General features: G+C 48.9%; 4 protein-coding genes and 1 long non-coding RNA gene across 7 annotated transcripts; all 5 read left to right on the plus strand.

Moving 5' to 3' along the window:
- Positions 1 to 19,685: 19,685 nt before the first annotated feature.
- SELE (selectin E) lies at positions 19,686 to 32,252 on the plus strand. Of its 2 annotated transcripts, none has more exons than XM_028127845.2 (14): positions 19,686 to 19,778; positions 20,088 to 20,170; positions 21,007 to 21,393; positions 23,103 to 23,210; positions 23,574 to 23,759; positions 24,466 to 24,651; positions 24,757 to 24,945; positions 25,725 to 25,913; positions 26,316 to 26,504; positions 27,258 to 27,434; positions 27,938 to 28,048; positions 28,700 to 28,721; positions 28,827 to 28,891; positions 29,813 to 32,252. In XM_028127845.2, exons 2-14 carry the CDS (start codon positions 20,113 to 20,115, stop codon positions 29,848 to 29,850), a joined length of 1,905 nt encoding a protein of 634 aa, XP_027983646.2. In that variant the 5' UTR covers positions 19,686 to 19,778; positions 20,088 to 20,112; the 3' UTR covers positions 29,851 to 32,252. The 2 variants fall into 2 exon arrangements, with proteins under 2 accessions (XP_027983646.2, XP_054567970.1); XM_054711995.1 differs by having other exon boundaries at positions 28,830 to 28,891.
- Positions 32,253 to 36,235: 3,983 nt separating this feature from the next.
- On the plus strand, positions 36,236 to 55,695 carry SELL (selectin L). The gene is made up of 9 exons (XM_028127849.2): positions 36,236 to 36,399; positions 37,168 to 37,246; positions 38,996 to 39,382; positions 40,584 to 40,691; positions 44,118 to 44,303; positions 45,695 to 45,880; positions 47,323 to 47,451; positions 51,938 to 51,956; positions 55,406 to 55,695. The coding sequence occupies exons 1-9, from the start codon at positions 36,268 to 36,270 to the stop codon at positions 55,422 to 55,424; spliced, it is 1,245 nt and encodes a 414-aa protein (XP_027983650.2). The 5' UTR covers positions 36,236 to 36,267; the 3' UTR covers positions 55,425 to 55,695.
- A 9,086-nt stretch (positions 55,696 to 64,781) lies between these two features.
- LOC114226918 (uncharacterized) lies at positions 64,782 to 84,461 on the plus strand. 2 transcript variants are annotated; one of them, XR_003613029.2, is made up of 3 exons: positions 64,782 to 65,289; positions 74,676 to 74,783; positions 84,222 to 84,461. It is a non-coding gene; the product is annotated as an uncharacterized LOC114226918 (long non-coding RNA). The 2 variants fall into 2 exon arrangements; XR_008555091.1 differs by lacking the exon at positions 84,222 to 84,461 and adding an exon at positions 74,915 to 75,096.
- Positions 84,462 to 92,022: 7,561 nt separating this feature from the next.
- Positions 92,023 to 124,388, plus strand: SELP (selectin P). The gene is made up of 16 exons (XM_054711518.1): positions 92,023 to 92,041; positions 98,247 to 98,337; positions 100,171 to 100,557; positions 103,600 to 103,707; positions 104,462 to 104,647; positions 105,796 to 105,981; positions 108,380 to 108,565; positions 112,018 to 112,203; positions 113,964 to 114,149; positions 115,907 to 116,092; positions 116,937 to 117,146; positions 118,421 to 118,606; positions 119,376 to 119,495; positions 121,895 to 121,925; positions 122,940 to 122,995; positions 123,817 to 124,388. The coding sequence occupies exons 1-15, from the start codon at positions 92,039 to 92,041 to the stop codon at positions 122,992 to 122,994; spliced, it is 2,307 nt and encodes a 768-aa protein (XP_054567493.1). The 5' UTR covers positions 92,023 to 92,038; the 3' UTR covers position 122,995; positions 123,817 to 124,388.
- Positions 124,389 to 126,689: 2,301 nt separating this feature from the next.
- Positions 126,690 to 188,922, plus strand: F5 (coagulation factor V). Its single transcript, XM_054712162.1, has 25 exons — positions 126,690 to 126,847; positions 130,417 to 130,508; positions 135,640 to 135,762; positions 146,917 to 147,129; positions 148,572 to 148,715; positions 151,276 to 151,497; positions 152,896 to 153,061; positions 157,512 to 157,689; positions 159,856 to 159,955; positions 160,968 to 161,179; positions 162,259 to 162,409; positions 163,168 to 163,380; positions 166,679 to 168,950; positions 169,541 to 169,715; positions 171,434 to 171,670; positions 172,773 to 172,983; positions 174,714 to 174,893; positions 177,540 to 177,656; positions 178,497 to 178,568; positions 179,515 to 179,615; positions 180,272 to 180,427; positions 182,321 to 182,465; positions 183,746 to 183,897; positions 186,478 to 186,660; positions 188,425 to 188,922. Exons 1-25 carry the CDS (start codon positions 126,690 to 126,692, stop codon positions 188,569 to 188,571), a joined length of 6,120 nt encoding a protein of 2,039 aa, XP_054568137.1. The 3' UTR covers positions 188,572 to 188,922.
- The last annotated feature ends 19,839 nt before the right edge of the window (positions 188,923 to 208,761 follow it).

Genomic DNA, 208,761 nt, shown 5'->3' on the forward strand with positions numbered 1-208,761 from the left:
TGATATTACAATGGTGGATCATGTCATTATACATTTGAGCAAACTGACAGAATGTACAACACCGAGAGTGAACCTTCATGTAAATTATGGATTTGGGTGATAATATGTGTCAGTGTAGGTTCATGGCTTGTCAGAAATGTTTCACCCTGAATGTGAATAATGGAGGAGGCTGTGCAGGCAGCTGGGGGAGGAGCTATATGGGAACTCTCTGTAAGTTTTGCTTAAATTTTCTACGAACCTCAAACTGCTCTAAACATAAAGTCTATTTTTAAAAATGTTACTGCTACCATTTGAGCACCTGCTTTATGCCAGATATTCAGGCCTGGCAGGCGAGGTTAGCTATCTCTCGTGCTCACAGCAATGCAATAAAATAGGTGTTACTTTGTTGTTGTTCTACCATTGAAAAAACTGTTATTTATGCAGTCAATGAGTTTCTCAAGGCCATTCAGCTAATCAGTGAGAATATGAACTTCTAGCCTTAATTATCTGGCTGCAAAGACCAGCATTTAAAAAATTACACTATACAAAATATACATATTTTTATAAATACAGTAGAGAATATTGTATTTAACAATATGGGAGACACTATAACAGTCACCGAATCTTCAAGTAGAGAAAATATCTGAGCTAGGAAATGAAGAGAACATGGCTGAGAAAAACAGGAAATAAGGAAATACACAGGAAGTAGCCAAAGTTCTTCCCGAAGAAGAATGCTGTTCAAAAGCCAGTTCTATTTAGAGGCTCCGGCTTCCAGTTAGACCCTGAGCTGCACGTGTGCGTGGCAGAGGTCAAGCATATGGCTAGGGCTCAAAGAATTGAACAAAGATTTCTGTTGCTGCCCATTACGGAGGAGCTAGAATTTGAAGTTCAAGTTCAATCAAGTTACCTGCCAGGTTGGGGGAAAAATGCCATACTCTCTAGAGCAGTGGTTCTCAACCTTTCTAACGCCGCGACCCTTTAATACAGTTCCTCATGTTGTGGTGACCCCCAACCATAAAATTATTTTCGTTGCTACTTCATAACTGTAATTTTGCTACTGTTATGAATCGTAATGTAAATATTTGTGTTTTCCGATGGTCTTAGGCTCTGCAGCAGCGGTTGTCAACCTGTGGGACCATCAGAAAACACAGATATTGACATTATGATTCATAACAGTAGCAAAATTACAGTTATGAAGTAGCAACAAAAATAATTTTATGGTTGGGAGTCACCACAACATGAGGAACCGTATTAAAGGGTCGAGGCATTAGAAAGGTTGAGAACCACTGCCCTAGAGAATCCAGTCTCCACAATGAATAGTTCAAAATGTCCATGTGGTTGCCCTAGCTGGTTTGTTCAGTGGTTAGAGCATCATCCCTCGGACTGAAGGGTCCTGGGTTTGATTCTGGTCAAGGGTATGTACCTCAGTTGCAGGCTCGATCCTGCCTGCGGGAGGCAACCAGCAGATGTGTCTCTCTCACCTCGACATTTCTCTCTCTCTGTCTCTCCCCCTCCTTTCCACTCTCTCTAAAATTAATGGAAAAAATATCCTTGGGTGAGGATTAACAACAAAAAAAGTCCAGATGGCAACCCAAAATTATTATATATATGAATGCACAAGAGAATGTGAGCCAATTTTTAAATTTATTTTTTTATTGATCTTAGAGAAAGGGAGGGAGAGAGAGAGAGAGAGAGAGAGAGAGAGAGAGAGAGAGAGAGAGAGAAACATTGATCAATTGCCTCCCACATGTGTCCTGAATGGGGATTAACTTGCAACCTGGGTATGTATCCTGACCAGGAATTGAACCGCAACCTTTTGGTATAAAGAACGATGCTGCAACCAGCTGGGCCACACCATCCAGAGGGACCCATACTTTTAAAAATGGCCCTTGCCTATGCTTAGGGTGCAGACCTTCCAGAACACTCGAGAGGCACAGATTCACATTCCGTTTACAAATGAAGAAACTGAGGTTCGGCAGACACGAGTACACCGGTGTCTTGACTGAGGTCACACTGCACATGGCAGACGGGGACTTGAACTCAGACCTGCATTCCAGCTGGAACGATGAGGAAGACGGGAGGCAGATTAAGTAAACACCGGGGTGAACCCCTGAGCACACACCTGGCTCCCTGCCTTCTGCCTCCAGCCAGGAAAGGCCAGCAAAGTGTGTGGAAGGGAAACCTGGCTGGGAAGGAGTCAGCGAACAGCTTTCCCACGCAGGTACCTGCTCCCGAATTCTCACCTCTGTCTGCTCCGGAGCCGCTGTCCTTCCCAGATCTTCTCCCCCCGGGGCTGGTGCTGCCACTGCCACATGGGACCTCCAGGGTGACAGGGATCCCTCCCCAGCCCTTACTCCACGTGTGAGGAAAAAAAGTCGACAACCACGGATTAACCATCTATCTTCCATGTGCCAGTTACAAGTGACAAATCCCCACTCTCAAGTTCAAGGATATGTCCATTTTAAATTAACCAGATGCCTGACTTTGACTTAGAAACAGGCTCATGAGATGTGGTGATTAGAGACCCACCCTGAACACTGTTCCTCCCTGGAAACCATGCGGTGGAGAGCTGAGGGGCCCACGGACAGAGGGGTGAGGAACCAAAGCCATCAGCCTGCATAGGAAACACCTTGCTTAACCTACCCTTAACATTTTTATGACTCTATTAGTCACTACAACTATTTTCTGATTGCTATGGTAGTAGACTACTTAACACAAGCCTCATTAAGACTTGTCCTGCCATTGTCTCAGTCCAACCCACCAGGACTTTTCTTGTTATGGACTTTTATGGAAACACCCAATTCCAAGAAGACAAGGAGACCTCTGAACTTTCTAAATGGGGACTCCAAGCGTGCTGGCCTGAACAGGAAGCAGTTTGGAAAGATGATCAACTAGCACCACAGAGAAAATGGAGTCCAAGCTCAGACTTAAGAGTAGAAATAGCCAGGCAATGAGGGATACAGAGGAGGAAGAGCATCCAGGGAAAGAACATCATATGCGAAAGTCCTGACGTGGTAAAAGTGACAGTCCAAGGTCAAAGCCAAGAAGGGCCCAGCGGGGATCTGGGGAGTGAAAGATAAGGCTCTGTAAGGGAGCAGGGACCAGCTTGTAAGCCCGTGGAGTGCCCTGGGCCTTATCCTGACCAGGACAGGGGCAGCTGAAGGGGCTTTCACACATTCACTCAACACATACTGATGGAGGCTTTTGTGAGCAGGGCCTCGTGCTGAGCACCGAGGAGGCAGCCCTGAACTGGACAGATGAAGTCCGGATCTCCGGGACTGACATTCCATGGGGGGGGAGGGGTGGTCAAATGAGTAAACATATAATTGGACAAGGTGATTTCAGATAACGATGCCACTGTGAGGAAAATGAAACTAAGCGATGGTCCGTGACAAGGCGAGGGGAGGAAGGCTGCTTCACTCTGCATGGTGAGAAAGGGTCTCTCTGAGAAAGTGACTGGTGGCATGTTCTTTTGAGCTGAGACCTGAAGGATCCCAAGAAGGTGGGTGTGCAGAGATGGGGGGCAGAAGTGCAGAGTGAATAGCACGTGCCAGTGCCCTTGGTGGGAGCCAGCCTGGCCTCTTTACAGCATGAAAAGAAGCTGGAGTTAGTATCCCCCTTTTACACAGGAGGAACCTGCCAAGACCCGGGAAGAATGGAATAATCACTTTTCCCCTTACCATGGCAAACACAGGTGGCAAATTCTTTTGCATTTTAAAATTAAAATGATGCATCAAAATGCCCATGAGAAAATAAAATAGCAAAATCAACCATAATTCCTCAATCTAACACAACCATCGTTACTGTGTCTTCTTATTCTTATGTGCACATACTTTTCTAGATGTTGCAATTGGCGTGTACACACATTTTATGTTCAGCTTTTAAAGTTGAGCCTCGGAGCCATGTTGCCACAGTCTTCTTAATGAGCATTTTAGTGGTTGCATAGTAAATGTTTCCCTAATGGACAATTAGCTTGTTTCCAGTATTTGGTTGCACAAATCAAATTATGTTTTGTGCTAATAGTGTTTTGTTACTATTAAATTATTTCCTTAGAATAAATTCTCAAGTGTGATATTATTGAATAAGAGGGGATAAACATTTTTATAGCCCATGCCGCATGATACCACATTAGCAGACAAAGAGCTATATGAGTCTAATGTCCCACAAGTACATGTGGAGTTAGACATTTTCAAAAGCAATCATGCTGTTTTCCGGTTTTGGCAATGGCAGTAAGTTAGAAATCTGGAAAGACCCTCCAAGTTAAAAACAACCAAGACAATGATTCTATAATAATAAAAGGATAATATGCTAATTAGACCGGACGTCATTCCAGACATCCTTCTGGACGGAGCCCGGGCCTGAGTGAAGCCCAGGTCCAGGGTGCCTGCCAGTAGCCAGAGGGAAGCCCAGGTCCCGGGTGCCAGAGAAGAGCTGGTGCCGACAGCCGGGGGAAGGAAGGCCTATTCCTGCATGAATTTCGTGCATCGGGCCTCTAGTAAAATATAAAAGCCATCTTCTTAAATGAATGACGGAGCTGACAATCAAATAAAAATCTAAGATCCTCAAAACAGATGAAAACCAACAACCCTGGGAAGCAAGGAAAAAGCTGGCCTTACCTTGGGTGGTTTACACAACACAAGAGAATATTACATTGATGATGGCGTATCCTTCCGGGTGCATCCTATTAGGGGACAGGTGATTCCATTTGATCCGTTGCTGGTCACGTTAAGTCTGATGCTAGATGGAGGTGGCATGTGTGAGATTCCCCCATGGTAAAGTCACCTTCCCATTTGTAATTCATAGGTTATCTGCTGGTGGTACCTTGAGATTGCATGAATGTCCTGTTCCCACCCACATTTACCCACCGGCAGTACATCCACCAATAATGCTTGCCTGGAATGATCATTACAATCGTTGTTTACAAAACAAATGTTCTCCAGTTCTGTCATTTCTTACTTGTTATTTGATATTCTTCGGTGACGAAGAGCTCCCCCCTTCTCCTCCATGGGCTCATGGATTCCTTTTTACTCAAAGGGTTATAACCCATTATTCTTGATGTTCTTTCTGATGCTCAAATGGTCCCAACTTGGGCCAGTGAGGCCTACTCCCAGCATCCCATGTGCCCTTTGATGGGTTCCCATATGTTTCTGAGCCGTTTGCCAATGTCTGAGACGGCAAGAAATTTCGGGTTCACCTTGTGCTTCACCTGCCCCAGAGCTGGAGGTCACTTCCTCCAGGAGACCTGTTTCTTCAGTGAAGAATGATAGTGAGAAATCAGGCCCTGGGCAGTAGGCATGCCCATCCCCACTCGGACACCACTGAATCGGACACCACGACTGAGGCCCAGTCGGTGGATGGAGGCAGAGGATATATTTTTAAAATAATAAGTTTATATGAACAGCCTCACTACAGGGTCCTTCTTTTGTTTGTCAAATCCTACTCATAGTTCTCTTCTCCCACAGTGATATCTTAGTTCCCAACTGCACCATTTACTCAATCCTGTGATATACAAAAAAAATAGCTTCAGGATTAGTACATCAAGGCGAGTGCCAATAAAACCCCACAAGCTAAAATTCAGGATATGTTTGCAGTTCCTTTTGTCTGTAGAACATCCCCCTGAGCATGTACAGCTAGAGTATTATGTTCCACTGGTATTTGAATTGGGTCTTTCATTTCGTCTCTGAGTTTATGTTACCAATATTGTTAGGTTCAATTGTTTTCTGTTTGTAGTTAATTTTAGGTGTTTGTTTGTTTGTTTTGCTACTCATATTAGCTTATTTTTACTTTATTTTTTAAAATATATTTTTATTGCTTTCAGGGAGGAAAGAAGAGGGAGACAGAGATAGAAAATCAATGATGAGAGAAATCATTGATTGGCTGCCTCCTGCATGCCCCCTACCAGGGATTGAACCCACAACCCGGGCACATGCCCTTGACCGGAATCAAACCTAGGACCCTTCATTCTACAGGCCAATGCTCTATCCACTGAGCCAAACTGGCTAAGGCAATTTTTACTTTTGAATATATAAACACTAGAGGCCTGGTGTGTGAAATTTGTGCATGGCGGGTTCCCTCAGCCTGGCCTGCACCCTCTCGCAATCCGTGACTGCTGGCTCCTTAACCACTTGCCTGTCTGCCTGATCACCCCTAACTGCTCGCCTGCCTGCCTGATCACTCCTAACCACTCACCTGCCTGTCTGATTACCCCTAACCACATCTGCCTCGGCCCCACTGTCACGGCTTCATCAGGAAGGACGTCTGGAAAGACATCTGGAAGGTCATTCAGCTGTCTGGTCTAATTAGCATATTATGCTTTTATTATTGTAGATGAATATGGCTCAAAAGTCAAAACCATATATAGATACATACCGAAAGAAGCGTCCTTCTTTTCCACCCTATTCCCACTAACACCAGGAGATAATCAATTTCATTAGTTTCTGACTTATAGTTCTTGTGTTTATTACTTCAATATTAGCAGCAGATGCATACTTATTTATCTTATTTCTCTCTTCTTACATGAAAAGTAACATTATATTCCTTGGCACCTCGGTTGACAACATAATTGAACAGGACTTCATTGTACGGATGTGCCCCAGTTTATTCAATAAGCCCCCTATTTTGTGCATTTAGGTCCTTCAGAATATTTTGCTATTAAAATCACACTATAATGAGTAACCTCGTGCATATATATTTTAATATTGTTGAAGTTTATCTTCACCCCAAATTCCTAGAAGTGGAATTGCTTGGTCAAAGAATAAGGGCCCGTGTCACTTTGCTGGATGTGGCCGAATCCCTCTCTGTAAGGATGGGGCCGTTTTCCCTCCCAGCAATGTATGGAACTGAAAGTTCCCCCTCAGCCGCTCCAAAACAGTGTGCTGTCAAGCTTCTGAGACAGCCCCCTACTTCTAAATAGTTTGTCCTCATAGGGTCTCTATTCTCGTTCGTCCTCCCACCTCCCACCATTTTTTGGTTTAGTTTAGTTTTGTTTTGTTAATCCTCACCTGAGGATATTTTCCCATTGGTTGTTAGGGAGAGTGGAAGACAGAGGGAAAGACAGAGAGAAACATTGATGTGCAAGGAACACATCGATTGGTTGCCTCCAGCACAAGCCCTGACCAGGGCCCGGGCCGGGGAAGAGCCTGTAACCAAGGTATGTGCCCTTGACCGGAATTGAACCCGGGACCCTTTGGTCTGCAGGCTGACGCTCTATTCATTGAGCCAAACTGGCTAGGGTCCATCAGTTTTATAAAATTTTTTTTGCCTTGGACCTTTTTTGTTAAGTCTCCAAAAATATCGTGTTTGCCTTGGGGTTTTCACACGCACACCATTGCGAGAGGAGCCGCTCATTTGTAAGCAGCTGTTCTAAGACAAGAGGTTGTGCTTCATGTTCCTAGAACACCTAAACAAACAAAAACAGCTCTGAAAAATGATGAGCTCTGAAAACCCCCCACGGCCATGCTGAACTCTGCAAAAGCAAAGCCAAATTTCTCTTGGGACCAATCACACAGCAGAACAAATCTCAAAATATATCTTTCCGCCCTTGAACTTTTACATGACCATGTGCAAAAGGGAAAATGAGTGTCCACGCCAGCACCCAAGGTTGCAGAATAAATGGGGAAAAAAAATGATAGAAAACAGCTTACATTTCTGCTTATGTAGGTGGGAAGCTAAGACAATCTTATTCTTGAACAAAATGTTTTCCTTGTTTTTATCAACAAGACTGCTTTTGTTAGAGGAGGACCAGTGTTTCTAGAAACTTGCCTAGAGAGTGGGCCGTGGGCTTACAGAGACCGTATTTGCAGCTTTGAATATTGAATGGACATGGCATTTGGTAACCTGTAGTTTTTCCGAGACTGGAATTTGAATCGTATGCTCGACCCACAGAAAGGCAAGTATATATTGGTTAGAATGCCCCCTAGCTAGTGAGTGAGTCATTTCCTCTAGGGCTCAGTAAGTCGTAATGATATACACAGTTTTTGAAGAAAAGGTAAATGCTGTGTGTTTAAATTTAGATAGTTTCCAACGTTTTGCTATTAAAAATGATGCCACACTGAATAATCTTGTGCATATATGTTTGTATATGTTAGAGGCATGTCAGAGAATGGTGCAGTAGGGAGAAGTATCCATGAGAAAGTAGAATGGGGAAATACGGAGGTAGGCAGCCATGGAGCCCATTTCTACTCTGAGGGACCTCGGCCTCTCCATGCTAACGAGTATGAAGACTCTCAGGGAGAGTCTTAGGCAATTTTCCGAAGTGATTTGGCTGATATTCTTTACGCTCCTCAGGAAAATGGCGTTCCATGGAGCGTCTTCTGTAAGCCACTGAGGTGCTGGCACTGAACTCACAACGGGGGACCCTGGAGGAGCTGGGTGCCCATTGCACAGGAAGGCACATGTTCGCTCCGACCCCTTCCAGAATCCAGCCCGCCCTCTCCAGGGCCTCCCGAGGCCCTTCCTGCCTTTCCCCCTTCTTTCCCTTCACTCCTTCCAGATGTTTCTCAAGCCACGGGCTTCACACAGGCCTGGACGTTCCCACCTGGCCAGGTTGGCCAAGGCAAGAGGCACTGCCGGCAATCATTCATGGCTGCTCTGAAGGCCGGGCGAATTCTCAGGCACCATCTGGCATGGCCAGCTTTGGGGGATCATCTCGGAAGAGTTACATCTAAAATCACACTTCAAACAGTATCTGATGTGGTACTGCTTCCCCAGTGCCTACCTACGGCAAGTGCTTTATTCATATTATCTCATCTATTTTTACTTTTTTTTACCCCCCCCCCAACTATGATATAGAAAGAATTCCCATTTTACAGACACATACTGTGTCATAGATGCCGAAGCTTAAGCTCACAGCGAGGCAATGCCTTGCTCAGGTGACTGCCACACCCAGAAGTTTTTCCCTTGCTCATTTGCATGACGACAATGACCAGGGTTTTCTTCTATTCCATGCTGCTTCCCAGTAATTTAGCAACGCCAAGGCCTTATCAGTTATCTATTAGACAAAGAAAACCCAAAAGATGTACGTTGGCTTCAGTTTTCTGAGTATTTCAAGGGGGAAAGTGACTCATTTCTGACCACTCAGAGAGCGGCCTTACTTTCCCCGAGGGTTTTATTAGTGAGGCTTCTGGCCCGCTCAGGGCGGGGAAAGTGTTTCATTTTCCTGAGTCAGACAGGCCGCTCTTAATGAAGGGAAACACTCCACTTGTTAGAATCACAGATAAAGACACTCCCTTGCCCACTGCCTCCAGCCAGACTGACTGGAGGCGTCTTTTTAGGAGACAAAGCGATAAGGCTGAGCTTCTTCAAAAGCTATTGTTCATCTCTTCCTCTCTGTATCTCCTAGGAGCAGAGGCCCGGCCTGCTGCATTCCTGTAACTCTCCCCAGAGGATCTGAACTCTGTTTTCTCTCCAAAGTCAACATTGTTCAACAACGAAAGGAACCTCTCACAACCAAAGGCCAAGGAAGCCACCATCCAGAGAGCGAGGAGCTTCCGTTCTGAAAGCCACCCCAGGCTTCTTCCCCAGGCTTCTTCCTCAGGCCCCTTCCCGACAACGAGGGTGGTTCCCCCCCCCCCCTGGATTTTTGGTTTCATCATCTGGGGGCTCTGTCCCACAGGACTCTGGCTAGCAGGGCGAAGGGGAGGCGGCCGCCCACTCGATGTCACAGACACATGGTCATGTCCGTGAGCAGACACAGGGACACACACAGGCAGCGCCAGGGTGGCCGGCGCAGGTCTGGGCTCTGCAGGACTCTCTTCTCTAGATTTCTCATCAGAAGCGAGAGTGCTGCCCTCACCGGTTTGGCTCAGTGGGTAGAACGTTGGCCTGTGTGCTCAAGAGTCAAGGCACATTCCCAGGTTGTGGGCTCGATCCCCAGTAGGGGTGTGCGGGAGGCAGCAGCACCGGATCAGTGGTTTTTCTCTCATCATTGATGTTTCTCTCTCTCTCCCTCTCCCTTCCTCTCTGAAATATAAAAGAAAGGAGAGTGCTTTCCTACGTTTGTGCCAACGTTGTCCAGTTTTGATATGAAGGTTACAACTTCCCAGAATTAGCGGGGGAGGTTCCGTATATTCTAATAGAACGTTAGGATTATTTTAAGGAGGGTTTGCAAACGCTGTAAGTTGGAGTGATTCCTTATTGAGAAAAATCTTCCACTGCCTTTCAACATAAACACATCCTAGCTACATCTATAATGGGGAACCTCATTGTTTGCCTTGTGGAAATGTGACCCTGAGGGCTGCTCCCTGCTCTCTGGGGACTGACTGCCCACGGCCCTGGGCTCGGCTGGAGCTGCCGGCCAGGCTCGCCCCCCTCCTCGAAGCCGGCGTTGGGTTTGGCATTAGAGACACTGAGGTTGGCAGCCTGCCCCACAGGCTGTCCTGTCTTCATGTTGTGAAACATTAAAGTAGAGAGAGGACGCACACTTTCTCTCCAGGATGCCAGGCCCTGTCATCCATGACCAGGACACATGAACACACGTTTACATACTTCAAGTGACTTTGTCCCTCTAACTAACCTTCAACAAATATCGGTGGTCATTTACTGAAAGCCAGGCTGAGTCGGGGGCAGGGTGTAACCACAAGTAATATCCTCGATGACAAGCCTCATAGTAAACCCTAAATTGCCCCCATTTTTCAGCAAAAATTTGGACACCAGCAACTAACAGACAGGAAGTAAAATTGGATCATAGCAAGTACCACGGATTAGAAAAAGGCTCCGTATAGTGGAATTGGCCCTTCCCTATGTCATGTTAGAACAACCCAGCAAAATAAAATTTCAATTTATTGTTGGACAACATTGTTTCACACATATATCACATGGACCAAAAAATAGATAGCATTTTACTAGATCACACATAAGTAAAATAATAAATAAAATAAAGGCTGCAATGACCTGTCCCGGAATGTGAACGTGGCCGCCTTTGAGTAGAGGCCAGACCAGCTGGCCAGCCCCCCTGGGCGGCACCCCCTGCAGGTGACCTGTGTTCTTTGCCGCCCAACCAAAACCACAAGGAGAATTTGAAGCAGGGGAGGAAAAAAAGAACCGACATTTTCAAGGCCCTGATGTTTTTTCTTAAAAGTACTTTAAAAGGGAAAATTTGTTTGTAATTTTTATATATATATTTTTTTTTTTTTTTTTGGTACATATTGTTAGGGGTCAGCCATTTTTAAGGACCTCAGATGACCAACTAGGCTTCAGACTGTTTTATGTTCTACTCTGACCTTACTGATGGTTATGACCAAGCAAGTTATTTACACTCTTTAAGCCTCAGCGTCCCCACCTGTACAATGGGGACAGTAGTAGCTCATGCCTGTTACGGTGATCAAATGACTTGGTAAAGTTCTTAATTTTGCCTCCAGTGTGGAGTGACCCATTAATGGTAGCTGCCAGGTTAGTAATCGTAATTAGTACTCAAGCATTAGGACTGACAAAATGAAGCGTCCATGTAGGTGACCTCAGCTCACAGCGTGAATGAATAAATGTGACATAAAAACTAACGGAGTTGGGTTATTCAGGAACAAGGAGTGCCAAGGGGATGTGGGTGGGTCCTATGCTTTGTACATTTAACCCCCTCTTAAAGGTCTGGACCACCCTCGTTCAGGGAGTCAGTCCCCCTTCCAAGCAGAGGTGACATAATAAGCACCAGGTCAGGAGACCCATCTCCTCTGAATTGGCCTTGGCACACCGGTGCTGGCTGTTCGCCTGGCCCCTGGAGGCATAGCTGTGCCTACGTCCCTACCATGGAGGCAGAATGCTGACGACTTCTTCCCCCACAACCACCCCCGAGATTCCTGTGTGTTGGTTATCCCATCAAACACCAATCTAGGCACTGTGAGAAGGGATTCTGCAGATGGGATTAAGGTCCCTAACAAACTGATCCTAAAAGAGGGGACTTATCCTGGGTTATCTGGGTGAGCAATGCAATCCCATGAGCCCTTAATCGAGGAAGTGGAGGCAGCGGAGTGGGGCAGAGATGCAGGGGAGTGTTAGGCAGGAAACTGAGGAGGCAGAGGAGAGTCTGGAGAGATCCAGAGAGGGTGACTCCACCTGCCATTGCTGGCTTGGAAGGTGAAAGGGATAATGAGCCGAGACATACAGGTGGATAGCAGCCAGCAGGGAAACAGACCTCAGGCCTACAGCCAGGAGGCAGTGGATTCTGCCAACAACGGGGATGGCCTCGGGAGTGGAATGGTCCTGGCAGCTCCAAGAAGAGCCCACAGGCCAACACCTGGAATTTGGCAACACAAAACCCAGGGCAGAGAAACAGCCGAGCCCCCTGTACTTCTGACCCACAGAAACTGTGACATCACCTTGGCTTGCGTTCAGCCATTGCATTTGTAGTAACTTGTTAAGGAAGCAATAGGACACTAACACTTAGCTTGTCCCAACAGAGCATACAGGTCATCCTTTTAAAACCTAAGTCAGATTATGCCATTTCCAACTGCAGACACCTGCAACTCCATGCAGGAGGCCTGCTCTGTCCCAGGAACCCACAGGAATTAACCACACCCTCGGCTGATGGCCAGCAGTGGTGGATACATATACCCCCTCCCCCCCAGTTCCTTTGCACCTCCTTGGGGACACTCTGCAGTGTCTCCCAGAGTTCTCTAGGGGGTGGTGGGAATGGTACCAGGTGTCTGACCGCTGGGGTGAGACCGGACCTGGGTTCAGCAATCTCGGCACTTGAGTTCTGGCTGGGAAAGAATCCAGAGCCAGGACTCAGACGCGCTGGAGAAGATTTATTGGGCAAGCAAAGAGAGAGTAACTGGAAGAGGGGTTTCCAGGGGCGGCTCAGAGAGCGGGCTAGGGCTCCTTTAGCCCCTCAGAGGGGGTAACAGCATTCTCCTTCCAGCTGACCTATCAGGGTCTGTCCAGTCGCCTCCGGTCCTTGTATGGAAGTTCGATGGGGCTCCCCTCCATCCCTCTGGTTCTTCTCTAAGGGTGGGGCGTCCCGCATGGCTTCACCAGGTGCCAGGGGAGGAAAGGTCAGGAGAATCCCACTGCATGGGCGCAGCGTTCTAGGTGGACTGGGGGCCTTAGGGGTGAGGACTTGGTTAACGATACTTCCCTCCAGCACTTGCTCCACCAGCTTTGCCATTGCCAGGTGTCCCGGACCTTCTACCCGGATGCCCTGTACCTGGTCCATCGCCCTTGCTCTGCGCATGCCTGTCTAACTGCCCACCTCAGTCACCTGCTCATTAGCACACCTTCCTTCCTCCTTCCCTCCCTTTCCCTCTCGCCTCCTCACTGCCCCAGAGTGGCTCCTGGGGTCACGCCCCAAATGAAAGACTGCACCGCACGCTGCCTCGGGCTCTGCTTCGGAAGGGTGCTGACCTATGACCTATGACCTATGACAGGGCTATAACTAGAACTTTTTTCCTTTTTATGCAAAAGCTCAGGTATACTTTCCTGTGAGGTTTCTAACTGGACAGGCATGGAGTCAACCCGAAGGGCATGCGCTTTAGAATAACACAGACACGGACTCGAATCCCTGCTCGGCCGTTCATCAGCGGAAAGAAACACTGGCAAGTCACGTAACCTCTCCAGGTCTGCGCACCATCTTCTGTAAAACCGAGTGAGTACTGTCCACCCCACTGGGTGAGACTTCATGCAGTCCTGCCCCTCAGGCGCGCGGCGCACAGTGGGCACTCTGTGGGTGGTATCATCGTGAAGGATTAGCTAGAAACGTCACAGCAAGGAAAAAGAGTGGACACTTGGACTTAAATTCGTGTCTTTTCTGGTGTGTATACATTGCAGCCGGCGGGGACTGGGGTCAAGGGCCTTTGGTTTCCGGATGGGAAATCTGACACTGAAAGAGACAAAGACGCGCCCTGACCTGTATGCTCAGTGGTTAGGGCGTCAGCCCGTGGACAGAAGGGCTGTGGGTTTGATTCCTGGTGAAGGGCATGTGCCTGGGTTGCTGTGTTGTGGGTTTGCTCCCGCCCCAAGGATAAGGTGACCAGACATCCCGCTTTTGGCCGGACAGTCCCGATTTTTAACAATCTGTCCCGCGTCCCAAGGCGTTTTAAAAAAGTCCTGATTTTTGGAAAGAATGCACGACAAGCGAGGGAACGGCGGGAGAACGGGAAGGGAATATACGGTTTTCGACGGCCATGTGGCTATTTAGCCAGGATATGAGTTTTATATTATTTTTGTTAATTTTATCATGTTAAACTTCAATAATAACAAATAATTGTTGAGAACTGACTATTGAGAACTGCTTATCAAAGTTCGCATTGTTGATCAGTTGTTAGAATTCGACTACCATTGTTTGGACTTAATGAACAATGGCATTTTTTGGGATTGGAAACGAGGAAAACATTTTGTAACTGTCTCTCAACGATACACATCGTACTGTGTGCTAGTAAGCTAGTTCAACAAGTGATGTCATTACAAATCAGCTATTCAGATCATTTAGGTAAGTAATTTATTTATTTCATAAATACATAAATTTTCTTGAATTTAGCAGACAGTACTCGTATTATTTATATTTTACAGTGGTGGCAAAAAGTCTAGCACCGGCCTTGAAAGTGACACTTACGACTTATGTTACGGCAAATTCATGACCTTTTAAACAACGACAGCAATCTACTAAAAAAAATTCACTCAAATGAGAAATATGCCAAAGAATAAAATAATACTATACATAATTTTTTATTTATTATATTTGTAAATTGTACTTATGTTGAAATTTAAAAAAATATATTACAATACTATTTTTGCGTTCTATGAAAATTTTTGTTGCTCCATATAGACCAAATTTTTAATCAAGAACACCCCCCCCCACCCCACCCCCTGTCAGTGGTGCCCCGCTTTACCAATGTTAAAATCTGGTCACCTTACCCAAGGAGCAAGTGCAGGAGGCAACCAGTTCATGTGTTTCTCTCACATTGATGTTTCTCTCTCCCTGCCTCCCTCCCTTTCTGAAAAGCAATGAGAAAAACATCCTCAGGTGAGGATTAACAACAACAACAAAATAAAGAGAAAAGAAGCTTTGCTCCGGCCGCAGAGCTAAGTAGTATAAAACAGCAATCTCTTGCTATTTGAAAAGTGACCAGGCCGGGATTTTTCTGTTGTGAGGCGCCATGAGCAGAGCTAAGAATAACCCTGAGGAAACTTCGACTTACAAAACAAGGGGGGCAGCGGCCAAGGAAAACAAGCCGGGGGGCTTTCTCAAACCGGCATTTCCCCTGCTGCCGCTGTCAGCAGACGGGGCTGGACCAGGAAGAGCTGTCAGTTCCGCAGCCCGAGCCGTTTCTGCCGCCTTGGGAATTCACCGGACCGGCTCATTTTGAAGATATTCCCATTAGTTACTTCTCAGATCTCCACACAGAAGAAGGAAGCCTCGAGATAAGGCTCGGCCACGCAGGAAGCAAGGAAACATTAAAACTGTCTCAGCGTTATCTATCTAGAAAGCCTAGAAAGGGGAGTGGAATTCCCTTTCTCCTCCCAGTCAAGCGAACAGAGAATAAGCTCACATGTGCATACATATGTCCCCACGAGCCGCAATTCCCTGTCCTTGGCTACAAACCACGTACCTCCCATGTCCAGGAGTTTGAAACCCCCACTCACCCTGCGTAGTCCCTGTGTCTGCCCAGCGCTTCTACCGACGGGCGTCCGGCCGTCCAGGAGAGAGGGTGTCAGGATTGACAGCAGCTAATCGGTGCCTGTAACTGAGCCCCTGCCACAGGCCTTCTCGATGGTCCCTCCCACATTGGGTGGCCCTGGGCCAGTGCATCGCAGTGGTAGGACCTGGCCATCGTGTCAGAATCACCTGAGATATTCGCTTGAAGAGCAGATTCCTGGGCCCCACCCAGGCCTTCTGAGTCAGCCGCTCTGGGTGTTGGGCCTGAAGATGTGCATTTTGAAGGAGCTGCCCATGGCGCTGGCCAGGTAGCTCAGTTGTTTGGAGTGTCATTCTGGTACCCAAGGCTCTGGGCTCCATCCCCGGTCAGGGCACGTACAAGAATTAATCAATGAATGCATGAACAAGTGGAACAACCAATCGATGTTTCTCCCTCTCTCCCTCTCTGTAAAATCAATAAGTAAAACATTTTATAAACAAACAAACAAACAAATAAATATGTAAATAACTGAGCTGCCCATTAGTCTTCTTCAAGAGGAAAATCTGAGGACCCTTCCCCTCCCACCCCTGCCGGGTGTGGGAGTGCAGATCAAGAGAGCCCAGGGCTCCTACCTGACTCCGATGACCGAAGGTATCTCCAGATCCCAAATGAGTGACCAAGGCTTCCTGGGGAATGAACATAGAAGGAGCCGGATCAATTTCCCATCAAATATGCCCGTGGGTTGATCAAACAAGGCACGCATTGGACACAGCGATGGTACACTGACATGAAGCGTATTTCAGGATTTGGGGTGTGCAAGAAATGCATCTGTGTCCTGCACATAGGATTGAACCTTGATTGGGATTTCCTCCCCTACCTTAGACTCTGCAGAAGTGCTTTAGATGTCAGCAGAGGAGAATTTGGGGGGAAGGTGCCAAGTTTTTAAAAAATGAGCGCCTAGCAACCCTGCCCAGAGGTGAGGGGACTGGGAGTCTCGGGAAGGCGAGAGACGGCCCCTGCCAGCTTTGCCGTTCCCGCCAGCAGCGAGGAGCCAGCGCTAAATCCTCACCTTTTACAGGCTGGCTTTCGGCCTGTGCCATGGCCAGTGCTGCCTTTTCTTTGTCCCCATCCGGTGCACAGGATGCCTTGGATAAAACGGCAACATTCGTCTTGGAAACCCCGACATCCTTGCTCTGGCTCTCGCTCCCTCAGGGATGTCCCTTCATCATAAAGGTGAGCATGAATTGACCTGGGCACAGGAGCGAAAACGGTTCGAGTCCTTGGGGCCCCATTAAAGGGGGAGCGGCAGGAGCTTCCAGGAAAGGGATGCTCAGCCGGGAAGTGTGGCGCCTCCGAGACCAAGCAGCCCTGGTGGAGGGGCTGGGCTGTGCCCACGTGTGCTCCACCTCCTGCTTCTTCTCTCGTCTCCCCCACGATGGAGATTGTAAAGGGGCCCACGTGAAGCCAGAGGGGCAGCCCAGCAGGGACACCTCTAACCAGCTTGTTACTTGGGGGAAATAAGGTTTATTGGGGAGTGAGAGGTAAGATTCAACATCACCAACTATTCAACTCTCACCCAGTTTCCTCTGCAATTCATTGCTGATCTCCAACAGGGGGGTGCCCCCAAGGGGGTGCCCTTCACCTGATAGGAAAGTGCAGGTAAAGAGGCTGCAGTCCATCTGTCACCAGCTCCTGCCCCTCCCTGTGCTGGGGTCTCTCTATGACAGGCCTCCAGGTCTGTCTAGGACCCTTCAGCAGCCCTGGAGCCTGAAGAGAGACCCCCTACACCCCGGGCACCTATTCTCAGACCCCCCTCAGGGGCTCCCTCTGGGAGAATGCAGGATGACTGTGGTAGGTTTGGAATTTCATACCTCTGGTGACAATAATAATGTAACCAGAACCCAAGTCCAATTGCCTGCTGCCGCAAAAAAAACGAACTCATGAGACAGGTGCTGGTGGAAAAGGAAAGAGGTTTATTCAAGTGCTGGCATCTCCAGGAGATGGGGGACTCTTGTCCAAGCCCATCTCCCCACCTCAGTGGTTTTCATAAGGAGGGAGAGGCAAAGCTGAACAAGGAAATCAAGGAGAGGGGGTTGAAAAGTTCTCTACATTCACTCCAGCACCGTCCATTCCGATAAGGATCTCAAAACTGGTCAAGTGATGGTCTGATGTGCATCATTCTGGTCTTCGTCATCCTGATTCTACATTTGAAGGTCAGCAAATCTCCCGGATCTGGGATGACTGAAGTTCAGGGTCAGTATCTTCTGAAGTTAATTCCTAGGATTCTTAGACAAGCATGCTGTTTATCTACAAGCTGCATACTAATCTGAGTCAGTATTTAAAGAAACAATGTCAAGAGAATGGTGGGGTGGGTTGCAATTCCCACTGTTACAATCCTATATAATAAAAGGCCAGAGGCCATAAGCGTCACAACCAGAAGGACCGCTTGACCAGTCGCCATGAGGTGCATTGACCACCTCTTGGTCCTTCTCCCTCGGCCCACAGGATCCAATTGCAGCAAGGCGGGCGGCAGGCAGGAGTGGCAAGCAGCGGCGGGTGGGCGAGTGTGGTGAGCAGTGGTGGGCTACTGCACGTGATTTTGTGCACTGGGCCTCTGGTAATAATAATAATAATAGGTTACCTTTACTCACAAGTCTCATTCACTCATTTCTTTTATCTCTCCTTGTGTATTGGGTTCCCTCTCTCTCTCTCTCTCTCTCTCTCTCTCTCTCTCTCTCTCTCTCTCTCTCTCGTTATCTCAATTTACATTTAAACAATGATTTTGTCCTTTAGCTACAGAGAGAATTTGCTCTTGAATCAGGACCTCCTAGAAAGTGTGGCAAAGGGGTCCACAGTGGTTCCTGGGGATGCTCAGCCTGCATGCTCACTTCTCTGTCCTCTTTCTCCCCGTGTGTTGGGGGCTGGGATCCATTCTCACTGCAGCCTCTGTCCTCTGTTCTGGGTTTTCTTCCTGCCTCCATGTCTCAGAATCCAAGAATATCAGCTCTCCCAGCTGGAAGTTGGGGTGATCCTGTTACTCTGGGAAGAAGAAGGAAGACTGGAGACTTGGGCAGGACAAGGAGACCCATCGAGGGCCTGACAATGAGAGGGACCAGGACGTGAGGTCGCAGTTAAGGGATCGGGTCCTGAGAGTGGCTGTCTGGGTCTCCCCCATAGCTCTGTGCTGTTGGCTGAGAAGGGTAAAATCTGTGATGTCTCAATGTCCTCATCTTTAAAATGGGGATAATAAGAGTACCTATTTCATAGACTGTCGTGAAGATTAAATAGTCAGAAGGATGAATGTGCAAAATGCTCAGAACGGGGCCTGGCACATAGTAAGTACTCAATAAATTTTGGAAATATTATTTCTAGTAGTTTGGCTGTAACAGTGCAGCGTCTGAGGATTATTGTACAGCTTGTGACTCATTCCTCTGTGAGACAGTGTGCCTTAAAATGGGTTGACTTGATAGGTGAGAAAGAGGAAAAATGTGGTGGGTGACCCATCATTGGCATTACTACCACAATTACCAAGGAGATGCTGCTAATCATCAAAGCTTTTTTTTTTTTTTTTAATCCTCACCTGAGAATATTTTTTCCACTGCCTTTTAGACAGAGGGGGAGGGAGGGAGGGAGGGAGGAAGAAGAGTGAAAGAGAGAGAGAGAGACATTGATATGAGACACATCAATTGGTTGTCTCTCCCGTGAGCCCCGACTGGGACGGGTGATCAAACCTGCAACCCAGGTGCATGCCCTTGACTGGGAATCAAACCCCCAACCCTTCAATGCATGGGCCGGCGTTCTAACCACTGAGCACACCGGTCAGGGCTAACTGGCAAAGTTTTAAAACCTTTTAAAGACGGAGGTTTTACATGATTAAAATTAAAGACCATGCATTTGTGTCATATTAATAGAATTCATGTAAAATGGAAAGGTGTGTAACAAAGGAGACTTCGCTGTGAGGGGCAGGGTTCCTGATATCATTATAATCTTTAGCATCGTGGATATTCCCGGGAAACTTCTTGGATGCTGCCGGGAATTCCTGCCCGCGGGTTTGGAGTGTTCTGCTGTGACTCACAGGAAGCCAGCCGCCCTATAAAGGCTCCGGCAGAGCGGGCTCTGCTGTTGTCGGCTGACTTGGCACCTGCACTGGAGGAGCAGCGGACGCAGAGGGGACGGGACTCAGAGGGGACGCGCGGGAACCAGAATCAAACAGGGAAACAGCCTCTCCACAAACCCGTGAGTCTCTAAAGCGCAGCCCGGGCCATGCACCTGAGCCGATCGCTATGAACGCATATGCCACGGTCTCTGGGCGGGATCTGTCCACATCCAGGCCGTCAAAGGCTGGCTTCTCCCTTTGACCTCAAGGATGCAAATTTAAGATTCTCATTTATTCATAAAGGCAAAGCTCTCTTTCATAGAGACTGTGGCCCTGGAACCCTTTACCTAAGGTCTTGGGAGGCTGCTGCAAACATCCCTGGAGAATGAGCCGAGGAACTGGCCGCCTGGGTTTCATTCTGTAGTTCATTTTGTGCCTTCTCTCCCCAGAAAAGCACCTCAAGTCTGACCTTTGATGGGAAGAACTCTTGAAGCCATGACTGCCTCGTGGCTGCTCTCTGCTCTCGCCTTTGGTAAGCCAATGTCATCGGAGCGGCTCTCCCATCCTCCATCCGGGCACCAGGGCCCTTTCGAACCGATGATGCTTCATGGTGGGTGGGCACCCTGTGCATCGCAGGGCGAGCAGCGCCCCTGGAGTCCCACACGGTGCGGCTTGCCCTGGACCAGGGCAGTTTACCTCTTTGTGCCTCAGTTTCCGTAAGTGCAAGGTGCTGACCACGCACAGCTAAGTCCCAGAGGCACCGTGAGGGTCAGGGTCAGGGTCATGGGCAGGCACAGCTCCCCAGCTGGCTGGTGGTGCCCAGCAGGGCTTGCTCACTCGGACTACTGTCCCACTGCAGAGGGGTGCTACGGGCTATGGTGGGAGCAGGCTAAGCAAGTGCAGTCAGTCACAGAAGAAAAGCGCAGGAAACCGAGGTTCCTCTGTCCAAACCCCTTCTTACTTTGGGAAAGGAGAACAAGGTTCGAGTCGTCCTGAAGCCCACTGTCGGCCTCCCTAGAAGGGTAAAAGGCCCGGTAACAGCCGTAGAGCTCCACGGACATGAGACAGGGCAGTGCGAGCCATAGGGACGGAAAGTAGAATGCTGGTCGCCAGGGCTGGGGCAGGGGAGGGGTCATAGTTCAATAGATTTAAGGTTTCAGTGTTCAGATGGAAGAGATAGAGATGAGTGGTGGTGAGGCCTGCCCATATGAAACTATTTATACCCCCTCACGTAGCATGTGAGGGTGGCAAACTGCACTTTCCCTCAGTGAAAGGAGGAGGAAGAACAGTGGGGAGGGGAGGAAGGCCAGCTCAGAGCCAGACCACGGCAGGACTGACCGCTCTCCTTCCTCTCACCTTTCCCCTCAGCCCTCCTCCTGGTCAGACAGGGCAGAGCCTGGTCCTACCATGCCTCCTCGGAGCTCTTGACCTTTGACGAGGCCAGCGCCTACTGCCAGAAGCATTACACCCACCTGGTGGCGATTCAGAACCAGGAGGAGATCCAGTACCTGAACTCCATACTCAGCCACTCACGCAATTACTACTGGATCGGGATCCGCAAGGTCGAAGGCCAGTGGGTCTGGATAGGCACCGGGAAGCCTCTGACGGAGGAGGCCGCGAACTGGGCTCCCGGGGAGCCCAACAACAAGCAGGCCAACGAGGACTGCGTGGAGATCTACATCAAGCGGCCACAGGGCCCGGGCCAGTGGAATGACGAGCGGTGCAGCAAGGCCAAGCGCGCCCTGTGCTACACAGGTGGGCACGGCGGGCGGGAGGGAGGGAGGGGGCCTGTGCTACACAGGTGGGCACGGCGGGGGGGAGGGAGGGAGGGGGCCTGTGCTACACGGGTGGGCACGGTGCGGGGGAGGGAGGGAGGGGGCCTGTGCTACACGGGTGGGCACGGCGGGGGGTGGTGGCCTGTGCTACACGGGTGGGCACGGCGGGGGGTGGTGGCCTGTGCTACACAGGTGGGCACGGCGGGCGGGAGGGAGGGAGGGGGCCTGTGCTACACAGGTGGGCACGGCGGGGGGGAGGGAGGGAGGGGGCCTGTGCTACACAGGTGGGCACGGCGGGAGGGAGGGAGGGAGGGGGCCCTGTGCTACACAGGTGGGCACGGCGGGGGGGGGGGGCCTGTGCTACACAGGTGGGCACGGCGGGGGGGAGGGAGGGAGGGGGCCCTGTGCTACACAGGTGGGCACGGCGGGAGGGAGGGAGGGAGGGGGCCCTGTGCTACACAGGTGGGCACGGTGCGGGAGGGAGGGAGGGAGGGGGCCTGTGCTACACAGGTGGGCACAGTGCGGGAGGGAGGGAGGGAGGGGGCCCTGTGCTACACAGGTGGGCACGGCGGGGGGGAGGGAGGGAGGGGGGCCCTGTGCTACACAGGTGGGCACGGCGGGGGGGAGGGAGGGAGGGGGCCTGTGCTACACAGGTGGGCACGGCGGGGGGGAGGGAGGGAGGGGGCCTGTGCTTCACAGGTGGGCACGGCGGGAGGGAGGGAGGGAGGGAGGGGGCCCTGTGTTACACAGGTGGGCACGTTGCGGGGGAGGGAGGGAGGGGGCCTGTGCTACACAGGTGGGCACGGCGGGAGGGAGGGAGGGAGGGAGGGGGCCCTGTGTTACACAGGTGGGCACGGCGGGGGGGAGGGAGGGAGGGGGCCCTGTGTTACACAGGTGGGCACGGCGGGGGGGAGGGAGGGAGGGGGCCCTGTGTTACACAGGTGGGCACGGCGGGGGGGAGGGAGGGAGGGGGCCCTGTGCTACACAGGTGGGCACGGCGGGGGGGAGGGAGGGAGGGGGCCCTGTGTTACACAGGTGGGCACGGCGGGAGGGAGGGAGGCTTCACCACAAACTGCTGGCACTAGGCAAACACTGATCTCTATGTGATATTAAAAAATTATATTTTTTTATTGATTTCAGAGAGGAAGGTGAGAGGGAGAGAGAGAGAGAGAAACATCAATGGTGAGAGAGAATCATTGATCGGCTGCCTCCTGCACACCCCCTCCTGCGGATTGAGCCCACTCTATCCACTGAGCCCAACCTTCCAGGCCGATGATTTTATGTTCTAAAAATCTGGTGTTAGCGTGTGCTGCTTGAGGAAGTATCTCTTTGCTTCTTTGTGAGAATGTAGGCCAGAGCCCATGTGTGCATGTGCCCACAGCTGCACGTACAGGTCTGTACATATGTAGGGTGTGTATGCACACGTACAGGGCGTGTTTTGGCTCCTTGCTTACCGGTGGCCGGGGAGCCATCTTTAGAGTTTGGGATTCAGTGAGTTTCCTAGTCTTGGTGCCTCCCGTGTGCTGGCATCAAGGTTTCAGCCGCCGAGCCTGAAGCTCCGCTCTGGTGCTCTGTGAAGGCACCTCAGTTAGAAGGTCAGGCACCCGTGCCATTGGTGACGTTTCGGTGCTCACTGTTGACCCTCAAGTCCAAGGGCTCACGCTCATTGCCATGCCTGTGTGCCCGCAGCTGCCTGCACCCCGTCGTCCTGCAGCGGCCATGGGGACTGCGTGGAGACCATCAACAACTACACCTGCCAGTGCCACCCCGGCTTCCGTGGCTCCCAGTGCGAGCAGGGTGAGTCAGATGCCACCTGTCCCTCCCTGGGATGGCAGTGCCAGCCGAGCTCGCTGGCTTGGAGCCGGGTCTGCAGGCCTCTGCTTCCCGGGGGCATGTGGTGCCCGGGGTCGGTGGGCAAGGGCTGAGCCTGTGAAGCCGGACCCTCCAGGTTCAAACCCCAGATTCCCCACGTACATGGCACCGTGACCGGCGCTGCACGCTGAGTCCCAGCTTTCTCGCTGCGAGATGAGCATGCGGACAGACGGTCTCGAGGCAGACAGGCCGTTTTCAGCAGACGTGTAACCCACAGTAGCTGCAGTTCCCGGGGTCCCTCCTACAGGAGCGGAGGGAGGACAGAACTGACCCGGTTTCCCTTTCCAGCGGTGACCTGCCCGGCCCAGGACGCCCCTGAGCACGGACGCCTGGAGTGCACCGAGCCCTGGGGGAGCTTCAGCTACAACGCCTCCTGCGCCGTGAGCTGCGAGGAGGGCTACCGGCCCAGCGGCCCCCGGGCCGCCCGCTGCACCGCCTCCGGGGTGTGGAGCGCGCCCCTGCCGGGCTGCGAGGGTGAGTCTCCGAAGCACCCGCCCTGCCTCAGCTTTTACCCAACTTGGAACGTTTCCAGACTCTCGGGAAAGTTCTTTCCGTCGCCGTCTTTTAAGAAAGCTTGTTCTCTCAGCCAGTGCCTATGGGGGGTGGTCCCGCTTGGGGTGAGAGGCCTTTTCTACGTGTGCTGGGGGGAGGGGGGGGGGTCTCTGCGGCCCTGGTAACTTGCAAACCCACGCACACGCTCTAGACCACAGGGGCTCTCGCCTCCTCTCCCTGCTTGACGTCGACACCAGACCCGGCTTGGGCTGCGTAGCCAGCCCGCCTCAGCGTCTCCTTCTCGCTCTGTCTTATCTTCTCGGCCCGAGACAAAGACCCCTTCGTGGGGACCACGGGGTTCAAGGGAACGCGTGGCTAGTCTGTCACTGCTGTTTCCGCCACCACAGCCAGCTCCCCGCTGAGGGTCTGCCTCCCTGCACTGTGGCCCGACAACCGCTCAGGGCCCGGGGAGGGGTTGGCTCCAGATCAGACACTGAGCCCAGAGCGACACCCAGAAAAGAGGGAAATGGCCACCAGAGAGCGAGAGCCTCCCGTGGGTGTGCCGTCGGGGAGTTACCGGGCTGTTGGGCCCCCTGGGAGGCAGCTCCTCGCTCCGTCCTAGACTCACGCTCAGCAGGACGCGCGGCTCCTTCTCTAACCTTCGTGTCCCCGTGCCTTCCACCCGCAGTGGCCCAGTGCCCCGAGGTGACGCGTCCCGCCCACGGCTCCGTGGACTGCTCCCGGGGCCCCGCGGCCTTCCCGTGGAACACGACCTGCGCTTTCCGCTGCGAGGACGGCTTCGCGCTCGTGGGGGCCCCGCGCCTCCGGTGCACCGCGGCGGGGCACTGGGACCACGAGGAGCCCACGTGCTCAGGTAGCGCAGCCCCTCCCGTCGGGATTCACTGCGCAGAGCTTCCCCCCTCCCCTCCCGCGCTGGTGCGGCCTCCCACCCTGCTCACTGCCGGTCCCTGTGTTACAGCCGTGACCTGCGGTGCCCTGGACCCCCCTCCGCACGGCTCCGTGAGCTGCAGCCTCTCCCCCGCCGGGGAGCTCTCCTTCGGGTCCTCCTGCAGCTTCGCCTGTGAGGAGGGCTTCCTGCTGCGGGGGGCCGCCCGCGTGGAGTGCACGGCGCAGGGGCAGTGGGCGCAGCCGGCCCCGCTCTGTGAAGGTGAGCCTGGCCCTCCTCAGCCTGTGGGGGGTAGGGGGGGTGGGGATGGGAGTGGGGGGCTCAGAATGAGACAGGACGTCAGACTCAGGGGCAGCTGGCTCTCAGCTCCCGGAGACACGCGTGGCAGAGCCAGGCGCAGCCGGGAAAGCGCTGGACAGTGAGAGCGGCCGGCTCCCTGCTGTGCCGCCCACAGAGCCTTGGCCGTGGGTGTGGGAGAGGCAGAGTCTCCCTCTAAGACTTACCATTTAACAAGCAGGGCCACGAGAGCTCCCCCTGACGTTAGAACCCCGTCTTCCTGCCTTCTGGAAGTGTCACCGCCGAGGCGGGAGGGGCGTCCGCTGTCACAGAGCTCAGCAGCAGCCTTTAACCCGCCTCAAGGCAAGAGGGCACCTTGACAACAAGCAGGTTCCACTCGCGGGTGCTGCTGTCCTCGCAGCCACACGCGGCAAACGCCACGAGCCACACCCCGCCGCACAGCAGGCCCGCCGCGTGGCTGCGCTGACCTCCCTTCGCCGGCGCCATCTATTCTAGAGGCATCCCGACCCCAGCTGCGCTCTGAGGACCAAACCTCTCCTGGCCCTGCCCTCCTCTTTCCCATGTCAGAGGAGCCTGTCCTGTTGGGGCCGCCCGCCCTTTGGTTAGCGCCACGGCCGGCTGTCCCGGGGTGACCAAGAGTCTGAGCCCCCGAGCGTGTCCTTGTCCGATGCACTGGGTCCACTCGGCCCATGCGGGTCCCTCCGGTCCCGCCAGCATGTCCTGACCCCGCTTTGGTGTTTCAGCTTCCCGGTGCAAAGCCCCATCCAGGCCCGAGAGGGGCCACGTGAGCTGTGCCCCCAGCGCTTCCGGAAGCTTCCAGCCCGGGGCCAGCTGTGCGTTCTCCTGCGAGCAGGGCTTTGTGCTGACGGGACCCGCGAGGCTCCAGTGCGGCCCCACGGGGCAGTGGGACAGTGCGGAGCCCACTTGTGAAGGTACAGCTTTTCTTTTTGTTTTCTTTTAAGATTGAAAAAAATATTGACACCCTAATCAGTTTGGCTCAGTGGATAGAGCATTGGCCCGCAGACCAAAGGGTCCCGGGTTCGATTCCAGTCAAGGACATGGACCTCGGTTGCAGGCTCTTCCCCGACCCGGGCCCTGGTCGGGGCTGGTGCAGGAGGCAACCAAGCGATGTGTTTCTCTCCCATCGATGTTTCTCTCTGTCTTTCCCTCTCTCTTCCACTCTCCCTAAAAGTCAATGGGAAAATATCCTCAGGTGAGGATTAACAAAAAGGAACATTTTAAAAATGTATTTATATAGAGAAGAGCTAGGGACTTGGCGAAACCCGTGGCTGCCGGAGACAAGCGAACTTCTCATGTGCTTGCTCCCCTTCCAGCCGTGAGATGTGACCCTGTGCCCCGGCCCCGGAGCGGCTGGGTGCGGTGTCGCCACGCCCCTGCCGGGGAGCTCACCCCCAGCTCCTCCTGCGCCTTCGGCTGCGAGGATGGCTTCCAACTGCACGGGGCAGCTCGCCTGGAGTGCACGGCTCGGGGACAGTGGACACAGGAGGCCCCCTCCTGCCAAGGTCAGACTGAAGTCGGACTCAAAGGAGTAGATGTGGGTCGTCGAGTCCTCACACTTTGCCCCCAGGGGTTTGAGCCTCATTGAAAGTAGTGCCTTGCTCTAGCCAGTTTAGCTCAGTGGATAGAGCATCGGGTTGTGAGCTTGATCCCCAGTAGGTGTTTCTATCTCTCTTTCCCTCTCCCTCCCTCTCCAAAATCAATCCTATCTAATAAAGAGGGAATATGCTAATTAACCATCATGTCCTCACAAGATGGTGGCACTCACAGCTACAAGATGGTGGTGCCCAGTCCCCTCAGCCCTGCCTCATCCAGCTGGAGTCCCCCAGTCCCCTCAGCCCCACCTCATCCAGCCTCAGCCCCGCCCCAGTCTCCTCAGCTCCACAGAGGAAGGCATTTGGGGATGATCATGCCAGCAAGGGAGCAGTTAGGCATCAATCAGGCTGGCAGGGGAGTGGTTAGGGGGCTGTCAGGCAGGCAGGCAGGCTAGTGGTTAGGAGCCAGCAGTCCCAGATTGTGAGAGGGATGTCCAACTGCCAGTTTAGGACATCCCCCAAGGTGTCCCAGATTGGAGAGGGTGCAGGCTGGGCTGAGGGACACCCCCCCTGCACAAATTTTGTGCACCGGCCTCTAGTAAAATATAAATTTAAAAAAAATGACACAGTGTCCATAAGTCATGCTTGTGTGCTGCCTGTCCAGCCGGGGTTAGGAGCTTCCAGGGGATTTTCCTTAACCTCTGCCCGGTCTTTCGCCTGCAGTGGTGCGGTGCTCACACCCGGCAGTGCCCGGCAAGGTGGCCGTGAGCTGCGATGGGGAGCTCGTGTTCGGCGCTGAGTGCACCTTCGCGTGCCCCGAGGGATGGACGCTCAATGGCTCGGCGGCGCTGACGTGCGGTGCCGCAGGACACTGGTCCGGGATGCTGCCCACCTGCGAAGGTGAGGCACTTGTTGATGGAGGTCGTCAGGGGGCAGGGGAGGAGAGTGAAGAAGGGGGTTATCTGGCTAAAATAATGAAGATCCATTACGTCCAAACCGGAAAGGCTGAAGCGTTGGCCAGGTTACTAAGCTGCGAAAATGCAACTTAATGGGAATATAGAGAAAACAGAAGAGGTGACACGTTGATAGAATGGGTGGAGTATTGACCATCATAAAGGGAGAGCTGGGGGTGGGGGAGGGAAATGAGAGAGAGAGAGAGAGAGAGAGAGAGAGAGAGAGAGAGAGTCTGGGGTGCAGCGTGTGCCGGGAAAGAGCGGGGCAATGAGTTGTGCTGGGCTGGGCAGATCTCCCAGGTCTTGAATGCAACGCCTCCTCCCACATGTGCACCGCACGGCTCTCCGCTCTGTGCCTGGAGATGTGTGGACAGAGCAAAGGGCAGAGCCACAGAGCAGCAGGACTTCCAAGCCAGTTCCTCTCGTGATGGCTCTTCCCTGTCTCCGCAGCCCCCGCCCCGTCCAGCCTGCCCCTGGCCATCGGGCTCTCCGCTGCGGGGACCTCCCTCCTGACGTCGGGGTCGTTCCTCCTCTGGCTCCTGAAGCGCCTTCGGAAGAAAGGTGAGGGCCTGTGCATGACCCCAACACCGCGCCACGCTCTCCAGGCAGGAGATCAGTGGTCAGCGGCGGTCACAGGGGAGGAGTTCACAGCACACCGGGTGGGAAGTTTTAGGAAATGTGTCTCATTGCACGACTGCGGGCAGCGCCACGCGCACTGGGTTCTGTGGCCTCTGAGGCCGTGCAGAGGCCGTGAGGGCCCGTGCTCCCAGGAAAAAGGGGCAGAATGTCTCTGAAAATGTGTTTGGGGAACAGGCTTCCGTGGGGGAATAAATCGGAGGGGATGCGCGAAGCATCCGGCCACGCTTGTGGTTGGTTTGGCCTACGGAGCATTGAACACTTCTTTGAATTAAGTTCTGATTACAAAATAGGAAATTTCACATAAGACCCGGATTCGGGACTTGTCACGAAAAAGTGGACCCTACCTCTGGCAAGCCGAGCCTGTGGCTGCGGCTTGTGTTGGAATCCGGGCCCCTCCATGAGGTCCGCTTGCACGCCGCCCTACCTGCTGCCACGCTGTGTTGGCGCTCTGATTACATGGGGCCCCCCAAAGGCGTTGAATGTGTAACCCCTGAGGGCGAATCAGACTGTTTCTGGACTCAATGTGTCCTTCGAAGTCACTGAGTCCAAATTACGGTTGTCTTTTTCTTGCAGCAAAGAAGTTTGTTCCCGCCAGGTAAGTTGCACTCTGCTCCCCGCGTGCCGCTGAGCACCGACACGTCTGTCTTTCCCTCTTCCGGTCGAGAGCGGTGCCTCACCCGCTGTTCTTGTGATTCCGCAGCAGCTGCCAAAGCCCTGCCTCAGACGGATCCTACCAGACGTTAATCTCAGTCCAAAAGGAATCAGGTAGGCATTGCAATCACGTGCGGTTTTGAGAGGAGACACCCTCCTTACATGTTCTGTTGTTCCTTGAGGTCCCCCAAACCGGACAGTTTCTAGAGTGGGGGTGAGGGGTCACCCCTTCATGGGATTTTATGGACTGTGGTTTCATGTGTTTGCAGGAGGAGAGGAAAGGAACCAGGCTCTGGCCACACTGAGTCAGTTCACTATGGAAGTTAATAACAACGATGATAATAGCTACCCTTTATATGGCGCTTCCTATATCCTAGGAATGGTTCTGAGCTAGGAATTCTATGCGATGGGGCTATTACTATATTCATTATTATATAGATGGAGAAAATGAGGCACAGAGAAGTTAAGTAACTTGCTTAAAATCTCAAAGCTAGTAAGTGGGGTGGCCAGGATTCATACTTGGGCAGTTTGGTTCTAGAATCTGTGGCCTTAAACTCTCTGCTCTGTTTTCTGAGAATTTGAAAGGGTCAAGTCTCCTCCAAATGCTTTTTAAAAAAATTAGTACCTTTTGTGTGCAGTTTTAGGTTCATAGGAAAAGTGAGCAGAAAGCACATACTTCCAACATACCCTGACTCCCACCCCCCCATTTCCTCTATCATTAATATCTTGCATTAGTATGGTATTTTGTTCCAACTTGTGGGCCAACATTGTTACATTATTATCTGAAGTCCACAGTCTTCATTAGGGTTCAGTCTTGGTGTTGTATATTCTAGGGGTTTTGACAAATATATGACACAAATCCACCCTTATAGTCTCATACAGAATGGTTGCACTGAGCTAACGGAGTAGGATTTGCTGTTCATGTTTGCACTACCCCAGTGAGAGTGCATACAGTGAACAGAAGATGAATTCTGTTGTCGCTCTTCTTATGCAGAGTATTAAGTGTCCTGATGATCTGCACTCTTGTCCCTGCAGGAACACAGGTAAAGGAGGGAATGAGAGCGATGCCCTGAGGACGGCAGAGGCAGAGAGCTCTCCTTGGATCTCAGACCTTTGTCACTTACTGCAGCTGGACTGCAGTGCCCCCGAGAACTTCAAAGGACCAAAGTCCCGTGGGCAAGGCCAGCCTGCCAGCAAAATGACTCAGTTTTCTTTGTCCTGTTTTAAGGATGTGCAAAGTGCTGGATACCAGGGGGAAGGACATTCTCTTCCAGACAAAAGCAAAGAGCCCAAGGCTCTGGAGTCTCAGAACTCCATTTCTAACTCTCCCTCACTCCTGATGAAATCTTGGTGGAGAAACCCAGTATTTTGTGACATTGTTTCTTTCTTTTGTCCTTCATCTGTATATATAAAAGCCTAAGTTACTGAACGACCGGTTGACCAGTTGCTATGACACACAGTGACCACCATGGGGAAGACACTCAACACAGGAGCTGCCCCTTGGTGGTCAGTGCGCTCCAACAGTGGGAGCGCCACTCAGCTGACTGACCCATCCCAGTGGCCCACCATCCCAGCGGCCCACCATCCTTGTGGCAGCCACTCCCTCCCTCAGTAGTCCTGCAGGTCCAGTTTCCAGAGAATGGACCAGGCACTGATTGACTGGTGCCGCCAGCACGATCCCGACAGCACCCCAGGCCTCCTGGAAGTCGGCCTCGGGCACCACGGCTGCTTCCCCTCCCTAGATGCTTCGCAAGGAAGACATTATATAAAAGCGGTCTCCAGGTGGCTCCCGACAACCGGTGTGAACATCAGCAGAATGGATCCAGATCCTGGGCTAGCAAGAGCGTCCCATCGCCTGCCTGGAGGGCTGATCGCATCCCGGCCACCCCTCTCACCCGCCTTGGGATGGGTGCATGATCAGGACTGTCTTGGCGTGAGCCCGCGGCAGGTGCAGCAGCGTCGGGATGAGCGGGAGCAGCAGGCGTCGTTGGCTGCCGGTTTCAGCCCTGAGGGACCCCAGCTGTGCACGAATTGGTGCACCAGGACTCTAGTAGTGTTATAACTACTGGTTATAAAGTTGCTGTCATGGGCTGAATGATAATTGTCAAAAGTTTAGAGGAAGCAAATTGTACAAAAATAGTCTGTTACTGACTTGAAAAAAACAAAAACAAAAAACCAACACCTGCGTGGAGATTATCCAACAAAGCCTGAGCCACTTTGTTCCCTGTGGGACTCAGTGCTCTTTAAAGTGTTCTTAGAGATAGCATTCTTCTGACTTGCATGGAGATGTATTCCATGATTCTTAATTCAGTACTACACGTGTTACAGGGACTTTAGCATATGTAAGTGTTAGGACTATGACCGGGCAACAATCACTCTCCTAGATCACCACCTCTTTATTTATTAACAGATTCTAATGTCGCATCCGCAGTGACTTTATTTCGAAAAAGGGCAAATCCTATCCCCTGACAATGTACAGTGGTAATTAGTGAACATTGTTAATTTTTTCCTACAGTTGCTTTTAAAAAACGGAGTAGTACCAGGGGAGTAAAAGCTAAGTGGCAGATACTGTGCACTGTCAGTTAATTTTTCAGATATTTGTGGTTTCCATGATGAAAAACTTCCAGGAGACCAAATGTGCTGATTTGGTAAAAGCATACGTGCAAAGGAATGAAGGTACCCTTTTGTGAATGTCTTATTCACCCGCCTGTAGGAATAAGGATGTGCCTTGCATCCCCAAAAAGATGTGTATCGGATGTGATGTGTCAGCATACAGTCTTGACTAGTGCAAGGCCCTGAGTCCACGATAGGACCTGCCCGGTCCTGGGTTCACCCAGCGGGTTTTCACAAAGTGAAGATGTCGAACGATTATTTCCCAGTTGTTTTCTTGTGTGCGAGGCTGTTCTTAAAGGGAGGGAAGCCTGGATGAGCAAGTATTTATGTTTGTGTAGAAAGGAGCTTAAAACTCCTAAGGAATCCAGCTATTGATCGCTGGCACTGAGAAGTGCTGTGAGTGACTGCAGGGCTGCTTCAACCTTGCAGGTGTGAGGGTCAAAGCTCCCTCACACCCCCGACGCCTCTGCATGTGCCGAGGAAGCCACGCTCAGGGGGGCTGGGGCGCTTTGGCCCAGGCAAAGCCCGAAGTAAGAGGAGAGGCGATAGGAATCAGGACGGCAGGGGTTTTGAAGGGCAAAGGACCCTGGGAAATAAGAGAAAGAGGATGCATGTGAAATGTGTGATCAGGAAATGAATGGCCATTTTATCTGAAACTGTCCAAATGTAAATGTTTATGTTATTGGGTTGGGAGTAGCTGTGTGAGATATAAGTGTGTCTGTGTTTGGGTTTTATAAAGTATTTTAAATTATGATTTAAAATATTTTACAATGTTTAAAATATGTATTTATTTAAACGTATGTCGTACTTATTGTATTTGACTTGGCACTATGAAGTTTGATAATAAACATGTTTATATGTATCTCTGTGTATGGCCTCTTTCTTAAAAATTCCATGCTATGTAGGTAAAACTCACACACCATAAAATGCGCCCTTTTAAGTGTACAATCCAGTAGTTTTTGTATATTCACAAGATCCTGCAGTCATCACCACCACGTGTAACTCCAGAGCACATCTCTCACCCCCAAAAGAAACCCAGTACCCACCAGTAGTCACTCTCCCTCTGCCCTCCCCCAGGCCCTGTGAACAGGAACCTCCCTTTGCCTCCACGGACTTGCCTGTTCTGGGCATTTCACATACGTGGCATCATGTGGCCTTGTGTCTGGCGTCTTTCACTCAGGATGATGTATTCAAGGCTAATCCACTCCATAGCAAGTGCCCTACTTCATTCCTTTCTATGGCTGAGTAATCCCGTATCGTATGGCCATGCCTCCCTTTCTGTCCCCACCCGCCAGCTGGTGAACATCTGGCTTCCTGCTGCACGTTGGCTGTTGTGAACGATGCTATGAACTTCTTGTACACCTTTTGGAGTAGACTTATGGTTTCAATTCTCTCGGGCGTGCAATTGCCGGGCCCTCTGGTAACTCTATGTTTCATTTTCTGAGGAGCAGCCCAACTGTTCTGTAAGAGGGCCGCACCCTTCTACCCCCTCCCGCAGTGCACGAGGGCTCCAGTTTCTCCACATCCGTCCAACACTGGTTCTGTCTGTCTGTTGGGCGATCACCGCACTCATGGGCCCCTGCACCAATAGCGCACAGTTGTCTGAAAAATGTGAACTCTCTAGAAAAGATAAGGAAGGTCAGTGAAACAAAGTCCTTATCCTGGAGGCTTTGCCTCATGCCAGTCTCAGATCTCAAGCTGCTCAAGTTAAACCATCACCTTCATTTGCTCTGCAGACTTGTTTTCCTCCAGGCCCAGGGCCAGACTAGCTTTTCTGCTCCCTCCTCTCCCCCCCAAAAAGGTGTCTCCTCTCTTCTGAAAGCTAAACACCTCCTTGTTATCAAAGACTCAAAACATCTGAAATTTCTAAGAAAACCTGGTTTGATTGTTGACCCGGTTGTCCAGGCGGAAAACAATTGTGGTTATGGCACTGTCATCGGCCACAGTTGGTTTCACTTTGATTTTATACTTCATCTTAGCTCAAAAGTTCTACTCAAGAGGAAAAGTAAAAAAAAAGGAAAAACCAGGCTAGATCCTGCTGGTTAGGCTGTTTCCCTGGAGGACCGAGACAGCAGCCCAAAAGGCAGGTGTGACTGTCGGCTTTCCCGGCACAGAGTGCTGCAGCAAACTGTACAAATGCAATGTGTGCAGCCCGGCCGGCGCGGCTCAGTGGTTAAACCTCAACCAATGAACCAGGAGGTCACAGTTCAATTCCCGGTCGGGGCACATGCCCAGGTTGCGGGATCCATCCCCAGTGTGGGGCATGTAAGAGGCAGCTGATCAATGGTTCTCTCTCATCCTTGTTGTTTCTATCTCTCTCTCCTTCCTTCCTCTCTGAAATCAATAAACATATATTAGAAAAGGCAAAACAAAGAAACAACAACGAATTGAATGTGTGCAGAGGAACGCAGGGGCCCGAGGCACATGGACAGGGGCCAGTGAGAGCGCAGACGTGAGGAGTGGAGCGGCTCGGGTTAGCAGGTTAGCTTCCATGGAAGATGACACAAACCCACGCTCCAGAGTTAGACTAAGTGTCCACCTGCCCCCGGACCCAGCAGGACCACCCCTCCACGGCCACCTCCTTCCTTACAGCCGGAGTGGAAGCCCCTCTGCTGGCCGGTCATCTTCTAGCCAGCTCACCAGGCCACGCCTCCTGACCCACCTGCTCTCCTTCCCAATCACCGCCTTCACCCTCTGGACTGCTCTCCCCAGTCAGCCAGCCCCCACCCTCCAGTTCCTCTCAAACCCCGTCCCACTCTGCTGTCCCCACAGCTGGGCCTGCGACAGGCCCCGCAGGTCTCTCCACGGGACGTCTGTTCTCTCACGCCCACACCTCAGCGGTGGGAGGCAGGGGTGGCCTCCTATAGGACGAGGTTCTCTTACTGATCTTTGTTCTTCTAACCCCTTTTTAAAAATATATGTTTATTGATTTCAGAGAGGAAGGGAGAGGGAGAGAGAGAGACAAACATCAACGATGAGAGAGAATTATTGATCGGCTGCCTCCTGCACGCCCCCTACTGGGTGCGGGTCAAGGCCGCAACCCGGACATGTGCCCAGACCAGGAATCAAACTGTGACCTCCTGGTTCATAGGTTGATGCTCAACCACTGTGCCACGGCCGGGCGGGCTTCTAGAGATGAAAAGAAGAAATAAGATAACCCTGTTTCCATGGAGCACATAACACCGAGTTCACCGCCTCATGGCAAGGACTCCCAGCCCCTGCACAGAGGCTGGGCCCCAGCTCCTGGTCCTCCTCAGCCTCAAGCACTCCTGCATCCCGTGGGACCTCACGCAGGTGCACTGCAGTCCACTGTCCGAGTTCTCCGTTCTCCATCATTCTTCTCCCTCTGCTCCACTGCCTCTGCCGGACATGGCCTCAACCATGACCTCACCGAGCTGCATCCACTCCAGAATCACATGCTCTCCGGGTTCGAGGGGAAATCTGAAGGTCAGTGTGATGCATGTAAGATGTGGGAGGCAGAGTAAACCACTGATGGAGATACTGGGAAGGTGTTTGATGGGCACGGGGGTTGTTCCGGGGGCAGAGGAGTGTCCTGGGTGGAAAAAGAAATCGGAAGAGAGTGGCATGTAGATGGCATTCAGGTTCAGAGACCGGGTCGGGCCATCAAGTGCACGGGGTAAACGAGAGAAGAGCAGCGAGCGCTGGGGCCACAGGCGTGGAGGTCGGGGAGATGAGGGAGCATTGACCAATGAAACAGAAGGACAGTGGGTGAGGTGGGGAGCCAGGGCCGACTGGCCGAGGAAGGTGAGGACGGAGACCTGGCTGTGGGCTTAGGGAAGGGAGGACCCAGGGCCCTGGCGTGGCTGAAAGCCTGGCTGACAAGGTCAGGAGAGAACGGGAGGAGGGACTTGGAAACGCAGTCTAGACACTGCTTTGGGCTGTAGGTGGAGATGGGCACTTCGTGGGTCCCCTCGGCCCCAGGCGTGTCCCCATGTCAACACGCCTTCCGAGCTCCCGCCAGGAGGAGGGCAGCGCACTAACCACGTGCACAGGCTGGAGCGGGCTGGCCCCCCACCCCCGGTCTCTTCCTTTCTTACCTTCCTGGGCCTTGGAAAACCGGGGCAGCAACAGTACCTACTGCGGGGTGTTGTGTTTAATCTCTATAAAGATTAATAAGGTAACAGACATAGAATATTGAGATCTATAGCTATTGTTGTTGTTATTGTCTTTTCAAAAATGCAAATCTGATTGCCGGTGACTCCCCCTTCCACTGCCCCCCATCATTCGGGTCCTGATTTCATATGCAGTCTATCTCCTTCACATGCTACACTCGGGGTACAGATAAGGGTGTTTAGGCCCCCAAACCTCTATGGCAGAAAGCCAGAGCGGCTCCGCAGGTCGGGGCTTAACTTTAGGGGTGCCATTGACAAGGACGTCCACTAGGCGGTGAGCAAGGGGCAGGAAGGCACCCTCAAGTTGTTAAGGTGAGCTCTCTGAAGTCTAAGGGACATGTGTCTGAAGTACTTTTTGATTGTGTGGTGTTTGCGGTTATCAGGCGCCCTCTACCACAGATAGCGATGAGTTAGGCCCGTGTTGATAGAGAAAGAAAGAGGAGAGACAGAGAGAGAGAGAGGGAGACTGGGACAGAGGGGAAGAGGGAGGGAGGGAGGGAGGTGGAGGGGCGGGAGAGAGGAAGGAAAGGAGGAAAGGAGAGAAGGGAGGAAGGGAGGAAGGGAGAGAGAGAAGGAGGCTGGAGGGAGAGAGAAAGGAGGAGAGGGAGATCTAACAGCAGCACCTTGGTCAGAGCTCTGTTTTTCTCAGGGGAGGTGACAGGTCAGGAAAGAGGTGGGGAAAGAGGAGCCAGAAAGGGGGGCGGGGAAGTGGGGAGGAGGAGGATGTGAGACTGCGTTCGAGAAATGAGAGAAAGCAGCCCTTCTGGGCCACTCGCTCAGTGCACAGTGCAGCCTCGCCTGGGCCCGGTCAGGAGCCCCCGGAGCAGAGCGGGACGTGGGGCCGCAGAGGGGCCGGACCAGGACCGCGCAGACATGGTGAGCTCTCAGCCTGGAGGGCCTCAGCTGCTCGCAGAGCCTCTTCTCGGGGTTGCAGAGGCGGGTGGCAAAGGACAGGAGGCAACGCATTTCATTTTTGCTTTAAAAAAGCCAGGAGCTAGACCTGCCGGAGCCCCCAGAGCCCTCCTCTCACGACCCTGACTTCTCGGCTGTCTCGGCTGAGACTCAGGGCTCCCCTGTTGCAATGAGCAGCTTTGCGAGCTAACCTGCGGCTCGCTGAGAAGGGACACCACAGACCACCTGGTTTTAGGGGTGCAGACAATGTGTGGTCTTGCCATCTGAGTTGCTCAAAAGGCATCTCTTTTTACTTGAAAGAAACGGAACTGCTTTCCTTCTAGTCTAATTCTTTTAGGAATTGGAATCAGCATAATCAAGTGGGAGATTTTAACATTCAACCTAAATGTCAACAGCCCATTAAACACCAAGGGACACTTTAAAACAATCCATACTAAGTATCAAGTGGTTCCATCTAACAGCTCAGCAGAGAAGCAGGTAGAAAACATTCCTGAAATACAGAAAAAGTCGGAGTAGTAACAATCAGCACCTTGAGGCTAAGGCATGAAATTAAAGGATCCTTTTTGAGGCAAAGTTGATGCTTCTCTTTCCTCCGTGTCTGAGGACTCAATGCCTTTGACCAGGTTTCTCAGCCCATGTGTTTCGATGTGAACTCTAGGAAAGTGGTAGGAGCCTCCCCAGGGGGCTGTGCACGTGGGACTTCAGAGTGTACATCTCGTGTTTTATCTGCAGCTCTCTCCTCGGACACATCGGACACATCGGAGTGCTCCGTGGGTCTTGGAGCTGTGGGTGTGGACAGCGCTCTGCTGGGGTAGGTGCTGCGGTTTGTGTATTGCCGAGCCTTTGTCCACTTGTTTGTTTTTCGTAAGTGTCCACTGGGTGTGCAGAGCCACAGGGAAATTATTCGGCAGACACTGTTAATTCCACCCCTCCGGGGAAGATCTTTCTTCCTCTCCTCTTCCGTCCTTTCCCAGAAATCCCTGGCACCTGCCACACCCTTTGCTGCAGGCGCAAAGCCTGACGAACCCACCAAGATCTGAGTTGTGGAGGAAGAAGGTCAGTTAAGAAATATCTAAAAGGGAACTTACAGTCTTTACCAGATGTTTAGCACTGCGCTTTCTATGATTCATCGACAGTTCAGTGGACATCAATTCTACAGTGTGAGCTTTTAAAGGGCCAGCCCTTTACATATTTTTTGATCCTTCTCCCATTGATGTGACAAATGCTACGTCTGGTTCTTGAGGAGTGTTGGCAATTGTTCGAAACATTCCCATTGCCGCAGTGAGCTAATGTCTTCTTACTCCCCGGCTTGAAATTCCCGCTCTGGCCAAACAAACGTGCGTCCCTCGGCCCCTCACACATTCCTTGTGCCGTGTCTGCCCATGCCCCCTGGCACCCTGGGGAGTCCCTGCTGCGTGCCAGGCACTGTTCTTGGCACTGCAGGTCCAGAGAGCAGTGAGCCGAGCGGTTTCCTCCCTCCAGCACTGACCTTCTGGTGGGATGCCCCTTCACAGCTCGGTCCACATGTCCATTCTAGGACATTCTTTACTCATGAATCGTATGTTTCATTTCCGATATGTTTGACTTGCTCCAGATGAATTATGTTTTCTTTGCATCTGTTATGCCTTGCTTAGAATCCTTAGGAGACTGTAAAGTTGGACCTGTTTTCTGTCATATTTCTCCATGGGATTTGCCCTACCCTGTGAAAACTCAATCAACGTTGATGGCTGTGAAAACAGTTACTTCACAGGAGAGCAGTGTTTCACAGATCATACATGCTTGGAACGGCCCATGTTATCACGAGGTCATTGTGTGACTATGTGTTTGTCTTGGTTTCTTCAAGGTGCTCATAGCTGAACACCCATGATGATCACACACCATCAGTTGAGATCTCTGTGTACGGGACACCATCTAAATACATTTCACAGTCCCACACCATTCGGCTTTGTGCACTTTGGGTGTTGTTACGTAGTTAGATGTCTAAGGCTTGGGCTGTGGATGGGCGTTTTCCCAGAAACAATTCTTCCTGTGCTAAATATTATCTTTCTGAAACAAAAGAGATCGCTTAGCAATGTATCATTATTCCTGTCCTCATCTGACTTCTCTCCTAGACGCAGCCGTGCAGGCCTTTAGGAAAATATCCCGGGATTAAAAAAAAAAAAAAAAAAAAAAAGACAGTACATCTCAGAGAGATAGTTTATACTTAAATTACTTTTAAACGATGGACAGCTACTAAGGCAAACATGAATGTCTGAATTATGTTGGTTACGTTTCACTTGAAAGAATTTGGAGAAAAAAATTATTTCACGAAAATAAGTCTAGAAAGCCACCAAGCTTGTCTAAAATAGAGCTATGTGCAAAAGTACTCTGTACTGTGGTGAAACGTGATTGGGACTAACTGGTTATTTCTGCTTCAAACCTGCGAATGACTCATTCTGCACCGAGGCGGCACCTTACACCTTAGCTGTGTCGGTTTCCTCCCGTCCCAGGGGGCTCAGCCGGGGTCGGTCCCGCGGTGTCAGCTGTGACTGAGGGGTACGCTCTCGCTGATGTCTTTCAGATTTCTCTGCCTACCATGGGACCGACGGCTGGACTTACCATTATTCCGAAAAACCCATGAACTGGGCGAGCGCTCGGAGGTTCTGCCAACAAAACTACACCGATCTGGTTGCCATACAGAACAAGGGGGAGATTGAGTACCTGAACAGGACGCTGCCCTTCAGCCGCACCTACTACTGGATCGGGATCCGGAAGGTGGCAGGCGTGTGGACCTGGGTGGGGACCAACAAGTCCCTCACGGCCGAAGCCGAGAACTGGGGCGTCGGGGAGCCCAACAACAAGAAGTCGAAAGAGGACTGCGTGGAGATGTACATCAAGAGGAGCAAGGACGCGGGCAAGTGGAACGACGACGCCTGCCACAAGCCCAAGGCCGCCCTGTGCTACACAGGTAGGGAGCCCCGTGCAGAGAGCCGGCCCCCCAGCCCCGCCCTGTGCTACACAGGTAGGGAGCCCCGTGCAGAGAGCCGGCCCCACCGGGGATGCTGGGCAGAGCCTGGTGCTTTCTGAGGTCAGCCCAGGCCTCCAGGCAGCGCGACCCACGTCACTGCGGAGCCTTCCTGGAGTGAGAGGCTGGTCCCAACACCCCAAAGCTGTGCCCCTAAATCCGTTTACAGCCAGATGAGATGTATATAGCCCCAGCTGGTTTGGCTCAATGGCTAGAGCATCAGTCTATGGACTGAAAGGTCCCTCCCAGGTTCGATTCCAGGTCAGCGCACATGCCTGGGTTGCAGGCTCCATCCCTAGTAGAGGGCGTGCAGGAGGCAGCCAATCAATGATTCTCTCTCATCATTGATGTTCCTATCTCCCTCTCCCTCTCCCTCTCCCTTCCTCTCTGAAATCAATACAAATATATTTAAAAAGAAAAGAAAAAAAAGACGAGCTGTGTGTAAGGAGGAAGGACTAGACCATCAGGGTCCCTGAGAAGAAGGTGGGGAATTGCGAGGAGCTGAGCCTCACACCACCTCAGTGTCCTCACCGCAAAGCAGGGCCTGGCGTGGCGCTGCCTGCCGCGGAGCCTGCAGTTCTGTGCAATGAAGCGCGTGCTTCATTGTCATTGGTTATAAAAGCTCCGCAAGGGCCATGGCAACAGCCCAAACAGCCTGGGTTCTTTTCCGAGTAGTATTTGAACAGGGAAACACCGTTCACTGCGTCCCTGGCAAATGGGACTCGAAGATAATTGAGCAGATTTGGACTTTTTCATCTTTCTATAGTTCCTTCTGTGAAGAAAGGGATTGACAAGCAGTCTGACTGCAGAAACGGTTGGGCATCATTGAATCTGCTCATTACCTTAAAAACAAAGTAATTTCAAGGGTTTCAACGTATATCCCTAAGATTTCCCAAAATGCTACTGAGTGTCGGCATTGGCGAATTCATTCGCAAAATAAACGTGTATGGCTACGGGCCAGTATATGACGTAAATAAAAATGTTAGCATATGGTTTTTATGCAAAGGCCCTATGAATATACAGATGAAGGTTTCCTGTGTGGTAAATTGGTCTCAGGCAGAAAGTTATCTAAACGTCTGAAAACATGACTATGCGTACTACAAAGTAATCACATTAAAATAATTTCTTCCTGATCCCCTTAAAGCTTCGTGCCAGCCCTGGTCATGCAGCGGCCACGGCGAATGCGTGGAAACCATCAACAACCACACCTGCAGCTGTGACCCGGGCCATTATGGGCCCCAGTGCCAGTTCGGTAAGCCCTTTCCCCTCGTGGCTTCTTCCTGTGTGAGCCGCCGGGGTTCCTGCCGCTGTGGAAGTGGGCTGGGACAGCAAGGTACCAGCCATTCTGAGAAATGAGAAGTTCTGATCAGAAGGCTGGGCTTGCGAAACGTGGGCACCTTTCCGTGAAGATTTCATAAGTCAGGATGAAGTTTCAATTCTCTTCTCAACTAGTCCTTCCCAGAGCCACCGAGAACACGGGGTCAGGAGGACAGTGACAAATCAGGTGTGGCAGATTCCTGCTTTTAGAAACGCGTATCTCCTGAGCTTGTTGGGCTCATTGGAACTCTCAAGTCTGAAAGACACGAAAACATTTATTGTTAGGAGGGTGAGTTACCCGGAGGGTAATCTCGCTTGTTTATGTTAATCCTCAAAGTCATAACAGGGCAAAGCCAAAAAGAAGAGTTCATGCACATAATGATATACAGTACATAGAGGTTGAAGATATGTAATAATACATTCAACACATTCATTTGGGCTGGGTATTTCAGAAGATAGAAAGGCAAATCTATTATAGATTCTGCCCTTAAAGGATTTACAGTTAACTGGTGGAAATTATATATGCTCATAATTTGGTTTGCTTGAAAGCAAGGTAAGCCGTGGTAAGTTTGCAGGGACTGGAAACTGCCTAATGAAGCAATCTGGCCTCTGTTTAACAACTAGAGGCCCGATGCATGAAATTCGTGCAAGGGGCTCAGCCCTGGCAGCCCCGGCTTCGTCCTGAAGGTCGTTGGGCTATCTGGTCTAATTAGCATATTTCACTTTTATTATTATAAATGGGAGGCTACTGGTATCTTTTTTATTGACTTTATTGGGGTGACATTGGTTAACACATGTTATAGGTTTCAGGTGTACAATTCTATAATACATCATCTGAGTATTGTTTTGTGTGTTCACCACCCCAAGTTTAGTCTCCTTCCGTCACCATTTATCCCCCCTTTTGCCCTGTTCAGCCTTCCCCACCCCCCTTTTCCTCTGGTAATCACCGCACTGTTGTTTGTGTCTGGAGGGGTTTTTCTTCGGCCACTTCGTATCTTAACACCTGCATGTGGGGCAGGAATCCTAGAAGCAGTGCGGGCGATGGAGTGGAGAGCAGAAAGGGAGAAGATGGAGGGGATCGTTAGGATGCTCTTGAAATCACTCAGAGTCGTGGTGGTAGAAACAGAAAGGGAAGAATATACAGATTCAAAGCAAGGAGCCTTTGACCCAGTCAACTCACTACCGAGAGACACATCAAATCCTTTGACCGAATTGGCTGAGTTTCAAAACTATGTTTGAAGTATCTGGTGCATAAAATATAAGATTATAAGGAGGGGGAAAGAGCAATGTTTGTAAAGAATAAAGAATTGAGGCTGAAGCAAATTTAAATGTCAACCAACTGGAGCGGATCTACCTCATTTCACTCGATTGCAGAGCCGTGACTCCTACCCAACCCTACATCCTGAAGTTTTGTTTTCTGATTCTTACATCGTTGCCATGTCCATTCCCTTGTTGAACATTTCAATCTTTTTGGTCTTGGCTTCCATCGTATCACTTTTTCCTGGTTTTCTTTCTACCTGTGATCATTTCTTTTCCGTTTTCTTCACGGGCACGAACCCAAGCCCACACACTATTGTTATTTCTCATCTTCTATCTCTTGTCCATTTCTCTTTTGACTCTCTATGCACCCTTTGGTCAAACGTGCCAACTTTTGTGAATTCACGAGTCTGTGTGAGCTTTAGACTGACAACCTGTTTCCAGCCCTGAACTCCAAATATACAGGCATATCCTGATGCCCACAGACCGCAAAGCCACTGTCCCAGCAGCTTTCCATTGTATTCCTCATCTTCGTGTGTGGTACCACCATTTATACGAGTGCTCTGGTATGAAGCCCTCTCACCAGCCCTACATGTACACACTACTCATTTCTATACAGTTTTATTGTTTCTCCAATTTGTCTTCTGTTCGTCAGTTCTACTGCCACTGCCCTCATCAACCTCTTCCTAGAGGATTGCCTAGTTTCTTAGCTGTGATCCATGACTTTCAATGAGTGCCCTTGAAATATGCACACTACGGGAGGCTGATCAATTGGAAACAATCAAACATCACATATCTGTGGCCACCCACCCTTTCATGTCCACCTGTCATTTGTCCTACGGGATAAAATTCTAAACTCCTTGAGGCCTAGAGTGATGCTGCTGTACCGTGGGTGCTCATGAAATCAATGAAAAAGGACAATGGCATTTTGTCTTATCGCCTATCTTCTCCCTAATCTCATTTCACTCCCCCCGCCCCCTGTCCCTCCATCTCCTCTTTCCTTCTAGTGACATCAGAATGGTCACAGCTCTCCACATTGACCTTGTGAGCTTTGTATCTCGTCGATTGCTCATGGATTTCTCTCTCATTTTGCACATGGTTAATCCACCTGTTTATCTTGAAGACATAGTTCAGGGACCATTTCTTTCAGGAAGCTTTCTGAGTACCCCCAAAGAGGCTAAGTGTCTTTATTTTTGTTCTAATACCTCCACGTATATCTTCCTTACATACCCGCATTGATGAGGCCATCTATGCACGTGTCTGTATCCCTTGGCAGACTGATAGCACAGGAAGTTGGTGCACATCTTACCTGTCATTGCATCTGCAGGATGGAGACTGTGCCTGGAGTGTATCGGGCACTTGCTTGTGGGCATGGATTGAACTGGACAATGTAATTCACTTTCATTTGGACTTGGACTGGATATGAAAAAATATAAAATGTCTCCCAATTCCTTGGATCCATTCTTTATTGAAATATCAAGAGCAGGATCACACAATGGCTCAAACTTAATAAGACATAAGGCATGAGAGTTGCAATATTGGCCCAAATAACATGGCAGAGCCTAAAATTGGAGACTGACTTTCAGCCTTAATTTGATCCATTGCACCACTGACCAGAGCAGGGAAACGGATGCAGCTTCTGCAGAGGGCTGTCCAAGCAGAGGAGCTAAGGCCTGGCACCGGCCAGGGAGGGTGAGGCAGAGTCCAGGCGGAGACGCTGCCTAAAGACCAATTACAGACACCCCCCCCCCCCCTTCCTCCAAACCTCCTATCCCAACACCTTAAAATTCTCAGTCATCTCCAGACTGAGCCGGTCATTCCCACTTAAACCCGTGTAGGTGTAAAAATTCTCTCCCCAGATAATGCCACAGATAACCAGATTAGTTCACGTTTAATTAAACGTCCCGTGAGCCGGGCTCTATCCTAAGTCCTTGCCCTGCAATCAATCATCTAATTCCCACACCAACTCCAGGAAGTGAGGACAGTCAGCAGAGCTGACAGGGTTCGTGGTCCTGTCACCGCCCTGGTCCTCAGGTGGCCGCGCCTGGACTCACAAGCCACCAGGCCCTCTCGCCTCCCAATGCTGTCTCTCTTCTTATTCAAGTGATGCAGTGTGCGCCTCTGGAGGGCCCCGAGCTGGGCGCCATGGCCTGCAGCCACCCGCTGGGAGACTTCAGCTACAGCTCTCGGTGTGCCTTCAACTGCTCCGAGGGAACAGAGCTCACCGGGACGGAGGAAACCACCTGCGGGCCCTTTGGGAACTGGTCATCTCCGGTGCCCACCTGCCGAGGTGAGCAGCTGTCCCCTGCAGTTTTGTCACGCAGCCCTGGGTTCCCATAGCGAGGGCATGCAGTCGGGTCTTGCTAAGAGGCCTGGACCCTCTGCTGGAGCATGACTTAACCGTAGACTATGCTGTGATGCTGCTCAGAGGAGCCCTCTCACAGCCCGTGAGTGATTTTCAGCAGTCACCATGGTTACGCTGTATCTTTTCCTCCTCATTGTCAGGGCATAAACCATCCACCTTGCTGAGCCTCAGTGAAATTTGGGTTGTTCTCTCCTCTCAAAAACACCTGTTTTATGTGGTGTCCTTCTTAACACCAACCGATTTCCTTCTCCGAGGTAGAGGTCTTCTTTTTTATTATTATTGTTTTATTTGTTTATTCTCAAAATCATTTTTCAGCTTTTCTCCTCCATGAACTCTCAGGAGAGTAACAACTGCTGTGAAAAACACAGTGTCTTGGTCCTTTTCCATCTGAAATATGGTGGGTGTTTTCGTTTTAGCTGGCGAGACGATCCCCTTGCAGGAGGAGACTGGGGGTGCCAGTTTTGGTTACATTTTCTACGTCGTCGATGCTTCTGATTCACCAGTTTAAATGGTTTAGTTCTCAAAAGAACTGTCAGAATCATTTATTGAAATCATAGCACTTGGTGAAGGCCTAGGGTGAGGGGGGTGGCAAGAAGGGTTCAATGGAGGAAAAAAGGGGACACGTGTAATACTTTGAACAATAAAGATTTAAAAGAAAGAAAGAAAGAAAGAAAGAAAGAAAGAAGGAAGGAAGGAAGAAAGAAGAAAGAAAGAAAGAAAGAAAGAAAGAAAGAAAGAAAGAAAGAAAAGAAAGAGAAGGAAGAAAGGAAGGAAGGAAGGAAGGAAGGAAGGAAGGAAGGAAGGAAGGAAGGAAGGACTGAAAGAAAGAAAGAAAAGTAAATTGACCAACCTGCTGGATTTTACAGAAGTTGAGGGACTTGCTTCAGAGAATTGGGATGTTTCTCAAAATTGCTTGGACAGACTTTGGGACGGGGGAGGGGTGGGCATTCTCTACACTCAGTGAGAAGATTCCTCAAGGGCCAAGGCCAGGTCCAGGCACTTCCAGCGGAGTTGGAGTGACTCCCAGAGGAGCCCATCCTCCCTACTCTCTCCACCTTTCACCCCAAATGCTTCTGGTGCTCTCCTGGCTTCACCTCTGCCTCTCCACTCTCCATCGTTCTCAAGAAAGTAAATTCTGGAAGCATAATCAGGAGCAATTTCTAGATTAGGAAAGGCTGGGATCCTGTGGTGGTTCCACAGCTGAGTCAGGTAGCTTTGGCACTCCCTCTTCCTCCAAACCTCCTATCCCAACACCTTAAAATCCTTTGATCAAGAGAAGGTCTCTACTCAGAACGTTTTTTTCTTTTTCTTTGAAGTGATTCAGTGTGATGCTCTAACAGCACCTGATTTGGGGACCATGGACTGCCATCACCCCCTGGGCAACTTCAGCTTTAACTCCATGTGCACCTTCAACTGCTCAGAAGGAACTGAGCTCATCGGGAAGACGAGAACTGTCTGTGAATCATCTGGAATGTGGTCCAGCCCTCCTGTAGTATGCCAGAGTGAGTCCATGTCCCAATCTCCCGAATGCCTTAAAGAAGGAGATGTGGGAAAGATACAGTACATTTTTATATTTCATTTTGCTTAACGGATGTGCTTTAAAAATAAATTCGTACATATTAATTTACTACATAACCCTTGACTATTCTTGCCTCTTCCTTCAATAATAGCTATTTCTTTTTTTCTAGACAGTTCTCAACCCCTCCTATCTCAGACCTTAACATCTAAACTCACTGTCTCTACTGAATTATTTCCTATCCATTCTTCTATTCCAGTGCAAGCTCACTTCTCTGTTAGTCCATTAAAGTGCTGCTGCCAAGAACACCAATAACTACATAATTCCAAAAGCAGGGGACACATTTCTATTATCATTAAACTGCAGCATCCAAATCTGTCTGTGTATAAGGGCTATGTCTCCCTCATCTCTCAATACCCTCCACCTGACCGTCGGTGCTAAATAAATGCACATTAAATTGGCATGTGAAAGACTAGCTACCCGTGTCTGCCCCTAGGGCCATTCGCACCAATGACGAAAGTCTTTAAATGGTGTGACCCGTGGAAGCTGTCCGAGAAGCTGATCTCTGTGGGCCAGGGAGTGGGTGGGGAATCAGGGTCTTCAGGGGAGGACTGTGTATCAGGCTAGGGGTCCTTTCCTTTCAAGGCAGCCAACAGGTGCCTTCTGTTTGGATCCTCTGGGACCTTGAGCCCCTTTCCACTATAAAGTTGGTGTGGGGATGGAAGCCCCGTGAAAGGGTTCCTCCAGGTCATGTGGAGAATAGGGATGCCGTCAGACCCTGTGCCAACATAGGGGTGCCACCAATTACAGATGTTCCCACGTGGCATGTTTTCAATAAAGGTTCCCCAGTGAACTTGGTTCACACTTACAAAAGGACATGGAAGTGTATCCCTTTGTGTATTTGTGATGGAAGTGGGGGGAGTGAATCATTCACAGGTCCGTGCAGGTCCCCGGTAGGTAAACCCCAAGTGCAGACGATTGCACAGCTGCTTCAAAGTAAAAGCACTAATGGTCTCCTGCAACTGACAAGTTACTGGTTCCGATCACTGGCTTTTATTTTTCCTACAATCAAGTTGGGCCTTTCAGCTCCTCTCTGATTTAGAGTCCCAACCATTCAACAAGGCCACGGAGCTAAACACAATGATGACCACTTCTTGACAAGATTTTTAGGTGCATCTCCCAGAAATTCCACTAATGACCAGTCTGGGAATTGAGACTGCACAGGTGTGGGGCTAGGAAAGCCAGCCCAGTCTTTGTCTCTGCCATGGAGTCATCACGGGCCTTCCCACGCCAATTTCCTCATGCCAGATGGCACCAAATGGGCAATTGTTGGGAGCTGGAAGGAGGGGGAAAGTCTAACCTCATGAAATGGCACTAGAGAGATCATGCTGTGGCCTCATGCGACGTGCCTCCCCGATTCTCTTTCAGAATTGGACAGGAGCTTCTCCATGATCAAGGAAGGCAACTACAACCCCCTCTTCATCCCACTGGCAGTCATGGTTACGGCATTCCTGGGGTTGGCCTTTATCATCTGGCTGGCGAGGCGATTAAAAAAAGGTACGTGCGTTTACCTTCCTATGAAAATAATGGAACTGCAAAGAGAAGAAAATAGAAACCCACAGGAAATTAAGTACGACAGCTTCTGAGGCTGGATAGGGGGCGAGGCCGCACACCTTAGCCCTGGACGCGTGGGAGGCAGCCTCGCACACACCTGCATTAAGACACGTGGGCTGGTTTTTGTTTTGTTTTGTTTTTCACCCAACAAACTTTAAAACAAACAAACAAAAGTCCTGCGATCTTCAAGGCACCTCGCTTGGGTGATAACGGGCAAATGGGCCTTGGCTCTGACTTAATTCTGAAAAACGGACGCATGCACCTGACCTCTAAGAGCCACGCGCCTTTGACTCCGTGCTGCGGTGCCTCTGGGAAGTGGATCTAGTGCCCAGGAATGTTTCCACGGCACTGCCCCCGAATCCCTGACCTCACGAGAGCCACACACCTACCTGCCTGGCCTCTGACCCGTGGAGTCACACGTCCACGCTCCTCCCCAGGGGCTGTTCACTAGCAACTCAGCCCAGCAAGGCACCGCGCTCTGCTGCTTCCCCTCCACTCTGGACTGGAGGAGAAGAGGGAGCAAGGAGGGCTGCCCTGAGAAGCCAGTGTCTGCCCACCAGGGAGGAAGAGCATCACTCACCCGCCTGCCCCTGTTTATCTGAACCCTAACGTGGCCAGCCTGACGGTTACAGACCCACAGCCGGAGGCAGACCCTGGTGTGGGCTGCCCCATTTGGCCGGACTCAGCCAGCAATGTCCAAGACTCTGAAACTCACACACAGTAGGCAGCTTTTAATACATCCCTGCTTCAAGGTCAGGGGTCATCGGTGACCTCAAAACAACTGCTAAGCAGCTGTGCGGTGTTTTAATCCCACTTCCACCATATTAATTAGCATGTATTCTGTTCGGTGAATGTGGTACGTAAGGGCTGCACCCCTCACCCACCCATCCTCACTGGCAACTGCAGGAATAGTAGCTACCATTTCTCAATAGTCTTCACTGTGATCGGCCCTTTCATCCTAAATTTAAGAACAAGGGAACCTGATTTGTGTTCTAACCAACTGGCAAGACGGGGTGGGGTGGGGGAGGGCGAGGATGTGCGAGGACCTCAGTAGCTGTAACCTGAGAGCATGAGGAGTTAGTGCCTCTGCTCCCGCTCTTAGACATTTGCTAACGTCGGGTCCCATCAGCTTACAGGACAGTGCTAAGTATGTAAGTAAAAGGCAGAACGGGAATGAGATTTCCCTCCCCCTGCCGATGGTCGTTTCCATGGAGACTTCAAAGCCTGGCCCAGCGTCCTCTCTTTCCTCCTACGTTGGGTGGCGGTGGCCGGACAGAGAGGGTAGAGCATCATGGGTAAGGGATAGCTGAGTAACTGTGGAAGGCTCTGGGGCTGCGAGTCACCAGCATAAGGAGGATATTTATTCCCAAATTCTAAAACCTTTTCATAAAGGCTAGCAGAATCACAAGAACAGAATTGAAGTCACAGTGGTTCAGTGAGGGGGAGGGGCTGGCTGAGGCTGATTCGTAAGCAGGGGTAAGAAAAGGCATTGGGGCTGTTTTCACATTCTTTACCTTGGAGTCATTTCTGTACAAGATCTCAAACTGATAACCTAACAACTGCCTGCCCCGCTGTGGGAATGAGTGTGGGGCAAACAGGAAGCAGATAACGGGCAGTTCGCCTGTTACAGTTATGCCAGCAGAGAGCAGAGCCCGGAGATCACTGGCTGTATGAAGGTCATGCTTCTCTAACAAAACATCCAAATGGTCTTCATTTCTGAAACCTCTTCTGGCAGCCCCAACTTCAAGTCAGTTTTGCTTCCAAAAATTTTAGTTGTAGGTTCATTGAAACATGAAGAATATTTTTCTTTTCCTGCAGAGACAAAGTTAGAAATGATGGGCTAAACTCCTAGAGATTTCTAACACAAGGTAGCTGAGGCATTTACAAGAATAAAAGTGAAAAGCAACACATCTGGATATATGCAGTGCTCATCACCACCGAGAACTTTATATGCTTTGGGGTTGAGAAAGCTGGAAAGGAGGCAGGTGAATCTTCACAGAATAGTAGTCAATGAAACGGCCAGAATCCGGGGATCTGAGGAACCCGCACTTTGACCCTTGCCCTGGTTGTGTTGACCTCTAGACCTCAGCCCCTTTCTCCTGAGCGAGGAATCGGGGGCTCCAGAAACAGGCCCCTGTGCATGGGTTTGTCTAGAAACTTTTCCCTCAGCTGACTAGCCATTATCTTTGGCCCTTCTTGGGAAATGGGGAAGTGAGGCAATAATGTTGTGGTTTTTTAAAATTTGAAACGTATTTATATTGATTTCAGAGAGGAAGAGAGAGGGGGAGAAAGAGAGAGAGAGTGAAACATCAATGATGAGAGAGAATCATTGATCAGTTGCCTCCTGCACGCAATCCCACTGGGGATCGAGCCTGAAACCTGGGCATGTGCCCTGAACAGGAATCGAACTGTGACCTCCTGGTTCATGGGTCAAAGCTCAACCACTGAGCCACACCGTCCGGGCAGAGGCCATCATGTTTTAGGCCAAATCTCTAAAGTCCCTGAATGTCAGCAGGGCCGGAGCCGGACTCCCATCTGGACGTGCCCCTGAGACCGCTGGTCTCTGGGGTAAGGAGGCTCTGTTTTCCCCGGGGATGGAAGACCCTTCCACCGGGACCACAGGACTGGAACAGGGCACAGGGCACCAGGGCACAGGGCACAGGGCACCAGGGCACAGGGCACAGGGCACGGGGCTGAGCACAGGCCCTAGTTCCCTTTTCTTCAGAAAAGAAACTCTCAGTAGGAACCGATTCTTGCTCGTGTATTGCTATATGTCTCATTGCTCCTAAAAGAAAAATATATGGAGATGAACAAACAGAAACCTGAAATGAGTTCAGATTTAATTCCCTCCGTGCAGGTGTATTTGGCCCATGTCATCAGTGGCTGAATTTTGGGAGAAATGTTAAAATATTATTTTCTGATATTTTAAAGGTGTAAAATAGTAAATGAATACTATCTAAGCTTGAGTCTCTGCACTAAGTACTTTGAGTACATTTTTAAAATCAACTCCATGAGGATGATATAATTTCAGGCCCCGTTCACTGGAGAAGTGGAGTCTTAGAGAGGATAAGTGGCTGTTCAGGGACACGCTGCTGGTGGCAACCAGGGCTTGCTCGGCGACTGAATGACTCACTGCTTTCCAGAGAGGCTTTTCTACTCGGAAAGTATTTTTCTGTTTTTTTTTTTTTAAAGAGATATTTTTATTGATTCCAGAGAGGAAGGGAGAGGGAGAAAGAGATAAAACATCAATGATGAGAGAGATTCAGTGATTGCCTATCTCCTGCACGCCCCCTACTGGGGGTCGAGCCTGCAACCGGGTATGTGCCCTTGACTGGAATCGAACCTGGGACCCTTCAGTCCTCAGGCTGATGCTCTATCCACCGAGCCAAACCAGCTGGGGCTACTCAGAAAGCTTTTACTTGCTTTTATTTCCTCTGCAGCTCAACTCTACAGTTCGTGCATTTATCTACTTATTTATTCTCTGCTTTTTAAATTGAATGTCAGATCACTTACAAAACGCGTTCAACAGAGCAAGTTAAAATTAGTTAAAAAGTAAGAAAAAGAAGGCCAAAATGTACTGTACAAAAATAGGTTGGAGCCCTAACCGGTTTGGCTCAGTGGATAGAGCGTCGGCCTGCAGACTGAAGGGTCCCAGGTTCGATTCCGGTCAAGGGCATGTACCTTGGTTGCGGGCGCATCCCCAGTAGGGGTGTGCAGGAGGCAGCTGATCGATGTTTCTCTCTCATCGATATTTCTAACTCTCTATCCCTCTCCCTTCCTCTCTGTAAAAAATCAATAAAATATATTTAAAAAAAAAAAAAAATAGGTTGGAGCTACAGGTGAAGTTAGAACACATAAATGGTGTGTCACCAAGTCCTATACACTTGCTCAGCGAGGGTCTTGGGTCGGGCTCTGAGTTTCCTCGCAGCCCATCAGAGAAGGAAACCGGACCCCTGAGCGTCACTGTGTAAGATGACAACACGCCGGTTCCTCAGAGCGGGGGTGTCACTCCTACCGCCGGGCCTGAGTGCCCCTCGTGTGGGTCCTCCTAGAGAAGATGGTGTGAGACATGCATTCTTCCAGTATCAGGAGTCAGGTCTCCTAGGGAAGGACCCGAGGGGGTGGAGGGCAGGTGAGGAAGGGAAGCCTGTGGAGGGGTGTGCTGGGCCTGGTTACCAGGCAGGTCAGGCTGGACTTGTCTTTATGAGCTGTGCAGACCGCGGGGTGGAACCTGGTCCGACCAAGCACTGACCGCTGTTTGAATGAGAGCATTAGCCCAGGACCTCCGACCTCAGACGCTCTACTCAGCAAACGCATAATATGCTTCAAAAGATCGTTCTGAGGGTGGGAATTTCTGTTTACTCTTATCTTAAGAAGTTGAAATTGTCTACTTTTGCTGATGCCATTTTTCTATTTCTTCTATTTTTAGGCAAAAAGTCTGAGAGAAGGTAAGTTTTATCAGCGAGCAGTTTCTACATCTGTTGATCTATTCTCTACCTTCCTAAGATCCCTCCTGTTATAGTTAAACACACTGACTCCAGTAGCTATTTACACGGGGCCTCATTCAAATGATCTTTCCAGATAAATCGATCCATCTATCAGCTTCCCTGAAAAGTAGTGGCCTTTTTAGTGTGAGTGGAGCGGAATGAATGAATGGACAAGTAATGCCCTATTAGGAAAAGGCAGTTATGTAAAGGGAGCACTTTCCAATTGTTCTGAATATTTTGTGAGGATTGGAAGCACTGTGACATATTTTGTCTTGTCCTGGCTGAACATGAGGGCAGTAATAAATACGGTATTCAGGAAGCATCTAATTCAACAAATATTTATTGAGAAACTGTTGAATCCCAGGCTTTAAGAAGCAGGAATAACCCCAGACCCCAGGTCCTCAGGGGGTCGGTGACTACCGCTCTATTAAGCACTGCCTTCAGAAATGTGGAAAAAGTTGGGAGCAGATTCTATCTGCAGCTCCTTAAAAAGGTAATTTTTTAGTCTGGTCCTGAACCTCAGATTTCTTTAATTGGAGAAACACATACTTAGGAGAGATGCAAGCATGTGGCAATGCATGGCCCGTCTGGCAGAAATGAAGGTGGCAAAACATTTATCAGTTCGAGAGCCTTAGTGACTTGCTCTGAAATGTTAGGAAGGAGAGTGTCAGTGAACAGAACTGTGAAGACGAGATTTTGGTGCCATTCGAAGTACCCAGCTAGACGCTGGAAATGAAACAAGATGGTCCCCAAGGAGGGTGCTTGTTCAGACAGCCATCCTGCAAACCACAAATTGTCACTGAGAAGTTCCGCGGGCTGTGCGCAGGGTGCGAAAGAGAAAGTGGGGAGCCACGAGGTGACAGAGGCCCGATCACAGAGGGATCCACGCGCCACATTAAGAGTGGACTCTATCCTGAGGCCTTTGGGGCATCACCACGGGGCTGAGCAGGTGGATGTCCCTCCCACCCAGCACCCTCCCCCGTGCTGAGATGTGTATCTCGGGGATCTCTGCACCTGATCTGTGAGGGTCACCCTACACAAAAGTAAGCAAACGTGGGAATCGGTGAGCTTGGAGGCAAAGAACTGTTTGGGAGGAATTTGAAATGATGAGGTTAAAACTGTCTAGAACCATAGCAGGGAGGGTGCGCTCATGAGGTAAGTGGAGGTAGAATCAGTTGAGGGTGGTCCTTCGTTGGCTAATAACAGAGAAGAATCAGAGAAGTTGCCGTGGTTCTGATTGGGGAACTGATAGGTGGTTGCTATCTACACTCCACAGTGCTAGTCACTGGGAAGGGAAAGCAACAACAACAAATAAAACTAAAAGAGAGAGACGTTTTGGAGTGGGAAGAGGTTGCCAGGGAGTGAGAAGGAAATGGGGAGCGGGGACAGGAGTACAGGGTTGGGAATGCTTAGGAAACGAAGAAATGAAACTGTTTCACGTGCTGCCAAGAGAACCAGTACATTTCCCCTGGATGTGGCCAGGGTCCTGGTGGGAACTATTTTCAGTGTGGAGGTCGGGACAGAAGTCCGGTGGCCAGGGCTCGAGGACTCAGTGGGGATGAGAAAACAGGCAGAACATGTCAGCCATCTCTCTTGAAAAGCTTGGCTAGAAGGAGATGAGAGCGTTGGGGGTAACTGGGTGGGGACAGAGGGTCGGTGGAGGTCCTTTTATTCTATTTTATTGCCTTACCTCCCATTGGACAGTGGGGATGGGTCCTAGGCCCTTCCCAGAGCGCGCCTCCCCGGCTCTGTGGGCAGGAAACCCACAAGGTGCTCACACCCACCGAGTAAAAGTCTTTCTGGCACAATCCACCCAGAGCCGGTTTCTGGCCGCAGGAACCACCTGTGTTTTCGTCACCACTTGATGGATCGATTCAACGTTTTAGATGTCCTAGGGCAGGAGGAATGTCAGCCTTAAGTTCATTACCCTTCTACGCTAACTGCCACATTAAGTTGAATGGTTTGCTAATTTTCACATGAATCAATCCACAGTTGTCTTACTGAACAACCTTTGTGCAGGAACAATGCTAAGCTGGATGGGAAAAGAGGAGTCAATCCTTACCCGTGACCTCAGGGAGCTTGCCTGGTTGGTGAGCTAAGACAGAAAAGTGTTTTAAAGAAAAAGAAAAATACAAGACAGACGTGGCAGTGGTCAGGGAATTCTGCATTCGTCAAAAGCCTCCTTCGCTGCAGGAGTTTGGTGATCACAGAAAGTCCCATGAGATCTGTGCCCCGCGCTAGGTCCAAAGATCATGCTCTTAATGTTCACGCCTTTAGAACTCAGGACTCTTGGCCCCAGGTTAGAGTGGTAAGTCCCGGCAGTGTGATTCCCCCCCACACGGAGCCCTGGGTGTGCTGGCACTGAGGAAGGGTGGGGTGGGAGGAGCAGGGCGTGTTCCTAAAACAAGCCGAAGGTGACCCGAACACAATCACAGCAAACACCTGTCTCAGTTTTTTAAACGCTCTCGAGTCCTTGGTGCTCAGTCCTACTCGCCGTTGGTTGGTGAATGGCGGGCTCCTCGGGCATCTGCGGTTTCGATTCTTGCCGGGTTATTTTGATTCTTCTGCAAACCGGTTCTGTTTATCACCTCATTTGGTTTCTAGTGTCTAAATTCTGCCCGGGTAAGAGCTACGCCCGAGATGCACAGGAAGATACGATGCCAACCTCAGAGGAGGGCCGGCGTGAGATTCTGTTTTCAGAAACGTTTCTGTCTGTGTTGGCGGCACGTTTGCAGCTGCTGAATTGTGGTTTCCCCGGGCAGCTCGCCGTGAGAACAGCTCAGGCTGGTCCTCCCTGGGAGGAGCTGGGAAGGCAGACTGCGTTGGGTTGTCCCCGTCCTTTCCAAGAAGGAGACCCTGTTTCACACGCACGAGGTGTCATTTAGCTCACACAGCTGGACTTGTCACCACCTCCTTCCATCATCGCCCACCAGAGTCAGGCCTGGGAGACCCACCACCATAGCCTTCATGAGCTTTGATGTTCTCTGATTTCTCTTTCCTTTTGAGCATGTCTGCTTCTACTTTCCTGACTCCCCACTGCTCAGGGCCTGTCTCCAGCGCCCCGCATGCTCACTGGGTCTGAAGACAAAGCCTGGGCCCGGACACGCCTCTCAGTGAGGGCTGGGGCCAGCGGCATCCCCTGGGAGCTGGTTAGAGATGCAGAATCTCTGGCCCCACGCACACCCGGCGGCTCTGGGTGGGAAGCAGCGGAAGGTGTGAGAAGCGCTGCTTTAGGCTTTTCTGGCCTCCTTTCTCTGCCTCGGGGCCTGTCTGGCATTTTGTCCGACTCACTGACCATATTTTCTTTACTCTTCTCACCCCTAGGGAAAATTTACCTTTCCTAATAACACTTTAGTTTTTGCAAGTTTAAGCCCCTTCCTTTAACTTACGTCCTCTTGTTTTCCATTCAGCATGGACGATCCGTACTAAATCACGCCCCGGGACAGAAAGCTCTCTCGAGATCCTAGCCCATCCCTGGATCCTTCCAGCCCTCCGTCGTTGAGAGGACATGTGTCTCGCTCAGTACATCTGGAAAGATGCTCCAGGGCCAGCAGCTTCTTCTGCCCCCGTCCCCTCCCCCCCCCCCACCCGCGCTGTGGTCTGTGTAGCTCAGTGTGTACCTCTTCCCCGTGGAGGAACGAGACCCCAGGGAAAGGACTGCTGTGGAACATAAAGACTCTGGTGTCGCGCTCTTTCTTGACTCTTGTTTCCAGTTTCTACTCAGAGCTGCACCCGATGACACCCACCTCTAGCACCGTGGGACGTGGGTACACGTCAGCCACGGGCTCGAGGTGCTGCAAGCCACACTTTACACGCGGGGGTGGGGGTGCGTACATTCTCACTGAGAGGCCATTCAGCTGATGTCATCCTTGCTTCCAACTCCCGCGAAACCATGGGGTTCTGCTCTGAACAGGACCGGTCCTGTCTGCACTGGATCCCACCTTCTACACCCGCAGGCCGCGCTGTCTGCCTCCCCCTGCTCCCTCCCTGGCTGACTCCACACACAGCACCTCATGAGCACCAAACCCCGGAGAGGAGAAAGGCGCCGGACCCACGCTTTCCTCGGATTCGGTTTTCGCTGTCTCTTTTTGTTATGCCCACCCAGATGTCTTGAATTCCGTGTTTTTTGTAACCGCTGCATAGCTGATAAAGAAACACCATTACCAGGACAGGCAGCCTCTATCCCTGTGGTTCTGCAGAAAAGTTGAAACTGGGAGAAAGAGGTTCCAGGCCTCCTGCCGAAAGGCTCCCCCTTCGCTGCCCCCAATTCTCTTATCCATCTCCCTAGATTCCACCCATTCCTCACGGTTCACCTCGGGCCCCGCCTCCCCCACCACCTCACCACTTTCATAGCTGGTCCTTACCAGCCCTGCCCATGGCAACCTCCCCTTGGCCTCCTACCGCAAGGTTAGTCTGTCACATGCAGTTTTGTACTTAAACACAGCTCTTCCCGCCGCCCCAGTGTTACCTAGTTTGTTATTTTAAGAATTGTCATGCATGTGTTTTCTCCCCAACAAGATCCTCCCTCCCCCTTGAAGGCAGAGACTGTGCCACATCCCCGGAGGGTCCGCTTCCTTCCTTGACACTCAGTAAATGTTCCAATAGGCCAGGGGAGCGCCCAGTGCTGCTGGCTCGGCAGCAAACCCTCTCTCTGCGGCGTGTGATGGCCTGAGCAGGCCCCACCCCTGTCCAGGGCGGAGCTCTTAGAAGGAACAGGGCCCTGGCGAAGACCAGCTGCAAACAGGCCCTGCCCGCGGCTGGCACAGCTCTCACACGGCTGCAGGGCCAGGAGGATGGTTTCTGGTGGTGGTTACAGCTTCCTTTCTCCCGCCGCCTCAGACTCTGCCTTACAACGGGCCGCTGTCAGGAGCCTGGGTTGTGCACTGTAAACCCAGGGTGTGCCACTCACGTTCCTGCGGCTTGGGACACGCCCCTCGGAGCCAGGCGGTGCGCCCCCTGCTCAGCCTCCCGGCACCCCTGCCGACGAGGCCTCGTGCACCTGACACAGCAGGACCGGGGAGCCCAGCGGAGGCTGCTTCCTGGGAGTCAGAGGTGGGCAGACCGACAGACACAGCCTTGCGTCCAAGGCCCAAGGGATTGTGGTCTTAGGACTTATGTTCTTTTACATAAAGATTCATAAGATTCACAGAGAAATGAAGGTTCAAAGGATAAATTTCTCCAAAGGCCTTGGGGTTAGCCTCCCCGACGCTGTTTCCCTGCCTGTAACGTAGAGTGAAACACACCTTGTTTGTGTATCTCACAGGGTGACTGCGACCATTGAGTCCGGGATGAAACTGCTTTATGAACTGACCTTGACTGTAGATCCCTCCCCTTCCCCACCCTGCCTGGCCCTTCCTGCTTTCCGTAGGACCTGGATCTCAGCGAGGGCTCAAGCAGACAAAGATCTGGGGCCTTCTCTGAGGTCTGAGGCCAGAGGGTCCTTCACCAGAGGCAGCCCTGCTCCCGCACACCAGCTGGGGGAGGTAGAAAGGCATGAGTTGCGGAGTCCCCCACCCCGCTGGGACCCTGCCTTGGCCTCTGTAGGGTGACCCTGGCAGTCATCAGCCTCTGAGTCTCAGGTTTATTTAGGAAATGGGAATGCCAGTGTCTCCTCACACGGGTGTGCTCCAGATTACACAGAATAAGCCGGAACGCCGGCCTCGGTGAAATGGAAGGTGAAGTATGGTAGCAACCATACTTAGGTAAAAACTGCTGTTTGAATTTTAACCCTGCTATTCTGCCTTCTGCCCTCACTTACTTGCTTGAACAATGGGGTAGTTACCTCAGCTTCCAGATTGAGACCTGGAAACTCACATAAATCTATCCCACGTCACAAAGGCAATTTCCCTGTGCCTGTGGACCAGAACCACAGGAGATGGATTCCCACTGACTCAGTAGCTCCAGGAGTGGAAACTGTAGATAACCTTTAGAGATTACTAACTGCTTGATTCTGCTTCTGTAAAAAAATTGCTTTCGCAAGATAGGGTCACATTCCAATGTCCAGCAGGATGTGGCTGGGAATGGCCCTGCAGGCTGTTCCTAGCATTTAGAATTTAGAATTTAGAACAAAGGAACATTTTTGTGGTTTAGACCTTTAAAAGGAGTGCCTACACCTGAAACAGCGCGGTCGTGAGTGTGGACTCCACCTGCGTGTGGTGCTCTCTCGGCCGTCCTGGCCAGCTCAATAAATCCTTGCCTGCTTTTCTTAATCGATCAGCAGCCTCCGGTGGTCTTATTTTTGACTCCAGGGTTCGACCCCACAACATTTGGAGGCCCCAGCGACATACCCGAGAGAGAGGAGAGAGGGACCCCCCAGAAAGGGCTGCAGGCTCTCCCTCCTGCGAGAGGAGAGAGGGACCCTCAGAAGGGGCTGGAAGCTCTCCCTCCTTTTGGGGACCTTAGCCAGAGACAGGAGCCACAAGGATTTATTGAAAATGGGGAGACCGGTTTCACAGGAAGTAAGGCGCCTAGGTTGAGATCTCAAGGGTAGGAGTCTGTTGGAGGGCTGGACGCAGCATAAGACATGACGGTGTCCTCAGCCCGGTACAGGTGTCCGGACTGGTTGTCTTGTGTTTTGACATGTTGGTGTCAGGACTATTTGTTTTGTGTTTTGGTCTCCATCAAAATGGGTCAAGGTTTGTCTGTGTCTTCGTGTTCCCCTCTACAATGTTTTTTGAAAAATTTCCAGGACTTCAGAAAGTGGATGGACGACTATGGCTCTGATGCTAATGCTTTTGATTTACAGAAATTTTGTGAACAGGAATGGCCTACCTTCATGTGACTGGATTACTGAGCTTTTTATCAAGGTTCCTTGCGAGGTTTTGCCTCTCCTGGAATAACGCTCTATGTGTAACCTGTCCCTCCCCAACTAAGCACTCTTTTTCCCAGGTCAACGCCGGACTATAGGATAACTTTCCCCTCACAGTCCCTGGAGTATTAGTCTTGTTTCTTTTGTCCAACATGAGTGCCATTTCTGTTTTGCTGAAACGTGGGTCGAGAATCCTGTCCTGGGATGTGGGAAAGGGAGGCCCCCACATCTGTTCCTGTTATACCCCCATCAGGTGACTTGGGCAGTGTTCCTGTTATCTGCTCAGATCCCAAGACTGTAAGAATACTTGTTTACTGAAAGGGTATAAGTACAGATGTTTGTTTGATATTTTGTTTGTCTGCCTGGGTATAATTATTTGTTCATGTCAGTGTGGAAGTCTGTGAGAAGAAAAAAGAAACATTTAATTTATTTAAGGCTGAGTGTTCTGACAGATAGCAAACCCCCAGTGGCCACTGGGATTTCTTTTTCCCAGGGGTGCTTGCTCTCTGTCAGATGGGGAATCAGCCCGCCTAACAACATTTCTGTCTATGTTTATTAATTTGAAGGTATAAAGTTGTAACAATTGTGGTCCAAAGAGGTTTAAAGCAGGGACCAAATTCTAAAGTTAACTATTTACAAGAAGGAAGCCAGAGCTGGCAAAGTCACCAAGTCTGCCCAGCAAGCTCAAAAACTAAATGAATCTTATTTCTGACACCTGCCGCCACCCAGTCTTAATCATTGGTGGAGAAACGGTCTCAGTAGTGTTTGTCTCAATTGGCCGTTTGAGTTTATATGGTTAATGATTACAATTCATTGTAAAACCTTTAGAAGAAAAGGAAAATATTTTGTGGGCCACTTGGTCCTTTTTTTTATGTGTGGCAACTCTTAAGTTATAGTTTTAAAATCAGTAATTTTAATGGAAACACACTGAAGCAGAGGGTTTTTCAGAATGGTCAGGGAGTCTGATTGCAGTGTAAGGGTCACTGGTTCCCCCCACGCCACCTTCGCTGGCAGGAGGCAAGCGCTTTTCCCAGTGGGAACAGAGATCGGACTGCCAGATGAAAACGCCTCGGTGGGAACACCTCCTTCTCCACCTGGGACCCGAGCTGTGCTCCCTGCCTCTGCCCACCTGGTGTCCATCCCCTCCAGGGGTTGTTTTGAGTAGCTGGCAGCGGCAACGAGGAGGGAAATTCCCTTGTGACCCCCTGTGCCCCGATGAGACCCAAGAATGCCAGGCGACTCCTTGGACACTTTTCACCATGTTCTGTTAGGGGGTTTAAAGGTGCAGCTAGAAATTCCCCATTCCCCTTTTCAGGCTTATAAAAATCTGAGATCCTTATCTGTAGGAAGAATGTGGCAGTTTGAATTTCAAGTGGCTGGAGGCCTGGGAACAGGGTGCTGGGCCTGCTCCCTCCTCCCTCTGCCTTTTCTAAGGAAAGAAAAGGCCAGCAGCAAATAGGAAGAAATTAGTATGCCTATTGTAGGAAGCAGGGGCACTGGAGGAGAGAATGTCCTGGCAGGTTAGCTAGAGAAGCAAAAGGGGGCACTCAGACTCCAAGGATCTTTAACTTAGAGGAAGAGGACTAACAGGGCTGAGGCTCCTTTCCATTAAGTCCCCAGGAACCCAGGATACCTTACAAGTGGGGGGAGGGGGGGGTAAAACTGTTAGTTTCCTGGTGGACACTGGGGCAGCCTATTCAGTTTTGACAGAGCCGATGGGACCCATTACCTCTAAGAAGACACCAGTTCAGGGAGCCATCAGACAAACTGCCAGTTTTCCTTGGACATCAAAAAGGACTGTAGACCTCGGAAGGAACATGGTAACGCATTCATTTCTGGTCATGCCAGAATGCCCGTACCCCCTGCATAGACATGACCTCCTACAGAAACAAGCCACCATATCCTTGGAGGGGGACGGAGCACACCTCACTGTGGATCCAAGGAACCCAGGTCCAGTTACATCCTCCCCTGCCTGTATTCTTTTAACCTGTCCTCTCTTAGAGGAATATATCTTGCAGGAAATGGAAAAAGCGGTGCCAGGGGAAGAGCATAAAGCCTCCACCTACTTGGAGGAATTACAGCGTCTCTATCCCATGGTCTGGGCAGAAAACAACCCCCCGGGGTTGGCAAGTCATCAAGATTCTATAGTCAATTGCAAGCCACCACCACTCCAGCTCGGCTGCTGAACTGGACCTAAGTGGAACAATGGGCCTTTGAGGAGCTAAAGAAGGCTCTCGTCTCAGCACCTGCCCTAGCCTTGCCAGATGTCATGAACTCCTTCCACCTCTATGTGAGTGAGGTAAGGGGCATTGCCAAAGGGGTTCTCACTCAGACTCTAGGTTCCTGGAAGAGACCTGTTGCCTATCTGTCTAAGAGACTAGACCCTGTGGCAGCAGGGTGGCCAGCGTGCCTTCGGGCAGTGGCTGCCACAACATTGCTAGAAAAGGAGGCAGATAAGCTGACTCTGGGCCAGGAACTAGCCCTGACAACACCCCATGCTGTGGAGGCCCTCCTTCGAGGTGCTCCAGAGAGATGGATGTCAAACACCAGGATCACCCAGTGCCAAGCTCTTCTCCTGGACCATCCCCGCATCTGGTTCCATAAGACACTGGCCATCAACCCTGCCAGCCTGCTCCCAGATGATGATCCAGAGGAACCCATTCATGACTGCACAGAGGTAACAGACGCAGTACAAACAGCTTGCCCAGACCTGACAGATGTCCCGCTATCATCACCAGATGAGGTACTGTTCACGGATGGGAGCAGTTATGTTCAGGATGGCATCCGATATGCAGGGGCAGCGGTAGTCACCCTGGACCGCACCATTTGGGCGCAGTCCCTGAATAGGGGAACCAAGGCACAAAAAGCTGAACTTTTGGCCTTAATCCAGGCCCTTCAATGGGGACACAGTGCCATCCACTGGGAAAGAGGGTTACCAACTTCAGCCGGAAAGGACATTAAAAATAAGGAAGAGATTTTAGCCTTATTAGAAGTCATCTGGCTCCCAAGGGCAGTTGCAATAGTGCACTGCAGAGGACATCAGAAAGGGGAGACAACTGAAGCCAGAGGAAATAGAGCCGCAGACCAAACTGCCAAGGAAGCCACCCAAAAACCAGTGGGGCCTTTACAAGTCTTAGTAACCCTACCAGACCCGGACCTACCACAGACCCCCTCCTACACCAAACAAGAGGAGGAATTGGCAGAACAGAAGCAAGCCATCAAAGGACCAGATGGTTGGTGGACCCTACCAGATGACAGACTGTTGGTCCCAGAGGCTCTAGGTCGGACGTTAGTTGCCCAGTTACACCAGGCTACTCACCTAGCGTCACCAAGACTTCTGAACATCTGCGAGGCAGGTACTACCAAGCTTAGATAAGGTAATTAAAGGCATAGTCACTAGAAGTACTGTCTGTGCACAGGTAAATGCTAAGCAAGGTAAGAGGGTCCCCCTGGGAATTTGGGCCTCAGGGGAATTCCCCAGGAGAGCACTGGGAGGTGGATTTCACAGAGTTTAAGCCACCAGCGTCAGGGTACAAATACCTGCTAGTTCTCATAGACACCTTCTCAGGTTGGGTTGAAGCATACCCCACTAGGACAGAAACTGCCTCTATAGTTGTCAAGGGATTACTCCAGGAGATTATACCTAGATTCGGGCTGCCAGTAGTCATAGGATCAGATAACAGCCCTGCCTTTGTAGTCAAGGTATCTCAAAGTATAGCTCAAGCCTTAGGACAGGCATGAGCAGGACTCTAAAAAGGAGTTTAACTAAATTTGCCCTAGAAACCAGTGAAAACTGGACCAACCTCCTGCCCTTCGCCCTCTTATGGGCCAGGTATACCCCCTACCGGGAGGGGTTCCCCCCTTTTTTGAGATCATGTATAGTAGACCTCCCCCCATCCTTCCCAGGGTCAGGGAGAAACTGAAAGCTGGAATTCATAACCATTCCCTTACTCAAGTCCTTACAGGCTCTGCAGTATACCCAGAGAGCCACCCATAAGCTTGTTCGAGATGCACTGCCAGTGCCCACCGCGGACCCTGTACATCCCTTCCAGCCCGGGGACTCGGTGTGGGTAAAGAAATTCACTGCCCAAGGACTCGCCCCAACCTGAAAGGGACGCTACACTGTTATCCTGAGCATGCCCACGGCTATTAAAGTAGATGGCGTCCAGACCTGGCTACACCACTCCCAGCTCCTGCACCTGGAAACGGCCTGGATCCTGGCAACCAGCGGCCTCACCCGTGAGATCCCTAGCCTGGGCTCCACGCAGGCCAGGAGGAGACTCGACGCCTGCCGGAGGGGAACTGGACTTCAGTGAGGACAGTACTGATGGGGACTGTGGTACTAGGGGCCTTGGTAACTGTAAGAACATTTTTGCTAGTCAGTGAGAAAGTCCAGGGCTAAGTAAGGCTAGATGTGCTAGGGGACGGGAGAGCAGGAACAGAACAGAGAATGCCCTTAAAGGAAGTGGGGTGAGTAAATAGAAAACTAATTGTGCCAAGCAGGCAGTTCAGAAAAATGAATGCAGTCAAACTACTTGAAGTTAGGGGGCAGTACAATCCCCTAACTAATAAGGATGAGTCCATGATTTGACTCATGCACATAAAACCAGTGGGGAATGAAGTATGGTAGTAACCATACTTAGGTAAAAACTGCTGTTTGAATTTTAACCCTGCTATTCTGCCTTCTGCACTCACGTACTTGCTTAAACAATGGGGTAGTTACCTCAGCTTCCAGATTGAGACCTGGAAACTCATAAATCTATCCCACATCACAAAGGCAATTTTCCTGTGCCTGTGGACCAGAACCACAGGAGATGGATTCCCACTGACTCAGTAGCTCCAGGAGTAGAAACTGTAGATAACCTTTAGAGACTACTAACTGCTTGATTCTGCTTCTGTAAAAAATTGCTTTCGCAAGATAGGGCCACATTCCAATGTCCAGCAGGATGTGGCTGGGAATGGCCCTGCGGGCTGTTCCTAGCATTTAGAATTTAGAATTTAGAACAAAGGAAAATGTTTGTGGTTTGGACCTTTAAAAAGACTGCTTACACCTGAAACGGCGCGGTCGTGAGTGTGGACTCCACCTGCGTGTGGTGCTCTCGTGGGCGTCCTGGCCAGCTCAATAAATCCTTGCCTGCTTTTTAAATCAATCAGCAGCCTCCGGTGGTCTTATTTTTGACTCCAGGGTTCAATCCCACAACAAAGGTCTAAGGGACACAGAAGTGTCGATTTCTCTGGATTTGTTCACCGAACTTGTTTGCTGGTGTGGCTACATTATTTTCGTTTTCTGAATACGATCTTATTAAATTAAGATTTGATTTTATGACCTTGGCTCTGATAAGGGAAATCTGTCACGTGAGTGCCACACTTCCCACGAGTGACCCAGCGTTCACCCCTCGGCCTCCTGGGACTGTGCTGTTTTTTGACACGTGCCTGAGACAGGCCCAGCTCCATAATGACTTAACGAGAAACAGATGAGGCAGGAAAGTGACTTCCTGTCCAAATCCTACTGTGGGCAATGAATACACTTACCCTTTAGACAGCGATGTCCCCCCATCACAGTCCCCATTCTCTGCCCACCGAGCCGTCTCTTTATTTTCCCTAAAATGTCCCTCTCTCGACTGCCACGATTTGGTTCTTCCATGTGTCCCGCTCAGAAAAGAAAAGCTGCCACCACCCAAACAGCACACAACCGTGACAAAGGACGAGGAAATCATCAGGAGAAATAATGAGAGCTCGCTTCCCGTCGGCCTTGGCAGTCCTGTCGCATTAGGTGGCTACAGCCTTCCTCCCCTGCGTCGCTGGACGGCCCCATTGGAACCAGGCTTTTCCCCGGCACCTTGGCAGGAGGCTCGGTCCAGGGAACAGATCTAGTGTCAGTGTTTCCGACTCTCCAAGTTCTAATCGCCATAGCAGCCATCATGACCACAGTACAGGGGTGACAGTTTTATTTTTAAGTTTATTATCTTACACTGATCTTTTGTTGACATCCAATGGTCTTACTGGACATCCAAATCCAAATCGGACACTGGGAGGACACTGTCTTTTCTTGACCAGCCTCTAAGGCAGAAGGTGAGACCCTACGGACCAGGGTCGCCGAAACGTAAGCTGCAGTAGCATGTCAGCAGGGTGCTCTGTGGAGGAACATGCAGCAGACTTAGTTTTCTTTGCTCCCGCGAGGACATGAGAAAAAAAATGAGGGACGGAAATAGAGAGAGAGAGGAGCTGGAAACACGTGGGAGCAAGAACTCCGTGGGCAGCTGGCCCCTGAGGACAAACAGGAACATTAAGTGCTGTGAGCACCTCGGTACCTTCTGGAAAGATCTGCCACAGACACTGTTCTGTGTCCAGGTGGCTTTGAACTTTGAAGGAGGAGTTGAGAGTGGAAAGGGCTGCTTTCTTAGTTTGGGAAAAACAGCAGATATGAAGGGATAGCCACAAGAAGCAAAGTTAGAACAAAAGGTTTGGAAAGAAATCAATACCAAGGTAAGCATGAACATCAAGCTCTCGGGGAATTTTGCGAACAATTAGAGAGGGGTTTGGGCCTCCACTATTATCAGCATTTCTAATCCACTGTATCTGATTTTAAGGGGCAGAGACCCCAGCTGAATCTGGCTCACATTCCTTATAGCATTTAATTCTTGGCCACAGGTCTTATTATCCCCATGTCAAATTTTGGGAAACTGAGGCTCAGAGATATTAAATGCCTTGTTTAAATCCACCTGGCCAGCAAGTGTCTGTTTCATAGGTAAGGAAAGTGATATTTAAAAAGAGCTCTGTGGCCCTAGCAGGTTTGGCTCGGTGGATAGAGCATCGGCCTGCAGACCAAAGGATCCCGGGTTCGATTCTGGTCAAGGGCACGTACCTTGGTTACAGGCTCCTCCCAGCCCAAGCCCTGGCCAGGGCTCGTGCAGGAGGCAACCAATGGATGTGTTTCTTTCACATTGATATTTCTCTCTGTCTTTCCCTCTCTCTTCCACTCTCTAAAAATCAATGGAAAAATATTCTTCAGTGAAGATTAAAAAATAATCTTATATAATAAAAAGGCTACTATGCAAATTGTCCCCTTGACTGGGAGTTACACAGGGAGTTTGATCAGGGGGTGGGGCTGGCCAGCCAACCTCCTGCGTTCCCTCCCTCTCCAGCCAATCAGGCCCAATCAGCCTCAATCAGGGCGGGCTGGCCAGACCCTACCCCTGCATGAATTTGTGCACTGGGCCTCTAGTAAGTAAATAAAATGAGCTATGTGTTTTATGCTGAAGAGAACAGGGAATACAATTTGTTTTAATTTAAATTCTTTATTGCTTAAAGTATTACATATGTCTCCTTTTCCCCCATTGACCTCTCCCTGGCTGCCCTCACCTCCTGGCACATGCCCTTGTGTCCCCCCCATCTGTGTCCATTGGTTATGCTCATATGCATGCATACAAGTCCTGTGGTTGATTTTTTACTCCCTCACTCCCCACCTTCCCTCATAGGTTGGACAGTCTGTTTGATGCTTCTATGACTCTGGTTCTATTTTTGTTCATCAGTTTATGTTGTTCATTATATTCCACAAATGAGTGAGATCATGTGATACTTATCTTTCTCTGACTGGCCTATTTCGCTTAGCATAATGCTCTCCAGTTCTACCCATGCTGTTGCAAATGGTAAGAATTCCTTCCTTTTTACAGCAGCGTAGTATTCCATTGTGTAGATGTACCACAGTTTTCTAATCCACTCATTTGCTGGTGGGCACTTAGGCTGTTTCCAAATCTTAGCTATTGTAAATTGTGCTGCTATGAACATAGGGGTGCATATGTCCTTTCTGATTGGTGTTTCTGGTTTCTTGGGATATAGTCCTAGAAGTGGGATCACTGGGTCAAATGGAAGTTCCATTTTTAATTTTTTGAGGAAACACCATACTGTTCTCCACAGTGGCTGCACCCGTGCATTCAGGGAATACAAATTTATTAAAATAGATTTGATTTCTGAAACTACTGTTGGCCTGCTTGGGCAGGCCAAAGGTATGTGGCCATTTCCCAAGTCACCCGAAAACCGCCCTTGGAAGGGGCCCTGAGAGAACAGATTGTCTCTCGCTCTCAGCGTCCTTAGAACTCACCCTGTATCTGGGGATAATAGATGCTCGTGGGGGTTATCGCCTGGTAAAGTGTTTAATGTGAAGAGAGGCACAAGGTGTGAGATGGTAGTTTTCAATGAACCAATTAAATGTCTAGAAAAATCTGCTATTGCAAGAAATGTGAGCAGAGGGTTAGGGTTAGGGTGAGGGTTAGGGTGAGGGTGAGGGTTAGGGTTAGGGTTAGGGTTAGGGTTAGGGTGAGGGTTAGGGTGAGCAGAGGCTGCGGACACATAGGGGCAGAGGCCTGCCCTGAAGGAGCCAGCGATGCAGGGAAGAAGGGAACAGTGCACAGGATGGCCTGCTGGGTGTGTGAGCCCAGAGAGCCGGGCTCGGAGGAGGGAGGGCCCCTTGGCGAAGGGCAGCGGGATTTAGAGATAAAATAGAGTGAGGTCCAATTAGCAACCAGAAGGTGAATTGAGTGTCTGAGACAAAGGTATTGAAATCAGAGATGGCAGACAGATTGGCCTGGCAGAGCACCAGCAGCAAAAAAGGCATACAATCGCTTCACACCCCAGACCCAGCTTGCGAAGTTTGTTCTGTAGTTTCTGGGAAGACCTGAGCAAGAGGGGCAAGGTGACAGTGATATTCTGGGAAGGTTAACTGGTCTGAGGGGTCAGGAGCTGAGGGAACCGGAAGTGGGACTAGTCAGCAAATGTAATTAGTCAGGCCTGATGATGAGGGTGGGGCCGGGAAGATTCCACTGGGAAACACTGTTCACGCTTTGGTCTGGACTAGCTGGGGTCAGGGGTCAGGGAGGGGACTGCAAGGGAGTGTAACAAAGCACTCAGAAAGGAAAAACAAAACAAAGACTCTGGTTAAATATGGTTTATGCAAATGCTCTTTTTAAAAAAGACCTTGTAGGAAAGTCCCTCCTTTGTTACATTTCCTCTGCATGAACCTATCCTTTGATTCTCAATATAGGATTGAGTTAAGGATATGGTCAAAATGGCTTTGGATTCTCCCAGGCAAGTGGCGGAGACGGTGATGGAAAAGTCCCCAAGCTAAGGGCTCCTAGAGATACGGGTTAAATCAGCTCGGACCCTGCACTGAAGCAATCTGAGTTCAGTTTTAGAAATGCAGCTCTGACAGGGACCCACTGCAGACTGGCGACCCGTCTCCATGTGCTGGGGGCCTCTGAGAATGCCTGTCCAGTGGGCACCACTGACAGTGTCACGTGGATTTAGAATTAACATGCAGATGGCGTGTCTGATGTTGCGCGTGACTTGCACAATTGTGCTAGTAACTTCTTGAGCATCGTATGAATGTGCTGGGGAAATCTGTGTCTCTTTAGAAAGCATATACCCACAGGAGTCTTTCCCAAACTTTTCTATAATGAGGAACACACATTAAAGTTAAAAAATTGTAGGATAGTAGTTACTTTTGCTACCCACTGATTGAGAAAACACAGATGTATGTATGTGGTTAATTAAGGAAAAAGTACTCCTTGCCTGGATGGAAGTTAAGACTCAGAGGTTGGAAATCACTGCTTTTCTAACACTGCAATATCTTTAAAGAGCCCAGCTTTACAGATGACTTTCATCTTAATCAGATTGTATATTCACCACTAATTCCAGGAAAAAACACCTGTGCCTGATGTCATGGACGTACGTACATATAACACTTCACTTAACAACGAACAATTCTACTACATGTGGGACATGTACAAAAAAGATCATAGAATAGGCTATAAAGCAAATTGATAAATTTCAAAGAACTAGAAGGACACAGATCAAATTCTCTCCTATATAAGTTAATGATAAAAAATTAACTTTAAAACTCCCTGTATGCTTAATATTTTTTAAACATTTAAATAATTTATAATTCAAATAAACACAAAATTTGAATTATTGTAATTAAATGATATTTAAAATACTATGTATCAGCAATTGAAGCACAGAAAAAGGAAATGTCTAGGGAGACATCATTTTAATGCTCATATTAGGAAAGCAAAGAAGGCTAAAAATTAAACACTCAACTTCAGAAGTTAGAGAAAGAAATGATAAAATAAATCACAATAGAAAAAAAAGAGGAAAATAATAAATTTAAGAGCAGAAATTAATATATATAAACATAGAATAATAAAGGATTGAGAATAGACAAACTGATTAAGGAAAAAGAAACATGGTTAAAAATATAAAATTAGGAGCAGAAAAAGCTATATCTAAAAATATCACAGATGATTTTTAAAAATTAAAATCATATTAAGAACAATTTAATAAAAATATATTTGGTAATAATAAAAATAAACAAATTTGCTGAAAAAAATTTACTTGCCCAATTTACCCTTGAAGAAAGAGAAAGTCTGAATGGTCTCCTAGAGTCATTAAAGAATTTGAATCTGGAGTTAAATTCTACCAATTAAAAAAAGTAAGCTCAGATTTTTCTGAATATATTCAACAGTTTATAGAGCTATAAAATGAATCCTGATTCCCCAATTATACTCCAAGGCCAAAATATCCTTGATCCAAAACCAGAGACTTTGCACAAAAGAAAAATTATACTGCAATCTCACTTATCCTATGTAATAAAAGTAATATGCAATTGACCATCACTTCAACACATAAGATGGCTGCCCCTATGTGGTCAAAGATCCTGCCCCCATGTGGACACAAGATGGCCAGCAGGGGATGACAGTTGGGAGGGACCAGGCCTGCAGGGGAGCGCAGTTGGTGATGACCAAGCCAGCAGGGGATGGCAGTTAGGGGCAACCAGGCTGGCAAGGGAAGGCAGTAAGAGGTGACCAGGCCAGCAGGTGAGGGCAGTTGGGGGTGACCAGGTCTTCAGGGGAGGACAGTTAGAAGCAACCAAGCCAGTAGGGGAGGGCAGTTAGGGGCAACCAGGCTGGTGGTGGTGGTGGGGGAGTTAGGGCCAATTAGGCCAGCAGGGAAGGGCAGTTAGTGTGACCAGGCTGGCACGAGAGGGAAGTTAGGGGTGACCGGGCCAGCAGGGGAGGGCAGTTGGGGGCAACCAGGCCTGCAGGGGAGGACAGTTAGAGGTGACCACTTCATCAGGGGAGGGCAGTTAAGGGTGACCAGGCCAGCAGGGGAGAGCAGTTAGGGGCAATCGGGACAGCAGGTGAGCAGTTAGGCATTGATCAGGCTGGCAGGGGAGTGGTTAGGGGGTGATCAGGCTGGCAGGCAGAAGCAGTTAGGGGACAATCAGGCAGGCAGGCAGGCGAGCAGTTGGGAGCCAGCAGTCCTGGACTGTGAGAGGCATGTACAACATGCCTTGAAACAGTGGCCTTGGCCAGTTTAGGCCCGATCCCACCAGGATCGAGGGGTCCCAGATTGGAGAGGGTCCAGGCTGTGCTGAGGGACGCCCCCTCTACACCCCGTGCATGAATTTTGTGCACCGGGCCTCTAGTGAATATATATGAAAAGAATCTTAAACATAGCAAGCCAAATGTTTAAGAAAGAAAAAATATAAACTCCTGCTCAGTTTAGGTTTATTTCTGGAATATAAGGGTAGAATTTACATTAGAAGATCTCTAACTATAAATCACCATACTAATAGGTTAGAGGAGAACACCATCTAACCATCTCAATATTGCAAAAAAAGAGGCGACATGAGTTTTAAAAAGAAGAGAAAGTATTTAGCAGCCAGCAGGGGACTTTCCTTGGCTGCAGGAAGCCTGTGAGCATGGCAAAGGAGCTCCTTGCTGTGGACTGTCCGCAGCAGGGCCTCTTCCATCAGAGGTCACTGTGACCCGGGCGCCTGGTCACCATGAACCACTACTCCCTTCTCCTGTCCGGGGAGCGGCACCGACCGACAACCCCACCTGCCACCTCCGGACCCACCACCACGTCCGAGGCTGCACATCCCTCAGGCTGCTGCCAGCCAATGCTGACAGCGTTGGTGACAGTGTGAGCCCATCTTGCCGGTGGGATTAGTCTAATGGACGGCTTGGCCTCAAGGATTCCCCACTGACCTAATTAAAACTCCCCTGGCTGCACTCAGTCTGAAATCCTCCTCCCTCCCTCCCTCCCTCCCTCCCTCCCTCCCTCCCTCCCTCCCTCCCTCCCTCCCTCCCTCCCTCACTCCTTCCCTCTCTTCCTTTCTTCTTTTCATCCTTCCTTCCCCCTTTTCTTTTAATAGGGTCATGCTTACACCCTATTCGGAAGGCTCTCCTTAACTATCTCCGTTTTGTTTCCTTTATCCTTCACAGTGTGTCTCCCCACACAGCTCTTGAATGTCTCCCCATCTAAGCACCTGTTTCTTGGAGACACTCAGCTGATACCAGCACTGCTCCCGCACACGCCGCGCTGTGTCTGGGGCCTGGCCCGTGCAGCCTGCAAGGCCTGACGAGGGTTTTAGGTACACGAGGGTAACTGACTTTCCTTGGCTCACTCTGTGCCTTTCTGCTCCCACGTCTCTACTTGAGCTGCTGCCTCCACTTTCCCCAGCCTCCATTTATGTAAGTCTAGTCCATCCTAGGAGAGCCAGCTCATACAAGGGGACGCCTCCTAAATCTTCCAAAAGGAATAATCTCTCCCTCTACTAAGGTCAGCGGCACTCCGTGGGGCTAAGGCACTGGTCATAATGGATCACTCATAGCTTATTCATGTGCATGATTTTCTACCAGATGATTCATTCTTGAAACAGTGGCCTTGGCCAGGTAACTCCTGAAAACTGCTTGTGGCAGTAAATCTTAGAATGGAAGCAAGATTGAAACCTGGCCCGCTGGCACAGCTCAGTGGTTGAGCACTGACTTATGAACCGGGAGGTTCGATTCCTGGTCAGGGCACTTGCTTGGGTTGCGGGCTTGATCCCCATTGTGGGGCGTGCAGGAGGCAGCCAATCCATGATTCTCTCTCATCACTAATGTTTCTCTCTCTCCCTCTCCCTTCCTCTCTGAAATCAATAAAAAAACATTTGAAAAAAGATGGTTCCCCATGGACTAGGCCGGCATGCAGGACTCTTCTTCACATCTGTCTGACTCCCTCTTGCTGCAACGTCAGTGTAGTGTCTCTTTTTGGGGGAACTGGGGCAGACAGATGTGCCTGGCAGACCCTCTCACAGAGGGAAAGCCAACGTTCCTATTATGCTTAATCCGAGATCCTCGAGGTTGGCCAACACTTGAGCGCTTTTAAACCTGCAACAGTGTCTGGTGGTTGTCCTGAACTGTCCCCTGGGGAGGCCTGTGGCTCCTGGTGGGTTTGCGCTTCTCCCGTGTGTCATACTCCTCTAGGCTGAGCCACTTCCTCGGAGCAGGAGAGGGATCGGGGGTGGGCATCTGGAAAAATCCCCGAGGTTAGAGGTCAGCACTTCCCCTTCCTGCTATTGAAGTGCAGGCCCAGGCTTTGCCGATCCCCCTTGGCCACGACCTCTCCAGCCCGTAGGTCGGCCCTTTGGTGTGCCAGCCTGGGAATACCTACAAGCCCTTTCTGAGGTCGCCTCCTGAGAAAATTCTGGGGAAACCTGTGGGCCGGGGCCCTGATGTGTGCACCACCAGTAGCCACAGCAAATGCAAACAAACAAGACGCAGGCACCAGGGCGTGCTGGCATAAGAGGTGATAAATTTAGCTTTCAGCTTTGTAATGCTGACGAGGAGCATGCCAAAAAACTTAATTTTCCCCAGAAGTGGCTTGTTATTGCCAAGCATCCTGTTCATCTGATAAGAGAGGAGACCCGGTTTGTGTTCTGCCACACATTGGGTTACTGTGGATACTGGCTGAACAGCCATCCTGGGACGCGGGGGAGCGATGGGGGCAGGATGGACTTGATAGTCCTTAGCTCCAAGTCTCTGACGCTGAATGAATGAAAAATATGCACACAGCATACACACTCACATGCCTTGTTTATTCAGGGAGCTAGCCCTCCCCTTATCACTTGGTCCCTGTATTTACTGGGTTTTAAAGAATAATGAACTTGGAATTTTAAAGGCTTGAGCTTAAATCCAGGTCCTGAGTTTGTAGCTCTGTCTCATTTTCCATGGTTTTGAAATGAGAATACCACCAGCAGAAGGTCTCTCAGCTAATAGTGACCTTAAATTGCTCTTAAGGACCCCAAATAGTCCAATCCTGAGAGGCTCTGATAAAGGGTTCCTTTGTAATTTTTATGAACTTTGAAGGATACTGTGGGAACTACAGGGCTCCCACGCTGCACTGTTTCAAGGACACCACTTATGTTATAGTCCACATGAATGGGGCTCCTTGGATTCTGCAGAGCAGTGACTATGGATGCTATCCTATCTAATAAAAAAGTAATATGCAAATTGACCATACCTCCACACACCCACAAGCCACGCCTACCAGCCAATCAGGAACAAGTATGTAAATTAACCCAACCAAGATGGCTGCGGCCACGGAACAAACAGGAGGCTTGGGTTTCCCCAGCAATGGAGGAAGCCAAGCTTTCTGCGCACCCTGGCCGGCCCAAGCCTCCGCTCAAGGCTACAAAATTTCAATTATAGAAGATAAATAAATCCCAAATACCAGGACCTCTGCTTGGGTCACTGGGGGCATGGCCGGCCTGCAAACCACCACAGACCCCTCGCCCAGGCCACCTCATGCCCTAAGGGAACCCCCACCCTTATCCAGGACACCCTTCAGGGCAAACCAGCTGGCCCCCACCTGTGCAGCAGGCCTCTATCCTATCTAATAAAAGAGTAATATGCAAATTGACCATCACTCCCAACACACAAGATGGCTGCCCCCATATGGTCAAAGATGGCTGCCCCCATGTAGACACAAGATGGCCACCACAAGATGGCTAGCAGGGGAGGGCAGTTGGGAGGGACCAGACCTGCAAGGGAGGGCAGTTGGGGATGATAAAGTCTGCAGGGGAGGACAGTTAGGGGTGACCAGGCTGGTAGAGGAGAGAAGTTGGGGACAACCGGGCCTGCAGGGAAGGGCAGTTGGGGGGACCCAGGACTGCAGGGGAGAGCAGCTGGGGGGGACCAGGCCTGCAGGGGAGGGCAGTTAGGAGTGACCAGGCCTGCAGGGGAGGGCAGTTAGGGGCAATCAGGCTGGCAGGGGAGCAGTTAGGTATCAATCAGGCTGTCAGGGGAGTGTTTAGGGGGTGATCAGGCTGGTAGGCAGAAGCAGTTAGGGGCAATCAGGAAGGCAGGCAGGTGAGCAGTTGGAAGCCAGCAGTCCTGGATTGTGAGAGGGATGTCCGACTGCCCGTTTAGGCCCAATCCTGCTTCGTTGGACATCCCTCGAGGGGTGCCAGATTGGAGAGGGTGCAGGCTGGGCTGAGGGACACTCCCCTTGTGCACGAATTTTGTGCACTGGGCCTCTAGTTAAATGATATTTGTACAAAAATACCTCCTATTTATTTTTAAAATATATTTTTATTGATTTAGAGGGCAAGGGAGAGGGAGAGAGAAACATCAATGATGAGAGATAATCATTAATTGGCTGCCTCCTGCAAGTCCCACACTGGGGGTCAAACCCACAACCCAGGCATATGCCCTGACCTGGAATCGAACCGTGACCTCCTGGTTCATAGATCGACACTCAACACCGAGTCATGCCAGCTAGGCATACATACTATTTATTGATAAACTAACACAATTGTCTCAAATCCATATAACAATATTGCAAGAAGGAATTATGTCCATTTTATAAATGAAAAATCAGAGGCTCATAAAAATTCAATACCCCCACTCCACTCCAAATAACAGTCAATAACTGAGGATAAGGAAAGAAGGTTTGAAATCTGCCTAATTCTAAAACTCGGGGTTTCCCCACCATTTTGTCAGTATCCAATGCCTTTGTAGTAAATGGGTATTTTTTCACCCATTCAACAGATACTTTTTAAATGCCAGTGATAATAACGGTCAACAATCATCGAACACACTCTGAACCAGGCTGAGGATACAATGGAGAAGATCAGCATTGTCCCTGAACAGATGAAGGTTAGTGGCAAATAAGGCAACAGCGAATCCATTTGGGCTTAATATGTGACAGACACTGTTCTGTGTGTTTTATGTAATTTAATCCTCCCACCGAGCTGCTGGGGCAGGTGCTACCTGTGTCTATTCTCCAGAAGCTGAGGAGCAAGAGTAACTGGCTCAGGACTGCACGGCTGGTCCGTGACGGAGCCGGAGGACAGCCCAGGGAGTCTAGCTCCAGAGGTCAAGCACTTACCCGCTAGCAAAGCCAACACTGATCACGCCAACCATTATTTCGCGACTGCTGTGACCAACGCCACAAAGTAAAGGCATCATGTTAAAGCATATAATATTGCACTTACTTATTTATACTCAAAGGGCATTAGTATCTCAGTTTTTATTCAGATCTACGTATGCCCTTATACAGAGAAAGAAGTCTAGGCATAGTATGTATGTGTGTTTGTATGTATGTACTTTTAAAAAAAATCAAATTCTTAACCACTATCACCTCTGAGTAGTAAGGTTTCAAGTGATTTTTAAAAGTGCATTCTTATTAAGGTGATTTGCATTTGCACTTGACTTGTAAGTATTAAGATGACCTTCATGTGTGCTCTTTTGGGGAGCCCTCCTGGCCCTCGTCTGCTCTTCTCAGGGCTGGCTCTGGGGATGGGGGTGAGGAAGCAGTGGCAGATGGGACAGCCCAGGGACTGAGGGAACAAGTCTTGAGAACAAAAAAAGAGAAATCGGGAACTTCCATCCTAGAGCACATATATATTTATTTTCAGACTATTTTCCCCTGGCGAGTGTTAAGCACTTTCCACTGTGTCTGATAGGAAATAGAGGTGCATTTCCCCGGCCGAACCCCTTTCCCCATTTACCAGGGGCAGCTACATGTGTGTATCAGGTGCTGGAGGCAGAGGTTGTCTTCTTAGAAGAAAAATACGGAATGCTCTGGTTCCCTGGGCTGGACTCAAGGAATCAGCCCATGTTGCTGTCATACACCGATTACGTTAATAAACCTAGTGACCCAGCAAACCTCAATTCTGAACCTTCTACTCCAATTCTGCCCCCCCTCCCCCCGCCTCCCGCCCCAATTTGCCCATTCTTAAAAACGACTGATCACTTCTTTTCTGGAAAGGCAAAACCATGATCCAGCCAGAAGGCTACTCACTGTCCGAGCTTTTCTGAAGCCTGAAACACACACAAAAAAGGGCCCATGTCCAGAATGTAGAGCTTGGTGCGTTTTCACCAACTAGACACATCCATGTAGCCAGCAGCCAGAGGAGTACCCGCCAGTGCCGCCCCAGACGCTTCCCTCAGCCCCTCTCCGGCCAAGGCCCGACCCTCCGCTCAGGGGCGGCCCCTCCTGATCTCTGACAGCACAGGCTGATGCCACTGGTTGTGAACTCTCTCTATAGAAACTTTCCGTGTGCCCTCCTTCAGGACTGGTTGCTTCCAGCATGGTGTCTCTGAGACTCGCCCATGTGGTGGTACAGAGGGTGGTCTCCATCCCTGCTCCACAGCAACCTACTGTGAGTGTACACGTGTTTATCAGGCATTCATTTCGACACGGGAAGCTAAAAATACTCAGGGACTGATGTCAAGGCTTTCTTTTTCCAATTTCCTAACTCCCTCGAGTGGATTTTCCCAAGGGTTCTGCAGGGAAACTTTTACTCTCGGAAGATAGATGTTGGATTCCCGTTAAGTCTGGTTTGTTTAGATTTTTCCACAATGGGAGGAGGAATGCTGCCCGGGAAAGGCATCCACTGCTTATCTCCCACATTTGCCAGTTGGTGTGACCGACTTCCTGTCCGATCCCCTTGGTGCTTGAAGACAGGAAGAGACAAGAGACGCTGCTGTCTCGCCGCTCCTGTCCTGGTGCCCGAACCAAAGCTGGGGCCAGCCCCCATTGTGACCTCGTTGACCCTGGCCTCCGGGGTTGCCCCATCCTCCCGACCACCGTCTGCCTCTCCCATGGCTCACGAAGGAGCGTGTGGTTGTGGCCCTCTTTTCCATCAGCAGGTCCACGCCACCGAGCAGTGATTTCACTCCGTGGGTTGCAGTGGTTTCTCCATCGCTTATCCACACAGCTGGGATCTTAGAGAGAGCATGAGTAAGGCCATTTGCCTAGACTCTGACGTGACCCCTTGTGTGTGCTTCTGCCTTCATGTCAGAGATGCTTGGAGATGAAGTATCTCCTAAGGAGAGGAACGTAAGTTGACTGACCTAGGAAGACCCCGGGACCCGTGAGATATGAATTTCCTGCAGGCAGTGGGAGGCAAGGTGCAGTTCCATACGCGCGTAGAGCTGCTGGCACCATCAGCGTTCTTGGGCGGGATCATGTGGCTGCAACGGTGAGGTTGGCCCTGTGCCTGGGATGGAAGGAGCCCAAACTCTGTGGCTTCCCTCTGTCTCTCCCTTGACAGGTGTTTCATGGTCACATTGGGAAACTCAGCTTTTCTCATTCTTCAAAATACCGGTCCGATCCCATTTCTGAAGAATGGCTGTGGCTCTGGGTTCCGAAGTGAGGCAACTTAGAGGAGACAGCCAGACTGTGGCCAAGTCCTACTCAGTCGTAGGGCAGGGGAGAGCTCTGTGTCACTGATACTGTGGTTACTGAAGAGAAAATGAACTACGTGATGGCACTGGAGGTGAGATAGTTGCTGACCTTTTCACTCACCCGACAGTCTTTCTAGAAATCCCGCAGCCTGACTCTCCAACTCTGGGATTTTTTGGAAACTGAGCCAGCCCAGGGAGGAGAGCTTTAGAGGAGAAGCTCGTCACACTGCTGCCGACTGTGCCCAACACAGAGCCCAGCGGGGCCGGCACCAAGAACACTGCTTCACGCAGCCTGGTGCCCAGATCACATGTTCTCTGTGCGTGTTTCAGAAACATCCGTGGCTCCCCAGAGGCCCACAGAGGAACATACAGTGGCTGAGCTTTTGTTTTCGGCCAAATGGGGTCATGGTGACATGGAAAGCAGGGGGGCTTTGAAGTCAGACTCTGTGGCCTTGGATTTCAGAAGTGGCTCTAGCATGCCCTGGCTCTGCAGTCCTGCACAGGACAGCTCACCTTGTTTAAGCGTTAATTTGTCAAATGTCACTCACACAGCCTGAAATCACTGTGTCATACTGGTAATGACCCATCTGAAGGGAGCTTCTCCCCCACATCAGGACCGGAAGGGTCGGGACCTTGTGTCTGGCTCGTTGCTACATCCCGCCGTGATTGGCAGTGTCTGACACGAGCTCAGTAAACATTTACCAAGTTGATAAGAAGCGCTTTAATTGAAAAAAGAACCTACTGAGGTTTTTTATTAAAATTGCATTAAATCTATCCACCAATTCTAGGAGTATTTGTATTTTCAATGACTCACAAACATAATATATCTTTATATTTATGTTTCCTGTAATGTTTTCAATAAAATTTTATACTTTTTTTGCTATAAAGGCATTGCACATTTTTTGTTAGATTTATCCCTAGGTATCTGAGTTGTTGTTGTTTTTTAAATAAAAACATCACATTTTCTAATTCTTTGTGTTGACACTTAGAATTGCAACTTAATTTTGTATATTATTTATTGAGTCATATTTAAAATTTTTTTATTAGTTCTATTTAATTTATCTGTAGATTGAGGTTTCTACTCAATCATATCATTTGCAAATTAAAACTATTGTATTTTTTACTCTCCAATTCTTATGTCTTATTTTTCTCTTTTATCCCTTACCACATTGTCTAGGACAACTAGTACACAAGAAGTAGAAATAGTGGGATTCCGTTTTGTTCCTGATCTTAAAGGGATGTTTCTGGTTTTTTGCCATGAAGTTTATTATATAAACATATAGGTTTTCTTTATAGATACCATCCTTCACATTATGGAAGCTCCCTATCCTCCTAGTCTTTTTTTAATGGGGGTTGAATTTCATTGAACATACTTTGTGTGTTGAGAAGATTACATGTTTCCCTTCTTTAATCTGTCAATAGGAACAATTTATGTAACCAATTTTCTGATGTTAACTGTATTTTGTATTCTGGGACAGGTGGGTCACAGTGCACTATGCAACCTCTTCATTGTTTACATAGGTCACAGAGGGAAAAGTAAGCTCAGGGAGGTTGAGTCACTTGCCCAAGGCCACACAGCCTGAGCATTCGTAAAAAGCGTGTTATTGAAACCTTGTAGTTCTGAGAGATGTAGACTAGAAGTGGACTCGGCTGAGAAGGTGCTTAGATATTACCAGCGACCCCTGCATTCAGAGAGAAGCACTCTGCTCCCTGGGTAATGGCAGCTGGAATGCACCTTGCCTGGCAGCCCTGCTGTCTGGGACCCAAGGCTCCGTTCAGGGTCATGCAGGTCCCCATCGCCTCTTCAGTAAATCCGCAGGGAGGACACTCCGAAGGAGAGCACTCTCTTCTCAGGAGCCAGGACCACAGAATTGTCTGAGGATTAAAAAATGAGACTTGATTTCATTTCTTACAGCTAAGTGACTTTGTGCAGTGCTGTTTTCCATGCTTTGCTGTCATACTCTGTGGTTTGATATCACAGTGGGAGTATAAATGTATTTTAGTTAATGACCCATTTTGATAACCAAAATATTTGGATGTCAAATGTTGTTCCAAAGTACGCACGGAATTTCTATTATTCCAGCTTCTATGTTCCACTTGCATTCCCCTCTTCGCATGTAACAGCTTCCTGGCAATGTGGCCTCCAGCACAGAGAGTGACGAAACAAGCAAAGCACGTTTCTAACAACGAGCCGACTGACTGACCGTGCAGGGCAGGCAGCTAGACAGCCCAAGGGCAGCCCTGCGGGTGCCCTGAGCCTCTGCCTTCTCATGGACTTCCCACCCCGTGGAGCTGCCGCCTCCTGTGCCTCCCTGCTAGCGACCACACCAGAGTCCCCCAGCCTGCGGTGTGGCAGGAGGCGACACCGAGGCACCTTCGGGCCAAGTGCTCATTTTCTGTGTCACTTCTCAGGACATAGCTCCACAGCAACCTAAGCCATAAGATTAGAGAAGTGAGATTGTTGTTGTTGCTGTCTACCAGCGTGGCCAAGTTTCTTAAAACTGGCAAAGCTCGGTGTTGGAGTAGGAGAGGGGGAATGGGCACTCTCGTCACTGTTGGCGGGAGTTCACAATCATCGTTTTAGTTGGAGGATAATGAAATAGCATCTGTCAACATTGTAAGTGCACACACACACACACTTTGAACTAGTAAACCCACTTCTGGTCATTTTACTTGAGAAACTATAGGACAAATACAGGCAAAGTTAAATGTCCAAGGATGCTTTGCAGTGTTGTTTACGATAATGAGAAATTGTGAATAGCAAGATTTTCATCAATATGGGGTATTTTAAATAATCTATGGTGCATTATGCAATGGAATAATTATGCAGGCGTTGTAAAGGTTGACATAGACCTATATTTATTAACATAAAAAGATATCCTTAATATATGCTATATACACTAAAATAAAAAAATAAAACGAATCTATTTTGTTGAAAATTTGGTCATAAATATGTGAATAAAAATTCTGAAAACAAACCTGACCAGGTGGCTCAGTTGTTTGGAGCATTGTCCCGACACTGGAGGTTGTAGGTTCGATTCCAGGTCAGGACACATATCAAGGTTGTGGGTTCAATCCCTGGTCGGGTGCATATGGGAGGCAACCAATCAATGTTTCTTTCTCACATCGATGTTTCTCTCTCTCTCTTTTCCCTTCCTCTCTCTAAAATCAATAAACATGTATATATATTTTTTAAATTCTGAAAGCCTACCAAGTTAGCAGTGGGTGAGGTGATATAATGGACTAGAGGCCTGGTGCACAACACTTGTGCACTGTGGGGAGAGGCGGTCCCTCAGCCTGGCCTGTACCTTCTCGCAGTCCGGGACCCCTCGGGGGATGTCTGCCTGCCAGCAGTCAGACATCCCTCTCATAGTCTGGGGCTCTCGCAGTCCAGAACCCCTCACTCCTTACCGCCTGGCTTCTGGCTGAGTGGCGCTCCCCCTGTGGGAGCGCACTGACCACCTGGGACAGCTCCTGCATTGAGCATCTGCCCCCTGGTGGTCAGTGTGCATCATAGCAACCGGTCCTTCTGCTGTTCGGTCGATTTGCATATTAGGGTTTTATTATATAGGATAGCCAAGACATAGAAACAACCTAAGTGTCCATTGATGGATGAATGGATAACAAAAATGTGTGCGCACACACACACACACACACACACACACACAATGGAATACCATTCAGCCATCATAAAGAATAAAATCTTGCCATTGTGACAGCATGGATGGAGCTTGAAGGCATTATGCTTAATGAAAAAAAGTCAGAGGAAGACAAATACCATATGATCTCACTGTATAAGGAGTTAGATTTTATAGGACCAGAAAATGAATTTAGGAACCTAGACTTTTTAGTGTTCATTACTTTTGTGTTATTGAAAACTGTAAAGGAGATTAGAGATGCATGCTGAGGTGGCAGCCCTCAAACATTCTCTACAGAAGGCGAGACCACAGTGTGACAGAACGGCCCGTACTTTTCGGGGAGGTTCAGCACTAAGCCCCCCACCCCCACCCCCAGGGAGTTCACTGCTGAGGCCAGATGAGAAGTAGGCTGGCCCACACACAAGGACTTTCTCCTCATCCCCCTGGAGGCCACATTCAGGGTGGGCTAGTCTCTTCCAGGAACTGAAGAGGATGTGCCAGCTCTCCCTCCCCCATGCCACTTGACATCAGTGGTCAGCGAGGCCGGGGGTCCTGTGGGCAGGGGACATGTCCCCCCCCGCCCCTCCCCCCCCCCCCCCATCAGCCTGGCCTGGCTCAGGAGACTCACTCTGCATCACTACCAGGCACTATTTCTCACCAGGGTTTCTCCTAGGCAATGCCTTGTGGGGTATTTTCCTAAGCACACAGAGACATGGCTGTGTATGACCTCTTTCTGGCCAGAGGTCATGGCGATCCTCCACCAAGAAGAAGCTGAAGTTTCTTCCTGATTCTCAGCTGAAAAACCCCAATCTTGGCTCTTAGAGCCTCTCGTGCGTCTTCCCCTACTCCCTCTAAAACCTGACTGTTGCTGACTCTGCTATTCCATGGCTCATCATCTGCCCCATACCCGTGACTCTAATACCTGAGCAATTGAAGGGTGTGGCTGAATCAGATAGGGGTGGTGCAGGGTGTGGGGGCTAGTTCTGAAACTACTCTCCCATGGGGGAGACTTGGGCTCAGGAGAGAAAATGAGTCCTGCTCAAGTGGCTGAGCAGTAGCCCAGGATCCACGAGGTCACTGGTTTGATTCCCGGTCCTGAAACTGTTGTAATTTCCTAGGGACAGAAGGGTCTTTGTTCTAATGAGGCGACTCTGGTGGCTCCTGGAAGGGGCTGGTCACCTGAGAGGCCATGATGAGAAGCTTGGAATTTTCAGTCCCACCACAATCCTCCAGAGAGGAGGGAAGCTGGAAATGGAGTTAATAATCCATTAGGCCTGTGTGATGAAGGCTCCATAAAAGTCCGAGACCTTCCAGGTGGGTGAGCACATGGAGGTGTGGGGAGAGTGAAGCCCAAGCCCTTCCCACAGTCCCCTTCTGCCTGGATACTCACCTGTACCCTCTATCACATTGTTTTTTAAAAATACAGATTTCAGAGAGGAAGGGAGAGGGAGAAACATCAATGATGAGAGAGAATCATTGATTCACTGCCTCCTGCATGCTCCACACTAGGGATCGAGCCCACAATCCGGGCATGTGCCCTGACCAGAATGAAACCCAGGACCTGTGAGTCCACAGGCCAACGCTCTATCCACTGAGCCAAACCGGGTAGGGCTATCATACCCTTTTACAATGAGCTGGTAAACAGTAAGTAGGGTTTGTCTAAACCTTGTGAGCTGCCCTAGCAAATGAGCTGGACCTGAGGAGGGTCATGGGAACCTCTGACGTACAGCGGATGGGTCAGAATCACAGGTGACAACCTGGACTTGAATGACCTCTGAAGTGGGGGTGGACTTATTGGCTGAGCCCTTACCCTGTGGGCCTGAGTTCTCTCCAGGTGAATGGTGTCAGAACTGAGTTAAATGGTGGAACACCAGCTGGTGCCATGGGATGGTCTGGTGTCAGGAGCGCTGTGTGTCAGTGTGACAGGAGAAACCCAGGAGAACTGGGTTCCCCACACAGAACAACACTGAAACTCTCGGGTACTCTTAACCCCTTCCTGTTGCTCTGCCCTCACCCCTAAGTTTTATTCCTAGTTAATACCTGTGGGTGACAATCAGGGCCTGTTCTACTTCTCACAAACTCTCCCTAACCTCTCCTCATTGATAGCTGTACTATGTGTTCAAGGTTGTCAAGAAATCTGCAAATATAAATGAATACATATGAATGTTTTGTTGATATTCTATTTCAGTACATTATAAATAACTAGAGGCCTGGTGCACAAAATTCGTGTACTCAGGGGGGTCCCTCAGCCCGGACTGCACCCTCTCACAATCCGGGAGCCCTCGGGGGATGTCCAACTGATGGCTTAGACCCCCTCTCTGCAGGGAGCGGGCCTAAGGTGGCAGTCAGACACATTAGTGCTGCTGTGGAGGCGGGAGAGGCTCCCGCCACTGCCGCTGCACTCACCAGCGGTAAGTCTGGCTCAGGGCTTCCTATGTTGAGTGTCTGCCCCTTGGTGGTCAGTGCATGTAATAGCAACTGAAAGGTGGTCGTTCCACCTTTCAGTCAATTTATATTTTAGCCTTTTATTATATAGGATAATTTTTACTTCCATTTGCCTTTCAGTATGGCATAAATCTTTTATAAGGAAACACATTACTTTCATATTTTCTTTTTAGCAAAAAGCTTTCTTTTTTTAAAAAAAAATATATATTTTGCCCTAGCTGGTTTGGCTAAGTGGATAGAGCGCCGGCCTGCGGACTGAAGGGTCCCAGGTTTGATTCTGGCCAAGGGCACATGCCTGGGTTGTGGGCTTGATCCCCAGTGGGGGTGGGCTGGAGGCAGCCGATCAATGATTCTCTCTCATCATTAATGTATCGATCTCTCTATCCCTCTCCCTTCCTCTCTAAAATCAATAAAAATATATTTAAATAAAAAATATATTAAATAAAAAATATATTTTTATTGATTTTAGAGAAGAAGGGAGAGGGAGAGAGAGAAACATCAATGATGAGAGACTCATTGATCAACTGCCTCCAGCATGACCCACACTGGGGATTGAATCTGCAACCCAGGTCTGTGGCCTGACTGGGGATCGAACCACAACCTTCTGGTTCATAGGTTGACAATTAACCACTGAGCCACGCCAGCCTATGGAAATTTATTTTTATTAATTAAATTGACAGATGAGCTATAAAATTTACATTTTATTGCAATAACTCCAGCTATAGAAAGAGAAGCTTACTTATTAAGCACAGTTTTTAAGTACAAACAAGTCACCCAGATTAAAATCTCAAATAATGCTTTTTCCTGTCTCTTCTTGCAGGAAGGAAAGTAGTTCCCATGTGGCGAATGCGCCTCTTGGTCAGAAACTTCACTTTCATCCAGAGCCAGGAGCACAGGGCTATTCAAGGTTTAAAAATGGGACTCGACTTGATTACTTCCAGCCTAGTGATTTTATACGCTGCTGTTTTTCCGATTATTTATTTTATTACAATCTATTGTTTCATGTCACAGCTGGAGTTCATATGTATTTCAATAAATTACGCATTTTGCTAACCAAAATAGTTACAAGAAAAGGAAGCAATTTTTAAGCATATGTGTCCATTATTAAACTTAGTTTAAAATGACCTATCTGCTTACAGGACTCGCTCGGGGGGGCCCCCAGGCCAGGGGAAGGGCCCCCTCAAGCGCAAAGCCCTTCCTCCGATTCCTTTTGGCTCTGATACTATCTGTGGCCTCAAGGTGTTGACTCTCAGACCTTCCCCTCGGACTCTCCCCTCTGAGGCCTCCCTCATTCAGTTCCCAGGGACACAACCCTCAACCTCACCTGGCCCGACCGGCCCTGGTTCAGACCTCTCCTGCCAATACAAGGAGGTCAGACATTTCTGAGTCTGAATTTAGGAACCCATCATAGGGGCAAGATTTTTTTTTTTTTAAAAAAAGGGAAACATTTTATATTCTCCTGATCCAAAAGAAATTCACTGTAATTAAAAATATTACTCTCTTAAAAAAATAGTGTATGTGCAGTGTGTGTGTGAGTATATGTGCAGTGTGTGTATGTGTGCAGTGTGTGAGTGTATGTGTGTAGTGTGTGTGAGTGTGAGTGTGTGTGCAGTGTGTTTGTGTGAGTGTATGTGCAGCATGTGTGTGCGTGCAGTGTGTGTGTGTGTGAGTGTATGTGCAGCATGTGTGTGTGTGTGTGAGTGTGTGTCTATGTTGGGAGGCAGTATAGAATGCTTTAACCCCTGCAATTCCTCTGCTTAATCTGCTCAGTAACAGAATAGATGAGACGTCCCATCTGAGCCCTGACATCGATGTGAGATGTAGCTTGATTTTGTTTAACTCTTGATTCATCTTTAATGAGCAGAGAGAAGGGTGTCAGGAGCACTTTTCAGTAAGCACTTTCTAATGAGTAACGATAAAGTCCAGATTTTAGTGTAGTGTTGTTTCCACTGAACTTGAATCCTATCTTTTCCATTTATCAGCTGTCATCTCGAGCAAGGCATTCAACCCTCCAAACCTCAATTTCCCTTTTTAAAAAAGGCGAGTGCTACTACTCTCCATAGACGGATCGGCTGTGCCAACGGGATCCGCCTCTTCAAGGTTCGGGAGGACTAACTGAGATGGAGCTTCTGAGATGCTTGGCACAGGGCCTGGCCCGAGAACAAGGGCTCAGTATAGAATGCGAGGGCTCAGTGCCGCAGCTCAGACAGTTCACACCCCCGCCTCGCTTCCTCTGAGGCTTGTCAACCGTCTGCTTGTGGCGCTCCTGTGTGAGCAGGCCACCGCTGAGCTGTATTTCTAGGGTTCTGGGGTAGGTGATAACCCTCCTGTGGTTGTGGCAGCCTCTGCTAATCAAAGGGCCCCACACAATATGCTTTGAAATAGCAAAAATACTTTTAATGAGAAAAACCACTTCCTAATTCCTCTGCCGAGCGTAGAGTATTTGCTGTGTGTTCTGTCCAACCACTGAGCTTGTAGAGAACCCGGCTTTTCCACTCAGCTGAAGGGTCGTGTCCTCTACGCACCCTTTCCAGCCGCCTCTCCACCATCGGCCTGTTAGCTGGCCTCTCTCGGGCTCCCAAAGGAACACGTGTAAATGCTGCCTCCTCCATGTCATTCTGCCTTTCCATGCCCGTCTGCCCACTGGTCTCTGAGCTCCCTCAGGCCAGGGGCGGGGTCTCCCTCATCTTTGCGTCTCCAGGTGATGGTACCAAGCAGGTCCCACAAACACACGTAGGATGAGTAGGGGGATGCTTGGGTGGGGCTAAGTGGGCATAAACATGGCAATTCGGAGTGTGTCCTGAGAATCCGACTCCTATGTGGGTGGGCAGTAGTGAAAGTTCATACTTACTGTCTGAGACCTTTGCCAAAATGACGAATTCCCTGGCCTTTCCTTCCCTTTCAAAAACTGGAGAGCAAAGATAGAGGCAAGGAAGGCCTGATCGGAACACCACAGCCCCACATAAATAGAATTTCAGCAGGAAGAGCTAGCACTTCCCCCAGCTTGTCTAAGGTTCCCTCAAAGCCCTGTGGGAGAGCTGGCAGCGTGGGCCACGTGGGCTCAGCCGCCTGCGGAGGGACAGACACTTCAGGCCACGCGGCCCAAAGGGCTCCTTTGCTCGGGAAGTTTTGATAAGGCCACTTACGCTGTGGGGAGGTGGATTTATCACTCATGCCTCATCTCCATCTTGTGTCTATAGGTAAACATCTTCTATATTGGGCTTTATTTTCAGTTGTAACTTGAGCATAAACATAATTTAAAACATCAGAAAGTTTGTGATACGTTATTATTTTTTTTCATTTGAATTCTTTATTGTTGAAAGCATTACATATGTCTCCCTTTCCCCCCATTGACCTCTCCCCGGCCGCTCCCATCCCCATGATATGGTATTGAATGAAAAAAGCATTGTACTGAATATACAATTTTATCCCAATTTCACTGATGACAGTATTATGGGTGATTTTTTTCCCTTTTCGGTGTTTTTCTGAAAAAGTTTAAAAACAAGCATGTATTATATTAACAATAAGCAAATATTATATTAACAATAATATATATATTAAGCTCTAATGGGTCATCCTACAGCTTATGAAGTAGAAAGTTCTGTCGTCTTCTCTGAGTAGAGGGACCAGCTGTGCAGGCGAGCCTCCCTGAGGACCTAGCTGCCGTCTATTTGACCGGATGACAGATGGTGCCCGAAAGACACCTGGTGTGGTCTGGGTGCCCATCTCTCCAGCCTCCTGGATGCCCTCCAGCCAACGAGGCTGTCGGGAGGCTCCAGGCTGCTCCCCTTACTGGCCTAGAAAGTTCTCCCGCCAGTGAAGTGATGCTGATGCTAACTAAGACTTCAGCTCTGAGGGCACTGTCAGGTCCTTCCTCAGGGCAAGTTCCCATCATGCCCTTTCCTTGAGCACACCTTTTGCTTCCTGCGTTTATTGGTAAGATTTTTCTTTAATATCTTAATGCTCCCCCTCCCCCCAAATAAAGCAGTCGTGAGCCCCATGATGGTTTTGCTCATTCCTGAATCCTTGGTGCTAGCATCTGTCTGGAGCCTTGAGGGACATCAAGTATTTCCTGTGTCTAGACCGCACCACTAGGATAAGATAAACAGAGGCCAGAGGGAGGCGGGGGGAGACTTACGGTGCCCCCCAGAGCCATCAGGCCCATCAAGGAATCCTCAGTGTTCGTGTCTGTTCTCTGCGAGATGCTGCCAGGGACTCGCATGGGCAGTTGCCCCTGCTCAAGGGATCTGCACTCTACTATGAAGACAGGAGAAAACATACGTGAACCAGATGACACTTCTGATTAAATTTTGTTGGAATTGTAGGTTTCATGGCCACATAACTGGAAACCACCTACATGCTCTATGGAGATGTTGTAGTAAAATATAGAAAATTTTTTAAAAGTTTAAAAATGTCTAAAAAATGTTAAAAAGGTTTTAAAAGGTTTGAGTTAATTTTCCTGAAACTTAAAGTGTGATAGTAAGGACACATTCCCCACTGCCCTGAAGCGTGTGTACCCCACAGATAAGGATTTGAACTTTGATTACTGACTCAGAGTAAGATAACCATTTGTGTGGGTGATGTACTCTCCCTAGAGAACCACATGTAGCCCTTGCCTTGTTTGAGATTAACATGTGTGCATTGATGTAATTCATTGATAGCCACCTGAACTGCTGTGACTATGAAACAGGCTTTAAAAATGGGTCCTGACCAGCCAACAGTGCTTGCCTGTTGAGACCGCGACAAAGGCACGCCCTTCTGTGAGTCCGGCAAGCGACACCGCTCCACGCTCCTCTCCCTGCCAGACCACAGAAGAACGGCTAGTACCTCCCGATGACTGAGCTCTCCGGTGAGGAATGCCGGCCCCCTGCATCGGGACCAGACCAGCCCAGCTGCCGGACCCCAGAGGACAGCACCACTGGGACCCCATTAAGCCTGTACCCGCAGCATTAGGAACTTGTGTGAGTAATAAAGTGCTGTGTGATTTGCAATTGCATATGTTTCATGTGGTGTAATTCCTCCGGCAGTTAATTGAATTGAATTATTTTGCGTACGCTTAAAACTGAAATTAAAGCTTCTGGTCTTTTCGGTCCTAGGCCTACCCTTGGTCCTGCTTGCGTAGAGCAGCCTCTTCGCTAGCAACTACTTGAATGTTCCAACACCTGCATGGTTGAAGTTCATCTCAAGGGATGCCTTGGATAACACCCCAGATCCTTTCCCGGGATCTACTTGGGACAGGAGACGATAGCCAGATGAGCAAATGGTGTTCAGCCTGAACAGCTTTGAAACAAAGTCCAACGGTATTTTCCTCCCCCTCCTATTCCTGGGATCCTTTCCTGCTTCCCTGAAAACCCTTAACGTTTAATATCCAACTTAAAACACATTGAGTCCAGTTTTAGAACCTATAGCCTGCCTCGCACCTTCCCTCACATGCAGCTGAGAAACTAGGAGAGGGAAAAAGAGGCCATGGAAAAGGGCTGGAGTTGAGAATGAGAGCAGAGGAAGTGGAGGCGAGTGGAGCAAAAGCACAGGGAAACTGGACCTCGCCCTCGGCGCCCTCCACGAGCCAGGGATTGTTCTGAGCACTTGATGTCCAAGCCCAGCTAGTTGTCCCAACACTTCTGTTTGGTGACTGGTTTCCTTGTTTATGAGTACGCTCAGAGAACTGAGTCACAGGGGGTAACTGGCCCAGGTCACACAGCTGGGAGCTGGTGGAGTCCAGTCGTCTGGTTCCCGGGCAGGGGGCTGGGGGAGGGGGGTGGTCTGACCCTACATCACTGCCTCCAAGTCCCCTGGCACCTCTCTCCTTCCTTCATCACCACCTCCTTCACCAGGCTTTGCGTTTCTACCATGAAATCATGCCCTTCCTCTGGGCCCCACTTCCTCAGTGCAGACACAGCTCCCAGCTCCTTAAGGCCTCTTCATCTCGGGCCTCCCTCCAGACCTTTCTCTTTCCCTCCAGGTTTAGTTCAGCCATGAGATGCCCACGGATGAGCTGGAATGCTCGTGGGGGAGTGGAGGCAGCCCCGCACTGCAAGCCAGGATTCCGAGAGGAGAAGCCGCAGGGATGGTTTTCTGATTTGACAGGAAATATTTGATATTTGCTTGTGTTGTCTGATAGCAAGTCTGAAAAGTGACAATGACAGCTGACGTGGGCTGAGTGCCCTTCACGTTTTCACCTGGGGCTCCGGCGGTAGCTGCTACCTGATGGATTCATCCTCACCCAGCAGCCTTCAGGGCAAGTCTGTCACTGCCCTTCTGCTGCCCAGCCCAGTCAGCGGAGGCCCTGAACATTTCAGTCACTTGCCTAATGGAGAGCCACACTCAGCCAGGGAGGAGGCACACTCAGCCTGGGAGGAAGCACGCTCAGCCAGGAAAGAGACACACTCGACCAGGGAGGAGACACACTCAACCAGAGAGGAGACACAGTCAGCCAGGGAGGAGGCACACTCGGCCAGGAGGAGACACACTCAGCCAGGGAGGAGGCACACTCAGCCAGGGAGGAGGCACACTCAGCCAGGGAGGAGGCACACTCAGCCAGGGAGGAGACACAGTCAGCCAGGGAGGAGACACAGTCAGCCAGGGAGGAGGCACACTCAGCCAGGGAGGAGGCACACTCAGCCAGGGAGGAGGAACACTCAGCCAGGGAGGAGGCACACTCGGCCAGGAGGAGACACACTCAGCCAGGGAGGAGGCACACTCAGCCAGGGAGGAGACACACTCAGCCAGGGAGGAGGCACACTCGGCCAGGAGGAGGCACACTCGGCCAGGGAGGAGACACACTCGGCCAGGGAGGAGGGCACACTCGGCCAGGGAGGAGGCACACTCAGCCAGGGAGGAGACACACTCAGCCAGGGAGGAGGCACACTCAGCCAGGGAGGAGGCACACTCAGCCTGGGAGGAAGCACACTCAGCCAGGGAGGAGACACACTCGACCAGGGAGGAGGGCACACTCGGCCAGGAGGAGGTAGACTCGACCAGGGAGGAGACACACTCAGCCAGGGAGGAGGCACACTCAGCCAGGGAGGAGGGCACACTCAGCCAGGGAGAAGGCACACTCAGCCAGGGAGGAGGGCACACTCGGCCAGGAGGAGGCACACTCGACCAGGGAGGAGACACACTCGACCAGAGAGGAGACACAGTCAGCCAGGGAGGAGGGCACACTCAGCCAGGGAGGAGGCACACTCAGCCAGGGAGGAGGCACACTCAGCCAGGGAGGAGGCACGCTCAGCCAGGGAGGAGGCACACTCAGCCAGGGAGGAGGGCACACTCAGCCAGGGAGGAGGCACACTTGGCCAGGGAGGAGGGCACACTCAGCCATGGAGGAGGCACACTCAGCCAGGGAGGAGACACACTCAGCCAGGGAGGAGGGACACTCAGCCAGGGAGGAGGCACACTTGGCCAGGAGGAGACACACTCAGCCAGGGAGGAGGGACACTCAGCCAGGAGGAGACACAGTCAGCCAGGGAGGAGGGCACACTCGGCCAGGGAGGAGACACACTCAGCCAGGGAGGAGACACACTCAGCCAGGGAGGAGACACACTCAGCCAGGAGGAGACACAGTCAGCCAGGGAGGAGACACACTCAGCCAGGGAGGAGACACACTCAGCCGAGAGGAGGCACACTAAGCCAGGGAGGAGGGCACACTCAGCCATGGAGGAGGCACACTCAGCCGGGGCAGTGTGGTCACAGTGCCCGTCTCACGCTGCACTACACGCCTTCCACTCCCCTGTGCCGACCCTCCCGCGTTTACATCTTTCTCTGATATAAGAAGCAGAAGTTCCTTCTTAACAATGACACATGTCTGTGTTGTTGTTTTTAAATCCTCACCGGAGGATATTTTCCCATGGATTTTTGGGAGGACGGAAAAGAGAGGGAAAGACAGACAGAAACATCCACGTGAGAGAGACACATTGACTGGTTGCCACATGCACAAGCCCCAACCAGGTCGTGGGCTGTGGAGGAGCCTGCAACGAGGTATGTGCCCTTGACCGGAATAGAACCCAGGACCCTTCAGTCTGCAGGTCGACACTCTACCCACTGAGCCAAACAGGCCAGGGCCCCATGTCTGTTTCAGATTTCATTTCAAAACTGTTTCCAACCATCTCCCCTGCCCACTGTGGCCAGAATCCCTCCGTGGCCTTTTCCGCTCCTGCCTAGTCATTGTGCTGCTGTTCTCGCTCCCTCCCCCAGAAGGCCGCTGGCATAGCAGGCAGCGCCAGGGCATCACAATAAGTGGAAAATGGACACTAAGCCTTTACAGTCCAGCTAAAGCTTGCTTTCCAAACAAGTGACCTTACAGTGGGGTTCATGTCATCATCAAAGGGGACCTGACCTGGGTGTGGGTGCTCTCCCTGCCTGCTCATGGGGATGCCCGGCAGTGAGTCACACCTGCCCGTCTCCAGAGCATCCCCCGTGGAAGTGGGACCCCCGCCCCTCGGCCACTGCTCTGCCAGCCGCCAGCCCTGCTCCTGGGTTATCAGCTCTCACTTCGTGGGAAGGGCTGTGGTGGATTTCTGGCAAGTGAGTAGGAAGTTGCTGTTCTAAACAGTTGACACTGAGGGCAGGCAGCGAGACTATAAGACCAGGAGGCGACTGGGCTTGGCAGACGGCAGAACCAGCCCGGGCGCAGAGGAGATGGTAAGTCCGCGTCTCTCTCCTGTGGGCAGCGGGCGAGTTGCAGGGGTTCGGGGCTGAATCGGACAGGTACCAGTTCAGGAAATGAGGAACAGCAGCAGTCACGTGGCCCTCTGTGGACTAGCCCTCAGAGTTTGTGAGCGGTTCAAAGCCCACCGTTGCCTGACCCACCCTCCCAGCACCCTCGGGAGTGGAGGTGATTTCCAGGTTCCCGTGCAGCCGCGATGCTGGGCTGAGGCTGGGGTTTCACCGAGGCCGGAACCGTTAGACGTGGCGCTATCTGCCCCTGGGCTCCTGGCTTCTGGCGTCCAGGAGGGCTCACAGGGACTCCCTTGGACCCTTCTCCATCCCTGGCCCTTCTCCAGGGATGCTCTCCTCTCTGGGTTGAATGCAAGGCTGAGCACGTGCCTGGGGCATGCCTACGGCTGGTGGGTTCCCCATCCCCTGCCTCCTGTTTCCTTCTCTGAGCCCCAGGCGTCTGCTGGGACTGGTGGGGAGTGTCCACATGGTCTCCATTGTTCCCTAAGTCTCAATCCTGCCAGGGACTCAGTTTCCTCATCTGTGAAATGATTAAATAGTATTCTGCTCTATCGTGTCATTATGGGGATGAAATGAGATTACGCTGAACCAAGTAGTTCTGAGCCTGGCCCGTAGCTACTGATAAGTAAAGGTTCCCCATCGTCGTTAGGAGAAAGAGAATGCCTGGGTTTAGGGAGGCTTGGGTCCAGGGAAGATCCGAGGAGAAAGGCCTTAATTCATTAACATTAGCTGAGATAAGACACAGGGGGCTTTTACCCCAGCTCACCAGGAGTACCTCCCACAGCCCCAGGGCTACAGCCTCTTCCGCTGGGACGCCTCGTGCCTGATTCACCCACCTCCCTGCTGCAACCGTAGTGTGCTTTGCTAATTCCTGTAACGAAGACGCTTTGCTAATTCCTGTAACGAGGACACTTTGGTGATTCGTGTACCGAGGACTCTGTGTCAGGAGACGGGTTGATAACGATGAAGAGAAGAGGAAGGGGTTTCAGCCTGGCCTGAGCTTGAACCCCGATGACATAAGCACGTGGGTCACTCTTGTCTTATCTTTGGCGTATCCTCGGCTTCCTGAATTGGTCAAACTTGAATGAGTGAGCAGTCATCCTCTCTTCCTTCTATTCCCTTCGGGACCCTCCTCTGTTTCAGGGGGATGCTAACCTCCTGGGGCTTGGCGTTCTCTGAGATTCAGATGGAAGAAGTCCTCTTCCCAGATAAATGAAAACATCCACAGAAACACCAAGCCCCGTGGGAAACCACAGAGGGGTCCCCAACCTCCATGTGGGGCCCAGGTTGAGAGTCCCCACCCTATCGCCATCCAGGCTTTATGCTCAGAAACTCCTTGTGGCATCCTCACCCGAGACGGGGCTCTGCAATGAAGTGCAGGGCCCCACGCCCCGGAATTGTTTTGAATGTCACAGAGGCAATACCTCTTCCTTTGCTCTTTAACACATTTGACTTCCAGGGATTCAGGAACCTCAAGCCCTGCGTGTAATTTGGCTCAAGTTCAGAGAGTGGCTTCAACCAGCCCCGAGGAGCTGAGGAGAGAGGTTAAGGCTTAGCAGTGGGGCGTTCTCAGGCAGGTAGGGCTCGGGGGTGGAGCTCTTGATGGAAACGTACAGGAAAATGGTGCTAATGTTAGTCAAGGTTCTAACATAGGGCTAAGGAGCTCTCTGTGGACTAGCCCTCAGAACTTGTGAGCGGTTCAAAGCCCGCCGTCGCTTGACCCACCCCCTCAGCACCCTCGGGAGTGGAGGTGATTTCCAGGTTCCCGTGCAGCCGCGATGCTGGGCTGAGGCTGGGGTTTCACCGAAGCCGGCACCGTTAGGCATGGCGCTGTCTGCTGCTGGGCTCCTGGCCTCTGGCCTTAGCAAAAGAAATGATTCCCTTTCATTTATTCATTTTTTAAATATATAAAATATTAAATATATTAAAATATATTAATTTTTTAGAGAGAGAAGGGAGAGGGAGAGAGAGATAGAAACACCGCTGAGAGAGAAACATCCGTCAGCTACCTCCTGCCCACCCCCTACTGGGGATGGAGCCCGCAACTGGGGCCTGTGTCCTGACAGGGAATCGAACTGGCGACCACAGTGCATGAGACAATGCTCGACCACACCGGCCGGGCTGGCTTCTCTTCCATTTATACCTCGAACCATCTTAGGTCTGTGGCATCTAGTTCTTACTCTTCCTTCCATTACTTGTTTTTCAAAATGCAACTAAATGGTTCATATTTTCCTGGGCTGGCCACTGGCTGTTAGCATGTCCAGCTTCAGAGCTCTGTGAGTGGGAGCTTATCAATCCCCCCCGAGATCACAAGGACTTACTGTGTAACCGTCGACGCTGAGAGAAGACCCCGGACCTCACCCTGGAGCCGGGGTGGGGAACGGCCGGCTCATGGACTCCCTTATAAAGTCTGGGCATCATTGGGTCTGGCCCTGCCAAGGCATTAGGGGTGAGTAATTAAATGTTTGACCAAAAATAGCCGGCTAATGTTTAAGTTTTGTATGGCCCTTGAGAGATGTTATAAATGTCCACACGGCCCTTGGCAGAGAAAAGGTTCCCCACCCCTGGCCCAGAGGGTAGGCGCAGGTTTCATAGATGGCACTCGCTCTGCTGTCTCCGAGGTGTCTAACTTCTCTGATGGAAGGGCAAAACAGACATTGTATAACATCAAATGCAAAACAATCCTTTATATTTGTGGGGAGATAACTCAGCCACTAGCCAACAGACTTTTAAAAATATTACGTGTGTTACTTTCTTTTTATGGCGCTATTTCACGCTGAGTAATGGTGACCAGTTGTCCAATTGAAATATATGCTTTAATTCCTAGTGTTGATGTCCTGGGTTTCCGCCGGTTCCGAGTTCTAATTTTCTGTTCAGCTTAGCGACCTCTTTTTTTCACTGTTTCATTTTGTATTTTTTATGTGGGGCTGCTAACATCCGTGTACCACCACCACCCAGAAACGTAGGGAAATACTATCCCATCGGCTGTGAAATCTGGACGCTGCCGACAAGTAGTTGTCCTGCCTCCTCAATGACCACCACCTGTGCTCCCCGTGTGCACTCCCGCTGGCCCGGCCCCAGCCAGGCCTGTCACTCCCACTGGGACTGTCACAGCGGCCTGCTGCTTTCACAGCGCACCCTCCTGCTTCTCATTCACCCCACACCATGGTCCGATGCAGATGTTCAGGATGCACCCTCTGTCCAGAACCCTGGCCATGGGAGTCCTCCTGCGACTGTCATTTCAGACTCACAAGGTCTGGCCCCTTCCAATTTCAGCAGCAATCGGACCACATCACTACCTCTCTGAACACCCCCCCCCCCCGCCCCGCCCCCCACCTCCAGCTTCTCATTGCACTAGAACAAAGTCTCATCCCGCTGTTTTGGTTCCCGGGGTGAAACGTCACCAGCTTCATCTCACACCCTTCTCCCCCTTGCCCGTTCCACGCCAGCCACCCCGATGACTTCTTGTTCTCTGAACTCTCCACTCTCAGCGCCCACCCAGAGCCTTCACGGTCGCTTTCCTTCGGTCTTTAATGCGCTTCCTCCTGCGTCTGTGCTCTTGGCTGCACGTCCCCTGCCCTGGCCTCCCTGTCTAACGTAACCACCGGGCCCTCTGTCACATGGCCCCACCTCCACTCCCTCCCTGTCACCTATAGCTGCCTTCTACTTGTCCCGTTTCCTCGTTTCGCACTGTTGTATATTTATTGGTGTTTGTTTCATTGCCTGTCTTCCTCAATAGGACATACATTCCACAGGGACAGGAATTACGTCTGTTTATCATTTTAACACCAGTGCCTTGAACAAAGGCTGACACATCGTAGCACTCAATACATCCCCAGTTATTGAAGTGCGCAGTGGGGAAGAGCACGGGCAGGGAGAGGGAGCTGCCTGGTGTGGGAGGAAGGGCGTGGTGACGGCAGCTCCTCGGAGGAGGTGTGTGGACTTGCGGAGCGAGGCGCACACGGGAGGACGGGGTGCTCTGGGCGTGAGGACGCAGGGAACATACAGCATATCCAGGAAACGACACGACGTTTTGTTGTGACTTCATTGCGGAATCTGTTGTGGGGGGGGTCAATGGAGGGGTAAGATCAGGAGCTGAGACTAGACCAGGGATTTTCCACCTTTTTCGCCTCCTGGCACACATAAGCTAATTGCTGAAATTCTGAGGCACACCAAAAAAATATATTTTTTTCACCAATATGACAAAAAATAGATATAATTTAAAAAAATTTTAAATATATTTTTATTGATTTCAGAGAGGAAGGAAGAGGGGGAGAGAGATAGAAACATCAGTGATGAGAGAGAATCACTGATCGGCTGCCTCTTACACACCCCACACTGGTGATCGAGCCTGAAACCCCGGCATGTGCCCTTGACCAGAATCAAACCTAGGACCCTTCAGTCTGCAGGCCGACACTCTATCCACTGAGCCAAACCAGCCAGGGCAAAAATAGGTATAATTTTGAATCACGCACACTGGACAGTTATTGTAGTGTTGGCTGTTGTCATTTTTTAAAATTTGACAATCTAAGGGAAACGAGGCAGTGCCCCTGACTAAATAGTCAGGTATTGTCTCTTTTAAAAATCCTTGCAGCACACCAGTGCAGAAATGCTGGACTAGACAAATAGGGGAGGTCTTAAAGGATCCTGGTGTGCCATCTTGACAGTGGATGCACTGCCCAGGGAGCAGGGCCAGCTGGTGGGCTGTACGTAGTGAAGCAATGCGATCCGATGCTTGCATTAGGAATACCATTCTGACTGCACACTAGAGGAAGGTGGGAGACGGGCAATCTTGAGGGGAGGCGAGGAGTTAGCAGATGAGTGTACTGGTCCAGGAGAGAAGGGGTGGTGTCTGAAGCAGTGCTGAGGGGTGAAGTGGAAATCTGGAGAATGGCCAGGTATCTCATTACAAGGTACAGTCAATAGGATCGATGTGAAGGGTTTGGAGGAGGGGGAGATCCCCGGTCTTCCCTCCCTGGTCCCAAAGCCAATATCCAGGAACTCCAAGATGGAAAAGTGCCAGGCTTCTTATACAACCATAACCCCACTACCTGGGAGATTTGAGTTATGTCTGCCCCACTATCTAGTCAGACTATGGTCAACAGTGTGTGTGACACACACACAAACACACACACACACCATACACCCTGCAACACCCATCCCTGGAGCATGGGCTATGCAATTCAGAATTTCTACACAGGAGGGTTTTAGGTGGCAGTCTGGTGGGAAGAGCGATACAGCTTCGATGCTAAGCAAGTGCATACACGGTGTTTACGTTGATGGGTGCGTTGGGGTGGGCTGAGGCGCACCCAGGCAGCAGCGAGGCTTGGCCCGTCACATGCTCTGTCATCTACCAGAGCGCAGTGTGGATGTGGAGGCTGGGGGTGCATGAAGGTAAAAGAGTGAAGTGGTCAAGCTCTTGTTTCAAAGTCAAGCTCTGCTGCTGTCATTTTGAATCCATTGTGTTGGACTCTCCAGTCCTTCGTGTTTTCATGTGCAACACGACGGAGCTGGGCAAGAGGGGCATTTCCACAACCGACTTACCTAAAAAGATTTTTTTTTAATGTCAATGTATTTGATGAGATCCCAACAGAAGGGAGCTCATGGAAAATAATACGGGCTACAGATCCAAGGGGAGGGCGATATATACGAGTAGAAATATAATGTACGCATGCATGTCCATTAAGCACTGGATGGTATTGTAGATGCATGCTGAAATGGCCACGCAGGAAGGCCAAACGTGGATCTATAAGCCACAGCCCAGCCCAGCACCATGGTGCTCACAGCCCACGGTGTGGATCAGGCACGTTTCATGTGACTTTCCATTATCACTGGGTTCCGCATACCAGTTCCTAAAGGGAGATTATTGCAAAATAATAATGACAGTGTTTTCTTTACAATCACGTTACAAAATGTATTATAAAAGAACAATATAAATAGCATGAAATAGTTACTCAATACATATGCATCGAATGAAGGGAGAAGTGACACGGCATTGGTGTGGAGTCCAGCCAGGGTGGGACTCAGATGCAGAGCAGTGAGGAACAGGAAGTGGGGAGAGGGCTTGGCCACCCCCTTAGTGGACACGGGCAGGATGGCAACCCAGCATAACCGTTCTGAACGGGAGTGCACACACGCACTAAGAGGATGCTTTCTCTTTTTGTTTCAGGCTCGCTGCCCTAGCGCCACCTGGAACTGGAGGTCTCGGGGCGTGGTCTTCATAGCTGCCCAGATCCTCCGCCTCAGTGCCCTGCTCTCTGGTAACCTTTCTGCTAACCCTTCACGTGGCCCCGAGTGGTTAGGGTAACTTCTCCAAGTGGAAGAAATTAGGGATGGAAGCCAGTTGGGGTGAGGATGGGGAGCTGTCCAAGCCCAGATTCCTGGAAGGAAAAATGCACCCACCACCATCCCACTGCTCGACAAGGACCAAGTTCCCCAACCATCAGCACAGTAGGCCCAGGCCCACGTTACTCTGACAGACACACAATTTCTTTAAAAAATATTTCCTTCTACTAGTAGGTCAAAGAAAAAGCTTATAGGATACAATAGTAATAGACTCATCTTTATGCCAATGAAGTTGTAAAATATAGGGGGGTTTTTTTTGTTTGTTTTAAAATATATTTTTTATTGATTTCAGAGAGGAAGGGAGAGGGAGTTAGAGATAGAAACATCAATGATGAGAGAGAATCATTGATCAGCTGCCTCCTGCACACCCCCCATTAGGAATCGAGCCCGCAACCTGGGCATGTGCCCTGACCTGGAATCAAACCTTGACCTCCTGGTTCATAGGACCATGCTCAACCACTGAGCCATGCCAGCAGGGCTAAAATATAGTTTTTAATAAACATTATGGAAGAAGGGGCCCACAAAGGCAAATTCCCTAGACCTGGTGGAAGTCATAACACAGCCCTGGCAATCGCAGAACGAAGTCTTATGGCAAAACAATCAGCAAAGGTGTCAGGGAGGGAGGGACACTAAGCGCCTCCCGCGGGCAGCAGGAGGTTGAGTAGGAAGAAGACTTTATAAACAGGAAAGGGAGCCGCTTCCAGGCCTGATTGCTGATGGCCCACCTCTCCGCACGGGAACGGCCTCTGCGCGCTGCGCTCCGCCGGCTGTGATAACACTGCACCGTCATGCCTGCCCCTCGTACGCTCGGAGGGCACATTCTCTATTTCATTTCACATCACCAAGAATTCTTCCAAAGGCCTGTTTTAAACTTTGACCAGTGAGTAAGCAGAGATGGAGGAAGTAATTTATCAAAGAGAAACAGCCGCGAGCAGTGGAATGCGTGTAGGACTGCACGCCAGGTCTGCTGTCCAACCTGCCGCTGGCCCGGCCTGTGGGTTTCACAGCAAGCACTGGTCGAGCCTGTTAAGGCCCAAGCTCTATGCTTACTGTAAAGGAGCCAGAGCTCAAAAGAGACCCCATCCGGATTCACATTCCACAGGTGTGGACCGGCTCATAGAAACAGACACTACAACAGGGAGGCGGAGGCGGAGTGGAGGCCGTGGGGGCCGGAGGGAGAAACACCATGCCCCCTGGGGGCCGCAGGAAGCCCGCGGGAGAGTGTAGCAGGCCCGGGGGGACGGCAGCCCGGCAGCAGGAAGAGCAGGTGCCGAGGCCTGGAAGGGGGAGTTCTGTTTGGCTGAGAAAGTAAATGTGTTGGGTGAGGAGCGGGGCCAGCAGGCCGGCTCCGGGGCCTGACGCATCTTAGTTTCCATGCGAACAGCTGGGACCTGTAGATCGGAGGTCGCCACCCAGACCTTTCACGTGTCATTTAATGTAAACTTGGCAAATGGCTCGCCATGCCCCCTCCACTTACAAAAGGAGGCGATTAGATGACTTCTAAGGTGGCTTCCGGTTCTGGGATCTTCTGACCCCGAGAGGGCATTTTCCTATTGTGGCTTCATGCTCACTTTAGTGAAAGACGGAACCCACTCTTTCCCTAAAACAACCAGATTAGACATAAAGGGTCATGTTCGGGGCACTGGTCCTCTGGTCAGAAACTCGTCCAGCTCCACGGAACCGTGCCCAAGCTCACGCCCCTCCGGCTAGAAACGCTGACTAACCGGCACGCCCTCTCCTTCCCGCAGAACTAATGAACCAGACACAAGTGGCAGCGTGGACCTATCATATCGGCACCAAGGCCTACCCGTGGGATGCCTCCCGGAAATTCTGCCAGAAGTACTTCACCGACCTGGTGGCCATCCAGAATAAAGATGAAATCGCTTACCTCAATGACGTCATTCCTTACTACAGCCATTACTACTGGATCGGGATCCGGAAGATCAATAACAAATGGACCTGGGTGGGAACCAATAAGACGCTCACCCAGGAGGCTGAGAACTGGGCCGACCACGAGCCCAACAACAAGAAGAACAACCAGGACTGCGTGGAGATTTACATCAAGAGCCCGTCGGCCCCCGGCAGGTGGAATGACGAGCCGTGCCTGAGGAGGAAGCGGCCGCTGTGCTACACAGGTAGGTCTTCTCTGCTCCGAACTTGTCTGTTCAATAAAAATGCCGTCCCTGGTGCGCGACTACAGCCACTGGGTCGGTACCAGGGAGTCAGAGTCAGGGACATGAAACAGAGTAGACTGCCAACCCAGCAGCAGCACTGAGCACCTGGGAGGATAGAAGACCCGGGGGAGAGAGAACTGGACTTTTGAGACCAGAAGGGAGTTTGGCTCTCATCCGGCCCACCCTCCTCATTGTGTAGCTGCTGGACCAGGCGCCCAGGAAGCTGTAGGCTCTACAACGCAGGCCCAGAGCTTTTGCACGCCGGGCCCTAGCGGAAGAGAGAGTGTAAGTTGAGAGGGAACTCGGCCCTGCCCCTAGAGACACGGCTGGACATCAGTATGTTCCGGCATGGTTATTAGCTCATGTGCCATGAGGCCATTTCCTGTCGGTGGCATTTAGCCCTCACGAGACTCTTCAATGCATCCCCCATTCCTCTCGTTGGCTGATGAGCAAAGGCCCGGAGCCATGAAGGGACCTGCCCCAGGTTCTAAGCCCCCGATGCTGGAGCCGGCTTGAAACTCGTGCTGACTTCAGAGCTGTCGTTTTAGCCACATAGGCGCCCACACGCTGCTCTGCGTTCTCACGAGACAATCTGGGAACATGACCAAGGTGACAGGCGCTTTATAGGTTCCCCTCAGTGACAGCATATCTTCAGGCCGGTGGGCTTTGGTGCGTGGGGGGCCAGGAAAGAGGTGACTGAAGGTGAGATCCTGTGAGCATATGTGGTTCTCACTCTCCCACTTCCAGGCTAAGCAGACATGCACCAAAGCTTGGTCTTCCCCGATCTATGTGCTCAGTGCCAGGACTGGCTCCATCTTTCTGGGGTGACTGCCCTCTGGAGGGGCCCCTCCTGCCCTGGCACCTGGGCACGTGGGAGGGAGTGCCTAGGGAGGGGGCCCACCACCCGGATCAGGAGAGCCCTGGGCATTCTGAAGCTCCTCCCTTCATAAGCCATCTTACAGATGCCACATTGTGCTGAATATTCCTCATTTCTTTAGATTATAAACACCTCCCCCTAGAAGCCCTCAACAATAGGAACAGAATACACAGTCTAGAACATTCCCTCCACTTTCTCCCTCTCCTCACCCATGCATCCTAGCTGAGGGAAAATGTATCCATAAATGCATTGTCATGTAGTCAGGCCCCATTTTATAAAAAATTTCTTGTTTATTAAATAAATTCATTAGCTAACAAGCTAGTCTTCAAAGGCCAGGACGGACATTGCAGAATATTCCTCATGCATCTGCTCTCCCAGTCTGTCCCTGCTGTCAGGGAGCTTACCTGTCCCCAGAGGTCCCCGTGGCTGCCACTAGATGTTCCGATATGCCATGGCTCCCACTCCCCTCCCAACCATCAGCACGCATGTCTGCAAGGCCGTCTTTTCCAGTAAAGGGTGCAGACAATTACAGGACTGGAAAGAGATTGCAAACTACTGGCATGAGTGTTGCCACCCCTGAGCCCTGCAGCACTGGTGGGCATCACTGACTGGCACCATTTCACCCGAGTGCAGTTGGCTTCCGTCCCCACTACCACGGGCGGGCATTTTGCCATCACAGTGAAAAGGGTGTAGGGAACCATCAGCTCCCTGTAGGAGGAGGAGGAGGAGGATGAGGAACAGCTATGTATACGGCAACAAGAAATTGCGTTTGAATAATTCCATCAATGTCAGGATTTGTCAGACCTCAGAACAGGCTTGCAAAAAAAGATTGAGTCATTGAATTGTCATTAATGTCTTTCCTGGAGTGCCCAAGGAGTAGGCAAGTTACTAACTGGATGGAGCCCTGGAGTGGAGTAGATGCAGAACAGTGGCTGTTTCCTCATCCCTAGAGCTCGGAGAGCCTGGGGAGCCACAGTCAGAGCAAAGCTGTGTGCTGAGCACCGGGCGGCAGGCACTGCTCCTGCGAGGCCCCGGTGAGCAGGAGGGAGGGCGAGGACCACGCCTCCTCTACCAGCTACTGCTGCCTCCTGCACCTTCTCTTCACTTTGAACCCTTGCCAGTGCCTCACTGCAGCGTCACTGAGCTCTCTGGTTGTCATGGGAACTCCTGCGGAACCTTGCATGGCTCCTGGACTTAGAGCATCTCAGAGTCGAGCGGAAACAGAGAGATCACCTCGCACAGTCCTCGATGTGACCTATGGGCTTCCTCTTGTGGTAGGAGCCCAAAGTGGACCAACGTGGGGCCAGGGCTCAGTGCACAGGAAACACCACCAGAAAGCAGTCCAGCCACAGACCTTGCCCGGCTCTGACCTCGTCAATAAAAACAGGAATGAAAACATTCTCAGCGCTCTGGTGGCATCGGTTATACCAGTAACCCTCCGCCTACCGCGCAGGCACCCCCTCGCAGAGCCTCCTGCAGGAAAGCCACGCTGGCCCTTCTCCGTCCGCCACCCGGGCACAGACCCGGTGAGGAGGCCGGCGGGTCAGCGGCTCTGCAGCGCCCATTCCCGGCTAGTTAGACCTGCGAAACAGCTGCTCAAAAAACTGTTGGCCCTTCACCGGGAGCAGGGCTGGAACGCCTCCCGTGGCTCCTCAGCTCCTTCACCACCCGATCCTGGGCAGAGATTTGAAATGGGCAAAAGGTGGAAGAGATGGGCAGGTTGGGCTCCGCGCAGGAACTTGCCTGAGGTCACAGGAAGGTCACCGGTAGGCAGCAGAGCCAGGACTGAGGTCATACGTGTGACTCCTCGTGGTTCCCAGCCTCCGTGCCGTGACATCTGTCAGAGGTTCAGGATGAGCAGGGCACTCTGAGTGCCGCTGGCTGGGAAGCCACAAGCTGCTTGGTAGCACACGGAGGAGCTTCTGTCTACCCTTCTCTCTGTGGCTCCCTTTGTCGCTCTGTGTCCACACGAAACACAGCCTGTACTGGAGCCACGTGGCTCCCTCCCCAGGAAACGGGCGGCTCTCCCGGGGCCCGTGGCATGGCCAGCGCAGTCTCACCCGAGAGGCTGTGGCCTGGAACAAGGATCCCGCTTTTCTCCACACTCTGACCCTCTGTCCCTGCAGCCTCCTGCCAGGACACGTCCTGCAGCCAGCACGGGGAGTGCGTGGAGACCATCGGGAACTACACCTGCTCCTGCCACCCCGGGTTCTACGGACCAGAATGTGAATACGGTGAGGCCCGGTTTATCCACATTGTGGTCATGGGCTTGTGCTTTCTCTACCACCTGTCCCTCCGCCCGACTCAAGCTGCCTGAGACACACACTCTGGGTTAAAAACACTGTATCCATAGGGAGAACATCCTATATAATAAAAGCCTAATAGGCCAAGTGTTCAGTTGTCCAGTCGGCCGTTCAACCAATCAAAGCATACTATGCTAATGATATGCTAAGGCCGCTCAACCACTCGCTATGATGTGCACTGACCACCAGGGGGCAGACACTTCAACCTGTAGGTTAGCTTGCTGCTGGGGTCCAGCCAATCGGGACTGAGCTAGATGGGCTGGACATGCCCTAGAGCACTCCCACGGTCCCTCCCTGGCTAGCCAACCTCCCGCATCTCTCCCTGCCCTGATCGTGCACCAGGTCCCTTGGCCTGGCCTGTGCCCTCTAGCAATCTGGGACCCCTCGGGAGATATTGGAGAGCTGGTTTCAGCCCAATCCCACAGGCCAGGCCGAGGGACCCCACTGGTGCACGAATTCATGCACCAGGCCTCTAGTTTGTCATAAAATCTCAAAAGGTAAAAGGGAAGCAAAATGAAGGCGAAGATTGAAGAGTATTTCCTGAGATGCAGCCCACACAGAGGAGCACCAGGCTGGGCGAGGAGCCGGGGGACAGGGTTAGAGGGTTGTGCGAACAGCTCCGGCTCTCAGCAAGCCTGGCCTTGTCGTTAGCCTGTGATGGAAACCTGGCCTTTTGTCCCCGCAGTGAGGGAGTGCGGGGGCCTGGAGCTCCCTTCGCGTGTGCTCATGGACTGCAGCCACCCCCTGGGCAGCTTCTCTTTCAACTCCCGGTGCAGCTTCCACTGCGCCGAAGGCTACACGCTGGACGGGCCCCGCGAGCTGGAGTGCTTGGCCTCGGGAACCTGGACGAATCAGCCCCCACAGTGTGTAGGTGCGTGGACCCCATTCCTCCCATCCTCACTGACACCGGGAACTTCCAGGGGAGGAGGAGCTTTCTCCATCGCACAGCCTGGTAGAGAGCGAGGGCCTGCAGTGGATGCGGGGCTCTGGTTGTGCTGTCACCCATCAACCATGATTTTCATGGCTTGTGTCTGTCCAGCGAGATAATCAGCTTAAGTCTGGGTTCTCAGGCAAAAGCACTACACAGGGCCCTGTCTCCCGTTGTTAACTGCAAAGTGGACAGAGCACAATAAGGAGGACTTAGGGGGCGAGTATTATTAAGCTGGTCATTTTGATTTACTTCTCTAAAAAAAAAAAAAAAAAAGGGAAAATTAGGGTGTCCGGCTCTTTCCACACAGCTACTGAAAGTGCCGTCTAAGCCCCCAGTCCCCGCCCTGCCTGCCGCTTGGGGAGGCAGCTGCACCCCCGCCACCTGGGGAGACAATCCTGTGACGACCGGAAGTCCCAGCCCAGGGTGAGGGTGGGCTTTACTCTGAAAAAGACCGAGGCACGCAGGGCCAGCTGGAGATGAAACCGCCTGGGGGAGCACGGGTGCCAGGAAGCCAGTCTCTCAGATCCCAGGTCTCTGGGCTTGACTGCGCTCAGGGACTCGGCGGGCTGCCCTCGGCGGCTGAGGTCCGATAGGACGGCTTCCGATGTCCGGAGGCACAGCCCCTTCAGGACCCCTTTACGGGCTGGATAATAGGGTCAGCAGTAAGCTGTGCACCCCAGCTGTTCCCTAAAAGTCCAGCCTGCTCTCTGTTTCCTCTTCCACAAGTAACGCCAGCAAATATTTCAAGGGCACCCTTGCTGCACCCACACTGCCAGGCTCTGAGCTACACGATGAAGGACAGACTCCGGCCTCGGGGGGCCGCGCTCCGAGGGTCAGGGTTACAGCTCCTACCCCAGTGGCGGGCAGAGAGGTTCTTGAGGGAAGTGAGGTCTCAGTGGAGACCTGAAGGGCAGGTGAGCGGCCCGGGCAAGGAGGCCAGGCAGGTGTTCTGGGCAGGTTCCCTTTGTAAAGTGAGGATTGAGCTGCTGAACATGCTGACAGCATCGGGGGAAAGATGCAGCGTCTCTGGAGGGCTCATCTGAGAAAAACCTCCGTGAGCAGCTTCAGACCTAACGCTCTCCCTCCAGCCATCGCGTGCGAGCCCCCGGAGGGCCCCGCCCACGGAAGCGTGGACTGCCCTCCGTCCTCGAGGGCATTGCCGTACAACGCCACCTGCCGCTTCCGCTGTGCCGAGGGGTTCGAGCTGCACGGAGCGGACACAGTCCGGTGTGCCGACGAGGGACAGTGGACGGCGCCGGCCCCGCTCTGTCAAGGTATGGAGACATCGCAGCATCCCTCTGTGTCCCTCAGCCTCTTTTATGTGTGTATATATCTATCTATCTATAGATAAATAGATAGATAGATATAGATAGATAGATAGATAGATAGATAGATAGAGATATATAGAGATATATAGAGATATATATTTATTTATTGATGTCAGAGAGGAAGGTAGAGAGAGAGAGAGAGAGAGAGAGAGAAACATCCATGATGAGAGAGAATCATGGATCGGCTGCCTCCTGCAAGTCCCCCACTGGGGATCGAGCCCACAACCCAGGCATGTGCCCTTGACTGGAATCGAACCTGGGACCTTTCAGTTCGCAAGCCGATGCTCTATCCACTGAGCCAAACCAGCAGCCTCTTAAAGGCATCAGCATCTGCTTTTAGCATCTGCACTGTCATTCATTTATTCATCAGACAATCGCAAAGAACCTACTAAGTGCCGAGCCCTCTGTGCTGGACCCTGGGGAGGAAATGGGAGCAAAGCCAGTCTCGGGCACAACATGGCCATCACCGCACACTGTAAGAAAGGTCGGGCTGCATTGATTGACACGTGTGGGTGGGTGGGCGTGAAGGAGACGGAGCTGGGAGGAAGGGGTGGTGCCTGAGGAAGGGCATGGGATGGCAGAAGAATAATGGACGAGGCATTCAATCTAGTTCAGTCAGTTTCCTTCCAATGAGCTTTGGTCTCTCTGAGGCTCAGCGTCTTCGGTAACATGGGGGTGCTGCTCTCTGCCCGGCCTACCTGCCTCAGCAGTGGTCGTGAATTAGGGTGCGTAGAGCAAGCTTAAAGCTGCTGAGAGCTTTACAAAGCTGGGTGCTGGGAACCTCTGGGCAATCCATGTCAATCCCTGAGTCTGACTTAGAAATAGGCAGTGGTTTGAAATCAGTGTCTTGAAAAGAGGTTTGCACACCCATGTCCATAGCACATTATTCATAATAGTTAAAATGTGGAAGCCACCCACGTGCCCATCACCAGATGAATAGATAAACAAAATGTGGCATAAACATGCAATGGAATATGATTCAGCCTCCAAAAGGAGAAAATTCTGACATATGCCACACCACGAACAAACCTCAAGGACATTGTGCTGAGTGAGAGAAGCTGACCACAGGAGGACAAATATGCACGCGTCCTCTTGTACGAGGTCCTAGAGCCATGAGAGTCGTGGACACAGGCAGAGTGGCCGTTGCCAGGGGCGGGGCGAAGGGCCGTGGGCAGTTACTAGGTGACGGGTGTGGAGTTTCAGTTCACGATGACGAAAATCGTTGAGGAGATGGTGGTGGTTATGGTCTGCAGGAATGTGCTCAATACCGCTGAGCCGCACACTTAAAAACGGTTACGTGGTAAAGGGTAAATTTTATTTTATGTGTATTTTACCACAAGGAGAAAATTGAAAGAAAAAGAGGCCGGGGGGGGGGGGAGGGGTGGCCGTGCACCGTGATGGGGGGCGCAGGAAAGTCATGGGGTGCATTGCAGGCAAAGACACGGGAGCCCTGGACGCGCTCCTGCCTTAGCGATTGCGGGAGGCACTCCTGTCTCCAGGCAGAAACCACCCAGAAGAGACAGCTGCGTGTTTATTCTCTCCGCCTCCGAGCGGTGCCTCAGACCCCCGATGAGCTCCCAGTGTTTCTGCCCCCACAGTCCGGTCTGCGTCTGGTGCAGAGCGTGATGGCATGACTACCGCCCGTTACGGCTGCTGCCACTGCTATGGCTGCCACTACCAATAACACCCAGGCGACATGCAGGGAGCACGCTAGTCTAACTCCCCGGGGTCCTTCAGTGCTTGTCCCGGCTGTGAAGGTGAGACGTAGCCTCTGTAGCATCCACGTGTTCTCTCCGTCTGACCATCTGCGTCCCATGACTGAGACCACGGTGCAGAGGGCATGCCACTTACACTCTGCTTCTTCACTTACCGTCACACCGTGAGGCACCTCCCGTCTCTGTTCAGGGGGAGGTACACCCTCTGTGGTGACCCTCCATGTTCCTCCCATGGACCCACCATCATTCATTTCCAGCCTCTGATCAGTGGCATTTATCTTTTTGTTTTATCAATATTTTGCTCTTATAGCCAATGCCATGCTAAAACAATCTATGAACTGAGGTTTCGATGTGCACGTTGATTGCACACTTAGCACAGATTCTTGGGTCCAAAGGTAAGATATGGATACTTATTGCTCAACCGGTTCACAATGGCCCTGCCTCCTCCTCAGCCCCCTGGCGATGAAAGGGAATTTTCTCTCTCCCCAGGTTAAGTGCGCCCCATTCAGAAGCCCCTGTTCTTGGCAGGAACGTGGGCTAAGGGGCGGGGAGCGACGAGAGCTTGGGGAGCAACGAGAACTTGTGTACTGCCGTTTCATTCCCTCACCCCCTCCCTTCCTCACCCCTAGCGCTGCAGTGCCAGGATCTTCCGGCTCCAAACCAGGCCCGGGTGGAGTGTGTCCATCCCTTTGGCGCCTCGAGGTACCAGTCCACCTGCAGCTTCGCCTGTGCCGAAGGCTTCCTCCTGGTCGGGGCACGCGAGCTCCGGTGCCTGGCCACCGGGTCCTGGAGCGCTGCACCCCCCGAGTGCCAAGGTAGGAGGCCCTTCCCACTCTTGGGCATGATGGATATTCTAGAGGCAGTAACTGTCTGGCGGCCGAAAGGTGAAATGGACTGGAAAACGCATGAACCTGGCGACTCAGAGCTCAGGTGCCGAGAGGGGCTGGGCCTGAGCACAGGGGCAGGACGCTGGGCGGTGGGCGATGGGATGGCCCTGCCTGCAGCTCACCAGGGCCTTCAGTAGGACTTGAGGCTGGGACCCGGAGCCAGGTGAACTGTGCTCACTGGGCTAAAGCAGCATCTGGAGAGAAGGCCGGAGGCCACAAGCAGCGAGGCGGCTGTCCAAGGCTGCACGGGCACCTACCCCAGGACGCATGGAGTCTCCTGGTGGCCGGGGGGTGGGGCAGGGGGGTCACAGGTCATATCAGGGTGGAGCAGGGAGGGGCAGAATAAACCGGTGCAGGCTGCAGCACCCTCCAGTTCTGTGTCAGATTGCAGAGATATGCGTAGGATAAGGCGGAGAGACAGAAAGAGGAAGAAACTCGTCTGTAGACGCAAGGTTATGCAATCCTCAGCATGGAAAGTGCACACTCGGCCTCAGCAGGCCCACCTGCGTGGGACCTGACATGAGACGGAGCCATCGTGTCTGTCCCTGTGAGACACACAGCGGGGTGAGCCCGGAGGTGTTTGGGACCTGAAGCGCAGACGGATGCTTTCCACACTCCCCTGTCCTTTTCCATTGAAGGTATAGATTTTTTTAGTTATATTTAGGGCAAGTATTGCTTTTCAAAAGCAATGCTTTCATTTATAAAAGCTACTGAAAATAAGAAAGTAGAGAAACATTGAAAATCTTCTCAAATACCCCCACCTTCAAACAGACACGGTGAGCATTCTTGTAGGAATTCCTCCACACGTTCCCCACCCACTCTTCCCTCCATGCAGTTAGTGTTTTTACGACGCGGCTCCAGTTTCCACAATGAAATCAATCAGGTAAAAGGCTAGATAACTCTGGCTGCTTGCCTTTGCCTTTGCACGAGCTTTCAACGTCTGAGTGAAAGCAGGCGGATCTGGTGTCAATGGAGAGGAAACCACTTGCTATTCAGGTCACACACACGTGCACACATGCACACACACACACACACACACACCACTGTTAGCGCAACAGTAAACAAAGGAGTGACTGAATGAATGAGTGAATGAATGAATGAATGAGTGAATGAGTGAATGAGTGAATGAGTGAATGAGTGAATGCACTCAGCAGCCTGGGGCCTTCACCCCCAGCACAGCGAGCACCACAAGCCCCTGGAGCCAGGCGGGGTACACAGTCTGAGCTGCGTCTGCAGAGACCGGGTGAGGCTGTGACCTTGCGCCCTCCGCTCTCATCCTGGCCTCCTTGAGGCTGGACTCAGAGCCCACGCAGCTTTGGGGAAGAGGGTCATCAGAGTCCCCCCAGGCCACCCCGGGCTGTGCGGGCACGGGTTGCAGCTCATTGCCCCACCATCCCGCGTGGGCGCGGCGCCGCAGGAGGCTGGCAGGCACCGCGGCTTCCTGTGACCTCCAGTCCCCTTCTGCTTTTGGTTCCTTGTTTACTCTGACCGAACTTTCTCCTCTTGAGCATCCAGTGAAGTGCCTACGTGTGGGCGGGGCAGGAAGGCACCCGAGGCCTGCAATCCGCCAGCTGTTGCAAGGCTTCTTGAGAGCGTGTTATCTATTTCCCTTTTCACTGCCCCGCCCGCCCCCGAGCCACCCTGGCTGCCACAGGCTCGGCCACAGAAGAGCTGGAAACGGCTCCGTGGCACCAAGGCCTCCCTGTTTGTTCTTACAGACAACAGGCTGTTTGACTCTACTCCCCACCGCTTCCTCCCCGCCACACACACACACACACACACACACACACACACACACACACACACCCTGAATACAGATGGGCTTGTCAAGTGGCAGAAAATAACTAGGTCTTTTGATAAGTCCATCAGATTAGGGGGGAAGGGATGAAGGGAAGAGAAAGGTGCAGAAAACGTTGTCGAAACTTTAAGCAGTTCAGGTCGGTGGCTGGAGAAGGGTCCTCTTGCAGCCGCCCCGCCCCTGCCTCTGCTCCATAGTGTCCCCTGCTCAGTCGGGTCAAAGAGGGAAGGATGCCGAGCATGCGCTCTCTTAGTCTTCCTCTTTCCCGTCAGCATGCTTCCTCTGGGCTTGATCACTCTCTACCTGGCAGAGGGACAACCTCACCAGCTAGTAACATTCACATACAGTGTTTTCACCTTTGACCCTTGTGAGAATCCTGGGACCCATGGAATGCCATTCTCCACATTTTTAAGGTAAAGCTATTGAGGCTCAGAGAGGTTGAGTGACTTGTCCAAGCTCACAGAGCATCATCTCCAACCCAGCAAGTCCCTAGCACCTCAAGCTCCACATGTAGAAACTGTGGCAAAGCCCATGACATCCAATTTACTTTCTTCTGCAAGTGAACGGGTAGAGGCGCTGGAGGCTGGCCCCGGAGGATGAGACAGGCCGGCGGGGAGGGAGGAGCTTCTGCAGCTGCAGGTGGTCATTTACATGAAGTGCCCACTGTGCGCCCCTGGTTTTTAAATTTCGTTTTCATGCATGCTTTAGTGAACTTGCTTCATATAACTGCTATTCACTGCAAGGCAAGGGTTATTATTTTTCCATTCCGTAGACGGAGCAACTAAGGCTGAGAAGGTTTATTTCCCAGGGACACCTTGCTAGTGAGTAACAGCCAGGATTTGGGCCCAGAGCTAGGAAAGGAAGCTTGAAGGGGAGGAGAGTACTTCAGCCCATTTTCCTACTTCCGGTCGCTGTCCTTGTTTCTGGATAAGGTCAGCAGGTCAGCTTCTGAAGAAAGTGCTCAGGAAGCAGCCGCTTCCGCTCCTGACCAGGGGCCGCCGAGATGACCACGCTGCTCTCTCTTCCAACAAAACACCGCTCCCTCTCAATCACCAAACGCTGCCCTTATGTACTAAGGACACACACACACACACACACTCACACTCACACACACTCACACACTCACATACACTCACACTCACACTCTCATACACACACTCACACCCATACACACACACTCACACTCACACACACTCACACACTCACATACACTCACACTCACACTCTCATACACACACACCCACACACACTCTCACACACACTCACTCACACACACACACTCACACATACACTCACACACATTCACACACACACACTCACACACACCCACACACTCATACTCACACTCTCATACACACACTCACACCCCACACACTCACACACACTCACATACACTCACTCACACACACTCACACTCACACCCACGCACACACACTCACACCCACGTGCACACACACTCACACACACTCACACCCACGTGCACACACACTCACACTCACACTCAAACACACATTCACACATGCAGATTTTGGGTTGCTGAGTTCTAAAACAGGCTCTCTCTCCCCCCCTCTTGCCCTGGCAGCCATCACCTGCACGCCTCTGCGAAGCCCACAGAATGGAACGATGACCTGTGTCAGCCCCCTGGGAGACTCCAGCTATAGGTCCACATGCCAGTTCACCTGCAACGAGGGGTTTTCTTTATCTGGACCAGAAAGGCTGGATTGCACCCCATCTGGGCACTGGACAGCTTCCCCACCAACCTGTGCAGGTAGGACCAAGCTGTGTTTTCTATGGCTTCTCTCTTGGGCAGAGCCATAGAATGAGATTTATGTAAAACTGTCTTAAACTGAAGGAAACACACTTTCCACAAAGCATGTTGATCTAGACCGAAGGCAGCTCCTCTCTCTCTCTCTCTCTCTCTCTCTCTCTCTCTCTCGGTAGGACAATAACTTCAGTTGAACATTTAGAGTTTTATTAAGTATCCTCGTGTCAGCATGGCATTCGATGTTTGCCGCAGTTCTGTGTTCCTCCCTTACAGCCTTTTTCTGCTCCACTCTCCGCTCCTTCCTTCCTGCGTTCACCCTTCCTGAGCACAGCTGAGCCCAGACGAGCCGATGTCAGGGGTGGCATCGTTTCATCTCGCCCCTCGAGGAGCTCAGGGCCTGGCTACCGTGTGCTCCCCCGCCCAATACACTTCTATGTGGCTATACATTCCTCGAGGGCAGGCACTGCTCCTTCTTCATCTCTGTGCCCCCAGCAGCAACTAGACAGAGTGAAAGTGGGGCCGTGACAAATTCCTGTTGAATTGAAGCTGATCATTCCCTGATAAAATTTATTCAAGCACCAATCCTACTGAGAGCGAATTAATGGAACCATCAAAGGCGGGGGCTGGATCTTACCAGCCTTTGATTTCCCCCCAAAGTCTGGCATGCAGTATTCTCTAAACCAGAAACATACTGACTTAATTAATTCATAAGCCACGTTTACTTCCGAAAGGCACCATTGTGCCGGCTGGCTGCTCAGTGTGCACAGTGATCATGAGACCGGAGGGGCTAGTTGCCGCTGCGTACCAGGTGCCAGCTGCCTCACAGGCATTACCACAGCCAACCCACCCAACGAGCCTCACATGGCTACGTCCCCATCTTAGAGATGCAGACACTGAGGCCCGAGAGAGAAAGGGCAGGCCAGGGGCACATCGCCAGGAAGTGTGGTGCCTGCATCTGAAGCCAGGCCCAGTCCTCCCACGGGCTGGTGTTTTCTTCACTGCACCACACTGCCCCCCAGGGGCAGGGGCCGTTGCCTGTGAACTTGCTCTTTGCCCCCGCTCAGGCTGCAGTTATGGCTGCTGAAGTGAACGTGAGAAACAGCAGTGCCTGGTGGCCAGATGAGAGAATGTGTTGATAGAAACTGGTTATTAGCATTATATGAAAAACAGCTAAGATGTTATTTATTCTTTTTGGTGGAATGAGCACTAGATTAATATCCAAAGAGCTGCATCCGCCTCGCTGGAAGTCACGTGCCATTCTAGAAGGTCCTGTCACTCCCTTAGGGGGCAGGGTTCTCCATTCGGAGAGGAGCAGACAAGGTCATCTCCGGAGCTCTTCCCTGGCCAAGAGTCCTGCAGGTGACAGGACACAAAATGCCGCCACCTGCTGTTAGAAAGACACACGACAAGCACCTGAGGACGCCAGAGCATTCGTGGGTGACAGCATTAGGACGTCACTCATTCACTTATTTCTCATTCATTTATTCCATCAACATTTATCTTGAGCTCTGTCTTCCCACATTCTATTTTCAGACCAAACAATAAAAAAAAAAAAAACCCGTGAGAATGATCTCACTAAAGTTTTAAATCATATATGCAACCGACAGGGTTGTCAAATCTGTAATTTCTGAGGCCTGCCCCCTCCTCAGAAAATGCTGAGGTGCTCAGTAGATGTCTGTTGAATGCACGAATGAAGGAATTGGCACAAAGCAAAGCTTCCGAATGAACGTGAAGATTTTGAGATTCTCCATTCGCTTCTCCAGCCACCAGGTGTCCAGAATTATCCGCCCCAGAGCGGGGGAGCCTGGACTGCTCGGACACTCGCGGAGAGTTCGGTGTCGGCTCCACCTGCCGTTTCTCCTGCCGCGGGGGCTTTGAGCTGCAGGGGTCCGGCAGTGTGCAGTGCACAGCGTCTGGGAGATGGACGGCCCCTCCGCCAACCTGCCAAGGTAGCAGAGCGCCCCGCCCTGGGACCGCCCTCTGCAAGCTGCTTCCTCCATAGTGACAAGTGCATGGCTCTGACCGGGCAACAGCCACACATTTATCGTGGCCGTTTATCCACAAGAAGAGGCATCTGCCTTCCACCTGCGGGCCCAGCCTGCCCAGGGCCTAGACCCAACCCCGACCCGACAGCAGCTTCAGCCAACGGGGGTGGAGGGCGTCGGGGGTGGGGGGGAATCAGAACTGTCACCGTGCCCTCGGGCTTTATAGCTGTGCTGCCACCTCATTCTCCAAATTCGCTCTGTAGACTTAGCAAACAGCCCCTCTTCTTGTCCCGTACAGGAATTCTTGTCCATGAATGGTTAACCCTCAGCACTGACCCAGGTCCCTGGTTTCCGCATGGTGTTGGCACCATCCGAGGGGCTGGGCCACCCTGCAAGCAGGGACGGTGACGGGGGAGTCCTGTCTCCCTCGCAGAGTGCGATGTGAGAGGTCGTTTCTGAGGGTTCCACAGAGTGCGATGTGAGAGGTCGTTTCTGAGGGTTCCACAGAGACTCCTCTTTCGTTGGAACCCTGGGCCCCCCGGGGCGTGGCTCTGCCTGCATTGCCCAGCCCCCTCCCTGCCTGTGCCCTCCAGCCCTGACTCGTTTGAATGCACCTGCTCCCATGAGGAGTCATCTTCCCTCTCCTGCTCAACGGAGATCTAACACTCACAGGCCACGCCTCCCCGTGGGCCCCACAATTCACACAGCAGGGTTTCAAGTGGGGCTCAATGAGCATTTGCCAAGGGGACGAATACACGAGACTCTGATTGACTAACCATTTGCCTCGGGATTGCGTTTATACATGACTGCAGTCGCACATTTCTCTGAGTCCTGTGTCTTTCTCCCCATTAACTTCTTGCACTTAGGATTATCATTGAGCAACACATGTTGGGTGACTGGCGAGCTGAGTGACTATTCTTTCTTTAAACCCAAGGCTGTTCTGAAAGAAATGCCTTCGCCAGCGAAGGCTCATTTTGCTTAGCATCTTTGCTTAAAAACCCAGCACCACCTCTTGAAATGCTATGCCCTGCGAGGACCTCCGGCTGCCGTGGTCGGCAGCGGCTGCCAAGAGGCTGTGTTTGGCTGGACCCCGAGGACCAGTGGGGTTTTTCAGGGGAAGCAGAAGGGAATGCGGGTGGTGTGAGCGAGAGCCAGGGCAGGAAGCTCGAGGCCGGTTCAGGGAACTCCCAGGGTTGATGGAGCTTGGCCAGAAGGCTCTGAGCTGTCGGGGCCGGAGCTGTGGAATAGACACAGCCGGATCCAAACAGAGGAAAGCGGTGAGGACAGAGGTGCTCACTGCAGTGGTAGGTGCGCTGAGCGTGGAGAGGAGGCCGGGTGTCTGAGAGGAAGCAGTCTTGGCAGGAGGTAGGCCCGGGGTGAGGCCCTGGACCACACCCAGGAGCAGAGGGCAGTGGGAGCCCCGGGGGCCCTGGGGACTCTGAGGAGAAGGGGTACAGAGAAGAGGAGGAGACTGTGCCTTCTGGAGTGGGACTGCTTCATTTTTGTGACTTCTGCCCGCCCCGGTCTGTGAGCCCCCGCCTTCCTCCCGCCCCTGGGGCAGATGACCGTCATGTTGCTGCGGGGTGCCCGCTGCCCAGCCTAACACCTGGCAGCGTAGGTGCCCAGTAGATGTCTGTTGAGTGCACGAATGAAGGGATTGGCGCAAAGCAAAGCTTCCGAATGAACGTGAAGATTTTGAGATTCTCCATTCGCTTCTCCAGCCACCAGGTGTCCAGAATTATCCGCCCCAGAGCGGGGGAGCCTGGACTGCTCGGACACTCGCGGAGAATTCGGTGTCGGCTCCACCTGCCGTTTCTCCTGCCGCGGGGGCTTTGAGCTGCAGGGGTCCGGCAGTGTGCAGTGCACAGCGTCTGGGAGATGGACGGCCCCTCCGCCAACCTGCCAAGGTAGCAGAGCGCCCCCGCCCTGGGGCCGCCCTCTGCAAGCTGCTTCCTCCATAGTGACAAGTGCATGGCTCTCACCGGGCAACAGCCATACATTTATTATTATTATTATTATTATTATTATTATTATTATTATTAAAGCCCCACTTCTTATTATGAAATAGGGCCCAGGGAACACAGACTGGATATCTAAATGTATCAGGAGTGACAGGACTTTTTTAATATTTTGATACAAGATATACTGATTCGTAAGCAGAAATTGTCCTCCACGATTCTGGCCTCTCTCTCTAGGAGCTTTACTGGGTCGGTGGGTGGGTCTGCTGCTTTGCCAGGAGAGGGTGGGGGTGGAGGAACTGAGCACAGAGGCCGGTTTTCTGCCATGTGCCATGTTAGCGACGAAGCCGGCGGCGTCCTCCACGCCTCACACTCCATGCCGATCTCAGGCCGGAGGCCCGTCCACCTCCCGACGAAGCCCATACACATTTGGCTTCCACTGCGTCCCCTAGATCTCCACACCAGCTCTCCTGAGTTAAATTCTCTTTATTGTTGTTGACGATATTACAGATCTCCCCCATTTTCCCCTTACCCCCTCCTCCCAGCCCCACCCCACCCCAGGCTTGTTCAGTTAATATCAGTGACAGTAACCTCCCAGTTTCTTCTAGAAGGATTCCCTCTCCAAGGGCACTTGCACATTCTCTCCTCCACCTGGTTTCCATGCCTCTGGCACCGGCTTCCCTGCGCTGCCGGAGGGGCTATTGCTAGAGCCGCCTCTGGATGAGAGGAGGGGAGGGGTTATCCCAGGACAGTCCCGTCTCGATGCTCTCTCAGTGCACCCGTGTCCTCCCAGGTGCAGCGCCGGCGCCCCCTGCAGAGGTGCGCTGCCCAGCCCTCGTCGCCCCGGGGCAGGGAGACATGTCCTGCAGACACCCTCTGGCAGCCTTTGGGTTGAATAGCACCTGTCACTTTGAATGCCACGCGGGGTTCGAGCTCCGGGGAGAGGCTGCTCTGCGGTGCGCTCGGTCGGGACGGTGGACAGCAGCGACCCCGGCGTGCAGAGGTGAGTGAGGGCCGGCAGCTCGGACACCGGACACCGATGCTTCGGGCCCCCGAGCCAGGCAGGGCACCCGCCTGCCGCCACCCCGTCCAGCCCCAGCGGCCACTTCGAGTGTCCGCTCCTCCACGAAGTCCACGCCAATCCCAAGCGGCCGTCGCATGCGGCAAGCGCATCGCTTCCCCCTTCCCTTCGCCTCACGCTGAAGCCTGGCACTCAGAGACCTGATGGGGACGCGCTGTAAACGTCCTAAAATGTGTGAGGGCACCAAGCACGCTGGCGTCACACCAGCCCCGTGAAGGCTGCAATGCAAGCTTCAGCTCTAGTGACGAGGGGACAGTAGACATTCCACATCCTCATGGTTTGCACCCAAATAAGGAGACAGCCATGCGTGACCCCCGCAGGGCGGCCGCCTGTGCATGAACCATGGTCTCTCCCACTTGGTCTTCCCCACAAAGCACAGCACAGCCCCGCGCTTTGCGGCGTGGCTACTTCTCGGCGTTTATCTGAGTTCAAGTTAATTTCTTGAGCTCTAGCTTCCTGTCCACAAATTAAGGCGAATGACTTGAAGCTTCTGGAAAACCAGTTTAACGAGGGTGGCAGTCTCCACTCCTTTCAAACCTGAGCCCAGCCGTGTTGAATCCTCGGGAAATATTTTCGTCATGTTTAACATCTAACAGCACCTGCTCACATGCCAGCTAATTGTCCACTGAAGTGAGGGTAACATTTAGGACAACAGCATCTTTGAGAAGCAGGATTTTGTCAGTGGTGTTTCTGTAGGCCGGGCTGCCCGATCCCTCAGCAGCTGTTTCTGGAGGCCACGCTGTGCCCACCGAATTCCTTGGCTGGCAGCCTCCCAGAGGGTGTCTCGGTCTGTGAGATGTTGGAAGAGCTGATGTGGATGTCGGGAGCGGCTCGTCTCCTCCCTGACCTTTCTTTTTTTTTAAAAAAAATATATCTTATTGATTTTTTTAACAGAGAGGAAGGGAGAGGGATAGAGAGCTAGAAACATTGATGGGAGAGAAACATCGATCAGCTGCCTCCTGCACACCTCCTACTGGGGATGTGCCCACAACCAGGGTACATGCCCCTGACCAGAATCGAACCTGGGATCCTTCAGTCCGCAGGCTGACGCTCTATCCACTGAGCCAAACCAGTGAGGGCGTCCTCCCTGACCTTTCCTATTCTCTCACCTTCTGGCCCTGTCAGCCAGGTGACAGGAAGCCACGGTCTCGCTTCCCCTCCTGCGCCATGACTGTTGTCCCTGTTCCTTCCTGCAGCTGTGCAGTGCTCCGAGCTGCACATGGCGGAGCCGGTGCTGATGAACTGCTCCAGCCCTTGGGGCAACTTCAGCTACGGCGCCACCTGCACCTTCCACTGTCCGGAGGGCCGGGCGCTCAATGGCTCGGCGGCGGCAGCCTGCGGACCGGACGGCCAGTGGTCAGCGGCCACGCCCACCTGCGACGGTACGTCTTCCTATAGTTTCAGGAGCCACGGGGATACGGAAAATAACCAAATCGTGCTCTTCTCTGCATTTCTGGCAGAGGTCTCGCTTTCCGTCACGGGGTTTTCCCTGCATTTGGTAAGCGTTTCACAATGAATCAAGCCTTCGCAGAGCTGAGGGGGTCAGAAGCAATGGCCCTCCTTCTGCAGAGCTCAGATTTATTACATGAATCCTCTGGTTGCTTTGCAATCTGGGGAGGTACTACATCTTGAAGCTTCAAAATGTTTTAAACGGGAGGTGATCATATGCAGATTCCTCACGTATCTCAGAGGACCTTTGTTTATCACACACCTCTAAAGACTAACGACACCACAGACCTCCTTCATGAAGCCCCATCTGCTTTTAAGGGTTATTCCATCCATCATCTTTCTTCCTCTTCCTTTTTTTTCCTCCACAGCTTGTCATGACTTTTTTTTCCCCCCTGTAACTATATTTTTTATTGCAACCAAAATTACCCAGGGTTTATTTTATTTGCCCAAACTTCCATTCCTTGGGTCCACCATGTGGCCACTTAACTCCTTTTAGTCCATCCTTGCCCTGACTCCTTCGGAAATTGCGTTGGACACTAAAGCCTTGGGGGTAAAACGTGGTTTTATGACTCCCAGGTTACCAGCGCGGCCAGGGCCTCTGGTGACCCCACGGGATCGCACCTCTCAGGTCCCGGGGCCCCGCTGGGAGGGTGGTCTTCGGCGCAATGCACCCTAAGTCTGTGTGTGTGTGCTTGCTTGCAGCGGGGCCGCTGACCGTCCAGGAAGCGCTGACGTACTTGGGTGGAGCTGTGGCCTCCACAACAGGCTTGGTGATGGGCGGCACGCTCCTGGCTCTGCTCAGGAGGCGGTGCAGACGGAAAGGTAACTGGGAGGGAGGCGGTCCTTCGCTTCCGCTTTCCTGAGATGTGGGGAGGGCGGGGGGCCGCAGCTGCAGCAGAGCCCCTGTGAGAACACCTGCATTAGAAGAAACCGTGTCCTTGAGGACTGACTGCCCTCGGTTCTCTTTATAAAAATGAAGAACGTTCTAAAAGCTCAGATCCTCATGGAAGGAGATCTGGACATGGGCTTGGAAATCTGAACTTTTCAACACCCACCCTCTTTGGCACTTGGGGGCCCCTGGTCCAGGGAACCTCAGTTATCACCAAAACTAAATGAAATGATGTCTTGCTTCTCTCCTTCATCCCCTCCACCATTCTTTCATGCCTCTGTCATTTACTGACCAGCTGTGCTAGGTGGTGGGACCCTGACTTCTGGTCCCTGAGATGGAGACATGTGTGATCCAGCAGTGGGGATAGGCAAGTGAGATCCGTGTTAACGCTGAAGGGCGGGACTGGGTTAGGACACAGTTACAACCCGAGTGCTACAGGGACACAAAACAGAGGGGTCCCAACCAGCTGGGTAGCTCAGAATGGCTCTTTGCAGCTTAACTTTGACGAATAGGAGGGATTTGCGGGGGCGGGGGGGGTGGTGGCGGGGGGGAGCAGAAGCAGTTCCAGGAGGAAAGATCTGGAAGGACCTAGAGGTGAGGCAGGTGGGGAAGTGCTACGCTCGGCAGTGCAGGGCGTCCGACCCCAAGAGGCTCATGGAGGAAGCGAGAAAGGAAGCTGGAGGCATGAAGAGCCTCCCTGCTCATGACTTGGTATGAAAAGATGTATGTTCGCAGGGACATGTGTGGAGCTAATGCCGGGTTTAAGCCGGGAAGGGACCAGAACGGATGGAGACCCTATAAGGGAAAACGTGTTTGTCAGGCTGCCCATCAACAACAGCTCTGGCCCGGGGATGAAAGGAGGGGCCATTTCTTCAGGGTCAGAGCATCCTTCCTCTGTCTGGCCCAAATGCTTAGCCTGTCCCTGAGTTCAGAAACCTCTTTGGATAAGCTTATGGGGCTCCTCACTGTTCCTCATGGAAAGTGACCAGGGCCATCAGAGGGGCCGGGACTGTGCAGAGCCAGGTAAGGCAGTGTCTCTGTCAAAAGCACCTGCCGGAGTTCTCCTGGAGTTAGGGAGTCCCCCTGGAGTTAGGGAGTCCCCCTGGAGTTAGGGAGGCCCCCTGGAGTTAGGGAGTCCCCCTGGAGTTAGGGAGTCCCCCTGGAGTTAGGGAGTCCCCCTGGAGTTAGGGAGTCCCCCTGGAGTTAGGGAGTCCCCTGGAGTTAGGGAGTCCCGGCTCCTACCCTTCCCTGCTCAGGGCAGGACCCCTCCGTCACAAAGCCACCACGGCCCTGAGGCTGGCTGTGTAGTGCTCTCCTCTGGGTGGCCAGAGGACAACAGACAAGGAGTAACACTGTTTGAAAACCAAAGGTCCCCCCCGCCCCCCAGTCTCTCCATGCAGCATCGGCGTTTGCTTAACCAAACTCAGAGGCAGACGCAAGAGCTCCTGAGACCGCTCCATGCTATGTCGGAACCACACTCTTCCTGCATTTTCCCCAAGTTCTTTCCTCAGTTTAGAGACATTTCCAGGGAGCCCCCTGGACCAAGGAGAGGGCCAGCAGCGCCCATCCTCCAGTGTCTTCAATAAGAAATGCATGTTTTTGTGAGGATGGGGCTTTCCCTTGATGTGACCAATGGGATGTTAAACGTCCTAGGATTCTGTGGTCAATTTCAGGACAGTGCTGCCTACTCTGTCCCTCCCCTGCAAATCCATTATCACCTTAGAGCTCAGCGATGCCCGGTAATAAAAACACTTGTTCTTCACTTGACCTGATACTTGAAAACGTTGTTAGCCACGAGGTGCTTCCATTGATAGCACGGCTGCCGTGTTTTACGTTCCCACTATCATGGCTCATGGTTTAGATTAGGACAGAAGGCCCTTGATCGCTTCGGTTACCACGGAGGGAGACCGCCACTGTTTCGTTGGGATGGGTTTCTTTACGTAATTAACTTGCCCAAGTGTAGGCTGAGGGATTGTGACACAGGATGAGTGACAGGGGCCTCGAGTGCCAAAGAAATGGGTTTTGAGAACCAGTGGTCTCAACCACCACCAAAACCAGACAAGAGGCAGGCACCAGACCCAGGAGGGGAGGCTGCTACTGCAAGGGCAAAGGGGAAAGGGGAAAGGTGAGAGGTGAGAGGTGAGAGGTGAGAGGACTCTGGAGTTACATGACAGGTGTGGGCCCTGCCTCTCAGGGAAGCTTGTCCCTTTAATGAGTCACCTGAAAATCAGTCCACCTACCGACGCCCCCCATAACTCCCATCCTGGATGGCCTTTCTCCTGTACCTGTTTCCACTTTTAACAAATCACTGGTGTCTTCTTGCTTATTTCAGATGATGGGAAAGACCCTTTGAACCCTCACAGGTAAGGTGGAACTGTTTTATGATTGAGCTCATTTTTCTAGTCTGACTTTTTAATTCGCCATAACATGTCAGAATGATTATACATAACACCCCTTTCTTGCAACACAACGAAATGCACAGATAATATATCCTAACTACACATGTTTTAAAAACCAGTAAGTGCCCTAACTATAGAATCAATAACAATAGGAGGGAAAGTGATTTATTGTAGAAATAAAAGGCTAAAGCTGGGGCACTACACTGGCGGATCCCATGAGCTCATCAGAGGCACCTTTGGGTAGAACCACTAGGAAGGCACCAGCCAGAGAGGACAACTGACAGGAAGGTTGTAACAGTGACTCAAAAAGCCCCAGAGGCGTTGCCAGCCTGAGTGATAAGTGATGAATGATTGGTAGAACGTTTGGAAAACCTGATAAAATCTTCCTTCAATTCACAAGGCAGTTGCATTTTAGAAGATGCAAAAAAGCAACACACACAAAACACCGTATTTATATGTAAAGCAGTGAGGTTCTGGGCTTGGAGATTTTTTCACCTGCATGAATACTGCGTACATACTCTAAAGTCGTACAAAGCGTAGGACAGTTGTCTTGTGTCCATGCATATTGGGGTATCAGCAGCCCGGTCCCTGCCGCCAATGTCCATAGAACTCTTGATCATTGTGAAAATTAAAAAGCGCCTGTAGGGGGCAGTGCTACCTCGAACACTCCTGCGGGGATCTGATGGTCAGGTATCAAGATAGGGATTTTGTAAGGACTTCCTCTCACCGGGAACAATCTGCAGCCCTGTAGGGGGCGTAGCAGGCATTCAGCACCCAAGGCATCAACAACAGCTGCACCTGGGTATGAAAGGCGCTGGTAAGGGACATCTAGAAAACCCTGTTGGCGTTGCTTCTTTCCCTTTTAAAGCAGAATCCCAGGGGTGGGCGGTGACCCTCCGTCTGGAGAAACTATGTCATGGACTGTGGTCATGGGCTAAGCACCACGTGGCAGGTCATCTTTGTGTTTCTGTTCTTTAGCCACCTGGGGACATACGGAGTTTTTACAAATGCTGCATTTGACCCGAGCCCTTAAGGTAAGTTACTAATGATGGCATATTTTATTTGTTTATTTTTGTTTGTTTGTTTGTTTTTAAAATATATTTTTATTGGTTTCAGAGAAAGAATCGTGGAGGGAGAAACAATGATGAGAGAGAATCATTGATTGGCTGCCTCCTGCAAGCCCCCTATTGGGGATCAAACCCCTAATTTGGGCTTGTGCCCTGACTAGGAATCTAACCATGACCTCCTGGTTCATAGGTCGATGCTCAACCACTGGGCCACACTGGCCAGGCATAAAGGAAATAGAACAGTAAGGTGAAGGGGAAGATTTTAAAGTCTGACTTTGTACAATCATGAGTTAAATTTTAAGTATGTAGTGTGTTTTCAAGCCATGAAGGAAACTGTGTTGGCATAGGGGACAGGCATGACAGTAGAATGACCATAGAAAGAGCGTTCATATGAGGATTTTTTCACACACACACACACACACACACACACACCCCAGGGTGACACGGTCTAGTGACACCTATTTCAGGATGGATGGCATTCCCTTCAGTGACGCGTAGGTGACATTGACATTGTGGCTTGAGAACCAGACGTCTTGACCACTGGAAAAATTTTACAAACTTTTATGGAGCCAATGCCCTATGGCCTTCTGGGAAAATGAAAATAGCCCGACACGTCTCTCCCAAACAGCTCAGGGAGTGTGGAGTCTAAGAAAAGTAGCCTGGATGGCAGAAAATCTGGCCCCCAGAAAGATTATCTTGGGCCTGGGGGAACAGATATGAAGAGAGCTTTCTTTCTTTTATTTTTCTTAAAAAGGAAATGTCATTAATTTCTGTTGGGTCCTTTTCAGAGACCTGCCCTCTCTTGGTCACCTCACTCCACCTCAGAGGATGCTATTGTTGAACATCGGGCTTCCTGCGAGACTTGACGGACTGGAGCGCACCGCTGCAGTTTTCGGTAAATGCGTGTGAAGGAAGGACGAGCCTTTCCTTTAGATTAGCTCTGGACCAGAGCAGAAGAGACGGACTCCGCATGCACCGCCCTTCCTGCCCCCTCTCCGGGCCGCGTGCTGCTGCAGGGTCCGCGGCTCTGCCGGCCATCACTGGAAATACTAACTAGCCAAAGCCCGGAGCCTCTGAGCCACCAGAGGACCAGACTGCGGGGAAAGAACGGCTCCTCAGCTGTGGACTGGAGGAAGGCTCCTGGACTTCTGGAAGGAGGCGGCGTCTCTGCCTGGAGGGGTTTCTGTAAGGCCTCCGGGCCCCCGGGGCGGTGTCTATGACCCGCTTAGACCCCTGCTGCAGAGGCGTCCAGAGGCTGCAAACCACCGAGAACCAGGACAGGAAGGCACCTGTCACTGTGCTGGTCCCTCCAAGTCACTCTCCCCCAAAGATCCATATTCAAAGGTGCATTAAAAGGATCCCCCCAAATGCCATGTTATAGTATCTGATGTTTTGTTCAATAGGGCCTGTGTCCATCACTTTGTTTACATTAATATAACAAACAACTTTACTGCTGGACCCTCCCATCAGCCGGCAATTACATGTCGCACCACCTTCCCACAGGAAGAAAACCAGAGAAGCACAAAGAGTCTTCATCACCTGAATGTCCTAGGGTAGAATGGATGTGTTTTACACATTCTTTAATTTTTTTATTGTCCTAGTCAGTTGGTTCCGTGGATAGAGTGTCGGCCTGTAGACTGAAGGGTCCCGGGTTTGATTCCTGTCAAGGGCACATGCCTGGGTTGTGGGCTTGATCCCCAAGTAGGGGACATGCAGGAGGCAGCTGACCAATGATTCTCTCTCATCATTGATGTTTCTATCTCTCTCTCCCTCTGCCTCCCTTTCTCTGAAATCAACATATATATATAAATCACAGGTTTGATAAATAGGCTGTGGAAAGTTACACAGTGTTATCTGGAGCTAATCAAACACAGCTGTCTTGCCTCTGTGACTGTGAGGCAATAAGCATGCCATGCACACTGAATGACACAGACAAACATGCCAATAAAAATGGTGAAACAGTCTAACCGAAGGTCACAAAACTTTTGCAAGAATTTTGATAGGAACCTTGGGGTTGAGGGACACCGTGCTTTTAAAGGTTCCCGGATATGCTGTCAATAGTATCTCTGACTGCCAATCACTAGGCGAGGTCTCACGGGACCATTATCAGCCCCGTCTCCGGAGGCAGAGTCTACACTCCGTGAAGCTCCCCAGGGAATCTGGATGGGTTCCCAGCTGATATTATAGATACAGGGTGTCCTGACACCCACCCCAAGTACCAGAGGGTAACCAACATGACATGTATGTGAAGAGCATTGGAGGAGCTCACAAAACGGAAAAGCCCATTCGAGCCCCGAATCAAGGCGACAGTAGAACTCTGAATGGCCTTTAGAGAGTGGGGGGGATGGGCATTCTACGTTACAGAATAATATCAGCCAAGGGGCAAGGGCAGAGGGTCGTGTGTAGGGGGTGAAGCGTTGAAGAGCTTGGCTTCATCGTGACCTCACACAAGGCGCCCATGACAGTTTATGGAATCTGCTGAGACAAATCCTAAGGCAGGGGCTTGGGAGGCACGTAGGTCCAGGGAACCGGGGACAAGCCATCAGGATGCTTCAGACAATATAATTCTCTGATTCTCTGTCAATAGCAAACAAGACCATAAGGCAGAGTGAAAACAGGCAGGTGGCAGGAACGTAAGGGACTCTGGAGGCAGGAAAAACACAGCCCTGATAATGAACACTGCTCAGTGCGTTCCCACTTCCAGGAGCGGCACACGTTACAGTGTTCTTTTATCCTCCCACCGACACTATCAGGGAAAGCTGTTACCATCTCCCCTGCTGGGCAGATGGCAAATCTGAGCAGCAAAGAGGATGAGGAACGCATCCAAGACAGCTTGTGAGTGGGACTGAAACCTGGTCCACTGGTTCTCTCTCTCTCTCTCTCTCTCTCTCTCTCTCTCTCTCTCTCTCTCTCTCACACACACACACACACACACACACACACACACACACACAGACTGGTGAAGCCCTCCTCTCTGTTGCTGCCTTCAGTGGCCACAGCCCAGGTCAAAACAGAACAGAGCGAGGGCAGAAGTCCAGTAAGTGGTCCAGGCCGACAGCCCGGTCTTGTGCTCGCTCATCCCCTTGCTTCCTCACCTGCTGGAGATACATCCCTGTGCCCAGGCACAGTGCACGCGCCCTTTCCTCGGGGCCGGAGAGGGCTGTGCTTAAAGGTGGTGGGTCCCATGGCACTGGGAACTGCAGAGGGTCTGGCGAGAGTGAACTTTGCCCCAGGCAGTGTTGTGGGGGTGCTGAGGGCTCCTGCTCCGTGGCTTAGCAGCTGGAAGTGCAGGGAGCCCTTTGCCTGTGGTGTATGCATCCCTGGGCACTGCCCCACCTGCTGGACCCTCTGCGCTCTGCGCTCTGCGCTCTGCGCTCGCGCGTCACCTGTAGTAAAACAGTCACTGATCTGGGTGCCTCCTCCTGTCTCCTGGGGCAGTGACCTCGCCAACCCCTCTTCCTGGAAGGGCCCAGGAGGCGGGACAGCCTGAGGCTGCGGCTGAGGCGCCTGGAGAAGCTGCAGGAGGACACTGCCACCCACAGCCTCCCGAGCTCACTGCAGCGGGGACAGCGGACGCCCAGCCCCAGCGGTGCTGCCGGAGAGTGGCTGAGCGAGCCCTGCCCAGGTCCTGGGGCGCCGAGGGCAGGAGCAGGAAAGAGCCATGTCCCCAGGCTGCCTCTGCCTCTGGGTCCTGCTGGTCCTGGGCTCCAGCTGGGCAGGCTGGGGGGCCACGGGGGCCGAGGCTGCGCGGCTGAGGCAGTTCTATGTGGCTGCGCAGGGCATCAGCTGGAACTACCGCCCGGAGCCCACAAACCCCAGGTAAGGCTGGGGTGGCCTCCGCGGGCTTCTGTGGGAACTTACTCTACTCGTCTTAGGCGGCGTTCCCTTTGCTGATCCTGCCTGGAGAATGAAGATATAGAAAAGATGCAGTTTGATTGGCTAGATGCTGCTTTCAAGTTTGCTGATAACACAGTTTAGTTAGTATGAGTGATTGTTGGTTTAATGTATTGATTGGTTCAAAAGCACCAGCACCCTCTGCAAACTTTGCCCTCTGCAAACTCCTGTTCTAGAATTCTAGCAGTCTAGAATTGTTATGGAACTTCTAGTTGCATAGCATTTACTCCATTCTCTACATCGCTTCATCTTCTAAAACTAAAGCTTGTACTTCAGTATACGCAGGTTATTCCATAACGACTGCCATCATTTTGTTGTTTTCGTATAAATGACTTTCAAAACATCATTAGTCCCTAAGAATGCAACATTTTTATTCTTTCTTCTTCACTTAATCTTGGCAATTTGAGTGGGGTCCCTATGAGAAGGCAGAGATGCAGCTAAGAGGAGGTTTAAATAATAAAATATCTTTGAGTCGGAAATTACTTTTCCCAATTGAAAGGCTAAAAATAAAACTTCCCAGAAATGAGACAAATTACAGGATCTGCTCAATATTTCCAGTTGGTTATATTTTTACTTGTTTTAATGGTAAACCTCTTAGTGTGACTCAATTTTTTTAAACTTAACATCACACTTGGATTGCGAAAGCCATGTTCCCCTTTTACAATTACAAAGCGAACTACCAAGAGATATTGTACTATTTTCAGTCTTTTCGTGTATCACCTTAACCCTTTTAAAATTCCCTTAGTAAGGTTTATTTTGGAGGGTATTACATAGTCTCTTGGTCTTATAATAAGAAATCCCTCTTTTTTTAAAAAAATATAAATCATCTTAGACATTTCACTTCAAGGTGATAGATAATCAAGTTCCCACGCACACTGTACGGAACTGCCATGAACTAAAACCCCCAGGAAAATAAGTCTTCCCAACACGGGTCTTTCCTGCGCGTGGGAACACGGACTTGCTGCTGGCTTTCCTGTGGCCGCTGTGCTATGCTGGGAAGTGTGGTCTTTCTTACACAGTTAATGCTGGAAGCTGGGGGCAGGACCACAGGGTCCAAAGTCGGATTCACGTGGTGAGTCCACAGGGAGCCACGGTTGTCGTCCCACCCTCTTGCTCTGCGGCTGAGTTCCCAGGATCCTGGGAAGAGTCATTCTTCTGGTATCAACGATTGAATCCAAACCATAGGAGGATAACCCAGACCAAGGCTCCATGTTGAACCTCAAATCATGTCATTTCCCTCTAGTACTTTCCTGTGGAAAATCTGTGTATCTGGCTGCTTAAATTAAGAACTTGTTCTAAATTGTCCTGCACCGAGAGCTAACTGATACTAGAAGGAAATCAACATTTGGCAGTCAATTCCACCCCTTGCCAAAGTCTATTTTAGCACAAAGCAAAGAGCTTTCCCTTTAGTTCATCTAAAATTAGCAGAACAATGCCTTTAGAGGTTAAACGTGTCTATTATTCTTGCTGAAGGCCTGAAATGAATGTTTCTAAAAATTCCCTTAAGAAAACTTGTTCAGTCATTACATGCATGTAGTAACAGATATTTTTAAAATGCATATATAGCCCTAGCTGGTTTGGCTCAGTGGATAGAGCGTTGGCCTGTGGACTGAAGGGTCCCGGGTTTAATTCTGGTCAAGGGCACATGCCCAGATTGTGGACTTGATCCCCAGTGGGGGTGTGCAGGAGGCAGCTGATCAATGATTCTCTCTCATCATTGATGTTTCTATCTCTCCCTCTTCCTTTCTTTCTGAAATCAATAAAAATAAAAATAAAAATGCGTACGTATTCATCATGCATATTTGAATTCGTATCATCTCTAACTTTCTGTTCCGACAGATTATTTTCCAGGAGCCATTCAACTTTTTCAAAATCAAAACAAATATGCCTCAGTATGCTCACACAATATATGCAATCAAATGTGTTAGAAAACACATGTCTATTCGACTTATTCCACATAAAAGACTGATTTTTCCTAGTAGAGCTTTTACGCCATCATCTATATTCTTATATTTAGAGATCTGGGTTGGGGCAGGAGGATTAATTTTCAATTTTACTAACAATAAACCAAATAAATAAAAATGGAATCCCACATTAGGGATAAAATCAACATATAGAATCCTTGGGCTCTAAGAACTCTAGAGGTCGTTTAGTTCATTTTCAACTTCCCTGTCCTCACCGTCTGCTCCCCCCACACCCCGAGCACCCATATTCCTTGGGTCAGTTCCTATTCCACTGAGAACCCATTGCCTCCATAGCTGCTCATTCCAAAAGCACTTACTCATTCTGCCCCCAAACATTAACACAGTTCTTATATCTCACAAAAAACATTACAAGGATTACTACAATTACAGATTTTTCTGTTTGCTGGGAAAACCTGAAGGCTAAACACCAACTTTTATTACCTTTTAAATTATTACTAGCTCATTCTAAGTCCTTTGCTGGTAACAACTCATTTAATACTCTAACCATTCTGAGAGGAAGATCTTACTATTATTCCCATCTCACATTTGTGGCAACTGAGGAACCTATTGGAGTTAGTAAGCTATTCAAGGTTACACAGTTAATAACACCACATGGTTTAAACAGACACTCTGACTCACCCGTCCGCCCAGCCGCTGTAACACGCAGAGGTCACGGCAGCTGGGGAGGGTCTCCCACGTATGCCCTGACTATGGCTGGGCCACTGTCTCTAGGTTAGGAAGCTTGACAAAGCCAATCTGGTCAGCTGGTTTAGACATTTTAAGAAATGTCCCCCAATTCTCTTCTCTTTACCTTAATCTTTGAGTTTGAGACGAGGACAGAATGATGTGTCCATCTTTAGGGACACAAAAGAAGAGGCCTGGAAAGTATCCCAGGAATCTCCTCCCTCCCTCTGTGAAGTCTTTACCAGGAACACAATGGTTCCACCTTTTCTGAATCTTGGCTCTACCACTTATCCATGGACAAGTTACTTAAACTTCCTGAGAGTTAGTTTGCTCATTTGTTTGCTGCCAGTGTGAATCCGGGGCTTTTACTCGATTACCATAGCCAACTTCTCAACCAGAAGTAGGACCCACCAAATCAGTTCTTTACAACGTGGCCCATAGCTTACCTCTGTATTTGATTGACCAGCTGAAAAGAGCCCACATATTTATTCATAAAAGATTTGACTGTTTTTTAATCATTTAAACTCTAAACCTAAAGTTTGGGTTCACATGACCATCTTGGGTTCTTCTTTAGAAAATGGGTTCTGAGTAACAGGATTAGTTAGGCCAGGCTTACTTTGTGACAGAATGACGATCACTGCAGAATATTCTTGAAGAGACCAGCAATTTTTGTTATCAGCTTCATTTATTGTTCATATTCATAAAGCCACAGGTTTCTGAAATATAATTAAAAATACTATTGTTCCTAGGACATGAGAGATTTCTTTCTTTCTTTCCTTTTTTTCTTTTGAACATAAATAGATGTCAGACATACATTTTAAATAAATGTTTGTATTTCATTTCCAGTTTGAATCCTTTTGCAACAACTTTTAAGAAAATTGTCTACAGAGAGTATGAAGCATATTTTCAGAAAGAAAAACCACAATCTAAAACTTCAGGTAAGCATGAAACACATACTAGTATTCTCTAATTTAAAGATAAATCTCTTTGATATTATCTATATCTAAAACATCCATTTACTGATATTTTATAGAAATGTGTGTTTTTGTTGTTTTTAACCAGTATAGGCTACATAATTTGTGGATCCCAGGCCAAAATGAAAATGAAATTCACATTATTGAGAATTTCAAAACAGGGACAGCAAAGAATTGAGGCAAGCCGGGCCCCGTGTGATTTCACAGGCCACGAGTGACCCGCCCAGGAAGCCAGCTGTTTTTAACATCGACCAAGAAGCTGAAGAGGTCTTTTCAGTGTTTGAATTTGTGTTCATTCATCTGACTTAGCACATACTCTGGACCGGGCCTTGCACTGGGTGCTGTGGGTGCTGTGGGTGCCACAGGGGACAAGACAGGCGGCCCAGGCTGAGGGTGCGATGAGCCTGAGCTAACGGTCCCTTCCTCCCCTGGCTCCCTGCACTCGAACTGCAAGTGACTGTTCTGGATTCTTCTGCGTCTGTCTTTCCTGTTTTACTTAATGTGCTGTACACAATAGCTGTCACTTTTTTAAAAAAAAGTCTCTTCTTCCTTATTTCTTTAATCAAGGAAAGCAGGTTGAATGGGTTGGGGTCTGAACTATGGCACCATATTTTCACAGGAACGACAGAGGTCAGCAAGCGAGAACTTCCTCCAGTTGGGTCCCCGGTCATTGATTCACTCAGCCTTCCCCAACCAGCGAGACCTGCCCTCTGTCCCAGATGCCCTCTTCTGCCTCTCTATCATCCCACTCTCCCCGTCTCCTCGGATCTCCCTTTATCTGCACTATTTCCTGGACTGGAGCCTTCCCCATTAACAGTAAAACAAAATACAGCTATGTTCAGGTTAACTTTCATCTGGAACAAAACTCCCCTCCACTCTGCTTGACTCTCCTTTCTCTCCCCTCTCCTTCACTACCAGTCGCTATATGAACGGCCCATTTCACTCCCTGTGGTGTCATTTCCTCTCCCTGCCCTCCCTCCTTAACCTGCTCTGAGGGAGCCACTAGAATTACTCTCAGAAGAGGTCCCTATGGCTGCGAGGATGCCAGAGCCAACAGTTTCTTTCCAGGTCTTTCCCGACTTGACATTTCTAGGACATTTAATGCTCCCCTCTGGAAACTCTCTTTACCTCCTTTCCCGGGGGGAACTCAGAGATGACGCCTTCCTGAAACCTGGCCCCACATGGGAGGAGAGACAGGGTAGTTCTGAAAGGGAATAAGAGGTTGGAGGGTATTTTGGAGTTTTACAAAAAAGGACTCAGTGGCTTAAAATACCTAAGTGCTCAAGGGAAGAATCCAATAGAAAAGGAGCAGATAAAGTCATCTGATGGACGGAGTCGGACTCAGAAGAAACAGGATGTGATCAGCTGCGGTAGGAGGCACACTGCCTTCCCAGGGGCAGGAAGGTTCCTCGTCAAGTTAAGTTTGTAGCCATGGGCAGGAGGGTCAAGGCTCTCCTAGCCTCTGCTGCAGAGTCGACTCACGTCCATAACTCTAGCTCCAACCTTAGCACACACTTAAGAACTTTTTAATTAAATTAAGTTATAGGTGGGTAAAGGGAAAGTGAGCCAGGAAACATTAATGAGTGGAAGAGAGAGGGAAAGACAGAGAAATATCGATGTGAGAGAAACACATCAATTGGTTGCCTCCTGCACGCACCCTGACCAAGGCCTGGGCTGGGAAGGAGCTTGTTACCCAGTTACGTGCCCTTGACCAGAATCAAACACAGGACCCTTCCGTCCACAGGTCGATGCTCTATCCACTGAGCCAAACCGGCCAGGGCAGGGGATGACATCTCATTAATCTTTGGATCCTGGTAGTAGTTGATACAGGAGGCAAATCTGGTGTCCAGGGAAAGCCTCAGATACTGAATGAGGAGACCTGGGTTTGAACACTACCCTTGACTTGTGACCTTCCCCTCCCAGCCTCGTTCTGCCATTCGTACCTCCCCCTGTTTCCACTCGTCAGGTGGGTGTGATTCTGGCTGAGCCTGAACGGGAACCACCATGCCCCCCACTCCGCAGCCGGAGCCCAGACCGGGCTGCAGGACTGGAGGTCTGAAGACCGATGCCTGCCCAGTGGGCAGGGAGGGAGGGACTGGGCCATTTTCAGAAATGCTGCTTGCGCTTTTGAATGGCTAGTTTTGAGTCTTTGCACCTTTTCAAGGAAAATTATGACATGTTTGTCCCTGAAGGTTTTTAAAGAGCTGCAACCGTGGGCAACCCTGTTTTCTGTAATGCGTTATTCACCTGAGAGCGAGGGGGGGGGGTGGAGGGGGTGGATTAGCTGACCTCCTGTGGCCTTCCCCAAGGCCCCAACTGCAGGAAGTTGGGCACATGCTGTGCCACCTTCCTGGGCCCCCAGCTTGGCTTGGGCCCTGGGGAGGGGAAGGGGAAGGTTTCAGGGCATCTGGCCGACAGAGGAGCTGAGGAACATTCGGCCACATGTTTGCCTTCATGCATGAAGGCGTTTGAATTGCCTTGAAAACATTCCTTTGTTTTGCCCTGATTCTGAAGAAGCAGAAGGGAGGCTAAATAAATACTCCGGACTGGGCACTGCAGTTGGAGGTCTCCTTAGGTTAAACAGCTTATAAGACTTACTCTGGGCATCTGGTATTTGCAGCCGTGAGATGCCAACAAGCAAATCAACCAAGCAAGGCCACCATGGCAACGAAATGCAGGGCCAGTGTGAGAGCGGAGTCCCCAGCCTATGGGCCTCACGGGCATCCGGCAGGTGGGAGCAGCCAGCGGAGCTTTGTCGGGAGCTAGGTCTGAGCGTAGCTGCCAGAAGAGAGGGGTCAGCCGGGGTCAGAGTGGTCAGGAGTCAAGACTGGTGTAGACTATTCCAGGAAAGGGGGTCTGAACTCTCCCTGGGGAAGGTGGTAGAGAAAGCTTTGGTCCAGGAGTCCAGAGACCTGAATGCCAGCCCCAGCAATGCCACCGAATCACTGACTGGCCCTGGGCAAGCCACCCTCCCCGCTCCCGTGGCAAGCTCCGTGAAGCCAGCGAGGGCACCTGTGTTGCTCAGCATTGCCAGTCTGACCCAGGATAACGTGGGCGCTCAATTACTATTTGTTGAATGAATGAATGAATGAGTGAATGCGAGGGGGGAGGTGGTTACAAGCTCAGGATCCAGTCAGACAGGTTTCACTTTACCCACGGCTCTGCCCCTAACTAGCTGTATGGGCGGGGGAGGGGATGGGGGAGGGGGTAAAGCTAGGGAAGCAGAAGCAGGGGGAACGCTGGAGGCCCAGTTTCCTGCCCTGTAAAAGGAGGATCTTACCATCTACCTTAAAGATGTGTGGGAGGAGTCACGTGAGGATGTACGTGCGTGACTATCCTGGGGGGACAGTGGGTAGAGTCCATGATCAGCACCATCTCGCTGCCAGTGGATGCGGGTGAGCTCCGAGGCGCTGACGCCTGCTGCCCCCGTGATGCCTAAAGGCCAGAAGCCAACCCCACGAGAGCTAGTGGGTGGCTGGGAAGTGGGGGCAGTCCATTCCTGACACTTGTTGAAAGGAGGCTCTGGCGACGGGCTCTCCAGCTCTCGAGGACATGGGTATCACGCAGGGGCACATGCTCAGAGGCAGGGCCCTGACTCCACCTGCAGAGGCCGGCTCACCGGGCTAAGCTGGTCCTTGGGAACCTGGGCCCGGGTGATCCTGCAGGGGACCCAAGGACTGCACCGTGGGAAGCTCTGGACTATGACTCCTCAAAACTCGGAGCAGATGTCCTGTGCCCTCACCCCCACGCGGGCTGGTCCTCCAGCCTCTGCCCGCAGCATTCTGCCCGTAGCTCAGCATCAGCTCCTACCCGACGTCCATCTCCAACTGGCTGTGGCTCCTGGAGGACAGGACCTGGCACAGCCCCTGGCATGGAGGAAGGGAAACCTCTCTCTTAGCTTCTGCCCCTGACCCGCTGTCCCGCTGTGTTCCCATCGGCATAGCTGATTATTTCCCCAGTTGCTCAGATCAGAAGCCTCGGGTCATCCTGGCTTCTCTCTCTCTCTCATTCCACATCCAACCCGTCAGCGGATGCTGCTGGCTCCGCCTCCAGAATTCAGAGCCTACCTCTTCTCGCCACTTCTCTGGCCCCCTGTGCTGTTGCCTCCTCTGTATCACCAGGTCCTGCGTCCACTCTCCCACCACACAGCAGCAGGGTGAACTGTTTGTCTGTTTTTCCCCTTTCTCTTTTTTAGGATGAACTTTTAAAACAGGTCAGACGCCACCTCCCTGCTGCACAAAGCTGCCGCGACTTCCCATGTCACTTAGAAGAGAACCCAAGGTCCTGGCTGTGACCAAAGGGCCTTAAGAGCCCTGCCCCCACAGTCTCTTCTCACTCTGTCCAGGCTGGATCCTTTGTTTTCTATTTTTTTGTTTTGTTTGTTTGTTTACTGTTCTTTGAAAACATCAAGCTCACTCCTGCCTCCAAGACTTTGAACTTGTCCGAGAACTGTGTGATTTGCTCCCTCACTTCACTTAGGAACTCTAAAGTAGCCAGTCACCCTCCCTCATGCCACCCTGGACAATTGAAAATGAACATCTGCCCTAGCATGTTTGGCTCAGTAAGTAGAGCATCGGCCCACGGACTGAAGGGTCCCGGGTTCGATTCCAGGTCAAGGGCACATACCTCAGTTGCAGCCCTGGTCAGGAGGCAACCAATCAATGTGTTTCTCTCACATCCATGTTTCTCTCCGTTTTTCCCCTCCCTTCCACTCTCTCTAAAAATAAATAGATAAATAAATAGTGAACATCTTCCTTTTCTTGACCAAAGACGGTAGGTCTCTAAGGAATGACAGTGGGTCAGAACTGGGGGACGACCGCTCCTGCTCCTCGGCTTGCTTTGAGCCAAGCCAAGCGTTTCTCCCTCCCTCCCTGTCCTTAGCTGGCTGCACACAAGGCTGAGCTGAAGAGGCGGTAAGGGCTTACAGACGGAAGATAAGCAGGTCAACCTCAGCACCTTTGGGCTGACCGCAGTCACTCATGGGATTCTCTGCATGGTGTGTGTGCGTGCGTGTGCGTGCGTGTGTGTGCGCGTGTGTGAGTGTGTGGCAGCTCTGTCTTTTGTAATCCTGACATAGTTATCTTTGCTTCCCTAGGACTTCTTGGACCTACTTTATATGCTGAAGTTGGAGACATCATGAAAGTTCACTTTAAAAATAAGGCGGACAAGCCCTTAAGCATCCATCCTCAAGGGATTAAGTACAGTAAATCCTCAGAAGGTAAGAGGAGCTTCCTATCCCTCCGACAGGAGAAGATGTACAACCCTTTAACACCAGTGTGCAGCACTGAAAACCATTCCATTAGCCACATGTCACAGAACGCCCCTGCAGCTGGTGAATAGAAAAGTGATGGCTCTGTAAGAGTCAGGGGGAACGAAAGGGTTCTGGCGTCATCTAGACCTCAGTGCTTTGAAGGTTCTAGCTCTTTACTCGTTGGGGGGCCAATTCCCTGCTCTCTCTGAATCCCAGTATGCTCACCTGCGCAGCGAGAGTGCTCACACGCACATTGCAAGACGGTGTAAGGCAGGTCCGCAATACTTCTCTGTAGAGATCAGAAAGCACATATGTTTGGCTTTGCGGGCCAGGCAATCTCTGCTGCAACCACTCAACTCTCCCATTCAGCACAAAAGCAGCCAAAGGCACTATCTGTATGTAAGCGCATGAACACGGCCACACCTCAATGAAACTTTATTTCCAAAGAAAGGGGAGCTGGCTGGATTTGGCCCACGAGCCATCATTTGAAATAGTGACATATAACTAGACTGGCACACAGATGACACTTACTAGTAAGTAGTGTTAAAAGTTTGGACATAGTGAAGTGGTTGAGGACATAAGCTTTGAAGGCAGACTTAGGTTCAAATTCCATTGTATGTTTCTGGCTAAATGATCTTAGCATCCCTGAACCTCAGTTTTCTCATCTATGAAGTGGGAATGCTTACACCCTCTGCTAAGATTGCTTTGAGGATTAGATGGGATCGTTTAGGTATTGTACGAAATAAACATGGTTCCGGGAACGTGGGTCACCCTCAGTAAAGGAAGTCAGTGATGATGATGATGACAGTGACAGTGAAGATCATGAGGATGATGGAGATAGAAGTGACATCAGTCACAGGATAGTAAGTACCTGTTGTTGCTATTGTTCTGATTATTTCCATTATGCTTATGTTCAGACCACAATAAGCAGAATAGAGTTCTTCTAGGAACTGATATAAGAAAACTGTGTCCATATTGTAATAGATGTTAGCATAATAACACAAATATAACTTTAGACCTCTCTCGATTCACAAATCTTCTTTCTCCCATATGTTCCAACCACCATACGTTTAAAGAGAGTAATTGAGCAGAAGAGTGGTTTACAGGGCAGGGTCTGGAGCTAGCCTGCCTGGTGTAAATCTTGGCTCAGACACTAACTGAGTGATTTGAAGTTACTTAACCTCTTTGTGCCTCATCTTTCTCATCTGTAAAATGGGAATAATAATCAAGACTTCTTTTCTGTTGTTGTCAATCCTCACTCAGGGATATTTTTCCATTGCTTCTTCAGAGAGAGTGAAAGGGAGGGAAGGAGAAAGAGAGAGAGACACACACATCCATTGGATGCCTCTTGCACATGCCCCGACTGGGGGTGGGAAGGAACCCGCAACCCAGGCACATGCTCTTGACCGGGAATCGAACCCACAACTGGTGCTCAGGCTGACACTCTAACCACTGAGTACACTGGCCTGGGCATGACGTCTTCATATAGGTTTGTTGTCATGAAATCTTAGCACAACACCTAGCATATAATAAACACTTGAAACATATTAGCTATGATGGTAAAGGTAATTATTCAATTAAAATTTGTTCAAATTATGTCCATATCTCAATTAAAATTTTTTAAATGTGTCCAAATAATTTAATATTTAGATGACAATGTATGGATTAGAAAGTGACTTTTACATTTACTATTTTAGTGTAAATTATTGTCAAACTCATCCCTACTAAGGGATACGTGACTGCTAACAGGTCAATGAACTACCCTCCCTGGGAATATGTGCCTGAGCACAGACTCTGGTTTGAGGAAAAACAATGAAGCATTAACTGTGAGATTTCAGGCACCTTAAAGAGCCAATTTGGCAGGACTCCGGGTGAGGTAGCCTGAGTAGGGGTCTCTCCTATGGCCCCCAAATCATAAGATGTCATAGAACAACCACTTAACCTACTTATGAGGCTTCCAGATGACAGTGTCAGGGATTCAGCACCCTGGTGCCAGGAGGGAGAGCCCGCAAAATGTCCCATGAAGGTCCCGTTTTAGATGTGGGAGGAGGTAAGTGCTGTGGACTTTGTATTCCAAGCTGGGCTGTGTGCACGGGAAACGAACCTTGCAACACCGTCCCTCTTCCTTTCTGTTTATTTGTCCCTACCACCCCCCACAGCCAGCAGTCATTGTGAGCAGAGGTTTAAAATGCGCCACCACTTCCACTGGTCACCTGATCATTGCCCCGGTGCCATGTCTCTCAGGAAGTAAAGGCTTTCCAAGGAAGTCACATCTTGCCTTGGAAATGAGATGCAAATCTAGCCAACAGAGAGAGAGTCCTTCCTGGCAAAAGGCAAGCCTACCTGTTGTTGTGTCCTCTTCCCTAAAATAAAACATCTTCCTCACGTCTGGCCCTCCCCCCGCCTCCCCGAGCCTCCCTCGATGGTTTGAAGGATTGTTTCAGGGGTGGAGATGAACTACCTGCTGAGCCAGCTCCGTGAGAATCCGGGCTTCTTTATCTCAGAGGTAGATGTTTGAGAGATGGAGGGTGGGAGGTTGAGACGAGTAAAAGGCTTTAGAGAGGACTCAGTCTTTGTCCTTGTGGCTGCTTGATCTAACTCTAACCAGAACCAAAGCAACCTCTAGAACAATCCTCCTTATCTGGGAGCTAATCCTTGAGGCCCACCTGGGATTTGGAAACCTACTCTCATCAGCTGGAAGGGAAGGACAGCCACGGGAAGAATGCGGCTTTAGCGCCAGGATGGCCTCGCTTGGAGCCCTAAGTAAACGTTGGCAACTTCCTTTACCACAAACCCTCCGTTTCATATCTATAAAATGGGAATCGCAACTCCTTCCCTCTAAGGTTGTCGCAAGGATTAGTCAGAATCAAAGTAAAGTTCCAGGCACGGTGGGCACGCAATAAAGCTGGCTGCTGTCGCAGGGGGCTAGTCCCTGGCTGTTCATATGCGGGCATTGCATTTCATTTCCAGAAGCTTAGATTGAACGAAGGCCTTGGCCTCAGATAGTGTCATCTACCTGAATGAAGTAAAACGCTCCCATCGAATTCAGATGCCAAAATGAACTAAACTTCCCCAGAAAACCTCAGCTATCCCAAGCACATTTTGAATAATTGCAGTTTCCAGGTAGTTTGAGGTTTACTTCAAGTGTCTAAGATATTTCCTTTTCATCACTTTGGGTATGAATCTTTCTAAATGGTATACTTCCCCAGGCCTTTCTAAAACAGAGGATGGCCGTCTGTTCGAGGCTTCTATGTCTCTGGATCTATTTTAGTTCATCAGTTTATGTTGTTAATTAGATTCCACATATGAGTGAGATCATGTGATACTTAACTTTCTCTGACTGGTTTATTTCACTCAGCATAATGCTCTCCTGGGCTGGGGAGTGGGGGCAGGCTGGGAGAGGACAATGGGGGGAAAAGGGACATATGTAATACTTTCAACAATCTCTATATATAAAAGCCTAATATGCAAATTGTCCCTGTGGGAGTTCGACCAGGAGACCGACCACTTGTTATGATGTGCACTGACCACCAGGGGGTGGCACAGAACGAAAAAAGGCCCAGCAGCCGGGGAAGGGAGGTCCTGGCCCATAGCCAGAAGGAAGGCCCTGGCCAGCAGCCAGAAGGCCTCAATCAGCCCTGATTGCCGGCCAGGCCTAGGGACCCTACCCGTGTATGAATTTCGTGCACCGAGCCTCTAGTAAAGAATAAAAAATAAATAAAATAATAAAACAGAGGATGAGAAGCAAAATTCGAGTCCCTTTCTAAACCATTCCTTCCAGTCCACTGTGAGATCTTACAGACATTCACAGATGTTAGAACTGTGCGCAGACTGTCAACAGACTCTAAACAACAGCTGTGTTATCTGTCTGTGGTATGACTTGCAGGTGAAGACCCTGAGCTTCATGCATGGGTTTTGTACATCGTTTTGTAACCAGAGTTGCCCAGGACCCTGTTTCTGGACATTCTTTCCGTGGCTGTCATTTGAATTCTTGGCTGGAAGTCTGGGTGCTGGACAGGAAAGGTGTGCACGTCTCACCCTGGCCTGTCATCCATGAATTGGTAGCATCTGACGTAAAGGCTAAGTTGTAGCTTGGTGTTACCCAACTGGTCCCAGGGGCACCCCCTCCCCAGGTGTGTCTGAGAGCACCCCAGTAGCATGTGGTGCAGGGATGAGAAACCCCTGAGAGAACAGGATGGACTAGCCATGATTTGTAAAGTGCTTACAAGATCATTTCCTTTAGAGATGTACTTAACAGGAGTGTGTTTTAAACTGCAATCACAACTGTACCTACGTGTTTTAAAACTTTCTGTCACTAAAAGGGTTTTTTCTCTTTTTTAAAAATATATATATTTTATTGATTTCGGAGAGGAAGGACGAGGGAGAGAGAGATGGAAACATCAAAGATGAGAGAGAATCATTGATTGGCTGGCTCCTGCACGCCCCCTACTGGGGATCAAGCCCACAACCCGGGCATGTGCCCTGGACCAGAATCGAACCCAGAGCCCTTCAATCTGCAGGTCAGCGCTCTATCTGCTGAGCCAACCTGGCTAGGGCTGTCACTAAAAGATTTTTGACTTGAGGCTAAAATTTCAGAAACTCTCTGACTAGCATTTGGTGACTGTTGTTTGATTGTAATGCTGCACCTTTGAGCACATTTTGTTGTTCACGAAGACCTTTGAAATTCTTTGTGCAATTACCTTGTTTCAGAGTGAATCTTATCCTTTTATTTTATTTGTATTCTTATATTTTAAATGTGGGAGTTGCAATATAAGTACTATAGTACAAAATCCTATAATATCCCACTTTCTGCTGGTAACCCAACTCTGTGAATAAAAAATTGAAAAATTGAATTTCTACCAGGGATTGGTTTTTGCATTTAAGTGTTGCCAAATTCTCTATATGAAAACAGTAAATGTTCCAACGTTTGACATAATATAAGCAATTACATTTTTCACTTTTTATCCGAATATTTTGGCCTAATCTAGAAACTTCTCTGAGTATATAAGTACCTGAAACAAAATGTAATGGCTAATAGAACGGTTCTCATCAATCTCAAACTGGCAAACTCCCCTTCAGCAGAGAGCTGCGTGCTGAAAGCATCTAAGGGCACCTTCTGGCCCTAGCTGGTTTGGCTCAGTGGATAGAGCGTCGGCCTGCGGACTGAAGGGTCCCAGGTTTGATTAAGGTCAAGGGTACATGCCTGGTTTGTGGGCTTGATCCCCAGTAGGGGGCGTGCAGGAGGCAGCTGGTCAATTCTCATCATGGATGTTTCTATCTCACCCTCTCCCATCCTCTTTGAAATCAATGAAAATATATTTAAATCAATAAACAAAATAAAAGCACCTTTTGAAACTTCAAAGACACACTGAAGCATTCACTTGGTTTACTAAATGGAGAGGAAAAGAGCTGTTCAAAAAATTAACAAGGGCGGATTTCATGGCCAAGCACCCAAATGGACGACCAAAGGGGCTCTTTATGTAACTTCCCTTTCCCAAACGCGTACGCCCCATTTTACATTTGGAAAAAAAAATACTGGGAGCCCTTTGGCAAATAGTTAGTTCATCATGACAAGAGTAAACAAATTGCCAAGCTGACTAAGGACTGAGCAGGAAGTGAGCAGAATTGAGTAAATATAAAGTGAAGGGCCACCCTTGTGCAAAGGATTTAGTCCAGCGAGAAGCTGAACAAGGACTTTCTGTGCTTTAGCACAATGGTCTTTCCTGTCCATTCCTCTTCTTTTCAGTTAAGACTTTTCACTTATTTCGATGGCAAAGTTAAAATTAGTTTTTCCAAAAATACATTTCATAAATGCTTCACCAAAATAGCTGTTTATATTTTACACCTCATATTATGTAGTTTGCAAACTTGAAGATAAAACATGCCTGCTTTGTTCTAGATTAAAGATAAAGTAAAATACTTTGAAGTGAAAAGAAGAAAAGCATTGATAAAATTATCCCCAAACTATCTCACTAGTAATCCTCATTCAATATAATTACTCCATGTGTAAATCTATACTGTTCACTATTTGGGTATAGATGTCCAAAATTCACCTTTGAGTGAATCATTCATTCAATTATTTGAAGTTTATCTGATATTTAACTAATATATGAATATGAGATTCTCAGTAATTTACTTTTGTCAACTAGATAAACTTTTATAAACCACTATGTGTTTCAATAAACCTGGATATGAAACCCTGATCATTTAAAAATAAGTTTGCTGTCACTTGAAACTCAGTCATGCTGCTATGACTAGCACATGTAATAGCCTATTAGGTGACTCTTATATATTTATATTGGTTGGTCCTCATTACATATGAACAATATGTTCTAATTATGGTGTCTTCCCTGAAGTGGCCCTGGAAGAATTCTAGAGGTGAAATTTTTAGCAATAAGGGTGCTGGCATGTACCCTACTATTAGCTGGGCTGTGAATCCTTCAAGGTTTCAGGCTGTCTTCTTTAGATTTGTGCCCTAGTGCTTGGCACAGAGCCTAGAACATAAATGGTGATGATGATTATGGTGGTAATGATGGTGATGACATGATTATGATGGTGGTGATGATAGTGGTGGTGATGGTGATGATGGTGGTGGTGATGGTGATGATGGTGATGATGATGGCGGTGATGGTGATGATGATGGTGATGGTGATGGTGGTGGTGATGGTGATAATGTGATGGTAATGATGATGATGATTGTGGTAGTGGTGGTGGTGGTGATGGTGATGAACTGATGATGATGGTGGTGGTGATAATGATGATGGTGGTGATGGTGATAATGATGATGATGAATATGATGAGGAGTACTGAACTAAACTGAGGACCTGAGAACTGGATTAGAAAGTGGAGACTATGTGTTATTTTCCTCTTGCTCTGCAATTTATTCATCTTATTGGTGAATGTGAGTAATTACCTAATCTTATTACCAGTTTTTACCTTCTTTAGAATAAATATATCACCACCTTTAATCTTTCTCACACGTGTTAAGAGAACTCAAGAGCACTTAAGATACATCTTATCAGAAATGAAACATAAAGAAAGAGGCCATATCAATTGTAAAATGTCTGGGAAAGGAAATAACCCAAATACTGAGGTGTATTACCACAGGCAGCCACACATCTAGGTGCCAGACATTTTGCATATATTTACTGGTCTTCATTCCCATAAAAAATAATAATATTATTGCTAGAACAAAGATTATATTATATTATGTAATAATGAATGAGAAAACTGGAGCTAAAAGGGAGGCTAAGAAACTTTCTAAGTTCATGCAGTTAGCAAGTGGTACAACCAAAAATTACAGTTCTGACCCCAAAACTCCTGGGCTTTCTCTTAAATTAAGCAGGAGAAAATATCATTAATCATGTAATCTCACAAATATTTAACTAAAATTGTGATAAATACTGTTTTATATATATAATATATAATGCTGCTATGTATATATATACTCATAGCATAATCACAGATGATATACAGACATATACACATCTATATTGTGAGATATATAATCAGAGATCAGGGAATGAGTAAGCTGACATTGAAGCTGATATCTGAAGAATGAGCATGCCTTTATCCAAAGAAAGCGAGGAAGAACTTCAAATGTTCACTCTCACCCTCCACAGAATACCACGTTTTGTCCTTTGGAGAGCTTGTGAAGGCAATGTGAAGAATGCCATTTTCTACTATAGACATTCCCTGTGCTGCTTTAACAGTTGAAACACTGGATGCATCGTGTCCAGAAATATCCTTTCTTAACCCCATGAGGCCACGAAGCATGAGGCACTGACTAAGGGCTGGCAGCTGGGATCGAGAAGGACCCTGTGGACAACTCGCCACATGTGTTCCAGTCAATAGACAAGTCCGCCCTGAGAGGGCAGCTTCCCTTATCAGACCTGCCTGTGCTTTGCTGCAAAAGCTGTTTTGCAACTTTCCAGAGATAATCCTTCCTGTTTATCAGCAGAGACTCTTCCTCATAAATGCTTTTTTTACTGTTTGATTTAGACTGAAATGATATTATTACTCATAGGAAGTCATCTGAGCTTTTAACTTTTCTCAGCCCCTGATAATTTTACACTTAAATCCTTCTTATCAACAGAGCGAAAGTTCAATCTATAGTAAAGATTGGTTATCGATGTCATAGTATCTTTTGGGAAAAGGAAAGATACAACAAAATCCCAGTGAAGCTTTTTACTAGTACAAGGGTCACAAACTCAGATATTCTGGCTGCCAGGAGGGTAACTCGATGAGAACTAAGTCCAGTAGGCACTGTTGACCAGAGAGCTGTGTCCTATCTGAAAGGTCATCAGGACTCAGACCAGGACAATTCTATGCAGGAGTTAGGTCAGTGTCACCAGATGTCCAGGTTTCGTTGGTTTGTGTGTGTGTGTTTTTTAAGAGAAACTAGCAATCCAGATTCTTATATAATATCTCATGTTGTTAATATTGGCATTGAACTTGTTTTAACACCATGCAGTTCCAAGGAAATGTACCCATGAGTGACTTGATGACCTTGGTTCTAGCTGCGGGACCTTAAATCCTGAGAGTTCAATACAAAGTCATCAAACTCTTGTCCGTGCCAGGTACTGTGACAGGCACCAGAGATTCTAAGACAAATGCAACCCAGCACCTGCCTTTGAGGACCTCGCTCGGGTCACATGTGCAGGAGGCAAATAATTATTATCTAGAAAGATAAAATGAAATTAACCATGGAATATCACACATATTCAATTAAAAATCGTGACAAGTGTTGTAAAAAACAATGTGCATAGCGCAGTGAGATATCAGGGAAGCAATGAACTTGCATTTAAGTAGACATCAAGCATGAGCACACACTTATCCAAGGAAGAAAGGGAAGAAGAGCACCCTGGGCAGAGGGAATATTATCTGCAAAGACCCTGAGGGAGGAGGGAGCTTTGTGCATCAGTCCAGGGAACTAAAGGGGCCCGAGGGACTGATACACAATGTACGGGGGAAAGAGTCACACGTAATAGAATGGAGAGAGAAGTAGGGATAGATCATTGTCAGGATTTTAGCAGGAACATGGCAAAGTAAGATCTGAGATTTTAAGGGATAATTCTGTCTACAGAGTAGGAAACAAAGCAAGGCTAACAAGCCAATAGTGGAGATAATCAGGAATCATGATTATCCAGCCCTGGTTGGGTGTCTCAATTGGTTGGAGTGTCGTCTGTACACTAAAAAGGTTGTGGGGTTGATTCCAGGTCAGGGCACATACCTAGGTTGCAGGTTCAATCCTCAGGTGGGGCATGTATGGGAGGCAATGGATCGATATTTCTCTCTCACATCTCTCTTTCCCTCCCTTTCCCTCTCTTCCTCCCTTCCTCTCTCTCTAAAATCAATAAAAACATATCCTTGGGTAAGGAATAAAAAAATACTCAACCCAAGGAAAATCAAGAAAGAAGAGAAGCAGGAACAAAGACCAGATGGACAAATACCCAAGCATAAATAATTATATTAAAAACAAATAGGAAGAACAATACAACTACGAGACAGATTGTAAGGCTGGATAAAAAGCAACACCCAATTGTATGCTGAACTCAAGCAATCCACTTTAAATTAAAGACAAGATAGGTAAAACAATAAAGGATAAAAAAGATATACCATACTAACATTAATCAAGCACAAGGGCGTATACATAATGTATTATTCCATTTTTATGACATTATTGGAAAACAGAATACAGTAACAGAAAGCAAATCAGTGGTTATCTGGACGCAGAGGGCGGGGACAGCATTGACCAGGAATGCACAGGAGGCAGGCGTTTTGGAGTGTAACAATGTCTTACACCTTGATTGTGTATAGGACTGAACACATGTGTCAAACCTCAGCAGATATACTTAGAATTGGTGCCTTTTACTGTATATAATTTATAACTCAAGAAAGATGGTGAAAGGAAGGGGGGAATAAAAAGGAGAAGAAAATAAACAGGGAAAAGGTAGGAAAAAAATAAAGCATTTTTGTTTTCAAAGAGTATGGTCACTTCAGTAAGAGTAGTTTCCACTGGCCCTTTACCCCATCATATAAAACATTTTAGGGTTGGTTTTTTTGCCCAATTGTCTGCCCTCACATATACTCTGAAGATCTCACCTTCCACCTCAAGGAATTTATCAAGCTCTTGTACCAAAGATAACTGTATCCCAAAGGGAAATTCTGGTACCAGTTGATGATGGTGAAACTTTCACCCAATCAAATGAGGAATGCCTCAAGCAGGGGAAGCTGCCCATCCCACTTGGCTATCTATGATGCTGACCTCTCCCCTTCCTGACCTCACTTGCTCCATCTCTAGCCATATCTTCCTTCTGTTGTTGAAAGCCACACCCAATCCTCTGCAATTCTTTTAATCTTCAGAATCTCAGTTCCCTCTCTTCAATAAGGAAGACCAATTTCTACATCCTCCCCCTCTCCCACCAGCAGAGAAGAATGAGTAGGCATCAAAGTGTTAATGGCGGGTGTTTGGGTACACAAAGGACCAAAGCAAGACATCTAAATTTCAGAGGGTAGACACATTTCATACTATAAGGACAACTAGACTGCCTATGGGAGCCAGACTCTAAAACTCTGGGGAAGGACTTGGGACAACCAGGTGGTGGAGATGTGACAAAGCGATAAGACAGGGCTGAGGGTGGCAGCAGTTGGAAAGAAGAAAAGAAAAACTTACAGATCAAAACAAAACAATATATAAACAGCTCTGCATAGAGCTACATCCCATGCTAACAGGCAGTTAAATGGAAGATGTCTCATCAAGCACCACAGAGAAGATATAACCCATTCTCATATTGTGAAATGATTCGCTGATCCGAGATGATTCGATTCTCTGATTACATTTGAATAATAATTATTTAGAGACCCTGGAAAATTAACGTACTAAACCTTAAATAATGTACTAGTAACATTTCTTATTCACTTCAGATCACATGGACTCAAAGCCTTACTAATTACATAGACAGGGAAGTGGATGCAATGTGAATCTTTTCAAACAACGGAGGCTCACTGTAGAATGGCACAGGTATCTCTATAGAGGCCTCACGTTCCTCCAGCTGGAGAGTGATGGCACAGAGAGCCTCCCGCACTGCCCAGGTGTTCTCATGACCTTTACTTCTCCAGGTGCCTCCTACCCTGACCACACGTTCCCTGCAGAGAAGCTGGATGATGCTGTAGCTCCCGGCCACGAATATACCTACGAGTGGACCATCAGTGAGGACAGTGGGCCCACACCCGATGACCCGCCATGCCTCACGTACATCTACTACTCCTATGAAAATCTGATACAGGACTTCAACTCTGGGCTGATTGGACCTCTGCTTATTTGTAAGAAAGGTAAAAAAATCAACAATAGCAAAGCTGTTGGAGTGGTAAGGAGTACTATACTGGAAAGGCTTGCGGGAATCCTGGAACCTCTCAGCAAATCGAGCAGAGTGGGGAGGGTGGGAAGCAGACCACTGTTGGACATTGGCATTGGAGGGTCTGGAGTCCTCCTCTGGTTCTTCCAATCCCGCCTCCATCTCACTCCTGGAGTCTCTCTGAGTAAATCCTTGTCTGGGAGTTGGTTCTGAGGCACACGCGTGTGGTCTGTATATTTACCTCAAGGCCAAGTCTTTCTGCAAGTGTACAGCAGCCTGCCCTCTGCTGATAGCACTGGGGAAGAGCTTTGCAGAATGTGTCGGAGGTTTGGGTTGGTAATTTGGTCTACAAACACACAAAACTCTAGCGTCCTTTCTTATAAAGAGTGGAACACTTGGGGCAGCAGGTTGCAAATACACTCAACTGACTTTTATAAGAAATTGCATCGTCTAGGCTTCTTGGAGCAAGCTTGGATTTTCATTTTACCTGAAAAGAATTCAGCTCATCTTTCATGAAAACAAATGATCACACAAACTGCACTGTGGGAAATAATGGGATGAACTCGCCATCTGTCTGCACAGACACGCATACCATCGCTACATCAATTCCTAATCATTTATTCACTACACAAATATATGTGTTCCTTGCCTGGTATACAGAGAATACTGGGATGGCACACTAAAAGTTAAAACTTATAAAAAGCTCTTCTTTCATTTTACTTTCAGCTGCATTTTGTCCTTAAATGAGAATTCACCTTGACCCTCTCAACCAGTTCTCTGGTGAGCCATTTCATGAACAGCAAGGTGGCTGGACGAAACTTGGAGAGCTGAGCTTTTACCAACTGAGCTCTGGTATCTGTGTATTGTTCTACTGACACGGGAGGAAATGATACTTTTGCCAAAACCTTGACAGTCACCAAATGTTTCCTCTCTGTGCCAGGTCAAATTTACCTTTAAAGCCCCATGCCTCAAGGCTATGAGGCACCAGAGAAAATGGTTAATGTGGCAGCAAGATTTTAATAAGCCCCCAATCATCATCATTGATAAAGATGCTCTTTATTTTTATTTTTTTATTGTCATTGATTTTTAGAGAGAGAGGAAGGGAGAGGAGGGAGAGAGAAACATCAATGTGAGAGCTTAGCATCGATCGGTTGCCTCCTGCACGTCCCCTACTGGGGATTGAGCCTGCAACCCAGGCATGTGCACTGACTGGAATCAAACCAGCAACCTTTCGGTGCATGGATGATGCCCAGCAACTGAGCCACACCAGCCAGGGCAAGATGCTATTTTTAAAACAAGAATTTCTCCGAGTTGACATCACTAAGATTGGTTGCTTGCCTTCAGCTCTGCTGCCTAGGAACAGCAAATGAGAGTTTTCTACCCCGGATGCTGTTGACAGGCACGTCTTTTCTTTCCCAGGCACCCTCTCTGAGGATGGGAGTCAGAAGATGTTTGACAAGCAGCAGGTGCTCATGTTTGCTGTGTTTGATGAAAGCAAGAGCTGGAGCCGGTCATCATCCGTCATGTACACGGTCAACGGCTATGTGAACGGGACGATGCCAGGTACCACGCGGGCTGTGCTCTTCCCAACAACACTAGACTCAGTGCCTTAGGCCTGCTGCTGCCCTCCAGCACTAAGGAAGGTGATGGTACCCACTACTTTCAACTCTTAGTCAGGAAGGTAAGGTGATCTAGCTCAGTGGTCCTCAAGGTTTTATCGTCTCTTTAAAAAATATTTTTATTGATTTCAGAGAGGAAGGGAGAGGGAGAGAGAGATAGAAACGTCAATGATGAGAGAGAATCATTGATCAGCTACTTCCTGCACGCCCCCTACTGGGGATTGAGTCCACAACCTGGGCCTGTGCCCTTGACTGGAATCTTCAGTCTGAAGGCCAACACTCTATCCACTGAGTCAAACCAGCTAGGTTGAGACTTTGTCATGTTTTTTAAACCAGCAAGTACAACAGGCAAACTGGAAGCTACCTGAGGGAAGGGGTGTGCAGCATTATTGGATGGATTGCTCTGAGCAGGTTTCACCTGGGCCTGCACTTCCAGGAAGGCCTCCAGGATATCAGCTCAGTCTCCTTCAGTGGGTTCTGTGGCCCCTGCTGCACAGTGACCCTGCCTTCAGCCACAGAGGAAGCCTAGCAGGACGGATGTTCAAGGTCAAGCCCTGGCAGAAAGGGTCAGCAGGGAGAAGTCTGTAATGATATGGTAAAGATGAGCAGGAGATTAGGAGAAATACTAGACTCCGGAAATACTTCTAGCACTTCGAATGGTGATTGATGAATACTACTCAAAGGCAGATAGCATCTTTACTCTTTCCATCATAGCAACTGCTCAGAGAAAAGGACTGACTCCCACCTACACCACTTTTACTTCTATCTGATAGAAATGCTTAGAACCAAAGATCCCGAGGAAAAAGCAGAAAACATGAAAATATTACTTTATTAAATTTCTCACGGGTCCTTCTCTATATCTGAAAAATCACCAATGGCCTCACTTACCACCAACCAAACTTGTCACGAGTTGAGGTCTGGACGTTGCTTTAAACTGTTTTCTATTTCACTTGACTGCATCTCCGCCTCGGCTGTCGCAAACACACCCCATGACTCTCGGCTTGGATTCAGCATCCGAACGCAGTTAACTAGGGCTACCTCGCTCATTCCCTACCTCAGTGTGGTCCATGGTTAGTTGTTGAGATGAGCTAACTTACACAAACGGATTAACATCTCTCCTGGGCCAGACGGTAGTTAAGACTTTTTTTATGTGTAAAATAGCATGCCCAGTACTATGGGCCTTCGAGGGGCGTGTTCCAAGGAGAAGCTGTCTCTGTGCCCTGGCCGAGTGAGTCATCGGTTAAATATCCAGAAGCCCCCAGAAACAAACCATAGGCACAAAAATAAAAATAATAACTTGATCAGGGCATGGAGTATATGGATTTATAGTTGAAAAAGGCAGACTCGTTGGGGTACAGAGGGGCAGGGCAGGGAAATGGCATTAGTAGAAACAGAGACGTTAATGCTTGTAAACAGCCTCGGGAAGCACAGAAACTGAGTAACAGTGGTAAGTGCTCATACGGATGGACTGAATGCTCAAGTCGATATGAGCGTTTCTTTGGGGTGCTAAATGCTCCCACCAAAGCCTACCTTTCAGCTTCATTCTCAGGGTCTAGCTTCTCGTTCTCATCATGATGTCAGAATGCCTTTCTCGGTGCAATGGTCCCCCAAAAAGACAAGCCCTCAGCCCCTCTGTGGGTGAGAGCCTGACCCTCAGCCCGAGATCTCACCTCTATGGCAGCACTTGCTGCACCGAGGTGTGAGTGCTTGTATCTAGTGATTATGGATCTGAAACTTAAAACCCGGGCCACGGAGAGAAGCCAGGGTTGGAGTCTCCCACGCAGCAAAGGAGCCTTTCCCAGTCGCTTGGGGGCAAAGAAGGAGCAGACTCAGCCTTTGCGCTCAGTCTCATGACTCCGCCCATGAAATGCTCGCAGGGGCCCCGCGCACTGAGGACTTGTCCTCTGCGTTTTGAGGAGAGCCTGTGACCCACAGAGTAATTCATGGCAGCTCATTAAAGCGATCAACAAGGGGTACAGGCGCAGTCGGCCATCCTGAACCACCTTCACACTCTTCCCTCTGGCAGAGCTTGCCCCTCTCTCTATCCCGCTGAGACAGTCAGGCTCTGAACGCGGCCCTCATGGAGACTGGTGGCTCCCTCCAGCTGAGCCCAGATTGGCTCTAGGTGACCAGCTGCCAGGCTTGCCCAGGAGTGTCCCAGTTCTAACAATGAAAGCCCTGCATCCGGGGGAAACCCCTCCGTCCCAGTGGCCACCTATTTGGTTCCCTCCTCGGCCTAGTCCCTTAGCAATCCCTGTCTTTGAACTAAGGCCCCTCTCTGGGCTCTGCCCTTCCTTCTGTAGCATCCCTCACTGCAATGAGTGGCAACTGCTTGCTGGCCCTTCTCTCAGATGTCTCCATTTTCAGGGCAGGCACTACAGCTGGAGGGTCTGTTCCTCAGAACCTTGCACAATAGCAGGTACTCAATCCATTTGGGGTGAAAAGGTTCTTACCACAGAGTGCTGACTGCCTGGCTTTGCCCCCCATCTCTCCTCCTCTCGCAGATATAGCCGTTTGTGCCCACGACCACATCAGCTGGCATCTGATCGGCATGAGCTCTGGGCCAGAACTGTTCTCCATTCACTTCAATGGCCAGGTCCTGGAGCAGAACCATCACAAGGTCTCAGCCGTGACCCTTGTCAGCGCCACGTCCACTACTGCAAACATGACGATGGGCCCGGAGGGGAAGTGGATCATCTCTTCTCTCATCCCCAAACACTTTCAAGGCAAGAAACGCTCCCAACAGTCTTGCTTATGAATGTAGGATCCTTCTTCCCGGGCGCTAACTCCCTCCTTATCCTTCGCCTTCTTAAGCCACCCACACTCCAGACTTACCTGCCTTGGTCCCTGGGAGGAGAACTTACATTCTCCACGTAGATTTACAGCCTTACTTGGGGATGGAGGAGGGTAGGAATTGACAAAGACTTCTTTTAAATGAAGCAAAAGCTGAAGAGGTCTCTACTTCCTTGAAAGGAAAAGGGAGGAAGGAGAGAAATGCCCACAGAGATGTTCTTTCTTGTGGTGTTTAGTATGTAGCTAAAAGAAAAGATCTGGATGCCAGAACAAGGCAAACATGCAAATGTATAGAAGTGCCCAGTTACAGAAAGTGTAGAAGTTTTAACATGAAAAGACTTCGTTTTAGAACAAAATGAGCACAAAGAGGAACCCAATGACTGTGCACTGAATGGCTCAAACATAAAACCTAAGCAGCTGAGGAATGAGCTTGAAAGAATACCAGGGAACTCTGGTGGGGGAAGATCAGCCCAGGCTGTTATGTGGTTCCACATAAACAAAATACTCATTGTTCTATTACACGTAGTTGCTTTAAAACTATAGGGAGGAGGTTTCCCGTAAACAGAGACTAAATTATAAGTAAATGATATTAGTATAGGAAATCATTTTGTTACCAAAATAATATGTACAAGCAAAACACATAAGAAAGAGGATTGGGACCATTTCATTTTATAAAAAAGATTTTTTATTGATTTTTAGAGAGAGAGGAAGGGAAAAGGACAGAGAAAAATATCGATGTGAGAGGGAAACATTGATGAGCTGCCTCCTGCACACCCCCAACCGGGGATTGAACCTGCAACCTGGGCATGTGCCCTGACCAGGAATCGACCCTTTCAGTGCACAGGACAAACCCCAAACCAACTGAGCCACGCCGGCCAGAGCTCGGTTACTGTGGTGTTGTTTTGCACTAGCAGTCAAAATTATATTTGAACTGATGAAATTGTCACCCAAGTGATCATAAAACAACAAAGCTAACATTATTGAGGTTAATTGCTTTTGTACTAACTTATTTAATTTTTAACAATTTCGTACAGTATTACTGTATTCTTTTGATTTTACAAATAAAGAGGCAGATGAAAGGAAAAAGGAGAAATCAACAAGACTTAAGTCATAGGGTCTTCAGGGTCTGGAAACCACAGATGTTCTGCTCAGGAAGAAGCAAAGGCAATCTTCCCAGATTCTCCCCACCCCCCCCCCTGCCCCAGCCCGCCCCCTCTCTCCCTTGCTTTCACCAGTATCAGTTAACCCTTCTGCTGTTGAAAAGTTACACAGTTTGGTCAGCCTTAGTTCCTTCTCCCCAATTCTTTCACTGTCTCTATGTACTAACTCAGCTGGGATGCAGGCTCGCATCGACATTGAGAACTGCGCAAAGAGGACGCGGAGTCATAAGCCGCTAACACTGGAGCAGCGGCGGCACATGAAGAGATGGGAATACTTCATCGCTGCAGAGGAAGTCATCTGGGACTACGCACCCTTCATTCCAGTGAACATGAACAAGTGAGTTTGGGGGGTTCTGACCACTGTGCAAAGGTTCAGGCATGTTCCATAGGGTCCTGGGTGTGCGGGTGAGGTGTCAGGAGTTGACAGCTCTCAAGGGATTACATGTTTTGGATTCCATTCAGGTCTTGTTCAAAATCAATCTGGAATTACCCCAAACTCACCAAAGGGGAGATAATAATAATAATCCTATATAATAAAGAGGTAATATGCAAACTGGCCATCACTCCAACACACAAGATGGCCACCACAAGATGGCCCAGCAGGGGAGGGCAGTTGTGGGCGATCAGGCTAGCAGGGGAGGGCAGTAGGGAGGGACCAGGCCTCCAAGGGAGGGCAGTTGGGGGCAATCAGGCCTGCAGGGGAGGGCAGTTAGGGGTGACCTGGCTGGCAGAGGAGGGAAGTTGGGGGCAACCAGGCCTGCAGGGGAGGACAGTTGGGGGAGGGACCCAGGCCTGCAGGGGAGGGCAGTTGGACGGGACCAGGCCTGCAGGGGAGGGCAGTTGGGGGGGGACCAGGCCTGCAGGGGAGGGCAGTTGGGGGTGACCAGGCCTTCAGGGGAGGAGAGTTGGGGGCAACTAGGCCTGCAGGGGAGGGCAGTTAGGGGCAATCAGGCTGGCAGGGGAGCAGTTAGGTGTTGATCAGGCTGGCAGGGGAGTGGTTAGGGGGTGATCAGGCTGGCAGGCAGAAGTGGTTAGGGGCAATCAGGCAGGCAGGCAGGCAAGCAGTTGGGAGCCAGCAGTCCTGGATTGTGAGAAGGATGTCCAACTGCCCATTTAGGCCCGATCCCAGTCTAAATGGGAAGTCAGACATCCCTCGCGGGGTCCCAGATTGGAAAGGGTGCAGACTGGGCTGAGGGACACCCCCCTCCCATGCACAAATTTTGTGCACTGGGCCTCTAGTAATAATAATAATAGCAGCTACCACTTGTTGAATGTTTGCTATTGCCAAGCACTGTGTTAAATCCTTTCTAAGAGCTTCACTTTATCTCTAGAAGTGAGAGACAGCTTATTTATTAAGTAGAGTAGGAAATAGGTCAGAGATATTAAGAAATCTGGAAATTCAAAATAGCTCTGAAGCATCTGAAAAAATACTCAGGCTCACTCACAGTGAGGGAAATGCACATTAAACTTCTCTGAAATACTGTTTTCCATCCAGCGGACTCACAGTGCAGGTGACATAATCTCTTGGCAAGGCTGTGGGAAACAAGCATTGCCATTTTGCTGGTGGAAGAGTAAATGGAAGAGCCATCTAGAGCAGTGGTTCTCAACCTTTCTAATGTCGCGATCCTTTAATACAGTTCCTCATGTTGTGGTGACCCCCCAACCAAAAAATTATTTTTGTTGCTACTTCATAACTGTAATTTTGCTACGGTTAATGAATCGTAATGTAAATAACTGTGTTTTCTGATGGTCTTAGGCTCTAAAGCAGCGGTTCTCAACTGACCCACAGGTTGAGAACCACTAGCAGGGTTGCCTACGACCATCGGAAAACACAGATATTTACATTCCGATTCATTAACAGTAGCAAAATTACAGTTATGAAGTAGCAACGAAAATAATTTTATGGTTGGGGGTCACCACAACATGAGGAACTGTATTAAAGGGTCGCGGCATTAGAAAGGTTGAGAACCATTGATCTAGAGGATAATCTGGCATTTGTGTCAAAATTATAAATGCCTACACCCTTTGGCCCGGCAATCTCACCCTGGGAATTTACTATAGAGATATACCGTTCACAGGGAAAATGTTGTACAAACATGATAGTCACTGCTACCCTGTTAGTAGTAGCAAAAGATTGGAAACAACCCAAAATGTCCATCAATAGGAAATTGGTTTAATAAATTATGGGATATCCAGACATGGAATACCATGCATCTGTTTTAAAAGGATGCAAACATGCATTATGTACTAATATAAAAAGTTCTCCATTGTTAAATTAAAAAGCCAGGGAGCAAGATGGTAGAATAGGAGGTCCCTCACCCCTCTCCCCGACAGCAACAATAGTTGTCAGCCATCCACAAACAAAGTGCCCTTGTGAGAGCTTTGCAATCCAGGTAGAAACACAAAATCCCAAGGAAAGCCAGGACCACGGGGGGCTGTTTTGACAAGGCGAGTCATGCTAAGGTGGTAGTTTTGCTTATTGTAGTCCAGGTTACAAGCCTAGAAGCAGCCTCATCCTCTTATGGACTCAGCTACAGTTCCTGCTACAACATTGTTTGACAAGTGACTCATGAGGAACCACCCCTATCCATGACCCTGGAGCTGGCCTGCAGGCCTTGGTCCTAGTGCAGATCTTGAAGTGGTCCTACAACCCAGCTCCAGCCCTCCCACCTGCAGTCCAGAAGCAGTCCTGCCCATCAGGGACATACCCAGGGACATGATGGGAGCCCTCCCAAGGACCAGATGGGAGCCATACCCATCTACACACCTGGTAACAGGCCTACCATTTGCAAACTCCACTGAGGGCCTAAAAATGGACCATTATTCCAGCACCAGCTCTACTGACTAAGGTCCTGGAGGCAGTCCCATCTTCCACGGACCAGACAGGACCCATACCCATCTGAGCTCTTGGTAAAGGCTTGCCCACCAGCAGCCATGTGACCTGATCCAACCTCACTTGACTGTGATCCTAAAAGCAATCCCATCAGTAGGAGACCTGTCGGGAGGAGGTCTTTGCCTGCCAAATTCAGTCTGTAAAGGCTGGAAGAGGGTGTCTGCTTCTTCAAACGCACAGACACCAGCTCAAGGCGACTCAAACCACAAAGAATCAGGCAAATATGACACCACTAAAGGAAACTAATACAGCTTTGGGAACCAACCTCAAAGAATTGGAGATCTATGAAGTGCCTGACAAATAAATAATGTAAAATACCCATCTTAAAGAACCTCAGTGCAGTGCAAGAGAACACAGATAGGCAACTAAACAAAATCGGGAAAACAATGCATGAACAGAATGAGAAGTCTAATAAACCATAAGAATAACCCAACAGAAATCTTGGAACTGAAGAATACAATAACAGAACTGAAAAAATCAATAGAGGGCTTTAATGCCAGATTCAATCATGCAGAAGAAAGATTCAGCAAACTCAGAGACAGGTTATTTGGAATTATCCACTTACAGGAACAAGGAGAAAAATGAATGAAAAAGAATGAGGAAAGCTTACAGGAATTATGGAATACCATCAAAAGAACTAACATGTGCACTGTCAGAGTCTGAAGGAAAAGAAGAGAAAGGGACAGAAAGCTTCTTTAAAAATAATGGTTGAAAACTTCCCAAATCTTGGGAGGGATGTGCATAAAGATTTCCTGGAATTGTACATATTAATATAAGTGAATACTTAGAAAATGCAGAGAGAGGTAGAGAGGTGGGGTTGGGAGGATGTAGTATGTGAGTGAGAGTTTTCACTAATCAAAATCGTTTGAATGTATTTGCTATTAAAAACATCAAAAAAGGAATTGATCAAGATTATATAATAATTGACAGAACTCTAAGATATGGATCCGGGACTCTCTGGCAACAGTCAGTGCTGTTTATTATGCAAAATAAATGGATGAAATGGATAAATTCTCTCATAGAGCTTCTGCTTTTACGAAGGTATTTTAAGGCAATAAAGAGGACCAAGGAGTGAAGTAGTTCTTGTTGCTGCTTCCTAATATTTATCGCAGAACTGCAGAAGCTGGGTGATGGTGGTGGCTTTTCCGTTGGCACCTAGACTGAGTGGGTGGTAGACAGGATAGACCAACAGCACAGAGCCATGTCTAACAAAGATAGTAAAAACTGCCCTAACCGGTTTGGCTCAGTGGAAAGAGCATTGGCCTTTGGACTTAAGGGTCCCAGGTTCAATTCTGGTCAGGGGTATGTACCTTGGTTGTGGGCACATCCCTAGTTGGGGGTGTGCAGGAGGCAGCTGATCGATGTTTCTCTCTCATTGATGTTTCTAACTCTCTATCCCTCTCCCTTCCTCTCTGTAAAAAAAAAAAAGAAAAAAAAAGAAATCAATAAAATATATATTTTTTTAAAAAGATAGTAAAAACTTCCTGGAGTGAGGAAGTACTTTTAGAGATTGAGAAATACCTGGAAAGCCAACCAGGGTACCATAAATGAAGTGATAGGAAAGACTTGAGAAAAATCCGTAGCATATCCCATCCTTTCATCCAGGTAGACCTTTCCCCAAAGACATCTAAGGTCTGCTCTAGTAACCAAAGGGACAGGAAGATCTAAAAAGCTGCTTCTAACCATGATTATGAGTTTATCGATGGATCAGAGGATTCCAGTTTTCAAACTAGAGGGAAGATATCAGGACTTTGCAAATCATATTAGGAGTTGGTTTGGGGTTTTTTTTAAGCTAATCCAAGAGCAGAACTTCTAAACACAAGGGTTTCCCCATCCTACTGGGTTATCTACTTGAGAAAATGGTTAATTTTTTAATATTTTATTTCACTTTAAGAAAATACAGATCTATGCACTTGGATAATTTCTCCAACCAAATTGGAAAACATTATAAGAAGGTTGTGTACAAACAGTACCAAGATGAGACCTTCACCAAACGCCTGGAGGAGTCCAGAAACAATGAAGACGGGATCTTGGGCCCTATTATCAGAGCCCAGGTCAGAGACACGCTCAAAGTAAGTAACAGAAATGTAGGCCCATGTGAAAAAAATTAAGTAACGAAAGACATTATAAGTACTGGCTATTTATTTTTTTTAAAAGGTGTCCATGTAATTTTTAATTCAAATGCAACTTTTCATTTTTATTTAGTATTTGCACTTATTTATAGCTTACCTCATAATACAAAGAATCTGAGATAGTTTATCAAATTATAAAAGAACAAAATAGTCAATGTAATTGGGGTGAATAATATTGGGGACAAAGAAAAGAAAACTAAGGTTAAGGTAAGTATAATGAAGCACCTACCATATGGTCTTATAAGGTTGTTTGCAAATTTTGTCCTGAGCTTTCTAGCAGCCAAAGTAAAAAGGGAAATCTGTTAGGGCCAGATTCACAGTAGTCATAAAAGAAGCACAGCGACCAGAGAAGAATTTTCCCCATGGATCCTTGAAAAGAGGGTGCTATGTGATGCAGTGGATAGATTCCTTGATAAAATTCCTACAATTGGTACAATAAATAAAAATATTGTAGAGCTGTGCTGCACCAGCACGGCCAAGGGTGACCCTGAGAGGGGGTGGTAAAGGATTGAGAAAAGACAGACAAGAGAATGAAAGCTGGGTCTCAGTGGGATGCTGCTTCTCTGAGGGAGAGACAGCACCAGTGCCCACAAGCCTTGTCTTTATTTTACAGCCAGGTTTCCAAGAGGCAAAGTAAGAGTGTGGTCAAGATGTTTACAACGTTCTCGTGAATTTCGATCCTACTCAATTACATGCACCTGATCAAGCTTTGTTTACTTGCAGCCTATATCACTCAGGCATGTGGGGCCACATGTTCGGACCATAGGTTCAAGCTTACAACTACAGCTGTTGGCTATCATTGTGCTGGGAGGGCTGGGACTTGCACATGGCCGTGAGAAGACTGTGCCCTCTCATTAGTCTAAGGCTTGAACCTGTCCAAATACTGTAGCCGCTCTCCACATAGAGCCTTATAAGTGTTTCTCATTATAGCTAAGAATATCACAGTAAATACCATTGAGAAAAAAATTCTTCACTGTGGTTTTGGTATATAGTTCTCTGAAGTCTGGTCTCTGATAAAGACACACTCAAAGACATATATTTATCATGAGGACAGAGTGTTGTTCAGATAGTTTTCCTTTAATGCTATGACACATCATCAAGCTTTTAAAATTTATATTTTTATTGATTTCAGAGAGGTAGAAGGAGAGAAAGGTAGAAACATCAATGATGAGAGAGAATCATTGATTGGCTGCCTCCAGCATGCCCATATTGGGGATCGAGCCCACAACCCAAGCATGCACCCTGACCGGAACTTAACCATGACCTCTTGGCTCAGAGGTGGATGCTTAACCACTGAGCAACGCTGGCCGGGTTCATCAAGCTTTTTATAAGCACAGGAAGCAGAGAATTGAAGGTTGCAATCTTTGGCAAGATTCTAGAATGCAGATTATCTACAGATGGAGGATGACCCAAATGCTTTGGCAATCAACCAAAGATACAATCAAGGTTCTCTTTTGAAGATTAAGGAACCTAACCAGGACTCTTGTGTGGATAATGCCCCTGAAATGATGCCCAGTGCTTACCAAGACCATACTTCACCGCTGCATGGGCGGAGCTAGGAGGGCATCTGCAGACAAGGCCAATTCTGTTTATTTGAAAATAACCAAAGGACCAGAAGCATCCTCTCTCTGTTGCTCTTTCCCTTCCCCCATCTCTGATCTTTCTAAGGTGCTCTTAGGGAGTATAAATACACCTCAGTGGAAATTGAGGATCCGGCTCTTAGCCATGCCCTCAGGACATGGCTTCAAGGACAGGGGTTCTGGGAGACCTGGCTGGCTGGAGAAGGAGGTCATGGTGTAGAGAAGAGGAGGAGCAGAAAATGGAAACAGATGGGGTCTGAGCTGAAAGGAGACAGGAAGGAGATGGGGACCAGCTCGGAGGGGGTGGCGTACTGTGAGGAAATGTCACTTCTAAGGTCAGACGTGTGAGGTGAAACTCTCTCAAATGCTTCTGTCGGGTGATGGAGAGATTGCTGCTCAGGTAAACAGAACAAGATTGCATGCATGCACACACCATCCAACAAGTGAGCATGCAAAGTTAACATCCTATATTAATGTTCATGATCAACCTTAAGTCCCGAATAATGAATCTGAGTTAACTTTGTAGATCACGTTCAAAAATATGGCCAGCCGCGCCTACAGCATTTACCCTCATGGCGTGACCTTCTCTCCCTTTGAAGACGAAGTCAACTCTTCCTCCGCCTCAGGTTTGAATCTTTCACTTCTACTGAATGAAGCTATTGACCTCCGAGAAGCTACCATATTTTTCTACTGTCCCTCTTGATCAGTAGTAAACCTTGTGCAGTCAGGTAGTATCCATACATGGGCAGGGATCCTAAAAGCCACAAGGAAACCCTGCTCATCTCAGGGGTTTATTTACCCTACAGCAAACATGTCAAACTTGTGGCCCACAGGCCACATGCGGCCCACAACAAATATTTTTGTAGCCCAGCCAATATAACAGTATGTAAGAAACGTTTTAATAAAAATTTCATAACTTAATTTTTACAATATCCTGTTATACATAATTATTAATAATGAACTACAACATTCGCTAATGACTGATTACTATAATCGTGTTGCATTCATTTCCCTTATGCGCCTTATGCACAAACGCACCATTTCTCTCCACTAATACCAGCAGCAAATATTTTAGCAGCTGATTGCCATGTCATTAGTCTTGTACTGACTTGTTTGGTGTGCACAACAGGAAATATTTCCCTTTTGGAGAACAAGAAAAACAGGTTTGTTTGTGTTACACTTATTAATTTGTGCAGTTATTCAGTGTCTGGTAAGTTAATATTCAAGAAAAATATTAATTTTTATTAAAATGTTCTATTATTTTATGTTAATGATAACTCATTTATTTCAGCCCTTTGTATTCAGCATGTCTCTATCGAAATAAATCTACATTTCTATGAAAATTGAAGCTTTTGTTTTTTGCGGCCACATAAACTTAATCCTTGTTTATTTGGCCCGAGTTAGCCTTTGAGTTTGACATGCTTGCCCTACAGTGTCCTTTATTAGTGCCACAGCGGCCTCTAGGGGAGCAAGACCTGATGACTACATGCTAGCCAGGGTTCTATTAAGTGGATCTTAATATAAAATGAATATTACTTTCCCAATATTAATTGCTTGCAATGAAAGCTCCATTGTATCATTCATTCGCATAAAAATAATTTTGAAAATGAAAATCATTCTGACTATATTTTCTTTCAGGCAGTAACACCATGATCAGAGCAGTTCAACCAGGGGAAACCTACACTTACAAATGGAATATTCTGGAGTCTGATGAGCCCACAGACAATGACGCTCAGTGCTTAACAAGACCGTACTACAGTGATGTGGACGTCACAAGGGACATTGCCTCTGGGCTCATAGGGCTACTTCTGATTTGTAAAAGCAGATCCCTGGACACGCGAGGCATACAGGTATTTTGTCCTTGGCGTACCCATTCAGAAATTCCAGGAATGTCTTCTGGCTGGAACAGACTAGGTCTCCTTGCTAAATAACGGACCTTTTCTGGAACAGAAAACATTAAATTAAGTAGTCCTCTGGAGTGTGACTGTGATGGCATTTACTCCTTTGGGAACTTTTTGTCTTGTCAATTTTCACCCAGACTCTCACTGCAGAAGGCAAGTCTACAGTGTGAAGCCAACCTTTGTTCTAGTTTCAAAGTCCAGGTCTGTTGTTATTGTCTGTGTGCTGAGCAAGTCTCTTAGCCTCTCTTAGTTTCTTCCTTGTATGAGATTGGTAATACCCATCCTAAAAATTACAGGTTGTTTTGGGGCTCAGGGAGGTAGCACCTGGTAGGAGTATAAGGCTCTGTACCGATCCTTGTTGTCTGTAGAGATGTGCACTAGAAAGAGATAAGAGAGATACGCGGGAGACATAGCTTCTGGGGAGACTGCACCTCGACAATGGTCCATCTCTAGTGAGACTGAACTAGACAAAGACGTGGATCTTCTGACCTGATCTTCACTGTAGAAGAGTCTCATATTATTAAGCTCCATTAAATTCACAGACAATTAGGCTAAGCTATAATTTTTAAAAAGGGTCTCATCCAAGGCATACAAAATAAATATATGCCTAGGAAAAGCAGAAACGAACATTAGGAAGACCCTAATTTATTGAACCTGGAAAGGAAACGTGTAAGGAGAGGTATGAAGCTTTCCCACTGCAACCTCCTGCTTCATCCTTTGCAATGGTTCAGAGCACACCCCGTCAGTCGATGAGTCCGGTAGAAAGGTGTTCCATCACAGAGATAAACAGAATTACAGTTGCCATGACAAATGGGATTTTTCTATTAGGATATTTTAGTCTCTGAATTTCCTGATCTGCTCTGTCTGCTTTTGCGTGATACCTTTGGCTCTAACGAGGGCTTTGCATACAAGGGGTTCTCACTAAGGCCTAAATGCGTGGCTTCTGTGGCCCCCAGGACTGCGCCCTGGGGTGTCTGAAGCTGTGGGTTTCTGGCTGGGATGTTAGAACACGGCACTTTTCCCCGCAGAGAGCAGCAGACATCGAGCAGCAGGCCGTGTTTGCTGTGTTTGATGAGAACAAGAGCTGGTACATTGAGGACAACATCAACAAGTTCTGTGAGAATCCCGAGGAGGTGAACCGTGACGACCCTAAGTTTTATGAGTCAAACATCATGAGCAGTAAGTAGAGCATGCTCTCCTCTCTGTCCATCAACTTCTCACTCGTGTGGTCAAAGTGTGGCTGTGCCTGGAGGCAGACGTGGATGAGAACCAACTCACATCTCAGCTTCACCTTCATCCAGGGATTTGGTGACGAAATTACATAAAGGGGGACATCATGGCAACCTTTTTACAGCGAGAGGTCAAAAGCTTGTTATCCTTACATGTCTTCTTGGTCTCCTGCTCTGGGTGTGTGTGTGTGTGTGTGTGTGTGTGTGTGTGTGTGTATACCTGTGCGCATGCTCTGGGCAGAGAAGAACAGGTGAGGGATGAGGGTGATAAAGGAAGAGGCTACACACCTTGACCTGTGGTTATCTGGGGTGCAAAATAGACATTCTGGGTGCAAGGTGTTCTATGGCCAGGGCAGAAACAACATAAGTAACTCAAAACTGGATTTTCAAAATCACACTAAAAAGGCTAGTGTGCATGGGGAGCCAGGAGTTTTGCAGTCATTCTGTGGGAGGGGTTTGAAGTGCGCAGTAAGACGCTCAGAACAGTAGGTATTCCCTGAGCCAGGTGCTGCAGTTTTAAGTTCAGAGCCACTGCTGTGGGGAGTCTGGGTTTGACCTTGTAGTCACATGTGAGACCTGGTAAAGCTGGTCTCAGGTAATCACTGCTTTGATGCAACCAAATTAACGTTGGGACCTGTGTTTTAGGTATTATACTCGTGCCCTCTTGCTGGGATAGGCCTGGCATTCTAACCGATTCGACTCTTTCAGCCATCAACGGCTTCGTGCCCGACAGCATCTCCACACTCGGGTTCTGCTTTGATGACACCATCCAGTGGCACTTCTGCAGCGTGGGCACCCAGGACGACTTTCTGACCATTCACTTCACTGGGCACTCCTTCGTCTATGGAAAGAGGCACGAGGACACCTTGACGCTCTTTCCCATGCATGGGGAATCGGTGACGGTCACGATGGATAATGTGGGTAAGAGCCTGGCGCGGGGCGGGGACTCCTGGTCCCTAGGTAACTGCGGCAGCTCTCCAGGCTCAGGTCCTGGGCTCAGCTCTCGGATCCCTTGCAGGCTTCCCTTTCGATACTTGTCATGATTTCAGTTTTGGGGAATTAATGGCCTCAGTGGGTCCAGCCTTTTAATGTGGTTCCGTTTATCCTTTTCTGTAAGTGAGAAGTACAGGCACACATCACAGAAGATACGGCATGACTTTGAGGAGGAAGCGTGAACATTCAGTCTCAAAAAGACATTTCTTTTATCAAAATGCCCTTTCCAGTTTTATAAGACAGCCATCTGTGCCAGGGTTAGTGATCATCAGGTGTAGTGCCTAGGCCTCAGACATGGCACAGCACCCTGGAAAGCACATGGGCTTTGGAGTTCATCAGCCCTGGGTTCAAATCCTGCCCGGCCACGCAACACTGGTGTAGCCTTGGGCAACTGACCTGACCTCACTGAGGCTCAGTTTATTCATCTGAAAAACAAAACAAAACATACCCACACAGAACAACAGCAGCTAACAGAGTTGCTTTGGTCATCCTATATAATAAAAGCCTAATATACTAAGTGTCTGACCATTAGACCGTTTGACCAGTTGCTATGACACACACTGACCACCAGGGCGCAGATGCTCCGACTGGTAGGTTAGCTTGCTGCTGGGGTCTGGCCAATCAGGACAGGGTGAGATGGGCCAGACACACCCTGGAGCCCTCCCTTGGTCCCTTCCTGGTCCCACTTGTGCACTGCTGGGGTCCCTCGGCCTGGCCTGCACCCTCTCGCAATCCGGGACCCCTCAGGGGATGTTAGAGAGCCAGTTTTGGCCCAATCCCTGTAGGCCAAGCTGAGGGACCCCACCGGTGCACAAATCTGTGCACTGGGCCTCTAGTCTATATTAATAAAAGCCTAGGTGGCCCTCGCACCACGCCCTCACATCATCACAAGATGGCCACCCCCACGTCATCACAAGATGACCGCCACAAGATGGCCGGCAGAGGAGGGCAGTTGGGGGCGAACAGGCCAGCAGGGGAGGGTAGTTGGGGGCAACCAGGCTGGCAGGGGAGGGTAGTTGGGGGTGACCAGGCCTGCAGGGGAGCAGCTAGGCATCAATCAGGCCGGCAGGGGAGCAGTTAGGGGTCTATCAGGCTGGCAGGCAGAAGTGGTTAGGGGCAATTAGGCAGGCAGGCAGGTGAGTGGTTAGGATCCAGCAGTCCTGGATTGTGAGAGGGATGTGGGCCGGGCCTAAACTAGCAGTCAGACATCCCCTGACGGGTCTCAGATTGGAGAGGGTGCAGGCTGGGCTGAGGGACACCCCCTGCCCCATGCATGAATTTTGTGCATCGGGCCTCTAGTTAAATATAATATGTGCCAAGTGTCCAGCACTCAGTAGATACTCAGCAAGTGGTAACTGTTGGACACTTCCCAGGAAATCTTCAGTGTGCCGGCAAATCACACCATTTCAAAGAGATTCAAAATTTCCCTGGACCCACGTAAATTATTGGTCACTTGGAAATACCTAAATGTCTCTTATTTCTGGGGGTAGATATCACCATCCGCCCCCAACTACAATTCTCAAACAAGATGTGCAGCTAACAAAATGGATATGATTAAAATTCATTTTATTCTCAATTCATCCCTTTTAAAATATATTCTGAAATAGTGACTCTCAAACTATCTGCGCTAAGATGATTTTTCTCCCTGCTCTCCGCTGACCAATACCTTCGGTCTATATTCTGTTAAACAAGGTAAGTGCATTGATCACATGCTTGGATGTCACAGCAATGTCAAATTGCTCAAAAGTGTCCTAAGTACCTGACTCCATTTTCCTGCTTGTGGCTCTGTGGACCTGTAACAACAGTTCGCAGGGCAGCAGAGGTCCACAGGCCACACTTGAGTATCCCTGGCCGAAGTTTGTTGGAAATTATCTGCCACAATAAATGCTAGGGATTTTAATAGTTGTACCGGTTAATAACGCGGATGTTTTTCAATAGATGGAGTTACACATATGTTGATATATATGCAATATGATATGTATGCTATTTTGTTGTATTGATAGCAAGCTTCAAAACTTCATATGTCAAATTTTCTGGGAGTGTTAACATCATAGATATTTTTACACTTAAAAATGTTGAATTTCGTGCCCAAAAAAAGAGCATTTGTGGGAGGTTTTAATTCATTACTTTATTTTGAAGAAAAGTGCTGCTGAAAGTTATCGGATACTTTGGGAAGCTTATGGTGAACATGTTCCATCTCAAGATACTTGTGAATGTGGGTTTAAATGCTTTAAAAGTGATGATTTCGATGTGAAAGACAAAGAAATTCAGGTCAACCGAAAAAGTTTGAAGACCAACAATTATAAGCATTATTGGATGAAGATGCGTGTCAAACTCAAAAACAACTTGCAGAAAGATTAAATGTTGTCAGCAAAACAATTTCCAATCATTTACAAACACTGGGAAAGATTTTAAAGGAAGGAAAATGGCTGCCACATCAAGTGAACAAAAGACAAATGGAAAACCAAAAAGTCATCAGTAAAATGTTGCTTCAATGGCACGAAAGAAAGTCTTTTTTGCATCAAATTGTGACTGACGATGAAAAGTGGATTTATTTTGAGAATTCCAAATGCACAAAATCATGGATTGATCCAGGCCAACCATTAACACTGACTGACTGCAAGGCCAAATCGCTTCTGCGTTTGGTGGGATCAGGAAGGTGTGCTGTATTATGAGCTTCTAAAACCAGATGAAACCATTAATACTGATTGCTACCGACAGCAAATAATCAATTTGAACCATGCTTTGATCGTGAAATGACCAGAGTGGTCCAGAAGACACAGCAAAGTAATTTTGCTTCATGATAACGCACCATCACACACTTCAAAACCAGTTAAAGACATGTTAAAAGATCTTGCCTGGGAAGTATTAACCCACCCGCTGTATTCACCAGACCTTGCTCCTTCAGATTACCACTTGTTCTAATCGATGGCACACACACTTTCTGAGCAGCACTTCAAAACGAACAAAGAAGTGGAAAATTGGGTTTCTGAATGGTTTGCCTCAAAACAAGAAAAGTTCTATTGGGAGGGTATCCACAAATCACCTGAAAGATGGGGGCATGTGTAGCTAGCGATGGACATTACTTTGAATAAGGCACTTTTGATGTTTCTCTTGAAATTATCACATTTTCTTTGATTACAAAATCCACTATTATTAACCGGTACACCTAGTATGTCTTTTTCTGGACTTAAAGCTCTCTATTCTGTCTGTCTTGCTTCTCTAGGAACTTGGATGTTAACTACCATGAATTCTAATCCAAGAAGCAAAAACCTAAGGCTGAGATTCAGGGATGTTAAGTGTATCCGGAGTGAGGAAGAAGATGAATATGAAATATACGAACCTCTACCATCTACATCCATGACTACACGGAAAATGCGAGAGTTTCCAGAAAGCCAAGGTGAAGGAGATTCTGCTGAATATGATTACCAGGATCAACTGGCTTTATCACTTGGAATTAGGTCATTCAGAAATTCATCACTGAATCAGGAAGATGAGTTCAATCTTACTGCCCTAGCCCTGGAGAACAGCTCTGAATTCATTCCTCCAAGTAATGATACAGCTGCTGATTCAAATTCTTCTTCCCCAAGTGACATTAGCGGGCTCATTGACAATAAGTTTGCAGAACCTAACAAAACCCTTCCTCAGCCTGAAACCACCACAGCTGGTCCCCAGGTGGGGCCCGGCTTAGGAAAGAACTCAGTTCTCAGCCCTTCCGCAGCAGAGCATTCCAGCCCTTACTCTGAAGACCCTGTGGAGGATCCTCTACAGCCAAAGGTCATAGGGACAAGCCTCCTACCGCTTGGTGCAGAAGGATTCAGAAGCCAAGGACATGCTCAACGTAAGAGATTCGAGGCAAGACACAGGTTCTCCCAGATGAAATTTCTAGGACATAAAACCAGGGGACATTTAAGCCAAGGCAACTCTTCTTCCATAATGGGGCCCTGGAAGGAGCTTCCCAGTGATCTGTTACTCTTAAAACACAAGACTCTATCTAAGGTTTTGAATGAGAAATGGCATTTGGTTTCTGAAAAAGGTAGCTATGAAATAATCCCAGAGGCTGATGAAGACATGGCGGTTAATAAGCTGTGGAACAGCCCCCGGAATGCCTCAAAGACGTGGGGAGAACACATCCTTCTTACCAACAAGCATGGAAAGCAAGATGGCCACCCAAAGTTTTCTGGAATTAAGCATAAATTTCTACAAACAAGACCTGGAGGAAATAGTAGAGTGAAGAACAGCACTTTTCTCATTCGGACACGAAAAAAGCCTGCACACCGCGCTCCTCTCTCTCCAAGGAGTTTTCCCAGAGGAGAGGGCAACCTCACCCTTTCAGACGGCCTTCCCAAGGCCAATGAGACGTCTCTTCCCACAGACCTCGTTCAGACATTCCCCCGTGGGAATCTTAGCCTGGCAGCCTCACTTCCTGACCATAATCACAGTCTCCCAGACAGCACCGGTCAGACAAGCTTCTCGCCAGACGTGTATCAGACAATGCCCCCGGAACAGCTCTACCAAATGTTCCCGAGTCAAGACTCTGATCAAACGCAGTTCCCTACAGGCCCCAGTCACGCAGCTTCTCCAGAGCCTGGCCAGATGCCTGACTATGATGGAGGAACCCAGTCCTTCCCTACCAACACTGGACAAGTGTCCCCTTCCTTAGAACATGAAGTCTGGCAGACAACCATCCCTCCAGAACTTAGTCAGATGACCCTTCCCCCTGACCTCGGCCAGATGACCCTTCCCCCTGACCTCGGCCAGATGGCCCTTTCCCCTGACCTCGGACAGATGATCCTTCCCCCTGACCTCGGCCAGACGACCCTTCCCCCTGACCTCGGCCAGATGGCCCTTTCCCCTGACCTCAGCCAGACGACCCTTCCCCCTGACCTTAGCCAGACAACCCTTTCCCCTGATCTTGGCCAGACGACCCTTCCCCCTGACCTTGGCCAGACAACCCTTTCCCCTGACCTGGGCCAGGAGACTCTCTCTCCAGACTTCAGCCATGCAACTCTCTCTCCAGACATCACTCAGACAGGCCTTCCTCCTGATCTCAGGCAGACATCACCTCCTCCAGACCTTGCTCAAACAGCCCACAATTCCGAATCCAGTCCATCCTCGCCTCTTCCAGAATTTGATCATACTTTCCCTTATTCAGACTTTGGTCAGATGCCATCTCCACAGCCATCTCCTCCACTCTATAACACCTTTATAACAAGCGAACTGAATCCAGCAGTTGTGTTTGGCTTCAGTGGAGAAAATGGAGAGCACATCGAGATCATACCGAGGAAGAAACAAGAGAGCAGTGAAGAAGACGCTCGTGAAATAGACCTTGTGGCCTACGATGACCCTTACCAAACCGATATTAGGATAGACATCACCTCCTCCAGAAATCCGGACCACATTGCAGCATCGTACCTCCGCAGCAGCAACGGGAACAGAAAATATTACTACATTGCCGCGGAAGAAATATCCTGGGATTATGCAAAATATGCACAAAGGTTTGGCCAGTGTTTTCATCTCTTCTCATTTTTCCACTATTGCCAGAAAAGTAATTTCAATAGTCCAAGGAGATAATTCTGGGCAAACTAGCTAAGCATAAATTTGTTCCCCTGCTGCAGCTTGGTGCCAGGTAATCTGTGAGGCACTGGGAATAAAACCGTGAACTAACTAGGCACAATCCCTACCTCATGGGGGTTTTCCTCTAGTGGCAGGTCAGATACTAATAGATAATCGCACAAATATGTGATACATACTTTACTGTATATACTATAAAAATGCTATAACGCTATAGGATTTTACTATATGTACTATAAAACTACTATAGAAATGGAGGAATGCTATACAGAGATCTGACCTAGTCTAAAGGCTCATGGGAGGACTTACCTAAGAAATAATATCTGAGCAGGCAGCTGGATAGCTACTGGCTTGTGTTTTCAGTCATTTGTATTTTCATTCATTTGCTCATCAAACATGTGTTAAATATCTTCTCTATGCTACATGCTATATTCAGAAACAGAGACCATTTCCTAAATTCTTTGAATGGTCTTTCACTTGTTCTTGTAAACAAATACTATCAATATCATCTCAGTGAAATGGATAACGAAGACACCGGTGAGGTTCCAGAGGACACCATATACAAGAAAGTAGTTTTTCGAAAGTACCTGGACGGCACTTTCACCAAACGGGACCCTCGGGGAGAGTCTGAAGAGCACCTTGGCATTCTTGGCCCTGTCATTAGAGCCGAGGTGGATGACGTTATCCAAGTAAGTCATTCCCACCAGCACCGGAGGGCTGTAAAGGCGATGGTGGCGGGAGAGAGCTATGTGTGATTTAGTTATTTTCTTTTTTTAAAAACTATATTTTTATTGATTTCAGAGAGGAAGGGAGTGGGGGAGAGAGAGAGAGAGAGAAATATCAATGATGAGAGAGAATCATTGATCGGCTGCCTCCAACACACCCCCTAGTGAGGGATCAGGCACACAACCCAGGCACACGCCCTACTGGGAATCCAACTGTGGCATCCTGGTTCATAGGTCAATGCTCAACCACTGAGGCACACTGGCCGGGTGAATTTACTTATTTTCCAAAATCTTATCTAATAATAGAGTAATATGCAAATTAACCATCACTCCGCGACAAAATGGCAGCGCCCATGGCCATAAGATGGCGGCGCCCAGTCCTCTCAGGCCCACCGAAGTCCCCCAGTCCCAGAGAGGGCTACCGCTGAGAACAGGCAGCATGCGACCCAGGCTGTTGGCCTGGGAGATGGCACACACACACCCCCACACACACGTGATCTCCCAGCCGCGACCTGGGCAGTAGCCTGGGATATGGCGCGCACCCCTGGCGTGATCTTCTCCCAGCCTCTACCTGGGCAGTGGCCTGGGAGAAGGCACACACTCCCCCACTTGATCTCCCAGCTGCGACCCAGGCAGTGGCCTGGGAGATGGCGCACACCCCCACATGATCTGCTCCCAGCTGAGACCCAGGTCCCAGCTGGGAGCAGATCGTGGGGGTGGGGGGAGGTGCACACAGTCTCCCAGGCCACTGCCCAGTCACGGCTGGGAGCAGGAGAGCGCATTTGGGGGTGACCGGGCTTTCAGGGGAGGGCAGTTGGGGATGATCAGGCTGGCAGGGGAACAGTTAGGGGGTGATCAGGCTGGCAGGCAGAAGCAGTTAGGGGTAATCAGGCAGGCAGGGGAGCAGTTAGGGAGCCAGCAGGCTGGCAGGCAGAAGCAGTTAGGGGTAATCAGGCAGGCAGGCGAACATCCCCCAAGGGGTCCCAGATTGTGAAAGGGATGTCTGACTGGAGGGGTTCCAGATTGGAGAGGGTGCAGGACATCCCCCGAGGGGTTCCAGATTGGAGAGGGTGCAGGTTGAGCTGAGGGACACCCCCCACCAGTGCATGAATTTCATGCACCGGGCTTCTGGTTAATAAATAATGACATTTCTTCTCAAAGACAGTTGCCAAGTATTTGGCAGTCCCCGAGAAAAAAATAATCTTATGATTCAATTTCTCCCTCTGCTAAGCTCCTGCTTATTCTATGAGGACTATTCCGTTCCCCCTAGGAAACTTCCTTTAATTCCCTCGACCCTTTCTAAACATTCAGCCGAGTTGCTCCTCCCAGGCACTTCTCTCCAACCCGTTCACATGTGATGTACGACACCTTTTGTCCCCAGAGTTTAACTTGAATTCACAGGTGCAGTCCCTCTTCCCCAGCAGGCAGAAAGCTTCTTGTGACAAATCCAAGCCTCATGACTTTCAGATCCAGAGCTCCTATCAGCAGCATTGCATCAGTAGATAAGGCCAATAATTTTGCTTTGAGCGAGGAACAAGCATGGTTTGGTATTTCTGGGGGAAATTGCCTGGACCCTATCTCGCAGGATGCTAGTAAAAGTTAGAGGAAATAATGTACATAAGTTCGGTGGCAACTGGCATTTTGTTAAGCTGAAGTGTGTTGTGGATCATTGTTTTTCCTAGGTTCGTTTTAAAAATTTAGCATCCAGACCATATTCTCTTCATGCCCATGGGCTTTTCTATGAAAAGTCGTCGGAGGGAAAGAATTATGAAGATGAGTCTCCCGAGTGGTTTCAGGAAGACAATGCTGTTCAGCCAAACAGCAGCTACACCTACGTGTGGCACGCCACCGGGAGAGCAGGGCCCGAGAACCCCGGCTCTGCCTGCCGGGCGTGGGCCTACTACTCAGCGGTGAACACGGTAGGCACGGCATCAAAGTGTTGTCATTCCCCTAACTTATAACCCAAGTCTGCTAAATGGAAGGTGAAGATTACTTCTTGTTTTCTTTTGGATGTTTTACTTTTATTTTTTAAAATTGATTTCAGAGAGGAAGGGAGAGGGAGGGAGAGATAGAAACATCGATGATGGCAGAGAATCACTGATTGGCTGCCTCCTGCAGGCCCCCTAATGGGGATCAAGCCCACAATCCTGGCATGTGCCCTTGACCGGAATAAAACCTGAGAACCTTCTGCAGGCCGACGCTCTATCCACTGAGCCAAACCAGCTAGGGCTGGAGATTATTTCTTGCTAAATGTTTGTCTTGCTCTCTGTGTAAGGATGGTGGCCAACACCCCACAGCTACCATAGCAGGGCCCTCCCTGCAGACCTACAGAGATGACGGTGAGAGGGAAAGGGGTGCTCAGTGAACAGGGGTGAGGGATACTGAGAGGGCTGGCCCAGTCAGAGGGACTTCCTGGATAGAGGAAGGTATTTATTTGCAATTTCCTGGGTGAGTATTAGCTTTCTGCTCCTCTTTCTCTGTGGGCGAACTGCGACGTCAAGACCCTTCCTTCTTGGGATGGCAGGGAGAGCACCGGCCTCGATTCCAGTTCCTACCCTGTCACCCACTGCGTGGCCCTGGGCACGTTACTCGACCTCTCTCAGCCTCGGTTTCCAAAGTTAAAAATGAGATAACAACAGTACATCACACATAGTTGGTCATATTTGTTTAATAAGTGAGTTCATTTCACCATATAGGATTGTTGTCAGAATTGTATGAGGGGCTATAGGCAAAATATTTAATATAGTAGTAAATGCTCACTAAATAGTATTTGTTATAGCATCAATATCTTATCATCATTATCATGACTACCGTGTCCAGATAAACGACTAAGCAAAGGAAGGGGATCTGAGTGCCATAGAATTAGATGGGTAAGATCCAGCTCTATGAAGCCACTCATTTATACTCTCACAGTCAGGCCTCTAAGAAGGTTCCCTCTTCCACGTGATCAACGATTGATCGCCGGAAGAGCAGGGAGAATGCCGAGAGGGTGTGCGCTCCATTCCTCCCGCTGTCTTTCAGGAACGGGACATCCACTCGGGCCTGATAGGCCCCCTCCTGATCTGCCGGCGAGGAACCCTGCACAAGGAGAGCGGGATGCCCGTGGACAGGAGGGAGTTTGTCTTGCTTTTCATGGTCTTTGATGAAAAGAAGAGCTGGTACTACGACAAGAAACACCAGAGTTCCTGGAGACGCGGATCCTCGGAAGGAAAAGCCTCCCACAAGTTTCACGGTATTTTCCTCTGATTTGATCTGATCTGGGAGCTCTGGGTGACAGGGACACCTGCCCTTAGGTCTCCAAAGATTAGGCAGGAGATGCTTCTGAGGAACCAGGAGCGACCACTCAGCCAGGTCCCTACACGTCTCGGAGGGCTGGGGGCCCAGCAGGTGACACTCCTGTTGAAGAAACGCGGAGGGTCTGAAGGAGGCACGGCGCTGCTGGGAACAGACCCAAACCACAGCCATGCGCCAGCGCGCCTCAGTTAAACATGCACTGACGAGGACTTAGCATCGTTCGGCAGTTTAAGTGCTTAATAGACTGTTTGCTGACCTTTAAAGGAAAATTAGGTCTCCAGGAGAAGCACCCACGTGTGCTTTCTAAAGTAACAGCTTCGGCATTCAGCAGCCCCCGGTGGCACCGAGCACGCGTGAATGAAACAGGCAGCCAAACGCTCTCAGCTCCTCTCCCTCCAGCAGCTCACTGGCTTGGCTCCTGAAACTCCGCAGCGTGCCTTCCATTTTAGAAGAATGAACAACAAAAACGTCCCTCACTTTAGTCCCAGTTATCATTTAGTCCTTTATCATTGAAATGTGGTAGTATTTTTAAGGTGATCCGATGTATCAGGTGCTTTACACACACACACACACTCACACACACACACACAAACTCACACACACAAACTCTCACACACACACACTCACACACTCACACACAAACATTCTCACACACACACACACACAACACTCTCTCACACACACATACTCTCTCGCACGCACACACACACATTCTCTCGCGCACACACACTCACACACACACACACTCTCTCACACACACACACACACAGTCACACACACACACTCTCACACACACACACACTCTCACACACACACACACACTCACACACACAAACTCTCTCTCACACACACACACTCACACACACAAACACTCTCTCACACACACACAAACACTCTCTCACACACACACACACACAGTCACACACACACACTCTCACACACACACACACTCACACACACACACACACACTCACACACACAAACTCTCTCTCACACACACACACTCACACACACAAACACTCTCTCACACACACACAAACACTCTCTCACACACACACACACTCTCTCACACACACACTCACACACAGTCTCACACACACACACACTCTCTCTCACACACACACACACACACACTCTCTCTCTCACACACACACACACACACACACACACACACTCACACACACACTCACACACACCACTGAGGGGCGAGTGGGTAATTCTCAGAACCCTGGACATCCAAGCTGGGAGGGGGCAGAGCAGCTGTCGTCTGACTGAGAGAACCAGCATGAATACTGCGGCTGTGGGTGCTGTAGAGATGAATCCGACCTAACTTGGCCTGGTTCTGTCTCTGACTTTAGGGGGCCTGAGGGTGGCATGCTGCACACCCCCTTACTTACTCCCTTTCCTCCAAACACTGGAGTCCCCTTATCTGACCTATTAGCAGCAAAGGAGAATTCAAACTGTAAAAGGAAAGGCCGCATGGGTAAAGCACAGAAGAGGCCGTGGGAAGTCCGGGGAAGAGAAGGATCAAGTCCTGGGAGAGGAGCTCGCCCACACGCCGGCTGCAGGCTGACGTGGGAGCTGGTGGAGAGGGAGCCCCTCCCAGGTCCTCACGGCCTCTCTCCCGTGCACACACCTTCTAATGGGTTTTTCCCTCTGTCCTTCCAGCCATCAATGGGATGATCTACAAGCTGCCTGGCCTGCGAATGTACGAGCAGGAGTGGGTGAGGTTGCACCTGCTGAACCTGGGCGGCTCCCGGGACATCCACGTGGTTCACTTCCACGGCCAGACCCTGCTGGAAAACGGCACTCAGCAGCACCAGCTCGGCATCTGGCCCCTGCTGCCCGGTAAGCCTCTGGGCCTGGAAAGAGGTCCTGGCTAACCCACGGCCAGAGGAGGCCACCAGCATCCCCAAGTCCCCCTCAGCCCCCCTCGGCATTCACTGCTGAGGGCCGAGCATGGGCTCTGCGTGGATCCTGGCAAAGCCACACCCAGCGCGGCACACCGGGTGTGAGAAGCCAGCGGGCGCTCGCACTGCTTGCCGCACCGGCTGACAGTGTGGCCCGACTCCATTCAGCAGAGGAGCCGTGTCCCCTGCAGGCTCCCCCAGCCAAGGCGGCCACGCCGTGGGCTTACAGGCGGAAGGAACCCCACGGGGTCAGGCAGGGTGCGGAGGGAGGGGAGACGTTTGCCAGGGCTGCGGGGAGGGGTGGGGGTGGGGGGTCTTGATTTCTTGAATTCTACTCCTCACTCTATCACCCTGATATCTTTGGGCAAGTGACTATAGGATACTTCATCTCAAACTGACTCATGAGGCGGTTTGGAGGAAAAAAAATTCTTTTTTTAAATGATTATAAAAGCTAAAGAATAACAGGGGTATTTAGAGCTCTTTGTGTGCAGAATAATAAGGTTTAAACCAGTGATGGCGAACCTATGACACACGTGTCAGCACTGACACGCGTAGCCATTTCTGATGACACGCGGCCGCTGAGGCAGCCGCATGCCGAGGATGAAACATTTGCTGCTCCTGAGGATGAAACATTTGCGAAATAATGTTTTTTCCTCAAAGTGACACACTACCCGAGTTATGCTCAGTTTTTTGGCGAAGTTTGACACACCAAGCTCAAAAGGTTGCCCATCACTGGTTCAAACAAACTAGTCACCTAAAAGGATTCTTATGTGCCAATGCATTGTTTGTAGGTGTGTGTGTGTAGGTATGTGTATGTGTGTGTGTGTGTAGGTATGTGTGTAGGCATGTGTGTGTAGGTGTGCAGGTGTGTGTGTGTAGGTATGTGTGTGTGTAGGTGTGTGTATAGGTGTGTGTGTGTGTGTAGGTATGTGTGTGTGTAGGTGTGTGTATAGGTGTGTGTGTGTAGGTATGTGTATGTGTAGGTATGTGTGTGTGTAGGTGTGTGTGTGTGTGTGTGTGTAGGTGTGTGTGTGTGTAGGTATGTGTGTGTAGGTGTGTGTGTAGGTGTGTGTGTGTGTGTGTGTGTGTGTGTGTAGGTCTGTGTATAGGTGTGTGTGTAGGTGTGTGTGTGTAGGTATGTGTGTGTGTAGGTGTGTGTGTAGGTGTGTGGGTTGTGTGTAGGTATGTGTGTAGGCATGTGTGTGTAGGTGTGTAGGTGTGTGTGTGTATAGGTGTGTGTGTGTAGGTATGTGTGTGTAGGTATGTGTGTGTAGGTATGTGTGTGTGTAGGTGTGTGTATAGGTGTGTGTGTAGGTATGTGTGTGTAGGTGTGTGTGTGTGTGTGTGTGTGTGTGTGTGTGTGTAGGTGTGTGTGTAGGTGTGTGTGTGTGGGGGTGTGTGTGTAGGTGTGTGTGTGAGAAGGGTGATGCCCCTGGTTCTCAGCTGTGGTGGGCACAGGGAACCCAGGAAGCCAGCTAAGCATCCAGTGTGTTAGCAGAGGTCTGCACGCTGCTGGGAAGCTCGGGGAGGCATCCCGGGCAGGACTCTGGGTGGGGAGCTGCCCTGTGAGTCAGCCTCCGGCGGAAGCACAGACGTCCCCATGGGCCCGTTTTGGCTAAGGGTCTGGAAAGGGAGAGTTCTTGTTTGCTTTCAACGTGCCCGTGACTCACTAATAAAGCCCGTTCTATTGAGATCAGGGACCGAGGGGACTGAGTCGAACACACTCCTTACTTGTGACCAGGGAGACCAGGCCAGCCGGCCGCCCAGGAGCCCAGGAGAAGCCCTGAGAAGCTGGGCTGGGCTGGCCGTCTGCATCTCAAGCCCAAGTATTTCGTCCCTGAGGGGAAGCCTGGACATCTTTTTAGGGTTTGAGGGGGGCGACCATCAGCCTTTCATTTTTACTCACAATCTTGTTCGAGGGGACATCAGCTTTTCATTGTCACTCCCCGGCTGGGAAATGCTCCCAGCGGCAGCTGGCGGGATTGAAGTACTAACTGGCAGTAGGTAATAGCCAACGTGAGCGTGGATAAGCAGAGGTTTCAGAAACTCATTCTTCCCGTGGTGTTCTGAAGCAAGTTATGCATGCTCCACCCACATGTGTAAACTTTATCAAACATTTGAAATGTGGCGATGTTTTATTTTAACTTTCTCATGTGAAAACAGAAAAGCCAGTGGGATGGAGAGAGGGAAAGGAAAGATGAACAAGCGTTCGGGGCCCAGGGATGGGTCACTCGAGGTTGTTCTGATCCTTAGGACCATGAAGCTGTGTTGTGTGTGGGTTAACTCATAACATTCTGTTCAGATAAATGGAAGCTCCTTTCCAGTAAGGGATGCTGGAGATTTTTTTAAGTTCTGGGTGATTTATTTGTCGTGTGTGTGTGTGTGTGTGTGTGTGTGTGTGTGTGTGTGTGCTGTTTTGATCTGTTCGTTACACCTCTAGTCCTGCCTAGAAATGAATAGACAACTCTTAAGTTCTATCCTAAAGCTCCCTGGGATGCAGTGATATTAGGATCCTTTGACCACTGCCTAATAGTAACCTGTTAATCTTTGAGTATGTAATGTTGTCCTTCACTCTCTATTTTAGGTTCATTTAAAACTCTTGAAATGAAGGCATCCAAACCTGGCTGGTGGCTCCTAGACACGGAGGTCGGAGAGAACCAGAGAGCAGGGATGCAAACGCCATTTCTCATCATAGACAGAGGTATCAGCCAAGAGCCGCGGGGCCCTGCAAGCAGGAGAGTCCTGTTGCTAGAATATTGCTGACGTTTAGACAGGAAATATTCAACTCGGAGCTCTGATGACAAAGGCACAATCTATCTGTGGCACTAGTGCCTTCGCTCTGGCCACAGTCTGATTATACTGCACACATCAGTCATCCAGGAAACTTAAACTAAATGGTTCGGCCCAAAGGCATTCCTCCCAGTTGGAGAGCCAACATACAGCAATCTCCTTCATGATGTGTGACCCCTGGCAAGTGCATATAATAAATCCTACGGGCTCCTCGCACAGAGGAGGAAAAGATACGAGGAGCTCAACAATCCCCAAGAGAGTCCCTGGACTTGGCATCCCAGAGCTCTGGACAAATTTCCATCTGTCTGTCCGGCCAGCCAGCCAGCATGGATCAAGCACCTGCTGAGTACCAAGCACTGGGTCAACATCCAGATAGTGCAGTGGTTGGCGCTCCCTTAGCTGGTATTCCTTCCCAGGGATGCAATCAGGACCTAAATAACCCTGCGGGCTAGGACTTAATGTTGTAAAGTGGTTTATTTTAAGATATAAGCAGATGGAAATTGGTTTAAAAACAAATTGCATTTCAGGATTTCGGTTATTTTCAGATAGGGGGTCACTGTTTCTATTAAAGTACCAGTCTTGTTAGTGCACTTACTGTTTTAGGATCGGATGCATTTCAGTCAGTGCTATGCAAGGTAGGTAACGGTATCTAATTACTGACCCACCACAGGTATCATCTCTAGCCGTAGAGGTATACGTTGTTAAATGTATCTTCTCAGCAAACATTATTCGTTGTCCTGGTTTTTTGTAGAATGTAAGATGCCACTGGGACTAAGCACAGGCGTGATAGCTGATTCACAGATCAAGGCGTCGGAGTTTCTGGGTAAGGAGCAGCAGCGTAGCCTGTGAGAGACGCCTCCCCGCGTTGTGCAGGATACAGCCTGCACAACCACGCAGGCCAGCCGGGCCTGGAGCATCTGGGGCCTTGCTCCTCTCCAGGCTTTCCTCTACCACAACACGGCACAGCAGCTCCATTTGGGGTGCTTCTCGGTAAAGGAAGAAGCGCCGTGGCAGGAGATAAAGCCTATTGGCACTCCCTTATTGCCGCCCCCCCTCTGGTGTATGATGTTCCCAAAGACTCTCTCCCAGGAAAGACCAAGAGCGTGGTCCCTCTCCATAGGCAGTCTGACCTCTCAGCAGACTGGGCAAGAGGACTCAGCTTGCTCGTACGACCATTGTGCCCTTTTCCGAGACTCTCTCCATTCATTCCCATTCTGGCTTGGATCACACATGCTGTTCCAGCCAGATTCACGGGGCCTCTTCGGGCACGTGTTAGAGTCCCCATTAATAGGACCCTTTGCTGTGCCCACCACTCATCGATTCAAGAAACTTTGTTGATCCCCCACTGTGTGTCAGGAACTCCTCCTAACTGTCTTCACTGCTCAGAGCCCTTCCCAAGATCAAAGGGTCAATTGCAAGGGCCTGTGAAGCTCCCATAAATCCCTCCCATGTCTTCCTGGTAGGCAGGCACACTCAACAGCGGCCACGGTAATTTACATAACTGAGAGGAGAGAAACATGGCCTGTATCCAGGAAAGGGGGTGGGTGGCAGGTGACAGCTGACCAAGAACAGACCTGAAGCCAAGCTTTCGTCATCCTGAGCTAAGTCGGGAAGTGAGCCTGTGCCACCTGCCTGGCCTTCTAACTGCACAAGAAGGTCCTCCGGGATCTGGTTTTCCACTGGGACTGAACTCACTTGAGAAATTTCTAAGTGTGGGTGTGTTTTTTTTTTTAAATTCAGAATACATTTTTTTCTTCCTTTGGATTTAGGTTATTGGGAGCCCAAATTAGCAAGATTAAACAATGGTGGATCATATAATGCATGGATGACAGAAAAAAGTTCAGAATTTGACTCTAAACCTTGGATCCAGGTATGACATTTATCTGATAATATTTACTGTTATCTATATATATAAAAGCCTAATATGCAAATTGTCCCGTCGGGAGTTCAACTGGGAGACCAAGAGTTCGATAGCTTGCTATGATGTGCGCTGACCATGAGGGGGCGACGCGGACTGAAGGAAGGCCCTGGCTGGCAGCCAGAAGGCCCTGATCGGCCCTGATCACTGGCCAGGTCTAGGGACCCTACCCGTGCACAAACTTTGTGCACTGGGCCTCTAGTTGTAATAATAAAAGTGACACTGATTTAATAACTTCTTGTTGTTCCTTTGCAATGTTGTTAGGGGAAATAGCAATTACTAGGCACCAGGTAATATTCTAAATAGATAACACCCTTAAAATGAACCCTATGAGGTTGGTTCTAGTAACATCCCATTTTACAGATGAAAAAACTGAGACACAGAGGGGTTAACTAACTTCCCAGTGTCATGTACAGCTTGTTAGTGGTTGAGCGGGGATTTAGGTCCTCTGTGCTCAAATACAGACTGCATTTTATTCGTTTGCTAAGTAAAACCTGAGGTGTTGGCTCTTTAGTTCTGAAGAATGCTGGTTGGTTGCTCAATGAATTAAGGTGGCGTGTGACTTGTGGACAAGGACAGTTCTGTTCAGTGGCTTTGCTATGTTGCAGGTGGACATGCAAAGGGAAGTCCTGTTCACAGGCATCCAGTCCCAAGGCGCCAAACACTACCTGAAGTCCTACTACACCGCTGAGTTCCGCGTGGCCTACAGCTCCGACCAGACCAACTGGCAGATTTTCAAAGGGAACAGCACAAAGAACGTGATGGTCTGTGTGCACGTCTCTTTCCAAGTCTTCATACTCATCCGATGGTCACTATGACTGTGACCATGACTCTTTGCTTTTGTAAAGGCATTAGAAACACGAAGGGCTTTCTTAGGGCCTAATGAAGGAAAGTGTAAAATGATGGGTCTGTATATTACAAATTAAAGGGATAAGCCTGACTCCTGAAATTTCAAAACTCCACAAAACTTTTTAAAAACCACTTTATCATCAAACAAAATACTAGGCTTTTCAGATTGGCAGATGGTGTACAGCAGCGTAGAGTATCTATCTGATCTGGTGCCTTAAGGGGCTCACGCTAAAAATATGCCATCAAGAGTTCTGATGTTACCAATTTTTTTTCCAATTTCCTATATTCTCTATAACTAACTTTCTATATTATCACTTAGCTATTTCTAGGATAGATAAGAAAAATCGTAAATGATGGTTCTTACTAATCAGTATCAGACAGAGAACATAGATTTCAGTGAGAGTCTCTAGCTCAAAGAATTTTACATCTAGATTCATGAGGGATATTGGTATGTAGTAGTTTTATTTTTTTGTACTGTCTTTTCTGGTTTTGATATCAGAGTAATACTAGCTTCACAAACTAAATTGGGAAGCATGCTCTTCTTTCCTATTTTGTGGAAAAGATTGTCCGGAATTGGTGTTAGTTCCTTAACCATTTGGCAGAATTCACCAGTGAAACCATGTGGGCCTGGAGATTTCTCTCCCAGAAGTTTTAAGATTACAAATTAAATTTCTTCAGCAGTTACAGGCTTTTCAAATTATCTATTTTATAGTGGGTGAGTTGGAGTAGTGTTTTTTCAATGAGTGCATCCATCTCCTCTAAGTTGCTAGATTCATGTCTGGAGTTGCTCGTACGTCCCTTATCATCCTTCTGACGTCTGCGAGGTCAGTGGTGAGACTGCCTGCTCACGTCTGGTGCTGGTCATTTGCGTCTCTTTTCCTTCCGCTTTGTTAGTCTTGTTAGACATTTGCCTTTTTTAACATCTTTTCAAAGAACTGGCTCTTTGCATCATTACTCTTACCTACCGTATTTCTGTTTTCTGTCTTGCTTACTTAGATGCTTAATCTTCCCCTATCTCTGTTTTGGCTGCATATCTCTGATGCTGCTCTGGCAGGGGAAGTGGATGGGGCACAGCCTCCTCCTGCCAGGGTGGTCTAGCCCAAGTTGCCCACCTGACAGGGACACCTCCTCTTTGCTGCTGGTGGGATGAGATGCTCTCCATGGACACTGCAGCGGTGGGAGCCCTGGTAGGAGCTGGGCCCCCACCTGGCCTCCGACACACCCCAGTGCGGGCGCGAGGTGCTCATCACAGTTCACGCCCATGGAAGTCAAGGCTCTGCCCTTGGCCTCGCTGCTGTTGGGTGAGGAGAGGCCATAGTTGTTTCTGTGGAGCTGAGCTGGCCGGAGGACAATGATCACCTGAAAGAGCTCTGTCTGCTGGGCTGCCCTCTCTCAGTGCTGAGGCTAGAGAAAGCAGGGCTGTGCTGGGGCTGTTTGTGTCTGTGCTCATTGGTGTTTCTGGTTGCTGGCTTCTTCTCTTCCAAGTCTGGGGGCTGTGGGGCAAAAAGAAACCAGGGAGCCCATGACCGTGTTGTTCCTAGGGTCCTAGAATTCTAGCCAGTCTGCCTTCTCTCCCCCTTCCAGAGCGTTCTTGTGTTTTTATTGTACTTAACAGGAGGAATGGGGAAAGGTACACCTATACCATATTCCTAAAGTGGAAGGATCCTTAAATATTTTCTAAGACCATATTGATTTAGTTCTGGCCACATGAAAACTTAACGTCACAATATTAAATTACACCAAAATTTCACTATAAAATCACTTTACAGAGAATGTTTGCATAACTAAGCTTGTCTCTTTTCCTCTAGTATTTTGATGGCAACTCCGACGCCTCTTCAGTCAAAGAAAATCGGTTTGATCCGCCGATTGTGGCAAGATTCATTAGGGTCTATCCAACCAGATTCTACCACAGACCTGCCCTGCGCTTGGAGCTGCAAGGCTGCGAGGTTAACGGTGAGGAACCGCCATGCGTGACCGTCTCACCACCGCTCAGAGGCCAGGTTGGGAGGTGCGGGAGAAGGGGGAGGACTTTTAGTTCTCTTCATCACGTAGGCTCCTGAAACAACGTTTGGGAAGCAGAGGTTCCACTCAGGTAAACGCTCATGGTCACTCAGAGGGACACAGGTTCTCCCGGCCAGGGGGGGGCGGGGGCCATCTCAGTGAGCAGCACCTGACCCCGAGGGAGGGTCCCAGGTGAGAATGACCTCCTGCAGCCCATTTCCCATAGAACTGAGATTCAAACTAGGCCTGGCTCTTCCCAAGTCCTCGAGGACACTCATGTGATAACAGTATCTAGCCACGTTCCCGGCATGCATCAGAGTCCAATGAGTGGTTTTGCCATCTAAGTCTGCTTCCCTACTTCCTGAAACCTTGACCAGGCTCTGTGTCGTTTCACATCCCATGTAGGACCCACGCCTTTTCTATGTTAAGCTGCTATTTTTCAGAGGATGTAATGTGACCTGTGGTACAATGAGATGTAGGGAACCACATGTGGCCATAATAAAATTCTACCATGTAGAACAACGATGTTTGAAAGTCATAATAACTATGCTCCTTCTCTGTCTCTTCAAGTGGTACTTTCCAAAATTGTTCACTGCAAAACACATACAGAAAGTAATACCTGACATGGGCCTGGGGTAATAGAATAAAGTAGCTGACCCAGGGCTTGGCTGACCCAGACCCCACCTGGCTACTCACGACTAAGGGGCGGGAGAGCCCAATATATAGGCACACCTGAAACACGCTGTGGCACGCCTGTTGGGAAGCCACAGCGCCTTCTCTTGGGGTGGAGGGAAGAGCTACACTCATGGTGAAGAATGCAGCTGAACCTTGGAATCAGCTTCTTATCCAAGCAGGCAATGTTACATATACTCTTGATATTCACGAGGGATGAGTATATGAGCATTGTGCCAGTGCCCAGATAGCAGGGGCCTGTACCATCTCCCATGAAATACTGCTTTTGTACAGGCAGCGGCACTCCTCGGAACAGCTCCATAAATCAGTGTTTTCCTCCCACATGGTGTCTGATGGAAGCGGTAGTTTGATCAGCTCGTAGAATCAAGCTGACTCCCTAAAATGGGCCAGTCAGCTCTGTTCATCCATCCGGCTGATTGTTGTGATGGTTGCTTTTGCCGGTACTCTGAGGAACAGTATTCCTTCTCTCCTCTGCCCACAAAATGGGGTACAGGGAGTGCTGGCCGTGCGTGCTAATCCCGTTACTTTTCTCTCAACAGGATGCTCCACCCCACTGGGTATGGAAAGTGGGAAGATAGAAAACACGCAAATCACAGCCTCCTCGTTTAAAAAGTCCTGGTGGGGAGATTACTGGGAGCCCTTCCGTGCCCGCCTGAATGCCCAGGGCCGTGTGAATGCCTGGCAAGCCAAGGTAAATATCCCTGTTAACACAATCCTCTCAGCTTCCAGAAGAAATCAAAGGAACATGGGGGACCGGGGAAGCCAGACAGCACCCCTGTTTCTGCAGGCTGTGATCCTGGGCCTGAAGACTAGCGTGCCTGTTAACTTGAGAGCTTTCTTCTAACACTGACTCAGAGAAGTTATTCATCATCTTTGCAGTTTGTCTAACCTTAATTTAGACCAGAGGTGGGCAAAGGCCAGGTAATAAATATTTTGGGCTTTGTGAGCCATACATTTCCTGTCAAAACTACTCATCTTTCATTGTAGCAGGAAAGCAACCATAAACATTATCATGGCTGTGTTCCAATAAAACTTTATTTACAAAATCAGGCGGTGGGTCAGATTTGGCCTTGGGCTGTAATTTGCAAATCCTCTTTGAGATAACTTACATTAGCAATAAGTGATTTAGATTTCCAACATCTTCTCTTCCTTTCCCCCACCATGCCCCAACTTAGCAATATTTTTCATTTTCTTAAGAGTGCCATTAAAATTCTTTTGTTCCAATTTTTCTGAGAACTTTGTGACATTCCTTTAGACCAAGCATGTCAAACTCACAGCCACATGCCTCAAGGCATGCGGCCTACCGGCTGCAGTTGGAAATGCTTGCTTTAGACAATTGGCCGAATAGTAAAATGCTGCAAAACCAGGGATGTAAAACAGTGATCTGAGTTGGAGAAACAGCTTTTTTATTGCCCCTCATATTACCCACACAGTTAGTCAGGTGACAGTTTTAGGGTAACTTAATAACTGACTCACTTTTATTGCACTCTTCAACTGACCTGATACATCAGAATGACATCAGAAATTAGAGCAATCCCATCAACCAATTTAATCCAAGTTCCCTATTTTCTCTCCTCCAAATTCCCTCCCTTAAGGTACCCACACTGCAATTCCCTGGACAGGCAAGCCTTGGATGGTGGCTGCCCAGCCGCCCAGGGCCGCCTGAGGCTCAGGTAACCAGGGCTGGCCGAGGGCTCCCTTGCTGTGAGAGGGGGCAGGCCTGGCTGAGGGACCACACCCTCCAGTGCATGAATTTTCATGCACTGGGCCTCTAGTAAAATAATAGTTAATAATGTCACATTACATTTTATTTATGTAATTTTTAAAAATCATAAAAATAAGAGTAAAAGGTTAAGGAGAGAGAGGAAGAAAGGTGTTTCCCAGATGACCCTTTAGATCTGTTTATGGCGCAACCTTGTCCCCCCCGCACCCTCTATGGTACAGCCTTTTAAAAATAAAACTTGCTCTGAATACAATTTGCTCTTAGTCTTTGTGAAATAATAAAGGCTCCAAAGAGGAAATGCTCATTTTAATGTTTAATGCTGTCATTTTAAATCTGGAATTCTAGGTCACAATTATTTGTTTCACTTAACCTGTTAGCATGAAATGTGTTTATAGGGTCTCTTTAGAGAGAATGAAAATCTAAGCTAGACATATGTAGGCATGCATGCAGCTGGAAGGGTCTCTACCCCTTCTATGCCTATAAAAAAAGTTATGCCTAGAAAACCCCTCTAGCTACTTATATTCTGCATCACGAGTACCACCTTGGTTTGAAGACACACTACGATATCACCAAATGCCACTTAAAGGGTATAACAGAATTAATAAAAACCATCCAATACAATACTTTTAATCCAATTAATTTTCTCTAAAGATATATAAGGTATATGACTATATACATATGCATGTGTATACATATGTGTATACAGGCATGCACATCTGAGTGATGTTGAGACAAATAGATCAATATTAATTATTTCATTATTTCATATAGAACCGAATGAGACTATGGGGCTTGATAAATCTCCCAGAATTGAAAATTCATCTCAGATTACTCTAAAGCTCAATCTTTCCTCTGATCCTCCTCCTCCACATGCATAACCCCAAGCCTGTAACTAGGCATTTCATTTGGCCAGAGGCAGGACAGTTACTGTGCACATCAAGCCCTCGGTGTAGCTTTATCAGGTCTCTCAAATATTTTATGTATCTGAAATATCTGAAAAGAAGAAATTGAACTATGTCTCCTATTGGGCATTAGCAATGGGAAGGAAAGTGGGCTTTTCTAAAATAAATACAGGATATTATTCCATTCTTTTCCAGGTAGCCCTTCAGTAATCAGTAACATCATCATAGCATTTAAACCAACTTGCTTACCAGAATAACACTTAAAGATAATTTATGGGTTTAATATTTTTCCCAAGTCAATTTCATTTACTTGTTTATTTAACAAATATTTAATGAACTCCAGCTGTGTGCCCTGCTCTGTGGTAAGTGCATAGAAAGAAAACTCATCAGTCCCTGTCCTCAAAGACGAAGAGATACAAAGATGGACCCAAATCATGACTGCATATGTGTGAACGACTCCGGAAGAAGTTAGCACACGTGCTGCAGCAACAAACAAATGGAACAGAGAAGGCTTCAAGGAGACAGGGCGTCATAAGGGATGAGACAGAAAAGAAACGTGTGGAGCTCTGGCATTTCTGAGTAACTTGGTCTAAAAAAGCAAAGGTCTGGCATCTGTCTTACCCATGTGTTCTCCTCATGTTCACAGGCAAACAACAACAAACAGTGGTTACAAATCGATCTGCTCAAAATCAAGAAGATAACTGCGATCGTTACACAGGGTTGCAAGTCCCTCTCCTCTGAAATGTACGTGAAGAGCTACGCCATCCACTACAGTGACCAGGGAGTGGAATGGAAACCTTACAGGCAGAAATCCTCCATGGTGGACAAGGTACAGGGCGGTGTCCGGGCAAAAAGGAAGCCGTTAGAAAACTGTGCTGTGATGTGAATGGTACCTTGCCTTTGCAAATAGCTCTTTGCATTGGACAAATATGAGCTGGCATGGCCCCCTCTAAACCCTAGCTCTGCCTGGGACCATGCACATTGCCTCTCTGCTTTGACTGAGCCACCTGTGAAGCAGTGAGAACAAAACTCCAGGGTCTGGTGTGAAACATCCTTACCTCTGATCAAGAGAGATGGAGCGTGGGCTGCTGTTGACTTAAACACTTATTTCCCACACTCCTGGAGGCTGGGTACCAATCAGGGTTTGGGCCCTGTCAGGTTCTGGTAAGAGCCTCTTCCTGTTATGTCCTCATGTGGCCTTCCTTATTGAGTCCACGCAGAGAGAGCTCCCAGGCCTCCTCCCCGCTTCATTATGTGTATTAAGTCCATTTAATTTAATCCTAGTTACCTCCCAAAGGCCCCACCTCCTAATACCATCCCACTTATCCTATATAATAAAAGGGTAATATGCAAATCGACCAAACGGCAGAATGACCAGTCACTATGACACACACTGACCACCAGGGGGCAGACGCTCAACACAGGAGCTGCCCCCTGGTGGTCAGTGCGCTCCTACAGGGGGAGCGCCGCTCAGCCAGAAGCCCTGAACTGGGCTCATGGCTGGCGAGCGCAGTGGTGGTGGCAGGAGCCTCTCCCACCTCCGCGGCAGCGCTAAAGATGTCCGACTGCCAGCTTACTCTCCATGGGGAGCAGGCCTAAGCTGTCAGTCAGGCATCCCCTGAGGGATCCTGGACTGCAAAAGGGTGCAGGCTGGGCTGAGGGACCTCCCTCCCCCCTGAGTGCACAATTTTGTGCACTGGGCCTCTAGTTTGATGTAAAGTATCAAAGTTTATATGTGAATTTTGGGAGGACACAAACATGCAGTCCATAGAGGGGTCCAGAAACTCTACCACTGCATTAGCGTTGCCTTGGAGATGTTTGTTATTCGTGACTGATCACACACCCGTGGCCGTAAGATAACCAGCCCCTGGGTTGGTTGTTTCTTTTGTTTGGTTTGGTTTGGTTTATTTCTCACTGTACCAGGATGTCCTCCTAGCAGGATAAGCATCATTGTCAGAAACAAACCGTGGTTTAGCTTCTGCTGTGTGTGAATCACGGGGAACTTGCTGGGGATGCAAAAAAAACAAGCAAAAAAAAAAAAAAAAACCCACAAAAAAACGGAGCAGGGACACAGTTTAGCTGGAACTACAGGGTATATCCAAAAAGGAGGACTATAGACGCATGGCTGCATTTTATTTTAAATATTAATAAGAGCTAACCATGTATTGGTGCCACTATCTGTCCCTTACTAGGCACTTGTTGTATGTTTACAGACTTCTGTTAGTTCTGACAACTTCTATAAGGTAAAATTTTATTATCCCCATTTTGCCAATGAGGAATCGAGAATCAGAAAACTTAAGTAACTGGCTCCAAGTCACTCAGCAGCAAAGAGCCTGAGGGCAGAGCTGGGCTTGTAGCTGCCCCATACACCCATCAAACGCTTTCTCTTCCCCTGCGTCAACTCAGATCCCTGGGGAGCAGACTTCCTAACGAGGCCTGTCTGCAGTGGGGTTTCACTGAGGGTCATCTCCGTGTTAATGTTGTCTGAGTTCTTGGATGCCTTCGGTTTGAACAAAAATAACTTTAAAATTAACTGTAAGATTTGTATACTCATTATACTACCATTAAGGATTTTCTCATCTTCTGCTTTCAGATTTTTGAAGGAAATAGTAATATCAAGGGGCACGTGAAGAACTTTTTCAACCCTCCAATCATTTCCAGGTTCATCCGTATCATTCCGAAAACGTGGAATCAAAGCATTGCCCTTCGCCTGGAGCTCTTCGGCTGTGATATTTACTAGAATTGAGTATTCAAAGAGACAGGAAGGACTCTTAAACACATCAAGCCACTTAGAGTGGGCAATGTATTTTATAGCTATGTTAAATCCTCTATTAGAGAATACAATTTTATATGTGAAGTTTTTATAATGTAACTCCTGGCTACCATTAATTGAGATGATAGCTGTTATTTTTGCATTAATTTGAATGTAAGTGGGAAAATATCAAGAACCAACAAGAAAATGGCTTATCTTTCACAATGATTAAATATGCTCTATAAAGTAATATTCTATTCAAGTAGTTAACATGCTTCACCATAGTTCTTTTAAACCCTGAACATATTAATAAAAGAGATATTAATTTTTAAAACCATACCTGGGTAGCTGTCACTCCTACATTTTTCTTTAAAAAATACACACAATGGCCCAGTCGGCGTGGCTCAGTTGTTGAACATTGACCTATGAACCAGGAGGTCATGGCTAGATTCCCCATCAAGGGCACATGCCTGGGTTGTGGGCTAGATCCCCAGTGTGGGGCGTGCAGGAGGCAGCCAATCAATGATTCTTTCTCATCATTGATGTTTCTCTCTCTCTTCCTCTCCATTCTTCTCTGAAATCAATAAAAAATATATTTTAAAACACACACACACTATGTTTTAAGAGTAAAGGAAACAAATGAGATTTTTTAATGTTGACTTTCTTGACAGTGGAGAGAAAAGCAATCTTATCATGTGAACGAAGAATGCTTCAAATTCCCTGTCGTACCCACATGACAATGGTTTTTTTGACTCTCCCCCTCCCCCGCCACAAGGAAAACTCAAGCATATTCTCAGCAGTCCCGTTGGCCTTGTGAATCTGACCTGCTCTCCCTTGAGCTGATGGCACAATACGGATGTTCAGTATCCGGAATCACTAGACATAGAACTTGGAACTTTGGCTTCATTCCAGCTGACGTTTACATGGCACTGTTTCAAACAAAGGCTCGCCTAAGGGACAGCTGGTACCCACTGGCCCAATGCAGCTATTCCTGTCAGTCCTGGCCTCTGGCCAATTGAATGCTCTGTGGTCACTCTGTTGACGTTCTTAATAATTTTTAACAATGAGTCCGACATTTGCACTTTGCAATAGGTCCTTCTTCTGTAGAAATGGGTGGGATCTCTTATTATCTACAGAGGTATAACAGATAGAAGCAAGGAAGTCATGCTGAGTAGCAGGGAAGGGGAGAGATGAGAATGGAGCAGAGATCCAGCTTCATTACCCACTGCATAAAAAGAAAGGGCCATGACGTTTCAACCCCCTGCCTGGGGCCATCGCTAGTTCGAGTCAGAGGTGAAACTGGAAACCAGATGATCAGACTCTCAGACTCTCCTTCAGTCTGGTTTCTGTTCCATAAAATGGAAATGATAATGATAACGATTATGATTCATCCTCCCCAGACAGGTCGACATGAATATTAATATGAACTATTAATTGATATGAAAATTACTTTGGAGATCAATAAAATGTTTGGGTTATACCTGATTCGTATAGAAATGTTAAAACTGCTTTTATTTTGAAATAAAACCATGTCTTTTTATTCCTCTCTTTGAAGTCATTTAGATGAAATTACAACTTGTGGCATCTCACCGACATAACATACTCCACTCTTCGTTATGTAATAACTGGTTGCTATGGGAAAGACATGAGTGACTCACAGTGGACTCATGACTTGGAAAAGGAAACAAACAGATACAACCTGAGCATTATTCATCCCTGGAGATGAGAGTCGGGAAGGAGAGGCCATGAGTGTATCGTACATACAAAGGGTCAGAGGAAACACGGCATTAGTTCTCCGGGATTTTTTCAAGTTGTTAAGAGGAATTACAAACTTCGTGACACTTTAATCACTATCTTTTGAGTTCAGAACCATTGGGGCAAACTCAGCCAGGCACTGTGATGGGCATTGTGGGGGAGAGAATAAAAGAATAAATAAAGCACACCACGCTGGCTCTTCAAGCACTTGTTGCCTCGTTGGTTGGATAGAGAATACAAGCTTAGGAAGCGAACTCAGACTGTAGGAAGATTTCTCCCTGGAGGAGTCCGTGGTAAAATATCAATCAAAGGAGTAACCTGGTAGGATGGAGTCAGCCTGTGGAAACTTTTGGAGAAGGTGATTTGACCCAGACCTTGAACACAGTGGGCATATATTAAGGTGATCTTGGCAGAACCCCAAAGAACCGGACTGGGATAAAGGTCAATGAAGACCAGAGAAGTAGAAGAGCTTTATACTTAGATTCCGGTCCCTGTAAGCTTTTCCTGACATACCCACCCATTCTCCCTACTCCCTTGGTACACAATCTGACACTGTGGAGGAGGTACCCACTTATATCCCTCCATCTCCCACCCCCACACCATGCCCGTAAGTCCAGTCTGTTTGCAAGGTCAAAAGAAATAAAAACAACAGCTACCTGGAAGGACCCAGGGATCTGACGGTGAGGTAAGAGAAACATACAGATACAAAACGTGTCCCTCATCTGCCAACTGTGAATGATAGATGGCGGAGACCAGACTAAAAGTGAGCTTTATTGGTAATGTGATGGATGCACACTGGCTCGCTCAGGTTGACAGGACCGGACATGCTGATCAGAGGGAATGCAGGAGGGAGAAAGTGGGTAAAAGTGTGTCCCGTGTGGGACACTGACTAACTGAGATATGAGACAGTCACACAGGTATATCTGGATAATGACAAGATGTTAGAGTGCTGATGTGATTGTCCTATTTTGTTGTGTTTTTCCACTAGCCCACATCTGAGCCACTCAAATTCATCTGCACGTTCATATTTTACATTTAGGGCAGCTTCTCAATGTCGCAAGAATGAGGTACAGATGCTTTCATACATTGCCCTGCTTTTTTTGGCAAGAAATTTGGTAATGGGTTTACCTGTCCTATTGATCTCACTGTTCCTCCTTGTTGACTGAGAGGCTTTCGGAAGTCTGGAATCTGGCAGTGATTCCACAGATGTGTCAGATGGAGTAAAACTTTGATTTTCTGAGGAGACAGTGACAAAAGCTGCATTTCTATGTAGTGCTTAGAACAGTCCTTGGCACAGAGTAAGTGCTATATAGGTATTGATTATTACTAATATTAACATGATTAATAACAACAATAGTATAAATAGGCATACTATAAAATCAACATAATGGCATTCATTCTTATGAACAGTTGTAATTCATTTCTGCTGTATTCAACACCTTGTTTTATACCACTCATTACTTTTTTAAATTGTGGTAAAATATACATAACAAAAATGGTCGAAATGGCAAGTTTTACAAGTGTACAGCTTGGTGGTGTTAGGCATGTTGACACTGCTGTGCAAACATCATTAATTTTTTTTATATATTTTTATTGATTTCAGAGAGGAAGGGAGAGGGAGAGATATAGAAACATCAATGATAAGAGAGAATCATTGATCAGCTGCCTCCTGCACGCCCCCTCGAGCCCACAACCCAGGCATGTGCCCTTGACTGGAATCGAACCCAGGACCCTTCAGTCTGCAGGCCTGCGCTCTATCCACTGAGCCGAATCGGCTTGGCCATCATCATTACCTTTTAGAGCCGCTCTATTTTCTATCTGTAACTCCATGCTTTTCCCTCGAGGTGGAGAGTCTGATTCAACTGCACACCCAGCCAGAGGTCGGAGACTTTCATGCAGAGGCCATGCTTTAATTATCCAGGCTAAACGAAGAATTGAACAGTTGCATAGACTTTCTTCAGTGGGTTTAACTGACCTAATTATGTTTTTCTCTGCGGTGGAGGCTAGAAAAATTTTTTTAAAATATATTTTATTAATTTTTTTACAGAGAGGAAGGGAGAGGAATAGAGAGCTAGAAACATCGATGAGAGAGAAACATAGATCGGCTGCCTCCTGCACACTCCCCACCAGGGATGTGCCCGCAACCAAGGTACATGCCCTTGACCGGAATCGAACCTGGGACCCTTCAGGCCGCAGACCGACTCTCTATCCACTAAGCCAAACCGGTTTCAGCTGGAAATTTTTTAACAATAGATGCAGACATTAACATTACATCCTGAGTCCACAGCCCTAGAATGTGATCCAGAAATTATTGTAAACTATCCACAGACAAATTGGATAATGTAAAACAGTATTAAGTAGAAATTTACTCAATGAGAAAATTTTAATTGTTTGCCAATTGGTTTAAGGAGGCTTAAAACAGGGAGAAGTAGGCCCAGCTGGTATGGCTCAGTGGTTGAGCATCAACCTATGAACCAGGTAGGAGGTCATGGTTCAATTCCTGGTCAGGGAACATTCCCAGGTTGCAGGCTCAATCCCCAGTGTAGGCCTGTAGGAGGCAGTCGATCAAGGATTCTCTCTCATCATTGATGTTTCTATCTCACTCTCACTCTTCCCTTCCTCTCTGAAATCAATAAAAAAACAAACAAACAAAAACAGGGAGAAGTAGATAAATTGCTAGAGTCTAAATGGGAGAGAATGGTCAGCACACTAGATTGCAGGACTGTCTAGATTCACACGTAGACTGTGAAGACGGGACTTTTCAGCAATGCACCATATAGGTCTTTAAAAACTGCTAGCTGATGATAAGAGTGTGGTTTGATATAGTCAGGTTATTACAAAGAATGTTCTCTGCCCCCTTAGCAGCTAACATTCTAAAGCAAAGGTTCTCCTACTTCTTCAGATGGCAAAGTAATTGGAATGCACCATGCTCTTAGCAAAACAGTAACACATCACAATTATATATCTCTCTCTATATCTATATATATAAAAGCCTAAGCGACTGAACAACTGACCAGTCAACTTGTCGCTATGATGCACACTGACCCCGGCCGGTTGGCCCTGATTGGCCCCCATTGCTGGCCAGGTCGAGGGACCCCACCTGTGCATGAATTCATACACTGGGCCTCTAATATATATATATATATTTGTCTCATCTTATTCCCTCAAAAGATTTAAGGTTGCTTAAAAGAAAACATAAATACTACTAGATAACATATGTTAGAAGTAGGAGAGAAAGCAGTGACAGAGGTAGGCACCTACACAAGGAAGCAAGAAAGAGGATGGCATGATTGTGCCAGTCACCTTGCTATGGCCTTGGGTTTAGCAGGAAGTGGTGTTTGTTTTTTTAATAGCAGATGCAAAAAGAAAAAGCGTATTAGTTATACAATAGCATGTCCCCCCAAAAAAAATATTCAAAAGAGGCACATTTCTTGAAATTGAAATTAAAAATAAATCCCTCCCAAGGGTCCACAAAAGAGGCAACCATGCAGTGCAGAGCATCTGAGCAAGAGCAGGTTCAACAATGCTGTTTTCTGTGCATCCTCGGGATTCTCATCTAAGTGCAGCTCAATAACAACAAGACCTGCAAGGCCACACTGTGTGGTCCAAGTGCATGGCTCTCCGCTGGTCTGCCTTAAGCCAAAGGCAGATTTTATAGTTTCTAAAGGAAAATCGTTTTCCTTCAGACAACAGCTCATATCATAACTATTTTCTCTATGTCATAGTTTTGATAGCCATTACGTACCAGTGAGCTCAAGATAGTAAACTTTGCAAAGTATAACAATTGAATTTGTGCAATGGTGTTATGCTCTTACACCAGAATCCATTAAGAACAATTTGTAGTAAAGCCAAATGTTTCAGAACAATCAATGAGAGAAAACAATTTAAATTGAGAAAATCATTTCCATTCACCTAATTTTTGCCTGTAATTGTAGAGTAAAGCAACATTCTGTTTTGGTAATAGAAGACCATAATCTGGCTCTCAGAAGAATATTCATATGAAACACATCAACATTGTGCATACAGACATAATTTGACTCTTATTTATAACAAGTGGCCCAGTGCATGGATTTGTGCACATTGAAAGGGAAATACTTGGAAGAAATATTTTCATATTGCTATTTGCCCTTTCTCCCTCAGCACCTGGGAGCCGGGCGGCAGCCCCGCCCTCCCGCCGCTACTGCTGTTCGCCATCTGCAGGGCGATCAGTAGGGCGATTGGGCGCCCGCCTGGTTCCCTCAGTGCCTGGGAGCCAGGTGGCGACCCCATCCCCCGCTGCCGCCGCTGGTCACCATCTGCGGGGTGATTAGTGGGGCAATTGGGCCCGTGCTCACACCTGCCTTGGCCTGGCGACACCCACTCACCTGTTCCACTATCCCACCACGGTCCCCCTCTCATCGGGGCCCATCAGGGCTGGCAGCGCCTCCACTGCCGCCTGCTGCCAGTGCCACATCACCAATGCACGCCATGTTCTGCACCACCCCTGGTGGTCAGCACACGACATAGTGAGCAGTTGAACTCCCAGTGGAGGGGACAATTTGCATATTAGGCTTTTATTATATAGGACTAGAGGCCTGGTGCATGAATTCGTGCACAGGTGGGGTACAGCCGGCCTGCCCCGATCAGGGCTGATTGGGCTGGGCTGGTGGTGGGGAGGGGGCCTCAGGCAGTTGGGCCACCGGCCTCAACCCCTGGTCTAACTCCTGGTCCAACTCCCAGTCAAGGGGACAATTTGCATATTAGCCTTTTATTATGTAGGATTTATTTCATTGTGCAAAGATTAATCATTTCAAATCATCCTCTTTCCTGAAAATGAATATAACATGTTTGATATATTTCAATTCAGTTAAACAAATATTCACCGTTACTCATTTATAGCAAAAGAAGTCTATCTACTGCAGAGAAGTGCCTGGCAAATGAAGAGTCCTCAAGGAATAATAGACTTATCTACAAATGTCTATGTATTAAGGCCTGGTTTGAGCAATTACATATTAATTTCTTCTTAACAGTTAGCTCCTTAATATTTTATGGTTTGCTATCATGTTAATGCTCAGTACAAGAGACTCTAAATAAATAGTTTCTCCAGAATTTGAAATGGTTTGGACTCTAGCCTGGATTTTGAAACATAAATAATGCTATAAGCTCCATGGACAAGGTGTTTGCTTTAAGAAGGTGGCATTTATCAAGACTAAAGCTTTGCCAATAAAACCAGGTTTATATTTAACTACCTCTCCCCATTCTCCTCTCCATCACACACCCTTTTCCCTAACACTTCACTAACTGTACTTTCTCAATACTCACAAGATGCATGTTTTTTCTCTCTTTTTCTTATTAAGAGAACTTCTTTAAAAGTATTGTGTGTTTTTTTACTACCTACAAGACACATCTTAGCCCCCTTTTAAAGTGCTGGCCTACTTAAACCTAAAACCACACTTTCAAAAACACCCTTTCTACTCATCTACTCCTCTGCTGATGGGCACTTGGGCTGTTTCCAAATCCTAGCTATTGTAAATAGCATTGCTATGAATATAGGGATTCATATATTCTTTCTGATGGGTGTTGCGAGTTTCTTAGAATATAGTCCTAGAAGTGGAATTGCTGGTCAAATGGGAGTTCCATTTTGAATTTTTTGAGAAAACTCCATACTGTTCTCCACAGTGGCTGCACCAGTCTGCATTCCCACCAGCAGTGCACGAGGGTTCCCTTTTCTCCGCATCCTTGCCAGCACTTGTCGTTTGTTGATTTGTTGATGACAGCCATTCTGACAGCTGTGAGGTGTCACCTCGTTGTTTTAGTTTTCATCTTTGTGATGATTAGTGATGTTGAGCACTTTTTCATATGTCTCTTGGCCCTTTGTATGTACTCTTTGGAGAAATGTCTGTTTAACAGTACGTCCTCTGCCCATTTTTTGATTGGATTGTTTGTCTTCCTTTTGTTGAGTTGTATGAGTACTTTATATATTTTGGAAATTAACCCCTTATCAGATGTATCATTGGCAAATATGTTCTCCCATAGGGTGGGCTCCCTTTTTGTTTTGTTGGTTTCTTTTGCTGTGCAGAAGCTTTTTATTTTGATGTAGTCCCATTTGTTTATTTTCCCCTTAGTTTCTTTGGCCCTAGGAGATGTATCCATAAACATATTGCTATGAGAAATGTCTGAGATTCTGTTGCCTATGGTTTCTTCTAATATTTTTCTGATTTCATGAGTTACATTTAAGTCTTTTATCCATTTTGAGTTTATTCTTGTGTATGTTGTAAGTTGGTGGTCTAGTTTCATTTTTTTTTTTTTTTTTTGCATCTACCTGTCCAATTTTCCCAACACCATTTATTGAAGTGACTTTCTTTACTCCTTTACTCCATTGTATGCTTTGCCTCCTTTGTCAAATGTTAACTGAGTGTAATGGCTTGGGTCAATTTCTGGGTTCTCTGTTCTGTTCCACTGATCTGTATCCTGTGGTACATTTACACAATGGAACACTATGAGGCTGTAAAAAGAAGGATATCTTACCATTTGCAACAGCATGGAGGGACCTGGAGAGTATTGTGCTAAGCAAAGTAAGCCAGTCAGAAAAAAATAAGTATCACATGTTCTCACTTATATATGGAAGCTAATGAACAAAATAAACTGATGAAGAAAATAGAACCAGGGACATAGAAGCATGGAACAGACTGTCAAATCTCAGAGAGAAGGCAGGAGTGAAGGGAGAGGGGAGAGGTTAACCTGGGAACTTATCGATATATATAAAAGACTAATATGCTGAGTGTCCGACCACCCAGGTAATGACGTCACATAGCAACACATGGCTTCCTCTCCCTAGTGACCAGCCTCCTTGCAGTTTCTTCAGCCCAGGACCACAACTTGTTTTACAGCCAGGTGGAATCCTATTTTCTTTTCATTAGCCAGAAAACAGAGATTTAGTAAGCTTAGAAACTTGACCCAGCTGAAAAGAAGTAAGAAATGGTGGACCTTGAAAATGACTTCAGGTTTTTTCACTGTGCAGAATATAGTCAAACACTGCTGCAGTTAAATATTTTAACCTTTGTTCTCCCTGTGTGATCCTATATAATAAAGAGATAATATGCAAATTGACCATCACGCCCTCACACAAGATGGCTGCCCCCATGTGGTCACAAGATGACTGCCACAACATGGCCAGCAGGGGAGGGCAGTTAGGGGTGACCAGGCCAGCAGGGGAGGGCAGTTGGGGCAACCAGGCCTGCAGGGGAGGGAAGTTCGGGGCAATCAGGCCTGCAGGGGAGGGCAGTTGGGGGTGACAAGGCCTGTAGGGGAGGGCAGTTGGGGGTGACCGGGCTGGCAGGGGAGGGCAGTTAGGGGCAACTGGGCCAGCAGGGGAGGGCAGTTAGGGGCAATCAGGCCAGCAGGGGAGCAGTTAGGCATCAATCAGGCTGACAGGGGAGTGGTTAGGGAGTGATCAGGCTGGCAGGCAGAAGCGGTTAGGGGCAATCAGGCAGGCAGGCAGGCAGGCAGGCAAGCGGTTGGGAGCCAGCAGTCCCAGATTGTGAGAGGGATGTCTGACTGCCAGTTTAGGCCCAATCCCTGTGGGAGATTGGAGAGGGTACAGGCTGGGCTGAGGGGCACCCCCGTCCTGTGCACAAATTTTGTGCACCGGGCCTCTAGTCTACAATAATAATCTACTTCATGTTGATATTTATTGCTGTGTTGCTGACAATTACCTGAAAGAGAAGTTGGGGTGCTTCACTGGGCTGGAAAAAGTTTAGCTAAATCAGAAAGCAGGTCTAATTAAGCAAGTTTATCCTTTATCTATAAAAGGCTAAGTTGACTTGCACATGCACGATACATATAAAACTCTTGCTGGCGCCAGTCGTGTGTGTTTCCATCTGTCATTGTCAATCATGAATTTGGTTGACACTTCTATTATGGAAAAAGGGTGAATAGCAATATTAAAATATTTATTCTAATTAATTTCCTTTGAATGTGCACAAATTTGTGCACTGGGCCACTATTATGCATATATGCATAGCCCATGGACACAGACAATAGTGTGGTGAAGGCCTGGGAGGGGTGGGTGCGGGTTGGAGGGGGTCAATGGAAAAAAATCAAAGGGGACCGCCGTAATACTTTCAACAATAAAGATGAATATTTAAAAATAAACAGTATAGAAATGTATAAAGTAAAAGATAAAAAATAAAGTATATTATCTGTTCTCTCCCTAAAAAAAAAATTAATTAAATTAAATAAACACGCTTTTTAATGATGTGCTGAAGTTTCTTTCAAGCTAAATTTGTGGAGGGATGTCAAATTTGATGGCTGGAGTGACAGGCTTCTGGCTGATTTCCTAAATCCTCCTCCTACCCCTTGATTTTCTCTCCCTGACCTTCGGTCTGCCTCAGCCTTTGGACTGTCAAAGATCTGTTAGTAAACATTAGCAGCATTTCCTTTCTCCTCTCTTCTGTCTTTTTAATTTCCCCTTTCCTTTTTCCAGATAAAATGACCTTTTTGTCACGTCTTTTTCTCCTTTGTCTCTCTATGGAAGCTTGGATTCCATTTCATTTCATCGTCAGTTGTGAGCTAGTATCTCCTCAGTCAGTTCCTGTATTGGCTGCTTATAAAGTGCCAGGCACTGTTCTAGGTACTGAAGAGAACAAGAGACCAACTCCTCCTCTAATGGCGTTTACTGCATGTTGAGAGACACATACAGTAAACAATAAGAACAACACGTTAGAAGTCAGACAATGTCCAGAGGCAAAAATACATTCGAGGAAGGAATGTGGTGTTTGTGGACAGGAGCAGGCCAATAATGTTAAATGGCCTGGCCAGGGAAGGCCCTGGAGTGGAAGGTGACATTTAAGCAAAGACTAGGAGGAGGAGAGGCAGTAAATGGCACAGGTGTATGGGAGAAGGAATTAGCAGGCAGAAAGAACACCTGTAAAAGCACGCAGGGGTTGATTCAGGAACAGCAAGCAGACCAGCAGCTGAAACCCACTGAGCAGGGGTGGTGGTGGAGGGAGCTGGGAGGGTGAGGTGGTGAGAAGTGGTGGGTGGGTGGGTGGGTAGGTGGGTGGGGAGGGTTGGCAGCGCGCCCTTGGCAAGCCCTGGGACTTGTTTCCTCAATGAGATGGGAAGTTGCTGAGGAGTTCTGAACATAAAAGTGATATGTGAGGTAGCTTTAAATGGATCTTTCTGGCTGCTGGATTGAGGACAGACGGTAGGGGAGCATGGATAGTCACAGGCAGACCACTTTAAACGCAACCGCAGATAGCCAGATACAGGGATGGTGGTAGCAATAAAGGTGGTGGGATTCTGGATGAACTTAAAACCACGAAATTTGCTGCTGGATTGGGCAGTGTTCAACATAACAGCTGTATGCCCAAACAGTGGGGACTCCTCCCCAGAGAAGCGTGGGCGGTGTTTTTTGACAGCCCTAAAGGATCCTGTCTTTGGGTGCTGATTGGTTGTTAACTGATCACTTTGCACTCGGCTGGACTTCAGCTGCCAATTCCTGTGAGTGTGACCTGAACCCTGTCATCTCTCAGAGCAGGTCCACCTGTTAAACCCAGCCAGCCAGAAAGTCCTGTGGCTCTCACAACCCTCACCCACCCACCGAGGCCTGTTGTTATCTCAACCCCATTGTCTCCCGCCTCCGGCTCCCTCATGGCTTCCCTCCCATGGGTCATCCTTACAAACCCGCAGAATACTCTGGTCTCTGACCTTCTGTCCCTCACCCATGTCCTGAGAAACCCTCAGCCGTGGCTTCTCCGTGGCACAGCCAGGCTGTGGCCCAGAGGCAGGCGGGCTGAGCTGGGCAGTCTCCATGCACATGCCAGTCACTCCCACATAAGCTAGTTTTGACTTTCCTACGCTATGGCAGAACCTGTCCCATCCCTGTTTACCCTTTCCTCAGTGCATTCCTAACCTCCTCGCACGCAGGAGAAAGAAGTAGATAACATCAAGGAATACTTTCAGGGTTACTCACACTCCTACCCAGAGCCTGTGCACCCACATTTCCATCCAGCGGCCCTTCTTCCCGAGGGAAAAGGAGGCCTCCCAGGCCAGACCTGGCCTTTCACTTCTAGGTCCCAGGAGCTCCCCACCTCAGAGGCCTGCTTCAAAAATCCCTGAATCTCATCCTGGTAGTTATACAAGCGTATATATTTGAAGTATACACTTAAAATGGGTGAGGGTTTTTTTAATATATTTTATTGATTTTTTACAGAGAGGAAGGGAGAGGGATAGAGAGTTAGAAACATCGATGAGAGAGAAACATCGATCAGCTGCCTCCTACACACTCCCTACCGGGCATGTGCACATGCCCTTAACCAGAATCGAACATGGGACCCCTGAGTCCGTAGGCCGATGCTCTATCCACTGAGCTAAACTGGTCAGGGCAAAATGGGTGAGTTTTACTGGATGAAAATTATACCTCAATAAAATTAAGATTTAAAAAAAAAAACACACCTGAATCTCTGCTGGTCTGAACACTCCAGCCTCTGACAAGACAAATAAAAGCTCCATTTGAAAGTGTAATCTGTATTTGCCACCTGCACAAACATTAAAGAGTTCCTACTATGATCCCTAGTAGGTTCTCCCCTAAGTGGGAAGCTGACCCACTATGGTACTTAGAAAATAATAGAACTTATTTGTTAGATCAATGTTGTGCCAAGCACTGTGCATGGCATTTGTCATATCTAACTTCATGTAATCCTCCCAACTCCCCTAAGAAGTAGTTATTATTATCTACATTTTACTTGGAAAGACTGAGCATTAGAAGGCTACCAAAGGGACAGTCGGGGGAAGGCCCTAAACCCAGGTCTGTCTAATGCACCTCACCACTAAGCCTTCATATAGGCCCGGCAATGAGGTTTCAGGTGGTGTAGGTATGGAGAGAGAACAGATCAGAACAATCAGCTGCTCACCAGGTTTATGCATTTCTCTAGGCTGTGTGAAGGCCCTGTCCTCCTTGTCCTCATTCCCGAGGACACATCGGAGTGCTGCCAAACAAACTATCCCGCCCCAGAATAATTAAGGCACAGAGTCCTTAGTGGACCACCAGACACAGTACCCTGAATCTGTAGGTCCTCTCTTATATTTCAAAGTAGAAAGAGCTTTTGCCCTGGAACACAGGGCGAGAGCTAGACGAGGTGAAGTTAGAAATACAAACTGATATGAGTTACAGGTGAAAGCATGTATGAATTGTTCTTCTTAAAGGAAATTCATATTCTAATACAGACTTTCAATGTAGATGCAATAGCCTCAGATTGGAAGAAGATGCCATCTAGGGCTTTCATAGCTAGAGAGGAGAAGTCAATGTCTGGCTTCAAAGCGTCAAAGACAGGCTGACTCTCTTGTTGGGGACTAGTGCAGCTGGTGACTTTAAGTGGAAGAGTGCTCATTTACCATTCTGAAAATCCTGGGGCCCTAAGAATTAGGTTAAATCTACTCAGCCTACATGGGACAACAAATCCGGGATGACAGCACATCTGTTTACAACATGGTTTACTGAATATTTGAATCTGACCACTGAGACCTACTGCTCAGAAAAAAGATTCCTTTCAAAATATTGACAATGTACCTGGTCACCCAAAAGCTCTGAAGGAGATGTACAACAAGATCAATGCTGTTTTCAAGCCTATTAACACAACATCCATTCTGCAGCCCACGATCACAGAGTAATTTCAACTTCCAAATTTTATTATTTAAGAAATACATTTCATAAGGCTTTACCTGCCATAGCTAGTAATTCCTCTGATGGACTGGGGCAAAGTAACTTGAAAACTTTCTGGAGAGGATTCACCATTCTAGATGCCATTAAGAACATTCATCTATAATAATAAAAGGGTAATATGCTAATTAGACCAGACATCTTCCAGACGTCTTTCCCAATAAAGCCAGGGCCTGAGGAAAGCCAGCCAGGGTCCTGGGTGCCTGCGGGCAGCCCGAGGGAAGCCAGCCCGGGTCCCGGATGTCTGCCAGCGGCCAGAGGAGGGAAGCCCGGGTCCCAGGTGCCAGAGGGAAGCTGGTGCCAGCAGCCAGGGGAAGGAAGGCCTATTCTTACATGAATTTTTGTGCATCGGGCCTCTAGTAATTTATAAAAAGAAGTCAAAATATCAACATTAAGAGGAATTTAGAGGAGGTTAAGTTCAACCCTCATGGATGACTTGGAGGAATTCAGGATCTCAGAGGAGGAAGTAACTGCAGATGTGGTAGAAACAGCAAGAGAACTAGAATTAGCAGTGGAGCCTGAAGATGGGGCTGAATTGCTAGACCTCATGACCAAACTTGAACATATGAGGAGTTACTTCTTGTGGATGAGCAACAACAGTTAAGATGGAATCTGCTTCTGGTGAAGGTGCTGTGAACATTACTGAAATGACAACAAAGGATTTAGAATATGACATAAATTTAGCTGGTAAAGGCGCGGCAGGGTCTGAGAGGATTGACCCCAATTTTGAAAGAAGTTCTACTGTGGGTATAATGCTATCCAACAGCATCGCGTGGTACAGAGAAATTGTGAGAGGAGGAGTCAATTGATGCAGCGAAATTCATTGTCTTATTTTAAGAAATTGCCACAGCCACCCCAACCTTCAGCAAGCACCATCCTGATCTGTCAGCAGCCATCACCATCAAGGCAAGACCCTCCACCAGCAAAAATATTATGACTCACTGAAGGCTCAGATGATGGTTAGCGGTTTTTAGCAATAAAGTATAAGGCGTAGACTTTGTTTTTTGGACAAAATATTATTACACACTTAATATACTACATTAAGTGTAAACATAACTTTAATATGCACTAGAAAACCAAAAATTCATGTGACTCGCTTTACTGCAATATTCACGTTTTTGCAGTGGTCTGGAACTAAACCCACAATACCCCCAAGTATGCCTATACTAGTTAATACGCAGAAAGAAGAAAAAAAAAGGCTTGAATGAAAGTTGAAAGGGTTCAACAAATCAACAAACAACAAGTGTTGGCGAGGATGCGGAGAAAAAGGAACCCTCGTGCACTGCTGGTGGGAATGCAGACTGGTGCAGCCACTGTGGAGAACAGTATGGAGTTTCCTCAAAAAACTGAAAATGGAACTCCCATTTGACCCAGTAATCCCACTCCTGGGAATATATCCGAAGAAACTAGAAACACCAATCAGAAAGGATATATGCACCACTATGTTCATAGAAGCACAATTTACAATAGCTAAGATTTGGAAACAGCCTAGGTGCCCATCAGCAGATGACTGGATCGGAAAACTGTGGTACATCTACACAATGGAATACTATGCTGCCATAAAAAAGAAGGAATTCTCATCATTTGCAGCAACCTGGATGGAATTGGAGAACATTATGCTAAGTGAAATAAGCCAGTCAATGAAGGAACAATACCACATGATCTCACTCATTTAGGGATAGTAAAGAACATTATAAAGTGGTGAACAAAAAGATAGATACAGAGACAGTAAAGCATCAAACAGACTTTCAAATTACAGGGGGAAAGTTTGGGAAAGGTGGGGGAGTTATGAAATCAAACGAAGGACTTGTATGCATGCATATAAGCATAAACAATGGACGCAAAACTCTGGGGGGGGAGGGCATGTGTGGGTGTGGGATGGGGGGGTAATAGTAAGATATGTACACATATAATACCTCAATAAAAAAAAAAATAAAAAAAAAAATGAAAGTTGAAAGGGTAACTCATGAGGTCTGGGAAATGTGTCCGACACAGGTCCAACAAACGTTTACTGAACCACTTCTATGCTGAAAGCACCAGCGTCAACTCAGGGGATACAAAGATAAAGATGACATTCCGTTTCTGGACATAAAGCCCACAGTGGGTGGGAGAGAAGTCATGCATACAACCACCCAGAATTATTTACCAGGACGATGTGACAAGGGCCGAGCACAAGTACAGGACCCTTGAGTAGTCATGTCCCCTCGTACCTGAATACCTCACCAAGAACTGACACCGTCCTCTGTATTATAAGGAGTCCATCTAAGACACCTCGCCCTAGAATTGGGAGGAGATGAAAGGTGAACGTCTGAGTGGGAATTTGGGGGTGTGAGGGCCTTCCCAGGAGGTCCTGAGTTAGTACTCAGATTAAGGGCTGGGAAGAGCATTTCCTTACTCTCTCCTATCTGAGTAGACTTTAGATAAAATGTTTTGAACCCTTAATTTTCCATTGGAAAGTGTTTTGAAAGAGCTCACCAAGCCACATGGAGAATCCATAACTGAAGGAGAGGTGAGAAAATAAGCACATGATTGTGTCTGTATCTGTTTATACACTGTTGAGAGGGAGGTGGAGGGTGACACAGAGGAAACATTTGAATAGATAGGGCCTGACTGTGGCTGTGGGAATCTCATGAAGCACTTGATCTACTCCTGGGTCAGTCACGTGGCCACAGATGAATATTAGATGAGAGCAATCAGCATGCCCTTTAGTTCATTCAGGATTGCCTAACTTATGACTCATTCACAAGTGGTTGTGCCTGCCGTTTTGGGAGGCTGCCACAAGAGGCCACATGCTTTTTTATAAAATAGGGCTTAGAACACTTTTCTAAAAAGTGCTATGCATTCTTTAAAAAAAGATAAAGTATATCAGAAGGCAAATTACTTCACCACCTGACTCAGCCGCATAGTCCAGTCAGTTCTGGCCTCAGATGAATCCATTCTGTGTGGTTGGCCTGACATGAGCAGCCTCTTCAGCTGAGTCACAGCCAGGACTTCCCGCGCTGCTGCCTCATGGGTGACTGTCTGCTCCCCGGGTGCCCCTGGCGATCTCCAGGACCCCCGGGAACTCTAAAGGACGCACCCTGAACCCTGGGCCACACTAACCTAGTTCTCAGAAATGCACCCTGCAGCAGAGCTGAGACAGCCAGCACAGTGCTGGCAGGTTCGCAGCCCCTGGTTAAGCCCTGCTCAGCTGCACATATTGCTTACACCCCACCGGAGGGGCTTCCCCACATCTCCCCGCTTCCCTGCCATCTGGTGAGAGCCCAGCTGCTGGCAGGTTGAGGAAAGCAAATGGGATTTGAGGCCTAAGTTCAGGCTCTGCCAGGTGTTACTCTCTGTCGTCACACCCTCAGCATGCAAGGTCATTGATGTTGACAGATAATGCGTTCCTTCCCCAGACCGAATATATTTTTGACACTTGGGGACAATCTCCCAGCTGAGTCGATTGATGGACCTTCTTAGCTGGAAAGGCTTTAAGAGATCATCTGGTCCCAAGTCCCATGTTAGAGGAATCTGAGTGCCAGCTGCAGCCATTTATCCAAAGTCACACCTCCTGTTTGTACAAACAACCCGAGCTGGAACTTAGGGCTCCTTATCGAATGCTCTTGTCTACTGCAGTGAGTTTTATCCTTAGACTGGCTCCTAGAGTGTGTGTGATGTCCGCGGACCCCAATGGCCAGGCACTGTTCCAGAGCAGCAAACAAAAACAAAGTCACTACTTTTATGGGACTCTCATTCTAGTGCTCATGCTAGGAAACATGAGAGTACAACAAAGGAATATGTAAAATAGCAAGTGGGGGTGAGTACTAAGATGTATATAAAGCAGGGAAGAAGGACAGAGTGGTGCCAGGATCAGGGTCTGTGCTATTTTAAGTAGGATAAGGTGATAATTAGGCAGAAAGTAGGGAGGAAGGGCATCATGCAAGTTCCCAGGAAGAAACCGTCCCAGGCAGAGGGGGCAAGTGCAAGAGTCCTGAGGTGGGTGCTTGGTGCCTACAAGGAACTCTGAGAAAGCCACATGAGAGGGGAGCTGGAGTAGGAGATGAGGTCAGAGATATACTGAGGTGGAGGGAGCAGACCAGGCAGGGCAGCCTGACATGGTAAAAATTTAGAATTTAATTCTAAAGGCAATGGGGAGCCAGAAGAATGGCATGATTTGATTAGGTGTTAGGAAGACACTCTGGCTGATATGCACATAGAATAGTGGGGAAAGGCTAGGGTCCAGAAAACAAGCTTAGGGCTACTATAGTTTCTCAGTGAAGAAATGGTGATGGTTTGGACTAGGGTTGTAGTGATAGAGGAGATATGATATCTGAGCAGCATCTTGAGAAGTTGGTGGGCACCTCATAGCTGAATATAGGGAGTATGTGGGCCAGTAGTGGAGAATGAGACTGGGGGGGTTCGCAAAATTCAGAAATAAGCACCCCAAACTCTTAAACAATCAGAGGTAAGGACAAGGGTAATAGTTGATTTTAGGAAGATTAGTCTGACGGTTGTATGGAGACTGGCCTAGAGTAGGGGGGGACTAGAGGCAAGAAGGTTGTGGTTGAATAATGTCTGAGTTATCATTAACAACAGGTTCATTCTCATAAGGGCACTGCTCATACTGAATGGAAGATTTTAAGGTTGGTGAGTGATTGCAGCATTCCAATTTAGATGCCAAAGGATGGCAGAAGATAGGGGCGGCGGGACGGAGGACTGAGCCCTTTTCCAAAGGGCCTTCCTGGTGCCAACGCCTCGCCTATAAGGTCCCACATTCCCAGCCCACACAGGCTGAGCAGGCTGATGAGTAGGCACCCCTTTAGATGGGATGTCCCATGACACAGCTCAGCTGTGGGCCAATGTCTTAATGACTTCATACAAAATTCTGGGTCAAGTATGTAAGAAACAGGGAGGAGGGTGGTCACTTGTGAGCTGAGTTGGCCTTTTACTGAAAAGCACAGCACAGTCATTGAGTCTATGATTATTGTCAGGATACAACTTGCTTCTGTTTGTGACAAAGGTCATCAGTTTAGGGGCATTTCAGGGGCACAGCCTGGAGTAGGACTTGGATGACTGATTCACCACAGATTATCATATGAGTGCCCTGAGGTGGGGACTGTCTTTTCATTGTTTTCCTATGGCACCAAGAACAAGGCCCTGGACAGTAGCTCATGTTGAGGGAATAAAGGTCACTTGGAAGGACTAAGATTCCCTGTCCCCCAGTATTTCTATCTATAATCTAAGAAAAACGTCCATTTGTACCTGTTCTACTTACAGGGATAAAGTCAGGATAGAAGTTCTAAAAAATACACTTGAAAGGCACTTCAATATTCCAATTTCCATGATAATGTCTGTGTGGTACATTATATTGAAAAGTAAAAAAATAACAAGAAGAGCAAACAATCTGATTAAATAATGGGCAGAGGACCTAAACAGACATTTCTTCAAAGAGGAAATACATATGGTCAAAAAACATATGAAAACATGCTCAATCACTAATCATCAGGAAAATGCAAATCAAAACCACAATAATATACCACCTCACACCTGTCCGAATGGCTAGTATCAATAAATCGACAAACAACAAGCATTGGCTTGGGGGTGGAGTAAAGGGAACCCGCAGACCCTGTTGATGGGATTGTAAATTAGTGCAGCCACTATGGAAAATGATATAGAGATTCCTCAAAATGTTAAAAAAAGAATTTCCATATGAGCCAGCAATTCCACTTATGGGTATTTATTTATCCAAAGAAATCCAAAACACTAATTTGTAAAGATACATGCACCCCTACATTCACTGTAGCATTATTCACAGTAGCCAAGATATGAAAGCAACCTAGATATCCATCAATAGATAAATGGATAAAGAGTACATTATGTATAATATATGCATTATACATATATACAAATATATATTAGGTATACGAAATATTATTCAGCAATAAAAAGAAATTAAATATTGCCACTTGTGACAACATGGATGGACCTAGAGGGTATTATGCTAAGTGAAATAAGTCAGACAGAGAAAGACAAATGCTAAATGACTTCACTCATATATGGAATCTAAAAAAACAACAACAAAATAAATGAATAAACAAAACAAGAAAAGGAATATTAACTGGAAAGAAAACATAAAAGGCTACTTGGCACTGAGGATTAGTATTGGACTGTGAGTCTGCACAACCAAAGACTATTTTGAGTTTGTTTCTACCTCTCTTGGTGATCTTGTTAAATGGATTTACATTTCTTGGCTTCAGCTTCAATATTATTTCCAAAGTTAACAGTCTGTGGTTATGATTATGTTTTTATGAACTCTGTTATTTCTGTTGTACAACAAAGGGCAATCTGGGCCAGCCATCATGCGTCCAGTTTCATCATATCATGTCCCTTAACTTCCCTGATCCTTAGAGTCTTTCTCTAGAACGTAACGTAATAGACAAGCCATCTTAACTCTTTCATTTGCTCCAGAATTCTGTATCTCACACAATGGGGTTGGATCCATCTTTCCTGCCTACACTACACGGTAGGTTAAAAATGAATGACTCTCTCATTTTTGTAGGTTACTGCTGGCTCATGAACTGTCCTTGAGGTTTTATAATGGCTCACTCAAGAGATTAGAATCAATGATCTCGGGAAGGCCATTCATTCACCAAGATTCATTAAGTTCTTTCAGTTTGTCCGGTGCTGTGCCAGAAAAACAGGAGATAAACACAAGGTCTCTGTTCTCAGTCCAGTAATCT

The sequence above is a fragment of the Eptesicus fuscus genome, chromosome 22 (assembly GCF_027574615.1).
Source record: "Eptesicus fuscus isolate TK198812 chromosome 22, DD_ASM_mEF_20220401, whole genome shotgun sequence".
Lineage (NCBI taxonomy): Eukaryota > Metazoa > Chordata > Mammalia > Chiroptera > Vespertilionidae > Eptesicus > Eptesicus fuscus.

Coding starts and splice junctions, on each gene's coding strand:
- SELE (XM_028127845.2), top strand. CDS start 20,113: ATGGGAAGAACTCTTGAAGCCATGACTGCCTCGTGGCTGCTCTCTGCT. Junction 24,652..24,756: donor CGAGGAGCCCACGTGCTCAG/GTAGCGCAGCCC, acceptor CCTGTGTTACAG/CCGTGACCTGCGGTGCCCTG. Junction 28,892..29,812: donor CTCAGTCCAAAAGGAATCAG/GTAGGCATTGCA, acceptor TTGTCCCTGCAG/GAACACAGGTAAAGGAGGGA.
- SELL (XM_028127849.2), top strand. CDS start 36,268: ATGAGAGAAAGCAGCCCTTCTGGGCCACTCGCTCAGTGCACAGTGCAG. Junction 37,247..38,995: donor GTGGACAGCGCTCTGCTGGG/GTAGGTGCTGCG, acceptor GATGTCTTTCAG/ATTTCTCTGCCTACCATGGG. Junction 45,881..47,322: donor CCCTCCTGTAGTATGCCAGA/GTGAGTCCATGT, acceptor ATTCTCTTTCAG/AATTGGACAGGAGCTTCTCC.
- SELP (XM_054711518.1), top strand. Junction 103,708..104,461: donor CGGACCAGAATGTGAATACG/GTGAGGCCCGGT, acceptor TTGTCCCCGCAG/TGAGGGAGTGCGGGGGCCTG. Junction 117,147..118,420: donor AGCGACCCCGGCGTGCAGAG/GTGAGTGAGGGC, acceptor TCCTTCCTGCAG/CTGTGCAGTGCTCCGAGCTG.
- F5 (XM_054712162.1), top strand. CDS start 126,690: ATGTCCCCAGGCTGCCTCTGCCTCTGGGTCCTGCTGGTCCTGGGCTCC. Junction 147,130..148,571: donor TCTGCTTATTTGTAAGAAAG/GTAAAAAAATCA, acceptor TTTCTTTCCCAG/GCACCCTCTCTGAGGATGGG. Junction 162,410..163,167: donor TGAGTCAAACATCATGAGCA/GTAAGTAGAGCA, acceptor CGACTCTTTCAG/CCATCAACGGCTTCGTGCCC.